The sequence below is a fragment of the Emys orbicularis genome, chromosome 1 (assembly GCF_028017835.1).
Source record: "Emys orbicularis isolate rEmyOrb1 chromosome 1, rEmyOrb1.hap1, whole genome shotgun sequence".
Lineage (NCBI taxonomy): Eukaryota > Metazoa > Chordata > Testudines > Emydidae > Emys > Emys orbicularis.
The window spans coordinates 307875135-308128745 of NC_088683.1; the positions used below are offsets into that span (position 1 = coordinate 307875135).

The 253611-nt window shown below is 42.9% G+C and overlaps 4 protein-coding genes and 2 non-coding genes across 6 annotated transcripts; 2 read left to right on the plus strand and 4 right to left on the minus strand.

The window, feature by feature from the left end:
- Nucleotides 1-19815: 19815 nt before the first annotated feature.
- On the plus strand, nt 19816-153873 carry GTF2F2 (general transcription factor IIF subunit 2). Its single transcript, XM_065411409.1, has 9 exons — nt 19816-20103; nt 23506-23579; nt 24066-24084; nt 25156-25300; nt 41066-41104; nt 73222-73303; nt 126161-126260; nt 139565-139708; nt 153028-153873. Exons 1-9 carry the CDS (start codon nt 20038-20040, stop codon nt 153145-153147), a joined length of 789 nt encoding a protein of 262 aa, XP_065267481.1. The 5' UTR covers nt 19816-20037; the 3' UTR covers nt 153148-153873.
- On the minus strand, nt 57202-57975 carry KCTD4 (potassium channel tetramerization domain containing 4). The gene has a single exon (XM_065397404.1). The coding sequence runs from the start codon at nt 57973-57975 to the stop codon at nt 57202-57204; it is 774 nt and encodes a 257-aa protein (XP_065253476.1).
- A 25548-nt stretch (nt 153874-179421) lies between the features above and the next one.
- LOC135873164 (small nucleolar RNA SNORA31) lies at nt 179422-179556 on the minus strand. Its single transcript, XR_010561100.1, has one exon. It is a non-coding gene; the product is annotated as a small nucleolar RNA SNORA31 (small nucleolar RNA).
- An 858-nt stretch (nt 179557-180414) lies between these two features.
- On the minus strand, nt 180415-186232 carry TPT1 (tumor protein, translationally-controlled 1). The gene is made up of 6 exons (XM_065401808.1): nt 186063-186232; nt 185709-185782; nt 184600-184787; nt 182957-183062; nt 182306-182422; nt 180415-180652 (listed from the first exon to the last, which is right to left on the minus strand). The coding sequence occupies exons 1-6, from the start codon at nt 186088-186090 to the stop codon at nt 180650-180652; spliced, it is 516 nt and encodes a 171-aa protein (XP_065257880.1). The 5' UTR covers nt 186091-186232; the 3' UTR covers nt 180415-180649.
- Nucleotides 180713-180844, minus strand: LOC135873163 (small nucleolar RNA SNORA31). Its single transcript, XR_010561099.1, has one exon. It is a non-coding gene; the product is annotated as a small nucleolar RNA SNORA31 (small nucleolar RNA).
- A 40188-nt stretch (nt 186233-226420) lies between the features above and the next one.
- Nucleotides 226421-243844, plus strand: SLC25A30 (solute carrier family 25 member 30). Its single transcript, XM_065418808.1, has 9 exons — nt 226421-226497; nt 228239-228386; nt 229854-229948; nt 230308-230393; nt 232814-232909; nt 236825-236949; nt 237766-237901; nt 242718-242798; nt 243803-243844. Exons 1-9 carry the CDS (start codon nt 226434-226436, stop codon nt 243842-243844), a joined length of 873 nt encoding a protein of 290 aa, XP_065274880.1. The 5' UTR covers nt 226421-226433.
- Nucleotides 243845-253611: the final 9767 nt, after the last annotated feature.

The window sequence follows — 253611 nt, forward strand, 5'->3', positions numbered from 1 at the left end:
CACATGCCCCAAGCAATCTGCTTCTAGATGTTGATGTTTCTACGGCTGGTTCAGAGCTGTGCCTGCACAGCGACTTCTCCCCACAGACCCAGGGGATCTACTTCCTCCTGTGTACTCCAGGCACGAGTGCATCTGCAATGTGGAACTGGCATGGTGAGCTGGGCAGTTGCCAGGTGAGCTCTCCACACCAAGCAAACAGGAAATGGAATTTCAAAAATTCTCAGGGATTTAGAGGGAAGGGGTTTGTAGCTGGCCGCCGGGCAGCAGAGTTCAAAATGGTGACCAGAGTCGTCACGGTGGGGCATTGTGGGACACCTCCCGGAGGTCACTAAAGTCAACGTAAGTAATTCAGTGTCTACTGACACTGCGTCAATCTAACTATGTTGACCTAAGCACTACACCTCTCACGGAGGTGGAGTTATTAAGTTGGCATAGTAGGCGAGTTACATCAGTGGGAGCAACATTGTAGTGCAGATGCTTACAGAGTTGGGTCTACATAAGCTGCCTTATGTTGATCTAACTCTGTAGTGTAAATCAGGCTTAAGTGCTCTAAAATCTGCCTGCTTACACAGCTTGCCTTGAAATTTGTTATGCCTCATGGGAGTGCAGGGTACGGTTAGTAAGCCAAATGTGAGATCATTTGAGACAGAGTTTCCCAAGATACAGCCCCCAGAAAAAAAAACACAAGCATTTCATTAAGTTGAAGTTTGAATACCACCCTGGGCAGAAATCTGAGAATGAACTGTAATCATTTGGGAAAAATCAGCCTATATGAAGTCCTTTAAACAAAAAACAAAACAAAAAAATGTAATCTGAGTACAGCAGAATATTTGGAAGGCACTGAAAATATTTTTGAAAGGACAATGTATTATACATGCAAACACTTGCCTGGATGGGAGGGGTGATTAGGGGTGCAAGAGGAGGTGGGAATAGGGGAGAGGGGGTTGGATCTGCAGAAAGGACAGGAGTATTATGGGGATGAATGGATGGTAGTTGAGGGAAGAAGGGTTAAGGGCTCAGGTAAGGGGTAGGGTTTGGGGAAGTGCGAGGGGAGAGGTTGGTGAATAGGAAAAGTAGTAGAGGAAGTTGGTGGGTTAAGGGAGGGGACTGTCAGCTCTGAATTCTCCCCCTCCATGTGTGTTCTGGGATATGGGGTATAGGGTGTCGGAGCACCTCTCCCAACCCCTCCATGGGAGCTGGGATCTGGAGCCAGGGGAATTAAGGTAACAGAAATGTAAACATCTGAAATCCTGAAAATGAAGTTAAGATACATATTATTCCTCTGGCGTGGAGGGGCGGCGGCAGGGGAGAACTGGCCAGTGTGTGTGTGTGTGGGCGGGGGGTCTGCTTTGGAGCAGGCACAGAGTGGGTGGACCTGGGGTATGACTGAGGAAACCTGGCTGAAGCAGAAGCAGGAGTCCCAGCTGGGGTTGGATAGTGGGAGTGAGGGGCCCAGCTCAGTGTGCAGCTCAGGCTACATAACCAAGGTAGCATGCAGCCCTCCAGTAAGCTGGTGCCTGTGATGTTTGTATGCAGCAGCATAGGGCAGGAGACAGAAAACAGCAACTTATATGTTAATGGCTTCTACAGATGGGAAGGGGAGCAGCAGCTGGAAATGTTGGTGGGGGAGGGGCACTACATATTGCAGTGAATAGTGGAGTAGGGAGTGGAAAAGGAGAGAGACACACACCAGACTGCTCACCTGGTTAAAGTTACTGTAACAACCGTGTAATAAAATTGTTACTGGTTTGGGACCATAGACCATGGATAAGAACATAAGAATGGCCCTACTGCGTCAGACCAAAGGTCCATCTAGCCCAGTATCCTGTCTTCAGACAGTGGCCAATGCCAGGTGCCCCAGAGGGAATGAACAGAACAGCTAATCAAGTGATCCATCCCCTGTCGCCCATTCCCACCTTCTGACAAACAGAGGCTAGGGACACCATTCCTGCCCATCCTGGCTAATAGTCATTGAGGGACCTATCCTCCATGAATTTATCAGTTCTTTTTTGAACCCTGTTATGGTCTTGGCCTTCACAATATCCTCTGGCAAGGAGTTCCACAGGTTGACTGTGCGTTGTGTGAAAAAATACTTCCTTTTATTTGTTTTAAACCTGCTGCCTATTAATTTCATTTGGTGACCCCCTAGTTCTTGTGTTATGAGAAGTAGTAAACAACACTTCCTTATCTTTCTCTACACTAGTCATGATTTTATAGACCTCAATCATATCTCCCCTTAGCCGTCTCTTTTCCAAGCTGAAAAGTCCCAGTTTTATTAATCTCTTGTCGTACAGAAGCCATTCCATACCCCTAATAATTTTTGTTGCCCTTTTCTGAACCTTTTCCAATTCTAATATATCTTTTTTGAGATGGGGCAACCACATCTGCACACAGTATTCAAGATGTGGGCATACCATGGATTTATATAGAGGCAACATATTTTCTGTCCTATTATCTATCCCTTTCTTAATTATTCCCAGCATTCTGTTCACTTTTTTGACTGCCGCTGCACACTGAGTGGATGTTTTCAGAGAACTATCCACAATGACTCCAAGATCTCTTTCTTGAGTGGTAAGAGCTAATTTAGACCCTATCATTTTATATGTATAGTTGGGATTGTTTTCCAATGTACATTACTTTGCATTTATCAACATTTAAATTTCATCTGCCATTTTGTTGCCTAGTCACCCAGTTTTGAGAGATCTTTTTGTAGCTCTTCGCAGTCTGCCTGGGTCTTAACTATCTTTAGTAATTTTGTATCATCTGCAAATTTTGCCACCTTACTGTTTACCCCTTTTTCCAGATCATTTATGAATAAGTTGAATAGGACTGGTCCCAGAACAGACCCCCGGGGGACACCACTATTTACCTCTCCCCATTCTGAAAACTGACCATTTATACCTACCCTTTGTTTCCTATCTTTTAACCGGTTACCAATCCATGAGAGCACCTTCCCTCTTATCCCGTGGCAGCTTACTTTGCGTAAGAGTCTTTGGTGAGGGACATAAGATGAGACTTTTCTCACCAACCCTGAATAATTACACATTGTAAACATTTCAAAGCATGACCGTTATCCCCATTCCACTATAACAAAATGTATAGGACATGGGAGGAGCACTGAGGAATCACATAGGCCTGGTTTACACTAAAAATTTTGATCAACTATGTCACATCCCTGAGCACTATAGCTACACTGACCTAACCCTTTGTGTAGCTGCAGCTAGGCCAAAGGAAGAATGCTTCCATTGAACTAGCTATCAAGGCTCGGGGAGGAGGAAGAGATGGGAAAAACCCTTCCATTGGTGTAGGAAGCATCTGAACTATGTTTCTATAGCAGCGTAGCCACAACGCCATAGCTGTGCCACTCTATTCACCATTGTGTAGAGATGGCCATAGCAACCATGTGGCCTAGAGTAAAGACCACTGGACTGCAACTATTATTAGCTCTGCCACTGGCCTTCTGTGTGACCTTGGGCAAGTCACTTCACCCCTCTGCCTCAATTCCCCTTTGTTAAAAGGGGATAATGATGTAAAGTTCTTTGAGATCATCTGATGAAAAGCACTATATAAAAGCTAGGTCTTTTGATCTTTACCTAGCCACAGTAGCATATCAACTGCAAACCCAGGTGAAAACTACAACTGCCTAAATGACCACTAACTCCTACTAACAAACATTTCCCTTTCTGTTTAAAAAACTAGGAAATAAAATGGCAAAAAAATTCATTAGTGCAGAGTTTCGGGAGCTCATGCCCTTCCAGAACACTTTGTTCAGCACAACTCAAACTTCTGAAAACCGGAAAATACAGAGTTAAGGTAAATACCCACACAACCTTAATTCTGCCTTCTTTGAGCCATACCCCAATCGCCCATAACACACACACACTCCTATTCTGCCTTTTCACTGTAATGGACAGGCACAACCTGCACTTGCCCTACACTCAACCATTGAACTTATCCCCCAACACCATACCACACTCATAAAATTTAACAACCACATCATAACCTTTTCCAGTCCCTTCGCATTTGCACACAAGATTCCTCCTAAACCTATACTTCTCCTATCCATCATTTAAATCCACACACTGCTCTCATATCTCACCTCAGTATTGACAATACCCATGGCAAGAAGACCCCAGTGCATTGCTATTGACACAATCTATCCAATTCAATTCTGTATTGAAATGATGCAGACTGGAACCTCAAGGTACACATCAAGCTTTTATTTAACATAATCTGTCAACAAAATCAAATAAGTTGTCATTTGATTTTTAAATATTTAAGATTTTTCATTATTTCACATATATCCAATTTGATTTTGTAGGAAAATACTTTTTTTTTTTTAGGGTAGGGAGAGTGGAAAGTTTTACTCCTGTCATTAATACCAATATTAGCATATGGAACAAGGAGACTTAGTGCTGTAATTAACAATATTTAATAGACCAAAGGTACCATTTTAGAAAATTGCCACCAACACACACTCAGCAAGAATAGCACTAAAAGCAAAAGATCATTAGGCTCGAGAAGTAAAGATCCTAAGAAAGAAGCTGCAGTTAGTTAGCACGAATGATGAAGCAGACAGGCCTGATGATTCAGATTAATCATCTCATTTAAAACAAAGAAAGGGGGGGGGGGAATCTATTGAAAATAGATTTACTTTGCAGCTAAACAGAAAATGCCTCATTCTATCATTATTTGGAACTAAAGATTGTTGTTTCATCTGAGACATGTGACTTTACTGCTCATGGTGTATAAAAATAAACGATCACAAAACTACTGACTTATCATGTTCACGGGCAGTATCTCTAAAGAAAACATGAGACTCAAAGGAAATGTAAATGAGTCAAGAAGCAAACAGCAGATAGAAGAGGATTTAGCTATACAGCATCCTTCATACTCACAGTATAAAAAAACACTTTAGAAACTGATAAGCTACATGGAGCGCACATTATGAACTAAATAATAGCACAAAGAGAACCTTGGACTTTGAAAACCTCTTATTGAGAGAATGCTTGTTTGGCCAGTGAACTTTTCTTGAGAAGTGCTGATACTCTTTAACAGCTAACTGGACATACACCAGAAAGAGGCAGAGAGGAACTTGATTAAAAGGGACACTGTCAACTTGAAATCTAGTCACTTTTAAAAAATTGGTTAAAATAGAATTCAGATACAACACCTGCCCTCTTAGTCCCCCTGATAGTTTTTGTGATTTTACAGCCACATCTTCCTACTTTTTAAAATATTTTTTCTCTTCCATGCTGTTGTGTGAAAGATTCATACAAACAACAAGGGAAATTATCGATAGTAAAACTGATTGTACACAATGCCCCTGATTCAGGGAAGTATTCCTACTCAAGAAATCACTTAAGCACATGCTTAAAGTCCCATTGAAGTAAGTCCATGGCATCAGAGTTCAGGGCAACTGCAATGGTATTCCCTCTCTATGGTCCAGCAAGGGCACCACTCTAAGCTTCTGGCTTCCCATCTCTTGGCTGTCTTGGGTGCAGAGACATGTCTCTCTCCATTCTGATCAGGGTATTTTCAGGCTGTACAGTCCCCTGACCGTATTGTGATATCCCCAGCAAAAGATAGGTTGCATAAGCAAGAGTGAGTGGGTGAGATTCTGTGGCCTGCGTTGTGCAAGAGGTCGGACTAGATGATCATAATGGTCCCTTCTGACCTTAAAGTCTATGATTCTTTTGCCTTCTCTTCAGAGATGGTACACAGTGTAATTGTCACAGGTATAAATTAACACAGAGAACTTTATAAGCAAGCAGATTTTATTCTTAATGCAAAAAGAATACAGATAAAACCTATTAAAACCAATAAAATGAACATACACACATGGTAATAAGCTTACCAGAGATCATGCCAACTCCAACATGGGCTCTGGCAGGGGAGCAGTCCTTCAAACCCCTACACAGGGGTTTTCCTGTGGCTTCAAGTTCATAAATAACTCTTTACCCAGAACTAGAATATTCATTTGTGAAGCACTCATTTATCCAGTTTGGGCCTTTACAGAGACCAGGAATGGGTTATCAGCCAGACAATGGATTTCTGCTCAAGGTGCAGCTTCAAAAGGATAGACTCAAAGACAGATCATTTGCATTGTCCTCACCCCAAATATTTCCTAAGAAATCCATGTCACAAGTGTTGTCCCAAAAAGTCCTTTGAAGATCCTAATACTTCTCAGAGATTGCATTAGTCACATCTCCTACAGAAATTACATACAGTTCCACAATAACACATAAACAATTGCATTTTTAATACAATGGACCCATCAAACCTAATTCAGTAAGATTTATTTTATTTCCATCAGGTTTGTCCAGTATATTGCAGAAGATTATCATATCTCTCACAGATGGGATTTAAGCACACTGAGGCCAAAGTGTTTTCAAATGCACAATATTTATAAACGAGGAGAGGAGGGTGGGTACCGGGGGGATTTAGATCCCCCCATCTCTATTTTAATGATCTTAGGTGGTTCTTTAATAGCATTTTCAGACAACAATAATGTTTAAGTTGCTAATATTTAGGGCTGTCAAGCGATTAAAAAAATTAATCGCGATTAATCATGCGATTAATCGCACTGTTAAACAATAATAGAATACCATTTATTTAAATAGTTTTGGATATTTTCTACATTTTCAAATATATTGATTTCAATTACAACACCGAATACAAAGTGTATGGTGCTCACTTTATATTTATTTTTTATTACAAATATTTGCACAGTAAAAAACAAAAGAAATAGTATTTTTCAATTCACCTAATACAAGTACTGTAGAGCAAACTCTTTATCATAAAAGTTGACAAGTGTAGAATTATGTACAAAAAAAAAACTGCACTCAAAAACAAAACAACGTAAAACTTTAGAGCCTACAAGTCCACTCAATCCTACTTTTTGGTCAGCCAATCACTTAGGCCTGGTCTACACTAGGAGTTTATGTCGAATTTAGCGCCGTTACATCGAATTAACTCTGCACCCGTCCACACCACGAAGCTATTTAGTTCGACATAGAGGTCTCTTAAATTCGACTTCTGTACTCCTCCCCAACGAGGGGAGTAGCGCTAAATTTGACATGGCCATGTCGAATTAGGCTAGGTGTGGATGGAAATCGACGCTAATAGCTCCGGGAGCTATCCCACAGTGCACCACTCTGTTGACGCTCTGGACAGCAGTCCGAGCTCGGATGCTCTGACCAGCCACACAGGAAAAGCCCCGGGAATATTTGAATTCCTTTTCCTGTCTGGGCAGTTTGAATCTCATTTCCTGTTTGGACATCGTGGCGAGCTCAGCAGCACTGGCAACGATGCAGAGCTCTCCAGCAGAGATGGCCATGCAATTTCAGAATAGAAAGAGGGCCCCAGCATGGACTGATCGGGAAGTCTTGGATCTCATCGCTGTGTGGGGCGATGAGTCCGTGCTTTCCGAGCTGTGCTCCAAAAGATGGAATGCAAAGATCTATGAGAAGATCTCTAAAGCCATGGCAGAGAGAGGATACAGCCGGGATGCAACGCAGTGCCGCGTGAAAATCAAGGAGCTGAGACAAGGCTACCAGAAGACCAAAGAGGCAAATGGACGCTCCGGATCCCAGCCCCAGACATCCCATTTCTACGAGGCACTGCATTCCATCCTAGGTGCGGCCGCCACCACTACCCCACCACTGACCGTGGTCTCTGAGGATGGGATATTGTCGACGGCCGCTTCCTCGGACATGTTAGCGGACAGGGAAGATGAGGAAGAAGATGAGGAGGACGAGGCAGTCGACAGCGTTTACAACGCTGATTTCCCCGACAGCCAGGATCTCTTCATCACCCTTACAGAGATCCCCTACCAACCGTCCCCAGCCGTTAACCCGGACACAGAATCAGGGGAAGGATCACTCAGTAAGTGTTTAAAACACCTAAACATTTATTTTTAACAGAACAGGAATATTAACAATATTAACTATGGGTTTTGCATGATTACTTTGCCCTAGGCGCTTAACGATTCAGTCCCTGGCAGTGCAACTGCTGAAAAAAATCTAACAATGTCTGGTTTAGCATGATTGTTCTGCCCAAGCCGCTCTACTGTTTAGTCCCTGCCAGTGCAGCTACAGTAAAATCCGGTCTATATGCCCGGGGATAGAGCAGAAATCCTCCATGGACATCTCCACGAAGCTCTCCTGGAGGTAATTGGAAAGCCTTTGCATCAGGTTCCTGGGGAGAGCGGCCTTATTGGGTCCTCCGTAGTAGCAAACATTTCCGCGCCAGGAGACAAGCAAGTACTCCGGGATCATTGCCCTGCAGAGCATGGCGGCATACGGCCCTGGTCTTTGCAGGCTTTCCCGAAGCATCCTTTCTTTTTCCGTCTCTGAAATCCTCATCAGAGTGATGTCGCTCATGGTGACCTGCTTTGAATTAGGTAGGGAATGTTAGTATTGGGACTGCTTGCCTGTTCCTTTACAGAACTGTAACCGGCGGCTTACAGCCACGCGGTGGAGGCGGGAGAGGGGCAGCATACAGGGATCTTTCCCTGGGACAGCCACGAGGGGGTGGGACAGGGGCAGAGTTCATGCTTGCCGGATTGCTGGCAACAGGGACTGACATTGCTTTCAATGTGAAAGGAGGCCAGTGCTAATATTAAAGTTTTAAGCAGCCACAAGTCTACGGCTTACCATGTCGGCCTGCTACACAAATTCCGGTGTCCTGCCCCGCTTCTCTGATCTGCACTGCAAGACCCCAGGCACTGAATGCGAAGGCCGAAAATTCGACCTTGTCCTGAGTGCGCATGTGATAGGTGCTGTGCATGGTCTTGTTCACAGAGAAAGACTATGTTCTTTGTTCACAACTAAATTTATCTTTCTGAGGAATTCACTCCCTTTTTCCCATTCCCACAGCTGCGACTGTCTCCCGACCTAGCCTGGCATCACACTCCCAGAGGCTAGCGCAGATTAGGCATAGGAAGAAGAGGACACGGGAGGACATGTTCACGGAACTTATGGGCTGCTCCCGAGACCAGGCAGCCCAGCAGACCCAGTGGGGGGATAACTTGTCCCAAATGCACCGATCACACATGGAACGGGAGGAGAAGTGGCGGCAGGAAGACCAGCAGGCGACTCAAACGCTGCTTGGACTAATGAGGGAGCAAACGGACACGTTCCGGCGCCTTGTGGATGTTCTGCAGGACCGGAGGCAGGAGGACAGAGCCCCGCTGCAGTCTATCTGTAACCGCCCTCCCCCACCACCAAGTCCCATACCCCCCTGACCCAAAGTCCAAAGAAGGAGGGGCGGCAGAGTCCGTGAAAACTCTCACTCCACCCCTGCAGACTGCTCTAGTACTAGAAGGCTCTCATTCCCCAAAATTTGACAAGTCCTTTCCTTCCCGCCTCACCCAAGCCCCCGTCCAAGTTTCACCCCCCAGTTTCATGTGTAGTTGCTAATAAAAAATACGTTTCTGTTAATTACTGTTTCCATCACGTTCTTTTAGAGGAGAGTCTGTCTGAAGGGGGGGAAGGGGGTTGGTAATTGGACAGGACAGTCACCTTTACCAGGGTACAGAGGCGGGGGCAGGTTCAGCAGCAGGGCACACACACAGTGCAGTCACTAGTTACCCTGGTCAGTCTGGGAGGTGGTTTTCATGTTCTGTGGTGGGGGGGTGGGGGTTGCTCTGTGACTTTGTGGCGGGGGAGGGCAGTTAGAGATCTTAGGCAGCGGTCCTTATCCTGGATCACAGAGCCACGCAGCAGGGGATCTGTAACCGTCCTCCCCCTGCCACAAAGTCACATAGCCCCCCCACACACAGAGTCCCGAACAGGAGGGGTGGCAGGCTCCGTTGAAACAACCAGTCTACCACTGCGGAGCCTGTCATTCCTGGAGTTTAGAAGCGTCATTTGCATCACTACACTACACCCGCTCCCCACCACAGTCTGCGTCCCAGGTTCAACACTTTCCCGCGAAAACAGTAATAAAGAAAACGGTGTTCATTAACAAAATTCAAGTGATTTTATTTTTAAACGTGTGTTGGAAGGGGGGGAACGGGGTATGTAACTGGAGAGGATACTGAACATTTAGTGGGTAAAGAAACGGGGGCAGGTTCAGCTTCTCTGTACACAAACTTAAAAGTCACAGGTTACCTTGCTCACTCAGGAACCTAGCTTTCAAAGCCTCCCGGATGCACAGCGCGTCCCGCTGGGCTCTTCTAATCGCCCGGCTGTCTGGCTGGGCGTAATCAGCAGCCAGGCTATTTGCCTCAACCTCCCACCCCGCCATAAAGGTCTCCCCCTTGCTCTCACAGAGATTGTGGAGCACACAGCAAGCTGCAATAACAATGGGGATATTGGTTTCGCTGAGATCACAGCGAGTCAGTAAGCTTCTCCATCTCCCCTTGAGACGGCCAAAAGCACACTCCACCACCATTCTGCACTTGCTCAGCCGGTAGCTGAAGAGTTCTTTTTCAGTGTCCAGGGCGCCAGTATAGGGCTTCATGCGCCAGGGCATTAGCGGGTAGGCTGGGTCCCCGAGGATGACTATAGGCATCTCCACATCCCCAAGAGTTACTTTGTGGTCCGGGAAGTAAATACCTTCCTGCAGCCGTCTAAACAGACCTGAGTTCCTGAAAACACGAGCGTCATGAACCTTGCCCGGCCATCCGACGTTGATGTTTGTAAAACGTCCCCTATGGTCCACCAGTGCTTGCAGCACCATTGAAAAGTAGCCCTTTCGGTTGATGTACTGGCTGGCCTGATGGTCCGGTCCCAGGATAGGGATGTGAGTTCCATCTATAGCCCCACCGCAGTTTGGGAATCCCATCGCGGCGAAGCCATCTATGATGACCTGCGCGTTTCCCAGGGTCACTACCTTTGAGAGCAGTACCTCAACGATTGCGTTGGCTACTTGCATGACAACAACCCCCACGGTAGATTTGCCCACGCCAAAGTGGTTCGCGACTGACCGGTAGCTGTCTGGCGTTGCAAGCTTCCAGAGGGCTATGGCCACTCGCTTCTGGACAGTCAGGGCTGCTCGCATCCGGGTGTCATTGCGCTTCAGGGCAGGGGACAGCAACTCACAAAGTTCCATGAAAGTCCCCTTCCGCATGCGAAAGTTTCGCAGCCACTGTGATTCATCCCAGACCTGCAGCACTATGCGGTCCCACCAGTCCGTGCTTGTTTCCCGGGCCCAGAATCGCCGTTCCACAACATCAACATGACCCATTGCCACCGTGATGTCCTCGGCGCGGGGTCCCGTGCTTTCTGACAGGTCTGTGCCACTCTCAGACTTCAGGCCCTCACCGCGCTGCCGTAGCCTCCTCGCCTGATTTCTCTGCATCTGCCTCTGGGAAAGGTGGATGATAAGCTGCGAGGTGTTGACAACGGCCATAACTGCAGCGATGGTCGCAGCGGGCTCCATGCTCGCAGTGCTGTGGCGTCCGCGCTGTCACTGACCAGAAAAGTGCGCGAACTGATTTCCCGCCGGCGCTTTCAGGGAGGGAGGGCGGTAGTGACGGACGGATGACGACAGTTACCCAAAAGCACCCTCGACACATTTTTTTACCCAGAAGGCATTGGCGGCTCGACCCAGAATTCCAATGGGCAGCGGGGACTGCGGGAACTGTGGGATAACTGCCCACAGTGCACCGCTTCCAATGTCGACGCTTTCCCCGTTAGTGTGGACTCACAAAGTCGAATTACTGTCCTTAGTGTGGACACACACGTTCGATTTTGTAATATCGATTCCACATATTTGATTTAAGTAAAATCGAACTACTCTCGTAGTGCAGACATACCCTTAGACAAACAAGTTTGTTTACATTTGCAGGAGATATAATGTTGCACGCTTCTTGTTTACAATATCACCTGAAAGAAAGAACAGGCATTCGCATGGCACTGTTGTAGCCAGCATTGCAAGATATTTATGTGCCAGATGCACTAAAGATTTGTATGTCCCTTCATGCTTCAACCAGTGTTCCAGAGGACATGCGTCCATGCTGATAACAGCTTCTGCTTGATAACCATCCAAAGCAGAGCAGACCGACGCATGTTCATTTTTATCACCTGAGGCAGATGCCACCAGCAGAAGGTTGATTTTCTTTTTTGGTGGTTCGGGTTCTGTAGTTTCTGCATCAGAGTGTTACTCTTTTAAGACTTCTGAAAGCATGCTCTACACCTCGTCCCGCTCAGATTTTGGAAGGCACATTCTAAAACCTTGGGTCGAGTGATGTAGCTATCTTTAGAAATCTCACATTGGTACCTTCTTTGTGTTTTGTCAAATCTGCAGTGAAAGTGTTCTTAAAATGAAAAACATGTGCTGGGTCATCATCCGAGACTGCTATAACAAGAAATATGTGACAGGATGCGGGTTAAACAGAGTAGGAGACATACAATTCTCCCCGAAGGAGTTCAGTTGCAAATTTAATTAATGCATTATTTTTTAATGAGCATAATCAGCATGGAAGCATATCCTCTGGAATGGTGGCCGAAGCATGAAGGGGCATACGAACGTTTAACATAACTGACACGTAAATACTTTGCAATGCCGGCTACAAAAGTGCCATGCGAACTCCTGTTCTCACTTTCAGGTGACATTGTAAATAAGAAGCAGACAGCATTATCTTCCGTAAATGTAAACAAACTTGTTTGTCTTAGTGATTGGCTGAACAAGAAGTAGGACTGAGTGGACTTGTAGGCTCTAAAGTTTTACATTGTTTTGTTTTTGAGTGCAGTTATGTAAAAAAAATCTACATTTGTAAGTTGCACTTTCATGATAGAGATTGCACTACAGTACTTGTATGAGGTGAATTGAAAAATACTATTTCTTTTGTTTGCCATTTTACAGTGCAAATATTTGTAATAAAAATAATATGAAGTGAGCACTGTCAACTTTGTATATTGTGTTGCAATTGAAATCAATATATTTAAATATTTTTGGATGTTTTTCTACATTTTTAATACATTTCAATTGGTATTCTACTGTTTAACAGTGCGATTGATCATGATTAATTTTTTTAATCACAATTAATTTTTTTGAGTTAATCGCATGAGTTAACTGTTATCAACAGCCCTACTAACTGCAGGGTCAGCTCCAGATATGAACTAAATATCATTCCCTGGACTACTAAGCAAGTGCTCTTTGGATTAGGTAGTACTACTTTGCATTTTATGGGAGCAGTATTGTTATTAGTGTACTGGTGACAAGCAATCCTGAAAATTCATGGCTGCAAAAAATATTTGCACTATCTCTAGAGGGGTATCTTGAAAATCCTTGGTTGTAAAAGGATAACAAACAGACCCAAGGTTAGATGGCCTATATTCTATGCTAGGAGTTAGTTACTTTGGGATTCCTCTCATCCCAATGTATATGATCATACTGTACATGGACAGACTGTTCTCTTTTGGTAGTTTATGCCCCCGGGTAATGTAGGGCAAACAAAACAAGTGAAAGAAGAAATGTCCTTATTTTGGCCCCAAACCCTCCTTGATACAGAGTACATTGACAGAAAGGGCTACATTTCTATTGTTATGCAAGCATTGGTGGATCACTGGGGATGCTTCACTGATATCAGTGTGGGCTGGTCAGGGAAGGTGCATGACACACACATCTTTAAGAACACAGGACTGTACAGGAAGCTGCAAGCAGGGAATTTCTTTCCTGACCCCAGTGGATTACCATTGCTGATATTGAAATGCTAGTAGTGATTCTGGGGGATCCAGCTTAGCCCTTGCTCCCCTGTCTCATTAAGATGTACACTAGTACCTTTAAAAAGAACAGGAGTACTTGTGGCACCTTAGAGACTAACAAATTTATTTGAGCACAAGCTTTTGTGGGCTACAGCCCACTTCATCAGCTGCATAGAATGGAACATACAGCAAGAAGATATTTATACATATAGAGAACATGAAAAGGTGGAAGTAGCCATACCAACTGTGAGAGGCCAATCAATTGAGATGAGCTATCATCAGCAGAAGAAAAAAAACTTTTGAAGTGATAATCAAGATGGCCCATAGAAGGTGTGAGGATACTTAACATGGGGAAATAGATTCAATTAGTGTAATGACCCAACCATTCCCAGTCTCTGTTCAAACCTAAGTTAATGGTATCTAATTTGCATATTAATTCAAGTTCAGCAGTCTCTCTTTGGAGTCTGTTTTTGAAGCTTTTTTGTTGCAAAATTGCCACCTTCAAGTCTGTCACTGAGTGGTTAGAGAGGTTGAAGTGTTCTCCTACTGGTTTTTGAATGTTATGATTCCTGATGTCAGATTTGTGTCCATTTATTATTTTGCGTAGAGACTGTCCGGTTTGGCCAATGTATATGGCAGAGGGGCATTGCTGGCACATGATGGCATATATCACGTTGGTAGATGTGCAGGTGAACGAGCCCCTGATGGCGTGGCTGATGTGATTAGGTCCTATGATGGTGTCACTTGAATAGATATGTGGACAGAGTTGGCATCGGGCTTTGTTGCAAGGATAGGTTCCTGGGTTAGTGTTTATGTTGTCTGGTGAGTATTTGCTTCAGGTTGGGGGGCTGTCTGTAAGCGAGGACTGGTCTGTCTCCCAAGATCTGTGAGAGTGAGGGATAATCTTTCAGGATAGGTTGTAGATCTTTGATGATGCGCTGGAGAGGTTTTAGTTGGGGGATGAAGGTGACGGCTAGTGGCGTTCTGTTATTTTCTTTGTTGGGTCTGTCCTGTAGTAGGTGACTTCTGGGTACTCTTCTGGCTCTGTCAATCTGTTTTTTCACTTCAGCAAGTGGGTATTGTAGTTTTAAGAATGCTTGATAGAGATCTTGTAGGTGTTTGTCTCAGTCTGAGGGATTGGAGCAAATGCGGTTGTATCTTAGAGCTTGGCTGTAGACAATGGATCGTGTGGTGTGTCCTGGATAGAAACTGGAGGCATGTAGGTAAGTATAGCGGTCAGTAGGTTTCCGGTATAGGGTGGTGTTTCTAGTACCTTTGATATCTCCAAGAAAAGACTCAACTACCAGCTCAGCAGGTGCAGAATGACAGTTGGATTTGCATGCAGTAGATTGAAGGGATGCTGGCATTGTTTTCTTACTAGATTAGATATCAGTGAGAAAAATACTCTACTGGTTACAGCTACCTGTGTGTCCTGAATAATATCTGTGAGGCAAACGGGGGAAAGGTTGCTGCTGGGGTGGAGGGCGAAAGTGGAGTGGCTGTTGACTTTGAACAGCCAGACACAAGGGCCATCAGAAGAGCTCAACGCGGAACTATGTGGCTGAGGGGGGCCTTGAAAGAGCACTTTAGCAGCAATGTGCTGTTCTGGACAGTGCTGTACCTGGCCATGAAGTTTTAGGGGTTAGGAATTGTGTAGTGTGATATTCATAAATCAAGCACTATCTTTAATGAACCTATGGCCTGGCAGCAGCACTGCTGAGAAGGATCTGGGAGTTGTGGTGGATCACTATGAGTCAACATGAGTCAGCAATGCGATGCTGTTGCAAAAAAAGCAAATGCAATTTGGGGTTGCATTAACAGAGGCATAGCATGCAAGTCACGGGAGGTGATAGTACCGCTCTACCTGGTGCTGGTTAGGCCTCAGTTGGAGTACTGTGTCCAGTTTTGGTCACCAATGTATAGAAACAATGTAGAGAAACTGGAAAGGATCCAGAGGTGAGTGACAAAGATGTTCAAAGGGATGGAATGCCAGCCATATGAGCAAAGGCTGAAGGAACTGGGTACGATCTTCAAATACTTGAAAGGCTGCCAAAAAAAATGGAGAAAAGTTGTTCTCTCTTGCCACAGAGGGCAGGACAAGAGGCAATGGGTTCAAACTACAGCATAGCAGATTTAGATTAAATCCTAACTGTAAGAACAGTAAGACAATGGAACAAACTGCCTAGGGAGGTTGTGGAAACTCCTTCACTGAAAGTTTTCAAAAGGAGGCTGGATAGCCATCTGTGTTGGATGGTTTAGGCCAGGGGTCGGCAACCTCTGGCACGCGGCTCGCCAGGGTAAGCACCCTGGCAGGCCGTGCCAGTTTGTTTTCCTGCCGCATCGGCAGGTTTGGCTGATCGCGGCTCCCACTGGCCGCGGTTTGCCGTCCCAAGCCAATGGGGACTGCGGGAAGCGGCGCGGGCGAGGGATGTGCTTTTCCCAAAATCTGGGGTGTTCAAATTCAGTGCCCTTCACAGGTCTCTTACAGAGATATGCCTCAGGCATGACAGCATCCAGAACCAGAAACCACTCAGATTCCACAGCAAGAGGTAATGTATAAAAACATAGCTAGATAGAGCCTCAAAATTCATGAAGAGGAACTGGTGGGTGCATCTAGTGTTCTGGTCCTGGCCCATCCCTAGGTCTGGTGAAATTTTTTTAAAGGCCCTATTAATAATAATATCTTACATTTAGATAATATCTCTCATCCTGAAGGTTGCCAGAGGCCTTTATGAACTACATACATGCAGCAATCATTACTGATACAACCACCTTTGAGATGAGAAGCACCAAACAGACAGTTTGCACGTAGGAACAGATGAGGGAGGAAATAAAATATTGCCCAATTGGTGAGCAGAGGAAAATAAACTGCCAGGAGATCCTGAATGTCCACGTTGAGTAGACAGGACCCTCAGGTTTTAAGGGAAGGGTGTGAAAAGAGTTAGAAGTGAGTGAAGAAAACATAGCTTGTTGAATGTTTGAATTTGAATTACCCCTGTACTTCCCTTAAATATATATGGCTATCTTCCAGGAACGGACAAAATACAATTCCTCTGGTCTGGTCAAGCTGTACTTGGCACAGGACCCAAAGGAGGGAATAATAAAAGTGGCTTTTTGTTGCTTCACAATTGTGGGGCTGGCTGGGGATGCTTTGGACCTCAGCACAACTCTGAGCAGCTTCAGAGCTTCTCTAAATGGCCTGTGGTCTCCAGAGCTGTAGTGGCAGCCATAATCACTGAGGCACAGCAATACATTGGCTATGCCCCCTTTTGTTCTGGGAAAATAAGCTTTACACTAAACACTGGGGGGTAGTGTAGAACTGGTGTAATGGTTCTACAGGACCCTGGAGGTTTTCTCTACATGGAAAAACTCATTTGGCCAATAAAGTTGAATTTACAGTCCCTCTGTGCCAGCAAAGCAGTACAAATGAGCCAGTGGGGCTATGAATCTGTCCTTCTGCCTCTTAGAGCAAGATTCTTCTGTTCTATTGTTACACACCCACATTATGGAAATATTTTTCATTAATATTCACTGAGCACCATCTACTTTGCTTATAAATCCAAACACAAGTCAAAAGCCATCTGTTTAATATAATTCAGCACTTACAGTTTTGTGTGATTATATCTGATCTGTTTGATCTACCATGTCAGCACTGTTTGTTAACTGTAATTTTATCTGATGTGGAAAATTCTATGATGCTTGCAAAAAGAAATCTACATATATATATGCATTCCATTACATTGTAAAATAACAATTACTGTATGCTATGTTTTATTTCCTTTCTACACACAACAGCTCACTTTCCTGGGGAGTTCTCTAAGTAAGGGGAAATACCGGAAAGGTATGTTTGATTAAACATACCACCATTTGTAAAACAAATCCTCATTGGTTTTTTTGTTTTTTTGCGGGGGAGGGTTAGCCATGGGAGTACAAGAACTATATTTAATCATCCGGCAGCTAAAATTTACAAGATTGCGATAAAGAAATCTTGGACACCACCAGGGTTACCTTGTGGGGTTTCCTCTGTATACTGCCCCCAGGAGCAAAGAATTTTGAAGCCCTTGAGGAGCCAGAGGACATGGTCTCCAAATTCTGTGGATCAGTACTAGGAAAGGAAGCTGTGACCCACAGCGTGCTACACCTTCCATGGTGATAGTTGAGAACTGCTCCCTCTCTGTTGCCATTGACTTCTCTGCCTGCATCTATGCCACCCCTTCCCCTCTCCAAGGGGGCTGCTGTCAGTGCAGGTTGGACAGTGTTAACTTCTATAAGCATATTTTCCCTGCTATCCTCCTGGGTCTGAGGGAAGCATACATAAATTCACTGTAGTCCACAACAAAACTCGTATTCATTTTAACGGTACAGGATCAGGCCATTTATGTCTGTAGATTATTTTTATTTTATAAGTCAGCACTGCCAGTCCTCAGACAGCACCTGAAATTGACAAAGGGAGGTCCTTCTCTGAGGCTTGCTACAGTGCAATCTATTGATCCCACTTGGTGGGATGAAAAAATCAGAAGTAAATGTTCTGTAATTTAAAATCTTGTAATTTATTTCCCCTGATTTGACATTTGTTGCATATAAACAGGAGCAGAAATGGAAACACAGAGCTCCAACTCTCAGCTACTGCCTACTGGTTTCTGATTCTTCATCCATGGAACGAAACACTGGAATGGCAAACATAAGGTTAGGATTTTAAATTAGGAATTAATGAAAATGCTTCTTACTTTGTTGCCTCCCCTTAATGTAGTTTCCATGGAAACAGGACTGGAAAGGCTGCCTGTAGCATATAGCTGGGAAGGAAATCTCTGCCTTGTCACTTTCAGCTCTGAGCCACCAGCTGAGCCAGTGATATTGTGAGATTTTTTCCCTATTGTTTTTAGCACCTTAAATGAGAACAATGATTTCTCACAGGGCAATTTAGCTAACAATCCCGATTTGGTCAGTTATGTTGATTACTCGTGCACTTGGCCTGTTTACATTCCTCTTTTTAATTTTTTACATTAGTTTGGTAGTGCCAGTAACGTATATTAGAACTATTGAATCACGACACCAGATTATTGAAAATGTCACTTGAGTTGAAGACATTCATTCCATGTCATTTTTAAGTAGCGGTGAGTGCGGTCTGAGCATATGGCAGCTATTTAGACACAACTCTGCCATTTGCTCACTTTTTGACGAATCACACTGGGCCTGGTGTTGAAAGGTGCTGAGCTCTTCCTACCTCCTTGTGCTCATCACTTCACAGACTCAGTCCCGAAGCCTCAGTTAACAATCATCTGTAAATCCTGCTGCGTGCAGAACTTTTTTGAGATGCTGAACATCCTCCCCACTGAGTTCAAATAAGAGTGTCCACACAAAGACTTGCACTGAAATAACTAAAAGTGGGAATTACAAATAACTTCGTTATTATGGTTCTAGTTTCCAGGGAGACAAGCCCTGCATTTCACTTTCAGGCTTTTAGAGTTGCAATGTCTGGGTTTCAAACACAGCAGTGGGTGATTCTTTGTTTAAATACACGTGTACCCACTGAGGTTTTAATTTAATTTGGGGAAATGTCACCAAAGTGTAGCTTGCCTTTAACCTGAATTTTGGGCCAAATCTGAGTTGACAGTCAGAGCCTGATGATTCCACAGTCCTGCCCAGACTCTGGGGATGCTGTGAAGTGGCTGACTTTTACAGTACTAATATTAACCATTATGGATAAAAACGGCATGCATCTGACTTCCTTCTGCTGGAATGGCTACCTTGTTGTTTCTATAACCATTGCTTAGTTTGTGCCAGGGTATAGCCCAGGCACCTCATACCCCAATGCCTCTGGGTTGCCATATCAGTTATGAAAGTAAACCATTGCTTCAGCCCTGGCACCTCTTTCAGTACAAATTAAGCACCGTCTATCACCCAACTCTTCCAGGGGCCTCTCACTCAATCCACCAGGGGGGCAAGGCCACTGGCTGCTTTTCATCTCCTCCCTACTCTGTCAGCTTGGGTGGCCCTGGGGCTCACTGCAGCGCACCAGGCCTCCTCTCTCCCCAGTGCAGCGAGGGAAACACCCCGGCCTGCGGCACAGGAAGACCAGGCTGCCACCGTGCGGTGTCAGTCACTACAGCGCCCCTGGCTCAGGCCCTGTTACTGCCCCGCCCCCACGCCTGCCAGGGGAAGCGCGAGACTCCACAGGCTTCCCTCTTCCCCTTTTCTCCCGGGGAGGAGGCGAGGAACTCCCTCCTCGCTCCGCTTTCCCGCGGAAGTTTGGCGGCGTGGGGCCGCCGTAGACGGGTGAGCTGCTGATTCCTGTCCGGGTGGATGCAGTTGCCATTGTGTGTGCGGGCGCCTCGAGCTCGTTCCGCGTGTCCCCGCGTCCCCCGCCCGGGCCTGGGCCGCCATGAGTGAGAAGGGGGAGCTGGACCTGACCGGGGCCAAGCAGAACACGGGCATGTGGCTGGTGAAGGTGAGAGGCCGCGCGGGCCCCGGGCCGGGCTAGCGACTCATCCTGCCCCCGCCCCCCGGCTTCTGCCCCGCGAGGGAGGCCCTGCCACGGGCTGGGGCGGCTCCTTCCCTCCCTGAGGCCGAGACCGGAGCTCGTCTGGAGAATACGCCGGGGCGGGGTCCCTGTGGGGGCGGCGGGGAGGGCGGGGAGATTCTTCTGGGGGCGGCAGCAATTCCCTGTTTCTGTTGCTCGGGGCGGGGGGCGGAGTGACTTTCCCACTCCCCTTGGCGGCCCCTACGGTCGCCGCAGGAAAGCAGAGGCTCGTGTGGTCTCCCTGGAGCTGCGGAGACCTCGCCTCGCGCGAGCCAATGCAGAGTCGGCGGGCAGGTCCCACGGCTGCTCACTGCTTTGCCCGGCCCCGTGCCCAGAGAGCTGCGAGACTCCGGCCCCTTCAGTGGCTGCACTTTGGAGCAACCTTGAAACTGACGAGTGGCATGTAACGGCCGCTCTGCTTTTGGCAAAGACAGTGAGCACTAGCAAGGCAAGGGGGAGAGGGAATGAAATAGCGGAATCGTCTCTCCATCCCAGTAGCATTCAGGAGACCGTGGCAGGAAGAAGAGAATGAAAATTCTCCTTTCCTGTAGCTGGGGTGAGGACTTCAGATTTATCAGACGCCCTTGGGCAGAGATGGATGAGGCTCACTAAGCAGTGTCAGCACCCTGCTAGGATTCACATCATACTTTATCTTCTAAGAACCTGGGGTTATAGCTGCACTTAGGATTTTCAAGATGACACAGTGGTAAAAAAAGCCAGTGGCTGGTTTATGCTATTGCCTCCATCACTGGCAGCACTGGTGCTAGAGCAGCAATAAAAGATTTCAGAAAATCCTCAATGTGAACAAGGTCAAGGGGTGGGCTTGTCACCAGGTCTTTGTACTTCCTCTTTAGTGTCAGTTTCTGACTAGTAGGTTTTATGAAGCCCTGTTGAAAATGAGTTGGTCCTATCTACGCTTACCAAGGAGTTTTCAAATCTGTTTGGGGAGATGAGGTGGTGAAAGGGGACCCAGTTTGATATTGGTTATCAGCAACAGAACTTTCCTAGGTGCATTCTCTATAATAAGAGGAGAATAAGGATAGCAAGAACCTTTTTAAAACATGATTTGTCACAGATAAGTGCTAACATGACTTAAAAATGACTTCCATGGCTGGTATTGACTAAGCCTATGGTCTTCGTAACATTGTACTTCCTTTCATATAGTGGGAGCCCACAACTCTGTAGTACCCCAGCATGGTTCAAACGTGTTTTGGTGTTGTAGTGAAGATGGTAGTGAACTGAACCTGGTAACTGCAAACAACTGCGCCTTTTTTAAGCCAACAAACTACAATAAGTTGGGCATTTTTACCACTGTGTTATCACAGGCTAGATGATACAATGGTAAAAACATGTAACTCCTGCCCATGTTACATTTTCTACCATTGCTGCAATACTTGTGAATTACAGCTATATAGTTTGCTAGTGTTGTAGAAGGGTTATGCATAGTTTTCCCCTACCCTCCTGGTTTAAAATCCAGTTCAGACCTGAAGGAGAGAGAGCAGACCTGCTTCAGGTCTGAACTGGATTTTTAAACCAGGGCAAACTTTTGTAAGTAGGTCCCCCAACATGTTAGGAATCTCTTTAAGATTTCTCTTTAAACAATAGAATGTTTTGTGTAGTGCTGCTTTACCACAACAGTTCACAACATGATTTCCCTGGCTAATGAAGACCAGGTATAACAATGTTGAAATTGTTAATTAATTTCTGGGGAAAAGACCTGTTGGAAAACAGTTCTGGCTAACCTGGTTTCACATTAGAATGTGTGGAGCTAATATAGAAAGTATCCCAGAGAGAGACAACTTAATAGGTAATAATAGCCCAGATATTACAGTGGTGGGTGCTTTAGGAATATATGCAATAAAGGTAAGTACAACTAAGGCTATGAGGTTTTAGAGTGCAAAAAATAGAAAAGTAGGTTGTGCTAATGAAGGAGTATTTTATTTGGAAATGGTATTGCTTTATGTCATCTCTTTTCCCACATGGTCATGTTACAAATTGTGAGGGAGAAGTGTTATCCCTATCTACATAGCCAAGAATAAAGATCATGTCTCTAGAATCTTAAGTATTTTATATATGTTTTGTTCAGATGCTATTAGTTCACTCATGGCCTCATGTCAGACCTTAACTGGGGAATCCCTTTTCCAAAATCTAAGTTAAAATTATTTGAATTCTGATTTTATTTATAGAAAAAGATTGCAATGTTTCTGTACACTATATTCAGGATTGTTAAAAGATTTTTGAAAACTGATCCTCCTAATTGTTCTTGCTAAAATTAAAAGAAATCCACCATAGTGGGTGTTTTATTGTGTAAGACATTTCCTGTCTTCCTATAGATTGCATAATCCCATCCAGTATACAACTACAGATTTAGCTGGGTGAAGTGAGGCTCTACACTTAATGGCATCTTTTTTGTTCTGTGTGTAACGTGACAACTTTTAAACATGTTGTATCAATTCCAAAATTTCAGAGAACGTTCTAGGCAGCAATAGGCAGAACCCTATTGAGGTTGGTGAAAATGTAAATCTGGAAAAGCTTGATTTCCACTGGTATAAGTGAGGGAAAATCAGGCCCACCAAGTGCCTGATTGGTGCTGCTGGCAGATAAATCTTACTGGTGCCCCCTGATACTGCCTATACATCACAGGCTGTGGCTTAATATTATTATTTAATATTTGTATTACCATAGCACTTAGGAGCCATAGTCATGGATCAGGATCCCATTGTGTTGGGTGCTTCTCTCTCTCATTGGGTGTGCAGCTCTGCCTACATAAGCAACAAAGTATGCAATCCTTTAGTTGTATATACTTTCTACAGTGGATATCAATGCAAATATGGAATGACTTTATTGTACTAGTAAAACCCTAGAAAGTTATTGCTACAAAGCTAAAAATAAAAGTGGATTTGCTGGAGCTTCTGATGCATTCTGAGTGTCAAAAGAAGAGCATAAAAAGAACATTGTACATGAACGCTTTTTTAGTGCATGGCCTTAGGGTTAGTAAAACTTGACTTCCTTTTTTGTTCCACAAGTCATTCAGATGTCCTGTTAAGTGTGAAGGCTGCAATGTGTAATCACCTCTTTTAGTCTCATTTAAGCCATACATCTTAGGTGATACTTGGTAGGCTTTGGAAGGTTTAGATATGGTCAGGTTTTGGTGCTGACTTACTCTCTTTGCCTTTCCTAGCAAAGAAATATTAATCTCTAGTGTATTTTGATTGTTGTTGTAAAGAAAGCAATATAAAAAAGATGGATTTTTTTTAAATAAAAAAAAAACAGTTATATCAAAGATTTTATTATCTGTTGCATAGTTACCTGAAATTTATCATTATTTAGGTCCCCAAGTACTTGTCACAACAATGGACTAAAGCTTCAGGAAGGGGTGAAGTAGGGAAGCTGAGGATTGCCAAGTAAGTAGTTCACCATATTTTTTTTGGTAGGAATTCTTAGAATTATTACAGAAGTAGAAAAAGTTATTTTTAGTATACAGTAGTATATTGCAGTGAAGTACTACTTATATTGCATAATATTTATTGCAAATACAAGTTGTTTTTTCTATGAAGCTTGAAATATAGCTCCCAGTGATTATCAGTGTACATTATAAACAGTATGAATACAAAAAATTATACTGGTGTGTGTAGATATATTTTAGAACACCATTTCTGATTTCATAGACCTCAGAAATAGGCACATCTAAATAGAGAATCTCCATCAATTTATTTATATGCTATTGTGTTGCTTCTATTTGCTCCTGCTGATTTTCCCATTTGTACTTGGGTTGCTCAGGAGTGAAGACAGGAACAAAGCTAGAATTTGAGGTTGCAGCTGTTATTAGAGGAGCTAGACCTGTGAAATTAGATTATGGAAACTAAAACATTAAATATTTTCTTTTACAGAAATCAAGGAAGAACAGAAGTAAGTAATTATCAAATCCAAAGGCTATAAATGTGTTATATTTTGAACTTTAGTGTTGCTTAAAGTATATTTCTTTGTAGTGTAAATTTCTCTTATAGTACTTGTAATAGAGCACTGGACTGGGAGTTGGGAGACCTGGGTGACTGGCTCTGTCACTGGCTTACTGCGTGACCTTGGGCAAGTCACTTATTGCTTTGTGCCTCAGTTTCCCCATCTGTAAAATGAGGATAATGATGCTAATATCCTTTATAAAGCGCTTTGAGATCGACTGATGAAAAGTGCTATATAAGAGCTAGGTATTAATATTAAGCAGAAAAAGTTGGAAACAAAGAAGTAAGAGTTCAGAAATATACCATATCATATTTGGTATTAATTCATTGGTTTTGTTAAATATAAAGTATTAGGGAGTTTGAGGGTCTTTTTCATCTGCAAAGGGAGCTGATTAATTTCTTTTATTAGCAATTGAATGAATAATAGCTTTACCAAGTATTTTACCTTTCATGTTAGATGAGAAGGTAGCAGCATGATTCAGTATACCCCAGAGCAAACCAATACATTGAATTGGAAGAGACTTAGCAAAAATTCAGCAGTGGGTAAAAGCTGAATTTACCATCTTAGAATCTGATCTAACTCTCACTGGAATACGTGGAGAGACTCCAGTTGTCTTTGGGGTTTGATCAGGCTCATAGTTGGCTGTAATATATGCTGCTGACACTTTTCAAAAGTGAAGTTAGCTGTGTGAAACATTTAAAATATCTACATTGAAAGGTATAACTATCTTAGGTTCTCAAACATTTTTAAAAATAATGAAATGCAATTAATTGTTCTCTGACATCAAGAGGAGATAATAAAAATCTGTTGAGTAAATTGTATAAATAATCCTATGTGAAAATGTTGAATAAAATATTTCAGAAGATTAGTATATTAAAAATTAGATCCCAGATGTATATTTGAAAAATTCAAAATTGTATTGTACTATTTCATTTTTCTTTCTCTTCCTGTTTCCTAAGCTCTAAAATCTATGTAGTTAAAAGGTCTATGTAGTAATTTTATGTTCATTGTGGGTGTTAGGTATCATTTACTTTGAATGAAGATCTTGCAAGTATCAATGATATTGGAGGAAAACCTGCTTCAGTCAGTGCACCCAGAGAACATCCTTTTCTTTTGCAAAGTGTGGGAGGACAGACGTTAACAGTGTTTACAGAAAGCTCAGCAGGTAAGTTAGAATGAAAATTATTTAATATAATTCCTGTCATGCATGTTTGCATAGATTCATAATCTCAGCATGATAGTTGGTTAAAAGGACACTATCAAATTGATAGGTCTAAAACAGGGTCGGCAACCTTTCAGAAGTGGGGTGCCGAGTCTTCATTTATTCACTCTAATTTAAGGTTTTGTGTGCCAGTAATACATTTTAACGTTTTTAGAAGGTCTCTTTCTATAAGTCTATAATATATAACTAAACTATTGTTGTATGTAAAATAAATAAGGTTTTTAAAATGTTTAAGAAGCTTCATTTAAAATTAAATTAAAATGCAGAGCCCCCCCGGACCGGTGGCCAGGACCCGGGCAGTGTGAGTGCCACTGAAAATCAGCTCGCGTGCCGCCATCGGCATGTGTGCCATAGGTTGCCTACCCCTGGTCTAAAATAAAGACCTTTCAGCTTTGTTTTATGGTCACATGCATGCACATAACACTTCATTCTAGTTGACTGTTTTTCTTCTTTTAATTGAGTAAGGGCTTGAAATGTCTCCAGAAAGGATTGTATTGTACATTCCAATATCAGCCTGCTGAACAGATCAGAGAGGAAGAATGTAGTACAGTACAAAACCTTTGGGTTTCATCACAACTTGTGCTTCTGATAGGATGACCCAGCAGAAAACTGCTGCTTTGTTCAACACTTATTTTGGAGGAAAGGATAGATTTGTCGGGAATCTAGCTACAGTTTGATGAAAAACAATTTTGAATTATGTTCATTTTTTTTCTATCATCATTCGTCAAACTTTCCAGTTGTTCACTTTGTCAGAAAGTGTAATAGTAATGTGGTATTTGGAGCGCATGAAAAATAACTGTATTTTTGTCTATTGGATTCAAATTCCTTGACCTACATTATGTGTAGGTCACTGATATTATAGTAGCAATACATGGTAAGTGTGGGGCATTTTCAGGATACCATGTTCTATGAGCATGTTAGGCCTACATTATATGATGGAAACATCAAAATTATGATAGTGCCCTCCCTTTCACTGCTCTCCTTCCTCTTGTGGAATAGTCAGTATATTTTCCCTTTGCTGGTTGGCTGTTCTGATACTAAATTAATGTTATCTAGTCCCCGAACTTTGTGTGCTGCAGATTTGTATATTGTAAATGTATGGCAGCATCATCGAAAATAAGGTGGGGGAAAAGAAAGGCTGGATGCCTTGAAAGCTTAGTAGAGGATATTTGGGGCTTCAGGCATCTTGGAATGTTTGGGAGTCCTCAACAGGCAAATAAAGTTTATGACGCTTTCCCTCCCCTTTTTGGGCAGGTTCAGAGGTGACTATACATTTGGATACGCTGGATTTTTGGATGGTTTGAATTCTTCATTTTCCACTCCTGCAAGACTGGCCAGGAACTAGCTGCCCCTGTTGCATCTTGCCCAAATAACTGTCACTATATTTTAGAGTGGATAAACACATTACCTGAATATGAATGCTCAACAATGGAATAGTTAACAGTGACATTTGAAGTGTAATAATTAGGCTTTAGACTTGACACCATATAAATATGCATGGGATCGTTCACGAGTCTCCGAGATACTGTTTTGTTTTTAAAAAAGGGTTAAGGGACAGACCTACTTATTGCGATGAACTGCTGGGTGATACAATATACCCCTGTATGGCACACATGTTTATGACTGCATTGTGTCTGTCATAAGGCAATGAAATGGAAAATTTAAATTTCCGCATTAGAGTGGGTAATTATATGAGAGTGATTCCTATTACACTTTCCATCTGCTATCTGACTAGGTGTATCCTAAAGAACTTCAAATGGATTAGACAATAAGGTGGGGTAAGAAAAAATACCAGGGGAAAATACTGATTCTCATTTTTAATGGAGAATAATGCGTAGAAAAGTTTTTTGAGCCACTTTCTCCTCTGATTTATGTCTTGTGCAGTCTTGGAGTGTAAGCCAGACCAGAACTTGGCATTAATGTTTTAGCTAAATCTGAGGAGTCTTTCAAGATAAAATAAATGATCATCAACTTTACTTCTTATGAAGCACTGCTTGTCGTAAATACACAATTCTGATCTCTCAGAATGGGTTATGCCCTTTTGAAACAGAAGGGAAGTCCACTAAATTGCTAAATATTCTAAGTTTTACAGTCTAAGTTAATATAAAGTGCATAGTTAGCAGCAGAGTGGGTGGGTTCCTTTAAGTGATTAGTATGCTAAGTCAATATAATAGATAATGTAATTAGATAAAACCAAATTCAATTGCTAGATGAATTGTGCTTCTGTTAGCAAAGATAGCATGGTACACAGAAAACTGATTTACATTGTATACAGAAAGGTTGGTAGAATGGTTTAGTTTTCTGTAAATTGGAAACTAAATTCATATATTCAGTTGGTGAAATCAAATGTATTTTTGTTTCATTCAGTTGTCAACACTGGTATTTTTTTCTGATGTGATCTCGCCTAGGTACTTTAGATCATAATTGCTTTATCATGCATTGTTTCTGAGTTGGAAAAAGTTACTCAATTTCCTACTTGTTCTTTAAGAGAAAAAAGTTCTGCAAACAAGGGAAGGAATCTATATCTCTATGCCTTTTTGTTTAGGGGCAGTGGGAAGTCCTCAACTTCAATTTTAAGAGCCAAGTTGATTAATAAACTAAAAGCAGCAGCAACCACTATAGTTAAAGTTGTAAAATGGTTAATGTTCTGACCCCGTTTTTCAGTCTCTTACAACTTGCTGTAATTTTTCAAGCTTGGTCTGTGCTTTATGATGAATATTTGTTCAAACTTCTCAAAATAAGATTAAACTGTTTTTGCTTATAAGTGTGGGGGGGGGGAATCCTTGTTACTGGAAAAGTAAAAGAGAATCATTGCAACCCTGTCTTGTACAATTGTAGTATCAAAATGGCGTGGGATATTAAACTGAAATTTGGCATGGAAATAGCTACTATTGAGAGTGCACCTTTGGGTGTTCTGCTGGGAAAGGTAGTTTTGATTTAACCAAATTACAAGCCTTTGAAAATCGTCTTTGTGTATGATGCAAAGAATATCTTGTGACTTTTTTTTTAAACACACTCTAGCAATATTCTGAGTAAAGCTGGCTGCATTGTGTATTCATGTATGGCTAACTTAGAATTACATTTTTTTCTACAACCCAAGCTAGCATCTTTTAGTTGTGTATTCATCTGTGTATGCCATATGAACTGAATCCATGAAAATCATTTATGTGAAACTTACAGTTACATCCTGATTCTGTAAAGTCTTAACCTGTGTAACTCTACTTATATGAGTAGTCCACTGAAAGAAGCACTGTGACACATCATTCCACTTCAGTCTATATATGCTACCACCACTAGGATCATCTTTGATGCTCCTCGGGTGATGTGGTCAGAATCTAAATGTGAATACTTCTGTCTTCTATACCACATCAGGCTCAAGCTTCTTGCAATAGCCTTCAAAGCCCTAAATAGCCTTGACCTATATCTTATGACGTGCCCCCCGCCCCCCCGTGATGTCTGCATTGATGCACAATTTGTCCATTTCCCCCTACAACAATCTGTGCTTTTTCCATGGTACTCTCTATGCATGCAATGCAGTTTTCTGGGTTGGTTTGTAAAGTCACTAATATCTCATTTAAATCCTTCCTGCAGATCTACTTTTCCCACAATGCCTATTTCATTATTTATCTTATGTATGAATTGCTAATTTATTGGAAGAGAGTGGCCTAAAGACACTGGAGCTGAATCTAGAAATTACTATGACAAAAGATGTAGATTGAATTGTGGAGGGAGGAAAGGAGGGTAAGGGGTAAGGAATTTATTGCCTTGTTTAATTTGAAAACAAATGTAAGTAGCAAGACGTACCTATCATCAGCCATATTACTTTGCTTGGGTATTGTTTCCCCCCTACACAGTTTCTTTCATTGTCTTCTTAGTATGTTGGATGCTCTTTGGAGCATGGAACTCTATTTCCTCTATGTTTGGACAGTAGCTAGTGCATGTCATAGAATCATAGGAATGTAGGGCTGAAAGGGACCTCAAGAAGTCGTCATATCCAGTCCCCTTTGCTGAGGCAGGACCTTGACAGGTGTTTGTCCAACCTTTTCTTTAAAATGTCCAGTAATGGAGATTCCACTCCTTTAGCGGTCTAGTCCAGTGGTTAACTACCCTTATAGTTAGAAAGCTTTTCCTAATATCTAACCTAAATCTCCCTTGCTGCAGATTAAGCCCATTAGTTGTCCAATCTTCACTGGACATGGAGAACAATTGATCACTGTCCTCTTTATAACAGCCTGGAAAGTATTTGAAGACTGTCATCAGGACCGCTCATCAGGATGTTAGTCTTTTCTCAAGACTAAACATGCTCAGGTTTTTTTTTAATCTTTCCCTGTAGGTCAGGTTTTCTAAACCTTTTATATTTTTGTTGTTCTCCTTTTAACTCTCCCCAGTTTGTCCACATCTTTCTTAAGGTTTTGGCACCCAAAACTAGACACAGTACTCCAGCTGAGGCCTCACCAGTGCCAGATAGAATGGGACAGTTGCCTCCCATATCTTACATTTGACACTCCCATTAATACACCCCAGAATCATATTGGCCTTTTTCACAACTGGGACTTTTTGGGCATTGCTGAAGTTGTGGGGTATGTCTACACTGGGACAAGGGATGTAATTTGCAATTTGTGTAGACTACTCACACTAGCTTTAATTTAGCTAGCTCATATTAAATAGCATTGAAAGCGCAGTGGCGTGGGCGGCTCAAGTGAATATGTACCTACGGGGTTAGGTGGGCTTAGCAGCCCAAGCAGAAGTCCACATTACCACTTCCTCGCTACTATTTTTAGAGAGCTAGCTAGATTAAAGCCAGCACTGGTATGTCTACAAGAGTAGACATAATCACACCCCGAGCTGCAGTGTAGATGTACCCTTCACAGTTACAATTTTCATCTGCTTTAAGGTTTGTCTGTATCCAGAAGGATTTTAATGATACAAGTCCTGATCATGCTTCTATTGACTTCAGTGGGACCTAACAGCATGTCTGTCTGACTAACACTGCTTAGTGAAGAAATAACATAAAAAATATGTGATATGCATTATGTTGGAGCCTGCAGGTGAGAACCCAGTTGTCAAAGGCACTGTATAGATTTATAGGAAGATATCCCCTGCCCCAGTGAGTTTATACAAACTTAGTTTAAGAGGCAACAAATGGGTGAATTATGTGAGCATTCATAAACTGAAATTGTGCCTCTCACTAAGCCCAGACCATTTAAAATGCTCATGTGTGGATTTTTTGTTACAGGACTGTTATAAGTTGTGTGATGATATACAGTGAAGCCAAAAATGTGCTTGTTGGAATTACTATTATATATGTAGGGTATTAGCATGGCCCCAATTTAACGATAAATTCCTTTATTAAATCCAAAGGCTGTATGGTATTTATACAGTTGCTCTGAACACGCCTAAATAATAAGCAGTTTACTATCTCCAAATGGTAACAAAACACTTATAAGTATTTGATTAAGATACTTACAAATGGGGAAAACCCAGGGGTGCTTAAACCCATATTGGTCAGTTCCAACTTGGGCAGGCAGGTATGAACCCTTTATGAGTTTACTTTTTTATACCCTTTAACAAACAAGTGGTGTCATTGCCAATTATTAGACCCTAGCTAAGGCCTGATGAAGGAGTTTCTTATACAGCCAATTATTTACTGCTCCTGGTACCCAATTAACTATATTTATTTCTGTTACTTTAGCTATTTTGAAGGTTCATTACAAGTTTAACACAACAGCTTTTCTTTCTCATGACTTCTTTGGTTGCATGCCGTGAGTCTATTGCTCAGTTCCAGCTATTAATCCCAACTCAATTTAAAACCAGGGTTCATCCAAATCTAATGTGGGCCTACATTCCTTCCATGCTTTTTTTTTGTTATACTTTAATTTTATTTTTATTAAGTTTAAAAATCAAGTACAGTAACTCCTCACTTAAAGTAGTCCTGGTTAACGTTGTTATGTTGCTGATCGATTAGAGAACATGCTCGTTGCAGCTAGCTGGTGGGGGCTTGGAACTAGGGTGGACCAGCAGCCCCCTATCAGCTCCCCGCTCCCCTAAGTTCCTTTTGCGGCAGCTACCCAGCAGGCTATCAATTGCCGGCAGTTCAGCTGTGCCTCCCCACACTGCCATGTGCTGCTCCTGCCCTCTGCTTTTGAGCTGCTCCCAGGAGCCTCCTGCTTGTTGTGCGGAGGGAGAGGGGGGCTAATGTCAGGGTGTCCCCCTGCTCCTGCCCCTCGCTTACCCCATTTCCATAGAGCCGGGGTGGGACACAACAGGGCTCAGGACAGACGGAGCTTGCTCGGAGCAGCTGCAGGCTCAATTTGCTGATCTACTTAAAAAGGCAGTGTACTTAGAGTGTGGTCTAAGAGTAACTCCTTGCTTAACGTTGTAGTTACGTTCCTGAAAAATGCGACTTTAAGCAAAACGATGTTAAGCAAATCCAATTTCCCCATAAGAATTAATGTAAACGGGGGGGGTGGGGTGGGGAGGGGTTTAGGTTCCAGGGAAATTTTTTTCACCAGACAAAAAACTATATATTTTATAGATATACACACTGTATACGTTTTAAACAAACAATTTAATACTGTTCACAGCTATGATGATTGTGAAGCTTGGTTGAAGTGGTGAAATTAGAGGGTGGAAGAGGAAGGGATATTTCCCAGGGAATGCCTTGCTGCTAAATGATGAACTTAAATGAGACTTTTATTAGACAGAAAGAAAATGGAGAAGGACAGGAAAGAGAAGAAGTAAGGTGGGAAAGGAAAAGATGGGAAGGGGTAGGGGACACACAGAAAGTCTCACATCCCAGGTGGTGGTTGGGATACATCTGGAGCCAGTGGAAGTCGAAACGTCATCTGGGTCCCTCTCTTGGTCTGGTTTGGTTAGGGCATCTCTCAGGATTAGGATGGCAAATGCCCAGTGGTGTCATGATGGATCCCAATGTCCCAGGAGGTGGTGGGGGTGGCAGCGATAATGGTGACGCTTGCTCCTCTTTTTATTTCTTTTTCTTTTCAGTCAGCAATAGTTGCACTTGTACTTGCTTTCACCCAAAATCTTTTTTTTAGGGACCCCAAAAGGGGATGATGGGTACAATAGCCCATCCCCTCATTATTTTATTCACCAGGTAAGCCTAATTTCCATCATGCTAATTTTGTTCTGTTAATTTCTGACCCCACACTTCACTTGTTTACCAAACATGATTTTAATGCAGTCTTAAATTAATATCAGTTGGTCTTTTTGTTTGTCCTAATTCGGGCTTTCTCCCTTTTGCACCTTTTCATTGTTATAGGTTATTGTAACACTTCATAAACTTTTATCAACTTCCCTTGGTGATGCTCACAGGCGGGGTAAGCCCACCAGGCGCCAATTATCACTACATCTCCTTACCTCCATGGAATGTGTTGATGAGCTCACTCCTGTTTCTGTTTTAAAAATGTCTGTCACAAACTGCACTACAATTAACAAGAATGCTGGTAGAAGTGCCAATCTGAGCAGGTGGCCCAAAGACAAAATTGACCTGGAAATCATTCTTCCATTTTAAATGCTCCTTCTGAGTCCAGGTTTAGACATTAGTAAAACAATGTGGGTGAAATGCATTTGTTCTGTAGATAAATGGAGTACTTCATTTTCCAGTGCTTTCAAGTCAACACCTTTCCTAAACACTGTACTAGTTTTAAAACAAAATGAAACAAAAAACTTCATAAAAACCCAATTGATTAAATGTACAGTACTTCCTCTTTCTTTTAGCCCAAAGATATTTTCTTATTTCTCCCCCCTCTTCCTGTGGACCTCAGGAAAGTGACCATCCTTTCTGGCTGAGAAAGGAGGGATGAATATAGCTGCCTCTGAAGTCTGCCATTGCTGCTCTTAACAGTAGCTAGAGAGAGGTTGCTATACAGATTTAAGGCACTTCAGCCACTACTTCACCTTGTTCTTTCTCTGTGGACCTCCCTGAACGGGTAAGGGATCAAGCTTGAGGCATAATAGATGATCCTCCACATAGTATCATGTTGCATAACTCCAGGACTACTGAGAGAGCCTCCAGTTCTCGTTCTTGTCATGATAAAGATGGTTACTTACTATTTGTTAAAATCTGGAAGGTGAAAAAAAGCAAACCCACTTTGGTTCTTGATTCAGACAGTGTGCCCATACATAAGTCTGCTTACTGATCATACTTATGTATCCATATAGGTTGTATGCAATGGGAGTTAGTTGTCTAAATCCTTGTGACGATCCCACTAGGTGCCTATCTGCATCTTGAGGCACTGAAATACCTTTAAAAATCTATCTCATTCTACCTGTATGCTTCCTAAAAGCATATTAGGCTTTGTGTGTTGATGCATTTCTGCATTCCTTCCCTGTCCCCATCGGTTTAGTTTTGCACACATTGTATATTATAAAACAGTTCTGTGGAACTATATGAAGCATTGTACTTCATTCCAAAACACCAGGTACAAAATGCCAAACTAATTTGCTGTATTGTCCAACTACAAAATAACAATTGAAATACACCTCTACCCCGATATAACGCTACCCGATATAACATGAATTCGGATATAACGCTGTAAAGCAGTGCTCCGGGGGGGCGGGGCTGCGCACTCCGGTGGATCAAAGCAAGTTCAATATAATGCGGTTTCACCTATAACGCAGTAAGATTTTTTTGGCTCCCAAGGACAGCGTTATATCTGGGTAGAGGAGTATCTATTTAGTGTAGGTTGATAGCTGATACCCACCTCTCAGAAATGTTACTTGGCTGGTTTGGCTTATGCAGCCTTTTTTGGTAAGGATACTAGTGTATGTTATCTGCAATGTGTATGTATCCTATTGCTCGGTAAAACACTAATGCCTGGGTAATGTTCCTGAAGATCAGTTTACGAAAGCTATGTAACTGGAAGGTGTGGTTTCTATGATTGTTGCACGGGGAACCCAGAACACAATTGTTTCTCTTGCTGTCTAGGCTGATTTTTGGTCTTATTTTTGCAATAAATATGAACTACATCCTGTTCCATAAACATCACCATATGTGCATCACCAGTTGCTATGCAACAATGCTATTTGTGCTTCCAGTCATTTTGTCTTATCTTTGTCATCAGTTATCATAGTTGTAATTTTTTTGGGGTGGGGAGGGGATGTTTTTGGAGGTGTTTGCATATATTCCAATATGCTACACTGAGCAAAATGAGGGTGTTTTTTTAATATATGGGTAAGGTTTCTCTTTCAGACTGGACATGTTTGATTAAAATTGTCATTTCTGAGCTTTCTACTGGCAGCCACCATGGGACTAGAAAGTAGCATTATTTGACCGTTTCAATCCTGGATCAAAAATTGGAGGGTGATTATGTTAAATATTTAGCAGTACACTTTCTTTTCTGAATGTGACTATAAATCAGTTCCCATCCTATTTTAGTAGCCCCTTACATCATTTTGTGACAGCAGGTAGCTCAGAAATGCTGACTGTAAATTTTAACATTACTTTCAATGGATGATGAAAAGTGCTTTTCTTACTATGTTAGATCTTGGGTAGAACTGCTTGGAAAAATGTGCTACTTGTGTGATTCAGAACAGCAGGATCCGGCCCAACATATGGGATATGTGTAGATTTTAACTATGGGCCAATTGAAACCTAGTATAAGGTGGATAATTCCAGTAAATTGGGTGGAGTTGGTCCCGCTTACGTGGAATTTTGAGTTTGGCTCCATAGGTCCTGGACTTTCTCTTTCTAATGACTTGTTCCTAGATGCAAGTTAAATGCTGCTGCTTCTTTTTTTTTTTTTTTTTTTTACTCTAAACTTACTATATGTCATAGATCAAGCTGCCACATTGAGTTACAAAATGTGGTGTTAATGTTTCTTTTTAAAAGTGGGTGGAAAAATCTAGGAAATAACCAAATTCTTAAAACTAAAGCTGTCTAGTTACTTATATGGCTCAGTGTGGTTTCTGAACACCTATTAGTAATTTCTACCTTCTAATCTTATGTAAGAAATTGTTTCTGTTGAACAGTCATAGTATAGAGAATTCCAACATAAACAGCACAGAAAATAACTATATTATCTATCTCTCTCCAAGAGGCATTCAGTGTTCGATGGACTGATTATGTGTACTATCATGACCTACATCCCTTAACAAAAATGCAGCTGCTAATATCATCCATGCCAGTTTTTTCTGAGTGATACTCCTCTCTTCGAGACTTTCCAGTGCATCAATTTCAAGCTTTTTGTGATTGCATTCAAAGCTTCAGGTAATTCTGTCCCTCCCTCTTCATCTGCCCATGTCTCTTAATATGTCGTACTCACTGTCTCTCCACCCTCATAACTACTTAATTTTCTTTTTCCACAACTGACTTAGTCTCTTTTTCCATACTAATTCCCACGTGGAAAACCCTTTCTGAGCTGGCATGCAGAGCCACTACTGCAGAATTAGATTCTTCACATGCAGTTGTGTACCAACCAGTATTAATATTCACAGTTTGTACTTAGGGTTTGTTGTTACCAGTTGACATCTTTGAAACCTCAGACGTACCAGCCATTTTAAGAATTTTGGAGAAAAGATTTTACTTATAGAAAGTGATTACAGTCCTAGAAAAATGTTTCTCCCCTCCTTCAAGCAATGCTGCTAACATCACTATAATCACTTTTTTTTGTTTTCTATAAATTCCTCAGTTTTCAAGATTTTTAGCATCTTGTGTTGTTATTTCAAACCACAGTAAGGCTAAATTATGGTCTATGAGTTTTCAGCTCAGTTGTTGTTGTTGAACAAAATAACTTCTGCCACATTATTGAAAGCTGCTGTTTTTCTTGATATCTGTCCAACCCCCTCAGAGGGCAGGACACTCCCCAGGGCTTCCACCCAGGATAAAATGAAATATGAAATTTCTGAAAAATAAAACGAAAAGTTATAAAAAAGAGGAAGATAGAGCCCCAGAAAATTATATCCTTCCTGCTCCTGCCACCCTTTCCAGTTGTCTGTACTCTTGTGATTCTAGCACTTAGTCACACATTCTGTTGTCCAAGATACCTCTGAGGTCTCATTTAATACCTCTTTGTTACTTTATGTACTTTAATTTTTTACGGACTGACTGTGGAGCTATAGCAGCAGGAGGAGAAAACCCATTGACAGCCACATGATCAAAAGAAGTAGAAGCAACAGTAGCCTTTTAGATCTATCTCGTTAATGCAGATTCCAAAATATTTGCAAAGATCATAAAGAAGCTGCATTCTATTATCAGAAAACCAAAAATACTACTCCAACTGACTTCTTTACAGACTGCATTTTGATGGATGATACCAGCCCTTCACTCACTTTGGGCAAATCTCTCTGCCTCAGCTTCTCCATCTGTAAAATGGGGATGGTGTTTGCTCACCCTTCCTAATGGGTGTGGTGAAGATTAACAGATGTTTATTAGTTGATTGAGTGTGGCTGACTAAGCTATTTCATTTCACTTTTGTTGTTTTAACTAGAATGTCCTGAGCCTTGGATAAGCAACCTTTTCAATTCTTGTATAAATCCAAATAAGGCATGTTGAGGATATGAAGTGCAAAATAAATTTTAGGTGGTGAAAGTTGATTCACTGTGTGGGGAATGGGGTTGGCAACATGTCTACTGTAGTAACTTTAAAGATTATATAGCCACCTTGATGTATGAGAGGTTCCCAGAATGTTGGGCAATAGGATTTGGCTTTTTTACTCCTACATCAATGAGACTGAACAAATCTGCAGTGATAAAATATGCTTAGTAACTAGGCAGAAGAGGTACTTCCTCCAAGTGTCTGAAGTTAGTACTGAAAGAGAGGGAAGGCCCAAAAATGTTTATGAAAACATATGGGCTACATATAATAAACAAATTGCCTAATTATGAGGAAGGGGCTGAATATTTTTCTAAGACTGGAATTCTAGTTTTATATCTGCTATTGAGGACATATTCTGTGGCTAAGTAAAAGCAAACTGACTCGTCCCATTTGTAGAACTTGATAACTTTATCTAGAATCTAAAGAACGATGTGAACTGCCTAAGCGTGTTGCCTTTTTATGCAGTAGTCTTAGCTCAGGGGTGGGCAAACTATGGTCCTCAGGGCCCTTTGGATCCGGGCTCGCGGGATTGCCCCCTGTGATGCCGTGGGCCCCGTGCCGCTCTCAGAAGTGGCCGGCAACACGTCCCTGGGCTCCGTGTGTTTCCCTTGCCTCCAGGCACCGCCCCCCACAGCTCCCATTGGCCAGGAACGGGGAACCGCGGCCAGTGGGAGATTCGGGGGAGGTACCTGGAGGTGCGGCAAGGGCAGCGCATGCGGAGCCCTCCGCCTGCCCTCCCTCCCCCAGGGGCCGCAGCGCTTCCGAGAGCAGCGCAGGGACAGGGCAGGCATGCAGGGAGCCCCCTTGTACACCCTGCACCCCTCCTTACCCCAACCCCCTGCCCTGAGCTCCCTCCTGCACCCCAACACCCTTCCCTGAGCCCCCTCATATACCCCGCACCCCTCCTCTGCCCCAATCCCTTGCCCTGAGCCCCTTCCTGCACACCGCACCCCCTCCCACACCCTGCACTCCCTCCCTCCCTCACCCCAACCCCCTGTCCCGGCCCTGCATACAATTTCCCCACCCAGATGTGGCCCTCGGCCCAAAAAGTTTGCCCACCACGTCTTAGCTGAATAACAAACCTTACATTGCTCAAATGCTGAGAAATGACCTGTGGTAGAGCTTACTTGAAGACTTTAGGAGTATATAGACTCTGGAATTACGAAATAGCTTTCTATAATGATCAAGGCTTTAAGAAAATTGGAGGCCATAATTTTGTTGTAGTAACTGCAACTTTTTATAGTTGCTGTAGATTTGACTGGCATTGTGACCCTTTGCACCAAGTCACAAAGCCACTCACTCATATTTGGCCTGTTTGCCCCTCCATTGTGTTTGCCTTCCAGAGCCAGGTGAGGGACACAGTGTTCTGTGCTGCTCTACTGCCTTGGAAGGGAGGCTGCATGGCTTGGAAGAAGGTGCTGGAGCGTGTATGTGATCGTGCTCCATCTGGGGTTCCCTGGGGGAGAGGGGGCATGTCTTCATTCCTTGTCAGGAAAAGGGTTAAGAGGAAGCCTGAGACTTAACCCCCATGGGAGTGTCGTCTTGTGAGTGTCCCCATGCTGATGTCTCCGTGCACTAAAACCACAACTTAAGTGTCTGCAGCTTGTGAACCAAAAAATCATGACTCTTATAACCTTAATAATGACTTTTCCCTTATTTTATAACCTAGTTAGGGATAGATTATCTCTTATAGTTTGTCCATTTGAGACTTCAGTAAGGCTCGTACATTGTTGTGCTTACAGAATTTTGTGGAAATAAATTACCTGTACAACCAAATTGGGATACTGTTTACTTTAATGTTTGGGTAATACCGTACAACGTATGTATGACAAGTATAACATGTTAAAGGGGCATCTGAACAGGAAAAGACATGTTATATTATTCCTACAGGAATAAAATGCCAGTGTATTTGAATGTTGCCAGGAATCTGCACTAATTTTGGGGATGCTGTAGGGCAAGAAAGCTATAATATATCCTCTATGTGTAGATATATGTGATAGTTGATTTTGTTCTCTCATTGAGCAAATAGTACCCTCTATCATGAACCCTCGAGAGGCAGTGCCTAGAAGGAGATTTTTGTGAGAGACTTCATTTTTTTCTAATGCATTTAGCCTGTCAGTCCTCACAGGCAGAAAATGAGGAAACAAACTGAACTTAAAAATAAATAAATAAATAAAAAATACTCACTGAACTACAGTGATAACCCACTCTAGGATCTAAGTAAATAATCTGTAATGGTCGCTTTGGCAAGTCTGTTGAATTGAGTAGCTAAGGACAAATATCTCCTATTGGTGTGACACCGTATCAAAAGGAGGAAATACTGGTTTTATTCCCAATCCTGGAAAACATTTAGGAGAGGTGGAGGCAGGGAGAAAGAATTCAGTTTAATTTTAAGTTGTCATACTTCTGTGTAGAAATATATCTTTACAGAATTCTGTAGCTGTTTAGGGTTCAATTCAGTCAAATATATCCACTGTCTTCCATCTCTTGCAAGGTTGTGTATCTGTAGTTTGTGCCATGCAGACCTTAGTATAGGGCAGGGGTGGGCAAACTTTTTGGCCCAAGGGCCACATTGGGGTTGCAAAACTGTATGGAGGGCCAGGTAGGGAAGGCTGTGCCTCCCCAAACAACCTGGCCCCTGCCCCCATCCGACCCCTCCCACTTCCCACCCCCTGACTGCCCCCCTCAGAACCCCTGACCCATCTAACCCACCCTGTTCCTTGTCCCCTAACCACCCCCTCCCGGGACCCCCTGCCCCCTGACTGCCCCCCTCAGAACCCCTGACCCATCCAACCCACCCTGTTCCTTGTCCCCTAACCACCCCCTCCCGGGACCCCCTGCCCCCTGACTGCCCCCCTCAGAACCCCTGACCCATCCAACCCCCCCTGCTCCTTGTCCCCTAACCGCCCCCAGGACCCCACACCCTATCCAACCCCCCTGCTCCCAGTCCCCTGACTGCTCTGATCCCATCCACACCCCCGCCCCCTGACTGCCCCCCGGGACCCCCTGTCCCTTATCCAACCCCCCTGCCCCGGCCCCCTTACCATGCCGCTCAGAGCAGCATGTCTGGCAGCTGTGCCGCCTGCTCGGCAGGAGTGCGCAACCCCGCTGCCCAGAGCGCTGCCCACGCAGTGGCGTGGCTGTGGGGAAGGGGGGGACAGCGGGGAAGTGGAGACAGTGGGGGCTAGCCTCCCCGGCCAGGAGCTCAAGGGCCGGGCAGGACAGGCCTATGGGCCGGATGTGTCCTGCGGGCCGTAGTTTGCCCACCTCCGGTATAGGGGATAGGATGCTTGTAAGTTTCAGCAAGTTACTTCATCACTCTGTTTCCCCCCCGCCCCTTCTGTCCTGTCTATTTTATTATAAGTGCCTTGGAGCAGGGACTCTGTGTATATACAGTGCCTAGCACAAAGGGGCTCTAGTCTCATTTGGGGGCTGTTTAGGACTACAGTTATAGAAACAATAATAGTCAAATGGTAAATCAGACAGCTGTGGAAGTAAGGTTACAGAAACACATTCTTATTTTGTATACTAAGCTGCAAGATAGCTGTAGAATAGACTGTTTGAGAGGTGATCATCTCATGCTAATTAACGATCACTACCCATATTCTGGAAATTCTTATACTCTCCATCTGAAACCAGGATATATATCTAACAGACTATAGAGACTTAACCTGGTTCAACTGTATCCAGTCTTCTCCCCATTTCTACTCCTTGCAAACTGCATGAGTGCAGATCTCTCTTCAGATCAGTCTGCATTTCTAAACCTACAAAATAAAATGAGTTTTGACCAGCATGGCCTAGTGAAGTAGAAGGTTTCTATTCATTATTTAAATCCAGTCTTGTCACTGACTCCATATAGGCAGCTGCCTGCACTCAGATGGAGCCCTATTAACAGGAGCTTAGGGGTGCTCCTGCATGGAGTTTGTTGTAGGCTTGGACTCCAAATGAGACTTTTGTTGCTCTTTGTGGGGAATTGCCTCTTTCAAAGTATATTTATAAACTCTAAGGAAATGACTCCTGTGTTTGTGCTATTTCTCATCCCTTTTATCCACTTGTATATTCTTGGATTTTTGCAAGTCACTTCTTAGACATACTTTAGAATAATTTTTGTCATACTCCAAGATCAAAGAAACATTATTGTTCTTTTTCTGCAGAAAGCCAGCCAGAAGAAAAATCTGAGAACAGCAATGCTGGTAAGTGTTGGACTCAACTGCCTGGTACACCTGAGAAATGCTTTGCATCTAATAAAGAAATCCTCATTTTCAGTTTTTCTATTTTAGTTTTAGTGTGCTAATTTCTTAAAGGTTTGTTCAGGGTGACTAGATAGAGAAACACCATACATTTGAAAAATAACTTGAATTGATTGACTGCTATACTGAGAGACTTAAATTATTCATAGATTTTACAAGAAATGTAAAGTTACTAGGAAAGGAAGACTAGTAAATCCTTAATATTTCTTAGAATCTTTTTTTAAGTGTTTGGATTCAGTATTTCTGTTTTTGGGTTTGGGTTTTTTTTGTGGTCTCATGTTTGATAATTTGTAGTTTGTTCTGACTTTTTGATGGGAAAGTATTTTTATTCTGTCTCATTCCCAAAACGTAGTATTTGGGTTTAACCCTACAGAGTCAGAAATCAAAAAGGTCATATATTGGTTGTATTGCATTCATTCGATTCTGCATACTTAACTGTTGTGCACAGGATATAATTGTCAAGGAAGAGTCAAGAAAGGAAAAAATAATACTTGGATCAGTAGTAAGGTGGTTGTTTCAAAAGTGGCTTATCAAATAGGGTTAAAGATGATAGTGATATTTAAATCAGTTCAAATTGATGGAGCACACATCAGTGATCTTTAGTTCAGAGAGCCACTGGGATAGGAAGTTTAGCACAAGAAATATCTATCAGTTAATGCGCAACATGAACACTAATAAAATAAAGTCTGCACATATACATTTTGAGAAGATGGGATCCATTGTCTCTTTCAAATTGTGTGTCAAAGCAAGCATTTTAAAGAATTATTTTGTATAATAACCAATCTGTGTATATTAAGATTTCTTTTCTAATTGTAGGAAAACTACATTTTCAAATGATGAGCCATAGTTGCTACAATAAAGAATGTAATAAGTATAGAAATAGTCTTTTGTGCTCTTACCGAAAGGTAGAGAAGTATGGTATGAAGGAAGTCACACGTACATTTGGACTATCTCTGATTAGTCGCAGAAAATCAGATATGGCTTGCCTAGAAACAAACTGTTCTATTGATTTTACTAAGGTCAGCAACATGTTTATATACGATTTCGTTGCTGGAGTTTCCAAATGAGCACCTGAGAGCATGATAGTGTTAAGTGTTACTTAGGAAAAGGTCCAATTCCTCTTTTTTGAAATGAAAAGCTTTTGTTTGATGGAGAATGAAAATATCGTTAAAATGCAGAAGGAAATAAGGGCCAATACTAAGTAAGAACTTGGGGAATGGGGATATTAGACATAGCTAACATAAAATGTGGAGAGAAATGTAAGTCTTCTCAGAACATGGGTTACCATTTACATGTACAAATAAAGTACCGTAAGGGCTATGATGACACTCAGTAAAGGGTAATGAAAGGGATTTTAGATTTAGATGGATTGCAAAGACTGGCTTCTTCCTTGTCTTCCCTCAAAACAATCCTTAAACACATGTCCAATATTAACTGTTTCAGAATGACTCACCAGAATATTATTTTTCATCCACCTCCATATAAATCTTTTAATGTTCCAATATTTTGACTTTTATTTGAATCACATCTTAGCTTTAAAGGTTGCTGAAAGAGCATACCATTTAGTTCTGGGTACTGGGAATAATTATTTCTGAGAAGGGATAGGTTTCCAGTACTGAGCTGATTGAGATGCTTTCTGATAAAATGGACTAACCATGTCAAAGGGATCATGATGAGTGCTTAGAAATGTTTGAGTTGGGAATGCATTTATACAATTCCATAGTGTATTTATAGTTGGGAATGTTACACGATTATTTGTTAAAATCTGTTCATTCTGATTACTGTTTTACTCTTGTATTTTATCTGTGTTGTGACTTAAACAACTGGTCTGTAATGAACTTAGAGGTGAAAGTTTTATACTACCTGGAAGGTGAGATTTGCTGCTTTCAGCTGGTGTATGTACAGCAGCTAGTAATTGTTAAAATCTTTCAGAATGGTACCATTTATGCTGTATTATTTTAACATTATTTTATTGTATGTATGTATGTATATATATACATGACTGCAGTAGAACTGTCACACTCCATTCCTCTTCTGGGGAATTATTAAATTATTACTTCTCCCATCATAGGCACCCTACGTGACTTACCCCTGTTGACCACATGCTTACATGTAGATAAGTGCAGCAGTTTGGGATTTTGTTGTGCCTCATTATTATTTGTATTGCAGTAGTGCTTACAGACCTCAATCAGGGATTGGAGTCCCATTATACTAGGCACTTGTGTACACATAATGAAAAGATGATCCCTACCTGAAGAATTTAGAATCTAAAAAACTAGAGACAGGGGATGGATACTAATAAATTGATGGATAGAGTGGGACTTACAACACAATGTTTACAGAAAAAAATCTTGGCTGTCACATTTATTTTATTTGGTTAACCTTTCTACATACAACATACAGTACAACTATACAGACAAAATGATGGGGCCTAAATTAGCTGTTAACATTCAAGGAAGAGATCTTGGAATCATTGTGGATAGTTCCCTCAAAACCTCTGCTCAGTGTGCAGTGGCACTCAAAAAAACCTAAGTGTTAGAAACTAATAGGAAAGGGCAGGGCCGGTGCAAGGATGTTTTGCACCCTAGGCGAAACTTCCACCTTGCACCCTCCCCGAGCCCTGCGGCAGCTCCCCACCCCCCCTCTGCCCTGAGGTGCCCCCCCCCGCGGCAGCTCCCCCCCCCCCCCCCGGCCCGGGGAGCCGTGTGGCAGCTCCCCAGCTCACCTCTGCTCCGCCCCCTCCCCGAGCCCTGCAGCAGCTTCCCACCCCTCCCTCTGCCCTGAGGCACGCCCCCACACCCTGAGCCCCCCCCCCCCCCGTGGCAGCTCCCCGCTCCGCCTGGGGAGCCGTGCGGCAGCTCTCCACCCCAGCTCACCTCTGCTCCACCTCCTCCCCGAGCAGCCGTCCTGTTCCACTTCTCCCGCCTCCCAGGCTGGCGGTGCCAATCAGCTGTTTGGTGCCACAAGCCTGGGAGGGAGAGAAGCAGAGCGGGGCGGCGTGCTCAGGGGAGGAGGCGGAGCAGAGGTGAGCTGGGGCGGGGAGTTCCCCTGCATGCCGCCCCCCCCCCCACTTGCTGCAGGCAGCCCTCCCCGCGCCCCCCTGCCCCATGGGAATTACATGGGAAGAAGAGAAAAGCTATGCAAAAAGAATGTTATGAGGGCTGCTAAGGCAATCACTCAAAAGTTAGGAAATACCAGAAATAAGGTTGCCCACTTAACCTTAATCTAGTCCCTTTCTGTGTACGCCTTATGAGCCAGTCTTCAATTAGAATGATCGCATACTATTTTTTCTACAGGGATCCTGCTTCATTCAATGTGTAGTATGGTCAACGCTCAGGCACTGAATCAGGGTTGTGTATTGATCAAGGCTGTTGTCTGTAGGATCCCTAACTTATTCACTGCAGAAGTTGGAAGGTGTAAAGTGGATTAAGCAGAGGAGTGTAGGAAAAGAGTACATGGTGTCATGGTTAAGGCTGCTGAATGACACGCAGGAGAACGGGCTGTTTTATTGACTTCTTATGTGATGCTGAGCAAGTCACTTAACCAGACATTTTCAGAGGTGTCCACTAATTGTGTGTTACCTGCTTTCTGTGTGCCCAGTATGGGACACCTTTGCCTGACGTTCAGAAGTGCTGAGCACTTACGACTACTGAAGTCAATGGAAGCTGTGGATGCTCAGCAGTAACATACCACTGTCTCCAGGAACGAGCACTGGGTTAGGAACCAGGAGGCCCTAAATTCTAATCCTGGTTCTGTCATTGGCTCATTATGTGGGTTTGGGCATGTCACTATTTCCCTAGCTATAAAATGAGGATTATAATACCTACCCACCTTCCTCACATGGGCAATGAGGATGATTTAATTAATGCATATACTGTGCCTTGAACATACAAAGTGCTAACAACACAAATAAGGAGTTGGAAGAATCCATCCCTAACTGCCTTAATTAGTGGAAATTCTTGTGAGATTTGGCCTTAAAATCTGTGTCCTCATTTCTCATGTGTAAAAGCACTCCTTAACTTGCAGGGGTGCTGCAAAGACAGATTCATGAATATGTTTGAGGCTCAGATACTATGGAGATGGGTGCCATAGAAAAGCTCATGGAGAAATCAATTCCATATGTAGTGCAAGGTATGGGTGGTGTACAGTAGAGAAGGTATAGGGCCACATTGGTGAGAATAAAAAGAAATACTCAACAGCAGCTTCAGTCCCTGAGTACCATCCATCCTTTGTGAGACAGGTGCTGGGAAGAAATGTGTGATCATATAATTAAAGACTGTGACATAATGCACTTGTCTAAGTTAAAGTTGCATGGGCAACCTTAGTGCTGACATTTTCTAAATTTTGAAAGCTTAACTTTGCAAACTTAATATTCTTTTCACACAGCTTTTGTATGTAGTGGGTATATACAGATGTTATCTATAGATGAAAATAAAATTACTCTTTTCTTTTAAATTGATATTGTTCCTTGAGAGTATGTGCATATCTGTGACCTGTATGTTTATTCACTAGTTGATATGAATGATAAGCTATGTATCTATGAGATACTTGGAGCTGTAGCAAGCCAATTGTACACGTAACAGATCTAAATTCAGGTTTCAAAATCTTGACATGAATTCATAGCAAGCCCTGAACAACTGCTACTTAACGCATATTTTCCTTTTGGACAACTTGTCACTCGTATTCTTTTCCTGAACTTGCCAGTGGGCAATCTTGATGCCTTCTGTTCTGGTGGGAAGAGATGCATCCTTTTTACAGTTTCCCTTGTGCATTCAAGCAAAAGGAGTAAATTATTTGATATACCTCAGGCAGTACAGCGTGAACCTAGTGTGTAAATTTTGTCTGCCACAAATATTCATGTGCTGGCAAATTGTAGACACAAATACTTAATTCTTAAACTGTCTGTAGATAGAGAAACCTAATATAGTAAGGAATGTGAAATAATGTTGAAAGAAAGGAAATTATTTAGAGTATTTTAGGTTTTGATGACATTTGCGCTAGAAAACATGGAATACAGCGCAAACAATTCTGTAGAGCAGGGAGAGCAGTAAAATTTGTATGGAAATTTGTATAAGGTTATGTAATTTTGTGCAACAATTTAAGAAAGATTTGCTGTTAGGCTCAAATTAGATTTCCTTTCTTCCACTTAAATATTTCAACATATATTTACTAATAATGTTTTGAAGGAAAGCTGTAACTGTGAAATATGGTTATCAACAACAGTTATGGTGCAATACTCCAATGAATTACTCTCCAAAAACAAACAAAACCTAATAGTTAAAAAAACCATTCAAGTGTGAAATGTACCATTTTCCAGCTTGTGAAGTCATATGTGACAAGGACAGGGCCGGCTCTGGCTTTTTTGCCGCCCAAAGCAAAAAATGCCCGGCCGGCCGGAGCAGCAAGGGGGTGGGGGAGGGGAGGAGGAAAACAAATCTGCCCCTGGCCGGAGCGGCGAAGGGGGCGGGAGAGAGAGAACAAATCAGCCGGCTGGAGCGGCAAAAGGGGGGGCCCGGGAAACAAACCTGCCCCCGGCCGGAGCAGCAAAGGGGGGGGGTACAAACCGGCCGGCCGGAGCAGCAAAGGGGGGGGGACGACAAACTTGCCCCCGGCCGGAGCGGCAGGTGGGCCAGTTTGTCGTCCCCCCCGCCTGCCGGAGCGGCGAAGGAAAGAAAAAATAAAAACAAACAAAAAATACCTGCGGGGCGGTGGGAGCGTGGGTGCAGGGGGACTCCCGTCCCTGCAGACCCTGGGCAGCGGAGTGCGCACCCCGGCTAGCGGTGGGGGGAGGAGAGAGAGAAGGGGGGCGGCCAGGGCTTCCTTAAGCGGGGCGCTTGCCACGCGGCCCCTCCCGCTGCACCGCCTGCTGGGAGGGCTCCGTGCCGCTCCGTTCGGCAGGCAGGGAAGGACGTGGGCTGCCCTACTGGGCTTGATGCCCTACAGGGCGCTCCCCTCCTCCGCCCCCTACAGGGCGGCGGGAGCAGTAAACCAAAAAGAAAAAACCTGCAGGGGCGGCCAAAGCGGTGAAGCGCAAAACCAAACCAAACCAAAAAAAGGATTAGATGGAATGCCGCCCTTTGAAATCTGCCGCCCCAGGCATGAGCTTGCTCGGCTGGTGCCTGGAGCCGTCCCTGGACAAGGATCTCTAATTGCCTCCTATTCAGTGTCTTCAGGACTGAGCAGTTACACACAACATTTATATTATGAACTTTTCAGTAGTGCCTGGAAGCCCTAGTCAGGATTGAGGCTTCATTTGCTGTACAAACACAGAGTAGGATAATAATCCCTGCCCCAGAGTGTATACAGTCTAGATTAAAACCTGGTACAACAAGGGATATTGCAAACATTAGGAAGAAGTAGGGAGGGAATATTAGTGTAAGGAGAAGAGCATGCATTAACATGGGCCAGCAATTATAAATATCAGAAGTCCCTAGTGGCCAACTATACATTTCAATATACTATGAATATTTTATTATATTTGTGTGCTTTAACAGCACTGTCATGTTGTTTTCAGCTTGCAGTGGTTTTCTTTCAGTAGCAATTGTTTACCTTAATTGTAATTTATTTCAATAATAAAAAAGAAAGTTTGTGCCTCATGCAGACAAATTGACTTCACTTTAGAGCTTTCAGTCTATTTCACTACTCTTGGCATGTGCTGTCTGAACTGAAGGCCACAAGGTTCTGTTCTAAGTGCAAAGTTTGTGTTCCTTTCCAGAGTTTCCTGCCTCTCTAGACATGTCAGACATGTCTTGTTTGTTGATGTAGTAGACTAAACTAAAATACTCTCCTTGCTCAGATCAGAGAGTTTGCAGGATCTTCTTCCATATCCTCTGTGATGAATTCCCAGAATGAGCTTCACATTACAAAACCAGCTTCCACAGACTAGATAGAGGATTACAATGCCTTGTTAGTGACTACTGCTACTTTAGGTGGGGCTCCCGGAAGATAAGGTATCTTCAGTCTCTCCTGCAGTCTCTGTAATTTTTTCAGAACAAATGAACATCTATTTTCCCCCTGTTTTTTCAGTTCTGTGATGCAAAAGCATTGTCTTCTACTGACTTCAGACATGATGGTGGAACTATTGTGAGAGTTGAAAGCCTTAGACAAAGCACTCTTAGTATTAATAAGACTAGAACCCTCAAAGGCCTTTTCTTGTTCTTACTGATTTTTTTCAACCAAGCTTGCGGGAGCTCTAATTTATTTCTCAGTGTCACTGGTTTCAACATTGAACAAATGTACTGCTTCCTCCCTAGTATTTGCCACAAGGTTTAACATCTCTGATGTATGTAAGCACTAGGGAGGCAACAAACTATACTAAACTTGGTGTTGCAATTGCTTATTCTATTTGTTTCTAAATACTTAGTCCCCTCATCACTAGTTTGTTTGCTTAATTTCCTTCCTTCTTCATTGATAGAACAGGTCAGGAGTGAATAAAGAAACTGTTTTTCCTCAATCTATTTATCATCTCAGAAATTTGAGATCTGTTTCTAAGGTGTGGGGCTGCAGTAGCATCTCTGTATTTAGTAGTTTATATTAAAAATACAGTTATAAATTTCCCATTCCCCAAATATCCACAAAAAAGCACTTCTGCCTGAAATTTTGCATATGATAAGCCAAAGCAGAATTTTTTAGTTGTTTTGAGATTAATCAGACTCATTCATTTGAGATATGTGACTTCAAAGAAACAACTGCTGTTTAATATTTGGAAAGGTCTTCTATTTTGTCTCTTTGCCATTGCATATCTCAAGAGTGTGGTGTCGGAATGCCAATTTCTCACATTTTCTAGGCTTCAAGTAGAACTAGCGCTTAAGAGAAATTTAAATTACACTGTTTGGATAATAGAAAAGGTATTTGCTATGGAGAGAAACAGATTTCTGGTTGCTTCTCTAAATTTCCACAAAGATAATATATTTTGAGATGACTCCTGAGCATCTAATAGATATCTAACATAGGGATCTATAGCCAGGCTGTGGTCTGCTCCTGCCTTCTTGCATCACAGAAACCTGCTCAGAAACCTCCACTGGTTAGGTATCCACGCTATGTTGTTTATATGTGTTCCCTCCAAGAACATCTTTACGGTCCCGTGCAGCAATGCTATTTACAGTGTTCCCTGTGCTTTTGGCCCTTTCTCCAGGGCCTGAGGAGCAGAGGTCTCCCTTCTCTAGAATCTTTTTGAGAGTGGGCTCAATTAGCCTGTTCACCCCACCCTTTCCTTCCTTGTGCCCTTCTTATCAGTCTTGAGCTGATGGGCTAAATGTCTCTTTAGCTCACTGAGCCTTCCCCCCCCTTCCCCGGGATAATTGAAGTTAATTATCTAATCAGTTTTCTTTGGGGAACTAATTGGTGGCAGAGTGATCAGAGTGCAGGGAGTTAACAGGTGAGCTTGCACTCTGTCACAGGATCATACAAACAAAGACCATGCTATTGTAATTCTCATACTCAGCAGAGAATGCAAACACATTTTTCAAGTACACCTGTACCCCGATATAACAAGACCCAATATAACACAAATTCTGATATAACGTGGTAAAGTAGTGCTCCGGGGGGGCAGGGCTGCGCACTCCGGCGGATCAAAGCAAGTTCGATATAACGCGGTTTCACCTATAACGCGGTAAGATTTTTTTGGCTCCCGAGGACAGCATTATATTGAGGTAGAGATGTACCAACTAATAGGGTTCCCCCATCATAATGAGTGGATAAGCCAAGGTAAGGGGTGTGTGTGTGTGTGTGTGTGTTTCAATACCAACATTAACTAAATATTTGCAGACCTTTTGGGTGGATTATTTTTAAACAATCACCTTCTAATTTTTTGACTTTAAAATGTTGGTGTGTTAACTTGAGCTCAGATGTCTTCACGGTCTAATAGTGATTTAAGTGAAAAACTATTATGTACAATTGTAATTAACAGTTTGGGAACCTTTTTATTTCTGAAGCAGCAGAGTAATACTCTATTCTAGAGGTTTCAAATGAACAAGATTTGTTTTAAATGACATGTCTGTAATGGAAATGATGTTAATCTATTGCCACTACAGGTAGAAACTATTTTTTTTAAAAGACTGTTTCTTTAGCTGCATGTGGTACTTATGCCACACTTCAGTAAAATCATTATCCAGAGTCTAGCGCTGCTATTAGCAGGTGACTGTACTTTCCTCTCCTGTTCAGTTTACCTGATTATTAAGACTCTACAGCTCTCACACTCCTTAACATCGAACCCTAACTTCCTTCTGGAGTTCTCACCTCACTTCTCATCCACTCTTATTTCTGTGTAAATGATGATCTCTGGAGACAAACATTTAAGATTACATTCCATATATTAATATGTAGCATTTTTATCTTAAAAGTGCTTTATAAACGTTAATTTACTTGTCTCAAATGTCTTACTCCTTCTCGACTTCTTTAGTGAATGCCACACCCTTATCTCCTCATAGACTTGTTTTTAATTGACATAGCAGAATTACCTCTCTCCTTCATTGAACTGCTCTTGACTTCACTATTAGCGGCCACCTCCTTGTCAAGTTTAACATTTCTCCCTTAGGGTTGTCTACATTAGGAAGGATTATCTAACAAAAGACTAGCCAGCCCCAACCTAATCAAAATCTTTTCACTAGTATAGACATAGGTTAAAACCTTATTACCCCTCAGTTTAGCTGGTCAAGGTAACATGTTAGCTAAACCTGACCCCTTTTTCTAAGCTAGACAAACTCTTAAACAAAACAACCTCTACGTCTCTTTCTCCAGCTGACTACTCAAAAATTTTATTCTTCCCTAATTTAGATGGGACAAATCCCCCTATGATGGTTGGCTATCTAAATTCTGTTCTCTTGCTCTTATATAGTTTACTCCATTTATCATAAATCTGGACAGTTCCTCTGGTATGACAACCACCACAGGGCCTATAAAACTACTGTCTGGTACCTTGAGGACTCTGGTTTGTGTGTTTGCTATGACATCTTCAAATCTTGCTTGACTCAGTATAGCACCTTTTTCAGAATGCTTAAAATCCAATATTCTGTGTCTAAGTGCAGAGGTTGCTGGCAGTCTTCAATTCCTACTGAAATGTAACCTTCCTGTTTCACCTTTAATCTTCCATTCCTTTCCACTTTGAAAGAGAGTAATTTTGCTAATGTTCTATGAAAAGAGATCTATCACCACCACCTGAGCTACCTTTAATATCTGTGATTTCCCTCCCCAGACCAATAGCTTCCTCTTCCCCTTCACTCAGTTTGTTTTCTATCTGCTTGCTTGTTCTAGTCGAGTCTCAGAATCCTTCTGGATGTTTTCCTTTCAATGAATAAATGCACCTCAAAACATAATGCTGTTCCTTTTTGTCTTGTTCTCTCTTGCCTCTGCCTAACCTGTCACACCAATCAACTGAATCACTACTGAATTTTCATAAATTAACTTTTCAGCCATGAGCGTTCACTTTTTTGGGGGCACAAGTGAGATGTTCTAAAAGCTTACATAGAATTTTTTAAATTAATTTTTCCTTAGATTAGGAATTAAATAAATCATATCTACCTAAAAAGTATTTTCATCTCAGACTAGTTGACAATTATGCAGTTGTTATAGTTACAAATGCAATGATAATTTAAATAAGACATACAGTTATTTAAAAGCTTTTTAAAAAAAATCATAATGAAGTGTTAAGGTGATGATATAAAACACTGGTCCTTGGGGAAGCAAGCATTAAAGTTGCTCAGCTCCTGCAGCATCAATCTCTCAGGAACACTCCCACACTAACATCAACTTCCTGTACACCATAATCAGCTGCAACAATGAAACCCTATAGAAAAGAAACCCACGAATCACCACACCTATCTTCATAGGTCCAGTAACCACTCCAAACACACCAAGAAATCTGTTATCTGCAGCCTGGCACTCAGATACCACAGAATATGGTCTGAGGAGAAAGTCTCGGATAAACACCGTAACATACTCCAAACCACCTTCACCAAACAAGGGCGCTCCACCAGAGAAATAGATCTCATCATGGAATGGGCCACTCAAATACCCCAAGAGAACCTGCTTCGATACAGAAATAGAACCTCCTCTGACCGCAGACCTCTACTTGTCACTTACCCCATATGGATCCTAGTACAGGTGGTATCATCAAATAACTACAACCCATACTCGATGGGGACCCCATCCTGAAAGAAGTCTTTCCTGAACTCCCACTTCTGGCCTTTAAACAACCCCCCAACCTCGCCACGCTCATAATCGGAAACAAGCTTCCCAGAGACCAGGACACACCAATTCATAGCGGCATCAGACCCTGCCAGAACAACAGATGCAAAACGTGCAGACACATTTCCACTTCTACAATGATCAGCACCCCCCCAAACACATCTTTCAAGAGGCATGTGTAGGTTCCATGGATATCACATGTGGTATACCTCATTCAATGCACTAAATGCCCAATAACAATTACATGGGTGAAACAAGACGCTCGCTATGCTCTTGAATGAACTCACACAGGAAAATGATAAAAGACAAAAATACCCTGTCACCTGTGGGTGAACACTTTTCATAAAGCGATCACCCTATATATGACCTATCAATCCTCATCCTCAAAGAAAGCCTTAGTGGTGTGCAGGTTATGTCTACACTGGCAACTGAACAACAAAACTTTTGTCATTCAGAGGTGTTAAAAAAACACACCCCTTCCCCTGAAAGACAAAAGAACAGTGCTTTGTAGGCAGGAGTGCTCACAAACAGTGGCTACACTGCCTGCCTTTTAGCCTCATGGCTGTAGCAACACAGCCGTGTCGCTAAAAGTTGCGTAGTGTAGACATAGCCTAAGCTCGCTAGACGTGGCCTGAGTTCCAATTTTGTGGTGTTCCTCCTGTGGGTGAAGCTATATTCTGCCTAATATTGAGGGCTGAACCTAATAGTTCAGTCTAATTAGTAGTATAATCGAGGGTAAACTGATTTTACTCGCTTCTGATTTGGGGAATATGGATTTTAGGGTGGTTTACCTATACATACATACATACATACATAAACCATTACACCATTAGTCTAACCCTTAACAAGAAAAAGAGGAAAAGAAAATATTTCATCTATACATAGTGCCCAAGCTAGCATTGCCAGAACAATCTTAATTTCAGGTATTTTCTGACCTTTTGAGCACTTGATTCTGTAACTCCAGTGTTGTATCAATATTAACACTGAGCATGAAATTTTCTACTTTTTTTTTTTTTTTTTTTTTTAAGGTAAAAGGGGGGAAAAAATCCCTAAAGATAACTGGGTTGCATATCTTACTAGCTTCTCTGGCAAATGTCAGCTGTGTTTGAATTCAAATGTACACTTAACTAGCTGTGCACACATGCAGTGTATTGATCTATTGGTGCATCTGTAGACTAAAAAGGAGACTTTTTCTATTTGAAAATTGCATACCGTGACTATCCAACAATGTTTCAAACTGAGTGGATGTACAGGTCTGCCAAGTCTGTATCCAGTTTCAAACAAATTGTTCTTACTATAATCTTGTCTAATGCAACATCTCCAGTTTTTAAATGTGGAGAGGAAGAAAATTCTCTTGTCTCCCTGCATAAATCCTTATTCAGACAGCTGAAGGGATTTTGCTTAAACTTTTTGGAAAATACACTTTCAGAGACAGAGCTTGACAAATTTCAGACCGGAGGTAGACGTCGATATGGCAGCAGGCGCTCTCAAGTGCTTGCTATAAAACATTGATGCCAATGATATTTTAAATGAGAATTGGGAAGCTTTCTAATAAGAATTGTTTAATAGCCTGAATCCTTGAGACTTAAACCCACAAATTTTATAATACAATGGGTAATTTTTTTTCCTTAGTCCTGGGCATAGGATGCTTTTTCTCCCCTGGGCATAGCTGACCTTAAATACATCACATGTTTGTGGTAAAGGTTCTTGAATTATTTCAGATAGTAATGTAATCAGCTGCTAGAAGGGAGCGCGCACCCTGGACTTAGGTCTTGTCAAGTAAAAAGCTTTCATTTAACCTTTGTAAAAGCATTGTAGTGTGATTTACTCTTTTTTGTAAACATATTTGTGATGGGGTTGGGTTTTATGCTATTATGGATGGGCTGGTGTGGTAATTTAAGTATGGGCTACCATTTTTTAATAGTGAGGTACAATTTCCCTTAGTAAATGCAAAATCACCAGATCTGTGGCCCTCTCTCCCCCCGCACCCCCCCCCCCTTTTTTTTTGAGTGTGAAATATTAAGGTAAAGAAAATAGTACTTCTCTGACATTAGACCACTTCAGTTTCTTTAAAGGTCAAATGCCAAGAAGTCAGTTGAAAAGGTAAAAGACAGTATATCTTTTGTATTAATGACTGTTACAATCAAAATAAATATTTACTATTTTCTTTATTTAAAATTCAATAGTCACTTTAAATCCCAATCAAGAATTCAATAGAACTGAAGATTATATCCAAAAAATGTTTAAGAAAATGGATGATTTGACATATTATGAATGACCGCCTCCTCCAGACTTTGTGCTTATACAGGTTTTGTTTTTGACAGTACTGGAAACAAACTTCTTTATGATTTGTAGGGCAGTCATGGTGCTTCCTTAGGTTGCCTGCCTAGTTACTATTACCCATTCTAGTATAGAGATGACAAGTCCACTAAAGGTTTTCTTGCAGTTTGTTCACAATTATTTTGTTTCACAGTATCTCTTTTTGCTATAGTCTTTTTGCTATAGTTCAGAGTCCATTAAAAATCAGCAAAATACGGGAATTGAGTTTGTTCGTAAATCTGAACAAAACGTTATAGTTCTTTCAAAAGTTTACAACTGAATGTTGACTTAAAACAGCTGTGAAACTTTATTATGCAGACGAAAAATACTGCTTTTAACCATCTTAATTTAAATGAAACAAACATGGAAACAGTTTCCTTACCTTGTCCAATATTTCTTTTTAAACTTTCCCTTTATTGTTTTTTAGTAGTTTAACACAGTACTGTACTGTATTAGCTTTTTTATTTTTTGGTCTCTGCTGCTACCAGATTGTGTACTTTCGGTTCTAAATGAGGTGTGTGGTTGACAGGTTAGTTTGTAACTCTGGTGTTCATAACTCTGAGGTTGTACTATATCCAACTTGTTTCATGTAAGTTTTCACATTCACTTCAGACAGGAGTCATCGATAGTGCTCTGTTTACTAATTTAATGGCTACTTCAGTTTAAAATGGTAACTTTCCCACATACCACTATGCTATAATTATTCCTAAGTGTTGTACCTGGAAGCTAAATAGAAAAATGCATGGTTTGGAGTGGTGATCTTATGCATTTTGGGGAGGAATTCCAGAGAGATTTCAATAAAAAAAATTGTTTTTTTCCACGTGGGAATACCATTTTGAGTCATTTAAGTGTCTCTATTCTCTTGTCTGGAAATTTCGGTCCTCTCAATATTGCAAATTAGCTCTAGTGAGAGATACAGTTGTTCCCAGTTATTATTGAAGTACAGTTCCATGTTGCAGGATAGGTACACGGTGTATTCCCATTCCCTGTTAAAAATTGGTTTGGTCCTGTGTAAAATCCAAGACAGAATGGCGCTTTAAGCTTGTCTGGTGACTGTCGTGTTGTTCAACATGATTGAAATTTTAGTGTAGTGAGAATCATATTTTGTATGAAAACTTTTTTTATTTTTTCCTATGTAGAGTTTTCTATTTTCTATACTAATAAAGCAAAGAACTCCAGTCTTATTTAGTAAGAAACTAAAAATTTTTTAAAATTTAAATAGCACCAATTTCTTCACACATTTCAGTTGAACGGTGCATGGTTGATAGAGTCAAAGGGCCAAATTCAGACCTTGCATAAGTAGGTGCAGCTCCAACTGACCCAAAGGTGAGGTGAATAGGAATTGCACCTGCTTACATGAAGGTTGTGTTTGGTCCAAGTTTTCTTATTGACAGATATTTAACTAATGTTTACTTCTGGATTTATTAATTCTAGTTGCACTGTGGACGATGTATCTTGTTCCCTTTATAAAAATTATAAATGAAAGAAAGAACTGGATAAATATTAAGGATATGAGAAGGGAGAGAAATGTTTCATCTGCCCCTTACATTGATGCATTTTAAATATCAGCAGGTGATCTATTCAGAATTCAAAGTTCCACTTACTGGTTAGTAATACATTATACAAAGCAATAGATCTGTTAATTTGCCACTCTTTATGAACAGCAACGACAAGTGGAGAATGTCAACTTCAAAATTTGAATCTAATGTGTAATTGAAAACCTGTTACATTAAATTTTATGCAAAACCTTTGAATAAACCATTCAAAATAGATACTTTTGAAATATATCTAGTTCTCTACCTACCTTTATGCATTCACATATTTCCTGTAATAAAAAGTAAAGTAAATTATACTAGCATTATTTGGCTTTTGTTATTGGAGGCATTTTTTTCAGGGATTCTCAGCAAATGAGTGATGTAGCTGTAAATTTGATGATTTAAATACACGAGCTCTGAAATAATCTGTTTAATTTAAAATCAAATTGATAGCTTTTACAGCCTTTTGCAGTCTTATATTGTTGTAATTTCAGTATAATTCAGCTTTGAATAGATTTGCAGAAACTCTAATGAACACTCAAAATGTTTTATTCCAGTTAAAATCCAGTGCGAATTTTGTCATAAGCAAAACATGTTTCAAGCTTGCATATTATATGAAAATACTTTCACCACTGTTCAACTGAACAATAAGGTGTATGCATGTTAATCATACAAGTACACAAAACATTTCAGCTAGACTCTCTGGGTGAAAGACAACATGAAGGAAAAATATATGCAAATAGCAGCAACATTCGATCTGTATTTACAATATTTAGCAGATCATTTTTATTAAATTTAAACATAAGATACTTGTTCAGCCTAAATAACCCAGAGATGAATGTCATTATGGAATTTACATACCATTAGCTCACATTAATTCATTAGCAGCAGAGCTCTGTGGTACAGGGCTAGTTAGATACATTATTTGTGATGTCTGGATGCTGTAGTTTAATGAGGTTTACTGGCTGCATGCTTGTTGCCTTTGTCTGGTGATAGAAGTAATTACTTGATAAAATGAAGTGCATCGCTGTGAACAATTGACCCTTTGGAACAATCCAGACTGGTCAGCAGTCTAAATCCACATTTTAAAGCCATCATTATAGCCTCAAACTTAAGAGTTTCCAGGGTGCAGACAAAGGTGTTGTCTTCCTTCAGTACAAGTCGTGTACCATTTTCTGACTTTATGAAGTATTTGAATTGAATAATATTTGAAGATATTGAAAACTCCTCTGGAAATCCATCCAGCCTGCTTTTTGACACCAGAACAATGCGAGATTTGATTTTTGCTATGAAATCAGGAGCATTACAAAAGATCCTAAGACCTTGTGAACGGTCGTGGCTGTCAGTTATTTCCAGGAAAGTAGTCTCTCTGGACGCTAGCTGTTCTTTCTCCCACCTTGATTTCACTGCATCAGCTAACATCTTAAGCTGAAAAAAATCTGCTTCTTGTGCCAAAAGTTGATTTTCTCGAAACCCCTCTGGTAGAAGAAGTTCTCCATTTCGTAGGAAGTTCAGAATGTGCCTGAAAAGGAGTCCATCTCTGTCTATGAAATAATGGCCATCTGCATCAAATGGACAGAGAATTTTTCCATTTACCACACCTTCAAGAAAAGAGTCTGGGTACTTGGTTAGTGTTTGTTTTTGTGTAATGTACAGGTATCCACCAACATTGAGGGTAATCAGAGGCATTTTACAGTTCTTGCCTTCCTCAGTACCCTCAGAGGAGTTGTGCTTTTCTTCATGTTCCTTTTCTCTTCTGTTTATTTTTCGCTCCATTCTTAAAGCCAAGTTAAAAAGACAGCTATCTTGCCTTGTTCTTGTGTGCTTGAAAAGAGATATTTTAAAAGCACCTTTATTCAGCTCCAGCACGGTGATGGAATGGAAGTGCTGCTAGCATTGCATGGATTGTCAGCTCAGTTTTGCAGTAGGTGGCGTATCAGCTATGTATGCAGTGAGATATCAGGAGTATGGCTGTAAGGAGAATTTGCATTTAACTGTGTAAGGGAAGAGTACAGATGTAAAAGCTGTTTTAATTATTTTCTTTGAAGTCTAGTAGGTTTAAATTATTTAAAAATAGCATTTTGAATTACTCTGTGCAGAATGGACAATACCTTTTTACTGACCAGTTAAATTTTAATATTTACTTTAAAAATGTGTTTATAATGTGGAATTGCTTGAGAATGTTGTAGTGATAGCTTTGTTTCCTTTTTTAGGTATTTTTGGTTTTACACAATACCTTTACAAAAAGCAAATTGTGTTACTGTTTAAGGTACTTCACCTATTTAATGGAAGATAGCTGAAAACAGATGATTGTATGTGTATACCTTATGTATGAAACACACAGTGGCTTAAAATGTTACCAGAAAATGTTTCAAAGTGGTATTATAAAGCATTTCTGATCTAATTGGTTTAGTATTTAGTAAAAACTCTCATTTTTTGTTGATTCAGCTATCCTCAGTGAGGCAAAAAATATAGCCTTTATTAGGCTTTGTATCCTTTACCATAGATTAAAAATTATTTTAGAGAAAAGGCACATTTATTACTTGAATTGGTAATTTTAAAATAACCAATGCTAGATTTCACAGATTATTTTATATTTAATCAAAACAATTCTGTTGCCATGCGGAACAAAGGGCCAGTGTGCCTATAGAAATCTTTGAATATCACATAACACTATAGCTTAGCAACACTTCAGTAAGGGAGAAAACATTGACAAAGTATACTTGAATCAAATGGCTGGCTCATTTCTCTGTATGAAGCTGAGATTAAAGGTTCATTTGAAATTACCTTTTTTAAAAAGATTTTCCCCTTTAAACATTTGCAGCTGGGTAGAGGAAAAGGAAAGCTGTACAAACATTTGTGTATTTCCTTAGGGAGTGTGCAGGAGATGGAGGGTAGTGTATGCAGCATGCATTCCAAAGCAAGGTAGAGATTTAACACTTACCTTAGCCTGAACATGGAAATCAGAGATTCCATTATATATAATATATATATAATTTTTTTTAAAGAATGTATTTTTCAGTCTACAAGCAGATGCCTATTGCTTTGGCCTGTTAACAACAAAGTCAATTATCCTTTTGTGAAAAGGATTCTCTGTGCCTTTGTTTATGTTAAGACTATCTTCATACTGCTCCCAATAGATATATGAGCAATTACTTATAGATACAGTATTGTAGAAACATTGCTTTAATGATGTAATTTTTTTATTGATTAATATGACTGTGTGCCTGTTGATGTAAATAACATGCTGATTCTACTTGTTGCCCCCATACTTCAATATTCCCAGTCCACAGAGCTGCTCTGCTAAATCTTTTGTCTGCTGCTATGTGTAACATATTAAGCATTATTTTATTAATTAGACTCTGTGCATCAGTCATTACAAAGTCAGTGTTTAAATTTAACACTTTGATACCCTCATTGTGTTTAGTATCACTTCAATTTGAAGAGATTTTAATCATTTAATAACTGTTGAATATACTAACTGTTTGAAAATCAACTCTTATGACAGTTAGTAAGAGTTAATAAAGGTATTTGGAGAGAGAGAAAAACAGGTGGTGTGGTTCTGACATAAGTGTTATGGATAATATTTTGCCACTGTGGGAGACTTTTGCTTAAATCCAGTTAATAGTCAAGTGTCAGACTCCATTTGATCTGTTCACATTTGATGTGGGTTTTAATCTTATAACCAACTGTAAGAATCGTAATGGTAATTGATAAACCCTTTGATTGACTCTGGGGTCATTCTATCTTGCATGGTGAGCTTGTCATCTCTTTGAAGACACTGAAGGTCACTGCTGGATGGGAGATTTCCAAAGAAAGCCCAGATTTGTAAAGGAGTTTGAAATCCTTCATGGCAAACCGAGCTGTATAAATTTAAGACAAGGCAGCTGCAAAACAGTATCCATTCCTTAGCTTCATATGCTCATTATCTTCTGAAACCTCTGTCTTTGGGGCTGAAATTTTCCAGGTGTGGCTATAGTTAAATATTTTTGAAAGGTCAGGCTAAATCACTTCAGCTGTTTAGAAAGTAAAAAATGTCAGCAAGCTGTTAGCTCCAGATCCCAGAAGTGGGGGCGAGGGTGGGGGAGGAGAAAAAGAGTGAGTGTGTGTGTGTGTGTGTGTGTGTGTGTGTGTGTGTGTACATACAGGAATTTACAGGCTCAGCTGTTGACTCAAGGAGAATGTCAAGTGTGCCTATCCTTAAACGTATGGAAATTGCGTAAAAGAGTTAGTCTTCCACACCATACCCCCACACAACCTTAACTCTGCCCCCTTGCAGTTGGCAATAGGCAGTTTGACAAAACCATACTGTACTTGTCCACAAAATCTGCAATTTTTTGTGGTGTTCGTGCTCAACACAGTATTGTCAGACGCTTCTTACTGTATTAGACGTAGTTGTATTGATGCAGGAATTAGTTGCAGCAAGTTGCTAGATATCAAACTGCCATCTGAGCAGAGGAGCAGCTGCAGCTAGAGGAATGGGGGATCCTTTTTTTTTTTCTGGGCTGTGATATTCAGGAGATCAAACTGGATGAGCACAATGGCCCTTCTTGGCACAAAAATCGAAGTGTGTATGAAAGAGTTTCTAATGTCTGTAGTGATTTAGGACCACTGGAATGACTGTGACCTCTGGAAGTTGACATTCCATTGGGCATATCAAGAAATAGGGGAATGTAAGAGTGCTTCATCCCAATCTAACTCTTGCATATTCTCAGTGCCCAACCCAAAACCCATGTCTACACTGGCATTCATACAGTAACATGTATACGCTGTGCTGTGCTATTTCCCTGAAGCATTCTAGCAGTGTGATGGCACACTTCACAGTGCACCATGACCCTCAGTTGAGGCTAACCTAAGGTGAAGTCCAAGAAAGAATAACTCGGACAAGGATTGAATAGCTGTTGATATTGAGCAACTCTTTGGTGCTTAGTCTGGAGTAGGTGAATTGGTTGAGTGAAGGTCATGCCTAGTTAGCTCACGTTCACTAATTCTGACCTACATGTGATCTTGATTACAGTGAACATGAGGCCTAAGTGTTTCCCCTGACTACTGTTGTGTACTTACCACACTGCCTGGGAAAGGTACAACCCTATAATCTCTCACAGGGACTTGTTGAGATATCGCCAAAAGGAGACTGAGTTAAGATTAGCAAAAACAACAAGGAGTACTTGTGGCACCTTACAAATGTATTTGGGCATAAGCTTTCGTGGGCTAAAACCCACTTCATCAGATGCATGGAGTGGAAAATACAGTAGGCAGGTATATATACACAGTACATGAAAATGTGAGTTGCCTTATGAAGTGGGGGGGTCAGTGCTAACAAGATAATTCAGTTAAAGTGGAAGTGGGCTATACTCAACAGTAGAATACCAAGGGAAGAAAAATCACTTTTGTAGTGGTAATGAGGCCAATGTAATGAGGGTGGCCCATTTCAAACAGTTGACAATAAGGTGTGAGTAACAGTACGGGGAAATTAGTATGGGAAAATTAGTTTTTGTAGTGACCCATCCACTCCCAGTCTTTATTCAGGCCTAATTTGATGGTGTCCTGTTTGCAAATTAATTCCAGTTCTGCAGTTTCTCATTGGAGTCTGTTTTTGAAGTTTTTTTGTTGAAGAATTGCCACTTTTAAGTCTGTTATTGAGTGTCTAGGGAGATTGAAGTTTTTTCCGACTGGTTTTTGAATGTTATAATTCTTGACGTATGATTTGTGTCCATTTATTCTTTTGCATAGAGACTGTCCGGTTTGGCCAATGTACATGACAGAGGGGCATTGCTTGCATATGATGGCATATATCACATTGGTAGATGTGCAGGTGAATGAGCCCCTGCTGGTATGGCTGATGTGGTTAGGTCCTATGATGGTGTCCCTTGAATAGATATGTGGACAGAGTTGGCAACGGCGTTTGTTGCAGGGATAGGTTCCTGGGCTAGTGTTTTTGTTGTGTGGTGTGTAGTTGCTGGTGCGTATTTGCTTCACGTTGGGGGCTGTCTGTAAGCGAGGACTGGCCTGTCTCCCAAGGTCTGTGAGAGTGAGGGATCGTCCTTCAGGATAGGTTGTAGATCCTTGATGATAAGCTGGAGAGGTTTTAGTTGGGGGCTGAAGGTGATGGCTAGTGGCATTCTGTTACTTTCTTTGTTGGTCCTGTCCTGTAGTAGGTGACTTCTGGGTACCCTTCTGGTTCTGTCAATCTGTTTCTTCACTTCCCCAGGTGGGTATTGTAGTTTTAAGAATGCTTGATAGAGATCCTTAGGTGTTTGTCTCTGTCTGCGGGATTGGAGCAAATGCGGTTGTATCTTAGAGCTTGACTGTAGACAATGGATCGTGTGATGTGGTCTGGATGAAAGCTGGAGGCATGTAGGTAAGTACTGTATAGCAGTAAGTAGGTTTCCGGTATATGGTGGTGTTTATGTGACCATCACTTATTTGCACTGTAGTGTCCAGGAAGTGATCTCTTGTGTGGATTGGTCCAAGCTGAGGTTGATGGTGGGGTGGAAATTGTTGAAATCTTGGTGGAATTCCTCAAGGGCCTCTTTCCCATGGGTCCAGATGATGATGTCATCAATGTAGTGCAAGTAGAGTAGGGGCGTTTTTATGGCTGACTTAGAACAATGCTTCCTCAGCTCTCGTCCCCTAACGCCCCTACTGTTATTTTCCACTCCATTTATCTGATGAAGTGAGTTTTAGCCCACAAAAGCTTATGCCCAAATAAATTTGTTAGTCTCTAAGGTGCCACAAGTACGCCTTGTTGTTTTTGCTGATACAGAGTAACACGGCTACCACTCTGAGTTAAGATTGTGTGGTGTGAGAGACGTTACCTGAACATGTGTTTCCTGGTTTTCAGAGATCTAGGCATAGGTTCATTTGACATTCTAAGGGTACAGATCACTGCTGGTCAATCTGAACCCTGCATTAACAAAGTTTTTTGGGCAGTATTTTTTTGAGGAAGTGGTGACAGTGAGGTGGGCATGATTGAGGGGCTGAATGAGTGATTTTCCTGGGAACACCTTCCTGTCTCTCAGCTACCTGTTCGGCCCTCCAGGCCCATTGGGCTGAAGGGCCATGTGGAGGAGGGAAGGTGGTAATCAATAGATTGTTAAGGTATCATATACAAGCTGGAGGCGAGCTTCAGCCTCCATAGCTGCTTCAGGGGCTAGGGAACAGGTCTCTGCACAATCCTCTGCAGCACAGGAGCATCGCAATGAAGTGGCCCATACATCTCAGTGGGATGCTCTCAGCTGAATGAGAACACTTCATGGAGGTGAATGCAGCCTGACATCCAGTTCTGAGAAGTGCGAAATGCTCTGTTCATCTCAATTGGTGTTCTCCTTCCCCCTCTCCCAAAGTACACAAAACCCTGTTGTGGCACACCAGCGTTCCAGACAAGTTTGAAAGCTCTCTGGGATGGGGACTGTCTTTTTTTGTTCTGTTTTTACAATGCCTAGCACAATGGGCCCTACTTCATACCTAGGGCTCCTCAGTACTATGGTAATAAAAATAAATAATAATCTCACTATGCGCCTGTATTTTGGAGCACTTAGGTCAGGGGTCGGCAACGTTTGGCATGCGGCTCGCCAGGGTAAGCACCCTGGTGGGCCGGGCCAGTTTAATTACCTGCTGACGCGGCAGGTTCGGCCGATCGCGGCCCCCACTGGCCGCGGTTCGCCGTCCCGGGCCAATGGGGGCGGCGAGAAGCGGCGCGGGCGAGCAATGTGCTGGCCGTGGCTTCTCGCCGCCCCCATTGGCCCGGGACGGCGAACCGCGGCCAGTGGGGGCCGCGATCGGCCGAACCTGCCGCGTCAGCAGGTAAATAAACTGGCCCGGCCCGCCAGGGTGCTTACCCTGGCGAGCTGCGTGCCGAACGTTGCCGACCCCTGACTTAGGTTATTAAAATCAGCTTCTTGTTGGGAGAGGTATATCTAAGGAACTCCTTGACCAAATGTGCCCTACTAGCTGGTCTTGGCCCTGATGTGGAACAGAAAAATTCATGGTAGTTTGAGAATCCATGTGGATTGTAGAACACTTTGAAATATCTACTCTTAGACAAGGCAAAACTTCCCAAAGGAGCCCCTTCCCCAAAACAGAAAGAATGGCGAAGTGTAGTAATGTCCATCGATATTTTCAGGAAACCGCTGGGGAGAGGAATTGAGCTTGTTAGGTTCAATGACTACAGCATGTTGCCCTGAGCTGCTCTGGCAGGTGTTCCTGTATACACTCTTGCTCTTCACAAAGAACAAGTCTCTCTCGTGGTTCATGTGCTTATCATTGTCTGTAGCACATCACCCAGATTCTAGCCACTTTGTACAGCTAACTTTGACCCTTAACTATTAAATATTGCTTTTCATCAGGGCAGTCTATGCTGTACTAGTTGAGTTCAAACCCAATCAGGATATATCAGCTTGAGGTGGATCAATGCAATAGTTTGAACCCCAGGTGTGTGCAAAAATAAAAGTTAGAAGAACCAATTTTATTCAGTTCCTTTTTTGTAAGTGTGCTGTGTCCTGGGAATCCCTTGACCAAATGACTCTAAGGCCATGTCTACACTACTACTTATGCTGGCAGAACTTATGTCACTCAGGGGTGTGAAAAACACACACACACACACGGGCGACATAAGTTTCACCGGCATAAGTGATAGTGTGCATAGAGCTATGTCTGTGGAAGAGCTTCTCCTGCCGACATAGCTACTGACGCTCATTGAGATGGTTTTATTATGTCAACAGTAGAGAGCTCTCTTCTATCGGCATTGTCCGAGAAAAACACAGTTCTCACTCTTTGGTTGGTTGCAGCAAAATCAGATACTTTTTTCTCAAGCAATTGCATAGGGGGAGAGAGTGCACTAGGACACAGGGTCTCCCCCCTCCTAGTCAGGTCTCTCTCCAGGTAAACAATTACAGCAAGCATTTATACCTTTTAGTACAAACAATAATAAGCAACAGCTGCATTTTGTTTATACATAGGTCATCCTGATATCTTATTTTTCTCACTTATTTAGACTCTAGTCTACATTCCATATTATCTACACAAGGTCGCAAAACAACTTCTCACACAGTTCTTTCCCACTCGCCTCACACAATCCTCGCTTCTACAAATCTCGCGTTATTAGGGTTACAGTTAGCCTGACTCTTGCTAACAAACTGTCATGCATTGCAATCCCCTTCCTGTCAGTTATTTCTCTGCTTCCACAGCATAAAACCACTACACGAGCAGTCTTACAGCTGCATCGGTACAGTTGTGCCGCTGTAAGCTTGTTAGTGTAGACGTCCTAAATTTGCATCACTAGCCCGACCATGGACTCTGTCTTGAAAATGGCAGTACCTCACCAATCTGAGCATGTGTGTGTATATTAGAGTACTTAGGGCTTGTCTACACATGGAGCTATTCAGGGACAGCTATTCCTGAATAACTCCATGTGTAGACAAGCCCAACAGTAAGTTCATATCAGTCTTAACTATAATGTGGCAACAGTGCCACTATAATGCCTTCAGGACAAGGGCTGGTGGATCTTGTAAATGCGGTACACCTGCTGCACACTAGACTAAGGAGTTTATACCATCTAAAGCACCACAAATCCATTGCTTCCAGAACAAGCTCATTAGTAAGTATGCAGTGCTTGTAAACTGTGAAAGCCAAATAGCTCAAGATTTTTCCTCCTTTTTTTCCTTCAAAGCAAAGAAAAGGATACAGGCAAAGAGGTATTAAACTAAAAAGACAAGCTTTCATGCATTATTAAGGTTGCAATATCTAGTGCTCAATATTCAGGAAATTATTAATAAAGAAAACTTAAAACCCTCCCCAATATGAGGTTATTATATATATGGTATCTTTGGTGGGTGAAGACAGCTAAAGGGTCAGAAAGGGAGCAGGAACTGTCATCACATTCTTCCACCCCAAGGAATATAGGGAGGGTGGTGCATTTTTGCTGCAGCAGGCTTTACCCAGCTTTCTAGCAGACCTCTTCATCTAGGAGTGTTACAATTCCCAAGAGAGCACAAGAGGGAGAGGAGTTTCAGACTTTGCCCTCTGGACAGTGTCTTTGGCAGTATCATAGGTGCTATACACCTGCCCCAAGAGGATTTCCCCTTCAGGATATATGTAGTCCATTGTGGAATGCAGGTAGTGAAGATTTTGCTCTGTTAGTGAAAGAATGGGGAGTTACAACTTATATTAAGGAATATTGTTTTGACTGTTCGGGGAATCATACCGCTTATGAATTCCACTTTGAAATTATGAGCTCTATATATGGTTGTCAAACTACAAATTCCATTTTGAATGTGGGACTTGTCTGCTTTCAATGTTTTTTACCTCCATGTTGGACTGAAATTCCAAAGGATAATGACATAGGGCTAACAATGGAGGGTTGTTAAACCTTCATAGTCATCTATTCAAATAGAAGCAGTCTTGGACAGAGTTGGCTATTGCCCCAGAAGGACCAGAGTGCCTAGGTGAGCTTGGTAACTAAGCAATGGATCACTTGCTGTGGGACTTAAAACACCTGATGAGGCTTGGCTTAGGGCAACACTGGACAAAGGGTACTGGAGGTTATCATAGAATCATAGAATATCAGGGTTGGAAGGGACCTCAGGAGGTCGTCTAGTCCAGCCCCCTGCTCAAACCAGGACCAATTCCCAACTAAATCATACCAGCCAGGGCTTTGTCAAGCCTGACCTTAAAAACCTCTAGGGAAGGAGATTCCACCCCCCCCCAGGTAATCCATTCCAGTGCTTCACCACCCTCCTAGTGAAAAAGTTTTTCCTAATATCCAACCTAAACCTCCCCCGCTGCAACTTGAGACCATTACTCTTTGTTCTGTCATCTGGTACCACTGAGAACAGTCTAGATCCATCCTCTTTGGAACCACCTTTCAGGTAGTTGAAAGCAGCTATCAAATCCTCCCTCATTCTTCTCATTCAGAGAAAAGGGTCTCTGACCGACATTTTAGAGGGGAAGGAGAAGAGACCAGAGAGATTGTAAGTTCCAGATGAGAAGCCCTGGGCTGGGGGAGAGGAAGGATCCTGGACTCCCTAGAAACACCAACCTAAGTCCAAAGAACTCTCCAGAGTGGTGAGGAAGCTCAGGCAGGGATGTTATATATAAGTGGTGGTGGTGGTCTGCCTAGATCTGTATATTTCTTGTGCGGTCTAAAGAGTGATTACTTTTGTAAGTTTTTCAAAGTATCTGGGTTATGTTCTTCACCTATCATGTGACCCTAGATGGAAACTGTAAAGCAAAGCGCCCATAGTGTTGGAACTCTGAGAATGGGTGGACTTAAGCAACTAGAGTGTCTTGAGGGTCAGCACAGGGTCTTGGTGACCTAGAGCAGTGGTTCTCAACCTTTCCAGACTACTGTACACCTTTCAGGAGTCTGATTTGTCTTATGTCCACCAAGTTTCACCTCACTTAAAAACTACTTGCTTTCAAAATCAGACGTAAAAATACAAAAGTGTCATAGCACACTATTACTTAAATATTGCTTACTTTCTCGTTTTTACCAGATAAATATAAAATAAATCAATTGGAATATAAATATTGTATTTACATTTCAGTGTATAGTACTGTATATAGAGGAGTATAAACAAGTCATTGTATGAAATTCTAGTTTTTACTGACTTTGCTGGTGCTTTTTATGCTGCTTGTTCTAAAACTAGGCAGAAACCTAGATGAGTTGATGTACCCCCTGTAAGACCTCTGTGTACCCCCAGGTTGAGAACCACTGACCTAGAGCAGCTGGACTGCAAGGTTCCATTTCCATTAAGGTGTAACAAACAGAAAGGCCAAGGAAAGAGTGCTGAAGCCTAACCCAGTCTAAGGGAAGCTTAAAAGCACACAGATCCACTTTGTTGGGACTCAGACATAGCAGTCTGCTGCATGTCCAGCCTGGAAAGCTTTACCAGGGCTGTGACGTGGAGGCAGCGAGGTGGGATCATTATGGTAATGTGTAAGCATTTTAAAATAGGTTTTTTCAAGGGCCTAAAATTTTCAGTTTTTAAACTGAAAGCCAAGAGTAGATATATTAGTCTATTCTGGATAAATCCAGATAAAAGCTGATCTTTCTTGAGTTGTTCATAATTCATTCTTGCTGAGGAGGATGTTAGACAACATCTGCTAGGTATAAACATTTTAAAGTCTGGAGGTCTGTATAACTTGCACCCAGGAATTATAAAAGAGTTGGCTGAGGAGATCTCTGGCCCACTAATGTTAATTTTTAATAAATCTTAGAAGACTGGGAAAAATCAGAAAACTGGAAAAATGATAATATTCAAAAAGGGCAAGCAGGAGGACTAGGGCAACTGTATGCTGGTTAGCCTGACACCAATCCTACGTGAAATAATGGAAAAGCAGATATTGGATTTAATCAATAAGAAAAGAGATAGGAATATAATTAATACCATTCAGCATGGTTTTATAGAAAATAGGTCTTGTCAAATCTGAATTCATTTTTTGAGATTACAAGTGTAGTTGATAAAGTTAATTACATTGATTTAATATGCTTTGACTTTATAAGGGGTTTGACTCAGTACTACATGACATTCCAGATAACAAATTAACACTATGCTATATCAATAAAGGATACATTAAATGGATTAAGAACTGGTTAGCTGACAGATCCCAAAGTAGTTGTCAATGGGGAATCATCACTGAATGGGTGTGTTTCTCAGGGGGTTGCAAAAGGGTCAGTACTAGGCCTGATGCTGTTCATTTCTTAATGAATTATCTGGAAGTAAATATAAAATCACTGCTGCTAAAATGTACAGATGATATGAAGACTGAGGGAGTGGTAAGTAATGGCAAGGACAGCTGTCATACAGAGCAGTTTGTAATGCTTGGTAAACTGGGCCCATTCAAAGAAAATGCATTTTAATACAGCCAAATGCAAAGTGATATATTTAGAAACAAGGAATGCAGGCCAGATCTACACAGTGAGGGGACTGTATCCTGGAAAGCAATGACTCTGAAAAGCATTTAGGGGCCAGAGAGGACAGGGAAACTCAGTATGAGCTCCCAGTGCAATGCTGTGGGGAGAAAATAGGCTAAAGCGATCCTACAATGTATAAACGGGAGCAGTGAGTAGGAAGGTGATTTTACCTCTATACGTAGCAGTGGCAAGACTGATACTGGAATACTACATCCCTTTCTAGTCCACACTTTAAAAAGGGTGTTGAAAAATTGGAGAGGGTGCAGAGAAGAGCCATGAAAATGCCTTAGGGTGAGAGCTTGCAGAGCTCAGTCCGTCTAGCTCAGTGGCTCTCAACCTTTCCAGACTACTGTACCCCTTTCAGGAGTCTGATTTGTCTTGTGTACTCCAAGTTTCATCTCACTTACAAATTACTTGCTTACAAAATCAGACATAAAAATACAAAAGTGTCACAGCACACTATTACTGAAAAATTGCTGACTTTCTCATTTTTACCATATAATTATAAAATAAATCAATTGGAATATAAATATTGTACTTACATCTAGTATATAGAGCAGTATAAACAAGTCATATTAAATGTTAGTTTGTACTGACTTCACTAGTGCTTTTTATATAGCCTGTCGTAAAACTAAGCAAATATCTAGATGAGTTGATGTACTCCCTAGAACAGGGCTCTCAAACTCAAATGACCACGAGGGCCACATGACGACTAGTACATTAGTCCGAGGGCCGAATCACTGACACGCCCCCCCCCCCCACTGCCTCCGGCCCTGCCCCGCCTCTTCTCACCCCTTCCCCAAAGTCTCCACCCCAACTCTGCCCTCTCCCTGCCCCTATTCAACCCCTTCCCCAAATCCCTGCCCCTGCCCTGCCTCTTCTCCGCCTCCTCCCCTGGGCGTGCGGCTCCCTGTTCCTCCCCCCCCCCCTCCTGGAAAGCGCTAAGCGCCGCCAAACAGCTATTTGGCAGAGGGAAGCGCCTGGAGGTAGGCAGAGGAGCAGGAACGTGGTGCGCTGGGGGGGAGGGGAGCTTGGCGGCTGCAGGAAATAACTTGGGGGGGCACGGGGAGCTTGGCGGGCCACAGCTAATAACTCAGCGGGCCGTGTGTTTGAGACCCCTGCCCTAGAAGATGTCTGTGTACTCCTGGTTGAGAACCACTGGTCTAGCTTATTAAAAAGATTGAGAGGTGACTTGATTACAGTGAGCTTCGGGGGGAGAAAGGGAGGGGCAGGACCTCAGAAGGAAGGGGTGGGCCAGGCTGGGAACTGACCGCCCCGAGCCCGTGGTTCACCCACCATACAGCTTCAGCTCTGCGTGCACAGAACTGTCAGAAAAGCCAAATTCTACTTTCTTGTTCTTTGGAAGGATTTAATTCAGTCCTTAGGCAAAACAAAAATGTATAAATGCAACCATGTTAAATGCCTGGCGTCAGATAATTGTTCTCTGCAGTGTCATTAGGGAGACCAGAGTTAGATTTTAGGTTTCAGTAATAAATAATTCAGTCAGCAAGGCACTGAAAAAACAACAGATGTAGTGTACTTATAAAGAGAGTGACCTGTGTTGCTCAAAATCCCTCTAAGCATTTTTTTTTTTATCATCTTCAATGCCATCTGAATGGGATGGTGGCACTGCAGTGCCCTAAAGCAAAGGCAAAGCTGAGAGTAAAATTCTGTCCTTACCATATCCTATTGGCTTTTGGATGGGCTGTCCAAACAGAGGGTGTATTTCGATGTGTTGTGGTGTCTACATGCAATAGGGAGGATTGGCGTGAAAAGGACATAGTTAGGAGGGTGGTATTTCAAGGGTGTTCTAGATGTAGTCACTTGTGCTTGCTTTCTGTGCAGTACTACTTTTGGGGTTTTAGGGTTATTTTTCATTTCCCAGAGTTGGAAAGTGTCATTGCATTGCTCTGTCAGTCATTGCTATTGCTCCGGACAATAGCTTGTTGCCACCAAAGCACCAAGTGGCTGTGTGTTGCAGACAGCTGGCTAGCGAACACAAAGTTCACTACAGTTGACAACTTAGGAAGGTAAACTTGCAGTCCAATCTTTTTTTTTTTTTTTTTTTTTTTTTTTTTTTTTTACAGGTTTAACATAAACAATGTTAGTTTTAACTTTGTTGTTGTATTACATTTCTTTTTGGAAAGGGGATTGTTTCGTTATTTTAGAAGATAAAAATAGAGAACTCTGTTCTAGAAATTTGTGAGTTAACTTTGACCCAGGATTCAAATCGGTGAGATGGCATAGTACCACTTTTCTGGTGATTGCCACTTCAATTCTACTCCTGCACAGTTAATCCCTTTGTTGATGCTGTACAGCTTTTCCATGCTTGTGTGGGGAAGTGGGAGGTAGTGTAAGTGTGATGGGTTAGTAGTCCAAGCAGGATAGCTCCTGTGTTGGCAGCTCCTCTGGTTCTGTGAGGCTTGGAGGCTCCCAAGCCCTTCCCATCCAAGGAATTTTTGCTCAGAAAACTCCCTGATGTTCCTGTGTCAGAGTTTTCTGGAACCCCTCCTGAAGAGGGGCCAGTCTGGTGCCACATGGCTTGTTAAATCTATGCACCCTATGTTGCCATATACCTTCTACATTATTTACCCCTTCCTTGCCCTATAAAAGACATAAATGAAGACAGTCCCTACCTGAAGGAGCTCACATTCTGAAATACAAAGGACAGGAAAAAAGAAAAACAAAAAATAGTGATATAAGTAGAGGTGTGTGCGCTTTATATGTATAAGAACATAAGAAAGGCCGTACTGGGTCAGACCAAAGGTCCATCTAGCCCAGTATCTGTCTACCGACAGTGGCCAATGCCAGGTGCCCCAGAGGGAGTGAACCTAACAGGCAGTGATCAAGTGATCTCTCTCCTGCCATCCATCTCCATCCTCTGACGAACAGAGGCTAGGGACACCATTCTTAATTTTTTCTTAATTATAAAATTGAGGTTTAAAAAATAAAAATGATTGATGAGGTGAAAGCTGAGTTTTTGTTGTGTTCTGCCACCGAGGCCAGCCTGGATATCATGGTGCTTATGGAATTAGACAGCTGTCCAGTATTTCCCTTTATCCTCACCATTCCATGTGCAGCTGCATTCCTTATTTACTGCAAAGCATCTATATGCTGCACTTAATACAGAATTTTTAAATTTGTCCTATTAGCTTTTCTTTGTTGCTCATTTCCATAGTATCATAGTGCTGTATAAATATTTAATGACTATATTTTCACAGCACCCATGTAGGGTAGGGAAGTATTATCCCCATTCTATAGATGGGGAAGTTAGGCAGAGTAAGGCCAAAAGTTTTGTAGAAGCGGTGCCTCAGTGATTGGGTGCACATCCTAAGACACTTAGGGTATTTCTACACTGCAATTAAAAACCCGTGGTTAGCCCATGCTAGCTGACTCGGTCTTGCAGGGCTTGGGCTAAGGAGCTGTATAATTGCGGTACAGATGTTTGGCCTCGAGCTGGAGCCTGGGCCTTAGGACCCTGCAAGGTGGGTCCCAGATCTCGGGCTGTAGCCTGAGCCTGAAGGTTTACACCGCAGTTAAACAACCCCTTAGCCCAAGTCCCATGAGCCCAAGTCAGTTGGTGTGGGCTAGCTGCAGGTTTTTATTTGCAGTGTAGACACATCCTCTGGGTCTAATTTTTGAGAGATGCTGTGCACCTGGAGCTCCAGTTGGCCACTAATGAATACCCTAGCTCGGCCACAGGCTATGAGCATTGGCCTGCTAAACCCAGGGTTGTGAGTTCAGTCCTTGAGGGGGCCATCTAGGGAACTGGGTTAAAAATCTCTCAGGGGATTGGTCCTGCTTTGAGCAGGGGGTTGGACTAGATGACCTCCTGAGGTCCCTTCCAACCCTGATATTCTATGAATACTTTGGTGTCAGTGACTTGCCCAATATCACATAAGAAATCTGTGGCAGAGCTAGGGATGGAACAGAAGTACAGATATCAAGTGTATAATTCTTCAGCTCCCTAAATAGCTGAATAGTACTAGACAAAAGGATTTATATTATGTTTTCTAAACTCTGAACATAAATAGTAAGACAGTAGTTGAAAAGGTGAATGATGTACACTTCTGTGTTTTATAATAAAGTGTTTCTTTCTCTTCAAGATAAACTTTCATTGGAAGGAATAGTGGTTCAACGTGCTGAATGCAGACCTGCAGCTAGTGAAAATTATATGAAACTGAAAAGGTAGGTATATCTCTTTTTATTATCAATGAGTCTGTAATGTCTTTTTTTTATATTTTATTTCCTTTCCCGGTAAGAGCCAGATTACTTTCTAAAAAGTAAAACTATTTTATTTGCATAATTTTGTTTAGGGTTTAAAACTGGATTTAGGTATAACAGAGTGTGTAATGCAGCGGTTTTCAAACTTTTTGAGCTGAGCTTCCCCTTTACAATTTTTGGTTGTGTCTCCCCAACCCAGACAAAAAGAAGTGAGTCAAAGGGTGCAGGTGGTGCTCCCTCCCTGATCCCCGCCATGTGGGGCTGAAGCCTGAGCACCACCCAAACATTCTTCTGCATCCCCCTAGGGGGGCATGCCTCACAGTTTGAAAACCTCTGCTATAGTGTGTGTGTGTGTGTGTGTGTGTGTGTGTGTGTGTGTGTGTGTGTATAAATATATCTAAATTTGTGCATATATGTGGATGTTAAACTGTAATATAGAAAATAAAAAGGAATACACAAAGATGTGGTTTAAAGGTTTTCATTGGCATGGATAGGATGATCATATTAAGTGGTGGTGCAGACTGCCCAAAATGAGTGCCAATAACACCTTATGCTGTACTGTTCCATTATGTGGTGAGCACATTTAAGAACATGAGAATGTCCATAGTGGGTCAGACCAATGGTTCAACTAGCCCAGTATTCTGTCTTCCGACAGTGGCCAATGCCAGATGCTTCAGAGGGAATGAACAGAACACAGCAATTTATCCAGTGATCCATCCCTTGTTGTCCAGTCCAAGCTTCTAGTAGTCAGAGATTTAGGGACACCCAGAGCATGGGGTTGCATCCCTGATCATCTTGGCTAATAGCCATTGATAGACCTATCCTACATGAACTTACCTAATTCGTTTTTGAACTCAGTTATACATTTGACCTTCAACATCCCCTGGCAGCAAGTTCCACAGGTTGACTGTGGGTTGTGTGATGAAGTACCCTCTTATGTTTGTTTTAAACCTGCTGCCTATTAATTTCATTAGGTGACCCTGGTTCTTGTGTTATGTGAAGAAGTAAATAACTTTCTTAATCACTTTCTCCACACCATTCATGATTTTATAGACCTCTCATATTGCCCCTTAGTTGTCTCTAATCCCAGTCTTTTTCATCTTTTCTCATAGGGATATGGAATAGCTTACATAATCTTTCATGTTATCCTTCTCTGTACTTTTTCCAATTCTAATATACCTTTTTTGGGATGGGGCAACCATAACTGCACACAGTATTCAAGGTGTAGGTGTACCGCGGATTTATATAGTGGCATTATGATATTTTCTGTCTCATTATCTATCCCCTTTCCTTAGTGATTCCTAACATTGTTAGTTTTTTGTCTGCTGCTGCACACTGAGTAGATGATTTTCAGAGAACTATCCACGATGACTCCAAGATCTCTTTCCTGAGTGGTAACCTCTAATTTAGACCCCATCATTTTGTATGTGTTGTTGGGTTTATGTTTTCTAATGCGTATTATTTTGCATTTATCATCATTGAATTTCATCTGCCTTTTAAGTTGCCAAGTCACCCAGTTTTGAGAGAACCCTTTGTAACTTTTCACAATCAGCTTTGAACTTAAGTTTATTCGGACACCTGTATAGTAATCCCCCCTGCTAAAGTTCAGCCTTCTAGTAAGAGTCTGAAAACTCCCTAGGACTATTTTAATTAAATGGAGTGCAACTTTCTGATCATCCTAAATGGCTTCTGCCGGTGATCAAAGAACACAGGCAATGAAAACTGTGGATCATTTTAGTGCTAGCAGGAGTTTCCTTCCAAGCCAAAATTGAAAAGATTTTTCAAGTTTTAGAAATAGTAAAGGTTTCATAGAGAAACCTTATACTTAAAATGGGGAATATTGCTAGGAAAAGTAATAGGTAATTTTTGTGGAAGTGGTACTTAGGAGCCTATCTGATTGAAAGTCACTCAGGAGCTTTTGAAAATTTTACTTCGTCTGTAGAATTCATCCTGTAATAATTCACATTGGGGGGTGTGTGTGTGTGTGTGTGTGTGTGTGTGTGTGAGAGAGAGAGAGAGATCTGCAGGTTAATTATGCATTTAAAAAAAAGTGATTTGTTTTATCAGTTCTAAATTTATCTTTCAGTTTAATTAAATATCCTCTTAGTCTTGTATTATGAGGGAGGGTAAATAGGTGAGTTTGATTTACTTTCCGTATATCATTAATTAATTTTGTGTACCTCTGTTATGTCCTCTTATTTATCTTCTCTCTAAACTAAACAGTCCCAATCTTTTCATTATTGTGTGTGGGTGTCCATGTATATAATTTTTATACACTGATTTCCTGTAATTTCTGCAGGCTCACTATTGCAGCTACTTCAATTGTGTTTCACAGTGTGCGTGCTGTCATGGTTTCTGCCATTGATTTAGAATGGAATTTGAGTGACGCTGAATCTTTATTGAAGGGAATTTATTTTAATCTGGCAAATTTAAATATAGTCTTTATCTGTTTCAGAATTGTTTTAATCCCGTTTCCTGAGCTGAACAGTTTCTCATTTTTTGTAAACTATCTCCTATTAGTTGATCATATCAGGTTCATGTGGGAAGGTCTCAGCAGGAGGCCAAAATGAAACTGACAGCTTTAATGAAATACTGTCCTGACTTTGAATTTGTTGGCATTTTACATTCTGATGTCTTGCCTGCAAACACCTACCTGCCCTGGACTATCATTTGTGTCTCTTGTCACAGTGAATGCTTATAGGAGCAGTAACCACAGAAAGAATCAAAAAATGAAAGCAGTTTTTCTCCTGAGACATGTACCTTGGCAAGCTGAAAACTGATTGTAGCACTGGTTTTTCTTGTGGAAAGGTTGTGTCAGGCTTTCCCTGCTTAGATTTGAACTTCTCACATTGTTAGAAATTTCTTATCTTTGAGCATTGAGTGGAGCCAAAAATTCTCTCCTGGTAGAACTCAGTTTGATATTTAGCAGACCTAGTGATCACAACCTCAGAGAAACTGTTAATCTTTTGTACACTTTTCCTAGTGGGAACAGTAGCAACATCTAAACGTTTTCTGTAACTTCCTTTGCTCTCTCCAAGTCCCCACATGCTACAGAACATATTTAATACTGTTACTTGTTTTGATTTAAGTGTAAAGATTATGAGCGTACAGGTTATGAGATTAAGTTTCATAAAACTTGTTTTCTTCACATTTTTTTATTTAGTACTTTGCTTTAGAGGAGATAAGCTTCCCAGAGGTGGAATTTAATATTGATAAAAAGACAAGAAGGGACACGCAACAAGAATCAGCTAAGCTTTAACTTCTGTAATAACAAGGTCAATGCAGGAGAGAAGTACAAAACTGTAAAGTAATCAAACACAGAACATCTTGAGGGTATCACTAGTGAAGATGGTTTATTTGTGTATCTTACACAGACTATCAATATCAGAAGATTTTATCACTGGGGGGGAAATGATTGTTTTATGAAAATTCTCTAAAGAGAATGTGATTAAAATCATAAGGAAAAGCTACTGGAACAAACAAGCAATGTAAATTAAAAGAAAAAACGGACATTAAGCCATTCCAAAATAGCTCACCTACTGCTATATTTAAAAAAGAAGGTAAATTTCTACACAAATATATTGAATGTCTGGCAGTCTGGGCCAACCAAGAGCGTGCTCAGTACCAGTGAAATTTAATTACTGCTCACTCGACAAGTTGCTGACCTCTAAAAATTCTGAGTGCGCTGACTGACTGACATTTCAATTTATAGCTGAAAATTAACACTATATTTTGATGTCAGGTTCTTTGCAAATGTCAGCACAACAGCAGAAGACATGAATAATTTGCTTGGTCTGCTACTTTGTTAAATTTTTTCCTCTAGCTCTGCTCAAGCAGTTGGCCTTTTTACTTCCCTACACAATAAATGCATATTCTTTCTTATTCATGCAGTCTGCTCCAAAATGCAACATGTGTCACAACTGCTGATCGGTTATTTGAGGTAGCCCATTTTTGTGTTCAAACTCAGGTTTGATCTGCTTGTCATTCAGTGCACTCACGACTTTTAAGCACATAAATGAACATCTTGTTCCTGAAGTGAAATTTCAGTATATGTACATATAACAATGTATTGGGTTTGGGTGGTTTGTTTTTGAGAACATAACTCATTTTTATGCCTAAAATGAGGACAATATCTTCTAGTTGTGTAATAAAATTTTAGCTCCTTGTTTTACTTAAGCATATTACCTTACTGGACTTGCACAAAATTGTCTGAAGTTTGGGTTTGGTAGGAAGAAAAACTGTCCTTGGGAGATGTATTCTGTCTTCCTACAAAGCGCCTGGGTAAACAACAACAGCAACAAAACTACTACACCTCTACCCCGATATAATGCTGTCCTCGGGAGCCAAAAAATCTTACCGCATTATAGGTGAAACCGCGTTATATCGAACTTGCTTTAATCCACCGGAGTGCGCAGCCCCGCCCCCCCGGAGCACCGCTTTACCGTGTTATATTCGAATTCGTGTTATATCAGGTTGCATTATATCGGGGTAGAGGTGTACCTCTAGTAGTGAATACTTTAAAGATTTGCAGTACAGTTAATAAGCAGACAGTACTTATGCTTCCTGTCCCTAAGTCATGGTGATAGGAGTTTTTCCTTACTATGCGAGGTAAAAACTCAGAATATAGAAAGAGAGGGGAGCAAGAAATTTGGAGTATTATTTAAAATGTTGTTAAAAGAATGTGAATTTAATAATAAGGTTGGGTGGGTAAATACTGGACTTGGGGGGTCAGGATACCTGGATTCTGTGCTTGGTTTGTCACTGACCTACTGTGTGAAATAGAATAAGCCACTTCACCTTTCTTTGCCTCTTCCACCACTCACCCTTTGTCTGTCTTGTCTGTTTAAACTGTAAACTCTTTGGGGCCGGGTCTATCTCTTACTATGTGCTTGTACTATAATACAAATAACAAATCTGTCTTTTTAAATGAAATTCAAAAATAATATGGAGATGCAAAAACTGGGAAACATTTACAGAAGAGGAAGAGGTATCTCCTGGAGGGACTTGGTTAGGAAGAAGAATCTTCTCAACTAACTGATGGAGCTGTGTACATCAAAATCCAGAAAATCTACAAGTTTGTCTTTTCTCAAATATAATCACTCCAGAATATTTTTACCTTTCAAAATTCTCCCCCACACACCCCACCAGTTCCCTAGTTAAGAATTCAGTTAAATACTTCTCTTTTCTTTCCTTCAAAAATAACCCTGTTTATTGATCATTTGCTATAGGTAGCCAGATGTGTACTGGCAGCTTTATTAGAAGGAAACCGAAACTTTTTTTGCTCTTACATTTCAGTATGGTTTAGTCTCCCATGGAGTATACTGGTTATGAAAATTGACACACAGTGCAAAAAGTGTAGGCTTTTTTACTAATTAGACTGGGTAACTTATCTTTGTTGTTGTTCATTACCACAAACAGACCCTTTTAGGTCAGAGTGAAGTTGCGCCTTTTCCCTCTTTCTCTCTCCATGAGCACCCTTTCCAAAGGATAGGCCTGTACCTGCACATCTTTGAGTGGAGTCCTGTGACTAACCTCACTTTTAGTCTGGAATGACCAGGTGAGAGTGCATAACCAGCTGGATTTTGGCGCCTGCTTAGACTTCTCTCCAGGAGCCTGTGGTTAGTATGAAAATGCAGTTACATCGAACAGTTTGTTCAAAGCAGAGTATGGTTTATTTGTCGATAGGGACATCACAAGCAGCGAGAGAAGGGTTAATGGGAACCAAAGTCTATGAACACATTCTTCTTCGAGTTCTTGTCCGTATACATTCCACTGATGGTGTGCTTGCACCCTGTGCACTCGAATTTGGATTCTTTTGTCTAGTCGTGTTTGTTGGGGCTGGGTTGACATACGTGCTCCCGGAGTGTCCTTGTGCTCCCAACTGGGTTTAAGAATTGTCCTTCCTGTGAAGCAGTAGTGGCTCCTTAACAATGGGCCCACCAGATGCCTTTTGTGTGTGCCCTTTGTTGACAGGTGTCTATTTGTAAGTGGTACTCAAAAAGAAAGCAGAAAATTAGAGAGGCACATTCAATAATGTTTTTAATGGAAAAATCTGCGGGTCCCTCCTCATACCACAGGGTCCCTGAAGCAGAAAATTCAGAGGAATTGTCATCCAAAAGTGCTCCTGTCACCTCATCAGCCTCCTTCTTTGATGTGTATGTCTCCAGGCGATCATACTTCTCTGCTGGTAGCATCTGTCATACCGGGGGGCAAAGGAGCATTCTGATGCTAATGGGAAGAGATCTAATTCTCTTTTCTGAGAAACTAGCTCTAAGGAGGCATACATCTTCCCATTTATCTGCTGAAGAGGGTACTGCAAGGCCTAAAAAAGGTCCCTCAGCCACACGAGCTCCAGAACATCCTGCACACCATCGTGCCAGGTAGGCAGTACTTAGATGATCAATGAAAGTCTCCTGGATCTGCAATTCTGTTCTGCTACATGCAAGCCTTGACAGCTCGAACATGCAGAAGTATCAGTACCAGGACCCATCACCTGTATTGGAGCAGTTTTACTCGCACGCTACTCCAGGATCCCTCTGTGTATCTGCAGTACAGAAAAGATCAAGATACCAGGATTCTCCAAAGGCTACCCTGTGGGACATGGAGCCCAAACAATTAGATCTCTTTGGGCATAAAATCTGCAAGCATACAGATGAAAATTGCCAGCTGTCAAACACTGTTTGCAAAATATGACCTTTTGAATTATGAAAATATCTCAAAATTCACTGACAAGATTCTGCAGGACTGCAGAGAGGGATTTAAATATCACTGTTTGCTGAAAGACAGCTAGTTGCATGTACTTCCCTCCAAGCAGTATTTGACGCTTTGGATATGGCAGCCAGGTCTGTAGCAACTTCATGAAACAATCGTCCTGTCTACAAATGTCTGGCATGTCTAAGGAGGTACAGGTTAGTGTAGAAGATCTGCCTTTTGAAGGATGTTAGTTGTTCAGCACAAGACTGATGAGGCCTTATGTCCTTTGAAGGACTCTCGTGCATCCCTAAGATCTTTGGAGTTTATTTTTCTGCTATAAGGAGGAAACCAGCTAGTCCCTAGTCATATCTAAGGCAGCCGATTATCCTCAGTATAGACATTCTGAGCCTCCAAGGAAGCATCAAAAGTACTAAAGGAGGAAATTGTCAGCATCCTCTAGGCTGTCTGTACACCCAGCTGCATCTTCAAGGTGGAAAATTGTCTCATATGGAGCTCCCAACAGACGTCTAGTGGATTGTTTGATATCTCCCCTCCCTTTGGCAACTGCTTTTTTTTCAGTTTTATGGGCTTTGGAGTTCTATAACAGACTGTTGGGTAATGGAGATTCTTCGAGTGTTTGCTCATGTCGATTCCGTTCTAGGTGTGTGTGTGCCCATGTGCGCAGTCATTGGAGATTTTTGCCTTAGCGATATCGGTCGGGTTAGCTGTGGCGCCCCCCCCCTTGAGTGCCACACTCATGCGCTGGTATATTAGGTGCCGCCAACCCTACACTCTCTCGGTTCCTTCTTACTGCCCATGACAGTAGATCGGAGCACCTTGTCTTGCATTGCAAGAGCGTTAGCGGTTCTTTACAGCGCATTGTCAATCTTCTTCCTATATAGTTTTTAGGTACTTAGTTAGCCAGTAAGTGTTAGGTTAGTTTCCTAGTTAGAGTCCTGTCTAGGACTTCGCCCCGGAGCGGGGCATGCCCCGTTCCTCCGGCTTCAAACCATGCTTGTCATGCAACAGGTCAATGCCTATTAGTGACCCCCCACAACAGCTGTTTGAAGTGCTTGGGGGAGTCCCATAGAAAGGACAGAATCTGAAAAAACTTTCACCCTAGAAACTAGAAGGAGCAAGATACCCACTAGAAGGCCCTCCTCATGGAGGCTGCACTTTGGTCTGCAACAGAGCCCTTCCACTCAGACCCCATGCCTAGTACCTTGGCATCAGTGTGGAGTGCACCGCCGGCACCGGGCTCCGCCCAGCACCAGAGGGGAATGGGGCTTCGGGCAAAGGACCTATGTCAGGCCAGGTGCCCGCCCCAGGGCTTCACAGGGATACCACTGAGGTCGGACCCCCTAGCCCGACCAGGAGCGGCAAGGGACCCCGGCTTCTCCTAAGGCCCTTGTTGCTCGAAGCAGGACGCCGGCACCGCACTCTCAGTCTCCAGTCAGAAGGCCCAGGTCCCTGATGCCATGCTCTTCCCCTACGAGGCACTGGACACCAGCGTCGAGGCACCTGTCCCCGTAACCACGGTACCGGTGAGCTTCCCACCAAAGATGGCCACAGCGCAGGTCATCTTCGCCTAGATGGTTTCCCAGACGTCAGTCCCCTCTGGGAAGGGATCGCCCCCTATCACGGCACCAGTCTCCACCTCCCCAGTACTGCTCGTCATGCAGGCACCGATCCTCACGCTCGTCTCACCGGTCGCCGACCAGGGTCAGTCGGCAGACTCAGGCCTCAACGGCTCCACCCTGGTCACCAGAAGGGCAATGGTCCGAGTCAGACTGGGAGTTCAGCCTTTCACCAAGGAGGGGTGATTTGCTGCGGACCCGCGATACCAGTATGCCAGTGACATAGTACTTCTTTCCCACCTTCGTAGAAGTAGGCAGAATGGAAGAGGGGGTCTGCCACAGCGATTTGGCAATCTTAAGGACCCATGGGTGCCTCTACCCGCACGTCAGGGACCCTGTTCCTCCATGGGACCTGAATCATATGCTGTTGTGGCTCATGGGACCCCCCCCCCCCCTTTGAACTTCTGGCTTCCTGCTCTCTCCTTCTCCTTTCTTGGAAGGTCACATTCTTGGTTGCAATAACATCTGCTCGCCGGGTCTCTGAGATTAGGGCGCTTACCTCAGAACCGCCCTCTATGGTCTTTTACAAAGACAAAGTACAGCTGCGGCCACACCTGGCTTTCCTGCCCAAGGTGGTCTCTGTGTCATACAGGCCAGGACATTTACTTATGCGGCTTTGGAAAAAAGACAGCTAAGTCGGAGGAGGACTGTAGGTTGCATTCCCTAGACATGAGGAGGGCACTAGCCTTCTACATTGAAAGGACCAAGCCATTCCGCAAGTCAACGCAGTTGTTCGTCATGGTGGCCGATAGGATGAAAGGTCGTCCAGTGTCCGCTCAAAGAATTTCTTCTTGGATCACTGCCTGCATTCGCTGCTGCTACGATCAGGCAAAGGTGCCCCCTCCGGCGATTGTAATAGCCCACTCAACCAGGGGACAAGCCTCTTTGGCTGCTTTCCTAGCCCAAGTGCCTATCCAGGACATCTGTAGGGGGACCGCCTGGTTGTCCATCCACACGTTCACATCCCATTACGTGCTTACCCTGCAGGCCTGAGACAATGCTGGCTTCAGTAGAGCAGTACTGCAAGCCGCTACACTGTGAACTCCCAGCCCACCTCCAGGGAGTCACCTAGAATGGAATCAACATGAGCACGCACTGAAAAAGAAAAAACGGTTACCTACCTTTTCGTAATTGTTGTTCTTTGAGATGTATTGCTCATGTCCATTCCATTACCCCTCTGTCCTTCCCCTCTGTCGGAGTTTCCGGCAAGAAGGAACTGAGAGGTCATAGGGTCAGCGGCGCCTAATATACCAGCTCATGAGCGCAGCACTCAAGGGGGCGCCACAGCCAACCCTACGGATACCGTTAAGGCAAAAATCTCCAATGACTGTGCACATGAGCGCGCACACCTAGAATGGAATGGACATGAGCAACACATCTCGAAGAACAACAGTTACGAAAAGGTATGTAACCATTTTTTATAGAACTGGGATACTCCATTCAGTTTCATACCATCCCAATTCCCTGTCCCATTTCAGGACCCCTCTTTGAGAAATATGCACATAAAAGAGAGATGAAGGGCAGCTCCGCTGAACTCAGTACACACCTTTTTACTCAGCATTACTCCTTTGTAGGAGCATTGTGTTCTTAGGTTTCTTTTGGCATTTGTCTTAGTCCTTGGACTCCTAGCACCAACCTCCATCACTGCTTGTGAGTCACCATCAGCAGAATGTACATCGGCAAGCACTTGAAGAAGAAACTATTATTTACCTTACAGTAACTGTGGTTCTGCACAATGTGTTATCAAGATACATTCCATGACCCATCCTCCTTCCCTGCTGCTGTGTAGAGTAGGAACTGAGGGGTGGTTGTGGTTGCCCCACCTTTTATACATTCATTCAAGAGCATGAGGACTCTCAAGGTGCAGGCACAGCCCCAGTGGACAATGCTGGCCAAAAGAATCTGAACTTGAGTGCACAGGCTACAAGAACACCATCAGTGGGATGTGCATGAACAACATGTATCTTGAAAAATCCCAGTTACTGTAAGGTAAGTAACTATTTATTGTCTTACTTAAACTTAGCCTTCCTTGCCAGTTGGAGTAGTTCCCACTTGATCCAGACAAAGACTAACTTCATATTATTTCCAGCAAAAGGCCTCAGAACCTCCTAAGAAAAGAACCAGAGAGGGAGAGGTTTGTCTTACTCTACTGGTATTGACTCTCACAACATTTGGCCTGAGATGGCAAGTTTGACACCATGGTTTAGAGACCTGAATTGATCTACAAGAGACTACATCCTTTCCTTCCACCTTTTGGCAACTGCCCTCTTTTTGGTTGCTTGGACTTGAATAACCATGGACTGCTGGAGCCTCAAAATTACCCACAAAAGCTGTGGGGTCCAATTTCAGTCCTTGCCAACTCCTCATCCTCCAGAGTTGTTCCTCTTCAGGGCCCTGGTCTCAAGAGATAATGCTGACATAAGAGGCAGACTCTGTTCTACAGCTTGTTGAAGTGGAGAAGGGACCCCACAAAATTGTCAACCGGGGGGTTTTATTCTCATTTCTTCCTTTTCCAAAAAAAGAAAGAAGGATAGTATTCTGATCTAGACCTCTGGCAACTCAACACATTCATCTGTTGCTTCAGATTCTGCATGGTCACTCTAACTTGCATAATTTCCTCCCTAGATCAGTTTGCAACTCATGACTTACAGAATACTTATTTCCACGTGTCCATCCATCCAGCCCACAGAAAATACTTCTGTTTCATAGTAGCAGACCTGCATTATCAGTTCAAGGTACTACCATTCCATCTTTCCACAGCACCATTACCAAATGCCTATCAACCATGGCAGCTCTTTTGTGAAGACAAGTGATTCTACATTTATCTTCATCTCAGTGATTGGTTGATTCAAGGCAAATCCCCACAACAGGTCACCAACACGTGCAAATAGTTCTCCACTGCTTCTCCTTGATAGGTCTCAGAATCAATTAGGACAACTCAAACCCTTGGTGTTCAGACCCCCAGTTCTCCCTTTGGGATGTCTGGGATTGTCCCAGAAAGTAGAAATAGCAAAAACTTACCTGTAGCTTATCTTTTCCTTGCTGAAGTCCAGTCAGCCATTGCATATGAGTGGACTAAGTAGTTTTAATCTTTGCCTTAAGAGTGTGCATTTTTCCAATTGTAAAATCCAGATTTGATACAAACCATATCAGCCCCCATTACACCAGCATTGCCAGGGTGTGCATACATCCAACAAGGAAAACAAAAGGCCTTATCAGCTTTAACAGAGATGGTACTCTCAACCCCGTTACCTGTCAATCTAGTAGTTCCCCATGACTCAGCAGTAGCATCACAGCCCCTAAACAGTCCATCTAAGTTTTCTTCTGGACTCTAGAGTAGCATTCTAGCTCTTATCAGCCCATTCACACACACTCATGCGCTCCAAAAAGAGCTTTCTCCTGTTTGAAAGGAACTCTCTTCTCCTGGTAGGCAGAGTCTGGTGGTGATTGTCACAGAAACTCTAGCGCGGGACCCTCTGTTCCCACTTTGATACTTTGAATACTTTGTCAGCCTCCCAGCAGAGGCCTCTCTGCAGACACTTTCTTACCAGGGTTACGCATCTTTTATTATAGCAGCAACATAATGCAGTTGCTACACTTCACTTAGCTGAAACAGGTCCATAACACACATCCATCCCCAACTGCCTGATAACTACTGGAAATGAGACTACTTTTCTGTGGCTTTAGGACTGCAATCACTCATCTGAGGAAACTCAGACTAAAAAACTGAGGCTGGGGGGGGGACTCAAACACATTTTATTTCTATGGGGGGAGGGGGCACAATTTCCAGGGTAAGCAGTGTCTGCTTATCCGCCCCCCCCCTCCCCAGCTGTGGGACTGCATAGGACTAAAGGAAACAAAACAGAGATGGAGAGGGGAAGCAGAGATGTTTCCTTCAGCAACATGGCTCAAAGGAACCCTGGCTTTAGCCAGTCTGAACTATCTTAACCTTTGCTTCTCTATGTTAAATTAAGGACTTTCAGATTCTGTATGCCAGATGATTAATACATTGTTACCTTGTTTTTGAAAAGATGGCTTGGTGTCACTGCAAATGCTTACTGAGACTGTTATGCCTTGAAGGGTACAGTACAAGCCTTCTGCAGGAGTTTGTCTTGGCTAGATTTGCAGGGAGCCACAGAGAGAGACAGGGATCACTGGTGCCCAAAGGCCCAATTTTGGAGCTGTGGAGGCGGCAGGCCTATCCTTACGGAACTGTGTGGACCCTTGGGGTTTGACACATTAAAGGATCATTCCCAAGGGACTGGTTACATATTAGGGCATAAACCAGACCTGTGAATCTGTGATGGGGGGCTCAAGGGCTCCAACGTGCAGTTACAATCCCAACGAACACTGAGACCAAAAGAATCCGAACTCTCTCACATTGGGTGCATTTGCACCTATAGTGGAATCCATGTAGGTAAAACATTTTTAAGAACTGCAGTTACTGTAAGTAACTTTTTTCTTGTACTGATGGGTGATGTAGATTTATGTCTAGGAGAATTCTTATCACTAGTGTACTTCAGATAGCAGTATCACAGGCACATAGAAGAAGTTGAAGAACTGGAAAATATACCTTTTGCTCTCGGGCCAGGTCTACACTAAAAACTTTTGCCAGTATCATCAGGGGGGTAATTTTTTGTGTGCGACATTTCTATATTGTCGAAAGCCTATTATAGATGCTGTTACACTGGTATAAAAGTACTTTTCCTCATATAACTTATTTTGCTCACTGAACCAATGTAAGTTATACTGGCAAAAGCATTCTTTCACTGGTATAAGCTGCAGCTACACTAGGAGGGTTCGCCAGCATAGCTACTTTTCTAGAGTAGACAAGATGTCAGTATAGTTGTAAAAACAGCAGCCAACCACAGCAGTCAGAGGGTCCCCAACTCTGCCTCCCTCCCTGCTGCCTTGGATCGCTCTGTTACAAACATTTGGCACAGAGCAGATGCTCCTTGACTCTCAGAAGTAGTAGGAGACTGGGTTCAGAGCCGGGCCGGCTCCAGGCACCAGCTGAGCAAGCAGGTGCTTGGGGCGGCCAAGGGGAAGGGGTGGCACGTCGGACTCTTCGGCGGCAATTCGGCGGAGAGTCCCTGTCCCTCTCGGAGGGAAGGACTTGCCGCCGAAGAAGAAAGCGGCACGGTGGAGCTGCCGCCGATCGCGATCGCAGCTTTTTTTTTTTTTCGCCACTTGGGGCGGCAAAAACCCTGGAGCCAGTCCTGGTTCAGAGCACTGTCAAGTTGTCTGAGTGTCCCCATCTGGCCTGATCTAGTTCATGTTATCTGCCCCTCTTAGCATAAGAACTATTGTTTCTTGTTTCAACCTTAACTATAGCGTATGTGCAATACATGTTATGGAGTGGTGTAAAAGTTTCACTGGTATGAAGCAAAGTTGTGAGAGAATTTTCACAGGGTTATCCCAAATGCCTGTTTAAAAAAACAACAAACAAAAAAACACCTTCGTATTACACCTAGTCATAATGTATTTTGTTTATCCACAGATTAGAGGGAAATTCATACAAATGCTTTAGAAAAGAGGTGTCAAACACCTGGCCTACTTGATGTATTAATTCAACCCCTATGATACAGTAAGATCCCACAGAATTTATACTTTCACTTGAAAAAAAGTATCTAGCCTGTATGGTTGCAAATAGAATTATTCAAACATTAACAGATGTAGTATTTTCCTGATCCTGGAGGCAGACTGGAATAGTTCTGAGAAGCATAAACTGACTTATTCATCTCAATGACATCTGAAACTTACTGCCAAATGATGTGTCCACATTCTGGCTTTTCCTTGTGGCATGAGTTCATTTTAGCAGAAACAGCTGATGTTACCAATTTTTGATAGTAGTAGCAGATTTAGTACCTGCAGCAGACTGCACTGCTGTGCTACTGCTCTATGTTTCACTGTCATGGCCTGACCTCTCATTGAGCTCTTGAGAGAGGAAAAGGAAAGGTAACAGTGATCCAGGAAGAGAAACCATCCACCAGTTGGCATTCCTGCCCTTTGCTTCTTGGCCATATGCATAAGATTGAGTAGTAAGAAAAATATATATATCTATATATCTATATCTATATATATTAGGCCTACATTTGTATAGCACCTTTCAATCAGAAAGAACCTCATGATTTTCTAACTATACATATGGGAATCATTTCATCCTGTGCTGTAATCCCAACTCGGATACTAATTGTTGTTGTAGCCTTTGGGAAGCCACTTAATCTCTGTTTCTCAATTGGAAAAAGGGATTTAATTAATTTCATGCACCTTTCGGGTGGGGGTGAAGGTTGCTAAAGCACTTCTAAGATGCAAAGCAACGTGCAAGTGGCAAATTTAACTGTTTTTAATTTACGCTTTTGTGTAAGTGTTTACAGTACTAAAATCTGAGTGATAAAAAACTGACCTTTTCAATGACAGAGATTGATCAACACCACTGTGTTCAAATCAAACTACTTTCAGCCTTTCAAAAAGAGCTACTATGGATAGAGTCAATTAGTAGGGATTTGTACATACTACTTTTCAATATGCAAATTGAAAACATGAGACTTTTAGGTTGGTAAAGCGTGCAACCTCATGACAGTGGAGAAGGTGAGTCTCTTTACAATAAAATGAGACAAACTGTCCTTTAAATAGCAATGGTAAACCAGTTGGGAAAACCATCACACCTTTAATTTGGCAGCATTTTAATGATCCTCCTACTTGTACTTAACATCTTCAGAAAAACACATTTCAGAAGACTTAAGTATCAGTGAGTCTGTGTTTATTATCAGCATGATGCAGTTGCAGCATCTGTCCAAATGCAATCTTTGATAAAGTATTGCTAATTAAATCCTTGGAGGATTTATCTTCAAATCCTGTGAAATTGAATCATACAAATATAGTCCATTAAATTGTTCCAGATTATCATATCTGCATCAGGAGTGAAATGTAGTCTTAAAATCTTTGAGTTCTTCCCATATTCTATTAGAAATAAAAAGAAACATAAAGCATCCTTTTCCATTGTACTGAAAAACAATTTTCAGAGCGGTATGAGGAGAAAAAGCACAGCTCAGCTATGTTGCTATGTGTTGGAATGAGTTGCAGTTTAGTGGGGTATTTTAAATGTATGCCTAAACTGCATTCTTATTCTATGCAGTAGTTTGTTAAAACTGTGTGTTTATTACTCTTTGCTTTTTCTAGTCATATTAATTTATACAAAGGTAAAATGATGAAAAGGAGTTAGGGTGCAGATCTGAAGATTTATCAGCACAAGTATTTTTTCAGTACAAGTGATATTGCTCCATGATTTAACAAGCTGCTTTCCACGGAAGGTGCTAGTTTGGAGAGCTGTATCAAGGGCAGCACTAACAAAATGACATTCCACATTTAACCATTTACTTAATTGAGAATACCCTTTCATTACAAACGTAAAACTATATTTCATTTTCCCATTACCGTTTGCCTTTCTTTATACTTCTGCCCATGCCATACTCCCCTCGTTACCAATAAATCTCCAAGTCTTGGGCACTTACAATTGCAGGGTCTTCCATATGAAAGAACCTCTGCTTATATATATATATTAATATGACATCCAAAAGGTAGGTACCATTTATTTTTTTTATATAAGAAATTGTTCCTACCTTTTGGATGTCATATTAATGTACTGTAACTATTAGGAAGGCTTTTTAATACATATGATAGTTACTTTTCTAGAAGTGACTTTGTAAATCAGATGGTGCAATGTTAGCATCGGCGTGAGTATGCTAATATGTGTTTCTGAGCATGCCCAGTATGAACTATATTTTTCCAGAAGCCAGAGCATGTTGAGAGTGAATTGAGTATTTATTTGTGTATTTAGTAAAGTGATGTCTTTTCTCTTGATGAACCCGAGTAGTTATTAAACATGGCACTTCTGGAATGCTTTCTCTTTTTCATTTGACTTTATGTACTGCAGCTAAACCTACACAACACCATAAAATCAGTCACTGTGTAGTCTGTACCCACAATGAGAGTGGTGTGATTGGTGAGCAGTTACCATAATTGAAACAAGGAGTCTGTCTTTTGTCAAAATGTAGACTGGAGTCTTAGCACTATTTGGTTTTATTATTTTGCTCTTATAATTTAGGAAATGCAGCCATTTTCCATTACATACAGTGCTTCACATTTATAGATGTGCACAGTGTAACTAGTGGAGAAAATTCATATACTGCAATTACTTAAGTGTACAATTTATTAAAGTATAGAACTTGGCAAAGTCAAATATAGGGTATGATAAAGGGATTGAAAGGCAGAGGAAAATAGCTTCTCAGGTATTTTTCCCTTCTATTTATACAGTAAAACACGGGATTTATAAGTACAAGGAAATAAGATTTGTGGAGATTGCTTTAGAAGCAGGTAGTTGATCTAAGGAAGGATGCATTCCTTGCATCTAAATTGGTAAAGCAGATTAATTGGTACTATTTCCCTTCTAAAATATCTACATTTTCAAATGTTGGATGCAGGATATTTGTAGCTATGTTGGTCCCAGGATATCAAAGAGACAAGGCGGGTGAGGTATAATATCTTTTATTGGACCTACTTCTGTTGGGAGAGAACTTGGCAAAGCTTGTCTCTCTCACCAACAGAAGTTGGATCCAATAAAAGATATTACCTCACCTACCTTGTGGGTCTACATTTTCAAATGTCTATCAGATGCTGAAAATGTGGATATAGGGAAGTGTAACTATTCTTTTTTGTTTTCAAAACTGTATGTAAGAAATAAGGTTTTGCCAAATTTAGGCCTTCTCTGCTCATAGTTATTTTACTCCTGGGGGAGTTCTGTGCCAAAAAATTAAAAATTCTGCCCACAATATTTTAAAATTCTGCAAAATTCAGCATATTTTGTGTGTCAAAATAACGCAATATATTCACGCTGGTTTTAGTTATTTAGGTAACTTATTTAAACTACAATATGATGGATGGAAAATGGGTGTGGGGAGCTTTGGAGGAAATCCCCAAGCCCCTTTGCCTAATAGTAAGGTAGCTAGGTTTGACCCTTTAATTCTAGTTATTAGTCAACAAATACATGCATCCATATGCTCAGTGTTATATTGGCTACTAACCATCTCCAGAAAGGTCAGTAGCAAACAGTTCATGAAGTAGATTTTGATGGGAAATTTTTTCAGTCCAAAAATTTAGACCAGTTATATTAATTAAAGCACCATAAGGATTTATAAAGCCATACTGTCCTTTACACCACTCTGGCCATGTAAAGGAGTCATAAAACTTTTACACCTGTTTTATGCTTCTGGGGGAATTCACAAAGACAATGGGAACAATTCATTAAGTAGGCAGGCTGCTACGTTCTGCTCTGCCTGAGGGGACAGCCTGTGCCACATCTACTTCCTCAGACACACCCCGAAACCCTGCCCCTCCATGCCGAGCATGCCGCAATAGTGAGCGAGAGGGACAGAGTATTTGTCTGTGTGTGTGTGTCTCTCTCTCTTGCTCTCTGTCGCTCATATGCACAACTGCCCACCCCTTCACACACTCCTGGTGGTGATTTACATCTCTATTGGCTGCTCCGGGTGCCGGAACCGACCTGCCTGTGTTGCTGGGGAGGGGCGCCTGACTACTCTTGCAGCTCCCCTGACAAGTAATTTTTCTGCAGGAAAGCAAAGAAATCTGCAGGGGACATTAATTCTGCACACGTGCAGTGACGCACAACTCCCCCAGGAGTATTATTTGGTATAAATGTATAGACGTTCGAAAATAAAATAAATATTCTGTACGATGGATGCAATATAACCTGTGTCCTCTACTTCAGGGTTTCTCAAGCCGTGGGTCGGGACCCAAAATTGGATTGCCAGAATGTTTCAAAGGGTCACATGGCAGCGCCTGTGGCTCCTGTCTCACAGGGCTGGCTTCACTTGCCTCCCTACTCCAGGCACTGCAACTTCTGGGATCCCAGCGTCACTCAGGTTTGGCTCAGCCGTCATGATGATGTAGGTAGGCCAAATTTGTCTGAGTGGCACTGCAACCCTGTGAGCCAGGTCACAAGTCCACTCACACAAATTTGGAGGTTGCAATGCCTGCAGTAGAAAGCCAACCCCATCCAGCCCCACAGCACAGGAGCTGCCAATGTGGGGTGAGTGCCGGACAGGACATGACAAAACCACCCCAGGGCTTCCACCCTTAGACTATTTACTGGGTTGCAACAGGCCATAAACATTTACAAAAGGGTCCTGAGCCCAAAAGGGTTGAGAACCACTGCTCTACTTAGTATCATTATACTTGTGTTTTCAAAACAAAAATGAGAGGTTATATCTGCTAAAGTCACAAATAAAACTTCCCTTTAGGCTGATAGGAATCTTGTAGTTGTGTTAATTGGACCTATGCATGTAAATCTTCTGCATGTAAATGGCAAATTTTACCCCTCAGGCTTGAGCCATAGTATAAGGTTCCTATTTCCTTGATATTTAAGGGCTGATAATACAGTGTATTTCTCCAGTGCCGTCTAGCCTAAGATCTCAAAGCTATTTACAGTCTTGAATTAATTTAGCCTCACAGCACTCCTCTGAGGAAGGTAAGAGTTATTCTCATGTTACAAATGGGGAAACTGAAGTACCACAGGAGTTAAGTGAGGTCACATGACCTTGATGACCTCCCACTCATCTGTGTGTGTGGTGGGGGGGATTGAAATTAATTAAATCCCTTGTAAATGAATCCAACTTAATTAAACATCAATGTAGTAGTGAGGAGTCGTATATTTCCCATTCAATGTGGCGCTATATAAATATCTGACTGATAAACCTGATTAATGAAAATTATGACATGTCTGGCTGTGCATGAAGTAATTTAGAGTTATGTGGATTATGTGTAGATTGATTTTTGAAACTCCTATTAGTAAAGTATGAAACTGTCCATGCTGAGAAGATTAAAAGGATATACAAAAGTCCATCCAATTACTGCATGCACAGTCTGTTTAAAAAAAAAAAAAAAAAAAAAGTTGGCATTTGGGACTCATGAGTTCTGATGAAGGAAAAAATGGAAGTAGGACTTGACAGGTGTGCGTGAAAGGTTGCTAGACTGTGGAGAGTGAGAGTGTTCTCTTTCAGACGAAGAAAATCCCATATCTTTGCAGGTGAGGGGGAAAAATCTGGTTAGGTGATGTGGCTTAGATGAAGATGTTGGCAGTTCTTAATGATTTTGTGTTGGCATTAAAAAGAGAAGTGGCACCAGTCCAGGAGAGTTCTGTGGTAAAAATCAAAAGGCATACTAAACTAACTGCTGAGTATTCTGACATGACATATGCCAAAGAAGTTCCCACTTAGGACCTGATCCAAAGCCCATTGAAGTAAGTGGAAAGACTCCAGTTTACTGTAGTAGGCATCGGATCAGTCCCTTAACGTCTGTAGAGATTGGCTTTCACTCAGTTGTGTTCATTATCTTGTATGTGATCTCAGATTGTGATTTTTTTTTTTTTTAAACCCTTATTTTGCACCTTCTGGTGTAATGCAATACTTCCCCCGTCGTCCTCCCTTTTTCTCCCTGGCCTGTTTCTGCCTTAAAAACAAGAAAGACACTGTTGCTGTTCCTCTCCTGAAACAGAAAAGGAAGGGAAGAAAAACCTATTCTGGAGTGCCGCATTCTATTCTATTGTATATAGGTTCTTAACCATTGAAAAAGAGTATGGGTTTTGCTGTAGGGCAAAAATCTACTCAGTGAGATGGTCACGTACACAAGCTTCACAGCTATACTTTTTCCTTTCAGAAATCACCTTGAGATGAGTGCCCCAGACTTTGTGGCCTCCTTTTAAAAAAATAAATGGAACCTGGCTTTGGTTTCAAATTTGAATGGGGATGAAAATGTCTCTGAAAATGAGTTCCTTGTGGTCAGAAACTCTCATCAGAACTGAGCTCTCACAAAGACCAAACAATTATCACTCTCCTTATTCCACTATGTGAAGAGAGGCCAGCACCTCTGGATGTAAGAAATCACGTTCTCTGCTCAGAAAAATTGAACCTAGCTTTGGCTTCAGGTTTGTACAAAGCTTTTGCTAAGTTTAAAAAAAGAAAGAAGGGAAAAAATAAGGTTGAGGGAAATAAGAGGAAATGTAAAAGTACTTCCAATGTATATCTATATTAAAGAGGGTGGAGGAGCGGGGCTTCAGTGCCTTTAGGATTGATGGTTCTGTAAGAGTCAATTGGCAGAAAAGATGGACTCATTCAACTGTTAGTCCAGACTGCCATAGCTTGCAACCGTTTGGTTTATGACTCTTTCAAAGTAAATAATTCAAAATAGTCTTCTCCACCTGACTCCCAAAGGCCCTCGCTCTGGCAAAATGATCAAGTGGGTGAAGTATTAACTGCTGCTCTTCATGCATCCTCTATCTCAGGGGCTCCTATAGTCTTGTCTTCAGGAGTAATAGAAGTTTTGGCTGGGGCATTTATTAAAGTATAAAAATGTCAGTTTATACGTAGCGTGTCTTGAATTGCATCATTCTTGCTTACAGCCTACTGATGAGAGAAGCTATATTATTTAAATGATGGAATAGTTTTGATCACAAAGTTAAGGGTTATAGTCCTTCCCTTTTAAAGGTCAAAGATTATTTAAAGGTCTAGACACTAGTGCCTAACCTAAATGACTAGAGCTTTTAATTATGTGTTGGAAAAATCTGTCTGTCCATTTGGAAATTACTGATGCAGATTTAGATTTTGTTCAGATTTCTTAAGTAATTGTAACCAGTTTCTTAATAAAAGCACATAATTACCCTAGTCCAATCCCCTGTATATCATAAGCCAGTAATTTTAACCCAGTAACAAATTTTTACAAAAGCATTTCTTCCAGAAAGGCACCCAGGCTTGATCTGAAGATCAAAGGATGGAGTATTCAGCACTTCCCTTAGTACAGGGATCGGCAACCTTTTGCACGTGGCCCGTCAGGGAAAGCTGCTGGCGAGCCGGGACGGTTTGTTTACCTCCAGCGTCTGCAGGTTCAGCCGATTGCAGCTCCCACGGTTTGCCGTTCCAGGACAATGGGGGCTGCGGGAAGAGGTGGCCCGGCCCACGTTGCTTCCCGCATCCCCCATTGGGGCTTAACCTTAAACCTTAACTCCAATTTAACCTAGTTTGTATCTGGGAATAAACTAAGGCTACATCTACACTACAGGGGGGGGTCGATTTAAGATACGTAAATTCAGCTACGCGAATAGCGTAGCTGAATTCGACGTATCGCAGCCGACTTACCCCGCTGTGAGGACGGCGGCAAAATCGACCTCCGCGGCTTCCCGTCGACGGCTCTTACTCCCACCTTCGCTGGTGGAGTAAGAGCGTCGATTCGGGGATTGATTGTCGCGTCCTGACGGGACGCGATAAATCGATCTCCGAGAGGTCGATTTCTACCCGCCGATTCAGGCGGGTAGTGTAGACCAGGCCTAAGAGTTGAGGGAACACAATCTGAAAAAGGAGTAGGAACAACTGACGGTGAAATGGAGGTCAATTTTAGAGGGCTAATCAATTGGGCAGCAATCCTGAAGGGGCAAGTTTGCATGCTATATAGACTCAGGGTATATTGTCTAGATGTACCAGAGATCATGAAATAATTATGGAATTGCTTGTTGGGAGTAGGAGACATAGGGGTGTGCTGGGTTAGTGAGGTGAAGGGTATGATTTGGAAGAGTTGTAGGCAAGTTTGGGACTGTCCATGTCCCTCTGCCAATACAGGATTGTTCACTATTGTGGATTCTTGAGTTCTTGATTAACTCTAATTTTAAATTACTCAAGTCATGAGGACTCAACACTTCAGTTGGGAGACTATTTCCCCATCTACTAGATATTGCAGACATATTATTATGTCTATTTTTATTAGATTTGTATTGTTCCATCACTGTAGTATCTCAATATTCAGTTTAACTTTGTATCATTACTTCTAGATATACAGCCCTGAACTTTCCTAAACATTTCCTCCCTCCTGTTTACACCCTGAAATCCTCAACTGCTTGTTCCTCAGTCATTCTTTAGCCAAGCTGTACATATTTTTCTTTTAATTTCCTGATTACAGAATAATATGCAGTTAAAGAAAATACACACATTCTCTAATATACATTAATAGAAGCAGACTGTGCAATCTGCTCATTGATGGAGTTCAGTTTTTAAAACTGTGATCTAGTCTTGATTGCAGCAAACATCACTCCAGTGCCATCTGTCATGAAACGTGAAGCGGGAAAGAGACCATTACAGAAAGGCTTTTATTTCATCAACTATACTATATATATATAATATATTCCATAGCAGAATACCCTGTGTTAAAGCATGTGGCTTTAGCCCACAAAAATCTGTTTTTCCTATTCTGGTGTTTCCTTGCATTATCATGTCCACCAGTTCTTCACTATTCCTCTTCTACTTGAGACCTGGGGATTGTCAATCAAGCTCCTAGTTACAAGCCAGATTGTTCTGCATCCTCTGACAGAGTTTATGTCAGAGATGCGACAATAGCAAAATTGTTTCCAAATTTTCTTCAAAAACTTGATTTAAAACATTTATTCTGAAAGTTTTGTCTTTAATTTGGCATTTTTTTGTTCCCTTTTTTTCTGGAAAACTGCTCCTGTGAGCCTGCTTGGTTACTCCTGAGGCTCCATAGTAAGAGAGCAGCTCCTTCCTTCAAAATGCAAGACTTTCCCAGAAAAGCAAGAGCCTAAGCCAACAAAAGCTCTTAATGTGCTGTCTTTCCTGAACCAAATGTAGGAGAGGATATTGTGTGTGAAATGTTTGTTCTCAAGTTCAGTGATATTCCCTAGTATCTGAGGCAGCTACACCGGGTGAGGTAATGAATTGCCACAAAAAGACAGAGTTCCTGAGCATGTGAAGCAGCAAGGCCCCACCACCATCACCACTCTTTGCATTCAGAGATACAGACCCTGCCTGCAAGAAAGGGCTGGAGGCATAGATATTTGTGTTCCATTTCATTCTTGACTACAGGATGTGAGAATCCTCTGACAGTCTTGCAGAGATGATAAAGTGAGGGGTGGAGATTTCTCCCCCAGAAAAGTCATGCTAGCTAACAGGGTTTCTGAAAATTAATGCTACTTTAGTTCATCTTATTGGGGCAATATTTTTGGTAGTACTTGTAAATCAGTCTTCAGTTCTCTTAATTATATTCTCTTAACTATTTCCTTGTATCTGTTCAGATGTCTTTTAAGAGATTTTGCCTACCCATTCTCACTCATAGGTGTCCTCATCTTCTCAAGACTTGGGGACAGAACTTGAAAAATATTAACCCTGACAGGATGAGCCCAGCTCAACAGTTCCACACCAGCGGAGTTCTTCCAAAGCTGTAAAATATTGTGACTGAGACAAAAGTATTTCTTTTCAGTTTTTCTAGAAAAACATTACCTTTCTGTTCAAGCACAGAGTCGTCAATGAATACAAAATAAACTTATTTTGGGTTGATAGAATTGGGAAAAGGAAAGGGACCAAACAGAAGAGCATGATCCTTAAGGGAAATTAAACCTTTTATTTTTCATGTGTAGCGGCAGGAGGATATAATATAAAAAATAAATTATTTAAAGGCAGTGTTATTCACAGATTTTAAAGTAAGAAAGGGCCATTATGATCTAGCCCAGAGGTTCTCAAACTTCATTGCCCTGCGACCCCCTTCTGACAACAAAAATTAGTACATGACCCCAGGAAGGGGGACCCAAACCTGAGCCTGCCCGAGCCCCACCACTCTGGGCGGGGGAGGAGGCCACAGACGAAGCCCAAGGGCTTCAGGCCCAGGCAGGGGGCCTGTAACCTGAACCCCACCACCCGGGGCTGAAGCCTTCTGGCTTTGGCCCCGGGCCCCAGCAAGTCTAATGCCAGCCCTGGTTACCCCATTAAAACAGGGTCACGACCCATTTTGGGGTCCTGACCCACAGTTTGAGAACCGCTGATCTAGTCTGACCTGCATAAACACAGGTCATAGAATTTCACCCCGTAGTTCCTGCATCAAGCCAACAACTTCTGGTTGACCTAGAGTACACCTCTACCCCGATATAACACTGTCCTCGGGAGCCAAAAAATCTTACCGCGTTATAGGTGAAACCGCGTTATATCGAACTTGCTTTGATCCGCCAGAGTGCACAGCCCCTTCCACCCCCGGAGCACTGCTTTACCGCGTTATATACGTTAAGACGCGATATATCGATCCCCGAACGCGCTCACCGTCGACTCCGGAACTCCTCCAGAGCGAGCGGCGGTAGCGCAGTCGACGGGGGAGCCGCGGCCATCGATCCCGCGCCGTGTGGACCCCAAGTAATTCGATCCAAGATACTTCGACTTCAGCTACGCTATTCGCGTAGCTGAAGTTGCGTATCTTGGATCGATCCCCCCCCCAGTGTAGACCAGCCCTGAGTGATAGAGAATCTACTACATCTCTCGGTAAATTGCTCCAATGGTTAATTACCCTCACTATTAAAAATTTGCCTCTTATTTCTAATTTGAATTTGTCTAATTTCAGTTTCTAGCTATTGGATCTCATTATGCCTTTGTCTTCTAGATTAAAGAGCCCTGTGCATCAGAAATCTCCTCTACATGTGTAGATCTTTGCAAGAGCAAGCCACCTCGTAGACATTCTTTGGATAAACTAAGTAGATTAAGCTTCTTAAGTCTCTCACTGTAAGACAGATTTTTCATGCCGCAAATAATTATTGTAGCTTTTCTGAACCACTTTCAATATTTCAATCTAATTAATGCTGTGCACAGAGGTACAGTAATAACCACCTCGCTGCTCCTGTCCAATATTGACCCAAGGATTGTTAGCCCTTGTAACCCACAGCATTGCACTGGAATCTCAAATTCAGTTGGTTATCCAGTAAGATTCCTGAGTTCCTTTCAGAGTCTGCTTTCCAGAATATAGCCTCTTTCACCCTGTCAACGTGACCTACATCCTTTTCTTCTGAATGTAGGGCCTTGTATTTGGCTCTGTTAAAATGCTTGTTGCTCAAAGGAGCCCAGCATACCAAGTGATCCAGACTGCTCTGTTGACCTGACCTGTCTGCATTATTTACCGCTCCAACAATTTTGTGTTTTCTGCTGGCTGAACTAGTATGTGTACTATTCAATATGAAGCATCGACTACTTACTTTAAACAAAAATAAAAACATATTTTTAAAAAAAATTATAGCACAAAAGCTCTCCAATCCCAGAAAATGTGCTACCAAATTTTTCAAAGGCCTAAATCTTTTAGAATTTCTAAAATATATACCACCAAGTACATTTCAGTAGTGTTTTACCCTTGAGGATATCTGTAATAGTGATATGAGCACATGGAACTGAAAATTGTTGTGATTTTAAATATATATTTTCAGCCCAAGTAACCAGTTCCACAGTGTATTATAGTTCTTGTTTGTGTTATTGTATGTCAGATTTGGTCAGAACATATTTTATGGCAAACTAGTGTAATCCCTGAAAAATAACACCGTTTTAAAAAAATAAATAAAAGGTCGACAGAACTTGTAACTGTAGCAGTGTGAATGGTGGTGCTGTAATTTGAAAAAAATTACGCATGAAAGGTTTTGAAATATAAAGGTCTTGCAGCATCTTAGAAGCTTATTACTGTATAGGGCTTACTCACGTAAATTATGTTTTCATGGAGACTGCTTTCACACAGACCTTATGGACAAACCCAATTATACAGCTTCTTATCTGGGAAACAAGACAACGGTTGTGCTTCAGCCATTGGTAAAGCCATTAAGTAGTTTTGGGATTTGTCATGCCAGATGAATTCATAATCAAAGCTTTTCTTTTTATTTAATAACAGGATAGATATTGTTTCACAAAGCCTGGGTAAAACATTCAGTGAGTCTCATCTTATCTACTAATGAGGCACTCTCTGTGTTTAAAATTCTCTAAGGGGAAAACGGTAGTGTTGAAGATTTCAGATGTACATCATATTCTTTAATAAACAAACCCCACAGGGATCATGCAGAAGTTTGCATGTTGAGCTAGAAACCTATCCTGGCAGTTTTATTACAAACAAAAAGCAGCACATTCCCTTCAGTCTTAAAATTTTATTTTTAAAGTCTTACAATTAAATTTTATATAAATTTACAACTTAATTTAATTATAACTAATACTTAGTTATGGGCTAGTTTGTAGATTGTCTTTTTGACAATACCTTTTTAGGTAATCGGTGGCACTGTATGTTTAACTGAAGAACATATTGTAAAGAGTTTTTCTAATAGATGTAAGTAGAACTGGTAGTTAAAGGTATAGCAAAGCCTCGAAGCTAAGTGTTGAGTCATGGCATACAGCACCTGAGGGTATTGTTAGAATGTTGTACTAGAGCTCTTACCCAACATTAAAGATGTGATGCTATGGCTATGACTGTCGCCTTAAGCATTAGCAAGTGAGGCCGCCTTTATTAAGAAAATGAGAACAAAACTTCTTCTCAATGAGATGGGATGTGATAGCATAGAATGAATGAAACCCAGCAGCAGAATGTTATGAAAATGGCAAACGAATATGATAGGCTGGAATGAACAGTGGCTGAACATATAAACAAAACTAGGTATTGTCTTGGTTTGGCTTGATGGAGGAATAGTGTGCTCTGCAGAGAGGAGATAGAAGCCCTCAAGCAGTTTACTTTTTAGCATGTTTTAGCTTCGGTGCAGGCAGACTCCATAAGGAGTAGAGAGGCAAAGGAAAACCTTGAGCACTCAAGCCAACTGGATTTTCAAGGAAATGTTCCAAGTGGTTCACAGATTACTACAAACTAACAAGAGAAATTGCTTATTCGGAATTTTAGCTGCAAGAGCAACAATAATTGACCTAGACTCTAGTCACTTGTAAAGTATCAAGATGGCATGTGAGGTATTTTGGAAGTGGAGTTCTAGGTATGAATGCTGTTCAAGGCCCAGAGTATGTAGTTAAATGTGGATATTGAAGTGGCTCTGTGAATATAAAGAGAAAGGAGAGTGCTGGGAGTTGCAACTCAGTTGTAATGAGAGTTAAAGAAGAGACCAAGATGGAGCAGGGAATGCCAGAGACTCTCCCAGAGGTGCTTTGTGAGAGACTGGGAGTATTGCTTTCAGAGTCACCTGGTGAGAGTGAAACAGATTTAGGTTGAGAGGTCAAGGAGAATTAGCAGAGATGCTGTAGCTGGCCTAATTTTTATTTTGGGAATCTTAAACACCAGATTGACTCTTCCTTTCCTGCTGATCTTTAACTACTCTCTGAACAACTCTGTCAGAAGATTTTGCAAAGCAAAATAACTCAGCTTGTAAATTAACCCTCCTTTACTGTTACCTTAAACCCCAGACTTTGCAACAGATGCAGCAAAGGGGAGTGAAAGAACTAAGAGCTTTTCTACACTGGATTCTTCCTCCTAAAATTTCTCACCATTGCTACCACCAGCAAAATGTTCCACCATTTCTGGTGGATCTGCACCAATGGCAAGAAATTTTAGACTGTCTTCCCTAGATGTTTTTCCAGATCAGTCTCTGCTGTTAATACTCTTGGTAAATAATAAAAGTGATGGATTTTATTATTTGAGGACAATGGAGTTTTTTTCATTTTAATGTAGAAATTATTAATGTTAACAGTTAGAAATTTCAGTTGCCTTTTCGACAATCTGAGTTCAAATAAGATCTAACAATGAGATATTTGTATTTATTGTAAAGCAGTCTTGGTACTAGCTTAAACGAGGAGATTTTTTTTTTTTTGCGCTTTGTTATGCTGTTATGATTTCCTGAAAAAGGCACCTCGGTATGCAGTGGATTTTCCATCACTTCCAGTCTTTAAATTAGAGCTATATATCTTTCTATGCTATAGCTCAAACAGAAGTTATGAGCTTGATGCATGAATTATTTAAAAGATTTATTTTGGTTTGTTTTTACATTAGGAAGTCAGGTCTTGTCTACCTTGTCTTTCCTGGAAGTCTTTATGGATCATATGAGAACTAGTAGGTTTATGATCTCAAAGCAACTATTCAAGTAAATTCCTATTGAGATAAAAGGTGATTTAGGGCTTGAGCCTGCAAGTTGCTGGGCTCTAAGGGCCCCAATCCAGCAAAGCACTTACATGTGTTTAAGCACATGAATGACTAGTCCCATTGACATCAGTAGGATGTGCTTGAGTGCTTTGCTGGATCGGAATGCAAGTGCTAAGTGTAACGCACACACCTCCAGGGTGTGGTGTTCTGTCCCATCTAGTGGCACCGAGACCACTTTGCGAGAGATAAAATGAGGGTATGTCTACACTACGGGATTAATCCGAATTTATATAATTCGAATTTGGAAAACCGATTGTATAAAGTCGAATGTATGCAACCACACTAAGCACATTAATTCGGCGGTGTGCATCCATGTACCGGGGCTAGCGTCGATTTCTGGAGCGTTGCACTGTGGGTAGCTATCCCATAGCTATCCCATAGTTCCCGCAGTCTCCTCCGCCCATTGGAATTCTGGGTTGAGATCCCAATGCCTGATGGGGCCAAAAACATTGTCGCGGGTGGTTCTGGGTATATCCTCCCCCCTCTCCAGGAAGCAAGGGCAGACAACCGTTTCGCGCCTTTTTCCTGGGTGAACAGTGCAGACGCCATACCACGGCAAGCATGGAGCCCGCTCAGCTCCAGACAGCAGTCATGAACATTGTAAATACCTCGCGCCTTATCGTGCAGTTTATGCTGAACAAGAACCTGGAAAACCAGGCGGCGAGGAGCAGGCTACGGCAGCGCGGCGGCGAGAGTGATGAGGATATGGACATGGAATTCTATCGAACCGCGGGACCCGGTGCTTTGGAGATCATGCTGTTAATGGGGCAGGTTATAGCCGTGGAACGCCGATTCTGGGCCCGGGAAACAAGCACAGACTGGTGGGACCGCATAGTGTTGCAGGTGTGGGACGATTCCCAGTGGCTGCGAAACTTTCGCATGCGTAAGGGCACTTTCATGGAACTTTGTGACTTGCTTTCCCCTGCCCTGAAGCGCCAGAATACCAAGATGAGAGCAGCCCTCACAGTTAAGAAGCGAGTGGCAATAGCCCTGTGGAAGCTTGCAACGCCAGACAGCTACCGGTCAGTCGGGAATCAATTTGGAGTGGGCAAATCTACTGTGGGGGCTGCTGTGATGCAAGTAGCCAAAGCAATCACTGAGGTGCTGCTACGAAAGCTAGTGACTCTGGGAGATGTGCGGGTCATAGTGGATGGCTTTGCTGCAATGGGATTCCCTAACTGTGGTGGGGCGATAGATGGAACCCACATCCCTATCTTGGCACCGGAGCACCAGGGTACCCAGTACATAAACCGCAAGGGGTACTTTTCAAAGGTGCTGCAAGCACTTGTGGATCACAAGGGACGTTTCACCAACATCAACGCGGGCTGGCCGGGAAGGGTTCATGATGCTCGCGTCTTCAGGAACACTACTCTGTTTAAAGGGCTGCAGCAAGGGACTTACTTCCCGGACCAGAAAATAACGGTTGGGGATGTTGAAATGCCAATAGTTATTCTTGGGGACCCAGCCTACCCCTTAATGCCATGGCTCATGAAGCCATACACAGGCAGCCTGGACAGGAGTCAGGAGCTGTTTAACTACAGGCTGAGCAAGTGCAGAATGGTGGTAGAATGTGCACTTGGCCGTTTAAAAGGTCGCTGGCGATCGCTACTGACTCGCTCTGACCTCAGCCAAAGAAATCTCCCCATTGTTATTTCTGCTTGCTGTGTGCTCCACAATCTCTGTAAAAGTAAGGGGGAGACCTTTATGGCAGGGTGGGAGGCTGAGGCAAATCGCCTGGCTGCTGATTACGCGCAGCCAGACACCAGGGCGATTAGAAGAGCACACCAGGAAGCGCTGTGCATCAGAGAAGCTTTGAAAACCAGTTTCATGACTGGCCAGGCTACAGTGTGAAATTTCTGTTTGTTTCTCCTTCATGAAAACCCGCCCCCTTTATTGACTCATTCATTCTCTGTAAGGAACCCACCCTCCCCGTTCCCCCAGCTTTCTTTCAAAGGAAATAAAGTCACTATCGTTTAAAAATCATGTATTCTTTATTAAGTAATTATAAACATAGGGAGAGAACCAACAAGGTAATCTGGGTGAGGTTTGGGAGGAGGATAGGAGGGAAGTAAAAGGCCACTGAACAAATTCAATATAATGACAGCCTTTTGGTTGGGCTGTCCACTGGGGTGGAGTGGGAGGGTGCACGGAGCCTCCCCCCCTGCGTTCTTACATGTCTGGGTGAGGAGGATATGGAACATGGTGAGGGGGGAGGGAGGTTATACAGCGGCTGCAGCGGCACTCTGTCATCCTGCTGCCGTTCCTGAAGCTCCACCAGACGCCGGAGCATGTCCGTTTGCTCACACAGCAGCCCCAGCGTTGCAGCCTGCCATCTCTCATCTCGAGCGTCCCTCATGACCTCACGTTCACTGGCATCATTCCTAAATTTAGATACAGTGTCCTTCCACTCATTCAAATGAGCTCTTTCATTGCGGGTGCATTCCATTATTTCCGTGAACATGTCGTCTCGCGTCCTCTTTCTACTCCGCCTTATCTGAGATAGCCTTCGGGACGGAGGAGGTAGGCTTGAAAAATTTGCAGCTGCTGGAGGGAGGGTTGAAAAAAAGGAGAGAAGTTTTTAAAATGATACATTTTACAGAACAATGCTTATACTCTTTCATGGTGAAAAACACTATTCACATTACATAGCACATGTGATTTCAGTACAAGGTCGCATTTTCCATCTTAATATTGAGTGCCTGTGGCTTTGGTGTTAGAGATCACAGACGCAGGTCCGGGCAACAGAATTCAGCTTGCATGCAGCCATGGTAAGCCATTGTCTTTCGGCTTCTGCGCCCTCCTTTCCCACATACCAAGCAAAGCCTGTTGACTGCTGCGGTTTTCCTGTTAACCTTCAGCAGCAGAAAACAAACTAACCCCCCCCTCCCATCCAATTCTCTGGGATGATCGCTTTATCCCTCCCCCCACCGCGTGGCCAATATCAGGGAAGATCCCTGCAGAAACCAAACTAACCCCCCCGTTCCCCCCTCCCGCCATGAATTCTCTGGGATGATCGCTGTACTCCTCCCCCCACCGCGTGGCTGGTAACAGGGAAGATCCCTGCTAGCCAAACGCGAAAAGCTCAGGGCAATTCCCCCCCCTGCGCTCGGCTAACTGCAGGGAAGGATTTCTTTTCAGCCACAGGCAAACAGCCCAGTAGGAACGGCTACCTCTGTCCCCTTAATTAAGTTCCCGTATTTCAACCAGGTTACCATGAGCGATATCACTCTCCTGAGGATTACACAGCAAGATAAAGAACGGATGTTGCTTGAATGCCAGCAAACACCGGGACCATACGCTGCCAGGCTTTGTCAGGCAATGATACCAGATTACTTGCTGCAAGCATGGCGTGGTCAAGTGTCCTACCATGGAGGACGGAATAAGGCTGCACTGTCCAGAAACCTTGTGGCAGGCTTTTGGAGTACTTCCAGGAGAGCTTCATGGAGATGTCCCTGGAGGATTTCCGCTCCATCCCCAGACACGTTAACAGACTTTTCCAGTAGCTGTACTGGCCGCGAATGCATCCCAAGTCCTCAGGGCAAAGTAATCATTAAAAAAGGCTTGCTTTTAAAACAAGTTTTATATTTTAAAAGGTAAACTCACCTGAGGTCCCTTCCATGGGGTCATGGTCTTGGATACTGGCTTGGGAGGGTACTTCAGTCAGGCTGAGAAAAAGATCCTGGCTGTTGGGGAGAACGGAGTGCTGGGTGCTCTCTGCAAGCTCGTCCTCCTCCTCCTCCTCTTCCCCATCCGCAGAATCCTCAGGTGTAGCTGATGAGACTACGACCCGGAATCCACGGTCACAGGTGGGGCAGTGGTGGCGGCCCCCACTAGAATTTCATGCAGCTCGGCGTAGAAGCGGTATGTCCGCGGCTCTGACCCGGAGCGACCGTTTGCCTCCTTTGTTTTTTGATAGGCTTGTCTGAGCTCCTTGACTTTCACGCGGCACTGATCTGAGTCCCTATTGTGGCCTCTCTCCATCATGCCCTTGGAGATTTTTTCAAAAGTTTTGGCATTTCGTCTTTTTGAACAAAGTTCTGCTAGCACTGAATCCTCTCCCCATATAGCGATCAGATCCAGTACCTCCTGTACGGTCCATGCTGGTGCTCTTTTTCGATTATCGGCCTGCATGGTTACCTGTGCTGATGAGCTGAGCTATCTGTGGTCACCTGTGCTCTCCACGCTGGGCAAACAGGAAATGAAATTCAAATTTTCCTGGGGCTTTTCCTGTCTACCTGGCCAGTGCATGCGAGTTCAGATTGCTGTCCAGAGCGGTCACAATGGTGCACTCTGGGACAGCTCCCGGAGGCCAATACCATCGAATTGCGGCCCCACTAACCCTAATTCGAAATGACAAAATCGATTTTGGCGCTACTCCGCTTGTCGGGGTGGAGTACAGAAATCGATTTTAAGAGCCCTTTATTTCGAAATAAATGGCTCCGTTGTGTGGACGGGTGCAGGGTTAATTCGATTTAACGCTGCTAAATCCGAATTAAAGTCATAGTGTAGACCAGGCCTGAGTCTGCTCCACAGCCTTAGCAAACAGCCAGTTGGCTTTTAGCTCATGCAGTAAAGGCTCATGCACTAAGCTCCAGAGGTCCCTGGTTCAATCCCACCCACCAATGATCGGGGCCTGTCGGCGTTACACTAAGCACCTTGCAGGATTGAGCCTTTACTTTCATATTGAAAATGTTTAGATTTATTTTGTTTTGTTTTTATCCGCAGTTTAAGCTCTTGGGCACTCTCATCAACTTCAGTAGGGCTATTTACATGTTTAAAGTTAGGCATGTGCTAAAATTCCTTGCTGAATTGGGGGCACTAATAGGTAAAGTGAATGCAGTGGATACGATTGGGGCAAGGTAATACCATCCTGGGGTTTTGTCACTTTATTCTGGGATGCTGAAAGCCGTGTATTTATACTGATGGCATTCAATCGTTACCTGGAATTTAAGCATAAGTTCTGGAACACTAATAAACTCGGACATAAAACTAGGGATTTAGGAGCTCTACTGAATTACCCACATTTTATCAAACAGGGAACAAAACAAAGCATTGAAAAGAGAATGTTGCATAGTGTTCAACTGTCACTCATTTCACTTCATGTGGTATGTAAAGCAAAAATCTATAGAATTGGAATAATCAATCATGCCATGGGATGCTTGTTGTCTCAATAACAGACATGAAAACGCCATAGACTTCACTGATTCATCACTCAATCTTGAATATACACAAGATGCCAGCCTACAGAATATACACAAGATACCACCCACATTAGTAGGTGTAATTAACATCATGTAGTCACAGTATGTTTCTTGAAATGCTGGGGTTTCAGCATTAAAAATTAGTTTGAAATCCCAATCCCTGTTTAGAGCATGAAAAATTCAGTCATCCGTTTGGTCTTGGAGAGTCAAATAATCAAGTGACGGCTCTTCTTCCCCCATCTCCTCCCAGCTAGCTCCATCCAATGCCTACTCCCACTCCTCTGTTCTTGTCTTGTGTTAGCATGGGTATCAGGGTGATACTCCAATATGTGAAAGAGACTAAAGAGTTCACCTGTGGAATGAGGCTACAATTAACGAATTTCCATTGTAGATGAAATAATGGCACTGTTCTCCCACCACCAGCAAAGAGCAGGTTGTCAGGAAAGTTATGCACCCCTTTCATAAAGCGGGAGCATATGTAAGAAACAGCAGGGCTCTTTATGCAGCTCCCAGCAACCAAGAGAGAGGTGGGTGGGACCAGAACTGGACTCAGACCAATTAATTTCACATGCAGTAGTCATTGAACAGCTATCCTGTGAAAATGACTAAGTTGCATTAGAACCAGAGGCCTACAATCGAGGTGAAAATGTTTGTGTACCAGTTCTCTAAACCCTCCTGATTAGAGGGACCATTTTTCTTGAATTTGACTAACAGTGTTGTTAATATTCTACCAAGCTTATTTCATCTTTCAGAGAGCTGTTGGCCTATGTTTTAGGATCATGAGTGTTTGAGTGTCTAGTTCCTTACCGAAGACAGATGAATTAAGATGTGATTTATTTCTGCTTCATCAAATCTCGATCTGCTATTGCAACAACTTTGATTTTTGGAAAATTGTCCTGTTATGTACTTTCTTCCATGATACAACTATGTTAAGGGAGTGGGGGGGTGAGGGGAATTCCATGATACAACTATGTTAAGGGGGGGGACGGGACTTCTGCCTCCAAGTTGGCCCATGGTGCCAGCTTCCATCACTTGTTAAATCGGAGGTTCTCAAACTGGGGGGCGGGATCCCTCAGGGGGTCGTGAGGTTACTACATGGGGGGGTCGCGAGCTGTCAGCCTCCACCCCAAACCCCGCTTTTCCTCCAGCATTTATAGTGGTGTTAAATATTTAAAAATGTGTTTTTACTTTATAAGGGGGGTCGCACTCAGAGGCTTGCTATGTGAAAGGGGTCACCAGTACAAAAGTTTGAGAACTACTGTGTTAAATTTTCAAACAGGCACCTTTGTGCTTTCTCCCATGCTGCCCCTCATGTTTGGGTATAGCTCCCTGTAAACATCCACAAAACGAATTCATTATCCTTCAGATCCCTCCTTAAAACTCTCTTCTTGCCACGATGCCTACAAAACTTCACTACAGTTAGGCTGCGAGGGTGCTGAGACCATTGCCTATTGTGCTAACCAAGGTCGTCTCATTATTTCCTTGCACTCCTGTGTTAGTCTATGTTCATTGGTTGTCTCATCTTAGACTGTAAGCTTTTAGGGAGGGATTGTCTTTTTGTTCAGTGTTTGTACAGCTGCTAGCACAATGGGGTTTTAGTCCACGACTGAGGCGCCTAGGCACTACAATAATACAAATAATAATAATTCATTATTAACTTTTAGGATTTGATGCCTTTCCATTGTGGCGACTTCTCAACTTTAACATTACATGAAAGATAGTTTATGAAGTAAAAATTTAAAGTTGGAGAGTCCCAATCCCTGATTCAATCTGGTGCATCACAATGCCAATTAATGTACTTGGATCTGATGGGCTCACTCTCTTGTCTATCACCTGTATGTTTCTAGCCAAAACATACAAAAAGATACAATAACAAGAAAGAAAGAGAAAAAGGAAGAAAGACTAACTGGAGAGAGAAATTAACACCAAAGAGAAAACCCTGGTATCAGTATTGTGATTCTTTAAGACCACCAGTTAAAGAAAGAATAGGACCAACGAGGAGAATAGAAGGCAGAGGAGCAAAGATGAGTGAATCACAAGGCAGAGAAACAGTTCCAGGCTAAGGCCCTGACTTCAGAAAACCTCCTTCTTCAGGACAGCATACAACTCTGAGCACAGGCTTAACTAGGGTTACCATTCGTCCGGATTTACCCGGACATGTCCTCCTTTTTGTGTTAAAAATAGCGTCCGGGGGGGAATTTGCAAATCACTAAAAATGTCCGGGATTTCCTCCCCATGCAGAGCAAGGCGCGGCTGGGAGGGCTGCAGGAAAGTCAGCCGCTCGCATGGGGCTCTGGCAGCCAGAGCCCTTCCCCCGCAGCTTGCCGGGCTGGACTCCGGAGCAGCTGTAGAGCTCCTCCTCCCCGCCCCCGCATTCTGAGCCGGCCGGCCTGCCGGGCCGTTCGCATCGGGCCTCGGCAGCTCCTCCTGCCCAGCGCCCCGCTCCGGCAGCACTGTGCGGGGGCAGGGACCAGGTTGTGTGTTGCGCTGGGGAGCACAGCCACGTGTCCGGCTCCGCACAGAGCCCAACACCATGTTCTGAGCGGCAGGGTAAGGGGGGCAGGGGGCAGGAGAAGGGGCAGGGAGATTTTGGAGGAGGCAGTCAAGAGACGGGGGGGGTCGGGAGTTCGGGGGGGGGCTTTTTGTGGGGGTGGAGAAGGTTTTGGGCAGTCAGGGTACAAGTAGGGGGTAGGGTCCTGGGGGGCAGTTAGGGTGGGGGAGGGTCTTAGGAGGGGGCAGTTAGGGGACAAGGAACAGGGAGGCTTAGGTAGGGGGTGGGGTTCTGGAGGGCAGTTAGGAGCAGGGGTCCCAGGAGGGGGCAGTCAGGGGACAAGGAGCGGGGGGGGGGGTGTTGGGAGTTCTGGGGGCAGGGCTGTCAGGGGGCAGGGGTGGGGAGAGGGATCGGAGCAGTCAGGGGACAGGGAGCAGAGGGGTTTAGATGGGTCGGGAGTTCTGGGGGGGGGGCTGTCAGGGGGTGGGGAGTGGTTGGATGGGGCGTGGGAGTCCCAGGGGTCTGTCTGGGGGTGGGGGTGTGGATAAGGGTTGGGGCAATCAGGGTACAGGTAGGGGGTAGGGTCCTAGGGGGCCAGTTAGGATGGGGGGAGGGTCTCAGGAGGGGGCAGTCAGGGGACAAGAGGCAGGGAGGCTTAGGTAGGGGGTGGAGTCCTGGGGGGCAGTTAGGGGCAGGGGTCCCAGGAGGGGGCAGTCAGGGGACAAGGAACGGGGGGAGGGTTGGGGGTTCTGAGGGGGGCGGGAAGTGGGAGGGGCAGGGGCGGGGCTCCTCCCGTCCTCTTTTTTGCTTGCTGAAATATGGTAACCCTAGCTTAACTGCTTTTCTGAAGTGGGGCCTAAACCAGCACACTTGCAATCACTTACTTCTGGGGCCTGGTAATACTTGTTAAGAAAGCCATACTAAAGCAGTAAGAGTCATTTAAGTTTGGAAAAGATGGAGAAAATTAAAACTATTTTGGTCAAGCAATTCTGTGTCTGAGACACAAACAGTGAGGTGGTATTAAGAAACTAAAGTAATGGTGCGCATGTGCTGGTAACAAAAGGGAAAGAAACACTTCAGACTCTACTGGTCAGTGAAAAAGCAGTTAACAGCAAAGAGGAGTCACAGTGGGAATCAGAATTGAAGGTGATTTATATTGCTCAGTACAAAATAAGTAAAACCTTGGTTTGAGGAAGTAGTGGAGTGTATAGAAGGGGAAAAGAGAGAATCATTAACTTTGTTATTACATGGTATATCCTAATTGTTGCAGTTGCTGTGAAATTGTGCAGAGGCGTATGTATCTTAGAGGTAATTTATTTGTGAATTATTTAATATTAGAAGAGAACCATGTTGAGTTATTTTAAATTATGAAAGGTTTATATAAGAAATGTCCAAGATTTTATTCTTGGGAGCATTTCAGCCCTTCTTCCACACCCCATTAGGCCTTCAAATGTTGGGTCTCCAGGTCAACTGTCACAAAGGATCAAAGTTTGACCTTAAAGTAACTTAATTGAGAATGGTTTCAGAGTGGTAGCCATGTTAGTCTGTATTAGCAAAAAGAACGAGGAGTACTTGTGGCACCTTAGAGACTAACACATTTATTTGAGCATAAGCTTTTGTGGGCTAGAGCCCACTTCATCAGATGCATGGAGTGGAAAATACAGTAAGAAGATAGATATAGATATAGATATATAGAGAGCGAGAAGATGGAAAAAATGGGGGTTGCCATACCAACTCTAATGAGACTAATCGATTAAGGTGGGCTATTATCAGCAGGAGAAAAAAAACTTTTGTAGTGATAATCAGGATGGTCCATTTCAAACAGTTGACAAAAAGGTGTGAGTAACAGTAGGGGGGAAATTAGCCTGGAGAAATAGTTTTTAGTTTGTGTAATGACTTAGCCACTCCCAGTCTTTATTAAAGCCTAATTTAATGGTGTCCATTTTGCAAATTAATTCCAGTTCTGCAGTTTCTCGTTGGAGTCTGTTTTTGAAGTTTTTTTGTTGAATAATTGCAACTTTTAGGTCTGTAATTGAGTGACCAGGGAGGTTGAAGTGGTCTCCGACTGGTTTTTGAATGTTGTGTGGTATGGCCCCACAGTATGCCAATGTTTTTATGGCTGACTTAGAACAACGCTTCCTCAGCTCTTGTCGACTAACGCCCCTACTCTACTTGCGCTACATTGATGACATCTTCCTCATCTGGACCCATGGAAAAGAAGCCCTTGAGGAATTCCACTATGATTCCATCCCACCATCAATCTCAGCCTGGACCAGTCCACACAAGAGATCCACTTCCTGGGCACTACAGTGCTAATAAGCAATGGTCACATAAACACCACCTGATACCAGAAATCTACTGACCGCTATACTTACCTACATGCCTCCAGCTTTCATCCAGACCACGCCACTTGATCCATTGTCTACAGCCACGCTCTAAGATACAACCGCATTTGCTCCAACCCCTCAGACAGAGACAAACACCTACAAGATCTCTTACAACCTACAAGCATTCTTACAACTACAATACCCACCTGCTGTAGTGAAGAAACAGAGTGACAGAGCCAGAAGAGTACCCAGAAGTCACCTACTATAGGACAGGCCCAACAAAGAAAGTAACAGAATGCCACTAGCCGTCACCTTCATCCCCCAACTAAAACCTCTCCAGCGCATCATCAAGGATCTACAACCTATCCTGAAGGACGATCCCTCACTCTCACAGATCTTAGGAGACAGGCCAGTCCTCGCTTACAGACAGCCCCCCAACCTGAAGCAAATACTCACCAGCAACCACACAACAAAAACACTAACCCAGGAACCTATCTTTGCAACAAAGCCCGTTGCCAACTCTGTCCACATATCTATTCAGGGGACACCATATTAGGACCTAATCACATCAGCCACACTATCAGAGGCTCGTTCACCTGCACATCTACCAATGTGATATATGCCATCATGTGCCAGCAATGCCCCTCTGCCATGTACATTGGCCAAACCAGACAGTCTCTACACAAAAGAATAAATGGACACAAATCAGACATCAAGAATTATAACATTCAAAAACTAGTCGGAGAACACTTCAACCTCCCTGGTCACTCAATTACAGACCTAAAAGTCGCAATTATTCAACAAAAAAACTTCAAAAACAGACTCCAACGAGAAACTACAGAACTGGAATTAATTTGCAAAATGGACACCATTAAATTAGGCTTTAATAAAGACTGGGAGTGGCTAAGTCATTACACAAACTAAAAACTATTTCCCCAGGCTAATTTTCCCCCTACTGTTACTCACACCTTCTTGTCAACTGTTTGAAATGGACCATCCTGATTATCACTACAAAAGTTTTTTTTCTCCTGCTGATAATAGCCCACCTTAATCGATTAGTCTCATTAGAGTTGGTATGGCAACCCCCATTTTTTCATGTTCTGTGTGTGTGTGTGTGTGTGTGTATATGTATATATATAATCTTCCTACTGTATTTTCCACTGCATGCATCTGATGAAGTGGGCTTTAGCACACGAAAGCTTATGCTCAAATAAATTGGTTAGTCTCTAAGGTGCCACAAGTACTCCTTGTTTTTTTTTTTAATTGAGAAAGTGGATATTAAACAGGTTAGGGTTCTGTATCATGTTGCCTGTAAAAAACAAACAAACTTGATTTGTATGTTTTGAGTGTACGTTTAAAATATATATTTAATTTGCATGTTGATAATTCTAATGTCTTTGAATTTAGAGTAGTCATAGTGATAAATCTACAACAGGAACAGTCTGACAGTATTATTATTATTATTAGGTAATAAGCATTGCTTACATTGTGTACCCATTATGGTAATTTATCATACAATTTGTAATTGGAAATTTTTCTCTAATACAGTTATTTTATTAAGGTCTGTCTTGCAAGTTGCTGAGCTCTCTCAATTCCCATTGAATTATGGGAATTGAGAGTGTTCAGCATTTGTCAGGAGGTGTTCATCCCCTTGTATGATCAAGCCCTTGATGTACTGTATAATTAATAGGCTTGTTTCAAAAATTAGTTAGAAAGGAGTAAGTTAAAGAAAACATGGTACATGAACCTGAATAAGGTATCTGTAGTCCACAATAAACACACAAGGAAAAGAAGGTGAAGTTATACTTTACATGCATTTAGATAATTTACTATATTGCTTCAGAAGTGATAATCCAACCAGAGAACAGAATCAAAAGGAAGACCTGCCACTAGTATAATTGGAGTGCAAAGCAAAATGTCATTCTGTTACTTTTGGCGAGTGTCATTTAAACATTGTATAAGACAGCTGTGTGTGTTAGTGCCGTGCATAAGTAAAACTAAATACAAAATCATATGTATATTAAAGCTCTTCAATCCCATCTTTGCAATATTACTCTCAGAAATGTTATTAATTCCAAGCTGTAGCCTCAGCTATAACTCTGATTAATACCTTACTTTGGAACTTGGAAATTCTTTTGCAATCAAAAATTAATCAGGGCAAATCATCTGTCTAGAACCATTAGTTTATTTTTCCAACAGTGGAAAATACTATTAATCCATAAAGTGATGAACAGTTATTTCTTTTGGTGTGCATACTGCCCTCAATTATTTGCTACTTTTTTATGATATTGAGAAGTAAAATGCTACAATTCTACCCTTCCTGAAACTTTTTCTTTTTCAATCATAGTCATAACGACAAATCAGTTGACATATACAGCACATTGACTTGGTAATGATGGTGGAGAATTTGATGCCACACTGGCATGTTGCAGAGGGGATACATTTGATCTTGGAGGGTGGGGGAGAAAGCCACAGTACACACTCTGGTGGATGCTTTACATAATTAATTTAGTGGTGACTTTGGAAAAAGTCTGCAATTTGTTTTCTTGGCCAGACACTAAAATGTGCTACGGTGGCAGTTATTTTAACTAGAAGGAATATGGAAACGCTAAATCCAAAAAGATTACCTTTGTGTAGCTCCTAGCACAATGGGGTGCATGTTCATACCATAGCACCTTGGAGCCGTAGTTAATACTTCTGCTAAAAAGAGTGTTATGGTGAAAAGTCACTGTTCCTTTACTTCACTGTCACCAGTGATTCTGACTGTTTGTTGACTTTTTATTCCTACCATCAGTATTTCAGTTAAGTTTCAAAATAGCTTCTCTGAGAAAAATGTCTATAAAACCTTTTGTGTGTCATTGTTCATAGTCTTTTTCAGGCTGGTATTAGTTTCTTAGTTTACTTTCACAAAGATGTATTTTAAAATAATTATCCCTCTAGCATGTTGAAACTTCAATCTAAAAGGCTAATATAGTTCCACATGCAAGACTTCTATTACCTCATTTAAAAGACTAATTACTTGAATGTGGAAATGTTTTTATTAATTTTTTCAAAATGAGCAAAAGTAATGAAATATAGGAATGCTAGCTTCAAGGATGGTTATACCCTCCAACTGTATTTCATAAATATAGGAAGGTTGTATTTTGCTTCTGACAAAATCTGCCTTATTTTGTGGTTGACAGCATGGTATGCACTGTTGCTCCTGGGGGAATTCTGCGTCACTGTGTGTGCACAGAATTTATGTCCCCCACAGATTTCTTTGCTTCCCCACAGAAAAATGATTTCTGACGGGGAAGCAAAGGGAAGCCGCAAGAGCGGGCACTTGCCCCTCCCCAGCAGTGCAGGCAGGTCAGTTCAGGCGCCTGAAGCAATTGGTAGAAACGTAAATCGCTGCTGGGGGAGGTGGGGCTGGGCAGTCGTGCCTGTGAGAGCTAGAGACACTCTCTCCCTCTCGCTCACTATTGCAGCATTCTCGGCAGGGAGGGACAGGGTTTTGGGGTGTTTCTAAGGAGGTAGGCATGGGGCGAGCTCTGTCCCTTCAGGCAGAGCAGAATGTAGCAGTCTGCCTGCTTAGTGAATTGTTCCCATTCTCTTTGTGAATTCCCCAGGAGTATAAAACAGATGTAAAAGTTTTAAGGCACCTTTACATGGCCAGAGTGGTGTAAAGGACAATATGGCCTTATAAATGCTTATGGTGATTAGAACTGGTATAAATTTTTGGACTGAAAAATTTCTTATCAAAATCTATTTCTTGAACTGTTTGCTACTGACCTTTCTGGAGATGGTCAGTAGCCAATACAAATTGTGAGTTTGATTCCCCAGCCCTCACTTGCTCTTCAGTTGCCTATGATGTAACACTGAGCGTATGGATGCATATATTTGTTGACTAATACTAGAAATAAAGGGTCAAACCTAGCTACATTAGTATTAGGGAAGGGGATTTGGGGATTTTCTCCAATGCTCCCCACTCCCATTCTCCATCCATTGTATTATAGTTTAAATAAATTACCAAAATAATTAAATAGACAAATAAAATATGCAGAATTTTAAAATATTGTGTGCAGAATTTTTTTATTTGGTGCAGAATTTTTAATTTTTTGATGCAGAAGTCCCCCAGGAGTAGTGCACTGGAGTGTATAAATATGCCGGGTAAAATTATTCCATAGAACTATTACACTATTATGGGACAAACATGATTTAGTTCATCCACACTGCAAAACTCGGTCAACGACTGGAACAATATTAGTGTGTTTGTATCTATCATGCTTCTCAGCTGTTTGTAATTGCACATTCTGGGGCTTCTGAGCAAAGTGACAGAGCAGCTGGCATCAGAGTACCAGAGAAAAATATTGTGAATTTTATCCAACATGGACACCCAGTGATTCAAAACATCTGGAGATGTTTGGATGCCATAATTCTTCAGGAGAGTGTGAAGACATAAGAAAACAAAAAATGGGAAAGATGGTCCAGTGGGGCAAGAGGTGGAAGGAGCATGTTGTCTATCATTTTCATAGTGTGGACACATAGTGAAAAGATTATCTCATGGCTCACCATTGCTCCCACTTACAGATGCAGAACATCTTTGTGGCAAGTGCAGCAATTGCTTACATTAAAGAGTGATTTTTGGAAATCGATATATTTTTAGCTTTCTGTACTGCAGTTCAGCAGCTGGAAACAGGAAGAAAAGTTAGCCCCTATGTTATCAGCTAGCTTTCTGTGGACCAACAGTGGTTCATGGATCACACTTAGGGAACCTTTAGTGTAGAGAGCAGAAGAAACATTGAACTACCACATTGATATTTCTTAGACCTTGGTGGGTGCCAGATACAGTGATTTCAACTGGAGAATTGCTGCCAATGAAAGCTGGTACATCTTGGAAGTGAAGCTTGCCAACATCTGCTCAAACAGGTTGACTTGGCTTGCAAGTTCTATTTGGTAGAATTCTCTCTCATTCTCCATAAAGGCAAGAATTTTCTCAACCTCTCCTTACAAATACTCTGTGTTGGGGGCGGGGGCTTCACATTACATTCATGACTACTTTTCTTTTGCTTAGTATTGAAATGTGGCACTCAAAATGTAACAATTACAGACATATATTTAGTCAAAACAAAGATCCCACAAGGCCTGTCACTCTTTGAAGGCAGCAAACGTACATATTCTGGAAAATACCACTGCTCTAGTGTTAACATAAAAATACTAGACTGCATGGCAACTCTTTTTTAAAAATGTAAATGTAAGAAATTACTATCTTGCTTGTATGCAAAATAGGTTAATTTTTAGAATCTGCACTGAAATGGATAGTAAGAGTTTGTGCATTTTAATGTAATTTTAATTAAAATGCTGAAACGTGGAAGTGCTCTTCTTTGGCCTTAAATGGTCTCCAAACCAATCCATACTGTGCTTGGGGATCTCTTGATTGCATTCGCTATGGTCAAAATTTCGAACTTATTAAGCAGCAACATTTTTGGCATAACAACTGTAAGGCTATTTCCAGTGTATTATGAGGTGTTCAAACCCATACTTTCAGTTTTATTTTGAAAGTAGTGTTCTTTTATGAAGGTTATATTCATCTGTGCAGAAGATTTAATATTCCATGGCTGTTTTCTCCTCAGTGCAGGAGCTGGAGGTGTTGAGAATCCATAGTGAGTATTTCAGTATTGAAATCACATATCAGCATGCAGGGCTTGATCCTGCAAAATGCTAAGTGCCTTTAGTTCCCGGTAACCCTAGAAGAAGGTGGAGGTATTCTGATTGATTTTAATATAACTATGGACAAATATATTTACCTGATAAATGTATTGGAATGGAGAATTGTTGGTAGGAAGGAATGTGCAGCATGGAAAGGCATTGGTTTACATTTGGCCTATTACCACAATAGCAGTGTGATCTAGTGGACTTGAACACAGGGTTAGAAGCAAGGAACCCATGAGTTCTAGTCCTGACTTTGCCACAGACTCAGTATCCAGTCCTGGGCAAGTTATTTAACTTCTTTGCCTCTGTTTCCATATGGGGAAACTTCCCTGCATTGTTGTTAGGCATGCACAAGCTGGACATGCGCAAGTCCATGGGTCTGGATCTAATGCATCTGAGGGTGCTCAGGGAGTTTGCTGATGTGAAGAGCCATTGGACATTATCTTTGAAAACTCGGACGATTGGAAAAAGGCAAATATAGTGCCCATCTTTAAAAAAGGGAAGAAGGAGAATCCGGGGAACTACAGCCTCACCTCAATCCCTGGAAAAATCATGGAGCAGGTCCTCAAGGAATCCATTTTGAAGAACTTGAAGGAGAGGAAGGTGATCAGGAACAGTCAACATGGATTCACCAAGGGCAAGTCATGCCTGACCAACCTGATTGCCTTCTATGCTGAGAAAACTGGCTCTGTGGATATGGGGAAAGCAGTGGACCTGATATATCTTGACTTTAGCAAAGCTTTTGATACGGTCTCCCACAGTATTCTTGCCAGCAAGTTAAAAAAGTATGGATTGGATGAATGGACTATAAGGTGGATAGAAAGCTGGCTAGATCATCAGGTAGTGATCAACAGCTCGATGTCTAGTTGGCAGCCGGTATCAAGTGGAGTGTCCCAGGGGCCTATCCTGGGGCTGGTTTTGTTCAACATCTTCATTAATGATCTGGATGATGGGATTAATTGCACCCTCAGCAAATTTGCAGATAACACTAAACTGGGGGGAGAGATAGGGTCCAGAGTGACCTAGACAAATTAGAGGATTGGGCCAAAAGAAATCTGAGGTTCAACAAGGACAAGTGCAGAGTCATGCACTTAGGATGGAAGAATCCCATGCACTGCTACAGGCTGGGGACCGACTGGCTAAGTGGCAGTTCTGCAGAAAAGGACCTGGGGATTACAGTGGAGAAGAAGCTGGATATGAGTCAATGGTGTGCCCTTGTTGCCAAGAAGGCTAACGGCATATTGGGCTGCATTAGTAGGAGCATTGCCAGCAGATCGAGGGAAGTGATTCTCCTCTATTTGGCACTGGTGAGGCCACATCTGGAGTATTGTCCAGTTTTGGACCCGCAACTACAGAAAGGATGTGGACAAATTGGAGAGAGTCCAGCGGAAGGCAACAAAAATGATTAGGGGGATGGGGCACATGGCTTATGAGGAGAGGCTGAGGGAACTGGGCTTATTTAGTCTGCAGAAGAGAAGAGTGAGGGGGGATTTGATAGCAGCCTTCAACTACCTGAAGGGGGGTTCCAAAGAGGATGGAGCTAGGCTGTTCTCGGTGGTGGCAGATGACAGAACAAGGAGCAATGGTCTCAAGTTGCAGTAGGGGAGGTCAAGGTTTGATATTAGGAAAACTATTTCACTAGGAGGGTGGTGAAGCACTGGAATGGGTTACCTAGGGAGGCGGTGGAATCTCCATCCTTAGAGGTTTTTAAAGCCCGGCTTGACAAAGCCCTGGCTGGGATGATTTAGTTGGGGTTGGTCCTGCTTTGAGCAGGGGGTTGGACTAGATGACCTTCTAAGATCTCTTCCAATCCTAATCTTCTATGATCATTATCTAACATCAGTACAATGCTTTAGAAACTTAAAGAATTAGATGAGTATTTACTAAGTGTTACTAAATTGCTCATGTGGACAATCCTAAAGAGGAGACCGTATCTCAGCATTTGCACGTATCTCAGCATTTGCACGTAGTACACATTGTGCAGTGCTACTGGGGATGTGTTATGGTCAGCAGCACAGGCACAGTGCCCTACTATTGCAAGGGTGCTGTGTGGTGGTGTGAAGTGATGATGGGAACAAGAGGGAAATTTAAAATAATGAGAGAGAAAAGTAGAGACACTGAAATGGCCTTGAGGAGGTTGTTCTACTGGCCTAAAGGCAGAGCATCTGAATTCAAGCCTAAGCTACAGTCACATAGCACAGAGTAGGCCCATTACTCAATGAGGGGGGAAAGACAATAACAGAAAATGTGGAAATGGCAGAGGTGCTTAATGACTTCTTTGTTTCGGTTTTCACCAAGAAGGTTGGTGGCGATTGGACGTCTAACATAGTGAATGAGGTAGGATCAGAGTGAAAATGAGGTAGGATCAGAGTCTAAAATAGGGAAAGAACAAGTCAAAAATTACTTAGACAAGTTAGATGTCTTCAAATCACCAGGGCCTGATGAAATGCATCCTGGAATACTCAAGGAGCTGACTGAGGTGATATCTGAGCCATTAGCAATCATCTTTGAAAAGTCATGGAAGACTGGAGACATTCCAGAAGACTGGAAAAGGGCAAATATAGTGCCCATCTATAAAAAGGGAAATAAGGACAACCCGGGAATTACAGACCAGTCAGCTTAACTTCTGTACCCGGAAAGAGCAAATAATTAAGCAATCAATTTGCAAAGACTTAGAAGATAACACTGCTCTACAGCCAAAATGCTTCTGAAATAAATGTAGTCAAACTTTACTAATTCTGGGTCATTGAGAACGAAAATGATGCTTAAAATTGTTGATTGGCTCTAGTTTTCAAGATATGCTATTGGGTCAGTATATACGACCCTTGACTTGGGAATGGCGGAGGATAAGTGAGTTATAAAGGGAAGGGATCTCAATTTAAACCAGAAATGACTAAAACACATCTTTGACTGGATCTATGAATAAATCTATGACTGGGTTTGGACAGTACTTGCTTTTTAGGCAAAACAATGAATGATGCAATCTGAAGCTGGTATTGCGTCATACATGATATGAATTGCATCATGTTATTCCTAGAAGTCATGGATGATGCAATCATAACGAAGCTTACATCACTCTGCTGAACAAATTGCCCTATATCAGCTCTAGAAATCATACAGTGTCGTGCTCTCTTATTTGTCAGTGTTTGATTTTGCAAAGGGACACATTTCTGTTTAGCCAAAGTGAGCAGAGATGCCTCGTACTTGTGTGAACAGTGCAGATAACTTCTGCTATGTTTGTGGTGAAGTGACTTTTGCATCACAAAAGCGCGGTATAACCACTATGGTTAAGAAAGCCTATCACCTTTATTTTGGCTGCAAAATTGGAGATCAGGACAAGAGGTGGGCCCCACACATATGCTGCGACACTTGTGCAACAAATCTTCGCCAGTGGTTGAACAGGAAAAGGAAATCTATGCCTTTTGCAGTGCCAATGATTTGGAGAGAGCCAACAGATCATACCAGCAATTGTTACTTCTGCATGGTGCCTCCAGTTGGGAAAGGTGTGTCAAAGAAGAAAAAGTGGACTGTGCATTATCCAAACATTCCATCAGCTATACGCCCAGTACCCCCCGGAGAAGGACTGCCGGTTCCTGATGCACCAGAATCATTCTCACTTGAGTCAGACGAGGAAGAGGATGAAACTTCTGGTCCTGAACCATCAATGTCACAGGACCCACATTTTCTCCCATCCTCCTCCTCTGAACCACACCTCATAACACAAGGTGAACTGAATGACCTTGTCAGGGATTTGGAACTACCCAAGAGTAAGGCAGAGCTGTTGGGCTCCAGACTACAGCAGTGGAATCTCTGGCAGGTGATGTTAGGGTTTCCATGTTCCGTGACCGTCAAAAGGATCTTGTCCCATTCTTCTTCATGGAAGGTGATCTTGTAGCCTGCAACAACATCGATGGTGTGATGGCAGCCCACAACATCGTTCACGATCCAGATGAGTGGAGACTGTTCACTGATTCATCGAAGACGAGTCTTAAAGCTGTTTTACTGCATAATGGCAATGTTTTGCCATCAATTCCAGTTGGTCATGCAGTCCATATGAAGGAAACCTATGACAACATGAAACAACTTTTGAGGTGCATAAACTATGACCAACATCAGTGGCAGCTTTGTGGTGATTTGAAGGTTGTTGCTCTCTTGCTTGGTCTGCAGACTGGATACACAAAGTACTGCTGTTTTCTCTGCGAATGGGATAGTCGTGCAAGAGATTCCCACTACATCAAGAAAGATTGGCCACTCCGACAGTCATTGGAGCCTGGGAGGAAAAGTGTTCAGCATCCACCACTTGTTGAATCAAGGAAGATTTTGTTACCACCCTTACACATCAAGCTGGGTCTGATGAAGAACTTTGTCAAGGCCATTGACAAAACACAAGCAGCTTTCAAGTACCTCCGTGGAAACTTTCCAAGGTTAAGTGAAGCTAAGATAAAGGAAGGTGTCTTTGTTGGTCCTCAGATTCGTGAACTTCTTCGAGATGATGCATTTGACCATGCACTGCGTGGCAAGGAAAAGACGGCATGGAAAGCCTTCCAGTTAGTGGCAAGAAATTTTCTCGGAAACAACAAGGCAGACAACTACAGGTTGTTGGTGGAAAACCTCCTCAAGGCATACAAAAGCCTTGGTTGCAACATGTCACTAAAGATACATTTTTTGCACTCTCATCTAGATTTTTTTCCACCGAACTGCGGAGCAGTGAGCGACGAGCACGGCGAGCGATTTCACCAGGACATTGCAACAATGGAGAAACGCTATCAGGGCAAATGGAGCTTGCAGACTATTGCTGGACAGTGACAAGAGATGCTCCATTTAATGAATACAAGAGACAAGCCAAGAAGCGCCGAGTAGACACTGAATAGGACTAAACTATGTACATAATCGTTTTTTGCCTTTTGTTTCATAATAAATTTTATTTATATAACCCTTTTGCTGATTTTTAAAGTGTTACATAAACAGGACAGGTGAAATATTATCATGTAAAGCAACCATAAACACATGAAAAGACCTAGGTTTACAATTTATGATTAAAACTCTACTATCTACACAATATACATAGACATAAAATGTAAAAACTTAAATATCTTAGAAACAGTAGCCAATCAGTTGTTTTAATTGTCATATTTGAATTCAGCACATCAAAATACATAATAAATAGCACATTTTATCTCTGAAGCAGACGACTTCTCAAAAATTGTAGACCAGTGTAATAAGGTGATAAATAACAGTCAGCATGGATTTGTCAAGAACAAAACGTGTCAAACCAACCTGAGAGCTTTCTTTGACAGGTAACAAGCCTTGTGGATGGGGGGAAGCGGTAGATGTGGTATATCTTGACTTTAGTAAGGCTTTTGATACTGTCTCGCATGACTTTCTCATAAACAAACTAGGGAAATACAACCTAGATGGAGTTACCATAAGGTGGGTGCATAACTGATTGGAAAACCATTCCCAGAGAGTAGTTATCAGTGGTTCACAGTCATGCTGGAAGGGCATAACGAGTGGGGTCCTGCAGGGATCGGTTCTGGGTCCAGTTCTGTTCAATATCTTCATCAATGATTTAGATAATGGCATAGAGTACACTTATAAAGTTTGTGGATAATACCAAGGTGGGAGGGATTGCAAGTGCTTTGGAGGATAGAATGAAAATTCAAAATGATCTGGACAAACTGGAGAAATGGTCTGACGTAAATAGGATGAAATTCAATAAGGACAAATGCTAAGTACTCCACTTAGGAAGGAACAGTTAGTTGCACACGTATAAAATGGGAAATGACTGCCTAGGAAGGAGTACTGCGGAAAAAGATCTGGGGGTCATAGTGAATCACAAGCTAAATATGAGACAACAGTGTAACACTGTTGCAAAAAAAGCAAACATCATTCTGGGATGGATTAGCAGGAGTATTGTAAGCAAAACATGAGAAGTAATTCTTCCGCTCTATTCCGCGCTGATTAGGCCTCAACTGGAGTATTGTGTCCGGTTCTGGGCACCATATTTCAGGAAAGTTTTGGACAAACTGGAGAAAGTCCAGAGAAGGGCAACAAAAATAATTAAAGGTCTAGAAAACATGAGGTAAGAATGAAAAAATTGGGTTTGTTTAGTCTGGAGAAGAGAAGACTGAGAGGAGACATGATAAGTTTTCAAGTACATAAAAGGTTTTTACAAGGGGGAGGGAGAAAAATTGTTCTTCTTAACCTCTGAGGATAGGACAAGAAGCAATGGGCTTAAATTGCAGCAAGGCAGGTTTAGGTTGGACATTAGGAAAAACTTCCTAACTGTCAGAGTGGTTAAGCTCTGGAATAAATTGCCTAGGGAGGTTGTGGAATCTCCATCATTGGGGATTTTTAAGAGCAGGTTGGACCAACACCTGTCAGGGATGGTCTAAATAATAGTCCTGCCTTGAGTGCAGGGGACTGGACTTGATGACCTCTCGAGGTCCCTTCCAGTTCTATGATTCTATGATTTCCTGAGAAATGCGAATCTAGCACACTTTGCCTACTTTATCTCTAGAAACCGCTTTTGGCAAAGACAAGGAACAGCACTGAGAGGTTTTGTCAGGAACTGTCTCTTGTCCTCCTTTTCTAGGAGCGTTGCCTAAAAGAGGGGCCTTGGAGGAGACAAGTGAAGCAAGGGAAAAAATCAGGGAGGGGGAAGACTCAAAGACCTATATAGCCAAATGAGAGGAAAAGACTGAGGTGTAAAGAAAAGAGGTAAACACAATGGGCCAAATTCTGCCCTGAATTACACCGTGTTTAACCTCACTCACTTAAGGGTTACATGAAACTGAGAACAGGGCAGAATTTGGGTCATGATGTCCATTGGGGTTGGGGAGAAGACACACAAATTTACTTTCACTGTTTTACCCTCCTCGTCCCTTCTGCAAAAATCAGTCTATTCACTTGAGAGTGCTTTGGTAACCAAATCAATAACGTGAAACAGTAACTGATTAGACCGGAAGACAAAAGAAACTTTTAAAATAGAAAAATGCTGCTTTCATTTGAAAGAACTGGAGCTGGGAGCAATGGGCAAGAATTAAATTAAACCCTGGGGGAAACTACTCCCAGACAGTTAGAAGAAAAATTGGCTAATGCTTATGTAGTGAAGGTGTTTAAACTATATTTTGTTCAGGGTTGGCTTTAATTAGGAATGTTGGCATACTTTACTCGGGTTTAGAGTACAAGGCAGATGTATTTTTAAGACACCCTGAAACTATTAAACAATAACATCTTTACAAAAATCCCAAAGGAAGTGGAATATATATCTCTAGAAGAAAATATGACTGCTAAATTTGAAGGATGATTATACCTCCAGCTGCTGTATACAGTAGATTCTTAACTTATTTTCTTTCTGAAATTCTCTAAAATAAACAGATTGTTTCTGTCAATATAATTTATTTTTCTATTAGAGACAAAAAGAGGAGATTCTCCCATTGTCAATGTAAACTGGAAAAGTCTATGTTGGATTTAATCTTGTATATCTGACACATTGGTTTTCAAATGTAAAATATAGTTTGAAAAGATACAAGTGCATGGATAGGAACAAGAACTAAAGAGATCAGAGAACTTTGACGTTTTTAATCACATAATTTTTTATATTATCTGGTGGTTTATCAGGTGTTGTATTTTGTGTTGCCTTAGTGTCAATGTTTTTTCTTCAGTCCCAGACAGACTTCATTGTTCTCTTACTATTATACAATACTTGGATCATGTATGATTAAAAATTGATATTTGTATCTGTAAAGTGTGCCTTTAGGGGAAAAATACTTCACGGGTTGGAAGGTTTCATTTTATTTAAGTGGTGACGTCAAGCAGACATTAATTTAAACTTTCTCTGGGGGCAAGTTATCCTATAACTTTCTAGTGCAGGGTTTCTTGCACCTTCCTTTGAAGCAGTTGTTTGTGCCAATGATACTGAACGAGATGGAGGGCTGGGTCTGACCTAGCACAACAATTCCTTTGTCCTTTTAGTGTGATGGAATTAGCAAAAATTGTGTAAATCTGAACCTTAGACTAGATATTCAAAAATTGATGCACAGTAACTTTGGACTAAGAGAGAGCTTTATGGTCACTTTTGTTGTATATCTTAGCATGTTGACTGAACATACGTTGTTCCAAACTTGGATAACTTTATCCCTTCATTCATGCTTTTACAAGTGACTTGCAAAAAAAATTGTGCTCTTTATTGCTTCTTTGTCATGCAAGATGAAGGTCTGAAAAGTCTCTTCTGCATGTTTTTATATTTATCTTTAAAATACTAGGGACATTAAGTCTATTCTTTCCTAGTTTTGGTGGAAGGCTCCTTGGAGGACTGCATAGCTGAAGTGAGTGTTTTCCACAGCCTTCCATTGAATGAACTATAGGTGTGGATTTGAATCTTTAACAAAGAAAACTTTTTCTCTCAAGAGTTTATCATGCTTTTGAGTTAAATTATGTGTTAATAAATCTGACCATCCCCACTCAATTGCTTTCAATATCTTCTGATGGCTTACTTCCAAGATTTCCTAATAGTCCATAGGGTTCTTGAGCAAAAATAGGATAGACAAGACCTGATTTAAAAAAGAAAAAGATTTATGATTAATTTCGGTGTTATGGTATATTTGCTGTATTGAAAAAAATTAATAATTATAAATATTAAAAGGGGGAAGAGTGTACAAATACTACTTTTCTTTGCAATTCACCTTTGATTAGAGTTGGTCCATACTTGTTGATTCTTCGAATAAATTCAGTAGTGGTGTGTGTATTGTGAAGTTTTTAATAATTATTCTCTTTCTCTATTGAAGGCTACAGATAGAAGAATCTTCTAAACCTGTAAGACTATCACAGCAATTGGACAAAGCTGTAACAACCAATTATAAACCTGTGGCTAATCATCAGTATAATGTAAGTTACTTTAACCTTTTTCCCTGCTAATCTTAATCACTACAAGTCTCTAAGGAATATAGTTGCTCTATGTAATGACTCCCCTGTAGGTCCAGGCTTTCTGTGGCCTTTTTTCATATCAAAAGTCTTCGCCTTTGAAAATCCCTTTTTTCTATGGTATAAAGATTCTGCATATGTTTTGTTTCCTGGATAACTTCCTTCTCTCTGGAGTCCAGTGCCAATCCAGTGGCTAAGAACTGCTGATTCTAATTCCTCTTTGTTGCATGGCAGAGGCATAGCAGAACTCTCCTTCCTGTTTTTCCTTCCACAACCTCTTTCTGCTGTTTTTATTACCTCTCATCTTTAGTCATGTCTGAAATTCAATTTCATGGCCTTAAGGGCAGAGACACTGTACCATGAGATTGTACATTCCACTTTTGGGTCATGCATAATAACAATAATGTATTCTGCAGATGTAAAAGGCTAAGGAAGTATCTTTAACTTCTAAGCCTTTGCAGCGAGTTTCCTGAATGACGGGAAACAATTGGTAAATCTTTGCATAATTATTCCTTCATAGTACATATTTTCTGTTTCAATTACTCTAATAATATTACATCCACATTGCAGGTCAGTGTCATCTGGTATGAATACAAGCTATAATGCCCTCCTTCTTAAAAGATCCTTTTTGTGTAATTTGTATGTATGCATCTATAATAAGCAACTTAGATGTTGTATGCAAGGAACATTGTTAAAATTAAATCACACTAAGAATTAGTCTCTGTATGAGTCATTTGCTCTTTTGTACTTCTGGTTAAGATTTTATTTACATAAAACAAATGACAACATGTATGGTACACAACCATTATTTTAGAATACAATCCAATTTAAGACCTGGTCTAGACTTAAAATTTAGATTGATGTAGCCACATCTCTCTGGGTAGGAAAAACTCACTTCCCTTTGTGGCATAGCTATGCCAACCTAACCCCTGGTATAGATGCAGCTAGGTCAACGGAATAATACTTCTATCAACCTATCTACTGCCACTCAGGGAGGTGAACTACCTACAATGATGGAAAACCCCCTTCTGTCACTATAGGCTGCGTCTACACTACGGGATTAGTGCAGCATAGCTATGGTGCTGTAGCTATGCCACTGTAGTCCCCATAGTGTAGACAACTTATTCTAACAGGTCACAAAAGAATCATTCCTTTCTCAGAGCACACTGCTTCTGTAGTAGCTATAGTCTAAGGACTGATCTACGCACAGATTTCATACCAGTATTCCAGTTAGGAATGTGACTTTTTACCAAAATAGTTATACTGGTAAACTTTTTAGTGTAGATGCAGTTATACCAGCATGCATGTGCCTTATCCTGGTATAATTTATTCCTCTTCCAATACTGAAATAAGCAACAACAGTAAACTTCTGTCTCACCACACTGGCTAACAAGAAATCAGGTAAACGGTTTCCTTAAATATTCCAGTCCTCGTATCACCCCCCAAAACACTGGATTTAAAGATGAGTGGTTCTTTACAACCAGTCTCATCAAATAAAAGGTTCTTCTGATCCCAAGGACCAGCCACACACCCAGGTCAATATACAACTCAGATCTTACCCAAAAATCACACTGATGCCAAACCTTTAGTATCTAAAATCTAAAGGTTTATTTATAAAAAGAAAGAAAGGTGAAAGTTAAAATTGGTTAAAGGAATCAAATACATACAATAATTGCAAAGTTCTGGTTCAGGCTTGTAGCAGCAATGGAATAAACTGCTGGCTTGTTAAGTCTCTGGTTGCTTCCAAATCATTGGAAGGACCTCAGTCCCTTGGTTAGAATGCTCCCAATAGTATAAGTCCATAGTCCAGAGGTTTGAGCATGAAAGAAGCTGGACCAGGAAAGAGGCAAAGTGAAGGGATTTCCAAGGCCTTATAGTTTCTGCCATGTGGAAGGAAACCAATTGTTTCAAACAAAGCCCTCAGCACAGCTAATGGAAAATTACAGGTAAAAGATGGGAGTTGTGAGTCACATGGGTAAGTCACATGTCCATGCCTGATTTCGCTTAGTCATAGCAGGAAGCCATTACCTATACTTCAGTTGGAAAGTTCACAGGAAAGTCCATTCAGTTTAGATGGTCATCTCCCATGGTCCATTGTGAGTTAAGTATCCTTTTGATGGGCCACTCAGTTTGAATAGTCCCTCCAAGATGCGCTGGCTAACTACCTTGTGGGCGTTATTCCAGAAGCAAACATTTGAAATACAGGTATAGCGCCAGTACTCATAACTTGAAATACAAAAATGATACATGTATACAAATAGTATAATTATATTCAGCAAATCATAACCTTTCCATAGACATCTTACATGCCACATTTCGTACAAAATTTGTTGCAAATATATAACAGTGGTTGCAGCAATGATCTATATGGTCCTATTTTAATCAGAGAACATCACACCATATTAGGGGGTTATACTACTTTGACTATACCACTGTAGTTAAAGCAGTATAACTTTTGTGTGTAGACAAGCCCTAAAGTTTTAGTCTAGTTATAGACTACAGTCATGATGCTATTGATACTACAACTTTTAACAGTCTTGTAACACAGTTGTCCCCCCAGCCTGTTACTAGATCCCCTAGGGTATGTCTACACGGCAAAGAGAAACCCATGGCTGGCCCGTGCCAGCTGACTTGGGCTCCTGGGGCTTGGGCTGAGGTGCTGTTTCATTGCTATGTAGACTTCTGGGCCCGGGCTGGAGCATGGGCGCTGTGTGAACCACTGTCTGGGGGCGGCTAGCCCCCAGACTCCCGCCCCTTCCACCTGAGGTCCAGCCCCTTCCGTGCCCCCAGAACCCAGATCATCCCCACCGTGGCTGCCGGTCCCTGTCCCATGCTAGCTAGTGCCCGCAGCCTCCCCCAGCCTCGGAGCGCCAGGAGGGATAGCGCACAGCAGCGCCGCTGCAGCCTCCCCAGTGTGCCAGGAGGGAGAGCACGCGGCACTGCCGCAACCCTGGGAAGTGGGGCCCTGGGGTTGCAGTGTGGGCGGGGCCATGCCTGGCTGTTTGGGGAGGCAGAGCCTCCCCAGCCTCCCCTACCCACCGCCCATAGGCTGGAGCCTGAGCTCTGGAACCCTCCCACCTCACAGGGTCTTAGAGCCCAGGCTCCAGCCCAAGTCCAGACGTCTACCCAGCAATGAAACAGCACTGTAGCCCAAGCCCCGTGAGCCCGACTTGGCTTGCCCATGTCTAGTTGCTGTGTAGACGTACCCCTAATGAGAATGTGGTTGTAATACTGGAGTACCCAAATTGTAACATTGTTAGCATTTTGCACAGTTGGTCATGTTGATATAAACATCCAGAAGACATACGGTACGTATCCAGTATGGTTAGTTGTAGAACTTCTGATGGAAAAAGCCTATTAAAATAGATCACTTGCATCATATCATCCCTCCTTCATTCCCCACCAAATGCCAGTGCAGGACTGTTTTCTACTTCTCCAGTCCGTTGAATCTAGATTTAGATGTCCCAAATGGTGAGTCTTCTCCCATTTCTCTTTAAAGATCATTCCACAATCTTCTAAGATCTCTCAATTAAATTTTTCCTGGCTTTTTCAGGCTGAAATTATTTTGTTAAACTCATCCCATATTCTCAGTTATACCACACTGCTCTAATAAGGGCAGCAGTTACCAGGGGACAGGAAAGAAAAGGAAAAATATGAAGTAATGTGGGAAGGGGGAAGAAGGGCAATCATCTACCATGGAAGAGGGAGACTCCCAGGAAGGGCAAAAATGAAAGGAACAGGACAAATGAAAGGGGTAGAGCTACTGACGGGAAGGTGCATAGTAAGTGGGACATGAGTATAACTCCACCTTTTCGCCCTCTCCCGCCCCATGATGGGAGATACAAAAGGGAAGGGTCGGAAGAAGAACTGGAGGTGTGCGGGGGGAGTGATATCTGCAATCTCTTTTCTTCATATTTTTTTTAATGACATCCCTCATCCATCAGTATGAGAATGGAAGGGGAGAGATTCTTTCTCTCCCAAAATGAAATTAAACCCTGCCTTCTCACTAGAATATTGTAATTGTAATGTTATTGTAACTGGTAATTGTAAGTTTTAGTTCTTTGGGGAAGGGAATTTCTCTTTATATATTTATAAATGCATGCCTGTAGTGTTCTAACAATGTTCTCATGGCTATGAAACTTCTGTTGCTTTACCGTCTTTTATCATACGCTAACAAAGCTCTCTAGGCTCCACTAACTGTGTCTACATCACTTTCAGTTTGTTTGTTTTAACAATGCAAATAAACAGAATAATATCTGTTGGGTGATAATGCAGTCAATAAGACTTCACCTCTGAGTTAATTTTTTAAAAAGTTATTACTTTAATGTGCAGTGCAAAATAATTAACTTTACCTAATCATCTTCAACCATTTGTACCACAACAAGAGTGATAAACACCTAATATATGGAGGATCGTATTATCAAATCATGGTCATATAGTATTTATTTTCAATTTCCCAAGTCTCTTGAAGTCTTAAATTGAATCTTGCCGATATTGCTGTGTATGGAGCTCACCGTGGCCTTGTTAGCAGTAAGACTTGTATTGTTTGTCAGATGCTTTTGCAGCAATATTGGTCAATAAGTCAAGCCTGAAATCTGACTGACTTTAAGATCAATATTATTTTGCGAGGCCTGAGCCCTAAGAGTGAGATTGTAGCATGTAACTTATTGCCTGCAGTGATGGGGTCCCGAGACATTTGTTTCCCTCATAGAAACAGAATGAAAAGCTCTTGGTTTGGGGCTTAATTTTGTTCAGCCCTTAGAAACTATGATGATGGGCACTATATTAAAAACATAGAAAGGGCTTTTCAGAGGCATTGTCTCTGATGTTGTAGCATGGGCCGTGGCGGTCCTAGATACATCCTTTCAAAAGGTGCTGCATGCTCTTCCCGCAACAAGAGCCCAATTCGCTCTTATCCCCTCGGGAAAATGTCTTATCCCTTTCCCCCTCTAAATATGCACCCATACAGGGCTAGTCACCATCTAGCTGTAAACATCTTGATGTTGGTTTAATAAATATCACCACTTCCTTGTTGAGAAATTTTCTGAAGTACTCACTATTTATGTAAGCTTCAGACAATATTTTAGGGATTTGTGCTCCATTTAGGTGGTTCTGCAGACTAGCAGACCACATTAATTTCAAGCGCTTAGAAACAAAAGTGGGAAAACAGCACTTTACAATACAAAATATAGTGGTAGGGAATTAAATTGTATGTAGAGAACATTAGCAGGAAACAGTGTTGTTTCTTTAAAGGGTATTCATCCATATTATTACCAGTCCCAGACACCTATGTAGACATCCCCTGGCCTTCAGATACTGAAGAACTTCCAGTCAGGCTGAAAGACTTGAGCCCCCAAAGCCCTTCACCATCTTTCTAAGACGGTTGCTTCCCCTTGTACTGCCATCACTCCCCATTTCCAGCATCCATCACTTTTTACCACTCTCTTCCCTCACCTGTCAGTTCCTTTCCTTTAGTAGCTTCTCTCTCCTCTTTCAAATCAGCTGCAAGCCCTGCCTGTCATTAGCCTCTCTTTCCCTGTGACTGCTCCTATTTGCCGCTGCTGTCTCCCATGGAGACCTCTTTTCTGTCCGTTGGCATGGACCTTGCTTTCCCAGTCTCTCTGCACAAAGCCTACCACTTCCGTTTCTCTACTTATGCATGTCCACAGAACTCCTCCAGGTTGACTCAACCTGATTCATTTTGGCTGCATTTACATTGAGGATGTCTGAAACTCTCCCACCTGTGGTATAGTATTGGTATAACTCCACTGTGCTAACAGTGAGAGTACTAAATATAGGCTGATCTCATAGATTTTTACCACCATGCTATGTAACCCTGCTCACAGCATGGCTAGACTACATGATTGAAACACCAGAAGTTGCAAGTACCATGTCTTACACTGATGCTCCTACTCTTGCTGAAAGAGTAGAACAATTTTCAGAAAAAGCTTAGGGTGTAGACAAGACCTTACTTCAACACGCAGCGTGAAATCTCTTCAGCAAATGCACATTTGGTTGTACTTCAGAATACTGGGCAGACCAAGAAAGCCATTTTGAGTTGGACTGTGAATTTCATTGTTAAATTAATTGCGTTTATTTGTTCGCTAGAGTAGTGTCTTTGCAGGCTGAAATGATAATTGTAGGGGTGTTTCACTGACTACAGAATAGTTCTTTATTTTAAAAAAAGGAGTTTTGAAAATAATACAGAACCTTTTTAAAGCTTCTTTCAAAAAATTTTTGGAGAAAATTTTTTACTTTCACCTATCACGTCTTTTTCATCGTCTTTGTATTAACCATCTGCCGCAGAAATATAATACGTGTCTGTATTAATGACGCCTTCAAATAGGGAATCTTGGCAACCTTCCAGTAAGACTAGCGACACACTGTGAAGGTAAACAAAGAAAAATTGATCTTGTGTAAAGAATTGCAGGGGATAAAACAGCAACTTCAGTGCTTACCAACCCATCCCAAAACTACACCCCTGTGATATCCAAATATATTTTAATATTTTAGCTTTTTAAATTTAAGAAAATATTAATTTAGTTTATACAGTGTATATGTATATCAAGTTACACACACAAACTGTTTTGGTTCTCTTGCACGACGTATCTTGTTACAAAAGATGGATAAAGTTAAAGTGAGGCATTGTAACTTTATATGAACTGTCATGTCAGTCCTCACAACTGTGGAGAGAATGCTACAGCAATACCATTTAAAAAAAAAATAGCAGTATTCACACTGCTTTTGGTGCTCCTACACTGCAGTGGGAGCTGTTGCTGAAGTTTTAAGCTAATTTTGAGCATCGCTAATTAACATGACTGAGATACCGATTGAAAATAACTGAATGTTTCCAACAAAATAATGATGTTTTAACAATACAAGACCTCACTCCTAGAGTGCTCAGCTATGTAATCTTTGCTAAGAAGTGAGGAGTGATAATCACTTTTGTATGTGAATTGTTGTATGGATTAATGACTTATGAATTCTAGAGTACTCAAGCTGCATTTTTATAGAGAGCACTCCTCTGTGGCTTAGATAATCAAGAGAATGCAAAATGAAAGCTCCCAATGGGAAGAAATTAATTAGCCTATAAAATTGCAAGATAGCAGAGAAACAGAAATGTTGTCCATTGCCATTTAGCAGATAATAAACTAGTAGTATTTCAGCTCAGTTAAAAAACAAAATGCATACTGTTCCATAACATTTTCCTGGGGGGGAAAATTAGATATTGCAGTATTTGAGAACCTTTGATAAAATAGTCCCATAAAAGGCTAACAGCAGTGGGGATTGTTTTGAGGATCTCCTCATAATAATGTGGTGCAAGATCACTTGCTTTCCTCCTCTGTGTAGAAAGTGTCCATTTTACAGAGTAAGCATTTTTGCTTGACTGCATTAAATTTTAACAGGTTGTTTCTCCAAGTGAAGATAATCAGTCTCTAAACAAGTTTTCTCTAAATCTCACTTGTACAGGTACAAGGATGCTGCAGAATTGTTGAGCATCTTCATAGGTTGTCTTGAGATTGCCATTAGCTTTTCCAATTATGTTCTGCCTTCCGCAGAATGAACAGCAGGAGGATTTAGCTCATATTTTTGCTTCAAAAAATCCCTTAGACTGTTTTTTTCTCTCACTTTAGTTTGACCTTCCACCTCAGGGTGTCGTTTGGTTTGGTTCTTGAGTGATTGATAGGAACAGAAAATTCCTAAAAGGATTAGAGGAAATAAGTCAGTGGTACTCTTCTGGAAAAATCATGCAACCTGCAATGACAGGCACTCTCCACCTTTCATGCCCAAATTCTCAACAATTATGTTTTTGAGTTATTGAAGTCACCAGACTCAAGAGCAGGCAAAGGATAATGGACTTTTGCCACTGAAGAGAAATCAGATTATCATAGAATCATAGAACTGGAAGGGACCTCGAGAGGTCATCTAGTCCAGTCCCCTGCACGCAAGGCAGGACTAAGTATTATCTAGACCATCCCTGACAGGTCTTTGTCCAACCTGCTGTTAAAAATCCCCAATGATGGAGATTCTACAACCTCCCTAGGCGATTTATTCCAGTGCTTAACCACCCTGACAGGAAGATTTTCCTAATGTCCAACCTAAACCTGCCTTGATGCAATTTAAGCCCATTGCTTCTTATCCTATCCTCAGAGGTTAAGAAGAACAATTTTTCTCCCTCCTCCTTGTAACAACCTTTTATGTACTTGAAAACTGTTATCATGTCCCCTCTGTCTTCTCTTCTCCCGACTAAACAAACCTTATAGATCATGTTTTCTAGACCTTTAATCATTTTTGTTGCTCTTCTCTGGACTTTTTCCAATTTCTCCACATCTTCCCTGAAATATGGCGCCCAGAACTGGACACAATACTCTAGTTGAGACCTAATCAGCGCAGAGTAGAGCGGAAGAATTAGTTCTCATGTCTTGCTTACAGTACTCCTGCTAATACATCCCAGAATGATGTTTGCTTTTTTTGCAACAGCGTTACACTGTTGACTCATACTTAGCTTGTGGATCCACTATGACCCCCAGATCCCTTTCCGTAGTACTCCTTCCTAAGCAGTTATTTCCCATTTTGTATGTGTGTAACTGATTGTTCCTTCCGAAGTGGAGTACTTTGCATTTGTCCTTATTGAATTTCATCCTATTTACTTCAGACCATTTCTCCAGTTCGTCCAGATCATTTTCAATTTTAATCCTATCCTCCAAAGCACTTGCAACTCTTCCCAGCTTGGTATCGTCCGCAAACTTTATAAGTGTACTCTCTATGCCGTTATCTAAATCAGGGATCGGCAACCTTTGGCACGCGGCCCACCTGGGTAAGCACCCTGGCTGGCCAGGCCGATTTGTTTACCTGCCGCGTCTGCAAGTTCGGCCGATCGCGGGTCCCACTGGCCGCGGTCCCCCACTTCAGGCCAATGGGGGCGGCGGGAAGCGGCAGCCAGCACATCCCGCAGCCCCCATTGGCCTGGGACAGCAAACCGCGGCCAGTGGGAGCCGCGATCGGCCGAACCTGTGGGCGCTGGCAGGTAAACAAACCGGCCCGGCCTGCCAGGATGCTTACCCTGGCGGGCCGCGGGCCAAAGGTTGCCAATCCCTGATCTAAATCATTGATGAAGATATTGAACAGAACCGGACCCAGAACTGATCACTGCAGGACCCCACTCGTTATGCCCTTCCAGCATGACTGTGAACCACTGATAACTACTCTCTGGGAATGATTTTCCAACCAGTTATGCACCCACCTTATGGTAGCTCCATCTAGGTTGTATTTCCCTAGTTTGTTTATGAGAAGGTCATGCGAGACAGTATCAAAAGCCTTACTAAAGTCAAGATATACCACATCTACCGCTTCCCCCCATCCACAAGACTTGTTACCCTGTCAAAGAAAGCTCTCAGGTTGGTTTGGCACATTTTGTTCTTGACAAATCCATGCTGACTGTTATTTATCACCTTATTATCTTCTAGATATTTGCAAATTGATTGCTTAATTATTTGCTCCATTATCTTTCCGGATGCAGAAGTTAAGCTGACTGGTCTGTAATTCCCCGCGTTGTCCTTATTTCCCTTTTTATAGATGGGCACTATATTTGCCCTTTTCCAGTCTTCTGGAATGTCTCCAGTGTTCCATGACTTTTCAAAGATAATTGCTAATGGCTCAGATATCGCCTCAGTCAGCTCCTTCAGCTACTTGAGTATTCCAGGACGCATTTCATCAGGCCCTGGTGATTTGAAGACATCTAACTTGTCTAAGTAATTTTTGACTTGTTCTTTCCCTATTTTAGACTCTGATCCTACCTCATTTTCACTTGTATTCACTATGTTAGACGTCCAATCGCCACCAACCTTCTTGGTGAAAACCGAAACAAAGAAGTCATTAAGCACCTTTGCCATTTCCACATTTTCTGTTATTGTCTTTCCCCCCATTGAGTAACGGGCCTACTCTGTCCTTGGTCTTCCTCTTGCTTCTAATGTATTTGTAGAATGTTTTCTTGTTACCCTTTATGTCCCTAGCTAGTTTGATCTCATTTTGTGCCTTGGCCTTTCTAATTTTGTTCCTACATACTTATGGTGTTTGTTTATATTCATCCTTTGTAATTTGACCGAGTTTCCACTTTTTGTAGGACTCTTTTTTGAGTTTTAGATCATTGAAGATCTCCTGATTAAGCCAGGGTGGTCTCTTGCCATATTTCCTATCTTTCCTGCGCAGTGGGATAGTGTGCTCTTGTGTCCTTAATAATGTCTCTTTGAAAAACTGCCAACTGTCTTCAATTGTTTTTCCCCCTTCCACTTGCTTCCCATGGGATTTTACTTACCAAGTCCCGGAGTTTGCTAAAGTCTGCCTTCTTGAAATCCATTGTCTTTATTGTGCTGTTCTCCCTCCTACCATTCCTTAGAATCATGAACTCTATGATTTCATGATCACTTTCACCCAAGTTGCTTTCCACTTTCAAATTCTCAACCAGTTCCTCCCTATTTGTCAAAATCAAATCTAGAACAGCCTCCCCCCAGTAGCTTTCTCAACTTTCTGAAATAAAAAATTGTCTCCAATACATTCCAAGAATGTGTTGGATAATCTGTGCCCTGCTGTGTTATTTTCCCAACAGATGTCTGGGTAGTTGAAGTCCCCCATCACCACCAAGTCCTGTGCTTTGGATGATTTTGTTAGTTGTTTAAAAAAAGCCTCATCCACCTCTTCTTCCTGGTTAGGTGGTCTGTAGTAGACCCCCTACCATGACATCACCCTTGTTTTTTACCCCTTTTATCCTTACCCAGAGACTTTCAACAAGTCTGTCTCTTATTTCTATTATGTAGGATCCCAGGATCTTAAAGGAGCCACAATTGGAGCTATCCTCTTCCTTTCTCCTTCCTACTGGACCTGGCCTTTCTAATATCAGAGGCCTTTGTGGCAGCCATAGCATGACCAGATAATCCCTCCCCTGCTCCTGCCAAGCTTTAGGTTCAGAAAGTGCTTACACTTAAAACCTCTTTGGGTCCACCTGTTAAATTTATGTTGTTCCCAGTCCCTGTGTCTCTTCTTATGATATCTTATATATTATGGGTGTATCATCAGTAGCGTAGCTAGCGGGGTTCAGAGGAAGCGGCCGCTTCCCCTGACCCCACATTCCCCAAAAGTGGTGCTCCGGCCGGCGGAACAGGGCCGCGGGCTGGCCGGTTCCTGGCGCTCCGGCCGGCCAGCGGAACGGGGCTGCGGGCTGGCCGGCTCCCGGCGCTCCGGCCGGCTGGCGGAACGGGGCTGCGGGCTGGCCCGGACAGCGCTCTGAAAACCCCCTCTCCCAATAGAGGACGGTGCCGGTCCTTGAGTCCCTCAACACAAAGTTATCACTCTCTTATAAAAGAAGTCCCATTCATTTTCCTGTTCTTGCCTAACAGTGTATTTATCAGCTATATGCTAGGAAATAATTACAAGTTATTGACAGGATTAGGAGGTCCCTCTGGGCACTACAGTAATACCAATATTAATGACTGGCCTGGTAAACTTTCACAGCAGCTTTGAGAGGTGATTAATGGCCTTTTTTCCCCACAATGGACAGGGAAGGGTCAGTCATCTAAATTTTTATTTACATTGCAGTCAATAAGGTAAAAGGCAAAAGTGACCAATGACTAACACATTTTTCAGCTCTAGTGTCACTGATCACTAGTGTTTATGTAAGTAAGAGACCATCTACCTAAAGACTGACCTTGTCCTAAGCAAAACTGTTCATTCAACGTTTTTGTTTTGTTTTGAATTAATGAAGAAGATTCTTGTTGCCCAGAGGGACCAATACTCATTCATCCTTGAGCCCACTTCCTGAATTTCTAAGTGTATAAGCATATTAAACTAATCTTTTGCAGAAAGTATGGCCAGAAAGACATGTTAGATTTCAATAGAGGAGGTTTTTATTCAAGGCTGTTTTTAAAGAGTCCCACAGTACAATAGATTCCTGTACTTGAGCATGAAACAGCCAAAGGGAAGGATTCTGGCAGAAACCAAGCTGAGAGACAGCAATTTCCAACAGGAGCTTTATATTATTTGTAGTCCCATAGTAAATTAAACTGATTTTTAAAGATAAAGGTACAATAGTGTTTCTCTATGGTACAAGTGTAACCTGCAAATCTTATTCAGTTCCATTCTGGTTCCTGCATCACCACAGAAATGTGTGCAGCACAGAGCTGGTTGATTGCGTTGGTGGGGAAGCTGCTTGCAAAATTCGGAGGGAAGGGGAAGCACTAACTCCAAATATTCTGCTCATGATACCCAAGCCACAGGTTAAAGGATGTTACAACAAAACTTCTGTAACTCCACGTTCTTTATCTACGTAACAAGTTTCCATCAAACGAATGGGTCCCTAATTCTGTTTGCTTTATAGTTAAAGGATCCACACTTGGTTCTGTCATTACCTAATTTGAAGATATCTATAATTTTTTTGCAGATGAGTTTGTAGCTGGACTGTGTCTAATGTTATCGTGCTTGCTTTCTTCTGACGCAAAAATCTATTTGTGTGGGACAGTGCTATGGTAGTACTAGACAGAATGAAATTAAATTCACCATGTAGTTTAAGAGAATTATAAGATGTTGGAAAGCCATAATATCTCTTCAGTATTTGCAGGAGGTCCTAGCTCATTGCCTGTTGGATTTTCAGTGGAGTGCTTTGGATACAAATGTCTCAGTGTACTGTTTAAAACTAAAACAAAAACAAAAAAATAGACTGCCTGGATTTTTGTCCGCATTCTGTAGTCTCTGTGGAGTCCAGCTGTTCTGCTGTAGGTCTTGGCAATCAAGATGGTATTTTATAACCCACTTTATTGACTGGTGCAGTTTGCAAATGTTGCAGACTTGCTGCTATTTTGAAGTTTTCTCAAATTTAAGAAACATAGGCTTTCAGAATAATTTATAGTGTAATAAATCACCAAAATGCATCAGAGAATGAAAATAAGTTGACTGTGTCAAGAGATGTACACTGCGAACTTTTGAATTCATATCCCTGTTCTGACCCTGGGATGTGAACTCTCTCTAGCTTTGGACAAGTCACTTAATCTCTCTCTGTCTGTTCCTTTATTTGTGAAGTGGGGTTATTATTTATCTATGTTATAGAGGTACTAAGGATTGATTGATCATTCCACACGTTGATTTTTTGGAGAGGAAAAGCAGGATGTAGCTGCAAAATGTTTTATTCTTATTAAATACTGTAGTATTCTGTTCAGAGAAATACCCAGAGAATGTGTTGCATGTACATCTTTTTTTTAAAAAGATATTTTAATTAACAGATTGAGTATGAAAAAAAGAAAAAAGAAGATGGAAAACGAGCTCGGGCTGATAAGCAGCAAGTGTTGGACATGCTTTTTTCTGCCTTTGAAAAACACCAGTATTACAACATTAAGGACTTGGTGGACATAACCAAACAGCCTGTGGTATGTAGGTGTTTATAACAGCCTTCGTAACCTATTTTTCAGTAATGACCACTACAAAATATATTGCTATATTAGGAATGTGCATTTTATACTTACAATACATAGTCTTAAAAATATACCTTTTAAATGTATTTATTGTGTGTTTATAGTAAAGAGAGGTAAGTTGGCACAACATTTTAAGATACATTTATTCAGAACTAAAGAGATACGAAATATTGTAGAGACTAAATCCTCCCTTGGCAAAGAGATGGGTAAAATAATAGATCTCTTCTATGTTTGGCTTCTGTGTTTTAATGCTAGAAATCAGAATATGTATCTATGTAAATAGGTAGAAAAAAGTCATGTATCGTAATTTCAGGCCCCAAATACATTTAATATTAAATATTCTCATTATTGCCAACATTTAAACTTTTAAAATTCCACTTTTTGGGGGAGATGGGGAAGTTCTGGCTTTTTTCTACCTCATTTGTGTGTGTGACTGTTTAGGATGAAAATAAAACATGAAAAGAAACACACAAAGACATACTCAAAAATGGGCCTTGGGGGAGTAGCCCTGTCCCTTCTTTCCCTTGATGAAATGACATTCCACGACCTCACTCTGTTCTGTATCCCCCAACAGACTCCAGCCCTTGGATTTCTTTTCTGCTTCCCTTTCCCATCCTGGCAGATCCCAACTGCGCCTTCTGGCAAGTGCCAGCAGCCCTCTGCAGGGGAGAGGCTGCCTTTTATGCCCTGCTAGTTCTGGCAGGGGAAGTGGAAAAGCAGTTGCACCCACAGGATTTTGCCTCTTTCTCCAGTTCCCTGGGATTTCTGTCTTTATGGATACCCTTAGCAAAGCATCGTGAAGTGCAGAGCTGCTGTTCAGCCTGTCTTAACTCCCTGGTTCTCTCCCTTGTGCACCCCCCAACCCTGCCCCAGAACTGTAAGTAGCCTGCTGAACACAGTAGCAATCCCTGGAGACCAGTAGTAGGAACTGCAGCAGCTCTAGCTAACTTCCTGAGCTCCTTCCAGCACTCCATGTTATATACACAACAGAAATAGTGGCCCAAATTATAACATAAAACTTTTAGATCCCTATATTCCTTATTATAATACAGTGAATACACGTCAGTTTTGCTCACTCAATAAGTATCAAATGTGGAGATATGTGAGCAAATAGTTATTTAAAAAATGTAACCAGTTAAATGTTAATATCAGGTTTGGAAGGGACCTCAGGAGATCATCTAGTCCAACCCCCTGCTCAAAGTAGGACCAATCCCCAGACACATTTTTGTCCTAGATCCCTAAATGGCCCCCTCAAGGATTGAACTCACAACCCTGGGTTTAGCAGGCCAAGGCTCAAACCACTGAGCTATCCCTCCCCCCATGATGGAATGACCTCCTTGAGCAGAGCCACAAAGCCATGATTCTCTTATTCAGGTACATGAAGACTCACTTATTCTGCAACACAAAGAAGAAACAAGCTGATTAATTCATCCATTTCTCTTTCATTTATTTATTGTACGAGTAAACTCTTCATCTGTTGGGAGGGGGAGGGTGTAGGGACACAAGCTGAGAGTTGGTGTTGGAGGAAGATGAGGGCTGAGTTGTGTGGAGGGAATGGGGAAGGGAATCGTGTGTTCTCAATTTAAAAAAAAAAGATTAAAATGTACCAGTAATGTGTGACCTATCATCATCCTGATTGCTTTGCTTATATGTTGTACCCCTTAGTCACACCTTTTGTCCTCATCTTTTCAGGCTGTTCTTACTGGAAGCAGGGACTTTGTCATCTTCTATATTTGAAAAGCACATAGCACAATCTGGGCTCTACACCAATTTAAATAATATCTGTCACTTTTGTTTTATTCCCATGAAAGAAATTATATTCTGCTCATAGTGTGGTGGATCTACATTAATTAATTACTCTAATCTCAGTGAGCTCTATTGCTTTTAACCATGGAACTCTTAATAATGATACACTCTCCTAAAATTATATTCTGTTCCAACCCAGTATCACATTTTCCTGTTCCCTTGAGTGGAACCTGCAAGTTTATCTGAAGACTACCAAGATTTTACAGCTGTTAAACCCTTTCCCTCTCAGTATGTTCTGCAGTGTCTGTTCAGAAGAACGTGCTATATAGTTGCCTCTTCCTTTTTACTTTTTTGATGGATGTTTGCCATCTTTGCTGATTCCCCTACACCCAAATATTAGTGGTGATAGTACAGCTTGTGCTTGGCTGCCTTCTTCTTTGTTCACATGATATCCAGTGTAGTGATAACTTAGAAATGTTCTTTCAATATGCCACCTACCCCCCACACAAAATTATCATGCTAAGTTTCTAACTGTGTTTCCTTTAAGTACGTCTCTCGTAAGCATTTTCTAAATGGAAACAATTCCATTAGCAGCTATCAGCTATTTGTTTCCTGCCCTTCAGCCTATTTTCATTCCAATGTGCCAATTTTCTCGGTGCCCGTAGACATTAATCTCTAGAGTGAAACATTTTTTCCAAAAATATAGTATCTGTTCCTATTACCCACTGTGGCTTCATTGTTGCCATAGCAGCCCTGCTTTGCACGCGCGCGCACACACGCCAACAGGTTGAATAGGTATTTTCTCTTCTTATTTATTGTAAAGAGGTTGGCTGTTAATTAAACTCTGCCTAAGTGTTCGCTGCTTGATTTTCTAAAATAGCTTTTAAGACTTTCTTGGTATGTAATTTTTCCTCTAGGTTTCTAAATGCTGTGGTTATTTTCAGAATTGACTAAAAGGTTTTGCCAATTCTTTTTTCAATTATGTTAGAATTAATCTATTGATGCTTACTTCACTGGGTGTTAATGTTTAAAATTCACTGAGCAAAGCAGTCAAAAACTTAGTTAATCAAATAGCAAATAAATGCCAGTATTTTATGTGTGATTTTAAATAGCATCCTTCTGACACTTTTGAAGAGTACATTGGTATATGTTGGATCCGACATTATATTTATTCTGAAGTCCTGTAAACACAGAGCGCAGGTCTCTTGGGAATTCTAATACATTTTATATTTTTACTTCAAAATAATATAAACACACACAAATTACACTATGATAATAGCCAAATCTACTCTCCTTTACCCTGATCTAAATATAAAGCTCCATTGAAGTTGTTGGAGTTGTTCCAGACTTAAACTGAATAAATAACAAAGAACAGAATTTGTCTGGTGTGTAAACAATAAAATATTGACTAAAGAATAGGACTACTGTGTCTAATTTGAACTGTATTTTTTTATAAATGGCTAATAGTGAGGACTATTTATAATTATTTCTAACACTTAAGCTTAGACCACTTGTTCTCAAGTGTTTTTGCGTTCCTCATTAGTTTTGAAAAACATTTTTCAGAGCTTAGATGTTGATGCACTTTGCAGCTTCCCAAGTATGTTTTCACTATAATGCCACACTAACATTTCACTCTCCATTTAAAAAACTGCATTGAGGCTTCTCAGACCTTAAAAAATGCAGTAGCAGTAAGAGCTTCTTATGCTGTAACTTCAGTCTTTGAAATTTTGGAGACATTTTTCCCAAACCAAAAAATTGAAAGACTGTGTGTGTGAATGGTTTACTAGGTGGGCTCCTTTTTTATTGCAGCAATAAAATATTTGAGCAATATTGGTACAGTAATGTCTGATCCCATAGCTCTTAGTGCATGTAATAAATGTCATGGGGTAACATTAAAATAATGGATATTGCTGAAGAACAGAAAACAATGAGCAGTAGCTGGTGATTCAGTTTATTTTGAGTTTTTTCAGCTAGACCACTGGAAGATACTGTGCCAGGACATCAGACTTCCTTACCAATGCAGCCTATGTAATCTTCCTTCTAACCTGAGCAGTGGGAAGTTCAAAAGTTGCTCTGAAATCATATTCTTCTCATTACTGTTTATTTTTCTGTCAATGGGGATTGGTTTATCAAATACTCTGTATTGCTCTAGACTAGAGTTTTCCAGTTTGGCTTTTTAATAGAGTTCCTGTTTGTTTCTGTTGCCCTTTTTCAAATTTTGCTGACAGTGGTAGCATTCACTGATAGTAGCATTCTCCCTCCCATACTTTTCAATTGCTCTTAATTTTCTCAATTTAATGTGCCACAAGTTTGAGATAATATTGTATTTGGAGGCTTTAACTTGGTGAAGTTGCACAACTGTGCTGTATTTTATTTTGGGAGAGTTTTCAAATATACACAATGTGCAATGTAGCCAAGTTAACATTGTGTTTAAAAAAAACTTTAAAATTTTGGAATTTCCTGACTTTTTTCTATGCTTGTTTTCCTTCATATTGCATTAATTAACTCTTGCACATAATATTGATTATGCTTGAGTGTTTTATAATCATCTGTAAGAGATGGGCAACAAGTTTCTTGGAGAATTTTAATTATGTTCTGACCAGAGGCACTTATATTCACGTATCAGGGAAAGAGACTGCTACAACTCCTACTAGTTTCAATGGGTTTAGAGAAGGTTTAATTTCATTATCACTTTCTTCACTTCAAAAAGAGTTGCTTTTATATTAGGGAGCAAGATCTGAAGCAAAGGGCAAGTGTAAAGGGATAAAGAAGGATGTGAAAAGCAAAGAAGGGGGACAAAGAATGGGTGTAATGTGGGGCACTGAGAAAAAACGTACTGTGTGACAGCAAAAAATCAACGTGAAACTGATAATCAGTTGGCCTTAAGAACATTTGAGACAAATGGCAGATGAGGCCATCCAGGTATCAGGAGCATTTGCAGGTGCACTTATACTCAAAAAGAAGTCTCTCTAAAAAGAAACCACTCACTTCTGTCCCTGTAGATTTAAAAGTGGACAGAGCCATCAAGCAAAGGCTCAGGAACTAAATCCTGGGCCTGAAGTTGAGAAATGAATTGAAGCTACACAATTCATGCATCTAAGATCATCTGAACACTTTTGCCTTATCTACATATGTACATACATGGGCAGAAAATAATCTAGCATCCCCTTCCACAAAAGTCCGTGAATCCACAACCAGATTCTAAAAATAGAGTTTTAACATCAATTAGGGGTGTGGAATGAAGGTTGTCTTTGGTTGAATGATGTAGTTGACTACTTTTTCAGACTCAGTGGTATGATTCAGTAATGTTATCTACTTATTGTTTGTTGCCAAGTAATTTTGTAATGAGTGCTGTGTATTCAGTGAAACACGGCAAGTTAATTAATTGACGTCCTTTATAATGGTTCTGTATCTGCCCAAGGAGACTCTTGCTTTTGTTGTTAATTTCAGCTTCAGCATTTTCAAGGCATTCTCTTCATAAAGGAAGAATATTTATGGAAGTTGCCTTGAATCCCTGATCACTTACAATTTTGCTTCAGACTGCAAAAAAAACCCAGCATAAAACTTACTTGTAGTGATATGGGAATTCTAGATGCAGACTGGTATATTTATTATGCTCATTTGTGTGTTAATACTTAGGCATTCAGTCTAATCTAACAGTGTAATTGTTCCAGTGGAATGTAGCTGTTTTGGGAGGTATTGGTCACAGAGGGAGAGGTGATCTTTTAGGGTAGGCTACAAGCAAAAAAAAAAAACCTCCATGGCAGCAAGTCTCTGAGCCCGGGCCAACTGACTCAGGCCCATGCTGCAGGGCTACAAATATCAGAGTAGAGGTTCAGGCTCCTGCCCTTTCATCAGGTTTCAGAGCCCAGGTTTCCGCCCAAGCCCAAATGTCTACGCTGCTCTTTTAAGCTCTGCAGTGTGAGACTCATGAGCTTGAGTCAGTTGACCCAGGCTCTGAGACTCAATGCTGTGGATCAGGGTTTTTTTTTTTTTCTTTTCTTCTTCTGTGTAGACATAGCCTTAGGCAGCCAGAACCAAAGCCAAGGAGGGTTTTGAATATCAGAACAGAGACCTTGAATTGGACTGTGTAATCAAAGGGGAGCAAGTGCAGATGGTAGAGAATGGAGTGATGTACTCATGATGATCGGTGTTGGTAAGCAGACAGAAAATGGGAGCATTTTCTTCCAGTTGGAGCTTTTTCAGGGCACATGGTTTCATTCCAAGAGATGAGTTCCACTAATCAGCCTGACGGTCACCAAAGGCATGGATCACTTGGCCAGGAGCAAGTGCAATAGCACAGCCCAGTGCAGTCTCCAGACCACTCACAAATGAAAGTGGGTGGCTTAGTTGCCATGACTATTTGAGCATCCAATAGCACTGAGTAATCCAAAGGATGCTTAGGCTATAATAAGCCAATGCAGGATATTAGTGAGTAGATGAATTCTCTTTAATGACTTCATTGTGCCATCTGGATGCTAATTTCCACTAGGCATTGTGAAAGCTGGGAGATGGAGTTAGGTTAGGTGTAAAGGAGAGGAGGGGGGATCAAGTTATAACATGCATAATCTTGACACTTCAGCCCATGTCATTTCACCCTCTCCAACCATTAATAATAATGTGGAGTCTTGAGTTTTGTCTGACTCTGCAGGAGAGGCCTTTAGAGATGGGGGAACAGTTGCTTGTAATGACCTTCTGGATTCGGACTGAGAAGAAGGACCTGAGCCAATGGGGGATGGGGTTTATTTGTAATTTTAACTAAACTACTTCTCTGCTCAGTATTTTGCTGTTGGAAGAGTTGTTCCAAGAACTTACATTTTCTAGGTAACAGCAGCAGTTTTTGTATAGTAGATCCATTATGATGGAGTGGTGACAGCACCTTAGTTAAGGTTGTGTTACGGAGTTCAGTTTTAACAGAAGCTTTAAACCCTTTATTTTGTAAAAATCTCTTTGAAGTGGCAAAACCCAAAAGATAGAATATAAACTTTGAGCACTGTCTGACTTTTTCATGGTGGTTTGGTGAAAAGTGAATTGATACACTGAGAATAAGAGTTTAAAAAATAGTGTCTTTTGGCAGTTTTTCCCCTATGGGATTGCCTTTTCTTTGCACCCCTTTTGCATTAAATCTAAAAAAACTCTGAGACCAGTCCTCTGGCAACATTGTTGTTCCTCATGTGCTGATTCCTAAATATCAGTTATACATTGATAGTGTTTGTCTACAAAATATTTTATAACTTCTTAGCCATAACATAAAATATGTGCCAAGCTGAACCCATCACATTTTAATTTGATGACAAATCTGCCACAGTGTGAATGCCAGAAACTACTGACTGAGGCTAAAAATAAAGAGGTTTGCACATTCTCCCTCCACTTCTCCAAAGAGACCCCCATAGCCATGGGGAAATTACTCTGAAATGGGAAAGGACACTAGGGATTCAAATCTCATCTCTTTGGTGCTGTTTTAAATGTCCTTGCTATTTATCATTGATAACAACAATGAATCCCAACCTAGAAGACAGTGAGGGAAGAGCTGCTGACTGTTCATGTAGTCACTGTTAAACATAAAGGGTTGTTCTTGGTGTACTTGCTTTTAGTAACTTTAATGGGCATAAAATGTTATATCGACCCAAGGAATACACTGAGGCATATCACAGTCTCTCTCCCTCTTCCAGAGGGTCAACATACGAACAGCCTGAACATTTTTTCTCTGAGTCATAGAGAGGGGCACCACTTCTTATCCCTGACTCTGGTGAGCTTTTCCACTGAGGTACACCAAAGCTGTGAGGAAAAACTAGGAATTTAGCTAACAAAAACTATTTTGTGATAGCTAAGCCTGTGACAGGACACACCCCATCCACCCAGAACCTTAAAAGCCTTGAAATAAGCTAAGGGGAAAGACTTGTTTATTCCTTTTCGTCTTCATAGTGCCTGTAACACACTCCGACACTCCTGAAGGCTTCAGCTCCCATCTCCAGCTGATATCCAACATCAATATGTAGCCCAACCTCATCGAGCCTTAACCCTAACAGTAACCTCAGCAATGTTACGGCAAAATGACTTCCCAAAAGCATGCAATGTGTTACAGTCAGATGTGTTGATCTGATAGTATATAAATGATAGGAAAGCATTTGACGTCTCTGTTAAGGATTTGTGCTAGAGTGCAAATTTGATGGAGATTGAAGGAAAATCCAAGTGCTTTTCTTTTAAATGTAGTGTTGGTTTACATTACGGGTAGTTGAGGTCTGTGAGTTTTTGATCAAGGGAGATAATATTGCAGCTCTACTCCCCATTAGTTTCTCTTGACGAGGAAAAAAGGTGGTTTTTAGAATGTGTTAGTTAGAACATTGCTACCTAAAACATTCTTAAAATACACCTTTTTTATTCTAATCAAAAGAAACCTTAGAATCAGCGCTCCTATGAAGTGTTTACCTTTTACCCTCTGTTCCCAAACTTCCTGCCCTCTCCCCCCAATTCTGGCAAAAGGGAAAGGTTCCCCTACCAGTTATTTTTTCTCTTTATTCTAACTCCGGACTCACTGAAAACAAGGGGAAGTTTCTCAAGCACGGAAGTGCAACAAAAACAAGCTAATGACCTCAGTGTCAGTCCTATTTTGCATTATTCTTGTGAACTTGTGTTTACTGTTCCCACAAGAGAGACTTCCTTTGTTACTTTCTGATATAATTTTGAGTTACACTAAAGAGAGAGACTCTAGGATTGGCAAAGAGATCTCATTTCTACTCATCCCCAAAGCTCCCAGTCCCTGCTCTCCAGTCTTTGGCGCTGGCAGGGAAAAGGGTATGTGTACGGATATGGAGAATGCTTTGTTGTTTTCAAAGGGTTTGGGGGTGCAGGGATTTTATCTACCACTCCAGAATCCACCTGCATACAAGGTAAATAAAACAAAGTGCCTAGTTCTATGAAGTCTGTTGAGAAATGCTTATAAGTATTGTATTCCTCATGCTATGCTTTCTGTTCCACAGAAGCATTTTGCAGTTGTGTAACCTCTCTTCTAAGCCATAAATTAATCAAATCAATCCAATAACTGCTTAATGTGGTTAGGTGGGTATATAGCTTTTGTTGTGCTTAATTTCCATGGACTTCAGTGGTAGCTGTGCACATATTCAAGGGCAGAATTTGGCCTTGATTCCATAAATAGATCTCAGTCCAGGGGTGGGCAAACTTTTTGGGCCAAGGGCCACATCTGGGTGGGGAAATTGTATGCAGGGCTGGGGCACGGGGTTGGGGTGCAGGAGGGAGTGCAGGGTGTGGAAGGGGGTGCGGTGTGCAGGAAGGGGCTCAGGACAAGGGATTGGGGCAGAGGGGGCTCAGGGAAGGGGGTTGGGACGCAGGAGGGATGCGGAGTGCAGGAAGGGGCTCAGAGCAGGGGTGTGGACTGCGGGCTCTGCGTGTGCTGCCCTTGCCGCGCCTCCAGGTAAGCTCCCATTGCTGCGGTTCCCCATTCCTGGCCAATGGGAGCTGTGGGGGACGGTTTCTGGAGGCAAGAGCAACGTATGTGGAGCCCTCTGCCTCCCCTCACCCCCCCTCCCACGCACACACCCGGGGGCCACTTCGCCACCAGGGACAATCCCGCGGGCTGGATCCAAAGCCCTGAGGGGCCGGATCCGGCCCACGGGCCGTAGTTTACCCCCCTGTCTTAGTCCCAAGCACTCTCAAGCCATGCTATGAAGTGCAAAGTTACCCATGCATGAGTGCACAAGAGTTGAAAATGAATGCATGCCTAATTCCACGTGTGCATGCTTCAGTGTACTTGCATGCAGATCCTGTTAATTGTACATACGGCATGCACGTTTTTGAAAATATACTGCATGCTACCAGTCATTTTAACAAAAAGCTCACATAATTGATCTGCATGGCCTAGAATCATATATGAATACTCACTCAGGCAGCTGAAAAGTCTGTCTAGTTTGTAATACACCTCTACCTCGATATAATGCTGTCCTTGGGAGCCAAAAAATCTTACCGCATTATAGGTGAAACCGCGTTAAATCGAACTTGCTTTGATCCGCCGGAGTGTGCAGCCCCGCCCCCCTGGAGCGCTGCTTTACCGCGTTATATCCGAATTCGTGTTATATCGGGTTGCATTATATTGGGGTAGAGGTGTATGAAGGCAGCTGTATGTTGTTTGGAGGGAAGCTCATCTGTACTCAGAAATGTGCATCTCAGTTTCCTTTAATCCATTGCTGCCACCTGCTGGGGTTAGTGCTCTATGACACTTAAAACTCAGACACTGAAGAGTCATCCATGCAGTACAAAATGAACGCTGTGTTCTTTGTTTGCCATTTGTACCAATGATCATTTTAATTGAAGACCTAAAAAGGATAATGAAAAAGTAGCTTGTTTGTATGTGTGGTCAATTATTAATCCAGTTTTATTTATAATCATTACATAATAAAGGGGAAATTATTTTTAAATATCCTCAGAATGGATTTTAAGAACGATTTTCCTACATAAATCTAATTAGAATAACATTGTTACAGAACTGGTGATAGACTATGCTTTGCTTAGTAAAATTTTGATGTGGGAGAATACTAATGATCAGAATCTGTAAAAGATAGAGAGCACATTTTTTTAAGGTTCTTAAAGCCAAAAAATAAAGTTGGCCAAATCTTTCTTGCATATGTTCATCTCAGTCTCTGCTCCAAGTAAAACATGGGATGGAGATAAAATTACTCAAGGATGAGAGGGTAGGCTGGTGTATCAACAAATGTCTGCTTTCCATGGGCTCAGCTGTAAGAGAAGGATTAGGCAGATGTTATCATTTAGTGTCACTAGAGATGTAAAAGCTGTAAAAGTTCTAACAAACACAGATCAATACATTTTGTAGAATGAGTTTGAAAGTGCTCACACTATACCTATGTCAGGATATAAATTTTATGTAGTGATTCTCAAACTGTGGTTGCTATAGTATTCCAGGGTAGGCAGTACCTGAATATCTAATCCTTTATTTAAAAAAAATAAAATAAAATGAAAAAACAGCAAAACTTTCCAATATACATTATAAAGAAGCAAAAGAGACCACAACCCCAATTTTTTTCTTTGTAGTTGATCTTTAGATGTAATAATTGTTAACTATTTCACAGTCAAAAAGATGATTAGCTTTAGGCAGCTTGTAAGCTCTTTGGGGCAGGGACCAATATCTACTTCTGTTTATACAGTGCCAGAATAACAGGGCCATGATCCTGACTGGGGACTCCGGGCACTGCAATAATTTAAATGGTAAATATTTTCATAAAGTCGTGGGTAGATTATTATGGACCAATAACCACAATTAAAAAAATATATATATGGGACAAATGAAATCCTAACAATCGTACAAGTCTGTTAGTAGGTGGGGTTGGTAAAATTGTAAGTAATGATGAAGGGAAGGCATTTTTCAATACATACGTGTTCTTTATTTGGAGGAAAGCAAGATGATATACTCACATGTTAAAGGGATGACTTTTTTTTTTATCACAACTATTCTGACAGTAATTAGGTAGGATGTTAAATAACTACTAAAGTTAAACATTTTAAAATCTGCCGGACCATATCATTTTCACCCAAGAGTTTTAAAACAATTGGCTAAGATGCTTTCTGAGGTATTGAATGTTGATATTTAACAAATCCTGTGGAATACTGGCACTAAGTACAAACTTTAGGTGACAAAAGTTTGGATCACTGTAGCAATCTGAAAGAAAAGGTTGCAACCTCTGGCTAAAAGCAGATGGGGAAAAAAGCACTGTTGGTCACTGGTATCATCTGCACATCCAGAAGCAGCTGAGGATCCAGTAAACGAGCAGTACTGCCAATAGGCTGAGTCATAGGGTTTAAGGGCAGGAAGGGACCACCAGATCATCAAGTCTGATCGCCTCTATATCACAGGCCACCAACACTAAACCCAACAACTGAAATTAGACCAAAGTATAACAGCCCAAAATAGACTAGACTATTATGTGCCACAGGCAGGGAATAGGAGGGACCAAGGTGCACCTGTGCCTGAGGCCCCTGCCGTGGCAGGGAAATGAGATATACCCAGATAATCCTGGGAAGTGAGCTGCACTGACACACTGCAGAGGAAGGTGGAAAATCCCCAAGGTCACTGCCAGTCTGACCTGGGGGGAAATTCCTTCCCAATCCCACCTATGGTGATCACTTAGACCATGGCCATGTGAGCAAGAACCAGCCAGCCAAGCATCTGAGAGAGGATGCTTGAAGCCACCTTAAGGCCCTGGCCCTCCCCATCCAATGGCCCATCTCCAGCTGTAGCCATCTCTGCTGCTTCAGAGAAAGAAGATTAAGAACAAAAACATCCCAGAATACATGTGTGGCGGGGAGGAAGGAATCCCTTCCTGACCCCCACAGGTGGCTGGCTAAAACATGAGTTTTCAGGAGCATAAGATATAAACCACAAATGAGCTCCAGGGCTGCTAAGCCCGGCCCCTTGCCATCAGAAGCAACACAGTCATGCAGTTGCACGCATAAATTTGTCCTGCTCTCTCAAACTAATTAAAGTGTTTTCCACAACTTGTATTGGGAGGCTGTTCCAGAGCTTCATCTGTTTGATGGTTAGGAACCTTCTAATTTCCAGCCTAAATCTGTTCGCAGCCAGTTTTATACTCATTTGTTCTTGTGCCAACAGTGTCCTTTAGCTGAAATAGCTCTTCACCCTCTCAGGTATTTACTCCCCTAATGTATCAATAGAGGTGATTGGGACAGCGTACAGTCACCTCCTGAAACTCCTACTCTCAAAAGCTCACCATCAGAACACGTGACCTCCTGCCATATTTCTGGGCCTTTGAAGTTGAAGGCACTTCGTCACTCGGACTCCTTTGTAGCGTTGTAGTATTGTCCAATAGAAAGATAAATAAAATGGTTCACACTGAATTTTGGTGTTCACCAAATTTGTAAAGCATATGGTATCTTCGGCATCTTGCAGCCTTTTGATTTTTTCTAATCTCCCAACAAATCAGTATGCTGTGGGATCCTTCTTGCCTCCCGACCTCTGGGTATTAATGCTTTGCATTTACATGTGCTCTATAGATATTCTATAATCCTCCTTCCTGGGATGTTAAGAATACTGCGTCTGTGACACTCCAAGCACCTGCTGCCCCAACCTCTGACCCTGAGTTCAGCTCGCTAAAGGTGCTGCACTTCTAAACTAAACAATGAGGCCAACCGAAGAACTGTCATAGTTGTGACTCAGTTGTTCCTTCTCCAGTTCCAAGGATGCATTCTTGACTATTAAATCTACTTCTGTTTTAATATGTATTGTAGTCAAGGGATTTAAAACCTGTCAGACATTCATTCAAAATGCAATTATTGCACAACTAATCGCACAGAGTGTCAGAAGTTAGTTCCATTATACTATTAAACCTTATAAAGAAATTGTTATTGGTAATTGTCAGATTATTTCATTATCATTTTTATTAACAGTGTAAATGTGGGTTGGCAGATCATGTGCGTTGTTTTCAATTAGAACTACAGTAATTGCCTGTCTTTGTAATGTAAATGTTTTTGTTTCTTTTCAGATATACTTGAAAGAAATTTTAAGAGAAATAGGCATCTACAATGTTAAGGGGACCCACAAAAACACATGGGAGCTGAAGCCAGAATACAGACATTATCAAGGAGAAGAGAAGAGTGATTAATGCAACTGTTAATGAAGCAAACACAGAGGCTATAGAATAATGGGACTGTGCTGAGGGAACACTGCAGTTAAACAGACTGTACTGAGCACAATTCAGTACCAAGAGATCTTAAAAAGAGTAATACTTTGTAATTTGCCTGGCTTCATTTTTAAAAACAAATTTCTTGGACGTTTCTATACATTTGTCTTGTTTTTGACAAAAAAAATTACAGAATAAACTTGTATTAGATTTATCTTTATTAGAAACCTTTTGAGTTTTGGCTTTATTTTTTAAGTAGTTTTGAGTTTTGTTAAATATTGATAACTTTAAAGTAAAACATACTTTAGAGGGACCTGTAACTTTGTGTTTTGCAACCCAGCAGTACTGAGTTTTTTATGTCCTATTCTACTGTGTTCCTTAGGGGCCTGATCCTGAGAGCGCTGATCATCCATAGTTAATACTGATTGGGAGTTTAAGGGCACTGTGTGCTTTTCAGGATCAGTCTTCAGTCATGACACTCATGGTGATCCTAAGTCTTCCTGAGAACAAATAAAGCTCAGTTTAAAAAAAGCTCTCTGCTAAACTGGTTAATGGGGGAGAGGGGAAACCACTACAGCACATCACTGAGGAAAAACTACTCTGGCCCCATAAGTACAGTGAGGAACGAATAGATCTTTAGTATGTTTGTTTTTTTTAAATGTGATCATGTTTTGTGTGTAAGCATATCAATAAAGAGAGCATTTAATTTGTAGCAAATAAAATTATGTATATTATTGAGTGAATATTAGAGCTCTGATCAATTGAATTATATAGATATGAAAGGCCATTTTTAGACATAGTTTCTATCCCTGAGTTTGCCACTGGATCTCCCTGCAACATTGAGAAAGTCACTTAACCATTCTGTGCCTCGCTTTCCCCATTTTTAAAATGGAGCTAAATGCCCACGTTTGTAAAGCATTCAGCTGACATGTACTGTTGTAAGTGTAAAGTAGTCTCCTTTTATTTATTTTTTTAAAGAATTGTTATATTTTGGCATCCCAAAATTTCAGGAATAATTGTGGATGCATATGAATTAACTCAGTTATAGCAGTAGTTTCAGATTGGGTGGGGGGGAGGGGGTTAAAGGCGTTTTGTTTTTAAACAGGGTCAATTTAACTTAATCTATGCCTTGGATATTTTTTCCCTCATCACATTTTCCTACATCACTAAAATCTGTGTCTCACTTGTATACAGATATCAATGAAATTGGAAAGATCTACTTTAAAAAAACATTTTTTTTAATTGTTAAGAGTAAATACCAATGTTTTTATTAGAGAGACAAGGTGGATGAAGTAATATTTTTTATTGGAAGAACTTCTGTTGGTGAGAGAGACAAGCTTTCAAGCTTATACAGAGCTCTGTTTCAGAATGTCACAGCTAAACACAAGGTGGAACAGATGTTTTTATTGTCATTATCATGTTGATTAAGGAAGAAATGCTTTATCAGAGAGGAGAGTCTTTCAGAATTGCCTGAGGGTGATGAGATTCTGTATTGTTCTGATCGTCACTGGAATTTTGTTCCATAGCTGAGCTCCTTCAGCCAAGAATGCTTTATCTCCAGCTCTGCGGTACTTTTTTCTGGACTTTCTGCGCTGCATTAGCCACAGATGAGTGTGGATGAGCCCATGGATACAAATGATGACACTGATGTAGCAGTGTCCTAGGCCACTAAAGGTTTTGACGGTCAAGGTGAAGGCAAAGGAACTGGAGTAGGAGCCAAAGGAAGGACGGTAGCTCAGAGGCAATGTTTCACAGTGGTATATCCAGTTGAGGTAAAAAAAAAATATTTATTTGGGGTGAATGGAGAGAAGAGAACTGTATACAGTTTACCCTGCTTACTTACCCGTTGCTTAAGAAAGAAAAAGCCTGATTAATTTTTCCAACTTAAGTACTTTCTATTGATTGTCTTCATGTGATTGAACTCAGTTCTCCCTTACTGTTATTTTTGGAAATATCCTGATTTCTAAAGTCACATTCCTAGTTATTATTTGTTTGTTGTACTGTAGTACCTCGGACTGTCATCAAAAGAACGCCATTTGCTAGGTGCTGTACAAACAGAACAGAAATACATGTCTCTATTGCAAAAAGCCTACAATCTTGTTCTTCTATTTGTAACTTGCCAATATTGATATAGAAATTAAGTCCAGCCATAGGCGTAAAATGCTCTTGATGGCAGTCCTGTGTGATTCGCCAAACAAGAACGTATTTTTGATTTTGATGCATGTTAATTTACTGTTTCATAAAATGTCTTCAGCTGCTCAACGGTTTTGCAAAATATTGTAGTTCTAGTGAGATGAACTGATCAGTCACAGTACTACGAAAGGTCGGTAGAATTAAAGAAATTCAGTTATTTTAGTGATATGTAGAGTGCCTGTTGCTATAGGAACTAGGCACTGTTTACAGAATTTAAAAGCATATATGAGATAAATATGTACTATAGAAACCTGTTCAGAATGGGTAACATGAAGACACTAATGCTGCCAGAAATAAATTAATATCCATATCCTTGCCAGTTGATCCACCCACGAGCCGGGCCACTGTGTGGTTCACAGGCTGAAGCTTGCAGGTGATCTTCAGGCATTGACCTAGAGACAGAAAAGACTTCAATCAGCTAATGCCTCCCCTTCCCTCCCTCTCCCTGGTTTCAGGGTTCTTCCGTATAGTGTAACACACGGTGCTAAGGACCTCAAGTTTGTCTGAATTAGGGATGGGATGAATAATCCCTTCATGTGCCTACTATTCTGAGCAAAAATAGTGTTAGGTTTCTAGTTTTTACTAGCTTTTTCTCCAGGGAGCTCCACCAACAGAAGGGGGAGAGGAGAGCCACTTGCCCAAGCAGTCTGATGGGAATAGCCTGGCTTTAGGCAGTCTGGTCTGATGCCCTGGTCTCCCTGACTACTTATTTATTCATTTAACCGGAGAGTTTCAGCAACGTTGAATATGCTGATTGTTCCTGACTGCCTTTTCCTGCGTGATGGTGATGCCTACAATAAGACTGCATTCTTCTCTAGTGCAGAGGTTCCTGAACTGTGGTTCGCAAAACACGTGCTTGGTCATCCCTGGAGAACAGGCCGGTCACATGGTGCTGGTTCTCCTTGTATCTGCCTGCTAAATTTCATTAAATAAACAGATGTATTTTTAGGTTTATCGGTTTCCCAATGTCACTTTGTGCTGGCAAGTTCTTTAGCTGCCACAGAGATATTACGTACTCCTGAATAGAGGGAATATGGTGGCCCTGTTCAGTGGCCCGTGCAATTGTGAATGAGAAGGGAGATGGTCCATGAGATCATTTTTAAGATATGATTCACACACTGAAAAATTGGGAACTCACCCTGTAGTTCATGCCATGACTTATGTTTTAGGCGGTGTAATAGACTAAGGATCATGTGCACGTGAAGTAAAATAAACATCAACTGGAAAATGTCTGAAACTGCACTTTTTGCATTTAGTTGCTAAAACTAACCTCTGAATATTTCAGAAAATAAATGTTGAAATCCATAGCCCTAATTCCAATCCCAACATTATTTGTCACGTGTCAGCAGTGTGCTTGGTACTTTAAAATAAGACAACCCAGTCTCTGTCCCAAGGAGCTTACCCTAAAGATGACAGACAAATTGGACGCAAAGAGCTAGTCATCAGCGTTAGGGATGTTGCACCAATTCAGCTGCACTGGTATAAATCCTGAGGGTAAACTCAGAGCAGCAGCTTCAAGCCAGAGCAAATCACATTGGTGCAGTTCTTCTTCAAGTGCTTGTTCACGTCCATTCCACATTAGGTGTATGCGCACCACGTGCACGCACGTCAGAAACTTTTTCCCTTAGCGGCTCCAGTCGGGACGGCAGGGGAGCCCGCCGGGACGGCGCCTCCACGCCGGTGCATATATACCCCTGCCGACCCGACCCCCCCTTCAGTTCCTGCTTACCGTCCGTGGCAGCGTTGGAACAACTCTTCTCTCACTTGCGAGTGATCCCTTAGCACAGTTGTAATAGTTATCTGTAGTTAGCACTTCTTAATAGTAGATAGTTAAGCTTCCTTTGTTTTAGGTGTCTGGAAGTTGTTTCCAGCACCAGCCCTGGGCTGCGGGGCATGCTGCAGGCCCAAGGGTTTAAGGTTTGTGCCACGTGCCGCAAGCCTATGCCGATCAGTGATCCCCACGACTCGTCTCCGTTGTTTGGGGCGCACCAGACTGAGCACTGCAAGATCTGTAAGGCCTTTAAGCCAAGAACTAAGAAAGAGAGAGACTTTCGCCTCAAGCAGTTGCTCATGGAAGCCACGCTACAACCTGCGGCCTCGGACCAACTGGCTTCGGGGCCGGCGTCCTCGGTGCGGAGTGCCCCGGCATCAGTCCGTGATCCGGCGCCGGTGGGGCACCGCAAGCATGCGGCACCCAAACAACAGGACAAGCCCCGGCACCGCTCGACTTCTCCAGTACGGTCAAAGGGGCAGCCGAAAGGCGATAGAGGGTGCTCCCCCATAAGAAGGCGGCGCCTCCCAAGGGACTGAACACTCAAAAGGGCAGTGTGGCCCCAGGACATACACCGGCACCAGTGGCTCCGGCGCTGTAGGGCCCGTTGAGCCCCGGGCTAAGTGGGTCGAGAACAGAAGAAGGGCTGGAGGACATCCTAGAACAGCCCTCCACGCCACACACCTTTGAGGCAGCAAAAGACCTCATTGAGCTGTTGGCGGCAAGTCCCCACCCTGGCAAGGAGCAGCCTCCGGCGCCATCACCAAGGGTGCCATCCAGAGGCAAGCCGGCAATGGTGCGCCACTCAAGGTCACCTCCCTGGCACCGCTCCCAGTCGAGCTCAGCCTCAGTGGACTCCCAGCTACCTTTGACTCAGCAGGACTCGATGACACCGGAACCGAGCCAGCGCACGGCACCAGCACACCACTCCCTGGCACCGCCACTAAGCCGGCACCAAGGGGACATAAGGCCGCACTCCCTGGCCCCGGATAGAAGGCAGTGATCCCGGTCCCGAGAGCATCGGTACTGATCCCAGTCCTGGTCGGGGAGAAGCCGCTCTCCAGCCCCCCGACAGCACCTTGCCACGGCACCGCCTTGGCCTTCAAGATCAGCCTCCTCGGAATCCGAGGTCGACTCAGGCTGCTCCAGTTACACCTGCAGAGCACCGGCTAGCAGGGAGCCCCAGATCGCGTGGCATCCCTAATGGGGACCGCCGGGACAATGGCCCTTTTGGACACCCTGGGCCTATCAGCAGCAGCAGCAAGGGACCTCCTCCAAAACTTCGAGGTCCAGCTATTTGGTGCACCAGTCCTAGTCCCCACGCAGACACCCCTCCGTGCCCAAGGAGGCTACAGTATCCAGGCCGTCAGATGCTTCTCCGGAACACCGGTGAGCGGAAGCAGCACCGAGCCCGGGGCCGTCCCAGGGACAACCAACCGGGCAGGACTCAGACGTGCCCCCGGCCTATGATGAAGGGCAGGAAGAACAAACGGAGGAGGTTGTGGTGGGCACGGCGGTGTCAGGGCCTCCCCCAATCGACCAGAGGGCACATCAGGAGCTGCTCCGCAGGGTCGCCCAAAATTTGGGCCTACAGGCGGAGGAAATGGTGGAGCAGGAGGATCCTATGGTGGACATACTAAGCTCTGAAGGTCCCTCCAGAATTGCGCTCCTGCTCATAAAGACCATCCAGTCTAACTACAAGACGGTCTGGCAAACCCCAGCCTCCAGCGCACCGACGGCAAGGGGGGTGGAGAGGAAGTACTTTGCCCCTTCCAAGGGATACAACTTCCTTTTTTCTCATCCAACCCCCTGTTCGCTGGTCATCTCAGCCATGAATGAACGGGAGCGTCATGGCCAGCAAGCCCTGGCCCCCAAGGCCAAGGAGGCTAAACGTTTGGACCTCTTTGGTAGGAAGGTCTACTCCTCTGTGGGTCTCCAATTACAGATTGCGAACCAGCAGGCAATCCTAAAGAGGCACAATTTTAATTCCTGGGCAGCAGTTTCCAAATTTAAAGACTCATTGTCCCAGGGCTCTCAGCCTGAGTTCACGGCCCTCGTAGAAGAGGGAAAAGCAGTCGCCAAGACCTCTTTACAAGCCTCTCTGGACTCGGCAGACGCAGCAGCCAGAACAATCACCTCAGGTGTGGTGATGGGGCGTTCGGCGTGGCTTCAGGCTTCGGGCCTTCCACCAGAGGTCCAGAACACCATCCAGGACCTCCCCTTCGAAGGGTCTGGCCTCTTTTCTGACCAGACGGATGCCAGGCTGCATAGCCTTAAAGACTCTCGGGCAACCCTCAAGCCATTAGGCATGCACACCCCGGCTACTCAGAGGAAGCCATTCAAGCCCCAACTGTCACAACAACGGCAGTACCAGCCCCGCCCTAGGCAGGAGCCTTACCGCAGGAGGGGCAGAGACAACAGGCGCAGGCGGAATAACACGCCTAGTCAAGGCCAGGGCCAGGGCAAGCCCCAGCCTGGCAGCAGGCAGGGGTTTTGAAGGTGCGCTCGAGGACAGTGTACCAACCCAGCTCCTGGATCCTTCCCCACGTTTCTCGGACCGCTTGTCCCACTTCTACCTGGTGTGGTCCTGTATAACGTTGGACCGTTGGGTCTCACGCACAGTACAAGTGGGTTACACGCTGCAGTTCTCCTCCTTCCCTCCTACCCACCCCCTTCCCCATCCCTCTTCAGGGACCCTTCTCACGAGCAACTCCTTATGCAGGAGGTACAGTTGCTCCTAGAAGCGGGGGCGGTGGAGGAAGTCTCTCGGGAACTAAGGGGAAAGGGGTTTTATTCCCGCTACTTTCTCATCCCAAAGGCAAAGGGGGACCTTCGGCCCATGTTAGACCTTCGCGGGCTCAACAAGTTCTTAGTCAAGGTCCGCTTCCGTATGGTCTCCCTAGGCACTATTATCCCATCCCTGGATCCGGGGGATTGGTACGCTGCCCTCGATATGAAAGATGCCTACTTTCACATCACTATTCACCCCACTCACCAGCAGTTCCTACGATTCGCTATAAACCAGCACCATTACCAGTTCACAGTCCTCCCGTTCGGCCTGGCGGTAGCCCCCCACATCTTCAAAAGTGCATGTCAGTAGTGGCAGCCTTCCTGCGAAAGAGGAGAATACGGGTATACCCGTACTTAGACGATTGGCTCCTCGCGGGTCGGTCTGAAGAGGAGGTCTGCTCCCATCTGGCGGTGGCCCTAGATGCATTCTGCAAGCTGGGCCTTCTAGTCAACTTGCCCAAGTCTTCCCTGATACCAACCCAAAGACTGGAGTTCATCGGGGCAGTGCTGGACTCGGTGCAGGCGCAAGCGAGCCTTCTGGAATCCAGGTTCCTGGCCATCCAGCAGCTCACAGACTTGATGCTAAGGTTCCCCACTACCATGGCCAGATGCTGCCTCCAACTCCTAGGGCACATGGCAGCGTGCACCCATGTAGTCAAATACGCTCGACTGCGACTCAGGACTTTACAAGCGTGGCTTGCCTGATTGTATCGCCCGGGCAGAGATCCCCTAGACCTTGTTGTGACGGTTCCGGCCCAGGTGTTGGACTCCCTGCGCTGGTGGCTCAATCGGCCGGTGGTATGCGAGGGTATCCCCTTCGCCGCACTGCAGCCTGCTCGGACACTGGTGACAGACGCATCAGACCTCGGCTGGGGAGCTCACTTAGGGGACCTAAGGACGCAGGGCTTGTGGTCCAAGGCCGAGATGTCGCTCCCCATCAATGTGAAGGAGCTCAGGGCAGTTCGTCTAGCCTGCCAAAGCTTTCACGCTACTCTGGAAGGTCACAGCATGACAGTTCTGACAGACAACACCACCGCCATGTTTTATATAAACAAGCAGGGCGGAGCCTGCTCCTCTCCCCTCTGCCGAGAGGCCCTTCTTCTGTGGGACTTTTGTATAGCCCGCTCCATCCATCTCGTAGCGTCATATCTCCCGGGAGGACTGAACAAGCTAGCGGACAGCCTCAGCAGGTCATACCGCATGCACGAGTGGTCAATAAGACCAGACATCTTGCAGTCAGTCTTCCAGAAGTGGGGGTTTCCCCAAATGGATCTTTGCCACCAAGGACAACAGCCAATGTCCGCAGTTTTGCTCGTTCCAGAACCACAGTCTGGGCTCGGTCGCAGACACTTTAGCGATCCCTTGGAGCGGGAGTCTGAAGTATGCCTTCCCTCCGCTCCCGCTCATCCACAGAGTCCTCCTCAAAGTTCGCAGGGACCAGGCGATGATAATTTTGATCGCCCCACCCTGGCCTCGGCAGCACTGGTTTACAACCCTGCTAGAGCTGTCAGTGGCCACTCCAATTGCCCTGCCCCTACACCAGGACCTCATCACGAAGGAAAGAGGGCGCCTGCTCCACCCAGATCTGCAGTCTCTGCACCTCATAGTCTCTGGCTAAACTCTATGGGGAGCCAGTGCTCTCTTCCGGTACGACAAATTCTCCTTAGCAGTAGGAAACCTTCCACTAGGGCAGCCTACCTAGCTGAGTGGAAAAGATTTTCCTGCTGGTGTGAGCCTAAGCAGATACAGCCACTCCAGGCCACTATTCCAGTCGTCCTAGAATACCTCCTGCACCTCAGGCATCAGGGTCTCACTCCTTCCTCAATCAGGGTGCATCTAGCTGCCATTTCAGTGTTCCACCCGGGGGAATCCGGATGCTCTGTGTTCTCTCACCCCATGGTGGTGCGGTTCCTCAAGGGACTGGAGAGAGTGTTCCCCTACTCGCGCCCGCCGGACCTTAATCTGGTCCTTTCCAAGCTTATGGGGCCCCCGTTCGAGCCTCTGGCCTCCTGCTCCTTCCTGCACCTCTCCTGGAAAGTGGCATTCCTGGTGGCCATTACATTGGCAAGGAGGGTGTCCGAGTTATGAGCCCTAACCTCGGAGCCTCCTTATACAGTTTTCTATAGGGACAAAGTGCAACTCAGGCCACACCCAAAATTCCTCCCTAAAATAGTCTCGCAATTCCATATGGGCCAGGACATTTGTTTACCAGTGTTCTTTCCTAAACGACACACGGACCCGAATCACTGTAGCCTGCACACTTTGGATGTCCGAAGGGCCCTGGGCAGTCTACCTTGGAATGTGCATATGTAAGTGTATGTTCTAAAATATAAACTCAGAAAAACAGGTTGGAGTAGATGATGCTAGACACTGTCAATTCTGGGAAGTTGTCTTACAAATGAGAGATGTTAGTTTTCTTTGCTGCACCTCAAAGGGAGCAGCATGTGAATATTAAGTGTGCTGGCAGAAAGTCACGTGTGTCTATTGGAACGGTGTTACTGATTCTTTTGACACCAAAGTGAGCGTCATCATTTGGAGTGGGAACAGTGCTAACTAGCTGTTAAAATCCCAGCGAGTGCTCCTCAAAGCCTACCTTATTTTGAGTCACTTCTGTATTGTCTTCACCAGCTGCTTTAAATTGGCTTTGACTGAACATACCTCCTGTATGTGTCAGTTCTGCCTACCCACGTTCAGATGTCACCATCACTAAGATGGCATTTGGTTAGTCATCAGATTGACTCCCAGCAAATCATTTTATTTGATTATTATTCATGGTTGAGAGCAGTTCTGCAGGCTCACCCCCATGAGGGTCCTTTCTCTGCAGTTTCCAGAGACAGTTCAGAGCTGTGGTCAGCATGGCGCACCTCTCAAGGGTAGCCTGCCCTGTGGTACAAACAGCAGTGGGAACATTTCCCCAGAGCTTCTCTGCCTTTTGATCTTTAAATTTCTGCGAAATTTGTTGTGAGTTTTCAGACTTTTCTACCTTTCAGCTCTAACCTTCTCACGTTGGCTTGTTTATCTTCCATCCTCCCAGTTGCTTCTCCCACCAACGTTTTTCAAGCTTATTGTGCATAATCTCAGATACTCCCCCTTGCCCACTTCTCTCCCTGAGTGCAGAGGGTAGAGGCCGACCTGCCATGAGCAAGCCATGAATCCATGGAGTCCTCTTTCTAGAGTAGAAATGGGGAGACTGGCAGTGGGTGACAGTAGCTACAGTCCTAACGTAGACCAGAATCTGGGATAAGAAGAGGTCCTGGTACCTCTCTGGGGAAGAGGTAAAGGAAGAAGAAATGCAGAGCACTAAGGCCTAGTTTACACTACAATATTAAACCATTGCAGAGCAGTTGTCAGTGATAAGCTTAACACTGAGCATCACTGAGTTGCAAGTGTAGACAAGGAAAAACGATATTCAGCATCGTTTCAGCTAACCACATATACCCTGCAGGGGCGGCTCTATGTTTTTTGCCACCCCAAGCACGGCAGTCAGGCGGCCTTCGGCGGCATGCATGCAGGCGGTCCGCGGTCATGTGGATTCGGCGGCGTTTCTGCGGGTGATCTGCCAGTCCTGTGGCTTCGGCGTACCCGCTGCCGAATTACCACCAAAACCGCGGGACCGGCGGACCTCCCGCAGGCATGCCGCCAAAGGCCGCCTGACTGCCGCCCTCACAGCGACCGGCAGGGCGCCCCCTGCAGCTTGCCGCCCCAGGCACGCGCTTGCTGCACTGGTGCCTGGAGCTGCTCCTGATACCCTGTGTTATGAGCAAGGTTTGAGCACAGTCATCGGAAAGAATGCTGAACACAAGTGCTCTTGTCGCTAGCCTTCGCTCAGTACCAGTTCAGCTAAACCAACTGCAGACAACCATATTCACAGTGTTTTGATTCTGAAGCAGAGATGAGGCCTAAATGACCTTAAAGAGAAAAAGAATAAGAAAGGACAAAGGGTTGAGTTAAAGTGGCAACTGAAACAATGGAAGGTTCTTTAAAACACTTCAATCTGTGTCAAATTGCTGCTGGGCACCATTTATCTAAACTAGTCAATAAAATGAATGGAATGTGTATGTCAGGGCTATCTTGAAAATCAGTCAGAATAGAGAAAATGGGAACTCCCAGGAGTGGAAGAGCTCAGTAGCTTTACATTTGCTTTTGAAAATGATGAAACAATGATCCCCACACAATTGTGGTGGAACAGGTAATGAAATGACCTACTGAAATTATTGGCCTAATTTGAGTAAAGAGGGGGCTTGACCAAGGTCTGTTTACCTGCCTAGTAAGTTCTCACATTGAAAGGGCTCTGCTCTTTCGTTAGCATGATCAAAGGAACCAATGGCTGCATTATACAGAGAATTTTAAAGTATCTAATTAATGCTGTAGGCTGAGGAGAGAGAGGGATGCTCTCTGATAGTTTGCTCAATGGTGAGCAGACATAGAATCATAGAATATCACGGTTGGAAGGGACCTCAGGAGGTCATCTAGTCCAACGCCCTGCTCAAAGCAAGACCAATCCCCAGACAGATTTTTGCCCCAGATCCCTAAATGGCCCCCTCAAGGATTGAACCCTGGGTTTAGCAGGCCAATGCTCAAACCACTGAGCTATCCCTCCCCCCGTTTCACACATTTCTGTGTGTAAGACACCGAATAACCTGGAGGAATCACTGGAAATTTGCTTAATTCCAAAAATATGCAGCAATGTCTTAGAAGTGAGGGGTGAGAAGAGCAATGTTCCCTACAGGAAAAACCTTTCTTAACCCAGTCAGACAGCTCAGCTGCCATCACACACTCCAACAGCCTGGAGGAAAAATATAGCAACTATTTAGTCAAAATGATTGTGCCCCTAGACCTGTGCAGACCTTTCCCTCTCCCCTCTACCGCTCTGGAATCCACCAGATGATTTTTCAGTTTAAGATTGAATGAACATTTTCCCATTGAGCTTTCAATAAAAATCATGTTAAAAGTGATAGTAGGATTTCCCGTTTTAAGAGAAGTTGTGGAAGGTCTCAGTGGCTGGACCTCACAGGGACAAGAGTTTTCACAGAAATGTCTCCAGTCTGTGGCCTGTGGGAGCTCTATCAGTGCATCCTGGCCTGGCAAAAATCCAGCATGTGGACTAGTTAAATTTCTAGACAAAATTGTCCTGTCTTCTAAGTGCTGTGGGAGTAACAGGTGAGACGTCAGTGGCTCTTGGGTAGCTCAGGAGAGAGAAGGTGCCTACCTAGATTCATGTTTGAAATTTTTACAGTTTCATTTGTATTCCTGCTGCTTCAGTATGTGACAGACAACCCAGTATGTGTGGATTGGCCTGTCCCAAGTCAGAGGGAGAGACCTTTTACAAACACCTCAGGTTTTTCTGCTTTTATCCTACCTTTAATGCTATGATCCTGTTTTTTAAATAACATCTGAAGGCCCTTATGCCTTGTTTGAACTAGTGTTTAAGGCTTTGATAACACGACATTTACTTGGGCAAATTCCTATTAAAGTTTATAGGAATTTTCGGGGAGAAAGAAGCATTATAGGGTCACATCCCAACTGTTGTAAGCCTGGAAAGCAGCTTGCCGTTGTAAACAGCAATGACTTTCCATAAAGTTTTCTAGTAACCTTTAAGTAGCTAAATGTTTCTCCGAGATTGTTGTCTGTAAATGTTCTATGGTGATACAGTCCATTGATACGTTATATCTATTGGCATTATTCCCAACCTGCAAACGTCTAGACAGTGACAATGTATTGTACTGTGCTTCGAGAAGTATAACCTAGTGTCCTGTCACAGAGTGTAGTATGTTTTGTGTAAAATGTTGGGAGCTATTTATCTTGGTTGTCCCAAGTCCAGATCAGGAGCATCCCATGGAAGAGGCTTTTTACATCTGACTTAATAGTGCTACTTTGTTTGAGGAGGAAAGCCTAGGACAAATGCATCTGGTTTTGTACACCGCCTAGTACAATGGGATCCTGACCAATGACTGGGGCTGTGTGGCGCTGCTACAACAGAAGTAATGCAAAGTAATCAGTGCTAAGTGAAAATGCTGCACACTATTCCGCCGGAGTGTAACTGCCCCGAATGAACCATTCTGCATTGAGTCTAGCAACTGGGTCAATAGCTAGTTTGTACTTAATGCTCACTTTCAAATATATTAAATATATGCAGTAAAACTGTACCACGTAAAGTGCAACATCAAAGCATCAGGAGTAGGCCTGCTTGCCTCTCCCTAATCCAGCCCCAATTTCCAAAAAGCAACAGAGGGTCCTGTGGCACCTTTAAGACTAACAGTTAGTCTTAAAGGTGCCACAGGACCCTCTGTTGCTTTTTACAGATTCAGACTAACACGGCTACCCCTCTGATACTTGACCCCAATTTCCAGTTACTCCAAGGGAGCTACATGTCCTAGCAGCCCCTGCTTTCTGCTCAAAACTGAGCTGTAATTTGGTAGATTGAGCACAGACTAGGAGATGAGACTTTGAGGTTCTGTTCCTGGCTTTGCCACTGGATTGCTGTATAACCTTAGCCAAGACCCTTAACATTGATGCCTCATTTGACCTTTCTGTAAAACTGGGATACTAGTGTTTAGGCAGATTTGTAAAGCACTTTGAGGCCTGTTTGAAATGGACTGTATAAGGCCACAGTAATAACATTTACTGGTCCCAGTGCCCCAGATACAACTCTCTCAGCCTCCAGCAGCAGTTGTGTACCAGGAGTGGACTGTACAGCCCCACACACCTTCTGCATCACTTGATGAACATTCTCATCAGATTTGACAATTGATCTGCTTCCTTAATTGTCTGTGGCTGTTATGAGTGCCCATTACCAGCTTCTGACTAACCCTTCCCAATCTGCTCCAAAAAAAAAAAAGCCACCTATGCCGAACTCCAATAACTATAAGTAAATACCCTCTGTCCCTGAAATGTGGGACATTAATGCAAATTCTAGGTATACAAATCAAAACCTCCACCGAGAAAGCAGACCACATTCATTCATCGATGAACTGCTGGAAGTGGTTAGAGGTCTCTCTTTCGTCTTCCCCCTTAAATTTTATTTGTCCACATATGTGCTGAACTGGGGTGTACTCCTTTTTCTTCAGACTGGAATCCACCAGCACAGGTTCTTAATGATAATCTAACCATGATATTAAAGGTGACCTGCAAAGATTTTTTTTTTAAGTGTGTGACCTTTTGGCTTCTTCATAATGTTAATGTTCTGGATGGTTTTTGATTTGTTAGTTTCTTTTCTGCTTGTTTGTTATCTTGGAAATATTATGAAGATCAAGCCTTGCTTTGGAAGAGGGGAGAATTGGAGGCAGAGCTTCCTCAGGCTTTCCTTTGAGGAAGTGAGTTGTTTAAATCTTTCCTAATGAAAGCTGTCAGTTTAATATTTTTTTAAAAAGCCGAGTTTAAACCACCTGACTAGGGTGACCAGATAGCAAGTGTGAAAAATCGGGATGGGGTGGGGGGTAATAGGAGCCCACATTAAAAAAAAAAAAACACCCAAATATCAGGACTGTCCCTATAAAATCGGGACAACTGGTCACCCTACACCTGACTAAAAATCTCTTCTCCCCTCTCCATCAGGGGTTCTCACAAGGCCACTAATTCTCCAAAGTGTCTTCCAGCAAAAGAGAAGTCAATATATGATATTTCTTATGGAGAGGGGGAGTATCCAAAAAAATTATTTGGGGGGAAAGGGCGGTGGGGAGGGAGGAAGGGGAAGTGGGAGGAATGAAGACTTCTTATACATTATAAAGAACCAAAACCAAACAAACTAAATGAAAAATGGTGTGTGGGAGGGACAGATTGAAGCGGGGAGGGATAGAGTAATCACTGGTTTCTTTTACAGGTCACTTATGCAGCTGGCATGTTTCCAGTGCCACAATTGCCAGTTGGCTCCCCCGATGCAACAATATGGCCCTATATCTCCCCTGTCACCTCTTCTGTCAGGTATATGGCAAAGCAGCACATGGGAATAGGTGTTATCCACATCATACGGCTGGGGAAACTGAAACACAGGAATGGTATATGAACTGTACAAGGTGACACACCAAGCCAACAGCTGAAGAGAGAATAGAGTCCAGATCTTTTTATTGCCAGTTCCCCTACTTTAACGCCATGGCAATTCTTCTTCCTCTAACATAGGTAGACTCTGTTATTACCCACACGGGGATTTGTCCAACAGTGTTAACACTTCACTCGTCTCATGCATGATCTTTCAAGTGGTCAAGAACTTGATTGTATGTCTCATCTGACAAACCCTAGCACTAGGCAGAGTCATTGGCGCTGTACTGACTCAGAAGGAAGTGACTTACCAGCCTTACTTGCTGCATGTAAGTGTTCCTTAGGACTTGTCGACATCAGGAAAATTAACCAGCAGAGCTATTCCAGACTAACTATGTTGCAATAGCTCCCCATGTTGACACTCTGCATTCTCTATTCCAGAAGAAATTTGGTGTAATTCTGCGTTGGAAGGGAAGTAATTATTCTGGCATAAAATCTCTCCTATTCTTGAATAGCATCCACACAGGAATAGTGATGCTGGTTAATTTCCCCTAGGTAGACAATGCCTTAGAAGAGTCACACTCAAGCATTGACCTGGGTCAACCAGCTTAGCCTGTGAGATCTGACAGGATCCCAGTGAAAGGCTAAATGGCTTCAAGCTAATGGGTATGAGAGAACTTGTATTTTGAATCATCTGGACATCCTGTCATCCTCTTGTGTAAGTTAACACAATACTCCACTGCCCCCAGGCATGGCCTCCTTATTAGTCATCAGAGGCAATTAGAAAAATAACCTAGATATAAAACTGCCATGCTATATCAGTATTGTGGTGGTCACAATGCAGCTGTTAACTTGGGGTTCTGCCTGCCCTATTTAGGGGACTTTTTGTGGTAATGTAACCATCATCCCCAAAGCAGCTGAATGGTAGAAATATTAACACACCTCAATCATGAAATGACATTCTGGCTCTTTTAATTCTTAGGAAAACTGGATAATTGCCAGGTATTTGGGTGTGTGTATGGGGTGAAGGAGGGGCGGCGGGGGTTATTTGATGAGCAGGAAAAAGGGAAGGGCTTGGCTGATGAGATAGGGCCAGGTGGAGTCTGGAGTGGAACCAGTACTTTTGCCTCTGACCTGTATGCCTGACATCACCTGTTTCCCTACTGTCAGCTTATGTCTTCCCAGTTAGGCCAGGAAGATAACAGGGTGAAAGTGAGGAATTTGAACTGGAGCTTTCAGGAAGAGGCAGGCAGCCCAATGCATATCTGTGCCTAGGCCGTGAAGGCTAGTGGCCAAAAGGAGGCAGCCAGGCAGCATAGATCATGCAGGAGCACACCCATCCTTGTGGAGAGAAGAGGGATTGAGGAGGTATTAAGAACAAGCGTACTCCTCTTCAGAGCCCAAGTTCTGCAACCCCGTGCTCTGAGTGTTTTACCAGACTGTTTACCAGAAACTGGGAATGGACGACAGGATGGATCACTTGATGATTACCTGTTCTGTTCACCACCTCTGAAGCACCTGGCACTGGCCACTGTCGGAAGACAGGATACTCGGCTAGAGGGACCTTTAGTCTGACCCAGTATGGCCATTCTGATGTTCGTAAGTGTGTAGTACAGAGGACAATCCTCCTCCCTTTCAGCATTGTAAGAGTTAAGTGACTCCGCCTCAACCTGTGAATTGGATGACAGGCTGGGTTCTTGTCATCTTATTTGCAGGGTTTCCCTATCCAACTTCTTCCACTGTTTGAAAGCCTCACAAAGGGCCTGATCAGAAATCTGTGCGACACACATGTTGGCTCTATCGAAGGTGCAGAATGGGATGTGAGAGATGTGATAAGCACAACTGATGTGATTGCAGGATTGTATCCCACCGCTGGAGGGAGGTGACATTTCCCCAGCCATCTCTTGGGAGAGGAAATGGAGTAAAATGAAGCTGTTTGTGATGTGGGGCGGGCCGGGTAAAAATACAGCATTATGGGAAAGAGAGTCCTCAGTACAGGGTGAGAAGGAAACGGTGCCTAAGCTAGTGGGGTTATCTTACAAACAGGAGTGGAAGGCAAAAACGCTCTCTTGGTTTAAAAATAAACAAAAGGCTTTCCCAATAGTCCAAAAGTCTATGTTTGCTATTAAACTCGTTCCCTTAGATGGCAGGAAAACTGTACAAGGCCCAAGCTTCCCTGGGCAGAACCCAACATTACCCTGAGTCCTATCTGGCCCTTTGGCGACGCCTCTGCCATTCTAGCTGCTATTCCCGCAACCAGAGGTGTGCATTAGAACTCCCTGCAGCCATTTTAATCCAGTTCCACTGAGCTTCAGACCGGGAATCGGTGGTGGCTGCTGGGAGTTGTCACTGCGTGGCTGGGTTTTTGCTGTAACGTTAAAAGTGGAAGCGTGTGAGTTATCAGATAGCTTCCTCCCAAGCTATAACAGCAGCCTGTCCCCTAATCAGCACGTGGATGGAATGTTCAGGGGGCAGCCACATTCCCTTTTACCTGGTATTATTCTCCAGCTGGTGGCTGACAGCTGCAGTCCCTGAGTGAAGCTCCTATCACCTCCCTTCCTGTTATCTACTAGTGGCAATAGCACAGATTATAAGGCTGGTACCCCCTCCATGTTTCCAGCTGCTTCTCCAAGCCATACCTTGCAACGAAGAACCTAGCCGACCCTAGAAGCTGCTGGAAATGGAGGAAGAGCCAGCAGTAGGTGACCTCCCTGCCCTCAATGGCCCATGGACCAGAATGGGAACTGCTGAAATAAAGAATTCCTGCATGTTTCCCATATTGGTTGATACTATTTCCAGACTACTGGGTGGGGGCAGAATAGATTTATGTAAATAAGGAATGAGTGGAACAAAATGACTCCAATGATAGTTGTTTGCAGTGTTGTTGTAGCCATGCTGATCCCAGGATATTAGGCTATGTCTACACTACAGACCTGACAGCGGCACGGGCGCTTTTGTTGGTCAGGGTGGTTTTTTTTCATACCCCTGACCGACAAAAGTTTGACCGGTTGAAAGTGCTAGTGTAGACAAAGCCTCAGAGACATGGTGGGTGAAGTAATATCTTTTACTGGACCAACTTCTGTTGGCAAGAGACAATCTTTCACGCTACGGAGTCACCTGAAGAAGAGCTCTGTGTAGCTCAAAAGTTTGTATTTTTACCACCAACAGAAGTTGATCCAATAAAAGATCTGACCTCACCCACCTTGTCTCTTGAGTGATAGTTGTCTGTTGAGGCATAGCACTGGGGAGGGTAGAAGCCAAATTCCACAGGAAATTAGACACTGGAGGACAGTTGTTCTTGTCTCATCACCTACTAGGCAGAAGACATGCAAGTATAGAGGAGACTATAGACAAGGCCTTGCCTTTACTTCCAAAGTACTTTCCTACCAGTTTAATTACATCAGTTTAAAAATCAGTTTAGTTAAATTGGTGCAAATCCCTAATAGATGCACTTAAACTGGTTTAACATGTTTACACTGGCATAAATCAGCCACAGGAGGCATCACTGGTGTACCTATGTCAGCTGCCAGCCACTGACGACTGAATTGGGGTCACTCTCCTGGTAAATAAAGCCGAGATTTTAAAAGGTATTTATGCACCTGGATCCCATTGATTTCAAAGGGAGTCAAGCACCTAAATACCCTTCAGAGTCTGACCCTAAGTCTTTGTACACAAATCTTTAAAGACTAGTAATAAATGGTGAATTTTTTTAATACTCCCTTCTTCTGCCATATGTAAGTAATTTAACAGGTATGTTAATAACCCCCCTTATGGGGAGAATAGAATGCCAGAGTGTTTTATGCTACGCTCAAAAATAAACGTTTGTAATTTCCCCTCCCTGTTTCAGCCTATTTATATTATAGCATTCTTCACCTTTATCTTATATTATTATTATTATAGCGTATTGTAAAATCTTAGAAATACAATATATAAACAGTAACATTCTGGTAAATTGCCAGTAATTAAGGAGGTGTGGAAGCAGTCAATTATGACTACTCTTGAATAGTTACTGTAGCCCATGAAAGCTTATGGTCTAATAAATTTGTTAGTCTCTAAGGTGCCACAAGTACTCCTGTTCTTCTTGAATAGTTACTGTATCACAAAGGTGTCAGGGAGCTAAATCATAAATGAAAGAAGTTCTTTGCTGGCAGCCTAATTCATTAAATATTCTTTCTGGATGTAAATCCCCCCCCCCCCCCATGTTCCTTTGTTATGTTCAGCTTTTGGGTCCATGGGACCTGTCCATGATACAATGCCAGAGAATTTGCAGGGTCTTGATGTGAGGGCAGGCAGGGGGATGATGAACTTAGACTTGAAAAGAAAAAAATAGTTGCCCTCTGAATGGAGTCAGGTCTCTCTTTTCTCTTAATTTGCAAGTCTCTGTGCTCACACAATGTTCTGAGTCAGTTATTGGCTTTGAGTACAAGGAGGAGGGCATGAAGAGGTTACTCATCTCTTTCCTCAGTGTGCGCAACTGCTTACTCAGGTTCACTTGGAACTGATGTCAGAAGTGGTATTTCCAAGTGTGCTGATGCAATAATGCTGCGTTAGAAGCTGCAACCCAATCTGTGCTGTCTGCAGTTCAATGAAACGCCAGGGTTCTAGTAGCATTCTAGATACTTGCCAGTAAATACTCAACTAATACTGGATATTAAAGTAATGATTTAAAAAAAAATCACCCTTTATAACACCAGTTGAAATTAGGCTCAACTTCTCTTGGCACAATGGAGATCTATGAACCTGATAATTTGTTAGTTGCTAGATGAAGAGCTCCTACCATTTTACACCACAGCTCTTGGCAGCCTATACACTAATCTTCAAAGAACTACCCTTGTATTGCTGTTACCCATATTTTTTCACTTCCCATGTTTGTGAACATTACTCTTCAAGAACCATCTTAATTTAGGGACTCATCCAGCAAATACTTATTACAAGAGTAACTTTACTCATGTAATCCTAGTGAGATTCTTAACATGGCTGCTTTTGTAGTGTAGACAAGGCCAAAGAGATTGAAGGCTTGAATTAAACCTTGCCTTGGTCAGAGCACCTGAAGGGGAACACTGGGAAAGTTGCCAATGTTCAGAGGCTCAGACTACTCGTGAGTAAAATTATTCACATGCTTAAGGATTAGCAGGATTGGGCCATTAGCTTGAATGGTACGTGGCACAGGCTGGCTACTATATGTAAGGCATTAGTCACGTTTATAGTGCTTTATCAACAATAACTTGGTGCTCCTCACTGTTCATATGGGGTAGGAGTTTGCAAAGTTCTTTAGCATCCACCTCACTCTCTGCCCAGTAAAGTCACTGGTACTTCAATAGGAGTAGTCAGGCCAATGCTGAGCGTTTTTGACAAATCCCACACAAGATTTTTTGGGCTTCCATCACTTTCTTCTGAGCGTTTCTTGTTCACTTAAGCTTTTCGTTTTTTACTCACAGAACACTCTAAATAGAGGCACCTGACTCCACTATCAGTGATGGGAGCTACAGAAGCATCAGGATAGCTGCCAGTCAGTGGGATTGTCAAGTTGAAAATCCAGTGAAAATTAAATAATTAGGACTAATTTAGCAAGATTTTTTACCCAGACCCGCAGGGATTTTTTTCTTCTTCTTCTATTGAGACATTTACATCATGGGTAGAATGAAGGGCTTAAATGCACATATCCTATTGTAAGGTATCATGGTTGCTAATTTATTTGGTGGCTAGTGTAGGATTAAGAACCCTAGTTTGTAGATTCCAGGCACATCTCACAGGACCTCTTAAAATCTGTAATGTAGACATAGCCTCAGTGTACACTGACAGGAGGGTTTTTTCCCATTAGCATAGGAACACCCCCTCCCCAAACAACCTTAGCTATGTCAACAGAAGTCCTCTCCCCTTGACATAGCTCCCAGCGTAGATGCAGTTATGTTAATGAGGGGTGTGGTTGTTTCACACTCCCTGACTGATGCAGCTGCAGCTATGCTGATATAATTTTTCAGTATCGACCAGGCCCCAGGACAGTTAAGACTAATCAACTGAAGTCCAATGCACATTCAAGTGTGTTAAAGCCGGGTGTGGATGCTCTCATTCAGGAGTCAAGTACCCTCAGAGCATTGTTGCAGAGAACTATCACAAGATGGGATGTACCTCAGCCACTGCATTAAATGCCCTAGTAACAACTATGCACATGAAACCAGACACTCACTATACTTTCAAGGGAATTCACCCAGAAAAAATCACAGACCCCCTTCCAAAAAAATCCTATCACCTGTGGGCAAACATTTTTCACAAAGCGACCACTCTATATCTGACCTACCAGACCTCAGCCTCAAAGGAAACCTATGCAACATGTTCAACTGATGGACCTGGGAGCTTAAATTCAGAACTTTGGTACACACTAAAAATCAAGGACTGAAGAGAGACCTTGGATTTATGGCTTATTACAAAAATCCCAAACCCACTAACAACAATCCTCCCCCCCGCCCCCTCCCCCCGAATGACTGGACAGGTGTTAACAGGCCACTTAACTTTGAATGGGCTCATGAAATATGTCCTAACTACTTACGCTAAATAATCTGCCACCTTGGATTTAGCTGTTTCCCAGACCTGAACAAGAGCTCAAAAGCTGGTCTCTCTCTCCAACAGAAATTGGTCCAGTAAAAGATATTACCTCACCCACCTTGTGTCTCTACAGCTAAGCTCACTTCACTCCTGAATGAGAGCATCCACACAAGGGTTTAATGTGCTTGAACATGCATTGACTTCATTTAGCTGATTTGCCCTAACTTTGCCATGTAGCCATGTACATTTGTACATGTAGCTATGTACGTTTGCCATGTAGCCAAAGCACTAAGGCAGTGGTCCCCAACCTTTTTTGTCTGCCAGGCGCCAGATGACGAGCCACAGAGGACCGTGGCGGCAGACGAGCATCCGCCGAAATGCTGCCGACAAGCGGCAATGTCAATAGGTGTCGCCGCCGAAATGCCACCGACAAGCAGCGTCATCCAGAGGCGTCGCCGCTGAAAATCGTCGGCATTTTGGTGGCGACGCCTCTGGATGACGCTGCTTGTCGGCATTTCGGTGGATGCTCATCTGCCAGCTAGTATGCAGGCGCACTTAGACGTCCCGGCAGGCGCCATGGGGCCCGCGGGCACCGCGTTGGCGACCCCTGCACTAAGGGATGGTGACAACGCAATGGAGTTCTGAAGGTTTATTGTGTTTGCTCAAAGTGATGAGCAGTGGTGGAAGAGGTGGAGCCTATAGCGTTACTAGGTCACCGAGATGCTGAATTACATTTTGTAAAGGTGCTCAGTGGCAATATGGGAAAACAAAGGGTCACTATAGTGCAGCTGTCAAGTATCGGGGTAGCCGTGTTAGTCTGTATCCACAAAAACAACAAGGAGTCCGGTGGCACCATCTGAAGAAGCGGGTTTTTACCCATGAAAGCTTATGCCCAAATAAATCTGTTAGTCTTTAAGGTGCCACTGGACTCCTTGTTTATATTGCAGCTGGCATGGCTTATATTTTTAAAGGGTCTGCTATAGGAAGCCATAGATCAAAAAATAAATATAAAAGCAGAGCTAGAGTAGAACAGGCTCCATGAAAGGTGACTCACCTCCCTGAACTTTATTAAAAAAACACCCTTTTCTTGCGTTTTCCTCACTTCCTTGGCACTTGCCCCGCCCTAATCTTCCCGGGGCATCAGCTGGCCACAGTCTAAACTTCCAGGACTACTTTCTGTGTCCTAAAGAATCCAAACCCCTCAGCCCAACCTTTTTTATTTCTTCCTTTGCAGGTCCTTGTTAGTGCTCTTGGCTAATGCAGCAGCCTTTGGCTTTAGCCAAGTGCATAGATGGGATGGTCATTTCTATATTCCCAGACTGATTGTCCTAGGCCTCCACCTTCCACACCTGTAGTACCAGGGTGAGTACAGAAAAAAAAGGTTTGTAACTATTTAGAAGTACTAAACACCTAGATTTTTCTAGTTTGTATGGAGGAATAAAGTAACAAGACCTAAAATTCATAGCACTGGGAATAGCTACAGTTACACACTTCAGTTTAGTTAGATGTTACAGAGTCCAGATAACAGGAACGAACTGAAACGTATGTAACAACTGTTTTTTTCAAAGGGGCAAAAGCAGACTAGCAAAAAGCAGAAAGCTGGCTAGATCATTGAGCTCAACAGGTAGTGATCAATGGCTCCATATCTAGTTGGCAGCCGGTATCAAGCAGAGTGCCCCAAAGGTCGGTCTTGGGGCAGTTTTGTTCAATATCTTCATTAGTGATCTGGAGGATGGCGTGGACTGCACTCTCAGCAAGTCTGCAGATGACACTAAACTGGGAGGAGTGGTAGATACGCTGGAGGGTAGGGATAGTATAGAGAGGGACCTAGACAAATTAGAGGATTGGGTCAAAAGAAATCTGATGAGGTTCAACAAGGACAAGTACAGAATCCTGCACTTAGGATGGAAGAATCCCATGCACTGCTACAGACTAGGGACTGAATGGCTAGGCAGCAGTTCTGTAGAAAAGGACCTAGGGGTTACAGTGGACGAGAAGCTGGATATGAGTCAACAGTGTGCCCTTGTTGCCAAGAAGGCAAACGGCATTTTGGGCTGTATAAGTAGGAGCATTGCCAACAGATCGAGGGACGTAATCATTCCCCTCTATTTGACATTGGTGAGGCCTCATCTGGAGTACTGTATCCAGTTTTGGGCTCCACACTACAAGAAGGATGTGGAAAAATTGGAAAGAGTCCAGCGGAGGGCAACAAAAATGATTAGGTGGCTGGAGCACATGCCTTATGAGGAGAGGCTGAGGGAACTGGGATTATTTAGTCTGCAGAAGAGAAGAATGAGGGGGGATTTGATAGCTGCTTTCAACTACCTGAAAGAGGATGGATGGATCTAGACTGTTCTCAGTGGTACCAGATGACAGAACAAGGAGTAATGGTCTCAAGTTGCAGTGGGGGAGGTTTAAGTTGGATATTAGGAAAAACTTTTTCACTAGGAGGGTGGTGAAGCACTGGAATGGGTTACCTAGGGAGGTGGTGGAATCTCCTTCCTTAGAGGTTTTTAAGGTCAGGATTGACAAAGCCCTGGCTAGGATGATTCAGTTGGGGATTGGTCCTGCTTTGAGCAGGCGCTTGGACTAGATGACCTCCTGAGGTCCCTTCCAACCCTATGAAACAAAGCCTGAATCCCTATAACAAGAAAGGAGCCATGTGGCCACAGCTCCCAAGAATCTAGCTCTTCTCTAGCACCTTGTTTTCTCTATGACTAAAAAGCTACAACATAATGGAACAACCGCCCTGCAGCAGTTTATTACAACCCAAATCTTGCTTTCTTTTACAAAACAGGATTGCATGGGATGAAGCTAGCAGGTGCTGTGGCATTTGGATTTTAGTAAGCTGAGTAATTGGCACTTGGATTTTAACTGACTGAAGCACTAAATGCTAAAGGAACTGCAAACCACTGAGCATAATTTGTAGGGCTGGGAGATGAGTGCAACAATACTATCAATTGGTAGTTAGCATTGAGTTAAGACAAAGAGAGACAGCTGTGGTAGAAAGCAGTTAGGCTGCTTAGAGAAATGCAAGCTATTCACTGAAAAGGAGAAAATAATAGAACTCTTAGTCTATGCACAACATGTATCAGGTGGCCCATGACTAGAATTCATCACAGAATTCGGTCTGGTGGTTAGGTCATTAGTTTCCCTGGCCCAGGCCAGGCACTGACAGAGTGCAATGTGAACACTGATCCATGCCTCTCCCCCCCCCCCCCCCCATAATAGCACTGAGGAATACCAGAAAGACATGATGCTGACACGACATATGCAGCAGTTTCTCTTGCTACAGCCCTTTTTAAGAGTAATTTCCCCCCAAAATATCACATTCATTATATATCATGATGTAAAGAGGGTTAAGATAAAGGGAGGGGAAGGGACATAGATTCAGGGTCTACCTGAATCAAAGACCTCTAATAAGTCAGTCCAAATTGCTTTGAATTTTCTGGGCATTCACCTTCTGCAGCATGCCAGGGTTTGCTTGCTGCAAGTGATCAGCTGTATCACTGAGCCAGGCATCAGCGCTTGGTGGGGATTGACATCCATTTTTTGCATTAATTTTTTAGTAACCAAAGCTGGATGATGGAACCATTCCTAGGTCTATAACCAAGAATAAAACTTAAATTGGGGAGGGTGTGGCTATAACTGCATGGCTGATAATGCATTTTTTTAACTAACACAAACAAGTGCAAGGAAATAGGATTTCAGTTCAGCTGCCCAATCTCTTTTATTCAAACTTTTGACAAAGACTTGGGAGAAAAACCCCTTCAATCAAGGGCTCACATTGTCTAATGAACCCTCCACCAAAGCATCACACTTGCTCTCCCACATTTTAGAACAGGACCAAAAATGTTTGTAAGCAGAGGGGGTAGCTGTGTTAGTCTGTATTCACAAAAACGAGGAGTCCGGTGGCACCTTAAAGACTAACAGATTTATTTGGGCATAAGCTTTTGTGGGTAAAAAACCCACTTCAGATACAGCTGAAGCAGGTTTTTTACCCACAAAAGCTCATGCCCAAATAAATCTTAGTCTTTAAGGTGCCACCGACTCCTCATTTTTGTAAGCAGAGTTTAGACTGAATGTACACTTTGGTAATTGGCACTTTGGGGTGTGATTTACTACCACTATAATTATAGAAACCCATGATGTTATAAAGGTAATTTATAGCAGATGAGATTATTGTAGTTCAGGATGAGGACTAAACTATGAACTTTTATACCTATTTAACTGTATCCACATGAGGGAGCTGCTGCTTCACATAGTGGGTACATCTGAAGCTGCAAAACTTTCAAGGATAGACAAGCCCTTAGGCTTTCATTATTCATCACTGAGGTCACTTAATCTGACTACATTTTAAGTGAGGAAGACAGCCAAAAGAAATTTGAATAAGGGGGAGTAGTTGGCTATAGACATTACATGAAGCATTAGGAAGTCCTTCTGTACAACCCACCCCAGGTGTATTAGGCCACAGTGCAGCTTCAAACTCCATCTTGGGTATGTAAACTAGAAAAAATAATAGGTTGAGCCCAAAGAGGTCTATCACCCAGCCCAACACAACAATGCTTCATTGAGGACAGATTAAAGCCATCCACTCCAGAAGGGGAGGCAAGAAGCCCATAACAGTGCATGGAGCTAGTATCTCATTCCTTCTCTCCCTGAAAGGGCTGCTACAGGGTCAAGGAGTAAAATAACTTTGCAGTGTGGGGAAAGGGTGCAAATCTAAGGTAACAGCCTTCCCCCAGGAATAAAGCTGGTGATTGTAGGCTAGATAGAGGGGGGAGAGTAATGAGATGGGACTCTATGCTAGACTGGAAATTGAACGCATAACAAGACTGCCAGTTAAACCCACCCTAAACTGGTCACAGGTAGCAGAAACCCTTTGAAGAGGCTATTGTGATTGGGAAGGTATACCCAATCCTTCCACCTATTGCCACGCTTGTTAATGTCAAGCTACTTTAGTTTAACAGTAATCGCTCTAGGTTAGCTATATTCCTTTATTCAATCTGGACTGCCACAGGCTGACAGGCAGAAAGCGCAAGGAACGGTTTTACTCTTGCATCCTAGTGAGGACCAGAGAAGCAATGGTCACATGCTCCAGGTCTGTCAAGTAGATGCATTATTAGTGACAATCCTCCAGCAAGGACTAACACCCAATTAAAAGCTGGGTACATTATTGATGGGGCTGTAAGGTATAACCCCAGCCCTGCATTCTTTACCTAAGTAGCAAGGTGGTCTCTATTGCCTTTCTCCAACACTTATTTTCCGGTCACAACCTACTTCATATTTTCATTGGGAATATTTTAGCTAGTTCAAGTATATTCAGTGTCCCACCTATCAAGCCAGTTGGAAGTCTACTTAATCCTATCACTGATCACTTATGCACTGCTGCTCACGGTGAGAATACTGCTGCATGGTTTGGTAGTAGCTGTAGACAGTCCATAAAGCAATACTGTAATTTTATATTAGCTGCATTCCCACACCCTCCCCTGTACACATGCACTAGCTCAACAGCTGCATTCTGGTGTTGTTACTGAGATCTTCTCCCCCTGCTTTAAGCTTGCTGTGCAAATGTAAAGAAACCAAATATCCTTGCCTGATAAAGAAGCTCAGCCAATACTCCATATTAATAGCTTTAAATTCAGTTTTGTTTTATTGGTTTTTGGTATCTCTTCCAGAGAGTTAATTACTTCAGTTTGTAGAACTGTGAGAGATGCAGAAGGTCCACTTCATTATGATGGCACTTCTTTGGACATTTCCCTTATTCACCTCAGACTGCTAGGCAGGCAGAAGTTAGGAGCCTGCGCTCGCATTCCAGTGTCTCAAGTAGTGACTTGCATGAAGTCTATCTGAAGACAGTCTTAAGTTGTAGTGTACTAGGATCAGGCTAGTATAAAGTATAAAGGTCCTTGGGCACAAGACTTGCAGCAAGCTTACTGTAGTAGTTCAGCTTAAGAAACACATTAGACCAACAGGCATTACCTAGAATGGGTTTAATGAGTTTTATTTTAGACAACCTACATGACAAGTTTTTTTTGTTTTTTTTAAAACAATGCCTCCACTCCAAATCAGGGTCAAAAATAAGTGAATAAAGCTCAAGATGGTATCAGTCCAGTTGGTAGACACTGCTGAGTCCTGGTGTTGTGTTGATGAGGAAAGAGCAGCAGCAGCAAGTTATGATGACAGGTGATCCAAAATAGTTGCTCCGTTTTGTTACTGTAACAAGAATACAATGGTTATTTCACATTCAGCCAAGCAATGGTGTCTCTAAACTCTGCATGTGTTCCCCAATTCAGTCTGAGCTGCCACATGACCAGGCAGGCAGAAAGCACAAGGAAGTTCCTTTTGCATCACAGTGCAAACCCAGGAGCAGCAGGAGAATTGCTCAAGGTCTATCAGAGGATGCATAACATTTCTACAAGCTTTCAGAGCTAGTGATGTTCTGAGCTTTCTAAAGATACCACACAGAACAATGGCCACCTAGATTTCTTTCCCCCCCCAATATTGCTGGCAGGGCAATGTGACTGGGTTCATCTTATGCCACCTCCTGAATACAAGTTCAGGTTCACAGGGGACAAGACTGATTAAGCTTTACAGAATATGGTACAAATCTGATAAAGTCAAGAGGAGCTGTGTGACAGTTTCAAGGTAGAGCATTCCAAGAGAACAATTTTCCTGCTACCCACCCCTGGAATCAATAGTGTTAGACCTTCAGTGCACTGGTAGATTGAGAAAGTGATGCATAAAAAAAGTTTCTGCTCAGCCCAAGTGGGGAAGATATTCCCATTGTTCACTACTTTATTCTAACAGTGTGAAAACTACATGTCCCTGAGAAATCAGAGCTGCAGGAGTTAACAGGCATAGTTAGTGCTGTATGAAATTTGTCTGATATCCTACAAGAGTAGGGAAAAAAAATTAGCTGGCCACCTTTAAAACACTTACATACCAGAAAATTTACAATAGACTTTAGTGCAAGTTTAATGCCTTGCACCTGGTTTTCCTGGATTTATATTGTTCACAGCTACTTTAACTGCAGTACTGGCCCCATCAAAGTAATCTAAAGGAAGGGGTTTGCTGTGGCTGATTATAATCAAATTAATTCCATCCTGAATACCTGATGACTAGATAACAGAGTCAGTATTTGCATCAGTTTCATCATTATGATCAACAGCAATTCTTTTCATGGGTTGTGGCCCAGTCCAGGACTCTTCAAAGAGCACTTCTAGAACCTGAAGGCATTTAACCTGCTTTGGCCAAATTGTGTAATTCATTAAATTTGAGGCCAATTGAATTTGAAGGGAAGGCGCGAGCCAAGATGAACAGTTAGAGTATAATGGGGCTGCAGCAATCTAGAGTTTATGTATTGGAATGTAACCCAAGAAACCACATCACCTGCATTAGAGGTTTTATCTTGTCTTAAATACTGCCCTAGTATACTGTTAGGTAAGAACCACCAGGATTACCGGAGAAAAGGATGGAATCTATATGGGGAACACCACACTATGAAATATACCACCACTGCTCTGATTTAGTCTCTCTGTAGTGGGACCACATCTTTGATAATAGATGCCTTCTAGTACTGTTTCAGTACAATTCACAGTTTAATGCCAGAAGGGACCATTAGATATAGATAGGAGGTCAGACTAGCCATCAATCAGAGGCTATTAAATTTCACCACCTACCCACCAGTATGGAGCCCAAAAATCAGTGCAGTCACATCGACATTTTGACATGCAATTCTAGTCCCAAAGCTACTCTGAATTAGTAGCTTGCAACATTTATATTGCAACAGTGGACATTTTATACACCAGGGAAGTTAGCCACATACTTAAATATGTTGTTAATTTGACTCTAGATCTCAGTACTTACACATTTCTCAGTTTCTAAACCATCCTTAAAGAAAATCATATATGGAGTTACTCCATCCTCACGGAAGTCCAGGAGAGCCACCATGCCATCTGGATTCATGTTCTCACCTACAAAGAACTTTGAAAAAGAATTGGTGTTACTACAATTATGAATGTACTATGAGGTAAAGACTAACTATGAGTAACCAAAATACTCTATGGACAGTGTTTTTTCAAAAGAAAAAAAAAAAACACCACACCACACAACCAACTCATCCAGATCTAGAAAGTTTTCTTGGGCAAGTGCCATCAACTTAATGAATCTAAGCCCATTTTGGAGGAGTTTTAGCTTTTATGATTAGAGCCTTCCAAATAAGTAAGCCAGTTTTCAAGGCCTCCACTGTACGTTCAACAGCTGGGCAAAGCTGCGATATTTAGACTTTGGTCAACTGTAGTATTTCTATTCAGAGCCTTGTAGGCAGTGAAAGTCAAGAGTCAGGTCAACTCCATTCTGTTGCTGCTCAGGAAAGCCATGAACAAGCAGCACATTAGAGCCATTTATAAAGTATGACTAGACAGCCTGGAAAAAGGTAAATTGAAGGCACCCCCCAATCACCACAGTTATATCCCTTTGTTTTATACTACAAAAATAGTTAAAGCTATTTAAGCTTACCTGGTAATTTTTGAAGTTCGCAAGGATGTGTTTGACTTGTTCTGCAGCCCCTGTCATGAAAGGCTTTACTCTGTCTGGCTTGTGTTCCTCAAGTCTGGCTTTGATTCTAAACAGAAAAAAATAAGCTCTTAACTAGAATCTAAGAAACAAAGATGTTCAGCAGACTGGGGTCACTTCATGCCAACGGTGAAGAAGTTTGCCTGCTGTTGCTGAACCAGCATTCCTAATACCCCCAGTTCCCTGACTATTGACACCTGCAAGGCAAAATGCTCTGGCTGCTAAAAAAGCTACTAACAGTACTTTCATGGATGTGTGGAGAGTAGGTAGAGTTCCATAGCAGCAAGAGCACTGTTCAAAGCAAAAAAAAAAAAAAAAAGATTATGTATGTAGATATATAGATAGAAGGGGCCCAAGACGGAGGGAGCACCTTTCACTTGGAGGGAAGAAAGTTATGAGTCTGGATGCTGGTCAGTTGGATAATTAGATCAGAATTCTATTTACATGCGTAAGTTTAGGCAATGAAACATTTTCTGTTGTGTCAAATTAAACAGCTTCCTGGAAATCTAGATTACAGTTTATAACAAGCATTTACCTACAAATATTCTAGACTTACACTAGTTCTAGTCTTGCATCTGAAGAAGTGAGGTTCTTACCCACGAAAGCTTATGCTCCCAATACTTCTGTTAGTCTTAAAGGTGCCACAGGACCCTCTGTTGCTTTTTACAGATTCAGACTAACACGGCTACCCCTCTGATACTAGTTCTAGAATAAAGCAACAGAGGGTCCTGTGGCACCTTTAAGACTAACAGAAGTATTGGGAGCATAAGCTTTCATGGGTAAGAACCTCACTTCTTCAGATGCAAGTGTTCTAGAATGCCTCTCATCTAAGGTGATGAGGCCTAATAAATGTTAGCCCATCAAGCCTCACTGTGTGGAGTAGAGGAAACATTCCTGTTTTATACATAAAAAGCCTGCAACACTCAATGGAATAGGAAGGCAAGGGTAAGACCTACACCTCATAAACAAGTCCTGTACCTAAGGCCTGGTCCACACTACCCCCCCACTTCGGACTAAGGTACGCAAATTCAGCTACGTTAATAACGTAGCTGAATTCTAAGTACCTTAGTCCGAACTTACCGCGGGTCCAGATGCTGCAGGCAGGCTCCCCCGTCGACTCCACGTACTCCTCTCGCTGAGCTGGAGTACCGGCGTCGACGGCGAGCACTTCCGGGATCGATTTATCGCGTCTAGACAAGACGCGATAAATCAATCCCAGAACACCGATTGCCTGCCGTCGGACCCGGAGGTAAGTATAGACGTACCCTTAGTTAAGACCATTGTCTGAAATGAGGATTGAGTATAGGGGAGCACGAGTCTCAAATGATGGCAAACTATTGGAACACTAACAACCAGGAGTCCTTGGTGGCATCTTAGAGACTAAAATTTATTTGGGCATAAGCCTTTGTGGGCTAAAATCCACTTCATCAAATACACCGAAGTTATTAAAGTGTCAAAATGACCACACCACATATCAGCATCTACCATGTCACTCACTTGGTTTTGGGAATAGGATACCTAAGGAGGTGAAATTTGTGAGGTACCACTCACAGGTGAGTTCAAGGGTAACACCAATTTTCACTTACGCTTTCATGTAGTCCTTGATATACTTCTTGTAGGACTCTTTTGTAAAGCTAGTTTCCTGAAGATGGTGATTCATTACTATATCGACACCAGTGATAACTGTGGGATCTGTTCCTTCTTCAATACCTTCAGAGGAGGCATTGCCACCAATTAAAGCATCAGCAATCTGACCCTCTGTCCTGGTGACCATCTAGATTTAAAGACAACACCAAAAGCTTATTAGAGAAAATGATACTTACATTGTTTAGAAAAGCACCATCAACTCAGCCCCTACTGTTGCTGTCAGTCAATTCAGGAACTGCTCATTTTAAAGCTGAAGTGGACTATAGAACTACCCCATTATTTAACAATAACCCAGTGCTGAATTCTTCGACTGTCCTATCAGATAAGTAGGGCTAGGACTTCCATAAAGATTAAAGATATCTATCAGTACTGGTATACTATTTCTGTGCCAAGTCCTGATACGAATGATAAACCACCACCAAAAGCTCTACAGACTATTCTCAGATATGTCAATCATCTAGCTGGGGTATTCTCAGACATGCCAGTCACCTCGGTGATTTGCTTCCCTTTAGTCACTAGCAACAAATCAAGTTGGTAACTATTTCAGGAAAGGGCTAAAAACCATAGTTAACTGAGCTGCTAGCAGGAGGGATCAAAATCAGGCGAGTTACCTTCAACTGTGCTGGTCTCCAAGTTAACCCCTCACCCTTGTTACTCTAAGCGTGGATATCCGGGGGAGGGCCAACAGAGCTTGGCCAGAGCTGCCCCACACCATAGCAGCTTCGCTCCTGAAACTGCTTGTTGGCCCCGAGCAGACCGGAGCGAGCAGCTGATGTTACCGGCCGGCGCCGATCAGTTACCAGACAGCCTTGCTGGTTACACCCGCGGAGAGGCTGGGCCTCTGGGGAGCAATAGGCCAGAAATGGGCCGGGGGCTCGGGCCAGAGAGCCACCCGGAGGGGGGATGGGGGAGTAGTTCCGAGCTCCGCGGCCTGCGTCCCGGGGAAGCGCTCGGGACCGGCGCGCGCCCCGGGCAGGGAGCAGCGTCCCCAGCAGCTGCCGGGACACGTGTCCCCCAGCCCCGGGCGGGCCCTGCCCCGGTGACTCACCTTCCCCTCCACTTCCAAGCAGAGCCCGTCGGCGACCTCCCGGATGCTGTAGATATCGGAGAACATCTCATCCTCTGCGGGGAGAGCGCGGCGTCAGCCCGGCCCGGCTGCCCCCCTCCAGCCCAACACCCCCCACGCCTCCAACCCAGTCCCGCATCCCCCCAGCCCGGCCGCTCCTCCCCTCAGCCCAGGCACCGCCCCCGGCCGCTCCCAGCCGGGCGCGGAACGCTCCCCTCCCCCGCCGCAGAGCTCCGCATTCCCCGCCCGGCCTGCTCATGCGCGGGGCCCTGGCGGCCCGGCCGGTCCCGCAGCGCCCCGCCGCCCGGCCGCCCCTCCCCGCCGCCCGGCGCTCACGGCTGATGCAGTCCCGGTAGATGATCATGGCGGCGGCGGCGCTGCTGGGCGGCGGCACGGGGGAGGGGGGAGGCGGCGGCGCGGCTTGATCTGTGCGCGGCGAGCGACCCGAGAGCGGGAGGGAGCGAGGCGGAAAGGGCCGAGTCAGCGGCTTCCAGAGCTCATATAGCGGGCACGTCCCTGGCGCGTCACCAATCCCTGCGCTTCTCGCAGCGCCGAAAAGAGTGACGTAGTACACACACCCTGCAGCGCGGCGCCACCTTGCGGCCAAATCGGAGGCGGCGGCTGCCTGGCATTGGCTACAGCGAGACGGGGAAGCCCCGCGACGCACTGCGCCTGCGCGGCTCTCTGACCCAGGGAGTCTCCAGGAGCGTTGCTGCCGGTGGCAATGGGCAAAGCTGTCCCAGAGTTCAATGGGCACAACCCAGCCCTTCCCCTCAGCGCTGCGCCCAGGGAAGGGGCACGGTGTTGGCACTGACAGCAGTGTGAGCCCTTCTGGCTGCCGCCTGCCCTGCAGCCTGTGCTGGGGCATCATCTCCCAGCTGGGGCTGCAGCTGCACACTGAGCACCAGAACAACGAGGCGTTCGGTGGCACCTTAAAGACTAACAGATTTATTTGGACATAAGCTTTCATGGGTAAAAACCCGCTTCTTCAGATGCATGGAGGGAAAATTACAGATGCAGGCATTATACTGCACTAGAGCAGCCCCAGCCAGCTGATGGCAGGAGGTCAGAAACTGTCTGGTGGCAAGTCAAGTTTGACCCAAACCCACAAACTAAATATATAGTGGAAATAGTCACCATTTTTCATTCTGTCTTCCAGCCAGCTCCACTCAGCGCCCAGGGCTATATGGGCCAGCAAATACATAGGCCTGGTTGACACCTATCTTAAATCACAGCTACATCGCTCAGAGCTGTGAAAAGTTTCATGCCCAGTGCACTGCAGTTAGGTCGACCTACTCCCCACTGTAGATGTAGTAGAATTCTTATGTCGAGTAGGTGATGCCAGCCTCTCCAGGAGGTGGATTTACTATAGCAACAGGAAAACCTCCTCTGTCACAGTAGCAAGTTTCTGTGCTACAGAGACGTTGCTGCAGTGCTGCAGCTGTAGTGCTTGCAGTGTAGACATACCCACAGAGGGAGAGAAAGTCGGTTTATATCTGCTAATAGGATGACCACAGACTCCTTTGCCTGCCCCTGGGCAATAATCCCGCCTCCCCGCTTTGTAGGGGGGCAGGCAGGGAATGAGAGTTATTGCTACTATTATTTATTTGATAATATTGTTTCTTTATTTATACAATGTCCCACCCCCAAAAGTCAGGTCCTTGCCCTGAGGAGTTTACACTCTAGGACCGCAGAGTGAGGAAAGAGCATTTTGCACTGGTATAAATGACTACACAAGTCACAGGACAGTGGAGAATTTTACTCCTTCTTTATAATGTAGCATGCAACTGGAAATGTCACATTTGTACATTGCATACGTGTTGTAGACCTGAGGAAGAGCTCTGTGTAGCTTGAAAGCTTGGCCCTTTCACCAACAGAAGCTGGGCCAGTAAAAGATATTACCTCACCTACCTTGTCTCTCTAATATCCTGGGACCAACACGGCTACAACAACACTTCAAAAAACAATTAGATTAAAATGACAGATGATAGATGATAGATAGTTATTTTCTTACTCAGTAAGAGATACATTTTTAAGACATCACACGATTCCCATTCAATTGCATCACTCACTGACAACAAAGGACAACTATAGCTGTGACTCTGTAGGGTTTGCTCCCTGGAAAGAAAGTGATGTGGGCCTTGAGTACAGGAATTGGGGACTCTGAGATGGAGATGAGTGAGTTGAAAGACACAAGGGATATTAAGACTGCAACCCTGGAGGAGCAGGTGCAAATGAAACTATTTGTTGTTATTCCAATATTGTACACTAGTGTTTTGGGTGGAAGTGGGGGAGTTGAAGGGAGGGATTTTAAAATGTAGCACTTGCGAGAAAGCAATTAAAAATTTGAAGTCCAAAGTCCCAATTATCGCTAAGCACACTTAGTGTATAGTTACACAGGGCCCAGGATCCAGTCTGGAGAGGTGCTCTCAATTCCCATGGAAGGTACTGGAAGTTGAGGGTGCAGAGCACCTCACAAGAATGAGCCTGTGTCCCTAGAAACTCTTTGTTCTCTACTGCTGAAACTCAGGGCTAAGACAGACTGTGACTTTGTAGCCCTGACTCTACTCTGTACATAAAATTGAAACATTGTAGCCTTAACTGGGCATTTCAAACTTTTTACAGTGAGGAGTCATCAGGAGGTAAGTGGCTCGGTTTTTCCAGGTGCTGAACTATGTTAGCCAATGGGAATTGTGTGTGTTTAGCACCTCTGAAAATCAGACTACTTGTTTGTTTGTTTGGGGTGTTTTAATTAAGCCTGCATAATCTAGTCTGTCTCTGTCCCGTCAATCATTGGGGAATTTCAGATTGGGTCCAGAACTTGAGCCAATCTTCATAACTCACGTTTATCTCTACAATGAGCCAAGCCAGAACCCTGGATCTAAAGACCCTGAAAGTTTTGAGAAATTTCAGATTTGGTTTCAATGTGACTTGGAAGAATTTCTAATCCAGGGATCGGCAACCTTTGGCACGCGGCTCCCCAGGGTAAGCACCCTGGCGGGCCGGGCTGGTTTGTTTACCTGCTGTGTCCGCAGGTTTGGCGGATTGCGGCTCCCACAGGCTGTGGTTCGCCGTTCCAGGCCAATGGGGGCGGCGGGAAGCGGCACGAGCTGAGGGATATGCCGGCCCAGCCCGCCAGGGTGCTTACCCTGGCGAGCCACGTGCCAAAGGTTGCCAATCCCTGCTCTAATCTATTGATATATAACAGATTATATTAGATAAAATATTAGTTTATTTTAGATAAACACCCAAGACAAAGGCTTCATTTATAAGGTATAGTGAAGGCCTTTACCTCATAAACTGGAGTTTGCCTCTCTTGCACTCTAGGCAAAGGTTACAGGAACAAATGTATGTATCTTTGTTCTACAGTTTATTTCCTTTCCATTGCCTGCTTCCTTGTCTGCAGTACCATTAAGGTTACACTGAACAGTGGCATTAGGCCTGTGGCATGAGTGGAAAACTCATTAGGGTTTTTTTTTAAGATTCTCAGTCAAAACAATCATTGTTTTTATATTTTTGAAAGGGGTACTATCCTTCCCATGGCTGTCAGTTGTCTCATTTTTCCATCACTTTACACTGTAGACCCTAGAGACCCTGCATCACCCTCCTTTTTGACTAGGACAGCTGAATGCCACTTCAGACAGGGGGCTGTACTCTTAGTACCTTTACTGGCATGCAGTGCTCACATCTGCCTCATATAAACTGAGAATACTAACCAAACTTTCCCCCCTGTAACCACTATCTCAATAAACTGTTGAATTTCACAGAGCTGAATGTTTTCATTATTTGAATATGCCATGGGATGGGAGGGGAAGGGAGTTGCAGCCGCACCATGCTGCTGGAGGCCATTCTGAGCAGGCAAACGGCATTTGGGGGTGGGGAGCATTTGCTGGGCAGGACATATGGGGAAGGGGAAAGGAAAATAGGTAGGTGGGTATGTACCATCTGTGTTATGGGCTTGTAAACAGTTGAGATCAAGGCTTTAGCATGAGACAGAAGCTGATTGGCTGGCTGGAGTGGGTGCCATTTTGAAAATGCATATGGCAGGCAGGGGGGTTAAGCCTGAATGGACTGTTTGGATCAAGGGACAGAGGACAGCTGGGGCTGGAGACCTGGAAAGGTTCCTTGCTCATATCTGCTAAAAATGGCTGCAGCCATGGGGCACCCAAAACAGAAGTTAGCACAGAGGTGTAGTTAATAATAATAAACTGTAACGATAGATACTTACATGATGAAAATAACAATAGGATATGCTTCCTTGGTCCCAGCCTGGGTTTCTAGCTGGAGATTGGGCTTGCTTCCTACATAGCCTCCCTCAGAGTCCTGAGTCCGAAGAAATCCTAGCTTTCTGGGGAGAGCTCTTCACTGCCCTCCTTGTGTTTCTCCTCCAATGACTCTTGCTGCTTATCCTTAGGAGGAGTTGCAAGGGAACTGCAGGGTTTGGTAGTGGTGTAATTGCAGAATATTCCACACAGCTCCTCAGAAAATGGCCAGCTTACATTTCTACTGCCAGAGTGTTTCCTAGTATCCCTGGTTTTATAGTAAGTTCTCCTGAGCTGTTTGGTCCTTATCCAGTACTGGTTGTCATCCCGGTTATGATCACTCATGGCTCTCTGACTAGCAATGTCCACAAGAACATCTTTCTGCCAGGCTGGCCTTATGACACAAGGAAGAAAGGAGAGCAGCAGAATACGGACCCTGGACTTCAGAAAAGCAGACTTTGACTCCCTCAGGGAACAGATGGGCAGGATCCCCTGGGAGAATAACATGAGGGGGAAAGGAGTCCAGGAGAGCTGGCTGTATTTTAAAGAATCCTTATTGCGGTTGCAGGAAAAAAACATCCCGATGTGTAGAAAGAATAGTAAATATGGCAGGCGACCAGCTTGGCTAAACAGTGAAATCCTTGCTGAACTTAAACGCAAAAAAGAAGCTTACAAGAAGTGGAAGATTGGACAAATGACCAGGGAGGAGTATAAAACTATTGCTCAGGCATGCAGGAATGAAATCAGGAAGGCCAAATCACACTTGGAGTTGCAGCTAGCAAGAGATGTTAAGAGTAACAAGAAAGGTTTCTTCAGGTATGTTAGCAACAAGAAGAAAGTCAAGGAAAGTGTGGGCCCCTTACTGAATGTGGGAGGCAACCTAGTGACCGAGGATGTGGAAAAAGCTAATGTACTCAATGATTTTTTTGCCTCTGTCTTCACAAACAAGGTCAGCTCCCAGACTGCTGCACTGGGCAGCACAATATGGGGAGAAGGTGACCAGCCCTATGTGGAGAAAGAAGTGGTTCGGGACTATTTAGAAAAACTGGATGTGCACAAGTCCATGGGGCCGGATGCGCTGCATCCGAGGGTGCTAAAGGAGTTGGCGGATGAGATTGCAGAGCCATTAGCCATTATTTTTGAAAACTCATGGCGATCGGGGGAGGTCCCGGATGACTGGAAAAAGGCTAATGTAGTGCCCATCTTTAAAAAAGGGAAGAAGGAGGATCCGGGGAACTACAGGCCAGTCAGCCTCACCTCAGTCCCTGGAAAAATCATGGAACAGGTCCTCAAGGAATCAATTATGAAACACTTAGAGGAGAGGAAAGTGATCAGGAACAGTCAGCATGGATTCACCAAAGGGAAGTCGTGCCTGACTAACCTAATTGCCTTCTATGATGAGATAACTGGCTCTGTGGATGAGGGGAAAGCAGTGGATGTGTTATTCCTTGACTTTAGCAAAGCTTTTGACACAGTCTCCCACAGTATTCTTGCCGCCAAGTTAAAGAAATATGGGCTGGATGAATGGACTGTAAGGTGGATAGAAAGCTGGCTAGATCGTCGGGCTCAACGGGTAGTGATCAATGGCTCCATGTCTAGTTGGCAGCCGGTTTCAAGCGGAGTGCCCCAAGGGTCGGTCCTGGGGCCGGTTTTGTTTAATATCTTTATTAATGATCTGGAGGATGGTGTGGACTGCACTCTCAGCAAGTTTGCAGATGACACTAAACTAGGAGGCGTGGTAGATACACTAGAGGGTAGGGATCGGATACAGAGGGACCTAGACAAATTAGAGGATTGGGCCAAAAAAAACCTGATGAGGTTCAACAAGGATAAGTGCAGAGTCCTGCACTTAGGACGGAAGAATCCCATGCACTGTTACAGACTAGGGACCGAATGGCTAGGTAGCAGTTCTGCAGAAAAGGACCTAGGGGTCACAGTGGACGAGAAGCTGGATATGAGTCAACAGTGTGCTCTTGTTGCCAAGAAGGCTAACGGCATTTTGGGCTGTATAAGTAGGGGCATTGCCAGCAGATCGAGGAACGTGATCGTTCCCCTTTATTCGACATTGGTGAGGCCTCATCTGGAATACTGTGTCCAATTTTGGGCCCCACACTACAAGAAGGATGTGGAAAAATTGGAAAGAGTCCAGCGGAGGGCAACAAAAATGATTAGGGGTCTGGAGCACATGACTTATGAGGAGAGGCTGAGGGAACTGGGATTGTTTAGTCTCCAGAAGAGAAGAATGAGGGGGGATTTGATAGCAGCCTTCAACTACCTGAAGGGAGGTTCCAAAGAGGATGGAGTTCGGCTGTTCTCAGTGGTGGCAGATGACAGAACAAGGAGCAATGGTCTCAAGTTGCAGTGGGGGAGGTCCAGGTTGGATATTAGGAAACACTATTTCACTAGGAGGGTGGTGAAGCACTGGAATGCGTTACCTAGGGAGGTGGTGGAGTCTCCTTCCTTGGAGGTTTTTAAGGCCCGGCTTGACAAAGCCCTGGCTGGGATGATTTAGTTGGGAATTGGTCCTGCTTTGAGCAGGGGGTTGGACTAGATGACCTCTTGAGGTCCCTTCCAACCCTGATATTCTATGATTCTATGATTCTATGAGCTTGCCAGGCTCCAAGCGGTTGCTTGAGGTATGTTCTAAGGCTCCTGAAGCAATATCTCAGCAATGCTGATGTATTCAAATCCAGGGGCAAACAGACAAATTCTGCCCCCATGCCAGCTTTTAAACAGAGGTGGGAACATCCAGTCAACTTGACCCCAGATCAGTGGAGGGCACAAAATCAGACAGGTCAGTTATGGACATCCAGGGCCAATCGGGGGTGGGGGGGTTGGGGAGGGGTGAGGTTGGGAGGGCCGTTTGGCCTGGGCCTCAAGCTCAAAAGGGGCCTCAAATTTAGAAACTTGTTAATTTTTTGGCATAAGTTTCGCACCTTGATTTCATGTGTATCCCTATCGGACCAAAATGTGACACACTCTCTCAGTTTAGAGCTACAAATTTAAGCAAATAAAAGATGTGATTTGGTAAAAGACATATTTTTTTTGTTAACTGATATAGATTTTGTCATATTAAAGAGTAAAAAATGTTCATAAATATTAATAAAAATATATCAGTTCTGATGGCACAAGATTAGACCATGTGTCGTAATTTTTAATTTTTATTATGCCTAGGGGCCTCAAAAGCTGGAAGTGGCCCAGGCCTCTCTGGACCTCTGAGAGGTCCTGTGGACATCTGCAAAGCAGTGTGGGATAGCAGTTGGAAGACTGACAAAGTACTGTGCAGCAACACTGCGTATGCACAAATAATAGACTGCACTAACTCAATTTGCCCTGAATATAGTAGACTTCAAATTATTCCAGAGTACACAATAAATGCAGAGTTAGTGAGCTCTGAGGAATTGTATTGTGTGTACATTTAGAAATACAATAGCCCTTTGTAAGGTCAACGGTACTGAGGTATTGTGCAGGGCCCCAGTACTCTAACTGCTTGTCCACCCTTGGCATTGGGTAAGCGTCATACTGTGTGACGGCATTAACCATGCGGCAGTCTAAACAAAATTGGACCATGCCATCCGCTTTCAGGATCAGACTATAGAGCTCCTCCATTCTATAGAGATTCCTCAGTAACTCCCATTCTCAGCATTGCCTACACCTCTTCTCTTATTGTGTCCCACATCCTTTTGGGAAGGGCAGGGGATTCTCCTTAACCAACTGCTGTTTCCAGATAATGTTGTATTACATGTGTTCTGTATGGCCTTGGTGAGAACACTGTAGTGACGTCTCAGATCATTTGCACCAATTGGATAGTCTCATCTGGTGAAAGGGCCTTGCTTAACAGTACAGGTCCAGGTTCCAGGCAAGCAGCTACCTCGGGCCCTAGTTCAGGGTGTGATGATGTACGGAATATGGGTGACCATTTATAATATTATTAATACCAATATTACAAAATTGCAATGACCCTTATAAGATATGCCATGTAAGGTAGCAGTGGAAAAGTTATGATTTGCTAAATATGATAATCTTATTTGTATGTATGTTTCATCTTTGTATCATGAGTTATAAACATGTGTGATATATTTGTATATCAAACTTGTGCTTTGTTTCTGGTAGGGCTGTCAATTAATCGCAGTTAACTCACACAATTAACTTAAAAATATTAATCACGATAAAAAAATTAATCATGATTAATCACACTGTTAAACGATAAAATACCAATTTAAATGTATTAAATATTTTTTGATGTTTTTCTACATTTTCAAATATATCAATTTCAGTTACAACACAGAATACAAAGTGTAGAGTGCTCACTTTATATTATTTTTTATTACAAATATTTGCACTATAAAAATGATAAACAAAATAAATGGTATTTTTCAATTCATCTCATACAAGTACTGTGGTGCAATCTCTTTATCATGAAAGTGCAACTTACAAATGTAGATTTTTTTTGTTACATAACTGCATGCAAAAACAAAACAATGCAAAACTTTAGAGCCTACAAATCCACTCAGTCCTACTTCTTGTTCAGCCAATCGCTAAGACAAACAAGTTTGTTTACATTTACGGGAGATACTGCTGCCTGCTTCTTATTGACAATGTCACCTGAAAGTGAGAACAGGTGTTCGCATGGCACTGTTGTAGCTGGTGTTGCAAGATATTTATGTGCCAGATGCACTAAAGATTCATATGCCTCCTCATGCTTTGGCCATCGTTCCAGAGGACATGCTTCCATGCTGATGACACTTGTTAAAAAAATAATGTGTTAATTAAATTTGTGACTGAACTCCTTGGGGGAGAATTGTATGTCTCCTGCTCTGTTTTACCCGCATTCTGCCATATATTTCATGTTATAGCAGTCTCGGATGATGACCCAGCACATGTTGTTCATTCTAAGAACACTTTCACTGCAAATTTGACAAAATATAAAGAAGATACCAATGTGAAATTTCTAAAGATAGCTACAGCACTTAACCCAAGATTTAAGAATCTGAAGTGCCTTCCAAAATCTTAGAGGGATGAGGCGTGGAGCATGGTTTCAGAAGTCTTAAAAGAACAACACTCCGATGCGGAAACTACAGAACCCAAACCACCAAAAAAGAAAATCAACCTTCTGCTGGTGACATCTGACTTAGATGATGAAAATGAACATGCGTCGGTCCGCACTGCTTTGGATTGTTATCAAGCAGAACCCGTCATCAGCATGGACGCATGTCCTCTGGAATGGTGGTTGAAGAATGAAGGGGCATGTGAATATTTGGCGCATCTGGCAAGGAAATATTTTGCAACGCCAGCTACAATAGTGCCATGCGAATGCCTGTTCTCACTTTCAAGTGACAATGTAAACAAGAAGCAGGCAGCATTATCTTCTGGGTGTGGGGGGAAGAAGCGGGGGAGAGGGGAAGCTTGGCTGCCGCAGGACCAAACATTGCAGGATTATAGAAGTGTAAGATCAGTATGTAGAGGGAATAATCATTGTGACGGGTTGTCACCCCCCAGGTGCAGTCTGGGAGCCATGGAAACTGCTGTGCCCCCTAACCCACCAGCTGGGCAGGCCTCTCTCACACTGCTTTGCTGGTGATTCAGCCAGCCTCTCCAGGCCCTGTTGTCACCCATTACGACAGCAGGTGGCGCCACACACTCAACTGAGCTACCTGAGTGCTTTACCTAAGCCACTCAAAGGGTATGTCTACACTATGAAATTAGGTCGATTTTATACAGTCGATTGCGTATGTCCACACTAAGCGCATTAAGTCGGCGGAGTGCGTCCTCACTACCGTGGCTAGCATAAACTTTTTTATTAGGTCTTAAGCCCACAGCCACACATATATGCTGTAGCGGTAGGGTTAGAGCATTTCAAACATTTATATTTACCCAACATCTGAAATGGTTTCAAGGAATCAGCAACCAGCCTTCCAGGAGCCCTCCTTCCGTCCAGTTGCTGGGAGTTTAGGGGCCAGATCCTTGCCCAAAGACAAGCTTCCTCGAGCTGCTTCAAAGTGTATCCTTTTGTGTAATCTTTTATAGCTAACTTAAACAAAGCACATAACTCATAGTGACTTCTAGTGGGTTACCATAGTAACCCCTAATTTCAGCAGACTACTCATTATCTCTTTGTCATGGGGGCTCAGCGTGTTGAGTGGGGCCACCCCCGTTGGCAGTGCAGGGTTGAGACACCCTGTCACACAGTCGTCGGGATTCCCTGTTGAGTCAAATGATTGGGATCAGGGAACTCAGGCCTCTGGCAGGACTGAGTAACCAAGCAGTCCGTAGCCCCTGGGGCAGGGAAGGGCAGAGCAAATGCTCAGTCTATAGCCTTCTAGGCTGGGGCAAACAAAAGCAGTTTGGAGGCTCAGACCCTCTGGGCAGTTCACCTTACACTGCTTAATGAAGGTGCTAGCTGTAGACCAAATTGCCACTTTGCAAATTTCCGAAGTGGACACACCTGCTCATTCAGCCCATGAGGTAGCCAGGGCTTTTCTGGAGTACACCTTGATCGCTTCTGGGACAGGAGCCTCTGATGCTTTGTAGGCTTCCCCAATGCAAATAAACATCTGTAACCCCTGGGGTGGGACAGAGCAAATGCTCAGTCTGTAGCTGGGGTCCCCAGTAGCTATGCCTAGTGGCAAGTGGGGGAGGGGGACCGAGGCCCACCCTACTTCACTGGGTTCTGACCCAGGGCCTTCTGAAGCCAGTAAATTTCTGATTAAGGATTCAGACACCTGCTCCTAACACATCCCCTGGCTCACTTCCTACCAAAAAGCCAATCTCGGTATTGAACCCTGGGCACTCAGGTTTAAAAATTTTTTCCCCTCCCCCGAAAGAAAAGAGGGGCATGGGTTAGTAGTCAGTGCATGGACCTCAGAACCAGCAACTCCTGTGTTCTAGTTCCTTCTCTAATGTTGTCTTTCCTCTATGACCGTGGGTGCCTAAAGCTTGGCTCCTAAATCTCTATTTAGGTACCTAAATGAAAGTGGCCTGATTTTCAGAAGTGTTGAGCAGCTGCAGCTCCCACTAATGTCACCTAGTCAAACTTAAGGCACCCAAGCTTGGAAATTTTGGCTTTAATCATTTTGTATCAGTTTCCACACTTGCAAAATGAGGACAACAATTCTTTCCTCCCTCACAGGAATATGGTGAGGACCCATTATTAACAGTTCAGAAATACAATATAAGCGAAACCATATTCTTAAAGCATTGAGGAAGACGAGTGAGTGGTTATAAAGGAAGCAAGATTTTTATTTCTCCAGACTTGAACCCAACCATAGAGATGTGAAGGAGAGCAGACACCTCTGAAAATACTGTAGTTCCTTTTCATTATCCAGGCAATTTATGAGTCATGTAAAATAGAACCCCATGTGTTTTCCAGGACTTTACCTCAGCCAAATGCTAGCCTGAACAATTGAAGCCAGACAGCCTGGATACTTATGCCTGTGCTTAATTTTACTACAGGGAGTAGTTCCTTTGAAAGTGTTTGTCAGCTCAGAGTCTAAGCCTCAAAAGTATGATAAAAATCTAACATGATTCCTCTCTTTAACTTAATACTAAAGGCTTTTTTCACTGTCCTATGCCATTCATTAATATACAGCATCCACTAGAAAAAATTGTAACTATGATATGCTGAATTTATTCACTTCAGTGCTGTCATCCTCATTGCACACATAAAGGAACTAAAAATCACATTGAAATGCACAATCTTAACTCCAATATGTTAATTTCTTGTTGTGCTATATAGCATACTATAAATGTACATATGAACTGTATTTGTATATTGTGTTCTGTAGCAATATGCATTGTATACTTGATCTGATTACTTTAAAGTTTTAATGAAAATATATCCTAGATATTTGTCTACCTGATACGGTAAGGAATGTTGAGTATGTAATTAGCTCTATATTGTTTTCCTGTCTGTATATGGTATAATTGTAATATTAAGATTAGACATACTGTTAAATTATTAAGTATTGTAGCTTGCAAGGCAAGAGTTAAGGTTGTGCAATCCAGATGATTTCTCAGTTGTTTAATATGTTCAATGGGAGGTTAGAGTATTACTTAATTTTAATTAAGATGATAATATAAGAACATAAGAATGGCCACACTGGGTCAGACCAATTGTCCATCTAGCCCAGTATCCTGTCTTCCGACAGTGGCTGGTACCAGATGTTTGAGAGAGAATGAACATAACAGGGCAATTTATCAAGTGATAAGTCACAAGAGTGAAATGCCTGCAAGCTGCATGGTAACTTTTTAAAAACACCATAACAGAGTCTCAAATTAAATGTATACCCCCAAATTAAAAAGAATAGTGAGAGGACCAAAAAAATGCCACCGTGGCTAAACGGAGTAAAAGATAGGGTTACCAGATGTCCTGATTTTATAGGGACAGTCCCGATTTTGGGGGCTTTTTTTTATATAGGCTCCTATTACCCCCCACTCCCTGTCCCGATTTGCTGTCTGGTCACTCTAGTAAAAGAAGTGGTTAGAGACAAAAAGGCAGCCATTAAAAAAATGGAAGTCAAATCCTACTGAAGAAGATAGAAAGGAGCATAAACTCTGGCAGGTCAAGTTTAGAAGTATAATTAGGCAGGCCAAAAAAGAATGTAAAGAACAACTAGCAAAAGACACAAAAACTAAATGTGACCGGGATCCCAGGGGAGCCACACTGAGGTTACTCAATTAAGGTGAACTGCAAAGAATGGGGCAGATAATCCCAATGCTGGTGGATATTCCAATACTTAGATTTACCAAGCCAGCACAAAACAGCTTCTATAATACCTTACCCAGAATCCTACAACACACTTCCCTTAAAGCAACCCAGTCTCAAGCCTCCATCCAGACACCCAAATCAAATATGATGAGGATTACTGAAAATCTTATTCATCATATAAGAAAGTTCTACCAATCCCAAAGGATCAGACACATTACCTCCCAGATTAATGAATATTCCAGATTTTACCCATATACATGCTTACAGCCAATCCTTATTAACTAAACTAAAATTTATTAAAAAAGAAAAGAGAGAGAGTATTGGTTAAAAGATCAATATACATACAGACATGAGAACAGTTCTGAAATTGGATTCATAGTGGAGATGGTGAGCTTTGTAGCTGCAAAAAGTTCTTTCAGAATTAGTCCATAGGTTATAGTCCAATGTCCATATTCAGGGTGATCCAGATAGGACTGGAGATCTCAGTTTTATAACTTAAGCTTCCCCTGCACGAAGCATCAAGCAGATCTGAGATAAAAAGGATCAGGACCCAAGACATCTTTATACAGTTCCAGGCCTTCTTTTGACAGCTCAGAGTCCTTAGGCGAACAATAGGCAATCAAGGAGACTTTGAAATAGACCTATTTCCTAAGCATCACAAGTAATTAGCTACAGGGATTAACATAAGGCACAGGGATGTGTTCTGGGACCAGTGCAGTTCAATATATTCATAAATGATCTGGACAAGGGGGTGAAAAGTGAAGTGGCAAAATTTGCAGATACAAAATTACTCAAGATAGTTAAGTCCAAAGCAGATGACAAAGAGTTACAAAGGGATCTCGCAAAACTTGGTGACTAGGCAACAAAATGGTAGATGAAATTCAATATTTATAAATGCAAAGTAATGCACAATGGAAAACATAATCTCAACTGTACATACAAAATGATGGGGTCTAAAATTAGCCTTTACCACTCAAGAAAGAGATCTTGGAGTCATTGAGGATAGTTCTCAGAAAACATCTGTTCAGTGTGCAGCAGCAGTCAAAAAAGCTAATAGAATGTTAGGAACCATTAGGAAAGGGATAGATAATAAGACAGAAAATATCAGAATGCCACTATATAAATGGATGGTACTTTCACACCTGGAATACTGTATGCAGTTCTGGTCACCTCATCTCAAAAAAGAGTTATTAGAAATGGAAAAGGTACAGAGAAGAGCAACAAAAATGATTATGGGTATGGAACAGCTTCCACATTGGTGGTGGGTGAAACTTCCTCTTGGGGAGGCTAGCCCCATGCCCCACCTCTTCCGGCCAAGGCCCCTCCTCTTCCGGCCAAAGCCAGGCCTCCGCTCGCTGTTCTCAGCCCCCCAGTGGCTCTTGCCAGGGCGGGGTGGGTCTGGGAGCTCGGCCCCTCCCCCTCATGGCCAGGGTGGGGGAGCCTGAGAGCTCGGTTGGGGCCACGGGAGGAGGGGGCTGAGAGCTCAGCCCCGGCCCGAGTCAAGTTCTCAGCCTTGGCCAGGACTGTGATGGAGCTCTCGGCCCTGGCTGGAGCTCTGAGCCTAAAGCCCCTCCCCTATTCTGCCCTTTCCCCTGCAGCCCTACCCCTGTTCCACCCCCACTCCACCTCTTCCCCCTGAGATCCCATCCCCTGCTGTGGCTCTGAGATCGGAAAAGCTCTGTGCCCCCAGGCCCGTGGCAGGAGGAGATTTTTTTGGTGCCCCCAAATACGCCCCCCCCCCCCCCCCCCCCCCCCGGCAATTGGAGGTTTGGGGAGGCTTAGCCTCCTGCAGCCTCCATTATGCTCCACCCATGAGCTTCCATATGAAGAGGTTAAAAAGACTGGGACTGATGACCACTTTCTCCACACCATTCATGATTGTTTAGACCTCTATCGTATCCCCTTTAGTTGTCTTTTTTTCTAAGCTGAACAGTCCCAGACTTTTTAATCTCTCCTCTTACGGCAGCTGTTCCATATCCCTAATCATTTTTGTTGCCCTTCTCTGTACTTTTGGACTAATGCTTAATGGACTAATGGTTGAGGATTCACATTTCATTCTGTGTAAATGTTGTTTTAATGTATGATTTCCTAGCTTGTCCGTGTTTGCTTTGTGAGGAAACACACTTGAGCTTGCTTAACACTAAGCATGGTCTACTGCTATATGACATCTTACAATTTCTGAACTGTAACAACTGCATTAGCTGATGTAATGCTAAACATGGCTTGTGTTGGTCAGTATTGACAGCAAAACCTTGTTCAGCATTGTGTCAACTAATCTGTTAAGACACTAAAACAAATCCTCGTTGTTTTTGTGGATACAGACTAACACGGCTACCCCTCTGATAACTGTTAAGACACTGTAACTTTTTACTGTATAGACAAGGTCTAAGTTAACAAAGTTGTGTGTTGGAATTACACAGTTAACTTGAAATGAAACAAATTAAAATTAGAGACAAACACAGAAACATCTTTACAGAAATCCTATATTTGCTCTGCAAACAGAGGCAAAAATCTTTGTAAACTTCACTAATACTTTCCACAAATTTCTTGTGACCTTTGTTTGTATTTTTTGTTTGGTTATTATCAGCAATAACCGACACATTAATCAATTAATGTAAGCACTGAGGTGTAAAGCAGAAAACAAGAAGCTTATTTTTAACATACCAGTACAGAGTGTGCCAAAATAAAGTCAAACTATTTGAGCTGGCTTCAGTCTCTGGTCAGGAGAGGCATTTTAGAATCAGGTTTTAGAATTGGCACAAAATCGATCTGTCATGTGCTACACGGGGAAAAGTTCAAGTTTTAAACGTGATTTTGAAATGCAAGGGAACAGCAGAACTTAGATTTACTCCTAAGAGATGAGAATTATTGTATAATGTTTCATTTTATACCTGTCCCGCAGAGCTGTTGACTGTCCCTTGAGTCCTGAACCTTTCAACATTAATGTTCTGAAGCACTTTTTCAAGTCTTAGGGCTCTCTATGTGAAACATTCAGCTATATCTGATAAAAAGAGTTTAGGAGACTGGAAGAATTATAGGGCCAATGGCAAAAATTTCAGTATAAGCTTGAGAAGATTTTAAAATTGAGCCACACTTAGGCCTGCTGTACAAATTGGACACTTAATTCAACATTGGTGCAACTCCGTGAGTGGCAGTAACAATGTAGACAGGTGTGTTTTACACTGTCTTCTAACGTAATTTAGGCTTTGTCTAGAGTGACTAGGATAAAAGGTGTGTTAGGTTGTGGTAGCTAATGTGTTCTAAAATTCTAGTGTAGACAAGGCAGTTTATACTTCATTCAACCATCTTAGCATATGTTAGAGCCTAGATGCAAGCCTACGCTTTAACTTGATCAGCTTAGTACATGTTACTGTCTACATTGCCTGTCATCTCCAGACTTTCAGAACATGTTTGTTAGAATGGTGATAGCTAACACCTTATAGAAAAACACCTTTAAATCCTACTCTACATAAAACCTGAGAGGAGCGAATTGCAGGCCCCAATTTTGCCAGTGTAGATGCAGTCGTAATAAATAAAATGCCGATGGCTGTTTCCCTCAAACAAAGAACAGAGGGGAAGGGGAAACAACTATTTAATGAAGCCAGTGTCTAAATTAACAGAGTCCAGAGTCTGATTTCACCATTATTGTACATGTACAGGACAATGTAGATACCTCAGAACCTGATGAATTCACTTAGGACTTGCTAGAAAAATAGAGATAGAAGATAGTGGATGCGGGGAGAAGAAACTGGAGGTTGTTTCATAGGAAGTAGGAGAGAAAGCTAGTATAAATAACAGGAGTACTTGTGGCACCTTAGAGACTAACGAATTTATTAGAGCATAAGCTTTCGTGGGCTACAACCCACTTCTTCGGATGCATATAGAGTGAACCATATATTGAGGAGATATATATACACACACATACAGAGAGCATGAACAGGTGGGAGTTGTCTTACCAACTCTGAGAGGCCAATTAAGTAAGAGGAAAAAAACTTTTGAAGTGATAATCAAGATGGCTCAGTACAGACAGTTTGATAAGAAGCAAGTGTGAAAATACTTACAAGGGGAGATAGATTCAATGTTTGTAATGGCTCAGCCATTCCCAATCCCTATTTAGCCCTGAGTTGATTGTGTCTAGTTTGCATATCAATTCCAGCTCAGCAGTCTCTCGTTGGAGTCTGTTTTTGAAGTTTTTCTGTTTTAAGATAGCCACCCGCAGGTCTGTCAAAGAATGGCCAGACAGGTTAAAGTGTTCTCCCACTGGTTTTTGAGTATTATGATTCCTGATGTCAGATTTGTGTCCATTAATTCTTTTGCGTAGAGACTGTCCGGTTTGGCCAATGTACATGGCAGAGGGGCATTGCTGGCACATGATGGCATATATCACATTGGTAGATGTGCAGGTGAACGAGCCACAGATGGTATGGCTGATGTGATTAGGCCCTATGATGGTGTCACTTGAATAGATATGTGGACAGAGTTGGCATCGGGCTTTGTTACAAGGATAGGTTCCTGGGTCAGTGTTTTTGTTCAGTGATGTGTGGTTGCTGGTGAGTATTTGCTTTAGGTTGGGGGGTTGTCTGTAAGCGAGGACAGGTCTGTCTCCCAAGATCTGTGAGAGTAAAGGATCATCTTTCAGGATAGGTTGTAGATCTCTGATGATGCGCTGGAGAGGTTTTAGTTGGGGGCTGAAGGTGACAGCTAGTGGTGTTCTGTTATTTTCTTTGTTGGCCCTGTCTTGTAGGAGGTGACTTCTGGGTACTCGTCTGGCTCTGTCAATCTGTTTTTTCACTTCAGCAGGTGGGTATTGTAGTTTTAAGAATGCTTGATAGAGATCTTGTAGGTGCTTGTCTCTTAAAACTACAATACCCACCTGCTGAAGTGAAAAAACAGATTGACAGAGCCAGACGAGTACCCAGAAGTCACCTCCTACAAGACAGGGCCAACAAAGAAAATAACAGAACACCACTAGCTGTCACCTTCAGCCCCCAACTAAAACCTCTCCAGCGCATCATCAGAGATCTACAACCTATCCTGAAAGATGATCCTTTACTCTCACAGATCTTGGGAGACAGACCTGTCCTCGCTTACAGACAACCCCCCAACCTAAAGCAAATACTCACCAGCAACCACACATCACTGAACAAAAACACTGACCCAGGAACCTATCCTTGTAACAAAGCCCGATGCCAACTCTGTCCACATATCTATTCAAGTGACACCATCATAGGGCCTAATCACATCAGCCATACCATCTGTGGCTCGTTCACCTGCACATCTACCAATGTGATATATGCCATCATGTGCCAGCAATGCCCCTCTGCCATGTACATTGGCCAAACCGGACAGTCTCTACGCAAAAGAATTAATGGACACAAATCTGACATCAGGAATCATAATACTCAAAAACCAGTGGGAGAACACTTTAACCTGTCTGGCCATTCTTTGACAGACCTGCGGGTGGCTATCTTAAAACAGAAAAACTTCAAAAACAGACTCCAACGAGAGACTGCTGAGCTGGAATTGATATGCAAACTAGACACAATCAACTCAGGGCTAAATAGGGATTGGGAATGGCTGAGCCATTACAAACATTGAATCTATCTCCCCTTGTAAGTATTTTCACACTTGCTTCTTATCAAACTGTCTGTACTGAGCCATCTTGATTATCACTTCAAAAGTTTTTTTCCTCTTACTTAATTGGCCTCTCAGAGTTGGTAAGACAACTCCCACCTGTTCATGCTCTCTGTATGTGTGTGTATATATATCTCCTCAATATATGGTTCACTCTATATGCATCCGAAGAAGTGGGTTGTAGCCCACGAAAGCTTATGCTCTAATAAATTCGTTAGTCTCTAAGGTGCCACAAGTACTCCTGTTATTTTTGCGGATACAGACTAACACGGCTGCTACTCTGAAAGCTAGTATAGTTCTTCAGTCTGATTAAACAGATTTTGGAAGGGAACTTTGTTCTATAAAAGTGTGAGAATATATTGATTGCTGCTTATGCAAAAGAGCAAACTAAAAACCTGTGGCACTGGAGCGCGGAATGACCTAGGCCATAATGTTAATCTATTATTGGCATGTATTCTGATTTGGATGTGTGTCAAACCTTTCCTGTAAAGTAGTATTAATGTAGTTTTGCTTCTTGAGTTCCATCTACTTAATCTCTAACAGGGTCTTCCTGCTACACCTAGGAGTTTTTCTTTGGAGGTATCCAATTACTATTCCAAACTTTGCCTTGCCTTACTTTTCTTGCGCAATCTGACAGGAATCACAGCACAAAGTGGAATTGCTAGAGGGGCTACATTAGGTTAAGTAAATTCTTTAAAACATTTCATGGCTAGTGTCCAATACAATCTTTGGGCTATGTTTGTAGGTCTTTCACACTGAACTCATCTGACAAGTGGCATCTTGTGATCTGGTGTCCACCCCTCACAGAAGTAGAAGGGGTTAATAGAGGCCAGATGGGCCAGTTAACCTGGTAGACTGAATGCTGACGGGAAAGTCCTAATTAAAGGAACAGGCTCACTTGTGCAGGAACAGGTGGGGCCTGTATAAAGCCAGGTAGCTGGCTGCAGGCAAAGGCTGCAGGGAAGTAGGTTGCAGTCACTCCCTGAATGGAGGGAGGTGGTAGGCTGGCAAACCTGGGGTGGGTCGGGAAGATAGATAGGAAGAAGGATAGGGAAACAGCAGCAAGGGGTAGGATGGTACAGAGACCTTGGTTGCTTGTTATAGACTGGAACACAAAGTAGAGGGGGGCCTGAGTTTCCCTACCAGCTGCTGGGAAGTGGCAAGGGCATTTGCGACGCCAGCCAGATATCGGGTCTGGAAAGATTGTGAATTCCCCACAAGGGGAGGACATTAGTGACCTGGCCGTAGTGCCAAGCCACAAAGAGATTGCAGATCTGGGAGTGAGCAGGACTGCAGAGAGAAACAGGGTGGGGAAGATACCACTGGAGGGAGAGCGCAAGCTTGGTGGAGCTAATTCCCACAATGGCCAGCAGGAGGCACTGCTAGCAATGAATCTACCACATGACAAATCCCTTGACCTTAGGGAAGTTAGTGCTTGGATAAAAAATCCGGATTGCCTGTTAGGTAACATGTATCAAAGACCTATGAAGTGCAGTTCAGCTTGGGGATTGCTAACCTAGCTTTCCCATCCTCCCGCCCCCAGCTGTAAACTAGATGATTTTTAGATTAGATTCTGCTTCATTGATTGTCTAAAATCAGCCAAGTTCAGATAAAATTGGCTGGAGCTGCTAAGTCGATATCCTCTCATCCTTGTGTCAAGATATGGTCCCATGTGGCTTTTCTTAATTTGGCTTTAGTCACGCAATGTAAACCTATATGCTCTCCTTGGGCTTCACTATAGAGGAGGCAAAATCAGATTACTCTACCTATATCACTACTCTAATTTCTTACCAGTCACTGACTCTCTCTGCTAACAAACTTCCTTCATATCCTACTCATGCTCCTATCTTTGTGCCGCCTTCTACACTTCCCCTACACCCAGAATTCCCTCCCTATTCCAGTATTCCAGATACACACTCTGGTCTTTAAAATCCCCTTTCAAAACTCAATTATGAAGCCAACAAATACCCACATCAGCAAAAGTGCTGTCATCCACCCATTATTAAGGAGAGAGAGGGAAAAAAGATGCTCTTAGACAGAACCTCTGGGCCTCCCCCTACATTTTATGTAGCCCATCTATTTTGATAAGCTCTTCAGGGCAGCTATTGTGTTTTTTAGAGAGCAGAGCACTTAGCACATAAACATAATAAAAGCAGTGGACTCAAAGGCTGTGCAGAATCCAGCAGAAGTTCAGCTTGTGTTAGAGCCTCCAGGTTTGGTCCAGTCTCCCATAAAAGTTACAGATACTGCAAAAACCAAAAGTTGAGCACCCTCAAGGAGGTGTCATAGCATCTGCTCTCCAAATGAGTGCACAGGGGGTCTGATGATCATACTGGGAATGAGACTCTACAGGGCTAGGACCTAGGTCTGCTGGCTCCATGGTGACTGTTGTATCCATGCTCCACCTGGTAAAGCACTGATTGATGGGCTGTAGGCCCAAGAGTCACTGGATGTGTTGGCCACAAATGGCCTGATTGGCAGTGCTCCTGGGGTCCCTGATTGGTCCAGGCACACTACTTAAGCCTGGAGGGAACACCAGGAAGTCATCCATTGCAATTAGGTGGATCCTCAACATACTGCTGTGATGGATCCTGCTCCTTTGCCTTGCTGCTGGTTCCTGGCTTCTGACCCTCAGCTATGGTTCCTGAGCCTCTGGCTCTGACCCTTGGGTCTGGTCCTAGGCCCCTGACTCTGGTTCCATCCATTAGGCCTGTCTGCCCACACTCCAGCTGTGATACTGGGTCTCTTGAGAGATGGCATCACAGTGTTTCTACAATCCCAGTTTGTTTGGCATAATCAGGTTGGGATGTCAGGCTATATTTCCCAGTTTTTGATCCCATGGCAGGCTGGTGACTGTCTCTCCCCCTCACACACAGTATAGCGTGCTGAGGTATGTCTACGCTGCAGTGCACAGTGAGCCTCCCAGCCCAGGTAGACAAACTCACGTTAGCTCAGATTGCACTAGCATGCTAAAAAAAGTAGCGTGAATGTTGTGGCTCAGGTAGCAGCTTGGGCTCTGAAGCCCACCTGAGCCCCTGGGTCTGAGCTTAGGTGGCTAGCCTGAATCTCCACTGGAGCTGCGAAGTCCACACTGCTATTTTTAGCACACTAGCTCAAGCTGAGCTAGTGTGAGTCTGTCTGCCTGGGCTGGGAGGCTTGCTCCCAGCTGCACTGCAGACCATACCTTTGTGGTCTTTGTATTCTTGGCTCATTAATGACTGCCAGGATTGCTCTCCCTCCCTCTCTGGCTTGGTCTCCTTCTCTGCATCTGGAATTTCTTTAGGAATTTCAGCTTGGCCTCCAATCACCTTCCTGAGCAGTTTGCAGAATCAACAACATTTTGATTCTAAGGCTGCCAAAGGTATTAGTGCCATGGTTCTTAACCTGGGGTCCAGGGCCCCCTGGGGGATTGCGAGCAGACTTCAGGGGGTCTGCTACGGGCCAGGCTTAAGCCCCAGGTGGCAGGGCTTGGGCTTCAGCCCCGCCACGTGGGGCTGCGGGAGGCAGTGCCACCTCCATCCCCTGACTCACCTCAGGCCACCCAGCCTGTCTGGGTTGGGGGCTAAGTTCCCTGTAAACTGTGCGGCCACACAGCAGCCTATTGAGCGCTGCGCAGGCACTCAAGGAACCCGCCCGGCTGGGACCTGCCGCATCGGGGGGAGAGGCACCCCTCCACTGGCCCAAACCTAGCCCCAGACCTGCCACAGCCGGTGTAGGGGCACCCCTCCGCCAGCCCGAACCCAGCCCCAGACCTGCCACAGCCGGGGTAGGGGCACCCCTCCGCCAGCCCGAACCCAGCCCCAGCCCAGACCTGCTGTGCCGGAGCACCTCTTCCCCCCAGCCCAGGAGCTGCTGCGGTGAGAGAGGGCTGGGGGGAGTCCTCTCTCCCCGCCGTAGCCCCAGGCAGCCTGCACTCCAAACACCTCATCCCTGACCCCACCCCAGAGCCCACACCCCAACCCTCTGCCTCAGCCCTGAGCCTCTCATACCCGGCCCCACCCCAGAGCCCACACCCCAACCCTCTGCCTCAGCCCTGAGCCCCTCATCCCCGGCCCCACCCCAGAGCCCGCACCCCAACCCTCTGCCTCAGCCCTGAGCCCCTCATCCCCGGCTCCACCTCAGAGCCCGCATCCCCAGCCAGAGCCCTCACATCCCTGCACCCCAACCCTCTGCCCCAGCCCTGAGCCCCCTCCCATACTCCGAACCCCTCAGCCCCACAGTCACACATCACCTCCATATTGGTGCACATAACAACATCCATTCTGCACACGTGGGAAAAATTAGAGGGAACACTGGTGGGGAGGTGGGACACAACCAAAAATTGCAGCATCACTGCAGAGGAGAGATCTCTCCCTGCCATCAGAAGAGGTTGCCTCACAGCCATTGACTCCATGAACAGGCACAGCTAGCCAAGGAAACACACCACTGCTTCCGGTGTGCGGCGCCCCCCTGTCAACACTGGTGGTGGTCCGCAGGTTCATCTATTTAAGTTTAGGGTTTCTTGAGTAAAAAAAGGTTGAGAACCACTGTGTTAGTGGAAGCAATTCTCAACTGCAGCAGTTTCCTCTGGCTGCCTGTGCCTGTTCTTCTGTCCAAGCCCCAGAGATGGTCAGAATGGAACAGGTTTTTCCAAATGCCTTCATTCTCACATCAGCTACTATGGAACCAACAGCTCTCCTGCCTCTTAAAAGGAGACTCACTACTGAAGAGATTTCTTTTCATTTAAAAAGATTCTTGTTTTGTCGTATCAGCCAGTCTAGCTGCAGAAGGAGCTGCTGCAATTACATGTCTGTTTTTCTGTCCTCTCCCTCAGTCGCATCATCTTCTTTCATTAGTTTCTCTGTCTCTCCTCATTGGTTTTCTCGTCTCTCTTCCCCCTGTTGTTTCCTACCCTTGCTTTATACTCAGAATGGAAAGCGGTGAGGTTTGTACTAGGGCTGTCGATTAATTGCAGTTAACTCATGCAATTAACTGAAAAAAATTAATAGCGATTAATCAGTTTTAATCACACTGTTAAGCAATAGAATAGCAAGTGAAATTTATTAAATATTTTTGGATGTTCTTCTACATTTTCAAATATATTGATTTCAATTACAACACAGAATACAAAGTGTACAGTGCTCACTTTATATTATTATTTTTGATTACTAATATTTGCACTCTAAAAATGATAACAAAAGAAATAGTATTTTTCAATTCACCTCATACAAGTACTGTAGTGCAATCTCTTTATCATGAAAGTGCAACTTACAAATGTAGATTTTTTTGTTACATAACTGCACTCAAAAACAAAACAATTTAAAACAATTAAAAACTAAAAGTCCAATCAGTCCTACTTCTTGCTCAGCCAATCGGGAAGACAAACAAGTTTGTTTACATTTACAGGACATAATGCTGCCTGCTTATTATATACAATGTTACCTGTAAGTGAGAACAGGCGTTCGCACGTTTGTAGCCGGCATTGCAAGGTATTTACATGCCAGATATACTAAACGTTCGTATGCCCCTTCATGCTTCAGCCACCATTCCAGAGGACATGCTTCCATGCTGATAACGCTCGTTAAAAAAATAATGCGTTAATTAAATTTATGACTGAAATCCTTGCAGGAGAATTGTATGTATTCCATTCTGTTTTACCTGCATTCTGCCATATATTTCATGTTATAGCAATTTCAGATGATGACCCAGCACATGTTGTTTGCTTTAAGAACACTTTCGCTGCAGATTTGACAAAGTGATTAGTGCAAAGAAGATATCAGTGTGAGATTTCTAAAGATAGCTACAGCACTTGACCCAAGGTTTAAGAATCTGAAGTGCCTTCCAAAATCTGAGAGGAACGAGGTGTGGAGCATGCTTTCAGAGGTCTTAAAAGAGCAACACTCTGATGCGGAAACTACAGAACCCAAACCACCAAAAAAGAAAATCAACCTTCTGCTGGTGGCATCTGACTCAAATGATTAAAATGAACATGCTTTGGTCTGCACTATTTTGGATTGTTATCAAGCAGAACCTGTCATCAGCATGGACGCATGTCCTCTGGAATGGTGATTGAAGCATGAATGGACATAAAATCTTTAGGGCATTTAGCACATAAATATCTTGTGATGCTGGCTACAACAGTGCCATGTGAACGCCTGTTCTCACTTTCAGGTGACATTGTACATAATAAGCAGGCAGCATTATGTCCCATAAATGTAAACAAACTTGTTTGTCTTCCCGATTGGCTGAACAAGAAGTAGGACTGAGTGGACTTGTAGGTTCTAAAGTTTTACATTGTTTTATTTTTGAATGCAGGTTTTTTTAAACATAATTCTACATTTGTAAATTAAACTTTCATGATAAAGCGATTGCACTGCAGTACTTGCACTGGGGGAATTGAAAAATAGTATTTCTTTTGTTCATTACAGTGCAAATATTTGTAATAAAAACATATAAACTGAGCATTGTAGACTTTGTATTCTGTGTTGTAATTGAAATCAATATATTTGAAAATGTAGAAAACATCCAAAAATATTTAAATAAGTGTATTCTATTGTCTAACAGTGCAATTAAGCGAACGATTAATTGCAATTGATTTTTTTTAATCGCGCAATTTATTGCAATTAATTGTTTTAATCGCTTGACAGCCCTAGTTTGTACTCATTCTTTGATCCTGCAGGAGTTCATTACATAGCTTTGGACTGGCCCCAGAGAAAGCTGTATCTCCTGCACAAATGAACTTTATCCTTTCTGTAGATATCCCATTGTTCCACAGAAGTAGAATTGTCAACAATGGTCCTTCTCCCAGACCTTTATGTGATTTTTCTTTTTTTTAGAAATTCCAGGATCAGACCATTGGGCGTCTTGCAGATGAGGACTGAAACCTTGAATTTGACATACTATTCTGTGGAAAGTGTAAAGAGTTTTGAGAAGGTTGGTCAGTTTTGATGTGCTCATGGTAGCCCATGTCACTGAGGAGGTGTGTTGTGGCATTCTGTACTAGTTTAATTTCCTGAGCTCTGACAGTTTCACACCCAGGTAGATTCCATTGCTGTAGTCCAGTGAGGAGGTAACAAAGGCATGTATTACTGAGGCCTGGTCATCATTCACCATGATGAAGTGCAGTCACTTAGGCAGCCACATAGATACTATAAAGTGCTACTTGGGATGCTGCTATGTGAGTCTGGCATCATTGAGGAATCCAGGAGCAATCCTAAACTGCTGGATGACTTCCCCAATAATAGGTGTGCATCTTCGATCACAGGTGACTGTATTGTGGTGGCAAACTCCACCAAGTGTTTTCTTCAGCTATCCAGCATACCATGTCTTGCTCAGGTTTGAACTTCAGGTAGCTGTTCCTCATCCATGAGCTCATGTTGGCCAAGCACTGGGTTAGTTTTGTGACAGTGATGTTGTCAGATGTAGAGTAGATCAATATTTTTTTGAAAGAAAAGTTTTTTCTGTTGAAAAATAACCTTGTTTTCAAAAACAAACTTTTTTGGGGTATTTTTTAAATACATTTTTAATCACAAATCATTATCAAAAATATTATTCAAACCAGGTTTTCAGCAAACAAAATCAATTGATAATCATGTGGATGATCTTTAACAATTTGGAAAAAAAATCTGGGGAAAAATCAAAAATTGGTGCATTTTGAGCACTTTTAAATGAAAACAACTTTGAATTTTCGAATGTTTCACAAACATATGTTCATTTTTTGGATCTTGTCAAGTCCTATGTTGTGGACAACGTAGCTTTGTGGTATGACCCCTACATTCTTAACATTTCACTTCACTGTAAGAGCAGCATTACCCCAATTACAGAACTTCCCCACCTGTAACACTGCTTTAATGGGGAAGTGGACTGTCAATGACAATATGTATCTTACCCAGCAGAAGCTTTGTATTATCCCACACACTATTGAGTACTGCTGAGTAAGAAGAAATCAGGTGTCCTTAGATTTGCCAAAAGGCTGAGGATATCTGCCACATAAACTTTTCTGAGTAACATTGACTTCTGAATATATTGTTAAAATATTGCATAAAATCATTTTGTATTACGCAGCATGTCATGAGAGCGCCCACTACCTATCACATGCTCTCTAGCCTTTAATAGAGTTAGCAAATGCAGAAACACATGACTGCTTTTCTTTGTTTACAGTCTGCCAAGACTGACGTTGGCTTTTTCTCCTCCAACTGCTACACATTTATTTGAAATACCATGTTGGATGAAAGCTTCTGTGATGCAATTGTTATGAATATTTGGCAGACAGTCAAAAGGTAACAGCCTACTTTTCAAATCTCTTGTCATTGTTGAAAAGTATTATTCAGTAGTACATAGTACTTCTATAGCACCCTCCATCTGAGACTCTTAAAGTCTTTTCATACATTCATTCATTAAACCTCATAAATCCAGCACCCTGTGAACTAGGGAGGAATTAATATCGGTATTTAGAGATGAGGAAACCGAGGGAAGTGATTAGCCTAAATCTATGTAGGAAAGCTGAGACACTGACAGAAAGGGTTTGGTTATATTACAGATTTACATTGACTGAGGCTAACTCAAAAAGAACCCAGGACTTTTGACTCTCACTCCTGCGCTCTGAACACAACACTATCATACCTTTCTCTCTATAAACAATACAAAAGAACATTTTCTGAGCACCATGCTTATTCTAATGATATACCTACAAAACCAGTACTTGATAAAAACTTCTCCAACACAAAAGTCTCATGGGTGAGATCAAATAATCAAAATATGTATTGGCATAAAAAGCTATGCAGTTACATTGAGTGTCTGTCAGGAAGTAACTCAACACATCAAACATCAGCCCAGACTAGAGCTTCATAATAATAAATATGCAGGATTTTAGCCTGTATCCATTTGGCAATATATTCCATTTCCTTGGAGATGGGTTTGTAACATGATCCTATTTCTGCTGTCTCTTTCCTTTCTCCCTGGAGTTATGTACAGTTCAGTCTTTTACTAAATCTGATAATATCAGGAAGTATCTTTAGATATCAGTGTCACACCCCAATGGCCCAAGGGGTCCCCTGGGGAAGGCAGATCAGCAGTGTATATTGCTAATGCTATTGCAAGCATCGCAGGGCATTTTCGGAAGGAAAATATCTCTTGGCTTCAATCTCACCTGTGTCCCTACTGATTTTATGGTTTTCCTCTCTGGGTTTCCATTGTGCTTTGTGTCTCCCAGTTTCTATTTTCTGTTTCAATATCTGAAGAGGTTCCGCTTGGGTTTTGCATATTTCGCTGTGGCAAAGTAGTCTGCAGATGGTTACTTTTATCTGTTCTTCTCAGAGCTTATATTGTATTCTTTGTTTTTTGGCCAGCATTTTGAGTGCTGTTAGATTTTTGCTGAAGTTATTTACCACATTGTTCTGGAGGTTAGCATAGCTAAAGCCTGAAAGAACTAGTATGTATGAGTGGAGTGTGTTTTTGGTGAGTTTTTAGTTTTAAACTTCTAGTGCTTTGTGGTAGAGGAAGTGCTGCTTTTGCTAAGGCCTGGTCTACACTACACAGTTAAATCAACGCAAGGCAGCTTATGTCGACCTAGCTATGGATATGCCAACACTTAAATTTCGCTCTCGTCGATGTAACTGCCTTGCTACGCTGACTTAATAACACCACCTCCCTGAGCAGCGTAGAGTCAAGGTCCATGTAGTCAGGTCAACGCAGTGTCACTGTAGACACTGCATTACTTACATCAACTGTTGCTGGCCTCCAGGAGCTTTCCCATAATGCTCCATCCTGACTGCTCTGGTCACCGTTTTGAACTCTGCTGCCCACGTGGTGAGGGAACTGCCCTCCCCTTTAAAGCCCCATGAATTTTTTAAATTCCTTTTCCTGGTTGCCCGGCTTGTCAAGAATACCTAGCAACTCTTGAGCACACCTAGCAACTGTCCAGCTGCCCATGCCAGCTACACACTGCAGACACACTCCTGTCTGGAGTACACAGAAGGTGGTGGATCTCCCAGCTCCGATCCAGCTGTAGAAATGTCGACATCTACAAGCAGATTGCTTGGGGCATGGAGGAGAAGGGCTGCAAGAGGGACCAGCAGCAATACTGTGTGAAAGCCAAGGAGCTATGGCAGGCACACCAGAAGGCCAAGAGGCCAACAATTGATCTGGTGCAGAGCCACAGACCTGCTGCTTTTACAAAGAGCTGCATGCCATCCTTGGAGGAGACCCCATCCTCACCCCCAAGAACCCCGGGGATACTTGAAGGAGCCCGAGTCAGAAGCCCCTGCCACAAACAGCGAGGAGGAGGTGTTGGACGAGGAAGAGGAGGAGTATTATGGGGGACAGGTGACCAGGGGATCCAGCTGCGCAGCGAGCCAGGATATATTTTTGACTCCAGCTCAGTCCTACAGCTAAGCACAGGTGAGCCTGATGCAGGGGAAGGAACCTCTGGTAAATGTGCAGTTTGCTTTGAAATTACAGGGATGTTACCCCCCAAAGTAGCATATCTATTGATTTACTCTTTTTTACTTGTGCTAGAAGAGGTAGTAAAACAACCAATAGTGGTAGAGTTGCTATCTGCTTTTCATTCTCCGCTAGAGTTAGGCAGGGGGTTACCCAGAGCAGTTTGTTTATGTAAACCAGGATGTCCTGTGAATCCTCCATAGAGATCTCAATGAAGCTTTCAAGGAGGTACTCTGCAATCCACTACCCCTACCACTGCACCCCAGGGGACATTAAATACAATCACAGCAGCACATGCACTGACCTGTGAAAGACATGGTTGGTGTAGGTATATCTGAAATAGAAATGACAGTTCTTTCCCCTTTGTAAGTTCTGTTCCCTTAATTTATTAAGTTTTATTATGTTATACATGTCTTTTATTGCATGGTTACAGAATACAATTCTATTTTTTGAAACATAATTCATCTTTATTCATTCACAACATATGCTGGCTGGTGCTGAGCATGTCTGACAACCACCAATTTTCTGTTACTTCATTTTGTATCCTTCTCAGATAATATTAATAGGTGCCTTGGCAATGTTATATTCCTAAACACACAGCATTCACTACAAGATTCATACCGTGCTGCAAAAGAGCAAGACCGAGTAGAGAACACTACAGCAACACACACTACTCTGTCTCACTATTAAAATGGTCTTTCAAAGCCTCCATGAGCCGTATAGCTCCACATTGAGCTCTTCTTATAGCCCTTGTATCTAGGTGTTCAAATTCAGCAGACAGCCGCTCCACTTCTACCCTGCACGCTGGTAGAAACTTTTCCCCCTTTGCTTCACAGACCAGTCAGCTTAACTTCTGTACCCGGAAAGATAATGGAGCAAATAATTAAGCAATCAATTTGCAAACACCTAGAAGATAATAAGGTGATAAATAACAGTCAGCATGGACTTGTCAAGAACAAATCGTGTCAAACCAACCTGACAGCTTTCTTTGACAGGGTAACAAGCCTTGTGGATAAGGGGGAAGCGGTAGATGTGGTATATCTTGACTTTAGTAAGGCTTTTGATACTGTCTTGCATGACCTTCTCATAGATAAACTAGGGAAATACAACCTAGATCAGGGGTCGGCAACCTCTGGCACGCGGCTCACCAGGGTAAGCACCCTGGCGGGCCGGGCCAGTTTGTTTACCTGCCGCGTCGGCAGGTTCGGCCGATCCCGTCTCCCACTGGCCATGGTTCGCTGTCCCACGCCAATGGGGGTGGCGGGAAGCCGCAGCCAGCACATCCCTCGGCCCGTGCTGCTTCCCCGTGCAGCCCCCATTGGCCTGGGACGGCGAACCGTGGCCAGTGGGAGACGGGATCGGCCGAACCTGCCGATGCAGCAGGTAAACAAACTGGCCCGGCCCGCCAGGGTGCTTACCCTGGCGAGCTGCGTGCCAGAGGTGGCCGACCCCGACCTAGATGGAGCTACTATAAAGTGGGTGCATAACTGGCTGGAGAATCATTCCCAGAGAGTAGTTATCAGTGGTTCACAGTCATGCTGGAGGGGCATAATGAGTGGGGTCCCGCAGGGATTGGTTCTGGGTTCAGTTCTGTCCAATATCTTCATCAATGATTTTGATAATGGTACACTTATAAAGTTTGCGGACGATACCAAGCTGGGAGGGGTTGCAAGTGCTTTGGAGGATAGGATTAAAATTCAAAATTATTGGACAAACTGGAGAAATGGTCTGAAGAAAATAGGATGAAATTCAATAAGGAAAAATGCAAAGTACTCCACTTTGGAAGGAACAATCAGTTGCACACATACAAAATGGGAAATGACTGCCTAGGAAGGAGTACTGCGGAAAGGGATCTGGGGGTCATAGTGGATCACAGGCTAAATATGAGTCAACAACAAACATCATTCTGGGATGCATTAGCAGGAGTATTGTAAGCAAGACATGAGAAGTAATCCTTCCGCTGTCCTCCGCGCTGATTAGGCCTCAACTGGAGTATTGTGTCTAGTTCTGGGCGCCACATTTCAGGAAAGATGTGGACAAATTGGAGAAAGTCCAGAGAAGAGCAATAAAAATGATTAAAGGTCTAGAAAACATGACCTATGAGGAAAGATTGAAAAAAATTGGATTTGTTCAGTCTGGAGAAGGGAAGACTGAGAGGAGACATGATAACAGTTTTCAAGTACATAAAAGGTTGTTACAAGGAGGAGGGAGAAAAATTGTTCTTCTTAACCTCTAAGGATAGGACAAGAAGCAATGGGCTTAAATTGCAGCAAAGGAGGTTTAGGTTGGACATTAGGAAAAACTTCCTAACTGTCAGAGTTCTTAAGCACTGGAATAAATTGCCTAGGGAGGTTGTGGAATCTCCGTCATTGGGGATTTTTAAGAGCAGGTTGGACCAACACCTGTCAGGGATGGTCTAAATAATACTTAGTCCTGCCTTGAATGCAGGGGACTGGACTAGATGACCTCTCGAGGTCCCTTCCAGTTCTATGATTCACAGATATTATGCAGGATACAGCAGGCAGCTTTAACCATTGGGATATTTTTTTCACTAAGGTCCAATCTCTTGAGTTCAACATCACCAGCGACTCTTCAAATGACCAAAGGCACATTCAACTGCCATTCTACACCTGCTGAGCCTGTAGTTGAACTCCTTGGTACTGTCATGGTGGCCAGTGTATGGCTTAATGAGCCAGGGGAGCCAGGTGTAGGCAGGGTCTCCCAGGATCACTATTGGCATTTCACCATCCCCAATGGTAATCCACCGGTTGGGAAAGAAAGTCCCTGTTTGCAGCTTTCTGAACAGTCCTGTGTTCTTAAAGATGCACACATCATGCACCTTCCCTGAACGGCCCAAATTGATGTCAGTAAGGCATTCTTGGTGATTCATCAGTGCTTGCATTAGCATAGAAAAGTAGCCCTTTCTGTTCATGAACTCTGTGGCAAGATGGTCTGGTGCTAAAATAGGGGTATGCATGCCATCTATCGCCCCCCCCCCCCAGTTCGGGAAGCCCACTGCCGCAAAACTATCCACTAAGTCTTGCCCAGAATTACAGTCCTTTGTAGCAGGAGGTGATTAATGTTTGTGTACACTTGCATCACAGTAGGGTGACCATATTTCCCAAAGGGACACTGTGTGGGGCTGGCCTGAGTTCCATCCCTCAGCCACTTGCCCAAGCCCCCTCCCCGCGGATCTGGCTCCAGCCACTTGCCCAAGCCCCCGACTCTGCATAGCTGGCCCCAGCTGCTCACCCGAGACCCTCCCTGAGTGGGACTGTCACTGGTTGCTCAAGTGCTCCCCACTCCCCCCCCACGAGGCTGTCGCTGGTCACTTAAACTCTGCTGGCCCCACGCTCTAGGCTCTAGCTGGTCACTCAAACCCTACCTGCCCCCTGCACGCTGAAACCCTTCCTTCCTCTTCCCCCCCACCAGAGCCCTGCCTCCCCACCACGGGGCTGGCATCTCCACTTGCCCCCCCCCCCCCACATGTTCCTCCTCACTGCACCACACTTTTTTGGCAAAAGTGGGCATTTGTCCCGTTTGCTCTTGCCAACTGATCAGGTTAGCAAGAGCAAATGGGACAAATGCCCACTTTTGCCAAAAAAGTCAGGACAGCCGGGACAGGGCTTAAAAAAGGGACTGTCCTGGCCAAAATGGGACATATGGTCACCCAAACCTGTGGTGAATATCCCAACTCCAAATTGATTCCTGACTGACCGGTAGCAATCTGGTGTTGCAAGTTTCTACAGTGCAATTGCTACTCACTTCTCAATGGTCAGTGTGGATCTCATTTTGGTATTGCTACACTGGAGGGTTGGGGGTGAGCTCTGCGCACCGATCCAGGAATGTGGTCTTGCACATCCAAAAGTTCTACAGCCACTGATAGTCATCCCAAACCTGCATAACAATGTGATCACACCAGTCACTGCTTGTTTCTTGGGTCCAGAACCGGTGCTCCACTGTTTGCAGCTGCTCCATGGATGTCAACAACAAGTTTGAATCACAGGTGCCAACTTTCAGCTTTCCCCAGGGGTGCTCCACCCCCACTTGGCCCTGCCCCACTCCGCCCCTTCCCCCAAGGCCCCACCCTTGCTCCACCTCTTCCTGCCACTGCTCCACCCTCTCCCTGAGGCTGCACCCCCACCCCGCCTCTTTCTGCCCCCTCCCCTGAGCATGCCCCACCCTTGCTCTGCCTCTTCCCACCCCCACTCCTCCCTCTCCCCCCAGCGCCCATGAACCCATGCTCCAATCACCCCTGAGTAACTCTTTTTAGCCCCATGAGGCACTGCAAAAATTTCCAAAACACTCTGTTGTAGCGGGGTGGTCACCCACTCCTGGCCTGAAAGGGGTTAAAAGCCAGCCCTTGGAGAGGGCTGGGGCTGGGAGCCTTAGGCTGGGCTGATTGGGAGGCAGCCTCAGCTGTGGCCACACCCCAAACAGACCCAGCTGGCCCTATAAAAGCCAGGGAAGACAGAACCTCATCAGTTTTTCTTTAGCGGTAGAGGGAGATGGGCCTGGCTGCTTGGGACCTGAGCAGAGTACCTGAGTGGAGCAGGGCTGGGGAAAGGCAGAGGAGCTGGGGAGGCTCCAGCTTGGAAAGCCCCAGGCTGTGGCCTAGCAGAAGGCCAATGGGTACTGGGGGTTGCAGAGGACAGCCCAGGGGTAGGCAAAGGCAGCAGGTCCAAACCCAACCTTGCCAGTGATGAGTAGGCTGATACTGCAGTCTGCCCCAGGGCGTGGGGGCTAGATGGTGACTGGCAGTAGCCTTATACTGAGGCAAGGTGGGGATAATGGGTGGGGGTTCCCTGGGGAGGGGAGACCCTGAGAGAAAGGCGTTACTGCCAGGGGGCAGGACTCCAGATAACAGGGCACTGGGTCTGGGAGGGACATAGGGGGCCAAGCGGCAGTGGGCCACCGGCCTGCAGAGGGCGCTCCAAGGCTGGCAGAGCTAATTCCCAGAGACAACCAGCAGGAGGTGCTGCAGGGGTGAGTCCCATATGCTTACATTTTGCAGAATGGGGGCGAGTTGCACAGTGGGACAGCTATCCACGGTGCACTGCTCTCTGCATCAATACAAGTGCTCCTGGTGAGGATGCGCACCATTGACACAAGGACCGTAGTGTGGATGTGGATGGGTATGAGCCATGTAATAGCTGCGGCAGCTGTATGCCAATGTAACTTAGGTCGAGATAATTTTGTAGTACAGGCATGGCCTAAAATGGGGTAAAGGTTGAATGACCTATCACCATAGTTGGAAGAGTTCCTCTGTATGCAACATATTTGTTTACAGACTACAGCTGGAGGGTTCTGATTGCTTGGGGTTTCTTCTGGAAGATTGTTATTATTGTAGATTCACATGGAGTACAATTTAATGTAATGTAATTTCCTCTGAATGTTGTAAAAGCCCCTTTTTTTGGAGATGTAAAACCAATCTCCCTACCACTTGGAGTCATTAAATATCACTTTGCCCTTTCCATGAGAGGTGAGCTGTTAACCTGTGTCCTTACCAAATTCCAGTTCAAGTAATTACAGCCTGCCTCCCTACATTACGCCAGCAGATTCAGTTGGCTATAATAAGCTACTTAACTTCCTGTCCTAAACTGCTGTGCAGTGTTTCTAAATAACTTCTGAATTCCTCCCCAGTTGTTGCTGCTTTTGAGTTGTGCTAAAGTAATTCCTATTTGTAAAACATGTTGGGATCCTTCAGGATGAAGGCACTATATGTACTGTTGCTTAATGCCATATATAGCGAATATGTTGCATGCCATAATGTCAGTGGCCATATGCAAAGAAGCATATTTATTTGGAATCAGTGTCATGTCACAGTGGTAAAGAATCATATAAAGAGTTGCTCTGTTCTAACACTGAAAGGTTCTTTACTAGAATTAAAAAAAAAAAAAAAAAAAAAAAATTGATCCTTAAAGCCCCTCTCTCTCTCTCTCTCTCTCTCGCTCACAGCTTCACTGTGTGTAGAGCATCTGTGTAGAACCTTCCCCAGCCCACACATGTCTGACTTCCTGTGACAGATTTAAAGAAACAGAACACACATCCTTATGTACAGTGCAGTTCGGGGGGGCTGCAGGGATCATGGTCATCCAACTTTAATATGTGGAACAGAATCTATGTCCCTATAGTTGGTGGTGGGGATGGAGCTGGAGGTGGAAGGAGGAGCGAGATCTGCTCCTCAACAGGGTAGAGTTTAAATACCTGACAGACCTGCTTCCATCATGTGGAACAGTATCAGAAAACAAATCTTAATTGTGCAGGGTAAAATGCCAGTCTAGTAACATCTTGAAATAGACCTCTTGCAACAGTGACATGGGAGGTTAATTTTTGTCCAAGGTAATATAGGAATGAATTTCATTTGACCTCTGCTCCAGGGATTCTTGACACAAGCTGTAAGGTTTTCAATTGTACATTTCTTTACTCAGCCAGGTCTGTTTTAGTTTTCGCTCTTGTGCAGGGCCAAGTACATTGCTGACCCTTAAGAAATAATACACCCAAAAAACTACACTACAAGGACATTATTGAGGTTGCAAAGTCAAGCAGTCAAATGCCAGAATTAAGGTTGGCTATGCAACCTTATTTCAGCCCCCTTGTGCATATGCATTAGGATACAATCTTTAAATACTGTATATGATTACATACTATTTTTTTCCATAGGAACCTTGACTCATTCAGTCCACATGGTTCCTACTCCCAGTGTCCTTGTCCAGGTAGTCCCAAGCTCCACAGCTCCTCATCTGATCTCAGTCCCTGCCAGGCTCCCAGTCACAGCCTCCTTGACCAGCCAGTCCCAGTTTTTTTCCCTCTCTACTGCTCCAGTCCCAGTCTCAGCAGCAGGCTTGTCTCAGTGTACTCCTCCCCCTATTCCCCCAACTTTAGTCCCTTCTGCATTTGAATCAGGAAGCTTCCTCCTCCACATTGAGTGGGTCCCAGCAGTAGGGTCATTGAGAGCACAAGAAAGACAGGTTCCCTTCTCTCAGTTCCAGTGCCTGCTTGCCCCACCCTACTCCAGAGCAGCCATTACAGGGAAGATCTGGTTTTGCTCCTGTGTAACCCGGGGGAAAGGAGGGAGCATGCACCAGTCTCTCTGTGGGGATGGTGTATGTGCAGTCAGTTCACATATAGAAGCATGTTCAGTCACTCTGAGGATGGCACATGCACAGTCCTGTCCCATGCACAAGCTGTGAGGGGATGGCATATGCAGTTTGGTCAGTACCAGAGTTTTTTAAGTTTCAGAGTAGCAGCCGTGTTAGTCTGTATCCGCAAAAATAACAGGAGTACTTGTGGCACCTTAGAGACTAACAAATTTATTAGAGCATAAGCTTTCGTGGGCTACAACCCACTTCTTCGGATGCATATAGAGTGAACCATATATTGAGGAGATATATATACACACACATACAGAGAGCATGAACAGGTGGGAGTTGTCTTACCAACTCTGAGAGGCCAATTAATTCTCTTACTTAATTGGCCTCTCAGAGTTGGTAAGACAACTCCCACCTGTTCATGCTCTCTGTATGTGTGTGTATATATATCTCCTCAATATATGGTTCACTCTATATGCATCCGAAGAAGTGGGTTGTAGCCCACGAAAGCTTATGCTCTAATAAATTTGTTAGTCTCTAAGGTGCCACAAGTACTCCTGTTTTTTTAGAGTTTTTTAACTTAGGCTAAATGTTTTTTCCCTACCATGGGCGGCGGATACAAAAGGCCAGGGGAGGCTAAGCCTCCCCTAATCCAGGCTGTGTTGCAGCCCATGCTCCGCCCCGAGGCCCCACCCTGCAGCAGGCCGGTGGGGGCTCCTCCGGCTGTTAGGGACTCTCAGAGCTCCAGCGGGTTGGGGTGGGCAGGACTGGGGTGCTAGCCTCCCTGAAGGGGGGTTTCACCGCCACCCATGTTCCCTACTGATTCTTGGAAATGGCTACACTCTTTTGGCTGAAATTTCCAAAAAATTCATCCTGAGACAGACTTCCACATGGAAAATTTCAGCCCAAACAGTTATTGTTTGGTACCAAAGAGGTACCAGCCCTGCCTGTAATCAGGGCCGGCTCCAGGCACCAGCCCACCAAGCATGTGCTTGGGGCGGCGCCTGGAGGGGCGCGGCGGGGCGCTCCGGCCCGAGAGCGAGGCTGCAACTGGGCTCGCCGCCCTCCCTGCAGCGCTCTGGCCGCCGGGGAGAGCGGAGCCGCAGCAGGCTCGCCGCTCTCCCCCGGTGCTCCGGCCGGTCGGGGAGAGCGGGGCCCCAGCCAGGCTCTCCGCCCTCCCCCTGGCGCTCCGGCCGGTCGGGGATTGCGGGCCCGCGGCCGGGCTCGGCGCCCTCCCCTGCCGCAATGGGGGGGGGGGGGGGCGGGGGCGGCCGGTGGCTTTTTTGCCTAGGGCGGCAAAAAAGCCAGAGCCGGCCCTGCCTGTAATAATGAAGGGAAGCCTGAATGAAGATGGTTTCTAGCATTAGAAAGGGTAGGGCTCTGTCATCACTACCATTCCTCCTTCTTCTCAAAAATCATCTGTGTGCATGCAGCTGTGTTGGCTGGAGTGGATGGGGCAGGACTTATTTAAAACTGTTCTGAAGACTAGCTTATAGCCTGGCCATCTACCTGTTGTGGGGGCCATTGGCTCCTGGGGTTAGTGGTCTAAGTGGTCCTGGGCCCAGGAGCTAACACCAGTGCCCTAAGTGTTCAGTCAGCACCCATTGTCATAGGGTGTAAGCACAAAGGGGTGGGCTTGGTCCTCACTTTATCAACCAGGTTTCACTTGGGGTTTAAAATAAATAAAATAGAATATCTCCATTTATTTATTTATTTATTTTTATCTCCTAGAACTGGAAAGGACCTTGAGTCCAGCTCCCTGCCTTCACTAGCAAGACCAAGTACTGATTTTGCCCCAGATCCCTAAGTGGCCTCCTAAACGCAGGGTTGTGAGTTCAATCCTTTAATAGGCCAATGCTCAAACCACTGAGCTATCCCTCCCCCTATACCCACTGAGCTATCCCTGGGTACAGCCCAGCTGTGTGTATAAAAGAGGGTTCAGCGGCAGGAGCCCAGTGCTTTTCATCAGTAAATCTTAAAGTGTTTTACAAAGGTCAGTACCATTATCCCCATTCTACAGATGGGGAAACTGAGGCACACACAGAGGTCTCCCACCAGTGCCATAGAACCCAGCTCTCCTGAAGAAGGGCGTCATTTGCGTGGAGACCCAGGGGCAGTGGTCCCCCCCAGAAGAGCCTAGTGTGCACATGGCTGAGTGTAGACAGGCCTATGCGGGGGGCGTGTAAATCTAAAGTTATCCCAGGGGCAGACGCCGCCTCAGCTCGGCCACGCTTCGCCCCTTCCCCCGACTCAGCGTGAGCCGGCACTGACGGGCAGCCCCGCCCCGCCCCGCTCCACCAATGGGAGGACGGGGCGTGGCTCGCGGAGGCTCGGGGGTTGGCGGTGGCGCGCGGGCGGGCCTACGCAGGTGGTTATAAATCCCCGGAGCAAAACGCTGCTGCGCGGTTTGGTTCCGAGTTCTTGGCGGGGCGGCGAGTGGGCTGGGACCCGACCCGGCGGGGCGGGAGCGAGGCGCTGCCGCCGGTAAGCGCGCGTGGGGGGGGGGGGGGGGCTCTGGAGCGTCGCCCTGCTGCGGGGCCCTGCTGTGGGCATCGCTCCCGGCTGCTCGCGGGGGCCGCTGCGCCGGCGTCTGCTCGTGCTGGCGCCCGGGTCTGCAGAACGTCCCGTGCGAGCGCGCGGCTGGCGGCTTTTTCCCGGGGGCGGCTCGTTAAGTCCCATTCCTGGGGGGGGGGGGGTCACTGGGGCGCAGCCGTAGCGCGTAATGGCCACTGGCCGGAGATCCGGGTGCTGGACGGTGCCCGGTGCGCGCCTCTGGCCGGCCTTATTTCCTCTCCTGAGCCCAGCAGTCCCGTGACGGCAGGCGCCCGCGCAGGGGTCACATTTGTCTTTACATGTTAGCGTGGAAAGCGGAGTGACTGACATTCCTGTTGCGCCCCCCCCCCCCATCCCCCTCATTAAAAGCTTCAGCTCGGCTTTCTTGGGTGAAAGTGAAAACTGCCTCAGAGGGATGTGTCCTTGCCTCGGTGCCCTGCTTCATGGCATGCGTCAAGAAAGCTGCTGCTGCTCGGCCTTGCTCATCTCTTCTAGTGCCTTCCCAGTTCTTCAAGGGAGAGGACTAGGGCAGGCAATAGGCCAGGGGTTCTCAAACTGGGGGTCGGGACCCCTCGGGGTCACAAGGTTATTACATGGGGGGGGGTTGCGAGCTGTCAGCCTCCACCCCAAACCCTGCTTTACATCCAGCATTTATAATGGTGTTCAATATATAAAAAAGTGGTTTTAATTTATAAGGGGGTCACACTCAGAGGCTTGCTATGTGAAAGGGGTCACCAGTACAAAAGTTTGAGAGCCATTGCTATAGGCTGACAAGTATAGGGAACAAAGATGGCTTAATTTTGTACCACAAAAAACACTTGTCGTCTTTGGAAAAGTACTAACGTGTGTTGTCAGCTCTATTAAAAACTACTGCGATAGTGGTGAGAACAGGATGAATTCCAATGTGGATTTGGGCATTGGGTAAAATATTTGAAATCTGTGTTTAGTGGCTTTTTCTTGTACTGTGACAGTTGGAAAACAGGCATTACAAATAATTCCTGCATAAAATAATGTGATAGGAGGGAAATTGAGTTACTTTGGGTCTGCCTTCAGATTTGCTGAGGGTCTGCTGCTTCCAGTAACTTCATTTGGAGTTCTGGATTCTCCGCACTTCTGAACATAAGGCCCAAGATTAAGAAGGCTTCGTTTTTTGTTTTTGTTTTTTTGCTTTGGCAAATATAGAAGATACCAACATTAGTGGTTACGTGTTGCCCCGCCGTCAGATTTATAAAATGAATGTTGTCTATAGAGAAGATAGGTCATGTATTGTACCCAACATTTCTCATAATAAAAGAACAAGGACATTCAGTGAAACGAAAATGCAAATATCTAGATATTTGTATGCAAATATGGTAGTAAGCCAATGCTAACCTGCTTCTTGATTGTACAGTTAACTTTTTAATTGCAAAAGAAGAGACCCAAAAAATTCAGTAATGACTAACTTAAAAATCGCACTGGATATGAAGCCATAGATTAATATTAGCTCAGCTAGAATTGTAGGAACATGGGTGGGGAGGCACTTTTTTGATCTTAATAGTCAATCATAATAGTATTGAGTTATATGCTCCTAAAATGATCCCTGATAAGTATTTGTTATAGCCTTTTACAATCAAGGTATTGGTAGTCAAAACACTTGTTGAATATCCTGATTCAAATCTAGATGTGTGACAGCATTGTTAACTTTCTGGTAACCAGAAAGTCAATTAAATATCACATTATTCTTTTAAATTTTCTGAAGGTTAATGTTTTAATTGATAATGCATTTGAGTTTATTTTAAAATGTTCTGTTATAAGCATGCCAAGCTTCCTAATGTGTAATACAGTGCTTTGCTGTATCAGTTTACTGTACAGTGACACACATTATAGTCTAGATCTCTTGCTGCTGTAGTAAAAAAAAAAAAAATGCATTTGAGGGAGGAATATTAGTAACAAGTTCAGAATATTGGGCAATATAGTTCTCCTAAAAATACTAATATTTTGTATCTTTCAAATACCTATTAAAAGCTGTTGCTGCCTCTTATAGAAAGAAGAATCCAGAAGAATGTCGGCACTGAACTGGAAGCCATTTGTTTATGGAGGCTTAGCTTCAATCACTGCAGAATGTGGTAAGTAGTTAATCTTCTAACTGTTTGCATGACTTATCCTACATTAGGAGGTTCAGTTTCAACTCACAAATTTATCTAGTGTGAAAAATAAAATAGCTACTGCAATAGATTACTAACTTATATTTAAAAGTGCGTCCAGAAGAACTTAAATTTTGAAGGGCTATTGTTGCTTTTTGTCTAAAATGTATTTTTGAAGTAAAGGAGAAAAATAGTCACCAACCCAATTGATGATACTCAAGTGTTCTTTCATATTGCCAAATAAAAGTTTGTCATGTTAACTTGGTTTTTTAAAGAAAAAGGAATTGAGGAATTGTTTGCTCCAAGATATCCTTGAGTGCCCCTTAAATTTTTATTAAAGGGGGAAGTCTTGAATGCTGGATTTTTGTGTGTGAATTTGTGGCATTGAGATCTGGAAATGTGGTATTGGAAATAGTACTGATCTTATTGGCTTTAGGTCTCATGTGACAAGCAATTTCAATTTAGTCTGTCGAATTTTTGAACAGAATTTTACAGATGGTAGAGATATAGAAAATAGAAATAACAGCAGTCAAGTAAATGGTGAACTAGAGTACTGCATCTACGCTTATTTATATGAGAATTTTCATTGTTATTTATAGCTGTCCAATAGAGTATTATGATAAAATATGGTAGTGATCTTATAACAGGGGTTATAACGCAAATAGAGGCTAGGTCTACACTATGGGGGGGGGTCGACCTAAGATACGCAACTTCAGCTACGTGAATAGTGTAGCTGAAGTGGCGTATTTTAGGTCGACTTACCTGGCTGTGAGGACGACGGCGAGTCGACCGCTGCCGTGCCGCCGTCGACTCCGCTTCCGCCTCTTGCTGCGGTGGATTTCCGGAGTCGATGGAAGAGCCATCGGGGATCGATTTTAGACGCGATAAGTCGATCCCCAATAGATCGATTGCTACCCGCCGAATCGGCGGGTAGTGAAGACGTGCCCAGAGATTATGGGGGTAGATGTGAAGAAGCAGCCATTTCTTCCTCAGGCCTTGAGAGAATTTGTGTAACGTATTATCAGGAGCAATTCCTTTTTTGGAAGAAATAATTTTCTTAAATTTGTAGACAATAAGTGCCTGTACAGTTTCTGATTCCCAAAATTTTTGCCCTTGTGTACAGCTTGAAACATCTAACAGCAAAGTAAAATCATGATAGCCTTTCAATTCACTTAACATCATGAGTATAATTTAGCGCGCACAGTCTAAATCGGCTGAATCAAATTTTTCACTAACGACAAGTAACACAGTATAGCTATTGATGTATAATCTCACAGAAAATGAACTTTGAGAGTCTGCTTTTAAGCTGCACCCATTTAGAGCCAAATTCTGAAGACCTTTTCTCATATAAGTAATTCTTGTTCATGTCCATAGTTGCACTGATGTCAGTGGGAACTAATCACATGATCAAGGGGATTTGCAGGTCCAGGTGTTCTGCTACAAACCACATAAGAAACTGAAGTTCCTGTTTTGTCTCTCTATAACTTGATATTAAAGCACAGGCTGCTACTGTAGAGCTCTCTATAAAGCCATCTATTATGGTTCTTCATTTGAGTACAAATGACAAGCTCTGTTAGCCTGCAACTAATTATACATTTTCTCTTGTCTTTAGAAAACACTGAGGTTCTACATTATGTTAACATTTTTGTTTATTATGGATCTGCTTTGGCTAGACAAATGTTTCATGTTAAATTAATATATGTTTTCCTCCCCTGACTTTAAGGTACTTTCCCAATTGATCTGACCAAAACACGTCTCCAGGTTCAAGGTCAAACTAATGATGCCAAATTTAAAGAGATTCGTTACAGAGGAATGGTGCATGCACTAGTGAGGATATGGAGAGAAGAAGGGTTGAAAGCACTATATTCTGGGTAAAATAAAATATACCTTATGTAACCAGTTTGCATTTGTGAATTTTGGGACAGTTTATGAAAAAATACGGTCGCATACAATAGTATTGGATTTTATAAATGATTTTTTTTTTTTTAGTTAGCCCCACTTAAAAAAGATCGTGGGGGAGAGGCAGGCCACATCGGACAAAGTATTTGAATAGAAATGGTTCAGAAAATAGTGCATAATTTCAAAGTACAATATTTTTACATCATGGTAATTGCTACGTGTGAATGGCATCTTATTTTTTAATAAAACTTACCCACTGTAGTAGAAGGGAGGTTTTTCATAGTTCGTTTTGAGATTGTAGGTGTACTGTTATAACTGTATTTCACAATGCATTATATTTTTGGAAAATTCATCCAAATAGACCAATAAGATACCATATAACTTCCATGTAAGTTATTGAGAAGTCATTTTTACTACTATATTGTACGATAACCCTCCATCCACTAATGTAAGTCAGGTATATCATTTCATATTAGTGATGGCAAAAGTAAATTTAAATCCCAACTTCATTTGCCAAGTGATAACCAACTTCATTTGTGTGGTGTCCTTGGGAGTCCATTTGTAGGGTTAACATCTCTACTGAACTGATGATTAATACAAGCATGAACTAGCATAGAAATGAAGAATGAGTGTGATACGTTTGTATTAGAGCTTAGGTGTAGTAAACTTGTAGTAGCAAAATCATCTTATGTCATAGTATATCGTTGCACATGCAATGCGTCAACTATAACAATAGCAGTAAAAATCCATTTGGCTTTCACTGTTGTGATTTTTATAGGTCATTAGATTAAAAAAAATCCTGTTTCTTATGAAATCAGTGGTGACCATATTTTTAAGAGATTTGTTTTCCTACACAAAAGTGAAAAACTGGTATTCTCTCATTGTAGCTGACATAAAATTGAAACATACATGTGCTGTGCATATTTGTATTCAAATGTAGCTTTTATACTTTAGTGACATCAAGTTTTAAACTCCCACTGTTAATGTCGGGCGATACTTTCAAAGTACCACATCAAGTTGCAGGAAATCTTAAATACTGTTTTAAAACATTATTCAAAGAATATCTTTTGTTCTGTATACATCGATTTTTAGATTTTCAGCTAGTGGCCAAGTAGGAAATGATTGCTAAATTAGTACCAGTATTCATTATGGCAGTCACTGTGGTCAGGTTTTTTCCTCCACCCTTTTAAAAGGGTTGGTAGTACCACCGCACCTTCATTTCTTTCATACTTGAATATAATCTTTACTGAAAGCCTTCCCCCTATCTGTACTGGTTCTGAAATAATCTGGTTTAAATGAACAAACCTTTCACTTTTTGTGCATAACCTGAGTTCAGCGTATTCTACTCTAAAAATTTGTTGAATAAACCTTATTTGTGGTTACTGAGACTTCAGGAAGCTTTGAAGATACAAGTTATCTGCTTCTTCCTATTTTTATAGGATTGCCCCTGCAATGTTACGCCAGGCTTCATATGGAACAATAAAAATAGGCACTTACCAAAGCTTGAAGAGAATGTTTGTTGAGCAACCAGAAGGTGAGTGGGTTTTTCAGCTTTGTTACCACTGCTTGTTAATATAGTTCATCTAGTTGTTTGTATTGTTTCCATATCGGTCATATGATGCATACATACATTGTATTGTATCAATGAAATGTATGTATGCATCAGCTTCATATTTATTCATTGTAAAAATGGTTCTGCAGATGAAATTCCAATAAAAATTGAGCTATCTTAAAAAAAAAAAAAAAAAAAAAAAAAAAAAAAATTGACTTTGAGGGTATAGCTCCTTACTTTCAACTGACTTTCATTAAAGAAGTAAAGCATTGACTTGCACTTGATGTCTTATCACAGTGTAAAAGCCTGTGGCTGAGAATTTGTTTTTGCTTCTGGAATAGATGAAACCCTGGTGATAAATGTATTATGTGGCATTCTTTCGGGGGTGATTTCATCATCTATTGCCAACCCTACAGATGTTTTGAAGGTAAGTGGTATTTTTTATCAAGTTTCTATTTTCGGCATAGGTTCCTTTGTATTCTTGAGATGAGAACAGTCTACTGATGATCGTTGCATGCTGTGTTGTATTGCTTTAAATATACTCACTTTTTGCAAATTACTTAATAGTTCAGAAAGGTTCCAGGGGAAGAACTGAACTATAGAAATTTCCCTCCAGGCATGCTGGTCAGCTGGAGGCATGCAATTAGATGAAATCAGTGTCCTTGGAGGCAAGGAGAACCACTTGATTACTTACTTTTTTTTTTCTTGCTTCAGAGCACAATGAACTACTAAAGTTGCTCTTGCCCTCCCCTTGCCCCAAACTTGACATGTGCTGAAGCTGTACTCTAAATTTAAAAAATCTGTGAGTTGACCTACACTGCTTACAATGCTGTTCATTTGGAAGTATGTAAAGGACCACTGACCCATCACGGACATCCAGAAATCTCTAGGTTGGAAGAAGTATTAGGGTTCTAGAAAAAAAAATCCAGTAGGTTAGGATCTCCATTGTCTCATATGAAAAACTAGTAGCACAGTGCCCCTTTGAAACAATGCCCCTGCATGGTGCATTAATGACTTGAGCAGAGTGCCACCTAATGAAATCACCCACACCACGTTTTCAGCAACAGTTTTAAAATTTGTGGGTATCTCCTGTCCAAGTACTGGTAAGGTTGATCTTATTTAACTTACAAGATCATGGCCTGAGATTACTTGGCTGCTTCTGCACATGCTATAGTTTCCTGAGAATTGAGGGGGAAGAAATCTTGCTTTTTACATAGTGCCTAATTTTAGTCCTCCTTCCTCTCAAATAAAATAGACTGAAAACAAATTTACAACCTCCCATTTCATAGAAGGGGTAGTGGAAGTATCAACACAGGTAAGCCTTTATCGGCTCCATTCTGGAATAATAGTGTACTATGTGACAGAGGACAATACCCTGGACAGACTTTAATGAATTAAGTTAAATGTCACTGGAGTTCATTGTATTAAAAATGCAATTGTTTGTGTTATGAGATTGTGTATAACTTTTTTTTTTAGAAGAAGGGTGATGCTAACATAATTCTTCTGGTTATTGGCCCTTTGAAGCTACCTCTGCAGAGCTCCGTATAACCTAGGTCAAACGGGTTTCTCCAGGAACCAATGGACAAAGAAAAGATTTTTGGATAAAGAGCCTGGTTTTAAACAGGTTCAGGGCCATTCTAATCTGCAAATGGACAGGACTTCTGGTCCAAGGTGGGCCCCAATCTTTAGGGAAGAGTTGAAAAGAATGTGGCCTACTGAGGCCACATAAGACTGAGCACTTGTTCTGAGTTGAAGGTGTGATGAACTTACGACCATAGGGAGCACTGCTACGTGGGTGGGGTTTGAAGGACTAATCACCAATCAGAGTCCTTGTTGTATTGTGGGGGTGATCTCTGGCAAGCTTATTAGCATGTATGCAGGTTTTAATGTTTCTGGTGTTTTCTCTGTAATGCTTTCTACCTTAAGAATAAATCTGATTGCTTAGAAATAGCAGTGTGGTAACTCATAACTGACAATCACACTGTGTATTGTCTCAGAGGAGAGACTTGAATCGTGCCTGCTTAGTCTCTCTTTTGCTGGGAAAATCACATGGTCAGGAATGTATGCAGCCTGTAAATACCCCAGTCAGAAGGGACAGAGATGCATGTCTCCACTGAAGAGGCAATGGTTGTGGAGCTGGAAGCCTAGAGGGGGGGTGCCCTTTCTGGACCATAGAGGGAGAATACAGCTGCAGTTGCCCTGAACTTGTGACAGGCTCCATTCCATAGTGATGGTATGTATGCTGGGCTGGGTGACACTATTAACTCCCAAAATTAGGGGTGAACTCATTTGCTTGTCACACTTGCCATGAATCCAGCAATTTGTCCTTGAAAAATCAGTCTTTAATTTTAAATCGAAAAAGTCAAGTACATAGTTCTTCCGAGCTGAAACTCTCATCATATTTAAAGGTGCCACAGGACCCTCTGTTGCTCTCATCATATTGACCTTTTGTGTTCAGATGTAGCTGGTGAGTTCAGGGAGAACGCTGTAACGGACACCATGCAGAAGTCTTCTGTCAATCTAATCTACATGTTAATGCACCAATTCAAAAATAGCAGTGATTTGTGGTAACTAATTTAAAAGCTACACCAAGTACTAGTTCAAATTCAACTGTTCCAAATATAGCAGCTGTAGTCAAAGGATAGCTGATACATATCTACAGATAGCTGGTATTACCATGATGCAGTCAGTCCATACTTGTATAGTTAAGAAGCAGAGATCATATTTTGAAAATATTTTAAACTGTGTTATTTTGCAGCGCCTCTTCGTAAGGTTGAGAAACTCGACTAAATTATTGTTTTTAGTGTTTGAAAACTGATAACTGCTTTTTGTTTTGGGCTGCCTTAGATCAGAATGCAGGCCCAAGGCAGTGTGATTCAAGGAGGAATGATGGGCAATTTCATACAAATTTACCAAAAAGAAGGCACTAGAGGACTATGGAAAGTAAGTTCTTCAACTATTACACTAACTTTTCTGAGGTCGTTCTTGCAATAGTGCATAAAAAAAAAATCCATTTACTATTGTACATATTGTTGCATGTAGTTCTGCAATGTCGGCCAAAATATTGGTGTAACATGTACCTAAAGTTGTATATATGTGTCTATTTTTTACTGCTATATTGCTTGCCATTCAAGGATTTCAAAAGCAGTTGAGAAGTATTAATGTATGTAGATACTACTCCAAAGAGGTGATGAGTCTATCTCCATTTTACAAAAGGAGTGTAGTGTACAAGAGTGAGAGTTTATGGACATACTAGGGTAGAGTTCAGGTTACGTTGGCATGACCATTACCTCTTCAATTCCTGGTTTTCAGAGGTTTGAATGTCACTAAACTTGACATTCTGGAAGGGTTCAAGACATCACTGAGCAAAGTTAACTCCAGGTTAATGACGTTTCTTGTCAGTGAGCTTCCTAGTTTGAGTAATATTTTTTTGTAGGAGTTAGTGGTCATTTATGCAGTTGGTTATTTCATAGGTTTGCAGTTGAGATGCTACCATGGCTAGTGGTGATGTCTAGCTCATAGCATTTTTCATCAGTAGATCACGAAACTTTACAAAGGAGGTTAACATCATTATATTATTCACCCAGCGGGTCAGTGGCATAGCCAGAAATACACCTCTACCTCGATATAACGTGACCCGATATAACACAAATTTGGATATAACGCGGTAAAGCAGTGCTCCGGGGGGGCGGGGCTGCGCACTCCGGTGGATCAAAGCAAGTTCAATATAACGCGGTTTCACCTATAACGCAGTAAGATTTTTTTGGCTCTCGAGGACAGCATTATATCGGGTTAGAGGTGTAGATCCCAGGTCTGAGTCCCAGTTCTATGCTCTCTACTAGGCCACATGGTTATGTGATTCCTATTTACGCTTCCACCTTCCTGTGCACTTTGTTATAGTGGAATGGGGACAGTGGTCATGCTTTGAAATGTTTTGGAGGGTATAACTGCTGACAGGACTGGTGAGAGGACTCAAAACTATCAGGAGTTTGGGACAAACTGTCTATTACATGGCATTTTCAGTAACTAAGCAAGTGAGAGAAGACGGGTGTCTCTGTCCTTCACCACTCTTTCCCCACCATTCCCTGCAACATCTAGCCCCAAGCCAGCATCTAGCTCACCCTCCCTTTCTAGTCCCATTTAGCCATTAGCATATAGAAGGTTGTTCCTTGCTGCATAAATATGATGTGGCACCCTCTGCTGCATACATGTGATGGGCAGCAGCTTACTGGAGGATTGCACACTTCCTTGGTTAGATAGACTGGGCCCCCTTTGCCCCTGCTTCAGGCAGGTTTGGGGAAAGCGGGGGAAACCTATCTGGTCTACCCCATGCAGGGGAGTCACCTTGACTCATTTCCTGGTTTTTAGAGGTTTCAATGTGCTTTACCTTGATCCTAGCTCACAAGGAGAGCAGAGGGGGCTTCTATCCCCAAACGGGTAGAACTTTCCCAGATCCTGGCACACAGGAGGGGAAAATGGGGAGCTGACAGGCTCCCACTCTCTGACTTGAGCCCCCAACCTCTTCCTCTCCCCTTCCCTTACTCAGCCCCTCCCCCACTCCTCTGCCTCTAATCCTCCCAGCAATTGTTTGCATGTGTAACTTATTTTCTCCTAAGAAATAGTTTGAGCACCTTCTGAATTACCTGCTGTACTCAGAGTATCTATCCCCTCCACCCCAAAAAAATACCCTGGTACAAGGGGATTGTACAAAATATGCAAATAGATGTTTCAAAGATTTCTGCCAAGTGTAGGTTTCAAACTTATTGCTGTGTGTAGCTCAAGTTCAATGACCGTATCATGTCCCCATGAGCCACCCAAGTCATGTGGAAACTGGCTGACTAGAAACCTCTTGGCTAGATTTTCTGCACGTGTACTTTGTAATCTATTTGGCACATGAACATTGAGTGCAGACCTCTTTAGAAAGTTTAACTCTTTTTTGATCAACATTTTCAATATTACTTCCCCAAAGAGGTAGTGCTTGCCATGCACTACCTGGGATAAATCTGGGGTATGATCAGAGCAATGATTTAAGCCCCATATCTGCACAAAACACATTAGTAGAATGTGTTAACATTAAACTGTCGGGTTTTTTTTTTTTTTTTTTAAGGATCTCCTATTTTTCACAGGGACTCCTTTGCTCAAATAACCCCAAATTTGGATACTTAACTCAGCTCACCCTTTGAAGGACAGCTAATTTCAAGGCAATCTGAATAAGTATGTGGATATTAGAACACTTGGAGTTAGCCTTTAAATGGGGCTTCTCAACCTTAGCTCTGCTATAAGTTATTGACAAAAGTTATCCTCTCTCTAGCTGAAAACTTTACTTATATTGGTGAGGGTAAAATATTTCCTTGGCACAGGGAATAGAACTCTTCCATTAACTAACGAATTAACCTCAAGTTATAACACTTACAAGGAGTATTGCGACAATAAGAACATAAGAATGGCCATACTGGGTCAGACCAAAGGTCCATCCAGCCCAGTATCCTATCTGCCGACAGTGGCCAATGCCAGGTGCCCCAGAGGGAGTGAACCTAACAGGTAATGATCAAGTGATCTCTCTCCTGCCATCCATCTCCACCCTCTGACAGACAGACAGGCTAGGGACACCATTCCTTACCCATCCTGGCTAATAGCCATTAATGGCTAACCTCCATGAATTTATCTAGGTCTCTTTTAACTGTATATAGAATTTATTTTAACTGTATATACCTTTACTCGCTGACTTAAAATTGAAAGACATCTTTAAATATATTATAGCCTGGTTCAAGAGCAGGGCTGGTTTTGTTAAATAGCTTCAGTATGGGGCAGCTCACATCATTAGATGAATGTCTGTGAAAGCAGGGACCAGATGGTTCTGGGGATTGGTCATTTGAATAGTCTCTTGATTTGATTTATAGTTTTCTGGTTCAAACTTAGCCCAGGGTAGTAGAGGAGTTGTTCAGTGGTCCGTTTCTTGTGATCCCGTGGGTTAAGGCATGGGTCTGGAGAATGGGATTTTATTCCAAGTTCTACCGAGAACCACGTGAACTTGAAGTAGTTACTTAAGCTGTGGACATCTTTTTCCCATCTGCAAAATTTGAATAATTTCTGCAGTTTGGAGGAATTGGGTATTAGCCATTTAAATGGTGTGGGAAGCCCTCTGTAAAACATGTTATGATCCGCTGATGAAAAGCACGACAGTGTTTAAAATAAACTGTACTTGGCATTAAATAATATTTAATGAACTTGTATGTTAGCGTGTCATGGACTGCCTCGTAAGCCATTCATGATTACAGAAAATCTCTGTGGCCACTACTGAAATTCTATGCATGAAAAATATTTGCTTTTCCACCTGTTGAGAACAGTTAGTGGTTAGTCTTTTTGAAAAATGCAGTCCATCTACTTTTGCTTTCCATTTCATCTTCCCCCCTCAATATTCTTGGTTTCTCTCAGCTGACTGAAAGACGAGCCAGCACCAGCCTGCCAGCTCTCTGCAGACTACCAGCAGCAGTCCATAGACTTCAGTTTGAGAACATCTGCTGTAGGTCATGGCTGAGATCTTGCTGGGGCAGTATGGGGAAGCTTGGATTGCCGCTGTGCGTTATCTGTTCGCAAATTATCTCCAGTCACTAGGGTGGTCTGTCTGGGATCTTTTACAAGCAGTACATTTACACACCTTTATACCATACACCACTTCATTTTTTTTTAAAACAATCTTTATAGAGTGTATTTTCTCAGTATACAAAACTTGTTTTATGAATATTTCCTAGGTGCATTTAATCTAAAATGTAATGGTATTTCTGAGTTATCTTCAACCAGACATAAAAATGATGCAGTTTTTAAAATATCTCAAACCTTATACATTTGTTTTGCCAGGGGGTGTCCCTAACAGCTCAGAGAGCTGCTATTGTTGTGGGAGTGGAGCTGCCGGTCTATGATCTCACCAAGAAGCACATAATTATGTCTGGACTCATGGGAGACACTGTGTATACTCACTTTCTGTAAGTTTGAACAGGCATAAGAGTTAAGTTTACAAAGATTTATTTGTATGATTAAATCCCCTTTCAGAGGTTACACATTAATCCCTTAATGTTGGATTCTTCAGAGAATATAATTGGATCTCACATTTTGTTTTTTTCTCACTATCAGTTGAGATGTAAATATACTTCTAGTGTATTTAAATGTTTACTTGTAGTATTATTTCAAATGCCATTTCATGCCATGGAAGCTAATAGTTTTTGTGCTATTTATGTATTTTTTTGACATGTGTAGATATTTTTATTGTTCAAAATACCTAAATTAGGTGTGTATATAAAGGCTGAAACTAAAATGTGTTTACTACTCTGAAAATATCAGGATGGATTTTTAAAGTGTGAAACTTCTTCCTGATTTTGTGTGGGTGGGTGGGAGCTCAGTGGTTTGAGCATTGGCCTGCTAAACCCAGGGTTGTGAGTTCAATCCTTGAGGGGGCCACTTAGGGATCTGGGGCAAAAATCAGTACTTGGTCCTGCTAGTGAAGGCAGGGTCCTGGACTCGATGACCTTTCAAGGTCCCTTCCAGTTCTAGGAGATAGGATATCTCCATTTATTTAATTTAATTTAATTTAATATATGTATGTATGTATAAAACAAGTCTTAGCTTGTGATTTTTTTTTTCAGGTAAACTAACTGAAAAAGTAGTTTATTAATAGAAATGCAAACACAACTTTTAGCTATAGCATAGATATTTTTAATTTTCCATAAGAGAAGGGGTGTTTCTGTATACTTCTAAGTTGCTTGTAGTAGGTCATATTTTTATAATGGTTCATCTTTCATTAGCTCAAGCTTCACCTGTGGATTAGCTGGAGCACTTGCATCAAATCCAGTTGATGTTGTGAGGACACGGATGATGAATCAGAGATTTCAAGATGGAACACATTCAGGGTACAAGGGTACTTTGGATTGCTTGTTACAAGTAAGTACAAAGTGTATAGCAACTAGTGGTAACTTTTATACAATCTTGTGATATCAAACATGAATTAGAGGGTTTTCTGCATTGTGGATAGAAATTGTTAGCTGTTCTAGAAAGCCACTTCTGTGGTGCAGGAATTATTTTAGAGAGAACTCTGGGAATAATCCATTTTAACTTTTGAACTTGCTGTGCCATGTGCATCTTTCAAAGTTTTGGACTCAAATCATGCCCCACCTCTCCCACCTTCTGCTGTGTAAAAATTATTCTGTGTTGATGGAAAGCAAGGAGGTCTGTCTGCAGCATGGAGGAACATATATGAATTTGTTCCTTCTGGTATTTAGGTCAGGTATACTAACGGGGAATTCTTCTGATATGAGCACACTTTTTAAAAAGGTAATGAAAATCTTATCATGAAAATACTTATTGAAATATTGGGGACAAGGAGAAATGAGAATTTTTCAAGTTTCCTGAATATAGGGACCTCCCAAGGTTGACAGCTTCTGTCGCTATAGAAGTGTCTATGCTACAGCAGCACAGCTACGGTGCTGAAGCATTGCCACTGTAGTGCCCGTAGTCTATGGCTTAAGACTGGCAGCTTCCCCCTGTGGTGGCTACTGTATCTTCTTAACCCACTTCTTACAGCAGTGGTCACTAACCTGTCGATCGTGATAGACTGGTCGATCCTGGAGCCTCTGCCAGTTGATCACAATCTCTAAAAGTCTGCTAAAAGTCCAGTGGTGCAGCGAGGCTCAGGCAGGCCTGCTTGCCTGCCATGGCCCCACATTGCTCCTGGAAGCGGCTGGCTGCTGGCATGTCTCTACGGCCCCTGCACCAACCAAACTCCCTCTCAGAACTTGCACCCCACCTCCCTGCCCCAGGCTCAGCCTGGAGTCCCCTCCCACACTCTGAACCCCTTGGCCCCAGCCCAGAGCCTGCACCCCCTCCCACATCCCAACCCCCTACCCCAGCCTGGTGAAAGTGAGTGAGGGTGGGGAAGAGCGAGCGCTGAGAGCGGGGAATGGAGTGAGCAGGGCAGGGCCTCGGGGAAGGGGTGGGGTAGATCGTCAGTTGATCTTAAATTCAAAAAGTGATCTTGTGTGTGAAAAGATTGGAGACCACTGTCTTACAGGCTACTTGGGGAAAATATTTAACACAGGGCCACCTGCTGGTGAAGGAGGGAAATGGTACCAGAAGAAGCTGCTAGGGCCAGTAGAAAAGACTGATTTTGGTGATTGGTGCTGAACACTATTTTGCTGTAAGAGGATTATGGGTCATTACCTCCTGCAAGGTCTCTTGGGGAGGCTGTCTTGGAAACTAACATGAAGTAAATACAACCTGGCCATTTGTTTCAGTTGCAGGTTTTTAGGTAACTCCCACCTGTGCCTAAATCACTGTTAGAGACAAAATCAGAACCCTGGCCCCTCTGTATCTGACATGCCAGCGTAGAGGAAGCAGCATAGGGCTAAATGTTACTCATTGTAATATCTCAGCATATTAGATATCTCTGATAGAGAGCTCCTTTCTGTCACAGGTCAAGCACACCCCTGCCTTTCATTAACAAGGAACAGAACCTAGGATTTGAGACACTTGTTCAAACTTTTGATACCTTTGAATTATTTAAAGTTAGAAATAGAATGTTTAGCCAAAAAGCAAAGTGAAATTGTGGAAGGAGACTGATATCCATGCTTCAGAAACACTCCTAACTGTGGACTGTAGGAAATCCTTAAATTTACCTAACAATTCCAGCCAAGTTACATTGTCAGATGCCAAGAGTCCTGAAAAAACTCAAATATGAAATTGCATAACTACTACTGTGCTATATAACCTATTGCTTAAATCAGCCTCTCTACCCGACAAGAGGGCAGCAAATGTAATGCCTATTTTTTTTTTTTTTTTTTTTTTTTTTTAATATATAAAGACTTCAGAGGTGATCTTGGGGAATTACAGGCTGGTAAGCCTAACTTCAGTACCAGGCAAATTGGTTGCAGCTAGGAAAGAACAAAATTATCAGACATAAATGAACAAAATATGTTGGGGAAGAGTCAACATGGCTTTTGTAAAGGGAAGTCATGCCTCACCAATCTATTAGAATACTTTGAGGGGATCGACAAGCATGTGGATAATGGTGATTCGAAAGATATGATATATACTTGGACTTTTTCCTCACCAAAGGCTTTTAAGCAAAGTGTAAGGAGTCATGGGATAAGAGGGAAGGTACTTTCATGGATCAGTAACTGGTTAAAAAATAGGAAACAAAGGGTGGGAATAAATGGTAAATTTTCAGAATGGAGAGAGGTAAATAGCAGTGTCTGTACTGAGACCAGTCCTATTCAACATATTCATAACTGATCTGAAAAAAGGGGTAAACAGTGAGGTGGCAAAATTTGCAGATAATATAAAATTACTCAAGATAGTAAAGTCTAAAGCTAAGAATTACAAAGGTATCTCACTGAATTGAGTGACTGGGAAACAAAATGGCAGATATAATTCAATGTTGATAACTGCAAAGTAATACACATTGAAAAAAATAATCCCAATTGTCCACACACAATGATGCACATTAAATTAGCTGTTAACCATTCAAGGAAGAGATCTTGGAGTCCTAGTGGATAGTTCCCTGAAAACACCTGCTTAATATACAGCAACAGTCAAAAAAAAGCTAACAATGTTAGGAACTTTTAAGAAAGGGATAAGAAGACAGAAAATATCCAGAATGCCACTATATAAATGCATAGTATGTCCACACTGAGTATTGCATACAGGTCTGGTTGTGTTACAGTACTTCAAAAAGATTCTTTTCGCCACACCGCTTCCAATTATAATGTAATAAAAATAATTAGGAGTATGGAACAGTTTTTCCATACAAGGAGACATTAAAAAGACTGGGACTGTTCAGCTTAGAAAAGAGACAACTAAGGGGGATATGATAGAGGTCTAAAATCATGAATGATATGGAGAAAGTGAATAGGGAAGTGTGATTTACCCCTTCACATAACACAAAAACTAGGGGTCTCCCAATGAAATTCATAGGCAGCAGAATTAAAACAAACATAAGTACTTCACACAATGCACAGTCAACCTGTGGAACTCGTTGCCAGAGGATGTTGTGAAGGCTAAAAGTAAAAGTGGGTTCAAAAAGAATTAGATAAGGTCATGGAAGGTAGGTCCATCAATGGCTGTTAGCCAAGATGATCAGGGATGTAACCACATGCTCTGGGTGTCCCTAAGCATGCAACTGCCAGAGCCTGGGACTGGACTACAGGCTGGATCACTTAAAATTGCCCTGTTGTCTTCATTCCTTCTGAAGAGTCTAGCACTGGCCATTGTCAGAGACAGGATGCTTGGTTGGATGGGCCATTGCTCTGAGTAAATATGGCTGTTCTTAGGGTCTGATGTCTTGTCATTACATGTTGCTTTGTGTTTTTAAAATGTATTTGTAAAGGTTCATGCTTTAAAAAAAAAAAAAAAAAAAATCACCTTTATGTAGCCCAAATAGCAACAGGAAACATGGATATGTTTGTGCTGCAAATTAAGGGGCAATTAGTGTTGATATGCCTATCTATGCTATAACTTTAATTTAGTACTGGTAACAGTGGCAATGAAGATATGGTAGCACGAACCTTGGTGCGGGCTAGCTGCTGGAGTACATACCTAGGATCCCCAGTGGGCTTGTGTTGGGATGGCTAGCCCATACTGTCACATCTTAACTGTTACCCTCACTAGCTAAATCAAAGCCAGTGTGGGTATGCCTAGCCCTGCTACATTTAGTCCTTAATTTGTGGTGTGGACATACCCTGTGTCACAGATTTCAGGTGTGGGTTTCCTAGTCTTCACTGAGGAAGTTTAAACAGAGCAATGGGGAACCAACTTGCTGTTTGGGTTCACAATGCCGCATGGGAAGTTAAATCTCCCTCCAAAAACTTTGCAATGCAAGCTGTTTTAAAAATATACTAATCTTTCCCCATAATTCATAAAACCTAATATTATTCTTTGTATATAGTGGATGACTGGGAAGGGAAAATTGTGGGCCCAGTGTAAATGAAAGATCCCTTTTTAAAGCAACACAACATAAAATTGTCTTTGAAAATGGAAATTATTTCTTCAAGGAGACTCGAGTTTTTGCCTATAGTCCCATATTAATCTGCTCTGTTTGAGTCTAAATGAAAGTTATATGTTAAACGTTTCTTGAGAGCAGCTGAAACTTTTAAAACTTCAAAAATGTGGGGGAAGATTTTCAAAAAAACAATCTTAAACTTTTTTGACTAGGTCTGATTCTTAATATTATGTCTAATATTTCATGTTCCTTTACTGGACAAAAATAACCCTCACTGGGCTTAAATTTAGTTTGTAATACCTCTTTACTAGTAAAGTTAAATTAGTTCTATAATGTTGCTGTCAATGTGGATTATTTAATTTAAATATAGAGCAGTGAAAATTGTTGTGGTTAAAGTAAGGTCTTAACTTACTCAGTCTGACGTTGGAAACTCCTGCTGTCCTATTGCTGATTCCACAAGAAGGTCACTGATCAGCAGATTTAAATGCCAAACTCCCCCTGAAAGGTTTTGGAGAGGTAGTCATGATTCTTGTCTTTGTCCAAAAACTGGATGGGCAGTAATTCTGCAACATTCCCAGTCTGAGTTGCTATGAGGTAAGAGACTATTACTGTGAATTGAACCAAGTGTCTTCCTCCTGTGGTAGCACAGAGCACTTTGTAATGGCGTTCATTATGTTAAGTATTAGCTGTTCTTTGGCTATAATCTTTCAATGAAAGTTGTCACTCTTTTCTCATTCATATGTGGTTTTAAAATATTTGTTTCAGACATGGAGGTATGAAGGCTTTTTTGCTTTATATAAAGGATTCTGGCCAAACTGGTTGAGACTCGGTCCTTGGAATATTATCGTATCCTTTTCAGAAGTGTTTGAAAATATTTATTAAACTCTTTTTTGTGATGAGCAGTGGGCATTGAGTAGAGAGACAATTGACTAGTGAATTGTGCTTCATATAAAACATTTGGTGTAACTTGTCAGCATAAAAGTAAATTTATTCTCCATCTCTTTATAAATGGAGTATTACCAGCACCTATTGTATTAATATTCCCTAAGATTTATACAAAGTTGAACCTCTGAATATAATCTTTTTTTCAAAACACATTTTCCTTTAGCTCCCAATTTCCCATTTGCTTGTTTTTAGATTGCAGTGTTTAGTTGACATACTAGTGACCAGGTCAATTAACAATTTGGGGGGTTTTGCTGTTTGAGTTTTATTTTCTGCATTAAAAAAACTGTTTGCAGATGGTCACAGATCTTTTCACACACCATTTTCTACCCTATTATGCAACTTGTACAGTAGACCATTTGCCATCTATTTATCCTTAAGTTCTCATTGTTTTGTGAGACGCTAAGAGGCAGCTGTAATATTCCTTTCTCTCTTCCCACAAACAAGAATCTACACACCTTCATAGTTTCACCCACTAAGAAGATAAGAGGCAAAAAGACTGTGGGTTCCTTTCCTATTATGGCCTCTTTGACCTTTCCCCAATTCTAACTTGCATGTTTAAGGTGCTTGGGATAGAATCTGGGGAAGGATTAGGCTGTACTAGGAGGAGGATCCTGTTGATGAGAGTAACATGCACTGAAACAAGTTTCCCCATTAGCAGTTTGCTACAATGTTCCCTAGAGTTCTCTGTGCCCAGGACTATAGGGAACATTATAGCAACTGATGGAGAGGAGTGACTTGTCTTGTGGTGGACTGGTGGTTGTGTTAGGAGGCATTTAATGGGAGACCAAAGTTCCACAGGCCTGCAGTCGATAGTTAAATGAATGTGGTAGGTATTATGCATCACAAATGTGTTAAAACAAAAAATGCAGATATCTGCAATTGTTTTCCTTGACTAATTGCACCAGTTCTTTTTGACATATGAACAGCTGAAGAAATTGGATTTCTGAAAGATGCTAGATTGTGTAATAAATCAGTAAACTGTGCTGACATGGTATTTGAACTCAAGGCATCTTTTTAAAAATGCTCTTCAGTGTTTTCTCATCGGAGCATAGGACTTGCTGGCAAAACGCAGTAAGAGCATCAGAAGAACATTGTAAATCAAGACTATACATAAAATGATCTCAGAACTGAGGATGCTTAACTGATATGCCAAATGCTATGCACCAATTATTGAAATAGAACCTAAAGTTGGCAATACTCCTCTATCAACTGTTTAAATGCTGTTAGACATAATGTATGGTACAACTCCAAAGGTTTTTCTGCTGAAATGTTGTACTTCTGGATGAAATTTTAATAGGAAAAGAGCTACATCTGTTTGTCCAGAGGTAAGTAGGTTATGGAAGAGCCTCACTCTTTCGTCCATGCTCATGAAACTTGATATATTAATGTGGTCATAAATAGTTCTGAAATTTTCGATGCCTTGGAGTTCAAGAGCAGGACACTGAAAATTTTATTCCTAGTGACTCCAGGTCTTTGTAAAAGTATTTGTTAAATGAACTTCTGGATTCAGAGCACATTTCTGTTGCCTTCTGTCATTTAAATGTATATGTAACTTGCGCTGGGAGCAATGAAGCTTCAGTTTAACGTAACTTGTTACTGTCACCATTTTGCATGTTTGAGAAAAGTCTAGCATTTTTTAAAATACCTTATTCTTGGTCTTCAATAGAAGGGATTCTAACATGTTTCATCAAGAAATTAATATCTATAGACTTTTAAAAATGTAGTAAAAATAGAGCATTCACTCTCCTATCTGCCTCCTGTGCAAGAGGGAATTAATTTTTCAATACTTGTTTGATTCTTATGAAGAGGATCTGCTTTAAGCAGTTAGTGGCTGTCACACATCACCTGAAAGATGCATGCTACACATTGAGGCTGTTGAACCACTGAAAGCTCAAGAAATGCAGATGTTTACATACAGAGAGCATACATCCAAAAGAGGCAATCTAATGTATTGCTACCTTGCTAAACAAGAATTCTAGGAGAATTGTGCTCATCAATGTTGATACTTTCATTTAGCAAAATGAGTTCAGTTGAAGTTACTTTAATAGAACTTCTTTTAAGAGCAGTATGAGTTGAATTCTGTGTAGGTTCTACTTTTTCTTTGAATTGTGCAACAAAACTTTCTGCCATAAACTAAAGAAAATTAGTATCAGGATTACTGTATGAATGCAATTTATTCAGTTACAAAAGTATGGGAGTGAATGCCTATTCTGGATCCACTGCGGCTTGCAGTGTAGGATTATTAAGTGTACAGTTAGTTGTGGTGTATGGAGATTCCATCTTGAAACATTCGTTACAATACCTGCATATTCATACATTCCACTTAAACCAGTTCATGTTCTAGTGTGGATTTAACTCTTAATATTTCAATGTTTAAATGGTTGGTTTCAAGATGCACAAAGTAGGTTTTTTTTAAATGCACAAGGCACTTTTCTTCTGAAAATACCAAGCGTTAAGGTAAAAGCATTACTTTTCAAAGTGTTTGAATATTTTTAAGGCAAAAATTATGATGCATAGGTATGCTCGTGTGTGCTGTCTGTATTACTGCAATTCTTCTACTTTTGTGTAGAAATCTTCGTAAAATATTTTTTGTACAGAATGTAAAACAAAATTAAGGATATATCATTTAAACTTTTTAGAACTTAAACACTTTTTAGAATGAGTAAAATGCATTGTTGCTATGTTGAGGGACATTTGCTTACAAATGGAACCTAGGGATCGTTCTGAGGCATTTGGTTAGAGTGTAATTAGGATGGTCAGTAAGAATTTTCTGCTGGTACTGCAAACTGTATGTTGTAATTCATCATTTAGCTACATTAAAATGGGGTTCCTGTAACTAAAAATGTACATTTCAGACAGTCTCAATAGGCTAATAGTAACAAAAATCATGTGGGAAGTCTGACGAGCTAATTCACTTCCAGTTTGACAGGCTTGTAGACCCAAGGGCTCCATGATGGTAGAAAGGGTCAGACTGTCCTTTGGATGTTCGGTACCCCCCGCTGCTTAACACCAGAATCTTTGATCCCAATTGGAATGCCTTTGTTTGCAAAGGGTTGCTGTGGGTAAAATGGAAATCCTGACCGTAACTACAAGTGTTTAGAAGTCCTCACAGTTCTCAGTGTCTCTTATGCTGCCCTGATGTTAAGGAAGAATTAGTGTTCCCCAACCTTTTCCAAACCATGACTCCATGTTACAACAGAAAAGTCTTGGGACCACATTCCATCTAACTATAGAGAAAAGGAATGTTTGCAATTTCCCAGAGTGAGATCCCATGCCACAGATATTGAAAACACTAGCTTACAATCCTAAATGACATGAAGGCATCAAAATAGCCTTGCCCAGCAGTGCCAGGGCTCTTAAACAACTTCTCTTAAGGAAAAGTCTGTGGGGAAAAAAGACATTTAAGCTAAGTTAAATGTTTGAAATTATCAGTTGTAATTGTACTTTCACCTACACATTCATATTAATAGTATGAGCCTCTTGCAGAAATGTTCTATTATTTTTCTGGTATGACTGAATTCTCAATGCTGCTTGATATGCAGAATGGGCAGGTTACCCCAATCCACTGTACCATAAAGTTCAGTTTGTGGGCAGTGTATATGCAAGTACATTGTCTCATTTGCAGTAATATGCACCACCTGTCAAATGACATTACTAACCCTTCATGCTGCAACTTATCACATTGAAAGGGATATGCAAATATTAAGAAAATCACCAAAGCAACTATTTTTATTGTGCCAAAAATCATCGACTTATAGAATTGCATCACTTTGTTTTCATATTAGATCATATCAGTGTGTTCTGAAATATTGAACATATGTTTCATTCAGCCCAATTTGTTACTGCTGCTCATAGATTTATTGTGCTAGTGAAGTTATTTATTCATATGGAATGTTACAGGGAAACTGAATGTTTTTATGCTTTGTATTCACATGCCTTATCTGCATGGGAAAACGTGTCTTATTAAATAATAAATACATGTGGGGGGAGAATGTAAGATGCTTTGGCCTGTGGGGAGCTAAAATAAATTTTCTAAACTCACTCGACTTGATTTTCCCATTTCAACAATGCTTATTGCCCAATTAACAATCAAGACTGTTTGTAAATCCTCTTCACCCCTAGATCTAAGTAAAACACTGTGATTTAATTCTGCCAACCTACTAATATCATGAAAGTTTAACCATTTTTTTGGTCTTAGTTTTTTTTTTTTTTTTAAATGCCCTAACTCTGCTTGAAGTAGGGAGATGCTGCTGTACTGGCTGGGACAGAAGAAAGCAGGCATGTAGGGCCATATTTTTAAATGTACTTGGATGCCAATCTGCATATTTAGGCACCTAAATACCTTTAAAAAGCTGGACTTTAATATCCCCCCTCCTCTGCTGGGAGACTCCAGCAGCTGAAGGTAAATGCCATCTTTCTGTCTCCTTCCTCCCATATTTTGGAGAGGCTGGGAGGACCACAAACCTGCTGTAGACTTTGACGGGAGCAGAGACCTACCAATTAGGGTGGTAGAGAAAGGGGATGTGACCTGAGAGAGGCTTGATGTTAATTCTGAAGGAGTTCAGTAAGAGAAGCCTATTCTTGTAACTCTAGAACTGCCCTGAGCGGGCTTCTCTTCAGTGGCACAGCATGTTCCTTTTTTCCCCCTAAGGCAGTGGTTTTCAAAGTGTGGGTCACGACCCAGTGCTGGGTCATGGAATGTAAGGCACTGGGTCGCGATGGCTCTGATCAGCACCACCAACCAGGGCGTTAAAAGTCCCTACCTGTTCTGACACCGCGCTGTGCCCCAGAAGCGGCCAGCAGAAAGTCCAGCTCCTAGGTGAGCAGGCTCTGGGGCTCTGAGCACCAGCTCCGCACTCACATTGGCCGCACTCCTGGCCCGTGGGAGCTGGGGGCAGGGGGGCCATGCCTCTGCTAGAAGCCGGACCTGTTGCTGGCTGCTTCTGGGGCACAATGTGGTCAGGCAGGAAGGCTGCCTTATCACCCCCACTGCACTGCTGACTGTGAGTCCCCTGAGGTGAGCCCACACCCCAACCCTGTGCCCTAATCCCCTGCCTCAGCTCCCCCAAACCCCCTTTGCATCCCAAACCCCACATCCCTGGCTCCACCCCAGCCCAGAGCCCTCCCCTGTACCCAACTCCCAGCCCCGAGCCCCCTCCTGCACACCAAACCCCTCATCCCTGGCCCCACCCCAGAGCCCCCTCCCACACCCTGCAGCCCAACCCTCTGCCCTAGCCCTGAGCCCCTCATCCCCAGCTCTGTTGGGTCATGGGCATCAACAATATTTTTCAACTGGGTTGCCAGAAAAAAGTTTGAAAATCACTGCCCTAAGGTATCAAATGCCAGTTATTTGGGATATTTATAAATTGGGCTCTCAAAGTTGGGGCAGGTGGGCAAAATCAAAAGTTAGGGACTAGTAGCAACTTGCATTGTGCTTGTGAGGGACTCAAGCTGTAATAAAATACTTCATCCAGCATCTGTCTGAAATACTACCTTTTTAAGTACCTAGAGGTCAGGCACAATCAGAGCACATTCTGTAGCGATGTTAATTCTATCATGAATTTTTCACCTCCACACAGCTGTCACTCTTAGTGGAGTGTAAAATGTAGCAAATTTTTGGACCATCTTTGAAGATGAGGGTTTTTTGCCATACTCCTTGAACACTGTCCAAGCAACTGGCCCCAGAACCTCATTCCTATTGTATATTCTAAAGAAGTATCTCCTTCAGACAGCCTAAACTGCCAGCCTGCACTTCTGGTTCCTGTTGCTCCCTGGCTGCAAACTAAACTCTAGCTCCCATTCCCTGCACCTTTGTTGCTTGGTTCCATGGAACAGTGCAGGAGGAAGTATGCACTGTAATCAGATGTCAGAGTAGCAGCCGTGTTAGTCTGTATCCGCAAAAATAACAGGAGTACTTGTGGCACCTTAGAGACTAACAAATTTATTAGAGCATAAGCTTTCGTGGGCTACAACCCACTTCTTCGGATGCATATAGAGTGAACCATACTCTATATGCATCCGAAGAAGTGGGTTGTAGCCCACGAAAGCTTATGCTCTAATAAATTTGTTAGTCTCTAAGGTGCCACAAGTACTCCTGTTGTTTTTACTGTAATCAGATTAACCACACCTTGTAGGGAAAGCTAGAGCACAAGATGCAGGACAGGAAGGGCAAAAACCAAATATAGTGTGCCCAGCTACTGCAGAATGGTGAATGCCATAGCAAAAATGCCAAGTCTGTATTTTAGAAAAGTCCAACTCTAACTGTAGAATCAGAGTGCAGAGCCTCATACGATAGATAATGCAGATCCACCTCACTTATTTTCAAGTTCTTTCCAGGCTCTGGCAGGCACCACTGCATCAGTTTGTACTGGGGTTACATTTTCAAGGTTATCTCCATACCTACAAGGGCTAGAAACATTTCTTTTTTAAGAGCAAGAGCTCAGATAATGGAGTACAACTCCATACCAAGGAGTCAATTCTGCAGCATATTCCATCACAATAGAAGTAAACAAAGCCTGAGTATAGTGTGATTTATTACAGATAATTAGTATTTTAAAAAAGCCTCTTCAGTTTTCAATCTGGATTAAATTTGATCACAGCACTCCACCACATCTCAAACAATTTAGGAATGTTTGATCATTTTAAAATACATTACTTAGAGATGAAATTTAAAGTATAATTTGTTTTCTAAAACAGTACTAACCATGCCTTTTTATATCAAGATCTTACGTTTATAGTTAGCTGTAGTTATAATTGCCATTAAACTGCAGTGTTACATAGCTTTTTGTACTGCTTGCAGTAATATGTGCAGGTGTAGCAGCATGACATGGCTGTTTTATAATCCACAGCCATTACCTTCAGTTATACATAAACATAAAAAAACAAACTAAAATCTGAAGAGTTCACTCCTCATAGAAACATAGAAGAAAAAGTTCCCAAAAGCTTAGGTTTTGTTCACCTAAGTTACAGTTAGTCTTTGATCAGCAAATCTATAGTCTGCTGATTCTAAAATAACATTTTCCCTCCACTTGCTTGTAGGAATCTTCAGTTGGAATCCATGCAGACTCTTCCTCTGCTGAAATCACTACTAGCCAGTCAGCTAACTGATTAAATCTATACACTTAACTGAATGATTGGTTAAAGAAAATCCTGCTGCACAATGCTTCTGGGCTCAGCTCCTAACTTACACAGCACACGTGGCCCTCTGAAAAGCAGCTGCCTGGCTGTTTGCCCTCATGGAGTCTGACCCCGGCAACAGGGAACCTATTGGAGCATACCCAAAACTACCACTCCCAATTCCAGAAGTTTTGGGATGTGGAGTGATTAATCTGCCTAGCAACAATGATCCAGACACAACTCACTCCTACCTCCCCCACAATGGATCTCTTAAAGAGCTATCTCCCTATTAGGCACATGCGTTACACTGACTTTTCAGAAAGTCCAAATTAATCAACTAACTGGATAAGTGGTCTATTTTCTTCATAAAGTAATATAGAAAAGTAAAATTAAAAAGTCAATTTTTAATGCAAGAAAAGTGCTTAGTATAAAAAGTACTATAAAAATGAGTTAGGAGGCTAGTTTCAAAGCTGAAAGATAAACTGGGAAATAATTGCAAGATTGTTTCATGTTGGTTTTAATGTTTAAAATGTAGCATCTTTTATTACTGCACAAGCAAATAAAGCTACAATTAACATAGAGCAAGTCTGAAGCTCTTCCACTAGTGAAACTGCAGAAAAACCTGAGTCTCTGGATTACTTGTAGAAGTGTGAGCAACAAGGGTGGTGTGGTGGGAATCTACTATAGACCACCAGACCAGGGGGAGGTGGATGAGACTTTCTTCAGGCAACTAACAGAAGTTACTAGATCACAGGCCCTGCTTCTCATGGCGGACTTCAATCACCCTGATATCTGCTGGGAGAGCAATACAGCGGTGCACAGACAATCCAGGAGGTTTTTGGAAAGTGTAGGGGACAATTTCCTGGTGCAAATGCTGGAGGAACCAACTAGGGGCAGAGAAGTTCTCGACCTGCTGCTCACAAACGGAAGAATTAGTAGGGGAAGCAAAAGTGGATGGGAACCTAGGAGGCAGTGATCATGAGCTGGTCGAGTTCAGGATCCTGACACAAGGAAGAAAGGAGAGCAGCAGAATACGGACCCTGGACTTCAGAAAACCAGACTGACTCCCTTAGGGAACTGATGGGCGGGATCCCCTGGGAGAATAACATGAGGGGGAAAGGAGTCCAGGAGAGCTGGCTGTATTGTAAAGAATCCTTATTGAGGTCGCAGGAACAAACCATCCCAATGTGTAGAAAGAATAGTAAATATGGCAGGTGACCAGCTTGGCTTAACAGTGAAATCCTTGCTGATCTAAAACACAAAAAAGAAGCTTACAAGAAGTGGAAGATTGGACAAATGACCAGGGAGGAGTATAAAAATATTGTTCAGGCATGCAGGAGTGAAATCAGGAAGGCCAAATCACACTTGGAGTTGCAGCTAGCAAGGGATGTTAAGAGTAACAGGAACGGTTTCTACAGGTATGTTAGCAACAGGAAGAAGGTCAGGGAAATTGTGGGCCCCTTACTGAATGGGGGAGGCAACCTAGTGACAGAGGATGTGGAAAAAGCTAATGTACTCAATGCTTTTTTTGCCTGTGTTCACAAACAAGGTCAGCTCCCAGACTACTGCACTGGGCAGCACAGTATGGGAGGAGGTGATACAGGATACAGAGGGACCTAGACAAATTAGAGGATTGGGTCAAAAGAAACCTGATGAGGTTCAACAAGGACAAGTGCAGAGCCCTGCACTTAGGAAGGAAGAATCCCATGCACTGCTACAGACTAGGGACCGAGTGGCTAGGCAGCAGTTCTGTAGAAAAGGACCTAGGGGTTACGGTGGATGAGAAGTTGGATATGAGTCAACAGTGTGTCCTTGTTGCCAAGAAGGCTAACGGCATTTTGGGCTGTATAAGTAGGGGCATTGTCAGCAGATCGAGGGACGTGATCATTCCCCTCTATTCGGCATTGGTGAGGCCTCATCTGGAGTACTGTGTCCAGTTTTGGGCCCCACACTACAAGAAGGATTTGGAAAAATTGGAAAGAGTCCAGTGGAGGGCAATAAAAATGATTAGGGGACTGGAGCACATGATTTATGAGGAGAGGCTGAGGGAACTGGGATTATTTAGTCTACAGAAGAGAGGAGTGAGGGGGGATTTGATAGCTGCTTTCAATTACCTGAACGGGGGTTCCAAAGAGGATGGATCTAGACTGTTCTCAGTGGTACCAGATGATAGAACGGGGTAGGCAACCTATGGCACGTGTGCCGAAGGCGGCACACAAGCTCATTTTCAGTGGCACTCACACTGCACGGGTCCTGGCCACCGGTCCGGGGGGCTCTGCATTTTAATTTAATTTTAAATGTTGCTTCTTAAACATTTTAAAAACTTTATTTACTTTACATACAACAATAGTTTAGTTATATATTATAGACTTCTAGAAAGAGACCTTCTAAAAACGTTAAAATGTATTACTGGCACGCAAAACCTTAAATCAGAGTGAATAAATGAAGACTCAGCACACCACTTCTGAAAGGTTGCCGACCCCTGTGATAGAACCAGGAGTAAAGGTCTCAAGTTGCAGTGGGGGAGGTTTAGGTTGGCTATTAGGAAAAACTTTTTCACTTGGAGGGTGGTGAAGCACTGGAAGGGTTACCTAGGAAGGTGGTGGAATCTCCTTCCTTAGAGGTTTTTAAGGTCAGTCTTGACAAAGCCCTGGCTGGGATGATTTAGTTGGGAATTAGGTCCTGCTTTGAGCAGGGGGTTGGACTAGATGACCTCCTGAGGTCCCTTCCAACCCTGATATTCTATGATTCTATGAGAAATGTAAATACAAGTAAAGATGATGGAGTTTAATGTGCCTTGTGGCAATATTGAATAGTAAGGTCCAATAGTGAATAAACCAAATTGAGGAAAAATAACAAATATTGCAGGGCTCCTTGAGAGACTATACAATGCATAAAGACAACCAATTTTAATTTCCAAGAGAAGATACATAATTCTAGGTGTCAAAGCATGATGATTCAAATACCTTCCTCCTTGTCTGAGTGAAGGGAAGAGGCAGGTCCTACACAATTGTGTGAGGACACCTGCAGGTATCACGTGCCCTAGCCATGAAGGGGTCCCACCCAGTGGCCTCCGTTGGGGTAGTGATGGTGCCCCCATTTCCCCTCATTAGCTGGTTTTAGAGTTAATACCCCTTGAAGCTGACTAGATGGGTCTGAGTGCTCAGTCTCTGGCCAATCAGCACTCTTGTTCCAGGCTGGCTGAAGACTCGGGCATATGCCCTGGCCATAGTTACACTCACTTCATGTTTCATCGTTTTAATTGTCATCAGGGTAGAACTAAGCTTTATTTTTAAATCAGTGGGGTGCTTGGGTTGTAGCTTCCAGGGCCTTTTGCTACAGGAGGATTGCGGGGATGAATACAATTGGCCAAGCAATGCCACTGACCCCGGCTGAAGTGTTGTTATTACAGAGCGGAAAGCGGGATTAGAGCTCGGGGCTCCCAGCCCAGCTGAGCAGCGGGCTGCGACGCCTGGAGCCGGCAAGCGGCGCTGCTCCAGCTCCTGGCTTTTCTCACGGGCAACAGCTGCAGACTGCTGCGCTCATTGGTCATAACGGGCCGGGCAAGCAGGCCCCGCCCCGTGCCCGTCTACGCATC

Coding starts and splice junctions, on each gene's coding strand:
- GTF2F2 (XM_065411409.1), top strand. CDS start 20,038: ATGAGTGAGAAGGGGGAGCTGGACCTGACCGGGGCCAAGCAGAACACG. Junction 41,105..73,221: donor ATCTGAGAACAGCAATGCTG/GTAAGTGTTGGA, acceptor TTTCTCTTCAAG/ATAAACTTTCATTGGAAGGA. Junction 126,261..139,564: donor TGGCTAATCATCAGTATAAT/GTAAGTTACTTT, acceptor TTTAATTAACAG/ATTGAGTATGAAAAAAAGAA.
- KCTD4 (XM_065397404.1), bottom strand. CDS start 57,975: ATGGAGCGAAAAATAAACAGAAGAGAAAAGGAACATGAAGAAAAGCAC.
- TPT1 (XM_065401808.1), bottom strand. CDS start 186,090: ATGATCATCTACCGGGACTGCATCAGCC. Junction 185,783..186,062: donor CTACCGGGACTGCATCAGCC/GTGAGCGCCGGG, acceptor CTCTCCCCGCAG/AGGATGAGATGTTCTCCGAT. Junction 182,423..182,956: donor CGAACTTCAAAAATTACCAG/GTAAGCTTAAAT, acceptor TCTTTTTCAAAG/TTCTTTGTAGGTGAGAACAT.
- SLC25A30 (XM_065418808.1), top strand. CDS start 226,434: ATGTCGGCACTGAACTGGAAGCCATTTGTTTATGGAGGCTTAGCTTCA. Junction 229,949..230,307: donor GTTTGTTGAGCAACCAGAAG/GTGAGTGGGTTT, acceptor CTTCTGGAATAG/ATGAAACCCTGGTGATAAAT. Junction 230,394..232,813: donor ACCCTACAGATGTTTTGAAG/GTAAGTGGTATT, acceptor GGGCTGCCTTAG/ATCAGAATGCAGGCCCAAGG.